This window comes from Blennius ocellaris (assembly GCF_963422515.1).
Source record: "Blennius ocellaris genome assembly, chromosome: 4".
NCBI lineage: Eukaryota > Metazoa > Chordata > Actinopteri > Blenniiformes > Blenniidae > Blennius > Blennius ocellaris.
The window spans coordinates 6,909,106-7,194,530 of NC_137653.1; the positions used below are offsets into that span (position 1 = coordinate 6,909,106).

Consider the following 285,425-nt stretch of genomic DNA (forward strand, 5'->3'; position numbering starts at 1 on the left):
CAAAAACAAACAAAAAAATGAAGAAAAGAAAAAAATTGGGAATCACTGCTCTCCTTTTGGGGGGAAAAAAAAAGAAAAAACTAAAATCGCGGTCCTGCCTTTATTGAGGGAAAATTAGCTTAAACTGTTGTCTTTTGAGTGCGAAGATCCCGATACTGGAGTTTTCTGAGCACATTCAGAACTAAATCTGGAACTGCAGCAGTGAATACTTCATATCAACCCAGATAAACTTTGCTTTATTACAAATGGAGCTGCCAGTCGGCACGGAGACCTTGCTTTAAAACGCATCCGGGAACCAAAATGCAACTGTTAATATAAACCTCTAAATGGAGTATCACAATTACGATCAAGGTAAAATGTGTGCAAAGTTGATTCTACAATAGAAATACTGAACACTGTACAAGTCTGTGGTTTACAGGCTTTTGATGAAACTGTTTATGCAGGTTTTTCCAAATGATTATCCTTTGAACTTTTATGTCTGCTCCACGTAATGTGTAGCTGTTAAGCTACAGCAAGTAGTGTAAAAGTCTGGTAAAATGTGGTTTCGTAAAATCCGTTCTCATAAACATAACCGTTGATTGTGTGATCAGGCACAAGTTTGCAAACTTAAAAAGTGACAATACGCCAGTTTTGTGCTTGTTTCTCTTTACAAATATACCAAACTGCTTTTCAATTAAAATATTTTGAGATATAACCTGTTTACCACAGTATCACCGATAAACCATTTGGGGGCGGGGGGGGGATCCTTTAAAGAGGACGTCAATGTGAGAAATTCAATTGGTGTGCAGCTGATAGCTGGAACAAATTTCAGGCAGGGTTACTTTAACAATAAAAATGAAGTCCAATGTCACGGCGTAATTCTTTATCTCTAAATAACTAAAAAGCAAAAAAAAAAAAAAAGGAGGGGGGAGGGGGCAACTTTACCGATAATCTATCATAAATAGGCTTTTCAATCTTACCCACATTCCTCGCTAACCTCAGATGTACAGTACGCTACTTCCAGAGAAAACTCCTCCCACAGTTTCAGAGCCAACGCAACAAGTTTCAGTTTTTTTTTTCTTTTCTTTTTTTTCCAGCCTTGGTTGAAATGGCATTGTAGCACTCACAAGGTGTGTAAGAGGTGTTTTGTCATTTGCACTCTCAACTTTTGATCTATACAGAAATAAACAATTTACAATAAAAACCTCTTGCATGCTATCTACAGCGCCTCCAGTTTCACAGTATTGGGCCGGCTGCCTCGCGCTGCAACCGGGCCGAGTGACGCAGCGCAGCTGAAGAGACTTTTGCCAGACGTTAGAGAGAAAGAAGAAGAAGAAAAACAAAAACTAGTATCCAAAAGCATTTTACATGTTAAAAACCAGGTCTCAAACTGTACAAGGCTTGTTTGTTCTGCATCTTGCCAAAGACAGCGTAATAGATCCATTGCTTTCAATGTCAAGCAGGTGTTCCGTGTGTTTTTGGGGATGCAGATTAAATACTAAAAGAAAGAAGGGTTTAAAAAAAAAAATATATATAATTGATAATGACCACAATGAAAAGTGCCCACTAAAGTCACCTGTGCTAATGTTACGAACACAATGTAAACAATTACTTTTAACCAAACTGAATGTGAGGAGTAAAATATGGAAAAGGGTTTTTTCTTTCTTTTTTTAATAACTTAAGTGATATGTGCTGCATTTTGAAATTACAAGTCTAGGATTCAGAAATCGACTACTTCTACCCTCTCAGTAGGTGGAGGAAGACTTTGTAGTTAGTCACAAATGAAAAAAAAAAAAAAAAAAGGAGGTAAAGACACTGAGGAGAAAGGTGGTTCATGTTACATTGTGTGTGTTTTGACATTCTTTCACCCTCCATAGAGCAAACAGAGTGAAACCTGTAGCGCTTGGCGAGCTTCCCAAATAAGAGAGAAACACGGTTGACACTTGAAATTGAAAGACTACTGAAATCGTGAGACTACTCGGGGGGGGGGGGGGTGCATCCTTCTGGCTTAAAGAAGACATCGACAACTACAATAAGGAGAAAAATGAAGAAGAGCCAAAGACCTTACCACAAGTCTGTTGCACAGTCGGCATCAAGTCACTCGAGTGAGTGTGCCACACAACATAACAGTGCTCATGCAAGACAAGTCACTTCCCACGATTCTGTTCGATCAGATACAGACAATATTTCCTATCCTTACAATAGGGGGGGGAAGGGATTACACTAATGGGCACATTCATTCACAGAAAAATAACCCGGAAAAAAAGAAAATAATAAAATGGAGGAGACATTAAAAAGACCACCGAAAGCCTTCAGCTTAAGCACTAAGTATACACTTTTACATTACAACAGTAAAAAGTAGTTCTTGCATTCAATAAACACCACGCTAAGGGCGCGTTAAGGACTGGGGGGGGGGGGGGGGGGGGGGGGGGGGGGTCCATGGGGACACTTCATGCAGTTGTCAGTAAAAAGAAAAAAGGAAGGGAGGTCAAAAATTACATTTACATTTACAAAGTGTTTCAGACTATTCACCTAACACTTGTCATCAAGTCTGTGCCACAATTCTGGCACAAAGGAGTTGGCAAGGCAAACCATGTTATTGAGGAGAGAAGAGAGAAGAGAGAAGAGAGAAGAGAGAAGAGAGAAGAGAGAAGAGAGAAGAGAGAAGAGAGAAGAGAAGAGAAGAGAAGAGACAGGTAAGAGCGCAAGTGGTGGCGAAAGCTCCTTGGGGTGTCAGAGTTGTGGTTTTAGTTATCTGATACCCGAGACGGAGCTCTGATTGATGCTGTAGGTAGGGGAGAGTTCTCCACCTATCGTGGCCACCAGCGGCGTTCCGTTACTGGTCAGACAACTCTCCCGGAGAGCCTCGAAGTAGGTGGCCTGCACGGGCTTGTGACACTGCAACACTTGTATGGCATCGTCTATTTTAAACCATTCCCTTTTTCTACCTGCGGACAGAACAAACACAGAAAACACAGTGCAAAGAGGTGAAACGCTGAGCGCACAGTGTTAAAAACAACAACAACAACAACAAAAAACAGCAGCACGATCAATTGAGGCTAATTATCAGTACAGTAAATGGAATTTGTGTGAACATGTGAAGGGCAGGAACAAAGCTGGTGGTATAATCTGCTGCAGCAAACATCACATTGAAATTCCTGAACTGTAATGTCACCAATGAAGGCCGGGAGGGGGAAAAAAAAATAAAAAAAATAACAAAAATAAAGCTACAGTCAACATGTGACTGCCTGAGAACTTTGTCCGTATGAGCCCCATTTTGACAAACAAGCAGGACTTTACCAATGTTAACCGAGTCCTCCCAGTCCTCCAGCACCTCGGTTACGATGAGAACGTACACGTAGGTCCTGTGTTTCCTCTCCTGGTTCTGGAGGAGGAACAAAGGAACATGTTTTTATCAGGAAAAAAAAAAAAAAGTTAAATTATTTGGAGGCTGAATTAAGAAAAAGCACTAAACAGCAGTTTGGATTTGGACAGCAAATGATTAAATTTAGTTAGTCTTGTCAGAAATATAACTTGGTTTTAGTCAATGCAGTAAAGAGTATAGTGCTTATATGTAGTGACTTTAGTCAACCAAAATATCGAATAAATAATGGAAGCGACACTTGGATATTTCACAGGAACAAAAAGACTGAAAAGCATGCTTTAGCAGGCTTTTTAACAAATATAAAGAAAGTGCAGTGTGTGTCGTAAAAGCTTTTTTTAAGCTCGATATCACATGTGTCTCAACATCAGCTCTTCTTTTTCTTCTATGTCAAACACATCGTCAAATAAATTCATATTGGCAAAGGGATGGCCTTTTACCTCAAATACTCCAACCAAGCGACCTAAAGTCCCCTTCACTCCAGCCTGTAAAGGAGAAGGAGAGATCCAGATGGTGAGCTCTACCACAAGGCACAGCCACAACAAACTCAAAAATAAAGCAACAGAGATGAGTCTATTGGAAAACATGTGTACACTGTGTTACACACAGTCTAAATGATGGCAATCTAAATCAGGGGTCCCTATCCACCAGGCTGCAGACCGGTATTGGTCCATGGTAGGGCTGAGCAAAAAATAAAAATCGATTTATTGAATTTGTAGCCGAAACATATTTATTTTGCTAATTCAAACCCCCCCCACCCCCACAATTTTTCGACATTTTTTGTATTAAATAGAGGCAGTGTTATTTTTCTAGGTTGCTTTGGCAGAGCAAAAAAAAAAAAAAAAGTGTCAGGTGTCTTGTTTTGCATGACCCAAAGAAATGTATAAAGCAGCAAAACACAAAGGTCCTGTTGTCATGCATCAAAAGTCTCCCTCATAAAAACCCCTCAGTGTCAAGGAAGATTACATAAAGTGGTCAGAGACAAACACAGGATCCTCATCACAGTCTGGTATTTAGAACTGCTCCCACAATCCTTTCAAGAAAGGCAAATCTCACAAGATCGTGTCACTATTTTACTCGTCATCATTGTAAATTAAAAAAAAAAAAACATATTGACAGGAACCTCTCAGAGGTGAATAGTAGGTCAGGTGTCCTGGCTGAGGGCAGAGATGTAAGACAGGCTGACATCTCTGCAGCTTCTTCTTCAGGTTCCAGTTTCAGTCTATAAATACATTTGGACTCCAAGCGCTTTACCGTGGACTGGGTGTTACGCTCCTCAAGTCTCCAGCGAGATGATATGGGAAAGAACAGACCCACGACTAGAAACCCCAAAGAGGTGCCAGAGATTAAGTAATAGGGCAAAAGTCAGCCTGTGTGTTTTTCTGACATGGAGAAGGTCTCCTGACTTAGGTATTCGTGTAACTAAAGCATACTGGGCAACATCGGGCAGAAAGATGTGCAGCACTGAGGCAGCATGACAGGTTACACAATGTCTTATGTCGTCTTTTGACTGTATCATAGCATACAAAGATAAGCTGGGTAAGACAAAAACAAAACCCCACCCACAAGAAAAAAAAACAAAAAAAACAGGAACTCTGTGCCACCTTTGGCCTGCTCATGACTCTGGTGACTTCATCATTGGCAAGTCTCCAAACCAATAAGCATAAGCAATCTCTCACAGCTCATATGGGCATCGGAATGAGCTTGTCAGGATTAGGATATGTCCTGTTACACCACCGTCCAATAAGCAGCTTAGAAAGCCAGAGTATGTGGTAAAGCATTGAAGCCCACTCAAAGTCCTCTCCAAAGTTTCTGAGTGCAGCCCTTTTAACACTTACGGCAAACCTCAGCAGTGCCGTGACATTGCTATTGACCCTGTGGAAATGTGCTGGCAGGCAACAGTGTCCTGCAGCCACCAAAGCTACCAAACAGCTGGAGCCGGGACAAGAGATGATATCAGCATCCATCAAAGTGATGGATCACACCCAGTGAAGGAGCTTCATATGGTCAGTTGCCAAGAGCTGACAGCTGGGTGAGACTGGGTCTCCAGTCCCCTGTGTCAGTTCTGCTCAACATGTCAAGAGGGATGAGTTACAAGTACACAGGAGGAGCACCTGATTTAAGCGATGGATGTTGCAGTGTATTGATTACCAATGAGCTTCAGAACTGTTTACTAATTGCCGTCTGTTCTACCCAAACACACACCAACAAAACACCTCGACTTGGCCGCTGCTGTAAAAACAGAACACCGTCAGAAAATTATTCCTAAATCAACAACGGTCTATTTTAATGATGGAATCATCATGTTGGTGGGAATGGATAGGGCTGCAGTGATACTGCGAGGTAGCTAATGTTCAATCTCAGCGTGACCTCTTTTGACACCCAAACACTGCTTTGTAACATGACGCCATGGTACAGCTTACATGTTGCTAGGCTCTCTCCCTCGCTGTCCATGCAAACAGTATGACTGCATTGACAAAATGGATTTTGCAAGCAAGGTGTTACACCCTCGTGTTAAATACAGTCATGATTTCATAGAAATGTAACACAATATATCTTATGAGACTATACTTGCACGCTGTGAATGGAAACACGCTCTTAGAACAATATTCTTGGCTGTGGAGTGTGGAATATATCGAGAAAGGCATGTTTCACACTTGCACTTCAGTTCAAGTAAAGCGACAGTCATACTTTACAAGACACAATAAATGGGGAAAAAGGGGAACTCATATTAATGTCAATTATTACAACAAACCCACCTCTTCACACACTTCTCTAGCTGCAGCCACATTAGGTTCTTCCTCAGGCTCCATTCCGCCTCCAGGAACTATCCACTTGTCTGGATGTCGACTACTGCTCACCAGCAACACCTGCAATGAATCCCAGAACACGTCGGTGAGGTATTTCTGTCCAACTCAATACCCAGTGTCAACGGTGTTGACAACACAACCGTTACTACTTAAGCAAGATATTCAGTAAAGCTGTCAACATTTATGACTGTAAACACTACTGCTGGTACTAAGTGAGTTGGCTGGACGTTACGTGAATGTGGTTAAAAGCATTTGCTGTGGGACGGAAAGTGAATCAAACCATTTCCCCCTTAAAAGATTACAGCATTGAATGACAGATTGTTTTCTTTCAAAACAGGTACAATTAGTTTTGTGTACTTGATCGGTCAGGGATCAACTTGTGCTTGGACGAGAACCGATAAGAAACATCGGTTCAAGTTTGTAGCAGTGTGCTGGTGATACCATTTGATTTGCCGTGATTTACCTCCCACATTGTTAATAATCTGGCCTCTTCTACCACAACAATGAGGAAGTGATTCAGCCTCATGCTGTATTGTTCTCAAGTAAAACACCAATACAGTTTTTCTTGTCGTTGAGTGGACACCAGCTTTTTGAACTCACGAAGTAAAGAAGATATGACGTGGTAACAATTTTAATCAGGAAAATGTTTAAAATACTGTGACTATGATATGTACCACATGTGACAACTATACTTTGGTTAATTTTGTCATGCTCTAATAGAAAACATCAACAAGAGGTATCAAACATACATATTTTTTGAAGGTGGCACAAAAGAAGCGGAAGGCAGATCTCTCGAAATCCCTTCAAATTTCACGAGAACTTTATCAAAGATGTGGGAGTATATTTATTTGAAATGTACTGAGAGCCATCAGTCTGAAGATCAACTGTCTGCAGAATAAGGAGAAAATGAATTGCAGTTTAAGAGGCATTACTTATCTACCAAGTAACTGGAAGCAAAGTATATGCAAGTATTTGCAGTAGCAATTTCAAATATGAAAGCAATCAGCTATTGTTTTTTACAGTCCACACATGACCAACGTTTTGAATTATTTTTGAATAGGTGTATAATGTATGTACTTTAAGCTTGCAATGGTTTCTCAATTTAAAGTACAATGCTTTTTTTCTTGCAAAAAAAGATATAGAATTGCGGAAGATTTATAAATAGCCGTTATTGCCAACGCATCGTAACACAAACGTTTTTACAGAGTATTACGTGTGCATATATGAGTGTTTCAACGTGTTGATCACGTCAACAGAGACTCTGGGGTCATACTGATAACTCTGGGTAGTTTTAATCCTGACTAGATTTTCATACCGTTACATCAGTGCAGGATGGTTTGTTAGCTGGAGGCAGTGACAGCTACGTTAACGGGCGACGTGGTGAAGTGTGAAGCACATTCTGATTCTGTCAGTCTGACTCTAAATCTCGGCAGTGTCCATTTTCGTCGACAAAATAAATAAAATAACCAGCTGTACGAGTTCATCATCATCATCATCGTCAGGGTTAGCATTCGGCTTTAGCCGTCGCGGCTAATAGCTACATGTCGCTAGAAATCATCGGCAAGTAGAACCAGTTGCATAAAGTCAATTCACGTAGGACCCAACATCATTCGAATCAAAAATCCTAACTGAGAAATAGCCTGATACTTCACAGGTTGGACAGTGATTCACATCCAGAGCGACACAGTCACTCAGCGTGGACTGAGGTGGGCTGTGGTCGGTGCCCTGGGTAGCAACACGGCCAGCGAGCACGCTAACGTTAGCGTGAAGCTAACAGGTTGCTGCTATGTGCAAAGCTAAAACAGGCTTACATAACGCCGGAGTGAGTCCGGGCTCAGAACAAGGGTTTCACAGACAGTCTGATAACACAACACGAGAAGCCGGGAAACGGCCGAGTCATTGTTTGTTACTGGCGTAAAAATCACGGCAAATGTATTGGTTCCCAGACCGACCAGACACTGGATGCAAGCCGGCTGCTCGCGTTAGCGCGGCCCGCCAGACGGCGTCATCCCCGGCCTCACCTCCTCCTCGCTCTCGCTCCTGAAGCACAGGCAGGCGGCCCGCTTCTTGTAGCCATCCCCGTCGTACGTCCGGGTTTGGTTTGACTTGAGCTTCATCATTTCGGAGGCGCAAAAGTTCAAAAGTACAGCTAAGTTGACCACTTCAAACGACGACGGTTGTCGACGCAAAGTCCTCCTTTGGGGAACCTCGGCGTTTTACTTAAAAGAAATAACTTCTTCTTCGCTTCATTTTCACAAACCTAGGCACATCTACGGCACGGTCGCCATTACAAGGAGCCGCTACGCCCACGACGTAATTTAACCTTTAATAGGGCGGCGAGCGTAAGAAAGTTCCTCAACGCGGGTTGGTGAATCGGAACAGCGGGGAGCTGGAGGAGGTAAACTGGAGTGAGCCGGTGAAGGAAACTGGCACTTTTGGCTCCAACTAGCTCACCGCGGACACTTGTTTGAAATCGGCGTGCTTCTCGGTTTCGTACCAGTTATCTCTGCCCAATGAAAACATCATATTGTCAAAGCGTGATGCCATGTAAGGGGATGGCACGCGGAGGTAATCGTTAAGCTTCAGCACCCACAGGTAATGGACAGCGACAGCAGGATCCTCCAAACTGCAGAGATTAAAGACCTGCAGGAGTGCGGCCGTATTCCAACAATTTTACAGAAATATTAATCACATTCATTCAATTCACTGCATTTACATTTAAACCTGCATGACGACGCTTTGCTCTGCCTATAATCTGGCTGTGATTGATGAGAGGGCTACTCCCTCTGATTTGTGAATTCCCTCGTCTGCTTAACTCGGGAGGGGAGTTATAACATGCATCATCCTTGCGTAGGAATTATAGCTGCTTCCCCAGCAGATTGAACAAAATAAGTCAAATACATGTATTTTATAGTCGAGGTAAAGAGAACTCATCTGAGTGGCCCCCAGGAAATACAGTGTGCTTCACATCAAAGAGTGGATTATCTTGAATTGAGCCGGATTTATAGTTTGTTAGTGTTTCTTTAAAAAAATTTTTTTTTTTTTTTTAAAGTAATGTATAGTTATAAATTACTGATCCCTTTGCAATAAATGGCATTCAATGAGGGGTGCAATATATTGAACATTTCAGTAAATAGGTGCTTGTCTACTTTTTACGTTGATCTTACAGTTGTATTATATTCTGTCACTAAAACATGAAGTTGTCACTGTGGTTTAAAGACTTCCCACCAGAGGTCGATGCTAGTTCCTTTTATCATATTTACTCACTCTTAGGTTTCTTCCTATGGCTTTTATAGATACATGAGATACATTTCAAATGTATCTCATCATCTTCTCACAAACTTTCAGATCACCCTTTGATGGTTCTCCGATTTTTATATTGAAATAAATCAGATGTAAGATTCTAATATATCTGTTTTGACGTATAGCTGTTTTGATGTTTCATATATTACAAGATGCACAAAAGAATAATGTAATTAAAAGGCTTGCCCCAGGTAAAAAAGTAAGCAGTAAGTATCCAGCATTACCATATAAATGTAATTAAAGTGGGATAACAAGATGCATTTTTTTCCTTTTTTTCTGGCGCTGGAGTCAGAAGTCAACACATTATCGGCTGGAGGAAGAGAATGTTGTATTCATACATATTCAACACCACCACTGTCTTACAGTTGATAGCCAGGAGGTGGTAATGAAAGGGCAGTGAAAATATACTTAGGTATCGGCTGCAAACAGCGCACATTATGTCGTAAAAATGTAAAAATACGTAGCATGCAATTCACAATGATCTTTATCAACCTTCTATACTACTACAACAACACACACGTTTACACCAAGAGGCAATTTTGGGTGACTAATTAACCTCACATGCATGTTTTTGGACTATGGGAAGAAAACAGAGTGCTCAGAGGAAACATGCAAAGTCCACATAGAAAGGCTGGTATTTGAACCAAAACATTCTTACTGTGAGGTGAGAGTACTAACCACTGCACCACTCAATAGATCTTCAATAGAAGCTAAGAAATATACCCTGAGCTACAACCAACTTATTCTTTTTATTAATTACCAATATTGTAGTGTCCCAGTTCAGTGGTTTGATTACCTGATCCTGGAAAAAGGCAGGATGTAATATAATTGATATAGCATCAGATCTACTGAATTGAATATTTCTTTCAGTGGAAGGTTTTGTAACTGGCAGCATAGGTTTGGGGTCTTGGTGTGTGAGGCCGAAATGAAAACTTGCTGTGTGTGTTTCACTAAGACAACATAGATAATTTAGTTTAAATAAATGTAAGTAATTAAAATATGGATGACCAAAATATAGGTTTAGTACAACCTCACTAACAATCTAACCAAAGAAGACCTTGTTAAATTTAGATTTTGGTTTTAATCTTCCAATACAAATAATTTACACATTTTCATAAAATGTCTTTTGCAAAAGAAAAGCCCTTTCATCTGTTTTTCCCTTCTTTTATTTCAGGAAGACCAGAGCAGGCCTTACACAATTAAACATATCAGTGGGTCACACTCACGAAGTTGCACTTTTACTATCTGCTGTTGCTAAGGCAACACCTTTTTCTTTGGAAGCCCAGTTGAACCATTCACACAGACTGTGCCGCAGAGTGACAGTCCCTGTCCTGTCCACAAGAGAGAGCTCATCTCTTTCTGTTGATGCACCACTGCTTAGTTTGGAAAAACAGGGACTTACTGGACAATGATTTTTTTTTTAACAAAAAACAAAACTTTGATACCTGAATGTTAGACACATTTGCTCACCCTCAATCTGGACATCACCTTTCTATATATTTGTATACATCCGTAACCAATCTGTCCATTTTCAGGACAGATTAGCACTTTCTGTATTTTTGATCTCGTTAATATTTGCTGATTGAACAATCAAACCTTTACTTGAAACTTTACTGATGGTCTCAAGTAAATATTCACAAGTTAGTGGCGATTTGTTTTTAAGTGCATTTCTGCCCTGAGCTACTGTCACATGGAGGATATTTTCAGGTAAAACATTCTTTTTCCCACAATTATGTTTTCTATATGTCTTTTATGAACCTTTGACAAAATAAAACCAAAGTGGGATAAAAACCAAAAAAACAACAAACAAAAAACCGGGGTAAAAAAACAGCAGAAAATAAACAAAAAAAGAGATACAGACAGTCACAATACCTGACACGTCTTTTTTGTAATATGAAATTAAATTCAAGTACGATTCTCATAGGTTCAACATCGTTTTGCCTTTTTTTGATGAAGCAATCTCTGATTTCAACATGACTGCCACATTTTTTCCCCTCTTCACAGCAGAAGTAAATGTTTTTGTCAAGAGAGGATTGCTTTTGGGAGCTAAAGAGTCAGAGGTGTCAGGGAGGAAACTGATGTCAGACTCTGGCTTAAACTGCTCCGGCTATCTCTGTTGAAATGGTAAAGGTCAATAAAAAGGTTTTAGCCAGAGCAGATCCAATGCAGATACGATCCACAGTCAGGGTTAAAGCTGGTGCCATGGCTTTCTCTTTTTGTATCTCACTGTATGAATGGATGAATAAATAAAATGGTCTCCACTTGAGGCGACTTCTAAATTATGAAAACCATAGTCACACAGAAAAGGTCTAATAAGAGTCCTGCTAGTGTCTGTTTTCATCATCTCTCTTCACTTCCAGTATTTATTTATACATCTGTGAGGGGGACTGGGTGCACAGCCAAGGTTCTCACAGTTAACATAGTTACAACATTGAATGCATCTATCAGATACAGACATGAGCCCAGTGACTAAAAGGAGCAACTGTTGCTAAGACACACAGCTAAACTGTCAGCGTTGTTGCTTGTCTGCTACTTCATTAACTACTTAGAGGAGAAAAATTTCTACAGATTTTTTAACGACATACTGGTAAAGTTGGTTTAAACTGATGGCATTTACATCACCTAAAATAAAAACAGCTAATTTGCTAATTGTCTCTGTTAGATACAATAATTAACATGTTCTGATATGTCACTTTCATTCAACAAAACAACAGCAAAAAAGCCTTTAACACACTTGAGGGGCATCTACTGCACCAGTTGAGAGACAAACATCGGTCATAATATATTGAGGTAATTTAGCATTATGTTATACTGTGATTGAATGTGTATCACATCACACACACATTATTTAATGTTAGGCCCCGTTTACACGACAACGTTTCACGTGACAAAACCTAATCCGTTAAAAAAAAAGAAGGAGTGCGTTTACACAGCAGCACCGGACGCAGAGACAAGAATGTAGTTAGTATGCCGGGCCACACTAGGACGCTGTTGCTTGATTTTCTAATGAAACTACACAGATATGTGTGCAGAGAACAATAGATATAAACAGCGTGAAGAAAATGGAGAGCACCCGGCATCCGCATGGACTGTCGACGCATCGCATGCTATCAGGGGTGAGTCTCAACTATATGATACTACTGATATGGACGATAAAACTCGAATACAGGCCGCGTGTCATACCACTACGGGGCCGCCATGTTTGTTTACAACTGAATGAGCAGGAGGGAGGGGGAGACATGCGCATGCGCAGTAACAGGCTCCGAAGCCGCCCAACAGTCTCTTTGCGGCCGTGAAAGAATCTTTCTACCTTGGGTGCCGGGATAAAAACTTCACCATACAGTGGATTCGCACACTGGTGCCATGTAAACGGATCCCCCAAAAGTGAAGAAAGTTTTGCAGATGCACTCGTACTTGTTGTCGTGTAAACAGGACCTAGACTCTGTTTTTATGGAATAGAATAGAATAGAATTACTATATTAAACTCAAGTTTACCACTTCAGATGAATAATATTTTTTTATTTATTAATTTCATGCTTTTTTTGTGATATTAAAATGGAAATATGTGTAATTTCAAACGACCATAAGGATGCAACAAACTGCCATTCCATCTTTTTCCCATGCTTTTAACATTATCAGGTTTGTGATTCAGATTTTTTAGATGTTTTCTTTTTTTTAAATATTTGGTTTCTCAAAACCAAAATATAGTGGTTAGCACAGAATTTCCCCTGGTTTGTGTAGTTTGCATGTCCTCCATGTGCATAAGTGGGATTTTCTCCATGTGCTTTGGTTTCCTCCTCCAGCCCATATGCTAAATTGTCTGTTTCTCTGGACTGCTGACCTCTCTTGGGTGAACCCTGCTTTCACTCATAGTCAGCTGTTATTGGTTTCAGCCCCCAGCGACTCTAAGTTGGATAAAGCGGTATCAAAGACAGATGGATGGCTCGCTCTAAATGGCACTACAGGTGTTTCTTAGCAACTCATTTACACATTATTGAGTTCTTCAGGAGCCAGGACATTATTAAGTTTCAGTGATGTAACGACATTTCGTAAAGCACCAGTTTGAAACCGGCACCTGCAAGAACTTTGGACTGAACACATAAACTTTGTAATTTATTTATGAGTGTTTGGATGCCGGCTGCAGCCTAATACACTCTGCATCCAGTCAGTGTTTGGAGTGTGCTTATTTATTTATTTATTTAAAATAATTTTTTAGAATAGATGAGAAAAAAAAATCCTAAGATGAAGTAAAGTATGTAATTGTAAAAACTGGAAGAGCACTGCATGTTTGTGTGTGTCTGCAAATAACTACAACTCAGCTTTAGAGCAATGTCTCCTAATAAAGCTGTCTCTGCAGACGTCACACAACCAAAGGCGGTGCTGCAGCTGAGGTTTGCTTAATTGAAGACTGCTGAGATATTGGCAACATTAACCTTTCGAGCACCTTTTTTTTTTTCTCTCCAGGTAAATATGCACGTTAATGACTAAATAAGCAGGAGATTGTGTTGTTTTTGCCCGGGGCCAGAATAGATTGTGCTTGGCTTTACACATAAGAAAAGCAATTTGCTGTGTTGTGTGAGTTTCTTAGCTTGAAGTAACAATGCCCTCTCTACACAGGATTGATTTTTTTTTTTGGGCTAAAAGATAGCAATAGCTTGATAGCATCTAAGATCATTATACTGTTGTAAAAATACCAGAGAGCTCATATTCAATACGCACAGATTGAAAATGATAAATTATTAAACTATACAGCAGAAATTCATCAGTCCAGACTATTTAAATGATATGTTATCGAAGTCTGTTTGAGATTTTTATTTTGATAAACCAGTGAAGGAATTTAATTACGTTAAACATTAAAACCACCAGGTGGTGCTATTGCGCCAATAACAGAAAGCTCTAAGCTCATGTTTCCAGTTTCTTTTATTATCCCATTAATCGTTTGTTTAATACCACATGGCAATGTGAAAATTTAAATAGTAGAATTGGACAATACAGTTCTCAAAGAAAGAAATCTGAATTCATATTTGTTTTTTCTTTTTTCTTTTGGGGGATGGCAATGTTGTTAAGAATATTTATGAAGCTTTTGAAGTTGATGGCACACACATACTTCTAAATATATGTATATTTTGTTTATATATCTATTATCTATTATCTATTATGTATGATATAAGGATTTTTGATCTTTTTAACACTGTGTCAATGTGACAGTGTTGGAAAAATGACGAGCACGGCTGAGATCATTGAACACATTTTTGGATGCGGCATGTCAATCTGGAAGGTTTGTGGTCATGTAGGGAAATACAGAATACCATATTTAATTTTACTATGTGGATGTTTAACCTTCCCTGTTTTCCAAGAATGTGTATTTCTTAATCTGGATTAAATAAAGATGAGGATGAGATAAAGAAGGTTACCAGTCCAGTCTTGGGAGCTTGTGTGAGTGGAGTTTGCATGTTCACACTGTCTGTGTTTTGTTGTTCTCTTGGTGCATTGATAAAGTGGTTATTGAAGATGGATAAATAGATAGAAAATATGCTCCACATTGTTTGACTGGACATTTTTTTTTCTGTGAGTATTTGCTCATCTTTATACCACTACTGCTCTAACATTACAGCAATGCTGCACAAGCACAAACTGCAATTGATGTAATATTTGCACAATGATCATCAATTTTATACCCAACATGAGCTTTAATGCAATGAGTAATAATTATTGTTAGCGATTTAAGTGTCAATTACCTTCCTTAGTGAGTGATTCGGACCCCAAGAAATAAACAAGCATCATTACACGAGGGAGACAATAACATCACAAACCTGCTGTACACTGCTCATCTATATTTTTATTGCCCTAATGAATATGTTTGCAAAGGTACGTTTCTTCCTCTGTATTCTCTTTCCAGACTGTTACTCGGTCTCGGGGCACAACAGCTCGACACTGGTAATGACATCACTCTTATTAGTTGCCTTTTCTATTGTTCACAAGGCGACTTCCTGCATGCCGTAATCTAATGTAGCTGCCTCTCGGGTTTGGGGGATTTTGTGCCGATCAAACAGTTTTTTTCCCCCCACCTCCTCTCTGCACACATGGTTCTACTACAGATGTGATTTGCTTTGTAGTCGGTCTCGTATAGAACAAAAATAGGTGTTTGAGTTCAAAGGTCGCACCCGTGACAACTGTCAACCGGTCAGCATCACATTAAGAACGTATCAGTCAAGCATTGAACATATGGCTCAGCCTTCTGCCTCAGCTGGCCGGCTTCGTTTTCTCTGAAATATTGGCTTCAAACAAGAGTGACAAAGTGACTCATTTCTGTGTCTTCCAGCTCATGGGAGTGATAGACAGTCTCAATTTTATATAATCAAATGTTTGCAGATAAACTGTATATCCTCACACTTTGATATTAGATGACACTGATTCTAATGAAGAGATAGGACACACACAAACAACATATTTAGTTCCTGCTGTTCGATTATTTATGTGCGTGACCGAAGAATCTCCACGTTGTCCCTCCTCCTCATCGGTATGGAGGCAAAAGGCCTCCTAATGGAGGAGCAAATCAAACCACGTCTGAGTTCCCATAAGCGTCGGACTCAGTCAAAGCAGAAGTTGGGGTATTTAATGAATGCCATCAGTAAAATTAAAATTTAGGGCCCGAACAATTTGCATTTTGATTAATTCCCCTAATATACCCATGAAATGAGAGACGTCTGGGGGCAAGCGATTATGCCGGAGTGGCCCAGTCTTTTTGACTTGGATTTTCACTAGTGGCTGGAATTAACATGGCTTAAACTCTCTCTACCCCATAGCTAATTGAAACAAGTAATCTCTAGAGTTGGCCTTGCACAGAGGGATGGGAAGGACCGTCAGCAGAACATGGACACGTTATCCTCCGAGTGGACGCATTCAACAAGATTGAGTCCCAGCGCACTGCAGCAGAAAGCCAAGCAGGAATGTGTCTACCGATGGACATAACTTTTGTGTCTGCTCTCCACAGCTAAATAATTCACTCATGCTAACTATGCTAAACAGAAAGCGAAGAGTGGTTCGAGGAGCTGACAGATGGAGGAGAGTGGATGCTCTGTGGGGTAATAAAGGGATGTAAAACACTCTGTTCAATAATGTGCACAAGTTAGCTTCGTGATTTTATTTTTCTGCATGACTTCTGCAGTCCCGGGATAATTCGCAAGACTGTCTGTCAGTCTAGTCATGTAGCTGAAATTTGCTCCAGCAGAGGTGGGGTTGAATATTCAGAGGGTCAGCTGCCTCTGAGACCTAGAGACATGACTCACCCCCCCCCCCCCCCCCCCAACCTCCCTGAGCCTTCTCTTTCCACACTCACGCCCCTCCTTTTTTTCCCTTGATGTGGTGGAGGCAGTCCAGCACTCCACAGGTGTGACCCAGTCAGACCTGTGAAAGCCTCCACACTCCACTCGACCCTGTGATCAGGAAGGCAGAAAGAGCAGCTGCGCATATACTGCGACCAAAGGGCGAATTAGTACCACAAGGCTTCTTTCGGGCATGGCGTGTGGTAAAATCAGTCAGGACTGCAAGGTGCACCGATGCCACAGTTAAACTGATATAGGTTGAGGACCTCCTTTTGTCTCTCTCAAACACACTTTGTTAGACTTTTGAAGATTAATAGCCGAGGGATGGGCCCCATCAATCGCATTGAAGACCCAAGAAAAGCGCCACACGCCTGGTTTAAAACTAATTTCTCGCATTTTTGCAGTATAAGGTTGGACACACATTGCCCTTGGACATAATTTCATGACGGTGGTGCAGCGTCGCTGCTGTCAGTCTCTCTCTCACAACACACACACACACACACACACACACACACACACACACACACACACACACACACACACACACACACACACACACACACACACACACACACACACACACACACACACACACACACACACACACACACACACACACACACACACACACACACACTATAGTATATCAAGATTGAGTTTTCCCACTCAGTGATTGGACTTGATATGTTCGTCATGGGATGTACAGTGAGGCTCAACACGCTGCAAGGTGCGTGCAGCAGCACCTGTAACACGTGAGTCCATAAGCAAATAATAACACATTTTTTCTGTTGCCAGCCTGAAGATTGAACTGATTGGCGGCTTCCATATCACGATGCAGATGATCTCTGAGTCAGATAAACGCTATTAATTGGGTGAAATTGAATCGCTGAATCTTGTTTTGTCAGTCCAAATGATCTGGCACGTCTTCTAAGTAAGATTAATTGACCGCAATATTGAGGAGATGTTTTGATTTAATTAGATTGGCCGAGTGTTTTATTTGTTTCCATCTTGATGTGACTTTGCAGTGGGAAAAATTAATTCAAAACACCGAAGTCGGTGTTTGTTGAGAGGTGAGGCACCACTCGACCAAATCGATGTTGCATTTCTTTCTTTCTTTTTTTTTTTTTTTTAAAGAAATTGAGCCATAAACTGCATGACACATTCCAGCTATATGCCCGGACAAAGCTCTGGTGGTATTACATGCCGTAATCTGGCATTCACACCTTCCCCCCCCGTTCACTGAATGTGCATTTCTTCCCTGATAAAGGCGGTGTGCTGCGATGCATTTAACATCAATCACACACAGCGCGCGGAGCGCATATAGTCTTGCGTCTATCAGTTGGAAAGTGCCCTCGCCTCGGGTGTGGGATGTGCGCGTCTCCGCTCCATTATCCCGTAAAAATCACATCCCCTTTTCACTGGAGGTGTATTAGCGAGCAGCTCTGATGGACGTGCATTTTATTTCCCGTTTGCGCGGTGACTAAAGTTGGGACTTGAGACTTTCAGCACCACTTTTCCGTGGACAGCGCTCGCAATGATTTCTGGAGACCAACGCAGCCGCGTGATGCGTGTAGATTTTTCTTGGATACTATTCAGAAACACTGTTTAGATGTTTGTTGGTTGTTGTTTTTTTTTTTTTTTAAACCAAGAACTGCTGAGGAAAACCTGCTTTTGCGTATTGGTGCACTGAAGAAGATACGATTGGGGTTTTTTTTTTTTGTGTCTTGGATATGGGTCACTTCTTATGAAAGGATTGCTCACAGATAGAAGAAAGGGGTAAGTATAGCCCTGCAATTCGCAAAGTGGAGGCAGCAGATGTTTAAGGAAAACGTCGTGAGTGAGATTGACTGAAGTATAAATGTAGAAGACCCGTGATTTGAATCTGAGGTTGCACGTAAAACATTTCTGGTGCTTCTTTCTGGGCAGTGAAGACCCAAACCAGTGAATGGTTGACAGTGCTGTGACAGTTTTAGGAAAGTGCATGCATGCAATGCCTTTTAAAAAAGGGAGTGCAACGCCCTGGACTGTGAGTGTCATTGCTTGTTTTTACGCGTTAAGGCGCAGCTTTTTGTGAGCAGCTCTGCGCGTCGCTGCGCTGCAGAGGCGCCCGAAGTCTCACACAATTTGATGAAAGAACGACTCAATATCGAAACTGCTGGAGCTGCAGGCTTTTTCTTTTTCTTTTTTTCTTTATCATAATAATAGTTACAGCTTTGAGAGCCCAGATTAAACCCAAACCTCGAATAAGTCATTCCATCCAATATATAAGCAAATCCTGGCAGCAAACAAGGACGCAAACCGCGGCTTCCTCATCGCCAGCTCTCCCAGATTGATCCCATCCCCGCCGCCTCTCTTCGTGTCTCCCTCTCAGCCCTGAAACAAGTCACGCAGGGGGGTCGGGGGGAACCACCCTGGCTGCGTGGTGTTTTGTGGGAGCGCGTTGGGTGGGGTGTTGAGGGGGGGGGTAAACGATGTGTGTGTGTGTGTGTGTGTGTGTGTGTGTGTGTGTGTGTGTGTGTGTGTGTGTGTGTGTGTGTGTGTGTGTGTGTGTGTGTGTGTGTGTGTGTGTGTGAGAACCACTGATTGTCAGTCACCGTGCTGTGCAGATGTGCAGCCTCCTGGCTGAGATTGGAGACAGTGGGAGAACTGCTGATGTGAGACTGCTACTGTGTACCCAGTAGCAAACTTTAATAGGTTACTTAGGCACATGGGTGTTACTGCCATTGTTGTGTTGGCAGGGATGGAGTTTGTGCTTATTTTGGTCTGTTGGCACACAATAAAAGACTGTAGATATTGGCCGAGGTTTATAAAATATACCTGACACCTAATAAAAGCTTGGTTTTAATACGGCTTCCATTTCGAGCTGCTCCCCAAGGCCTTATTGAAGGGCCAGAGATTAGCTTTGTGCTATCATACTCGCATAGCTTCAATTCATGGTGGGGGGGCTGCTATGATTACAGCCAAATATGCCATTGTCTGCATTCCCTCTGAACTTACAGCCAAGAGGGGAAATGTTCTTCATATCAGTGGGTAATTATCTGCAGAGTGTGACTCAGCAAAAGAGAGATTTTAATTCAGTCTCGTCCAGCATCTTGGTTCCCATGAGACAGATTTTGTGTCTCGCGTTGGATTTTTCTTGCTTGCATGTTCTTTACAACTCTGGTGACTGATTGCATACCTGGATCTCGCAACAAAGCGTGCTTAAGAAATCTCCCCCAGAGAGAGATTGGGAGGAAAACTCTGTGTGTAGATTGTAGCTGGCAGAGAGGTTCAGGGCTTATTCAAACAGCCTTAGATTTACTTTTCCAAGCTTTTCCTGGCTTATCTTGTCCTCTGAGTTAGTTCAGCAAGTGCAGACTCAGCGTAAGACCCCTGGTTTGTGTGCTACTTACTTCTTTTAGATATGTCATGGGCTAGAGTGTAAGCAGCTATCAGGAGATACTGTAGCATTGCTTCATTCTCTGCTTAATAATAAATGAGGACTCACGAGCATGCTGTAGATCAACACAGCCAAAGAAAAAGAAATGCTCTTTCATGTTTCATTTGATTGGCAAATGGGACAAATAATGTCTAAATCAAATTCACCTGACAGAAACTATGATAGTCAACGTGATAGAAATCATTCCAGGACCATGGGGGGAGCCTGGTCCTGTTCACTAGGCTGCACAGAGACACCACTATCCACAGCTTTTACTGTAGCTACTGCTCCGATCCAAGAGCAAGGCTGCAGTAAACAAACATGTGCACTGTTTCCCGAAATGGACCCATGGTTAAATTCCCAGTAGACCCCTGTTCTCCAACCCCCCCCCCCCCCCCCCCCCCCCTTTTTTTTTTTTTTTTTTACAAAGGCTGTAGCTGGAAATGGGGAAAATGTGTGTGCAGCGTAGAGAGCCCAGGTTCCAGGTTCTTTCTCCTCCCGACAGACGCCATCTGCTCACTGGGGAGGTTTTCCAAACAATTCTATAGTGAAGACAAGGGGAGTGAGAAACATGGCTACACTACAAACACAGTATGCTCTGTTTTTGTTTTTTAATAGTGAAAAATAGATAACAGGTAGCCTAGTCTTGGACAAAATTGATGCATGAATACACAAATAACTGCACAAAACACCCTGCAGTATTTTATGCACTTATGCTGTATTTACGTATTTACGTACGTGCGCACGCACGCACACACACAGAAACACAGAAACTGATGTGTATTCAACATTCCCACTCAGTGCTTTTCGAAACATTAGTGGCTGTCTCCTATTTGATCTTCTCAGCACAATTACCGAACTGCATTTTGGCGATAGGCTTTTGAAGAAAAAAAAAAATCTGTTCATACATTCACATTTCATCTGATGGATGTCTATACTGTTTAAGTTAATGCACACATCAAGACCATTCATTCTGTTATTTATTGGACTACTGCCACAAAGTGGGGAGATTTTCTATTCTTAGGTTGATGGATTGGAATTGAACGTTTGTCCTTGCAACGGGATATCACTGACAAACAGACAACATTTTCCCTAGAGGGTGATATTATATCAATTGTGTGTATTGGACTGTAAATTCATAATAAAGCAACAGGTAGAAATTACATCTTCAAATAGCATTTTAATGTTGGTAATACATCTTGTGAAGTCATTTGCAACCAAACACTGATTTCCTGAGACTGGTGTGAATCCTGCACACAACATGTATTTGGTTCCTATTATTTTCCTGACACTTTTTTAATTTAGAAATAGTTTGAAAATTATATTACATTTGAATTTATTAACAATGGGCAGGAACAACAGTAAGATACATAAGAGTGATGTTGTGTATTTCCTGACTCATCATACACAGAGACTCTTCCTAGGGCAGCATTGTGTGAAATGGAGTGTGAAATGAGTGCACTTAACATCCCTGCAGTGGATTATGCACATTATCTTACACTGGGGTTCGAGAGCATCTTGCCTCATGCCTGTGAATCTGTCATCAAGTTATATTCAAGTTTTCCTGGGGTTATCCATTTAATGTTCCTTGCATGCCTGAGTCTCCATGTTCAATCAAGCCGTGCTGCAAGTCTCAGACTTAAAGGGAAATGATATCTTGAAATAACTTCATTGTGTTCATATTAACTTATTCATATCTGCATTATTGTTGTTTGATAATTTGTTCATAGCGTGGAAGCACTTAAACTGTCTGCGCTTTCTCCTGCTTCTCTTTTTTGCCACTCATCTCAAAAAGGAGATTACTGTGCACGCACATATCAGTTTCTGTGTGTGTGTGTGTGTGTGTGTGTGCTGTGTGTGCTGTGTTTTGACATATAAGGAATACACACCTCTCCTGAAGAAAACTAACAATTAAGAAGAAGAAATAATAGTAATAATAAAAAAGAAGCAGTATATACCATATGTTGTCATTTTTTTAAGATTTGAAAAAAAGTGATCAAATACTGGAGGCCTGTGAGCACATCCAGATTCTCTGTAAAGCAGCTTCACTCAGGTTTCAGGATGCTCTTACCTTTTTAAACTCTTTCGGGCAATTTTCATAGGAGAACCATGTGAGATTTAGTGTCTGCCAAAAGAGGAGCAGCTCTTTGGTGTGCCAATGATCAGCAATCACACAGGGAGCACTGGACCTACATCACAGGACAGGAAGCAGTATCACCTTCACTTTTACTTTGCCAACCATAAGTGGCCCCAATAGACAAAAATGCAGTGGGAGGAAATATTGCATTTTGAGTAAAAGGGACGGCCAAGATCACAGCTGCAACCACATGTTCACAAACAAGTTGACTTGCTATTTGTAGTCAGGCACCCACAGGTCCATATTTACAGAAAATTACTGTAACATGGTCTATCTTCTGTCAAATAGCTTTCTGTGAAACACTAGCATGTGAAGGTGGTGGATGGAAATGAAAATGTCACCGTTGCTTGATTAAATCATTTCTGGAAAATATTGTTTTTTTCCTTTCTGACCTTCACTGTGAATATAATTTAACTGCTCAAGGATCTTCAATGTTACAGAGAAAAAGTACATATTGTACAGACTTATCCGAGGACTTTTAGGGGCTGGAATTTATTAGAAGGTAAATGTGTGATTTCTGAAAACTAAACCATTGTTGATTTGATTACAGAACCAGGATGGATTGTGTGGAGATTGCATGTTCTCCCTGCGTACTTTCTCAGGAAACACCATATTACCATCCCCCGAGGGCAAAAATATGCCAGTTGTATCATTTTTTTCATGAACATGTGTGAGGCATTGTGCGTTTCTCCGTGTAAGCCCTGTGACTGACTGGCAATTCTTCTTTTGCCCAAAGTGAGCTGGGATTACCTCCAGCCACCCCAGCCTTGTTATTAAGCTAGTATTGAGGATTTAGACATAGATAAACTAAATCAGGGCTGTCAAAGTTGTATAAGATGTATTTCATATTGAACGGTGCTGACAAGTGATGTGAGAAAATAATAACCTATAAATATCAGCAGCTCCACATCTTTCTACTTATGTGAGTGCAATGGTGTAAGAGTATAATATGAAAAAGTAATCGTGTCATCACATATCATTGTACAATGCAAAAATAAACTATGTTGTCCATTTGCTGCATTTTTCAGCTGTCATCACGTACTCACCCTCATGGTATGGCTTTGATGTTAATGCTAAATTGTTGACATTCACTGATGTATCACTCTTATTCTGGATCAGGCCTCAGTGTTGTGTTAGATTCCATTATCTTGTGAGCATTGCATTGCAGATAAAAGGCTTTTGTTGAAAGTTTCTCCTTGATAATACTTTGCAATTTTCACCTTTTGCAAAGTTGTACCCATGGTCCAGAATAGAGGATCTGGAGGTTTTGGCCTGCAGGCCATATGTCTGACACCCCCAAGCAAGACAAATCGGCGATAGAGTTATTTATTTACAAAGGTCTGAATGGTGACATTGGAGGAAACCACTCGGGCAAACCTGGTCTTCAAATCATCTGACCAGGACAATCCATTTGAAGCTATTCTCGCAAAACTCCGGCGTGTGTACTGCCTGTACACGGCTGGAGTGGAGTTCACGAGAGAAAGCCAACGGTTGTCATCTTTAACAAGTAGCACAACCACATCATGTCTCATTCACATGTCGGAAAACACCCCAAATTACCCATCAAAAAAAAAAAAAGCAACCCGTAGTCTTTCAATATAAATACAGAAACCACATCTTGATTTTTCCATCCTTCAGTTGTTGTCTGTCTTTGAAAAGCAAATGTTACGTTGTCTCGAGTTTGACGTTTTGCTTCATCCAAACTCATTATGGTTCTAGTTGCGCCTCTTTGTTCTCGTTCTCTGTGCGGCAGTAAAACATGTTCCAAGTAAGAATTGAGCTGGAAATCTTGGCTGCACTTTCAGTCCAGAGCAGCTATTGCAAAGGGTTTATCTAATTTGTAATTTGAACTTTCAGTGTGTGAGGGTGCAAATGTAGCAAGTGTTTTATTGCCATAGAATTAGATTTGCTGATACCAGTCAAGATGGGAAGAGGATATCACAAAAGTAGAACAAAAGAGAAAACCTGCTCTATAATACATTATCAGCTCCAGCTATGAGGAGACAAGTGTGTCAGGAGTAAACGTTTCTACTTCATACATTACCCAGTAAAATCCACAAAACCAAGAGATGAAAGCCCTGATCTTGCACCCTCTGCCTTTCATAGCACCTCCTCGCATCCTGCCTTTAGCTTTCAGCTAAACTCAACCTCCCTCCATGCTTTCCCCCTGCTTTTATGTCCCCCACTTTCCACACCTATGCATAAATAAGCCCCATTAACATATAAACAGGGACAGTTCCAATGCAATATATATTAATGTGCAACAGCTGAATACATTCCTTTCTTGACAGGAAATCATGGCTGCCATAAAAAAAGAAAGAGCTGAAGACTTTTGTGTTGAGCTTATTTCACTTTCTTCTTTTCCGCACCAACAATAGTGGTCACATTGATGCCAGAGACGAGAGCCTTGGCTCAGAATGAGAGTTGTGACAGCGTTGGTGTCGCCAGTAACTGCTGCCTCCTCTTCTCCCCCAGCTATCACCTGTGATTTCTTTTCCTCCTGTTCAGGGGGCGGTTGTGTAATGTTTGCTGATTTCAGTGCTTCTCCTGTATTGCACCTGCATAATGAAATAATAGAAAGGGAAGCTGTCATTGCCTACAAGCTACTCAGAAACCATATTTAGGCATACTTCACTCATCCTCCTCACTACCTTGACAACACAACAGCTCAGATAGATAGATAGATAGATAGATAGATACTGGTTCCGTTGTTTTTTTTTCACTTGAGATTGAGTAAAATTTAGCAGCATAGTGAAACTCCTGTGGATGTGGGTGGAGCAGGAGTCCACTGTGATCGCGCTGCAGTGCATTTTGTATATCCCATTTGTACTCACATTCCCCTGAAACACTTCTCCAACGACTGTGCATCTAGGTGAGTTAAGGTTCCATTTTTATTTATTTATTTATTTTTTGCTTAGTTGTATTTCAAATTTTCATCAATATTTCATTTCATTAATATTTAAATGTGGGTTTTGTTTTGTTTTCAAGCCTGGCTTTCAGTGTTTCCTCACAGTAACTGTGTGGTCTGTTGCCCCTGTAAACAGCACCCAACAGTAAGGGTATGTTTTTATATTGCTATAATAAGGTAGGGAGTTAAAGCACTCGAGGCCAAAGAACACGGGGGGCCTCAATTGATGTCAAATAGACCCCCTGCGTTAGTTTATTGTATAGCCACTTGGGGGCAGTGAACCAAATTGTAAACACATTATTACCTTATGCAAGAAAACAAGTGGAACTATCTTTCTCACACCTTTCAAAAGACATTTAAGAACATCAGCATTTGTATTGGAGTCCTGTCTCTGTGTAAATCTTGTCATTAAATCCAGTACTTAACCTCATTTAATCTCTTTTTAGTTCTCCTTCAGGTCTATTGTACAAATTGCAGATTTGAGGCCAAATAATGAGAAAGAAACATAATTGTTAACAATGAAAAAGAAAAATCCAGAATATGACGCGTCATGAGGAACACTACTTGATATTTCAGAGAGCATGTGAAACGTTGAGGTTGAGGTTGGTCAGAGCAGACAGCAGCTGCATCCACCACACTCTCAACCTTTTGTACAGACACTGATGGAGAAACACTAACCGGGCAACTGGCCCGACTCCAGGAGTCACATATTCACTGGTGAGACCGACCAAGCTTACCAAGCGGGTACGCCGCTCCTACCAACAGAAATATGGCGAAAATAACACAGCATATTACCACTAATCCCAATATCTGGTATTTGTAGATAACAAATTGGTTTGGACCAGAGCAAATGAGGGACAGATGCTGCTGCTTAACCAGCCTAAATGAAACAAACCATCCATGATACGAGTGTCTGAAGTGAATGGCTTCATGGAACTGCCGTAACTCACTGCCTATTTAGTCGTTTGATCCTGACGGCACATGTCTGAGAAACTACACATGATAATTGACATTGTGTACCGTAGTTGCAACTGATCACATAACTCATTTCTTTTGTCAATTCTGTTGTTCTGTCTTTTGCACAGATTCTTTGTCAGTTGTTTTTTTTTTTTAAAGTAAGAAAAGTCCTACGTTCTTTGAAAATCTACTTTTTTTGTTTGACATCACGTTGTCCGTCTTTGTGACACATTACATTGTTTGTCCACCTGAATGATACATAGACGCATTGTTATGATTTGTGCCTGATAGCATTTTGTCAGGACCTCACAAATCACAGCTGAAAAATGAATCAATAGTTTAAGATGAGGCGTCACTTTCTGTCAGGTTTGCTCAGGAGTAGCACATACTGAGGTTTGGGAAAAGATCATGGGATTGGCTTTAAAAAGAAAAAAAAAATGTTTCATTATATTTTTAAGGCAATTGTATTGACAAATAAAATATTTATTTGAGTTTTACTGTTTTCCTATTTATATATAACAGAGTTCAGGTATAGACCGTGGATGAGAACATTGGGAAAAGAAATGAATACAATGTTTTCAGAGTTTTGGCATTTGAAAAAACAAGCTAAAAAAACAAAACAAAACAATAATTACTGTTGTTCCAAAGCTACAACAAAACAGGACGCATCAATGCCAGAGGCACAATGGTGTTTTTTTTTCTTTTTCTTTTTTTTTAATTCAGTGCTTGTATCAACTTTGATTCAGTCAAATAATCAAAAATTCAACATCTTTCATCCTTTGTTTCCCCCCAGCCCTCCTAATGAGAAAAAAACCAAACATTTAAATTCTGAGTAAAGCATTAATCAAGCTGCATTTTGGCTTTGTCAACCCCCCCCCCCAAAAAAAAAAACCAAACCTGTTAACAAACCAGACAAAATTCAATGATCAAAAATATCCTCTTTATAGACAAAAAAAAAAAAAAAAAAATAGAATACATGTTAAAGTCACTCAGCATTCAACACTCCTCTGTGCCCTAGGATAGAGCTCTGCATAAACTGAAGTGCAGCCTTTCAAACATTCACACCCACCGGCGAATAAAACGCATCAGCAACCCAAGTTAGCAACTATAATCATAACCCCCCCCGCACACACACACACACACACACACACACACACACACACACACACACACACACACACACACACACACACACACACACACACACACACACACACACACACACACACACACACACACACACACACACACACACACACACACTGTAACTCACAATAATTGGTAGGTACCCTGCTGACAGTAGTGCCAGATGTTCCCAGGATGGAGGCTGGAGGGAGAGATGGTTGCTTCAGCCGTATTCAGCAGTGAAATTAATTAATCCATGTGTCTCTGTTCTGAATGAGTAGAACTAGTAAAGCTACCCAGCGTATGGTGATGAGTGCAGAGGAAGGTGCAGCCGATGTTCTTCAGATTAATGTGCCTTAGCATACATTTCACATTTCTCCTAGTGTTAGGAGGTTAAAATAACTCATTCAAGCTGTTCTGCAGATGCACACATTCATGAAAGACCCACCTCTGCAGCTAGCAGAGGTGGGTCTTAGGGAGTTTTAAGTGAAAAAACAAAACAGAAAAACTTGTTGATTTGTTATCGGTGAAGGGATCCATTCAGACTGATGCTGGGTAGGCTCAGGTCCTCAAAGCATGTCATCATGTCTTTGAGTGAAATCTACCCACAAAAATGGATTAAACCATTAAAAAAACTATTTTAATAGTATAACTTTTAAGATTCGAGCCCCCCCTTGTTATATGTTATATACCAGCATGTTTAAGGCATTCACACACAACAAATCTATATATTAGCTTCACAACAGGATAACTACGCCTCAGTTGGTGTTCAGCAGATATAGTAGCAAAGACAATGTAAACATGCTTCCGCTGAACAATTTGGCTGATCTTTTCAACGTGAAGATGTTGCAGCTCTTCAGAAATGTTAATTAACAACACTTGCTCAGTACGTGAGCAGAAAACGTCACACACAGATGAGCACAGGATTGCAGGAGTCCCAGGATGTATAGGAAATAGGTTTGTCATGGAGCATTTTGGGTGAGCTCATGAGATTGTATATTACACATTTTTAAGACATCAAATGAGAGGATATGTTTTGTAGAATGCAGCATACCAGCATGTATATATCTATATCTATCTATCTATCTATCTATCTATCTATCTATCCATCCATCCATCCATCCATCCATCCATCCATCCATCCATCCATCCATCCATCCATCCATCCATCCATCTATCCATCTATCCATCTATCCATCTATCCATCTATCTATCTATCTATCTATCTATCTATCTATCTATCTATCTATCTATCTATCTATCTATCTATCTATCTATCTATCTATCTATCTATCTATATATATATATATATATATATATATATATACACATACACACCAAGCATCATTAAAACCACGTTGGCAGCTCATGGTGTTCCAGTTCTTTTCAGAAACTTTATTTCCTTCCACTTTTTTCTTTAATGTGACACCCAAATGTACTTCACAGCAGAACCACAAGATTAGCAGTTGGTTTGCAAATCCATATGGTTTAAATGCCTCTCTTGTATCCTAAAACGCTGCCTTTGTTCTTGTTATTGCAGTCATGGGCACAATAGGATTCATTCTGTTGAGAATAACGCCCCCAAGGATTGGTGTGGAAGGCACCCAGTGCATACAGAGACGTCTGAATGCTCACAGTGCAAGAAAATGTGTCCCCAAATGTTGCTTTCTGCATCATGAAAGCAGGTATAAATCAAATATTTCACCTTCGAATTCCACTCGAAACTACTCATTTTCCACACACTTTAGGTAGCATGCTTGTCGAGTGTATTTCAACTCAGGTGATTTCAGCAGTTTCTAATGAAGACTTGCAGATGCACCACCGTGCCGCTTCACTCCCGATTGGGCGAGCGGGGGGTGGGGGCAAAATCAGTGATTTTGATAGCAGTTTCAGGTTCTTTTCAACAATGAACAGATGGAATCTCCACACAGTCATTTCCTATCAACACAGGTTGATAAAGTGGCAACAATTACTGGCTCAGACGTCAGAATTACAAATGAATGCCTGGAACATTACCTCGGGACGGCTGCAGCTCTCACAGTCACACTCTGCTGCCTGGAAGTAAGGTGTTTGATTCAAAAAAAGAGCCCCACTCCGAAATAGATTCACGGGCAGGCCATGATGAGATCAGTGAGACGTGGGTTTTGGAGAATTGACAGATTATAATGAGAGCACTATAGCTGCTATATGGCTGAGGTGCCCGGGAATTAGTGTCCATGGGCACCGAAGTGACGGCTGAATCCTCTGATGTCCTGCGGTGATTCATTTAACTTTGCAACGGCTGATTAAAGTGTCTCTCCTGTCTTTTTAACAAGGCGTGACAGGCTGACAGTTGGACAGTGAAACCTGTTGTAGTTTGAATCTTCACAGCTATCAGTGGCACAGGCATATTGACGTGAGACTTGCGATAGCTTGTGGAGACATACAGGCTGAGGCACAAAGGCAAACGGGCATAAATACATTCATGTGATAGTATTACCCTTATGTCATATGTAGACTTTGAATTGTAGTGAGGCTACTATTTGCCCCACGGCGAGAAATTCTCTGGCTTGCATGAAGGTCTTTCTCTTGGGAGTTTGCATTTTCTCTTTGTGGACGTTTGCATGCTCTCCGGGTACTTACTGACTGAATTGCATGCATGAGGAACTGCTGACCTGTCCAGACTGTGCCCTCCTTTTATTCACCACCCTAACTTGGCTGAAGCAGGTATAGAACTGATGGACAAGGAGTCAAAGCAAACAAACGAGAAAAGAAGGATTTGAGCTGAGAAAGATTATTTGTAGGACACGTAAATGTATTTATTTCACTGCCGAATTGACTTCAGTGCAAGTGTCACATGACGTGAAGCATACTTGGCAAGAGGAATAGAATAAAAAGAAGAAAACAAATATCAGCTTTATGGGGCATAAAGCTCTGAGTTGTTTTAAAAAGGGTTCATTTCCTGTCAATAGATCGACTCGTGCAAAGTTATGGCACAAGCAGGTTTTTATTTGGATTCTTTTATAAGACCAGGGCAACTAAGTAATGCAAATGTTTCAACACAACAGATGAAAGCAGTTATCCTATGCTATTTAACACTGCTGGTGAAATGGCACAAGTTGATTTGTCGCTCCGTGACATTTAATAGCGCTGTCCTGTTTCCAGTGTTGCGGCCCCTGAAAATATGAAAGTTGTTTGCAGTTCTCTTCTTCTGCGCCCATGCCAGATTTCTCTCTTCACACTTTGTGCTGTTTTCATCCTCCAGTGGACAAGGAATGGAATATCCATGGTTTTTTAATACTCTGTTGTAGAGATTGGTTTCTTCAGGTGAGTAATTAGTTTAGAGTTGTGGGTGTTGGCTCATCGCTGCACTTTTCAAAATGTGTTTATAGTATATTGTTTATCCTCATATTTTTTTTTTTAAGTTTCAGTATTAAAACGGAGCAAGATATTTTACCATACCAATTCAATGCCAGCTATTCGTGAGTTGTTCTGTAAAACCAAAAGGCACACCAACAATCTTTTGGCAGTATTCACAAATTGGACTACTTCTACTACTACTTCTTCCACTTCCTAGTCTCATAGTTTCACTACCTTTTTTTGTCTACCCCTTATTTTTGACTGTTACTATTGCTACTACGTCGAGTGTCGTTCTTCTTCGTTCTCTTTTTCTTCTGTTACTTCTTGTAGTTTTGCAACTTTTTGCTCTCACAATTGTTAGCAAATACATTTGGGTCCATGTCAACCCCTGAACTGTCTGTCATGATGAACAAAGGACCACCAGCTTGGAAGGAGATTACTTTTCACACACATAATGATCACTCATGTCATGATTTGTCAGCCATACCGGTGTGATATATTTTTCTACATGAGCAATGTTCAATGAAAAAAATGTGTCTATATGTGTGTGTGTAAGCCTCACGTATAGAGGAACCACTTAGAGACAACTGAGAGTGTATATGTCGAGATGAGTCGATTTAGTGTTTTTTCCATGAGGATGTGGAGACGTCATGGCTAAATGTGTACATGCATCAAATCATAGCAATTCAGTTGATTGATCGCACTCATCTGTGCTCTTACATGTGAGCATTCTCTTTAATCTTCAACATGTGGGTGTCATTAACGGGGGCTTCCTAAAATAAAATCTAAATCCTGTATCTCCTCTGACCAACTGCTGCTCGCGCACATGGAAAAGACAGAATATGATTTAAGTTCTGCGAATATCTGTCTCAACCACATCCACCTACACTTTGCGCGCCGAGCACAAACGCATACGTGCCTGGCGCTGAGAGGCGCAGGCACACACACACACACACACACACACACACACACACACACACACACACACACACACACACACACACACACACACACACACACACACACACACACACACACACACACACACACGAACTGATGCGTGTTCAGGCGTATAGATGCCTATTAGCACACGCTACACATATGACGTATTACACATAACTACAAACATGCAAATCGTGAAATTCACACACAGCTAAGGGGGCGGACATGAAGCCAGTGAGTCCATGAGCCATGTGAGAGCTCTTCTGAGATCCCTCTCGCCCACCGTGGGTGTTTTGTCTTTCCCGCGAGGGATGCTCGTTGTTTTGCGGAGGCAGGTTCAGCACTAGGATTAATGAAAAGCTCCATCTTAGTCATGAAAAGAGCATTTTCACAATCTATTTAACATCATGCATACCAAAGGCTCACATTAGGCACTGTTGACTTATGCTCGCCTACAGCAGTGTTTTCAGATGCATTCATTGCCACTGCTGTGATCTTCAGTGGGTAGGCTGCCCCCCGCCAGCCGTGCCCATTGAGTCTCTTGCATTTCTCATGTTCACTGTCAGAGAACTCGTTCTTGTGTGGCAATATGAAATATGGCACATTACTGGAAGTCAGAGGGATGCATTGAATATATGAGATTAATAAAGGTTCCCAGGACTATTGTGTGCTTTTTGATAATGTCTTTCCTCTCCCTACATTTGGAGATGGATGATTTTGCACAGAAACAGAAGATTCACTGGTGCACATCATGATATTAGACAATTTAGCCAAACCTTTATTGGTCAAACACGACACTTTGTAAGCTTGGCGAGAGTGGTGCCCAGTCAAAGGATTATAATGCAGGATGTTTCTATCTCAGTGGCTTCGATGGCCCAACAGAGACTAAAGTAGTGTAATAGGCTGCAGTGGAAAAGCTCACAGAAGTGCATTCTGTGAGAGCTGGATGTTATTTCAGTGGCTGCTTCTGGTGAATAATTTAGTGTAAATGGTTGTAATTACACAGTGACTACAGTAAAGGCGATTAGGTTGTGGTGTGTCTCGATCATCGCAGGGATCACAGGGCTACGTGATGAACTCGAAAGCATTCCAGGAATTGCCACACACTCCTGCTCCGCTCTTCCCCACAGCCCTCCCTCCGTTTAGATCTATCAGCAATTTCTCTCTCTTGAACGGCTGGCGTCAGGCCGGTCTTCCCCGAGCTTTTAAAAGGCTGTTAAAGGTCCTTGTGAGACATGGCCTCTATCCCTACCCCGCCACCCACACCCTTTGCCCAACCCGCCCACAAAAACCCTCAGAGGAATCACAACTTCTCAGGATGTCAGTTAGCATTATGGTAACCCCCCCCTTATGCCTACAGTCACGGTTCAACCAGGCAAGCGAACTGGGGCAAAGCGAAGGCACTCGCTCGTGGCAGCCAAGAGAGAAACCGGTCAACTCTGCGACACTGACCTTTGAGGGGTTTTTCGAGGATCGTGATGTGATGGCGTGGGCGATGAATGATGGTGAAAGTAATGCTCTGGTTCATCTGTTGGTGTAAACACAGAATGACTAGCACAGCAGAATAACGCACAGCAAAGGACAAAAAAAAAAAAAGACACAAATGTCATCCAATTCACTTTTTTTTTTCTTTCTTTTTTTTTTTTTTTAAAGAGAAGACAACTGGAGGGCCCATTATGTGGCCCCGCTCTACACTCCTGTCCAGGTTGGTTCGTCTGTCAGGGTAAAATGGCAGGACTGCAAATTCTGCTTGACAGCCAAAGGTTCCCTTAGGGAGACTCAGTGGCGTCAACCTGTCGTAGTCACACACTGTTGCTGACAAGGTGATGATGAACACCTTTCATTAAAAGGCAGAAGCTCGGCTTTTCCTCAGAGAGCGCATGTTCTAGGCTTAATGTCAAAGGCAAAGGACCGTGGCTGGAATACGATGCCCTGGGCCCAAACTGTTACATGATTTAATATGCCAAGAACTCCTTTATGTCACAATGAGGCACACTCAAGAATTCATCGCATTTACAATCAGAGGTAGTGGGAAAAGTTGGAGCAGGACACCACAAATTGAGTGAATCTTGTCATGAGCCATCCACACTGGAGATGCTGAACTAAATGGCTGATTTATATGTTAGAAAAGCCTAAAGACTCAAAGTGGCAATGGCTGGTGACTATTCTGATCATTTAAATTTCAATAATTAGACGTCATGGCTCGATAAGCCAGTAAACTGTACAAAGTGAAGCTCACTGGTCTCTTAATTACACTGAAAGACCCCATGAAATTAAAAATATATGTTTTTTTGTCTCGGTTCTGTGAGCAAATTGCTCTTCATAATTACTCACACCATAAGTAATAATTGTCCAATATATTATAGTATTTCTCTTACTATAAAATTACTTTAATCATCTGATAAGTCACTGTGGCTATTCAGCATATCCTCTGTCAGGGTTTAATAGAAACGTTCCGCTGAATTTTTATACATTTCTGTTTTTCATTTTGATCCATATGCAGTTTTTTTTTTGCAACAAAACTAGGTTTCATACCAAAAATGGAAGGGAAATGATAAACCAGTTCAAACACGAAACATGAACTAGAATCAACACAAGCAGTCTCCTCTTCAGCAACACCAGCTCTGGCTGCAAATAGGCTCCAACTGGATAAAGTACCTGCAGTGTGTGTGATCAGTGACTGGAATTGTCAGATGAACTATTCTGAAACATGCTTGCTTTATTTAAATAAAAACATTCTGAAGTAGGGTGGCATAAATATACAAACTTCAAGGGACAAAAAAGTTGCAAGATTTGGAAGGAAACATTGCTGGGTCCAGTTTTTATTGGATTATTTGGTTGCTGCTGACAATGACAGTTGTTTTTTTTTGTATTGGTCTTATTATTTGAATAAACATGGTCACAGACACATGACACACATTGGTGTAGTGAATTAATTCAGGTTAGGTTTCTGTATTTGGTCGGCATTTTATTCAATTGTGTGTCCATGTGGGTTTTTCCTGTCTACTCCGGTTTGCTACCACAGTCACACAGCATGAATTTGAGCCATATTAGCGTCTCTAAATCACCTGTAGGTGTGATTATGAGTGTGTGTGGTTGTCCGTCTTACTGTGTTTGTTCCGTGATGGACTGGCGACCTGTAAAGGATTGACCCTACCAGTCAGCTGGGATCAGCTGCAGACCACCTCCACCCTAAGTTGGATGAAGCGATGTAGAAGATGGATGATCAGTGTTATATTTACGAGTGCAGGGGCTGGCAGAGTGTTGTGCGGCTTTTGTTGTCAAATGAAAATCTTATCTGTTTCAGCAGCTCCAGCCACATTTGATTTTGAATAAATAATGCATATTGATGCTGAAATATTGACTGTTTTTGCCATCACACTGTTGCACCGCTGAGCATTTTTGACAGATGTTCAGTATCTGTTCAAGAACTAAGGAGTCATACTGTGTGACATAAAGGCAAATCCCTCCCCGAATTTTCCACAACAGCTCATCACAGGATCCAAATTATGCACCAGCTGCTTTAAGTGCTCCATCATGAGTTCAAAATAGCCAAAGCCAACAATAATAATTAGGATAATAGTAATAATACTGCTACTGAGACGTTCCGCTAATAGTAAAACCACCGTAAACACAATTATAGTGCTCGGTAAGACCAGAAAGATTGAAACCTACATGTCCATTGATTACTCAGTTGAACAAAGACGGAAGATGTGGAGCGCTAGATCCATTAGGGTCCACTTGCTGAATGTAAATTATGACATTAGCAGCAATAAAATAGCTCGGATCTCTCAGTAAACACTACTGTCTGAAGTACTTTGGCAGCCAGCGCACGGATTCACATGAGACGTAGCTCCTGCACCTTCAATCCATCCACAAATCATTACTGGCCTAATGAGCAACATCAAACCTTGACATCACGACAAGTCGCCACTGTCCCCATGACAACAAGAAAGAGAGTGATCAGAAGCACTTACCGTTTAAAAAACAAAAAACTCCATATAGGTTTTATACATTGGGACTTTATTTAACCAGTTGTGCTACTTCTGCCTTATAAGATATATTCCGCCTTGCTTCTGCTGTGCTGTGTGCTATCCTTTTTCACATGACAGAATTGTATCTATACTCACCATCTCAGTGACCACACACTGTTCAATTACATCGATTTCTCTCTCTCTCTCGCTCTCTCTCTCCCTCTCGCTCTGCCTTTCTTCTAGTCCAGTGGCTTTGAAGGTACACTGTTTTAAAGAAGCAAAATAGATGAAATTGATGATACTGATGGTACTTAATAATATTTTGTTATCAGTTAACTCAAATAATGACTTTTTTAAACACTAATGTAGTTTAATAGCAAGCTTGAAATATCCTAAAAATGTTTCCTCCTATAATCCTAGAAAATGGGACTCGTTCAAATCAAATTGAAAAATGTATGGTTGTCAAATGAAGGCAAGACTTCTTTTATTTCCTATTTCACGGCACCTTGGTGGTCACAGCTGAGGTCTAACTCTGTGGTTTGTAATACAAGCGCTCCCTTTCTTTCTTGCAATAAAAAGCTGTTCCTATATTCTAATTAAGAAGGTTTAACATGCGATGTGTCACTGCTAGAAATGAACCGTCAGCTCAATTAAAAGTAGCAGTTACTAGCAGACAAAAGAAAGAAAACTCCAGGATGTGACATAGATTATTTCCTCTTTACGTATCTATCACATTTATGATTCACTGAACAATCGCTCTACTAGACAGATATGAAGGCACAGCAGTTTCAGGGCCATAGATCATGTATAAACGTCACACATAGAACTGTAGTTCTAAAATGATTCGGACAGTGATGCGGGTAAGGTGGGAGTTATACTGTATCCTTGTTTAGCGCTTTGGCTGTCATTGACATTCATAGAAACTGCTCAAGTCAGAACATTCAGAACCCCCCCAAAAAAGATACTTCTTCCCAAGATTTGTAGGTCTGATTGTAAAATGGAGTGTAGGTTTATAGTTTTGTTTAGTTTTTTTTTTTTAAAGATACTTGACTGGGTTTATACTCCAACCATCCATTCATCTTTTTCAACTGCTTCAATCATGTTATCACAGCTTGCCCCAGCAAACGCGAGGAAAAAAGCTGGGTTCATCCCGGTGATAATCTAGACTCTCCAGTTAACCCAACATGCGAGAAACCTGGAGGGCCCTGAGTAAAAAAAAAAAAAAACATGCAACCAATTCTACACAGAAAGGCCCTCCCATATCAAATAGTTTGTATAGTTACTTTATATTCCCACCAGGATAGACAGCAATCTTCCATATAAAATGGAACCTCCCTCAATAACCCTGAATCAATCTTTCAAATGCTAATTTAGTCATTTCTGTCAGATATACAAAGATATACAAGGTTTTCAGTCTGTCTGTCCCTTCAAAGTTTACAATATGGACTCAATAGCAGTACCACAGGCAGTCATAGAGGGCAGTGTTGAGATTAGCAAATAACAGACAGAGCTGCTATCTGACATCTCGAGGTGGGTAACATCCTCAAAATCATTCTCCTACTTTGGAGGTCTGGAAGTATAGTTGACGTTTTCACCGTTTAAGGAGCCTGTATTTGTTTGCATGTGCACATCCAGGTTAATACGCTTGATGGTCCTGTGACCTCTTTGTGTTCTTGGTTCTCGTCGTAATGCCTACAGCCACTTGAGGTCATCCTGCCTGATCGACTGGTGCACCAACCATGTCGTCCTTCACTGCATCTATGAATCTTCTCCGAGGGTCTTTCTCTTCTCCTGTCGGTGTCGTTTCCCACATCCTTCATCCAATGAATCCAGTATCTCTCCTCAACATGTGCTGAAACCATCGCGCCACGTAAATAGTTTGTGCATCTTTTTTAATTTTAATCAAAAAGGGATTTTGATACGGTTGTAGTTGGATAGGCATCCTGATACCTATTTGACTTGAGTGATTTATCTTACAATGATATAAACATCAATATGCACTACTGCAAAACTTTGTGCATTAATCATCTTGAGAATGAGTGAATCCTGATCACTTTGACATTTCATCGACATCTTGATGTTGATACTATAACTTCAGTGTTTTTTTCATGTATCCAATACATTCCCCTGAAGTATGGTACAGCAATATACATTTGGCAATTGCTTTTCCAAAGGTGGAGGTACAACAACCAAAATTAAATTTCCCATCCTCCATTATATTCTGAATTAGTTAGACGCCCTGAGCTAAGATTTTGACCTCATCCGGATTTATAAAAGATAAACAGCTGAACTGTATTACAACTGTAACCATGAAGTTCGTCACGTTTTATCAGTATAGGGTATGATAAATTATACGTTCTATTATTGAATATCTCTCTTACAATGCTGCCAGGTGCAGTCCTGACACATCATTAAATGAACTGTGACTCCAAGAAAGCTGAACTTTCTTTCACCAGCGTTTCAGTGACAACAGGAGTGCTGGATGTATTGTGCTACCTTGCTCAAAGTTTCCCTGTAGGGAACCCTGGACAGCCTTGTTTCCCACACAGACACAGAAAGTTATAGCCTATATGACTTTATAAAGTCAGGGCCGTCATTCTATATGGAGTTGTGAAAACTTTTCATACTTTATCACAGAGACACTGCATTGGCCTTGGAAACTCTGTGTTATTACTGTCACTGTGCATACAAAGGTTGTTAGTGTGACTGTGTTTGGACACGTTTAAAAATTAACATCAGTAATTTGAAATCACTTTCACATAGAGCTGCAAGGCCATTTCAGGTTTTTTACAGAACACATTACACCTGTTCATGCATTTATTCATATCTCTCCGGCCACACTCCTTTGCAGAAGAAGTTTTTATATTCACCATTATTATTGTTTTAAATAGAAATGCAGGGCTGGAGTTTATGTGCTTGTATAGTCAGATACAAACAGTCATTAAAGCAAAATGAATAGTTAATAGGAAGCACTAACTTTAAAAAAATTATTATAATTTTTTTTTTGGGGGTGTGTGCGTTGTTTGGGGGGGGGGGGGGGTGCGTCAGTCATTTCCTTATTTACTTAACTCCTCGAACATGGATAAAATAGACTCATCACCAAAATTGATTATTTGTTGGACATAATGTATATGCTGTGTATGCTGTGAAAATGAAAAAAAAAAAAAAGTAAAGAAAGAAAAGTAATTACAAATTGGTTTCTCGTGTTGCGCCGGTTAATTAACACTTGATTGAGTGGTCAGTGGCGATGTGAGTGAATGCTGCCAAAAGCATGCCCATTAAAAAAACCAAAAGTGTTTTCAGTGATGTGAAAAAAAAAAAAGAAAGCGGATGAGAGAGTGCTTCATGGGGGCACTTTAAAAACTACACAATGTGAAAGAAAGCCACAGTCTTTAGGTTTGAGCAAAATCAAGCAATACATTAGTGAAAAAGAGGCAGCAATTTTGTCAAAAGGTGGAATTATTAACGGCTTCTATTGTGAATCACAACAAGAACACAAATTAAATCTTAACCAGCAACACTATCGCATTTCTGAAATGATCTTTGTGCAGGAAATCACTCCTTATACGCCAGTGTAAAAAAAAAAGAAGTCTCATTTGTAGTCGAGCTTCATGCACTATAAAATTGTCAGTGACATCCCTCCTTCCTGCCCCTGTAGACTTGTTACAGTGTTCAGGGCAACTTGTGAAGGCATGGAAGTGTAAACTGATGTTTGAATTGTGACATGAATGCAGACCGAGATGCAGTATTATTTTCTGGGAGAGACGTCTTTCTCCTCTAACAATGTCCCCCTTCTTTTTCATTCAGATAATCTTATTTGAGATTGCGTCGTGCCGTCTTCCAAAATGTCACATAGCAATTACATACTTGTAAAGACCTGCGTAAGGCTGCGCCGCTCAGACAGCCGTGCATTATTCTCACCCGTTCGCTGAAATGTTGGGGAAATTCTGGCATTTGGTTTTTCTTTGTCCTTTTCGACAAGTCTTCAAGATGATGCGGGGCAATTCCCTGAGTGTTGCCCTCACTCATTGATTTATTGTGAAATAGCAGGACTTCTGGGACAAATGTGATTAACCCCCCTCCTTTTTTTTTATTTTTATTTTTTTTTAAACTTTCTTTGATATCAAAACTGAGATAAACGGTTGTTCATATTTTACTGACTTCAATGATGCAGTTAGTATCTTACCATCTCGTGTGTTTCTTTTGTGGCCCAACCTTTTGTATAATTTCATGTTTTGTATGATGTTTTTGCCCACCTTTGGTTGTTTAGAATCCTTTTATTGCAATCTTTTTCGGGGTCCTATTCTGGCTTCATTGTGTGTGACAGGGGTAATTTTACATCACTAATGATCAATTTATACCTCATTTTAGTTGGTTTTCCCCTGAAACACAATATATTTGTGTTTTTACCAGACATTTCTGACTATGTGGGCTCTACCTGATTCCCTGGGCTTATTTCATTCTTTGTGACAAGTGTCAAAACTGATTCTCCGTGGCCTGACACAAATTGCAACAAAGACTTTAGCGTGTTTGATCTCAAACACAGAGACATTCAAATTACCGCTGAAGCCTCTACTAAATCGGAGTGTACGAGGGGACTTTGGTGAAGATTTGTTCATCCTCATTCATGCAAAACTATCCTCTTACCCAATCACCTGTATTTGAGGAGCAAATAATGTCATGGACTTACATCAGCGGGGCTGAAGGTCTGTGTGGGCTTGTTTCTTCACAATGCATCTGCCCTCACTTGTAGGATTTTCTACTGCATCCCACATCTCTCACGATCCACTCGAACTCAAACGAAAGTGAGTTACTTTCACATTTTGCACAAAAAGTTGACTTACATGCTCTGTCAAATGATTGGTATCGCTGTTTTAGCGTGACAAAGACACAAGAGCTCGGATCCTGGTTCCAGTTATAATTTTTCAACATGTGTGATGTGCTAAAGCTTCATTATAGCCAGTATGCTTGCAATAAATAGGAATCCTCACTCCTCACACCAATAACAGCAGCAGGTCTCAAAGGACCTGTGAGGTAGAAAGTACTAGTCTGTAACGGTGTACGCTTTGGATTCACTTGGAGCTCCTTGACCTTAATATGTTTCTGTGTTCATCAATGGTACGCTGGACTCATTATAAACTGGTTGCATAAAAGCTTGAGAGGACACAGAAGATGGCCGATGGGTCATGAGGCAATTACTGTGCTTGTTCTCCTGTTGTTCCTTTAAAGCAATTTTCCATTTGTTTGGGTGTTTGTTTTTCTGCGCCATTCTTTTTTCTTTCTTTTTTTTTATAGGTATCTTATTACATTTTCTTCCATTTGCAAACATTTTAAATGTTTTTTTCGGTTGTCGTTTTTCAATTTTTGTCCCGTGGTACAATATTACATCATTACCAGCCAAAGCTAATTTTAATCACTTTACCATTTGTGGGTCGCAACAACTCAATAATTTGATAACTTTGATGCATTTTAAAAAAAATATAAAAAATGTGTTGTCTGATAATACAAATCCTCATAGATTTTTATATTGAAGGCAACCAAAAGGTTAATTTTCAGGTTTACAAACAGATGTTTGAGCTCATGTGCTGGTAGTGTAATTTAATCAATCATGCACAAAAGAGATTCCATATATGCAGCTGCAGGTGGTGGGTTTGCCGATGATCTATAGTTGCTTAATGTGACTCATTAAGCACAAAGATCTGAACCTTATCTTGACAGTGAGCACACATGATGGTGTATTAGATTTAAAAATGACATGGTTGCACACAGATGCACTGATCAATAGCTGCTCTCAGGCAGACGTCGGGTGGCTTCGGTGTGATTGCGGTGATGAATTCTAATCTGACAAAGCATGCCTGAAATTGATCAGAATCCTTTGAACACTGTGATCATTAACATGTATTGCAGGGTGGGAGATAAACACGGCTCCTTTTCTACTCTCAAAAATGTATGACAGGGTCAGAACTTTCGGGGTGATTGTGGCTGCTGCTGTGATCTACGGCTCCAAAGGCAAACGTCTCAAAGAAAGTATGTTTCCTGTAAAAACACTTTTTGGGAATTTCTCTCGATACACAAAAATCCCATAAGGGCAAAGGTTCTGTTCATGTTTCGATTGTCTCTTTTTCGTGAATGGATGATGGTACACACTTATGACGTTTTATTCTTGCACAATCACGTCGACTCACTTACATGCCAGACCGCGATTCTGTTTCCATTTTCATCATGCAATATGTACATAGCAAACTTATTGTTTTGCCCCGAAGTTTATTGGATTCATGTTGCATAGTGTGGCCAGATGTGAATCTATCAGATTGTTGCTGTCAGAATTTTATCGCAGGCTGTATTTTGTTGCTCCAGCCCAGTAAGGTGAATGAAGCGACACAGCATGTAGATGGGAACTGAAGTTGAAGTTAATGCTGGCTGTACTTTCCTTTGTGACCAGTGCCTGCACTTTTGTCTTAACTGCAGCTGTCAGATTCTGGAGGTATTTCTATTAAATCTGACCTTCCCAAATGATTTCATTGACTGAAAGTTGCTTCGGATATGCAATGTGGGAACCTCTCCGAAACAGAACCTGAGAAGCCTACTTGTGATGGGAGGAAAGAGACATTTAACATCAGCTAAAATATTAATGGACTGTCCTCATTTTAGAAGCAACCAAAGTGCAGTCAGTTGGAAATTGTGTTTTATGATTGTAATTACGATTAATCACTATTGAACACTCTCTGCCCATGAAGGACACAGTCTTCATTATCAAGTAATTGCTGAGTGAAAAAGCAATTTTTTCTTGTTAGATGGATTTAGACATGGCAGCAGGACAGCCCGCTGTGCTGTCTGTACTCTGGACGACTGTTATTGCTGTGGAGACAGATGTGACTGGGCTGGATGTTTTAATGTCAGGTGAGCTGGAGCTGTCAGTAGCTGCTGTGCATGCGTGCTCGGGAAGCTTCAGGTCAGAGCTCATTATAGGAGGGTTAAATCAGAGTAAAATCTTCACTGGGAAATCTGCTGCTCTACTCTTCACTTGCACTGTAGAATAGCAATAACAGGTCTAATATTGTGTAGGTTTGGTTTGCCATATGCAGGAATCTGTGATGCTTTATGCATAAATTAATTTTTCCATCATTTCGAGCTCATGTGGTTGTGAAGCTCCCACTGACCAGTTTTGATAGATACTGACCACTGCAGAGCGCCAACTCCACATGAGCAACACAATTCTTTTTGAATCCTCATCCAAATCATCACTGTTCTTTCCTCTTAAACACATACATTCTTACAACAAAATGTTCACTTGCTGCCTAATATTTCCCGCCAATCTACAGGTGGCAGGTGCATTGAGATCTGAATGTGAATGTAAATATTGTGCACTGTTTTCCATTATCACTTTTCCATGATCAGTGGATTATACGATTGTTTTTGAATTGAATTGTGAATTGACATATGTCAATGGGCGTCTGTTGCACATACAATCAAGTAATTAATGTTTCATTTTTCTCCATACCTTTTTACAATATATTGCTCTAAGCAGAGTAAATTAATGGTTAATATGTATCATCATTTACACTCAAATATATTTTCTGATCTAAAACCAAATCATTAATAAACAGCTCTTTTGTGGTTCGATTTGATTAATCAATTTTATGTAATATACTGAGAGTTAGTAAGGAATCACAATTACACGCTCACTCTTCTTCTGGTGGAGTTACTTTTTCAATTAGAGCAAATAACGAGAAACAAGTTATTTGGGAAAGTAACTCTTGTATTACATTTCTTTCCCTTTGTCAGTGGAGCTTGTCTTGATAAGGCGGATGTAGCGCTACTATGGACGTGTCACTGTGACACATGAGCTGCTGTCGGCGCTGTGTGGGTCAGTGTAATGACTGATTCACTGGATTAGTTCAATGAAAGTTACACGAATAGATTTCGAGGAAATTGGATCATCTGGATGTGACTACTTCTCGAAGAATCAACGTTCGGATGAGAAGAACCAGCAACAGAATAGCTGAAATAAACCACAAACGTGCAAAAAGCTGCCGCAGTTATAAAGTCAAATGCTTTTCCCTCTATTGATAGTAGCATCGAAGGTTTTTATTTAGTCCATTCATGTTCACTCTGGCTTTAGCCCATTCAGGTTTGCAGGGGTTGATCCAGTCACAGCTGACCGGTCGCCAGTCCATCACAATCCATATGATTTTTCTATTGAAGATATCACAAACCTCCAGATAGACTCATGTGACTGTTGCCATCCTCTCCTTCAGCTTCTTGGTGACCAGAGTGATGAGATGGGGTTTATCTCATATGATTAGTTGTATAAATGATGGTGCTTTTGATGAATACGTGACTTTTCTGAAAAGCAGCAATGCAACAGTGGGAAAAAAACCCCCAACCAAACAAAAAAACATGCCTGGACCATCCCTACATCGATTACATGCAGCCATCAGTACCAAGAAGAGAAACTCCATTCATATGGAACATTGTGATACTGTGCAGGTGAGACAATGTGTAAGTTCTAGTCACAGTGTGTGAGTAGAGTCTATAGAGAGTCCACAGTCCTCGAGGATGTAAAAGTCGAACAAAATTTCAATTAGACCGCATTTTGATTTTGCACTTCTTGCAACATCCCGTCACATTTTGTGCTGTGTTGCAGAAGTGACAGTCAAATCCCCAATTGTCTCCTGTTGGTTTTTGCAGGTTTGCAGGCCTTCTAGTGTCCGTATTAGGTTGTAAGCCCTTGAATTTTCAGATAACCAGGCCACATTGTGTTTTTCGCTGAGACACACAGGCATTAAAAAGTTTCTTACTCAGGATCTGGTGCAGATTAAGTAGCTGTATTCCAGGGGGAGGCCTTCTTGTTCAGGATTTACTCCCCGGAGTTTCTGGGCCTTATGCATTTTGTATTAGCGGCAGTAGATTAAATGTGTTTGCACAGTTTTGTGGAGGCGATGCAGGTGATGACTTTTCTTTACAATGATTTATGTCGGTGAATTAATAGGTTTCAGATTTGTCAGACTTTGATCCAGGTGATCTCGGCTGCAGCCGTCACTCAAACTCTCAATACTTGACTGTGCATCACGATGCTCGATTATCGTGAGCCATCTAATAAACCCCCACCATACTTCTGAACCACTCCTTCTTGCTGATATGCCCCAGTTTTCCATGCAGCTTCAAGTGATTCTGTTGGAAATAGGTCTGTCGGGGGCACAGGTTTGATAAGACATAATTCTTTAATCCTGACAGGCAGGCAGGTCTAGCTGAACAGATACAGTAAATCAATCAGTGTGTCTGAGAAGTAGCAGGCTTCTGTATCGACTGAGACCCCCCCCCGCACACACACACACACACACACACACACACACAACCACCACCAGCCTTTATGCACGGACGCCTTCTAGGACATGCTGGACAGCGATGGCCTTCAATATGGCCTCTTCTCATATTCTAACTCAATAAATATTATGATTTTATAGTTTTCTTACTAAAATACAAGAGAGTTAAAAAAAAAAAAAGAAGAATATTTGACCCATAAGATGAAGTATGCTAGGCATCATTAAAAAGCACCGCTTACAGTCAACAGGAGGCTTGAGATGGCTCACCTCATGCCATCTTTTCACCGGGCCATTAAGCAGGCTCAGATCCTGCGGGCGAGGGAGGAAGAGTGAGAGTCGCTTTCGCCGCCAGAGGCTTTGAATGACATAGATGTTTGGGTATATTTTAACCTGTTGATTCAATATTCAAGTCAGTGCCCTGTGAATCATATTCATCCCTAAGGTGTGCACGTGGCGACGGATAGGAATTGACGCTTTATAGAGAGAAAACGTCGTAATGCTGATGAATACTAAGTAGAGTTGATGTGTTTTGTTTTTTATTCCCCCAAACAAGTCTCTGTAGGAGACTGTGAATGGAGAATACGACTCAGTGAAGATGAAGGGTGGGAACTGAGGATTGTGGGGGTGTGTGTGTGTTTCATTGTTTTAGCAAGATGATAGTCATTGAGTCAGTCAGTCACGAGCGGGGAGTCGACACTTTTTTAATATGCTTTCTTGACTCCCCCACGGTTCCCCCTCATAGTGTCTTCATCCCTTTTAAGCAGCACGAGATTTCTCTCCCACTGCTCTCCCAGGGCTGGTGGAATCAGGCCTTGTTCTCACATTTCAGTCCATTTATCTTCTACTAGATGCAGCTCAGTGATCTTAGCCCTCCATTAGCCTGCTCTGAAAAGCATTGCGGTGCAAGTAAACAAAACATTTTTAAGGACGGCCCATTTCTTTCTTTCTCAACCGTGTCTTTCGAATAACTGCAGCGTCTTTACAAAAGCATGTTACAGTCACTGTGTGGGATTAAAAAAAACCCCCAAAAAAACACAGTTATGGTCTCGTGTTAATAAGCCTTTTTTGAATCTTCAGATTCCTGTAGCCGGCACAGAAATGGAGCGGCTCTCTGGTGTGGTTGTCATGAAGTAGATATTTCGAGAGATAAATTACACACTTGTTTCCTCAGGGTTCGCAGTGAAAGGAAATCAAACGGCAACAGTCAGATATTGCATAATATCATGTCTTAGCAAGATTTACCACATATCTCAGGGTTATAAATAAATCACAACCGCCAACGACATTTTGCTGTTTCCTTAATTAATGCACCCCAGAGTTAAAATATTCACCCTCCCGGCTCTTTTTCTCTCTTCATGTCAAACAGCGTCAAAACACATCAGATGATGAGAGAAAGACATTTTGACCAGTTCGATCATTTTCCCCGTCTGTAAAATGGGCTCTCCATCTGGAGCCCTTCGGGAAGTGATGTGCACAATCAATACATCACCCGGGACAAAATCCCATCAATTTAAATGCAGCTCCAAATGTGCGTTTTACTGCACATCAGGAAAGTGTGTGGCATGTTCCTGCTCCGGGGAACATAGTGCACCAGGCTACAAACTTCACACAGAAATGCCCCTGGGTGGGGAGTGGGGCGGGGGCACATTCTCTGCATGATCTCCTTGTTCATGTGTGGATGTTCTCCGGGTAATCCGGCTTCCTCCCACGGTTGAAACAAATGTGCTTTTGAGGCTAATTGGTGGCTCTAAAATAGAATGAAGAGATGTAGACGATAATCTCCAACCCTTTTTTCAGAAACTAATTAATTGACGAAGTTAGTATTATTTTATTTAGTGCTAGGGAAAACCTTGATAACCCATTTTTTAACCCATTTTCTGTGTAAGCTTTATCTAAACTGGGTTTCTGTTAGGAGCAAAGTATTCCAGCACACAGGACAGAAGACAGCGTACACACACACACACACACACACACACACACACACACACACACACACACACACACACACGCACGCACGCACACGCACACGCACACGCACACGCACACACACACACCAGCAGACTTGAACCGTGATTATTTTTGCTGTGAGGTGATGGTGCTACCCACTGCCACACTGTGCCAGACGTCTCCGGTTTCCCTTTCTCCAATGTGTTGCATCTACAGTTTGTATGCCGGAGAAAAGCTGAATTGTTTTTTACAAAATGGAGATAATGGTTTGAAATTAAAACCATCACTCTTAATAACACTTTCATTATCCCCGCTTGAATTGGGCGCGAGTGGGGGGTAAAATATTCCCTGTGGATTTGGTAATTTGAATCATCTTTCCCACCAGGCATTGGGATTTCTATATTACATTATGTGTTATAGACATGGGTTTTTAACACAAATGTTCATAAATCCTCTCCATTATTTGACAATGAATTTATATTTTTAGGTCTTCTTCAGTCAAAAGATGTAAATCAGGGGTAGTTTGTCGTACCTTTCAAAGAAACTATTCATAACAGCACTAATTTGACAAAACACAAACAAACATGGGACAAAACCGGGCTGCAAAAAGAGCAGCAGTATTGTTATCGCAGTCTGTTAATGAGCTTGTACCTCTTCTGACAAGTTCTCATGGCCTTGCATCTTGAAGATGATAAAATACAAAATAAAATACTTTTTTTTTTTTTTTGTGGATGTGGGTTTCACATTGATTGATTCATAAAATGAAGGTCGACCAAAAAGCTCAGAGGTTGGCATTAAAATTTGAGGTTGTCATGCTGCAGTGAATTCAAATTACAGGAGGCCCATTGAGTTTGCTGACAAACAGCAGGTATTTTCAGCTGTAATTATTAAGTGTGAGATTCACACTGAGCAAATGCTGACTGGTCAGGTAATAATAAAATCACCTCCTCCACAGAAAGGAAATCCCAGCTGGTCCGTGGCTGTGTTGCATTATGCTTCCCTGCCTTCGTCAGTCACGGTGAGAAGATGGTCACGTGAAGAGACCTCTCGGACCAATTGTGAATCAAGATGTGCGCATCTTGCAATGCCGATACAGAGGATTCCTTTCTTAAAAACAAATACAAGTCAGTGCAACAAAGTACAACACTGAAACAGTAATTCAAAGTTTTTAAGATCAAACTCCAGGAAAAAAACCAAAACGTACAAAAAGCAGAAAAGAGCAAAAGTGCAGACATCAGAAGAATAACTGGCCCGGGGGTGCCGCAGGCAGTCATGCCAAACAAACCCAAAAACCCCCCCCTAAAAAAAACAGCTCATCCACACACACATGTTGATCTGCTTTGTCCTATAGTGAAAAGGGCTCAGCGTGTATGGAAGGCCGTGTGAAGATGCCGCTGCAAAGCCCAGCAGAAAGCTACAAACACAACAACAGTCCCTCATGACATGCAGAGCAGTCATCCATAGTCCCAAATCATCCACTTTGTTGTCCAGCTAATGTCTATCCGCTGAGACATCACAGCCGGCCTGTGAGGGCCGACATTTAGTTCTTGGTCCAGCATGGATACTTGTGCACCTCATGTGGCCTTTCATACACTATTTGTGGCCTCTCCTCACACTGGCCGCGCATGAGGGTGAAACCACAGTCTGACTCAGGTCTCTGCTGCTGCTGCTGCTGCCTCCACTGGGACCCCAGTTAATTCTTCCCTCAGAGGAACTTTCAAGAAGACAAAAGTTATAAGGTTAAACCCATGTTTGTTTTTAATAATACACAACATATGTATAACTGAATGTTTGCAAAGAGATTAATGGCATGCATGTAATGACGACAAATTAAATGGATTATAATACAAAAACTATGAGTGCAACAGATGTAAAGTTGCAGGCTCTAAATAAAGACGAAGGGAAAAAATGACCTTTTGAAACTTTTTTTGTAGTAAATATTGTTTATTGCCCTTGAATTCCATCAGATAGTAACATATTTTATTATGTGACACATTCCAAATTCTGGTATTTAGTCAATGTTTAGTAATTAACATGAACACGGACATGTGGATTTGAACCTGAATGCTTGAAATTGACTTCCAATACTTGAAAGAGTATTAAGAGCTATATTTTACATCCGTTTTTTTTATATGTGCATTCTATTTTATTGTTCCAGTTCGATAAATATTCAGTAATAGAAAGGGAAAAATCTTCCAACACTACAGGTCGCTGCAGTTCGGTTATGTATTATGCTATTTCAATGATGAGTTGGAAGTTTAATAATACAAGAATCTATCGTATGAAATCAAGGATTTCCGCATTTTCAGATGTTTTTCTCACATTATGGAACAGTTACAACAGCATCATCAACTATAGAAAGAAGTCGCTGGAAACGAGGATCTATAGAAAGGAGTAATTGAGGATTCTGATGGGCTGTCATGGCTTCTTGCTTCTCGTTACACTGCCCCCTACAGGTTTGGCATGCTCATAGTAGCTCTGAACTGGGTTTATATGCGATCTGTGTCAATTTGTTTGTAAATGTAGAGAGGGAAATATCTGTTTTTTGAAAAACCCGGGTACGTGTAAACGTGGCCTGAACATTGATGAGAAACTCTTATTGAAACTCTGAGGGATCTATACAGCATCAAAAAAAGTCATAAACAAGGGGATTGATTCTGATAAGTTGTAGACTAACTAATATGCAGGCCAGTGGATGCCAGCAAGTATCTTTGAATTAGACAAATAAATATTATGTTGGTGGATTAAGGTGCTGTGGCTCACATACACAAGAAATAAGATCTTTACACCCAGACTGCAAAGATCTGGGTATCTGTAAGTTTCTCTGCTGTATAAAACAAAAAAACCAACACAGACAAGTGCAGATATTGCTCATTGTCTCAAATGCAGGGTTTGACAGCTGGCAATAAAACACATTTTCATCAAGACCTCTCTGTAGTGCTGCATGGAGGCGTATGACGAGTTGAAGATTTACATTATCAGAATTATGCATAATTTAGTAGCAGCTGTGCAGTGATGGAAGTCTTCACACTTCTTGATTAGTTCTTCCTCTCAAACGTATGCCATGCATCATTGTGCTTTACTTTGTGCATGTTAACAATCCTACATGCTAACAAGTTATTGTTTTGCTGTGTGTTTCCCAAGGTGTAGTAATCTGATTGATTTTGTGAATGTGTTAGTGTGTGATATGACAAAAGACAGTAAAGTGCAGGTAAAGTACATACTGTTTGTTTTTCCACTGAGAAGAGACTTATAAGAAAGGAACCGACTCAATTAAAAGGCTGAAAAGCAGCTCATTGATAGATGGACAGCCCAGTTTAATGCTTTGACTCTATCTTAGTTTTCAGATTTTGAGGCTCTTTCAAAAAAGTAGTACCTCTAGATCACTTACAAGTTTGATCCACTGCATCAATATATCCTTTCACGGCTCATTTCAGTATTTTTTTTGTTGTTGTTGCTTCCATTAAAAATGTAGTGGCAGTCTTTCCCGAACCGTGTGTGTGCGCAGCTCAGCACTGCTCTCTCCATTCATTTTCCTCAGGGCAGCCTACTTCTACCTTCTTATTGATCTGCTGTGCAGCATCAACATGCTGGAGTGTCAATTAGAGAACCCCTCCTACCCATCTGTGAGAGGAGAGCTGCAGCATCTCTAAAAGTTTCCCCGGCTGGTCTGACCATCCAGCAGCTGCTCTGGTCTCACAAGATGAAGAGGGGAATAATCTGCTGGAAAATAAATAATGCATTTACTTCAGACGTACCCTTGTTTGTATTTATAATGTTCCTTTTGCAGTACTGATTGGACTGTAAAAATCTTGGACTACAGCTTGGACATTTCTACAGTGTGAGGTAATAAAAACATGAGAGGGTTTATAGGTGCAGGGGCAGGGCTGCATAACACATTTATCTGCGTGAAGGAGAAGATATTTTTCTTTTTTTTTTTTTTTTTAGGTGAACTGCATTCATGACGGTAGATGGATTGAGAAGCTGAGAAGGAATTGATGCTTTTTAGTGAAAGTAAATCAAGTTTGTGGCCTTGCTACTCTGAGCAACCATAGTCTCCAGAATGCTTGCAGCTTCCCCCCCCAGATTACATCTCCACCACCAGTCTCTTCAGTGTTTACTGTACTAACTCAAAAACAACACACCCTTTTTTTTTTTTTTGGCTCTCTATATTAGAATTCAAAGGTTGTACCGAGGTTGTCTTTTACGAGATTGAAACAGTCACAACATTTAGATTTATGGCGGAGAGCGTTATTATAATGTAGTTCTAATGTTGTCTGCTTTTTGTCAAATGAAAGTGTTTATTCAGCTCAGCTTAGCCAGCAGGAGTTTCTGAATCCTGTCATGTTTTGGGAGAAAACAAAACAAAACATGAATAACATTTCCTTATTTTCTTGTGCATTCCTGATGTTAGTTTGCTTTTATGCAAACCTCAATTCCAGAAAACCGAGGATGCTGTGTTTAAAGCAAATAAAAACAAAATGCATTGATTTGCATGTCATACACTTGTGTTCTATTCCCAGAACACAAACAGCATGTCAGATGTTGAAGCAGGTACGTTGAATTATTTCAGCGAAAACATTTCATGTTTAATTTGAAAGCAGCAACATTAATAAAAAGGTATGGGCAAAGCTATGTTGAGCATTGTGTCGTCTTTTTTAAACAACAGTTTTAAATGTTTGATAAGATTATTGATTGCAGTTTGGGAGGAGGACTGTTGTCTTATTAATGTGTGATGCAGGATTCTTGCTGCTCATGGCTGCAGTGTGCAAGTTTAGTAGTTTCATGGTCGAATTTGCAAGGTATTTCTTGATGGAAATGTTGTCTGGATGTCGCTCTGAAAGCTTAGTGTAAATTTCAGTGTTGTTGGTGCTTTTACAGATGTGTAAGCTGCCCAGGCCACCGGCACAAACACCATCTCACCTCATACCATTGGAGATGTCTTTTGAACGGCCACTGAGAACAAGGCATGTGGTCTTACTCCATCAGCATCTTTAAAGTCTTCAGAGTTTTACCAAGTGAAAAGTTTTTCTGAAATTGTTTCAAAATTCTTGGTTGCAGTCTGACAGGGTGAGTCTCCGCCAATCCATTAAACTGACAGGATGTGCTTCTCTGAAGCATTCCTGTTACAACAAGTCGTGTTACATTTGCCAATTAACCCAACTTGATGTTGACGGTGCCTGAAGTTTTTAATTTTTAAATTTTTGTCAATTAATTCTCCTACCTTATGTTTCCCTTGTTCAATCTTTTTTTTATGTTTTGCTGTTACAACATTCAAAATATGCTAATATTTTCTTTCTAATGAGACATAAAGTCAGGCTGGTGTCAAATTACAAAAATGACAAGCTCTTGATTCCTACTAAAGAAGAGAATTAACTTAGAAGGAAGTCATCTTGAATGACGAAACAAATACAAAATGGAAAGGGCCCATATAAACAAATGATTAAAAAAAACAACAAATAATAACCATGAAATGAAATGATGCTGCAGGAAAAGAAAAAAGGGCATATTGTGTTGAGTGCAGAAGTAAGTGAAGGAAATCTGTCAAACACCCAGGAAGATGATGAGGTCTTAAAAACTCTCTGAATGTTATTCACTGTGGGGAAGATGATTTTGATCACTTCAGGAGCCTGAGAGAGGTGAGTTGAATTGTGTGATTCTTTGTTTTTCTGACAGAAAACTTGGTGGTGATTTGTTTTTTTATTGGACAAGCGTAAAGGTTGTTCACTTAACATTCGTTCGCCAAGGTAGTTTTCTTATAATCACTGACAAACCATAGAGGACATATATATTTGTCCATATGGTGTGTTCTGCCCCTGTACTTCCCGTAAACATCCACATATTGTTCAAACACTTCCTGAATATTTAAAATGTTTGTGCACAACCTGCCCTGGTAACAGCTGTATGAGCAAAACAGGAGTGGGGCTGATGTAAAACAACACCCATACTATGTCTTCCCGTGCCCATTAAAAACTATTGACAACCACTTTGATATTTCAATCACGAATAGAGAACAAGACAAGCCCCTGATAATGGATTTAAACAGATATTTAGCCAACATCAAACCTTTAAAGACACAAGCAAGCACAAAATAATTCTTCAAGTCATTATAATAACAGGTTTTTCTTGAGACAAAATTAAGAAATCCCTGTAGATCCAGCTTTGTGCAGTCGCTTGCAAGGCCGTGTAACTTTTTTATATTTGCCTGAAGGTTATTGTATGGCCTTTTGAAATGAATGCATAGTCTGTTCTGAAATATGCTTTTGTACCTGAGGAAAGGTTGTCCTCCTGATATGAATTGCCAGTAATTCCTGCAGCTGTCTTTGACATTTTGCGGCTGGTGTTGTTTTTCTTAAGTCTGTGTCGAACATGTTCGTCGAGGTATCCCATTAAGCGTTCATTCAGAGCCTCTGTGACATTGTTTTCTTCGCAATCATTGTGTTGGTTGCAGTGCGTTGGAAGAAAAGCAAAACTGTGGTGAATCTGCAGGCTTAGGAAATTAGATATTCTGTGAAACCACTGACCGCGTGTAACCTGATTTCTAATTCTGCTTTTTAATATGAGTCACTACATTTATTGGATGTCATGCTATCTAAAAGTCTGAGGGTGGTTTCTGCTGACCCGGTTGCTTCATTAAAATACGATTCAGGTTTCAGATGATATGTTGTGAGAGGATTTATTCAGAGGATATTAGGCAGCCAGTATAGATCTTCCAAATTACGGAAATAATTATCTGCATTCTGGTCAAGGGCAAAGTGCCCTGAGATATATGCACCTGAAATGAGACAAAAACAAGACCATTAATGCAATAGTACTACCTGTGATCTTGTGAGGTGTGAGACCTTTTTCCCCTTCACTTGCACCTGAGACAACCCTGCAGATTGGCTGATATTTCTCAGTCTGAAGCAGACATATGAGCTGTCACCCCACTGGCTTTTCTTTAGTACAAACACAAAGTTTGATGAGATCTGGCTTGAAATCTGCTGTCTTGCACAACAGTTTCATATTTGAACTGCTCAGTGTTTACAGCTGCGTCTGTTTTATTTCATTTTTTTTCCCAACTACATGTATGTGGGGCTATGTTGGCAGCAGCAACAGCGGCTCTCACTGCTTTTATCTCAGCAGTTGCTTGAATGTCAGATATGCTGCTGCATGATTTGGTCTGTGTTTGGCTATGGGGGCTAAGGTGAGTTGGCTGGCTTTCTACTTGTCATCTGCTCTGCAGCCGTATAAGTGTACCTGCAGTGAATCAAGTCTGGAAAGATTACTTCTCACTCAGTAGGAGATAGTTGGGTGTATTCAAAGGACCTTGTCACTTCCAATATGCTCTCAATGAATCTCAGCCTTTGCCGATCCAAGGCCTCAACCCACTCCGCTGGAAAACCAATGTGTACAGCCCTATTCTGAGCCTCTGTGCTGGGAGATTGTTCCTTCAGAGCCTATTATAGCTTCAGAAATGAACAGGGCAGGGACATGTACATACAAGATGGCCTGCAGAGGCATATTATGTGCGTCTGGCTGGCATGGGTTTATTGTGTGTGCGTGTGTGTGTGTGTGTGTGTTCATGTGTGTGTGTGTGTGTGTGTGTGTGTGTGTGTGTGTGTGTGTGTGTGTGTGTGTGTGTGTGTGTGTGTGTGTGTGTGAGTATCAGGTAGAAAAAAGTATCTGGGGAAATAATGGTGTTGGAGGGTGCCTTCCAGGATGATGCTGAAAAGCATTATATTCACATTATGTACCTGACAATATTGTTTACGACACTTGGATTGGCAAAGAAGGTTCATCTAATAATCCTCAACTCAACCACCATCAAAGATCTGAAAATCTGAAAGATCTGAAAATCTGGTTTTAATGACTCAAAGCTCTGTCTGTGTATGTGACGAGCATGTGTAAAATATACTGTACATGTCCTGTTATGGAAGAGTTTACACCAAACAGTTTCTGCTATTGTAGTGGCTGCTTAGAGTCACGAGTCAGCTGCGATAATGAAATGACTTCTTATGATGGATGTGTTTCTTCTTCTTATCTATAAAAGCTACACTTGGTGTGAAACAGCCCGACATGTGATGAGATGAAGATTATTCTGAACAAAATTATTATGGTGATCCATCTCGGTGTTATTGAATCTGCTCAAAAAGTGCTGATGTACAAACTGATTTTGTTTCAGCAAATTTTTAGATTGAATACATTTCAGCAAGGTGGGGCAGTAATTATTTCTGTCTCCTATCCCGCCTGGTTCCAGCCTGCTGGCTAATGGGGCAATTCTGTGCATGGGGGGCTGCTTCAAATCCCTTTCTATATGAAATATGACTGCAATATCTTGCCTGCATGGCAGTGCATTGTTTAGAACTCACATTTCCCATTGAGAATACTTGCAATTCAAGGCCATTCTGGGGGTCTGTCTGTTTGGAGTTTGCATGTTCTCCCTGCAGTCTTCCATTGTGAGGTGGGATTGGCTTCCCTATCCTCTAACCCTAATTTACAGATGGATCAGTATTATTGTTTCTTCATACTTTGCACTAAATGACGGCCAAAAAAAGCTTTTGGAAGATGTTAAAACATGTCAGTGAAATGTAATTATTCATCATTTAACTCAGTTTTAACTCAATTTCATCAAAAATGGTAATGTTAGTAATATGACATGTTTATGTTAACAAATGGACGGCATAGTGTTTTCCACTAGCGCCTTCAAGTTTGCGTGCTTCTCCTACACCTGTGTGGATTTTTCACTCCAGTTTCCTGAAGGGAAAAGCTTGTTCAATTCAGCAAGTTAATTGGCGGCTCTGCAGTGCATATGCACCCGTGTGTGTGTGTGTGTGTGTGTGTGTGTTAGCACTGTGATAGACTGGCAACCTGCCAAAGATGTATCCTGCCTTTCACCTTATGTCGGGCTGGGAACTGACAGCCCACATTTAGATAGAAAGTGGTCATATGAGATCGCCATGTAGCTCATTAACTTTTAGCTGTATTTTGTTTGGGCTCATATCACAGACATGCGGTCTCTACTATGTTATGGGCTCAAAAAAAACCCAAGTTGCTTTCACTTGAAAAAAACTGCTACTATTGTTGGTTATCACCGGGCATTGTTGACTTATAGTAAGAGAACACAATCTACGTCGATTGTATTAACCAAATAAAATTCTACTGGAAATCATTTAATCTGTAACAAAACAACAACAAAAAACTGTACAGTCCTGAAAGGCTTGGACATGGAAGACCGTGAGAGTACATGAGAATTTCATTGTAATATATTCTATTGATTTCTGTCTCTTGGATGCAGAAATATGTGAGTAATGCAGTAGTGGTCCATTTGGTGTGAAGGAATACCAACATCATGACTGGCTTATTCTGTCCTTTTGTGGCTCCATTTGAACCTTAAACATCTTGATGCCACAGGCTTTTGAAGAAGCTTGTAAATGTAACAACCACTGTCCCAAAATTAATGTTTCCACAAAGTGCGACCGCAGACCAACAGTCTAATTGCCCCTTCCACTGGCGATAGCGCAGCCTTTTGTGAGAGGAATCATGAAGTGCTTTCTCAATTTGTCAGTTTTGTCAGAAATCGGAAATGTGATGTTTGAGAATGTCACAGCAATGTGTTAATGACTAAGTGCGTCCATTGACAGGGTTGATAGGTGAAAATTAAACACGTGGGATGTGATTCTCAGCTCTGTCAACCTTGGGAGTCTATGGCAAGCTTTTGTATGCTCAGTATTAAATATATACAGACTGTATAAGAGGAAGAAATTAGTTTGGGAGCAGAACTGTCTCTTCAATGCAACCAAAAGGTTAAGAGAAAAAGAAAACTGCATTGAAAATCTCATACCAATACAAATCCATGTGCTTTCTTTTCTGTTTTCTCTGTGCGCTGTCTCACTCTTCTTCTCTTTTTCATCTTTCAGGAATTCGCTGTGAAGCCCGTGGACCTAAGCAGGCCTGAGGGCTCTGACACATACCAAATCCCTGCCCAGGGGAATGGTGGAGATTAAAAACTTCTGATTGAGGTGGAGAGGAAAGAGACACAGAATGGAGGAGAGAGAGAGCGAGAGAGACAGAGGGAAATAAAAAAAAACCTTATCATTCACCTTTGTTCTTCCAAATGCCCCAAGTGAAGGATCTCCATAGGAAAGTCTGTGAATAACAAGAACGGCTGCCCACTACTGTGGTCATATGATGGAAGGAGGGAGTGAATGAGGAGAAAGGAGCAGGATTACATCCTGTGAGAAAGAGCCTGGCTCATATTCTACATTAATTGAATGCCTGGAAGAGATGAGAGACATGAGAGGAAGCCTTTTTTGTGCCAACTGCTTCAAGAGGTATTGCAATTAACCCTCTGGCCAACATAAGATAATACCTGGCTTTTGTTGTTTTCTGATTGCTGGGGTTTGGTCGTACGCTGTGGTGGATGTGTTCTCCGGCTGTGGTCATGTATAAGCCCCTGGCATGCAGACCGGATCGGACCGGCAGTCAAAGCAAAAGCTTGAATCTGTTTCTGCTGCTGCTGCTTCTCGTCAGCTCCCTGAAGGCCGCTCGGGCTGCCAAACCCAAAGGGCCAGGACACACGCATTTGAACTCCATCCGCATTGACGGCGATATCTCCTTAGGTGGGCTCTTCCCAGTACACGCCAGGGGCCACGATGGCAAGCCGTGTGGGGAGCTGAAGAAGGAGAAGGGTATACACAGACTGGAAGCCATGCTCTTCGCCCTTGACCGCATCAATAATGACAATAATCTGCTGCCTAACATCACACTGGGAGCGCGGATCCTAGACACCTGTTCCAGGGACACTCATGCCTTGGAGCAGTCGCTCACCTTCGTGCAGGCTCTGATCGAGAAGGACGGGACAGACGTCAAGTGTCTGGGTGGGGGGGCGCCCATCATCACCAAACCCGAGAGGGTGGTCGGGGTCATCGGAGCGTCCTCCAGCTCGGTTTCCATTATGGTAGCCAACATACTTCGCCTCTTTAAGGTAAGAAGTCGTCGAAGCATTTCACTGGCTTGTTTCAGCACTTGTTGAATGAAAATTGCAGGGGAAACAGAGGACAGGCATCTGAACATTGAAAAGCACCATTTGTGACGTTTTTGCTTTATTGATAACCTCATATGCAATTTTGTTTGAATAATTAATAACTCTGGCTGGGAAAACGACATGAGCTGCTGAACTGTTGTGAGGGAACTATATGGGTTGGTTGTCTGCTGCCACACAATGGACATTTTAATAGCTTAAGAATGAAGATTCCTTTTTAAATCTCATCACTCTGACTGTGGCCCCAGGGGAGTTGGTTTTGAAGCAATGTGACGTATGGCCTGTCACAATCTTGATGTGATTAATAGAAATTGATTTCATTTTTAACGCCCTAAGTCTTTGTTTTGAGTTTGATTCTTACATTATAGAACCAGTATGTTCAATTGGTAGACATCTGGGCATCATTTAGCACAGATGGACATTACAGTTCCTGCACTATTGAAACTGTTATTGCTATTTATCACTCATCTAGCTGATAAATATTACACCTTGTTTTGACTTCAGAGATAAAACACTTCTTTAAAAGTCCTGTCATGGGCTTGAAATGGTTTCATGGGTAATTACGTATTTTAGTTCAAATATCACTCAAATCGCGTTGATTAGTAACAGAGAGTCAGTGGCTCATTCAAAGTCTGTGCTACTAAAAAGGAGGAACTCTTTCCCTGAGAAAACACCTTTAAAATGCATTTCAGCTCCTGAGAGTTAGCACTGACTCCTGATTTTTACCTTCACCTTCATGTCTCATGAAAATTCATTTCCAATCGAAACGCTGCTCCTTCATGTCTTGCTTAAAAGCACTGCGAGGTCGGAGGGCGACTCCATCGCCCATTCGGCGTCTTGCTTGAGGACACTTCAGCAGGCCAGGTGTTTATTGTCATCACAGAGTATTCGCACAGACTGGCTGCATCACTCCAAATAGTATTGCATTTCTTTAGTGCCACTCCATCAGTGTCAGTGATCCGAAACAGCAGCTGAGGAGTTGCAGGTTCAACTTGTAATGTCATATTGTTGCACACAGAGCCACACAGGATCAACAGAGTCCTGGCAAATATCTACAGATATCTACAGATGTGTTAAATACAGAAAAGAATCAAACTTGTGTCATTTTTAACAGTTGCTTGTCCTTGTTTTTTGGAAAATAGTGTTGTTGCTTTGAGGATCAGGAGCCTACTATTCAGAAAACAACCAATTTGAAGAAAATAAGTCAAATCCTGGCAAACTGGAGGATGTTTTTGCATTGTTTGGGTCAAGTTATCAAATGATAAGAATGATAAGAATCAAATTCTTGGTAATAAAACTATTCAATGAAGGATGTAAATGCAAGACTTTCTTAAATTGCTCTGAGTTCTGTTGCTAAATGTTCAATCGGCTTCTCTGGATCAGAATCCTGCATGAATTCAATGAAGTGATGAGTGTGTTAGCAGCATGCAGGAGGAATGCTGTGCAGCGTGAAGACCTATTACCACTGAACTCTGATGAAGACATGGTTTAAAAAAAAAAAGAAAATCATTATATGTTGATTTAATATTGCATAAGGTGAGGAAAAACAAGTGTGAGAGCTGCAGGAACACATGCTGACTTTTGAATATAGGAAGTTAGTGTGGGGTAGCTTGTTTGTTGGTGAGCTGGTTCAGTGTTATTAGACAGAACTCATGAATACAAATAGCATTAGTCATATTTCTTGGCAGGGTCAATTGATGTAAAAAAAACAAACAAACCGACTCCTTAACAGAAAACAGAGATAGAGAAATATCGAGTCAGACCCCATTGGCGAGTCGAAATGAGGAAAAATAAAGTGCAACATTAAGGATTTTTATTGATTTAAAAAAAGGCTTTCATTTGATATGGAAATGCTTGATACACTATATAATCAACTAGAAACATGACAAGAGCTGCAAAACTAGGTTTTACAACAGCGCTGCTTTAATCTCTCATTAGAAATAAATCTGAATGTTCCACTTGTTGTATTGTTCTCATGTCTCCACTATTCACCTGGCCAGGAGACAATTCAGCAGAATTTGCCAAACATCAAGAATTCATCTTTGCTTTTAAAACACGTTTTTAGCTCAGGTAATTGCACTTGGATGAGAGACTGTGCACTAAGTGGATCAAAATGTATTTTGTTATTAATTTATGCCTGCTGAACTGTATTGATTAAACATTTTCTGGGTTCTGCTCTCAAAGTTATAATTTCTTCACCAGAGTAACTTTTCGGTGCCTCCACGGCAGCCTCCGCTTGGCTCACTCGGCTCCTTTTTTCTGAGGAAGCTCAAAAGCACAGAGTTGAGATGTTGCGGGATTGGAGAATATTCCCGATAAACAGAGAGTCAATACCTTAAGCCCAGGTTTATGTATGCATACCAAGGCACAACCCCAGTTTTCCACGAGGGACATAGTCAGTTTCTTGCTTTTTAAAATATATTAGTTAATCTAATGCTTTCCAGCAACAGCCTGCAGTCTGTGTTGCATTTTCTAAGCTCGCTGCTTCTTGAAGGCTACAGATCTCATGGGATGTATCCTCTGTGTTGAAGCCACTGGTGTTAATCAACATGAACTTCATGCGACAGAAGATACATACATGCAAACACACATTTACACACAGCAATGCTTTGAGCATCTTTTATATCTTTTAATATATGCACTTCAGATTTTTTTTCCCTCTTTTAATTGTATAAGTCTGTGTAGTTTTGTGTCATAGACACACATTGAGAAAGATTTCACTTTAAGCCCCGTGCGGGAGCTCGGTGTGTCTCTCCGTCTCGTTCTCATAAAATATGCCTGTAGGGGAGCTCACACAGGTATGAGCAGGATCTGGCCCACAGTAATGAGCATCTCATTCAGCGTAGTTCTTGATCCTGCTCTCGTATAGAAGCCCAAATTCCTTCGTCATTAGACGGTGTTCAGTTCTCCTCCATCAAAGTGCGTAAGCGTTGTCCTTGCATATTTAATCTGGATTTCTCTGATCTCCCCTTCTCTTCATCCTCAATGTATACATTAGCATTCGCCTCTTTTGCCTTTTAACGCTGAAACAGCTAGAGGTTAACAAAGCAGCTTCAGTCAGACAGCAGGGTTGAGCACACTGGTACACTGAGATGTCACTGGGACTTCTGACTGCTATTGAAAAATCAAACATTTTTAATGGCAGTTGGCAAATCAATCAGCATCCACTCTAATTGAATAACGGTCATTACAACAATCAAAAGAGAGAGTGAACTCCTCACGTGATGTAATGTAGTCTGCTTGGTTACATAGATTAAACAGTAAACCCTTAATGGAGAGTGGTGGGTGGTCATTGAGGCAGAGCCTTAAATTATGGCTTTCTAGGGATCCATAGGTCAGCCAGATGCCGGCCAGTTCTGCTGGACCTGATGGACCTGCTGAAAGCCCCAGAAGGTTTTAACTTTACTGCCTTCTCGTGCACATGCAAGACCTCATTTGCTGCATGATCCAGCGCGCGGGGAGGAGGAGGAGGACACAACTGCTTCTGGGAGCACTGCGGCTAGACATAAATGTTTGCTTTAAGTGGAAGCAACGCATGCACCAGAGTACCAACTCGGCATACTGATGAAGGCAAGCAGACTCTCAGACATGTATACAAGCACACACTTCAGAAACCACATGCACACACTGTCTGAAATGGCTGCGCGCACACACACACACACACACACACACACACACACACACACACACACACACACACACACACACACACACACACACACACACACACACACACACACACACACACACACACACACACACACACACACACACACACACACACACACAAGCAACACAGCTGTATACAAAAGCAATCAAGCACATTTGCACACAAGCCACTTTAAAGCCAGCAGCGGCAGCCACCCAGGTGTAGTTAGCAGGTTTACAGAAAAGTGTTTCCTCAGCGCTCAGCTGCATACAGATGTGGTCCAGCAGCCTGATGAATATTTTACTTCAACCTTATGTAACGGTAGCACGGGGACCAGGAGTTGCAGCTCAAGAACATTTCAGTGTAGTTCGGCGAGAAGAGGGAGCCTGCTGTGACAAGCATTTGGGGAAAAGATAATTCGCGATCACAGACGAGCTATGTCAGATGATTGCATTATTCATTTGCGGAGCAGATGTGCTCACTCAGTTGACACATATCATCTACGACGCGGATTACACCACCAGGTCTGTCCCCCTCCGATTGTTCAGCTCAGCAGGAGGACCTGAAAAGGGATTTCCTCTTCAATGCAACTGCAGCACAATCTCGTTGGTTTTCCTGAAAAAATCTGTAAATTGTTGTTTGTTCCACTGTGCGGTGAAAGCAAGCAGCCCAATAGTTAGTCACTGACCCAAGGATAAGAAGCTCAGAGCATTCTAGCTCTTAATGCTCACTGGAAAGCCATTTTTTGCTGGCTCCTTGCTCTGACATTACAGTTTACTGTTGGCTGGGCAAAGAATCTCACATTTACTGAATGGCTTGTTTTATTTTTGTAGTAAAAAGTCCAATGACAAGTTAAAAGAAAAAAAAATAGAAGCAGATCCATTTAGTGGAAGAAATGAAAAATAATTTCTCATGCAAGAGCACACAGGCCTTCAGCAGCCCACTCATTCTGACATTTTCTCTTACCCTCAGTTCATGTTGTTTCTAAGTTTAACACTGGAGACACAGAAGTTGACCTACGGGGGGATTGTTTATGCAGCTGCACTTTATAAGGGAGTCCTCACGACTGTCTCACAAAGGTAAATCATACCTGCTTTTTCTAAAGGTCTCGGAAGCAAAAACAAAACATTAATACCTGCATTTACTTCCTCCCCCCCAACCATACTTGCTCAGCCGGTGTTGTTACTGTGCTTCTCGCACATGGCATTTCTCTAATTTGTGTCAGGCAGTGTAATTGGTCTGACCTCTCATGGGTTAAATGCTCCAAACTGTCAACTAAGTGGAAAGTGATATTTAGCGCTTAGGATGGGATGAACACGATGGATAATGAATAGTGTATTAGTGATCGCCTTGAGCTGCCATTTTCAGCCTTGTTTTCTCATGAATTATTGTGGGATTTCGTACACAATAACACTGCCGTTAAAAGCATGTAAATAATGGACTGCAGTGCTGAATAATGCATCAATGTAAGGGAAATTAGCGAATAAACTCGCGGATACATAGTTCAAGGATTGTGATCTAATGCGACGACCCGAGTTGTGTAACATTAAAATATTCTGATTCTTATGTTTTATTCATTTTCTTATCTTTTTAAAAACACGGCTGCTTTGTTGCCCGGACACAAGACAGAGAACAGATTTTCCAATAGGAGAGTTCAGTCACCATTCAAAATCTAATTTTATGTCCGCAATAGCTTGTGTTTACTCTTACTAGGATTTCTTTTGCTGTCACGTGTCGTTTTGGAGTGTGCAAGGGTGGTAAAATATCACTTATAGTAAAGCTACACTCACATGACAGCTTGTGTGGTTAAAAAAAAAAAAAAAAAAGAAGCTCCTGGTGTCAATCTCTTTGGGAACGTATGTTTATGGCGTAACACCAGGCAAGAAGCAACAGCAAACTGTAGCTCTTGATGGCAGCTATCATGGGCAGTTGATGCTTCCCTTTGTGGTTTCCTGAATGAGCGAGCTGATCCTGTCTGCAGCTCCACCACGTATTTCGTTCCCAGAGGTGCTCACCATCTGCTTCGCGGCAACCTCTTTTAGTGAGTTAATGGTTATTTCCCTCCAGTTGAAGCTCTGCCCATGTATGCATTTCGGCTCAGTGAAATCAGTAGATGGCAGGTTGGTGTGATCGCTTACTCACCGCAAAACCTCCCAACACGGCTGCGTTTCTTCATACTGACGGAACAATGAAGGATCCAGATGATGAGCCTGAGTTTTACTGTGAGGCGCTTTGAGTTTTGTCCAAAAAGCTACAATATGGAGAGAATGATTGCCAAATATCAGCTGTATAATATTAACTGTATATAAAGATGTTTTCGGAGATAGAAAGTGACAAACTATTTCTGCTAGATTTTCAAGTGTTTGTAATCCTAGTTGTGTATATTTCTGACATGTGCCATGTGTTTCCTACATTTACACACAAATACTGCAAGTTCCACTCCTTACATTTTTTATTTTGCATTTTACAACTTGTCTGAATATGATTTAAAGTAATGCCCTCTTTACAAAACACTGTTTTCAAATAGAAATGCCAGACTTTCATTGTGTTGTGGGTGTCCGTTTACGCGACAACAATGCTAATGTTCAATTCAATTCAACTTTGTTTATATGGCACCACATCCAACACATATATTTCTAGGTGCTTTTAACAGTAAGTGTGAGCCAATCCAAAACTTTTGTGAAATGGGAAAAAAACAAAACAAACAACCTATTGTCATGGATTCAACTATTGGCAGGGGTTTTTCTTTATGGAGTTTGTATGTTCTCCCCATGTCGCCGTGGATTTAGTCCATAAAACATGCATGCGAGGTAAATTATAACCAATGTGGTGCATGAACGCTGCATGACTCTCAGCCAGACTATAAAAGTGCAGATGAACAGTGAAGTGGTGGAGATAAAGGTGGGGACTATTTGCACATTTATAGATCCAACTAAAAATGAATGAAGGTGTGACGTGACTTCTCGGTTCTTCAACAGTGCCTCTGTATGGCATTTAACAAAACAATATATGTGTTTAACCCTCTGGGGCCTGAAGCATTTTGTGCCGTTTTTCACTACAATTGATTTCAACACCAGGAGAGAAACTTTTGAAGTTTCCTTTTCTTGGATAGATGAAATATGTCTATCTTAATACAACTTTATTCTTTTACAAAAAAAAGTCTCTCTCTCTCTCTCTCTCTCTCTCTCTCTCTCTCTCTCTCTCTCTCTCTCTCTCTCTCTCTCTCTCTCTCTCTCTCTCTCTCTCTCTCTCTCTCTCTCTCTCTCTCTCTCTCTCTCTCTCTCTCTCTCTCTCTCTCTCTCTCTCTCTCTCTCTCTCTCTCTCTCTCTCTCTCTCAAAGGAAATCCTAATGAACTTTGTGCTGTGATAGATTTTCTGTCTCCAGCTTCTCTAAACATACGTGTTATTTGACCAGCACTTGCAGCCACCGGAGCAGTGACCTGAGAGGAGCTTCTGAAGAAAATTGAATAAAGTTTCCAAAGTGAAAAAACACAACTTTAGGTGTTAATTAAAAAAAGTCAAAATTAAAATATTCTGTCAATGTATAGACATAAAAGGGGTTTTATTCTGATTGCCAATTTTATTTCTGAGATAAATTAAAACTTGATAACCTTGTTCCAATATCCAATATACTTTTCCTAATTTTACTTCTTTTCTGTGTCTCATGTGGCGAGACACAAAAGATGGGCCATGCCATTTCATGCCTTGCCTCACCTTGTTCTGATGGTTTTTATTCTCCTATAAACCTTCCAGTGACACAGCAGAGTGACGGCCTCGTGCCAGAATTGATTTAGCAGCTCATTTGGGAGAATGACAGCTAAATCAAGATTAACTAGTATCAGCCCATCGAGGCATCTCACTTCAGCCAAGCCCCCTCATTCAGTGAGCCAGTGACAAGATGATTGTTCACACTGACTGCTTCACTATGAAGCAACTAAGACCAATTCCCCCCCTATTGTGCAGCAACTATAGTTTTATGCAGAAAAATGGCAGGTTTGAATGCGAGTAGAACCGTAACTGAAGTTAATTTGTTATATTTATTGCTGTCCATGTTGTTTAAACAAGAATATGTAATGTTGGGTTTTTTTTTAATTGAAGATCATGTTAGGATAACAGGTTGTAGCAAGAATATATTTTGAATAGGAAAGTGGGACCTTTTTTTGGTTGAAAAAAATGGATAGTATAAATTTCCTCTTCGAGTGATACTGCGGCACACATAATAATCTACACCACATAAAAGTGGTGTCGGGTATTATTACTCAGCCATTTTGGCTGGAGTAGTACTGTAAGTCATTGTGAGGTGTGGATAATAATCCTGCTCAGATCAGGGAGGTGACACCCCCCCCCCCCCTCCCCTCCTATTTTCAATATTTCCCTATGCCTTGTTTTCTTTTTTCACTCTTTCTTCTTTGCCCTCTCCGTCCTCCAACTATTCCATTAACAAAGTGCTGACTAGTTGATTGCCCAGCCATTAAGCCACCTCTTCCTTTCTCCTATCCTTTTTCCTCTTTTGATATTCAATATATAGTACATACAGTAATTGTATTCATTCACCTCTGGTCTTTCTTTTCATCAACCCGGGATTATTAGACACGGTAAACCACAGTACCTTGACCACCAATGAGGCTTCGGCATCATCTGACTCATTTCATTCTGCTCATGCACAGCTGCCTGCTCCTACAGTGCAAGGCTCTGTCTGGATCAACACATGAGAGCGGCATTTAGAGGAAAGAGTTTTCAGTCTTGATTTGGTCGAAATCCTAAATCAGACCCCCCCCAAAATTTCTGCTTTCCATAGTATGAGCTGGGTTTTATGGATCTGGTACTCAAAGTAATTTCTCTGCAGCTCAAGCAGGATGCAAGATGGAAGAGACTAGTCTGATCTCATGTTTTTGGTTTTTCTGGCTGTTTATTCACATAGCCTATCTCCTATTTCAGTGTCTCGCTCCTCAAAGCATTTTGACTATTGTTTATGTTTTTGATTATTTTGTAGCTATGTGCTTTTTTCCATTGAAATCTCTTCACATGTCTTTAGAGAATTTCTTCTAGTTCAACACAAGCATCCACAGGGGATCAGACCACTGATTCAATTTCAGTAGTCAAAGGTTCAGGTCACTTGCGTCTTAAAAAAAAACTAAGAAAAAAAGATAGACATCCAAACAAGCATCCATCCATCTTCTATACCTGCTTTATCCAAGGTAAGGTTGCAGGAGATGAAACCGATTCCAGCTGAGGCTATGGTGAAGGCAGGTTACAGCCGAGGTCTGTACTCCATCACCGAGCTTAACGCAGAGAGACAGATAATCACTCACACAGTCAAACTTACAAGCTATCTAGAGTCTCCAATTAACCGATTGTGGGAGGAAATTAGAGTACACAGTAAAAAAGGGAAAACTAACCTGCTTCACAAAGATTATCTGGAGGGAAACATAGGAACGATTTCTTGTAGGTGAGTGCAAACCACACCATCGCCAAGACTAAAATTGCTTAGTGACTTGGAGACAGACACATCTGCCTGCAGACGTTTTGAATAATGGACTTAATTTTAATTTATAGTCAATTGGCAAATTTGTATGCCTTTAAATGCCTTTTCATTTTTCTTATGTTTTATGTGCACCTGTTTTGTCTGAAAATTTAATGTACTGCTGCCGGTCTTGGCCATGACACTCTTGAAAAAGAGATTTTTAATTTCAATGAGGTTTTTCCTGGTAAAATAAAAGTTAAATTAAATAGTTTTTTTTTTTTTTAAATGTATCGACCAATTCAACTTTCCAGAGAAAATCATATTGAGATCATGTTTCATATCGAACGGTTTTGAAGCATCGTTCAATAAGTTTTGCCAGACACGGCTTAGTTTGGGGCACAATCACTCAGTTTTCCAATCTGCTCTGGTTTTTCATCGCCTGAGCAGATTACCATAAGACTTCGTGGTCTACTCCTTGATGTGGTCAACCCACTGTTTCCTCGGCGGACCCCTTCCACATCTGCATGCGATGATTTATTTTAGTTTTATTTATGTAACACAAATTATAACATAGCCATCTCATGGGCACTTTTACCGAGAAATACATTTCAAGTCTGAGGAGAGATGATAGTGGGAAGGCAAGGACCCAAGAAGACAAACATAAATTATACGTGAGTTTTGAATAAAAGAAATTATTAAATTAACCATAATCTGAGACTGTGGCTTTCTGCTGCACTGGGTGGGGTGAGCGGATTTGAGAAAAGGGAGAAGGGCAGGACAGAGACAGAGCTCAAGTTGATATCATCTAATCCACACGCAGTAGGAGACTCCGAGACTTATGAACTTCCAGTTCCTCCGTCAGAGATCCTGCGGGGATGAACGGGGAGAGAGACATGACAGCACAGACTATTGAAAAGAGATACGGAATGTTAGTAACATATGACGGTGACACATGTATGTACGGAGAACGAGAGGGGAGAGAAGTTCAGTGCCATGCAAAATTTCTCTAAAAGTCTAAACCTATAGAAGCTTAACTAGAAAAGGCTTGAGGGTAAATCTGAGCCAGGTGTAATTATATGCTTTAACAAAAAGGAAATTTTTAAGCCGGATTATGAAAGTAGAGGCTGTGTTAGCATCCCTCACTGAAACTGGGAGCCGGTTCCACATGAGAAGGAGCCCAAAAGCTGAAAGCTCGGAAATCTCCCTTTTGAAACTCTGTGCATCTCTAATAAGCAGCACTCTGAGAACAAGGTGCTTTTAATGACAACTCGAATGAGCAAATCTGGTTGAGAAGAATGACTAATTATACAACATGAAGTCGGAACTTTTATACAAAGACATTTACAAACTTATTCTAAAATAGTTGAAATTATGTTAAAAACAAAAAATAACGCCAATGATTTGCAGTCCTCAAAATTGAAAAATTACTTTCTCATACAAAAAACCTAAGTTGGTTTTTCTTTTGATGCCTTTTTCCAACAGCTTATATGTTTGTAGTTCATTCTGGCTGAATTGGTTTACAGGAGTGCAATTGATCATATCTTGCTGTACACAGAATTAGTGTACAAAGTGCTTTCACAACATTAACCGAGTTTGAGACACGAAGCAGCTGTTGAGTCTAATAACGCTGAGATATCAGTGTCCAGTGGACAGAGGCCATACTAAGGTTCCATTTGTTTCACAAAATTAACATGCATGAAAGTGGTGTTTGGTCTTTTTAAAGATTTATACTGACCAACGAAAAAGGGGGTAAAAAAAAGGTCTTTATCTTGTTTCAGGACCAGGATCGAGAGAAGAAAAATGTCTCGTCTGTGACTCGAGGCTTTGTAGTCGTGAAAGTGCCAGACATGTTTTATTTGCAGAGCATAGTGAGCGTGGGGTGTGTGCAGACCTGAATATAGGGACTCGGATAGGCAGAAGCTGCTTTGTAAGCAAGTGTCAAGGCTTTGAATTTGGTGTGGCTCTGAGCTGGTGGAGGGAGATGAGCGGTGGGGGTGACGCGCTTCTTTTAGGCTGGTGGAAGATCAGACCTGCTGCCACGCTCCGGATCAAAAGCAGAGGTCCGGATGTTTATACAGGGAGACCTGCTAGAAGGGATATGCACTACTCCATTTGCTGTTTAACAAAAAAGCCAGGTAACGGGCACTGTGCTGCTTGCTCAGACAGAAAGGTTTTGTTCGCTCTGAAGCAATACGGGGCAAGTCGACGTGATTGAGCGTCTTAACACCACGAGGAACCTTTAAGATTAGCTGCTCATGAAAAATGTTTCAGGCAGATCTTGTGGGAACGATTGGATTGACCCTGGGTGGATATTGATTAGCATGGTGGGACTAGGTGGGATGACTTGAAGCTCAGTCATCAGGGGATGATCTGAAGGTGCCCCTACATTCATGGATGCGGCGTTGTCAGGAAGATAAAATGGGATTTGTGCAAAGAGTGAAAAGGATTGCTCTGGCGATGAAAGAACTGGGCGACAGCAAAAGAGAAACACTGAGAGTCAATGATCACACCCTGAGAGGGGTGACACATGCAGAGGATTGAAGGGGACCAGAAACTGACCCTCCTAGAAAAGAAGAAAGTGAAGTAGTTGATGGTATATGGAGAATTAAGCACTTAATCATGCTGAAGACGGCTGATGGATGAGGTGGAGTGATTACTGACCAAACACAATGGTTCTATTACTGTAAGCAGAGCAGACACAGCACTATAACTTCTGCCTCAAGTATCATTGGGTCTGGTCACATTTCTTAGTTGTCTGGGGAAAAATAATCAGACTGGGTGCTGAACCATTTTTATTTTTTATTTTTATATATATATATATATATATATATATATATATATATATATATATATATATATATATATATATATATATATATATATATATATATATATATATGTAGTTTTTGAAAGTGTGTTACAGACAGAGTGGTTCAACATTTTGAGCCAAAAGGAACAATTTTGATGAGCAATTCATTATTATACCTCCAGCCCAAATGTTAATATTCACAATATGTACGTTTACAAGCGTCCAATAATTTCCAATGACGGTGGGTTTTCTATATGCAGTGTCCAAGCTGAAAGGTTTTAAAAAGTTGGACACACCATAGTTGAACAGTGGTAAACATGATCAATGATCATGATCAAGTATGGCCTTTTGTTGTTTAGTTTTCATGCTGGGTTAATTTTTTAAGAGTTTTAGAGTCTTCTTCAACAATTTTTTATCTGTAAAATTCTGTCATTTTACATTTTACATTTGTTTTTAAGTCTATGACTTAGGTTATGACAATAACATTGAATGGATTTGTATAAGATTTTATAGTAAAAATAAGTAAAAATTAAAGTAATTAAGTACAGAGATCAAAATATCTCAATCTCAAGTTAATATAAAAATGCTCACAACAACATGGACTGCCAGCGTTCATTTTATCAACTTCATTCGCTAAGAAATATCCTGAAGTGGTCTGCCTCAATCCATTAACTGCTGCCAAATGCACCGCTTCGGGTATTTCAAACTGAAATTAATTCAGTAATATTTAATTTGCAATTTACACAAATTGCAAGCAGCTTTTAAACAGTCAACAGCCAACAATAAATGTTAAAATGTGCCATTTATGCCATTTTTCAGACTGAAACTGACCCATTGAGCAGATTTTTGAACCAGTGAGCCTGTGACCTATTGGCGTTTGACATATTTCCCATTTATTGTTGAAAAGTTGCCAGATCAGTTGTGGAAATGGCTTTAAAAGAAGGTGGTGGTCTTATTTCTTCCCAATCCAGAGACATGTGTGTTGGGTAAAGCACTTTGGGGCTGCTCAGGCAGCTGTGAGGTGCTATATAAGTGAAATCCATTTACCATTTTACCATTTAATTTGCGACTCTCAATTGGCTGCAGGTTTGAGTGAGTCTGTGATAGGCGTGCAGTGAACTAATGACCTGTCCAGGTCTCCACGTCTGTGACCTTACCTTTGTTGAGGTGGTTTGAAAAAAAAAAAAAAAAATCTATCTTTTCATCTTCTATGATTGAATTCTGCTTTCATTCCAAGAGGCATGTGCCAGCCGCTCACCAAGGACATATCAAATAAAGTGATGAAATGCAATCCGAGTGATATCGTTGAAGGAAAAAATAAAAGCTAATCTTTATTATTGCAAATTTTTCTGTTTGTATCTATGTGCTATTGGCAGAGTAAGCAGTGATTCATGGTGACTCATCTGAAAAAAAAAAAAAAGTTCTGACAAAGCACAAGGCCACGAACCAGACACTGAGATTGAAGTGAACGTATGGCATGCAGTGGGTTAAATAATTTTTGAATCAGGAACAATTTTTGATTACATTCTGTATGATTTTGTTTTTCTATGTTCTCTTTTTCTTTTGTTTCCTTTTTCTGTTTGTTTTCTCGCAGTAAAAAAAGCCAATTACCAGCAGCAGGTGTTAGCCTGCTCTTTAGGCTTTCTTTGAGATACGTTTTGTGTATGTCCGTGTAATTACATGTTTGTTTTTTTCTCAAAAATGATATCGTCCGTTAGTTATGTTGTCATTTCACCAGATACAAGCGATGAATTTAGTGTTTTGAATCCACAACAACTGACAAACATCCATCCAGATTTGAGATCAGGACCTTTTGCCATCTGTCAGTTTTCTTTTCATGCCAGCCGCTGTACTGTTTGTGTGTGTGTCTGTTTGGGTGTGTATATCTGCTTGTGTGTGTGTGTGTGGGGGGGCGTTGGTGGCTATGTATTCACATGCAAGTGCATGTGTGCCTTAACGGCTGCTTGTTTGCATACTTCCGTTCGGTTACATGAAACATTCTCCCCTGGCTAATGGATGCATGTTTTTGGTGAAACATATAAACATAAACAAACAGCATGAGAAGTGTCCCCGGTCCCTCATGGTTCAATATACTGTCTGCAGAAAACAAGTCTGTGCATCGCTTCATCCACTAATGCGGGTTTCTTTGAAACCGCTGACAGCCCCAGTGCTGTATAGTAATGTTGCTGTTATTAAAGAGCGAAGAATATATCAGTAAGGCTTCATGGATCCCTACAAGGACTGTCAGTCGGAATCCAGATATTGTTGTATTTCTGGTTTGAATCTTTATTCTTTAGTCAACTCAGGCTTTATTGATGTTGGAGATTAGCCACATATCTGCCACTTAAAACAGGAATATGCTTGAAACTTGAGTCATGGAAGTTGGTGTGAGAATGACACTCCTGCACAGCAGCGTTTGAGGAGACCTCCACTTGGGTTTGAGAATCATTTTAAGGGAAGTTTTACCTGTTCCAGATTAATTGGGGACTTTGGATTTCCCATAGTGGAGAGCCCCTTTGCAAGTATCCAAGATTATTGACATCACACATTATCAGGGCAGTGACATTTTTGAACAGTCCGAGACGTTAAAGGACCTGTAAGGATTCTAACATGTCGCCAATAATCATGAATAAAGAACACAGAGACATTTTTACATGCTTTATCTTTTTATCATTGCACCTCTTAGTATTTGGGATTTTCACCTCTAAAAGCTCCTTTTTTTTCTGATAAAATAAGGTCATGCATATGGTTGGTTTTTCCCATATGCTGTTATTAACTGTGTGTGTTGTATTCAAGATATGCTTAAAATATGAACAACTGTGATGATAAGCCACCCTTCCTGTGTCTTATATCTTTTTTTTAAATTTATATTTTCTATTTCCAGAGCCAATGAATACATGGGAAAAAGAACAATATGAATGACCAATAAATACATTATCAGCATTAATCAATTAACGTGTTAACCTTCCAAATCATACTATACGTACAGTATAAACTTTTAAATGAGAAAAATGAACCTATCCTCTCGCTGCTTTATCTCAGGCATTATAAGCCAGGCCTGTTGAAGTCAAATTCTGCTGAATAAAATTTCTGCCAGTGGTTTACTTTCATTTCTTCTGGAGATACACCCCAATCTGAACTTTTTGTCAGCATATTTTTGTAAACTGTCACCTGTAAAACTTGTGCTACAGAGAAATTGTGAACAGTGAGACATTCTTGCAAAAGCATCACAGAGGAAACTGTAACTATAATCACTTTAAGAACTTCCTTCTGATACCGAGACTCTAGTTTGACAGTTTAATAGAAGTACTTGAATAGAGAACCAAACCAATTATAATCCAGCTGATTCTGTGCAGCGGTTTGAAAAAGTCACTCAGTTTAACCACAGGGAGACATATAAAGTGGAAAGGAGAAGTGTACACATGTTTCTATCTTCAAACTATTGGACGTACTGTGGTAAACAAGGAGTTTGTCTTTTGTTTGGAAAGAAAATCTAAACTTCAGTCAACATCATCACAATGGAAAGACATGAATGATTTATTCTCTTTTTTTTGACAGTATTCTAATACCTTCTAGTAAAATTTGAATTTTTTTTCCTATTTATATTGCGCTTAATCTGACTTGAACTCCTTTCTGTTACCTTATTTTCCACCTGTTCACTAAGGCGATGTTTACACATACCTGAATATTTGAAAAACAGGGATATTTCTTTGTTTGGGCCTTGCATTTACACATAAACGCAGCTACAACTAATCACAAACGATTATTCCTGAAAACTCCATCCACAGTGGAGATCTGGATAAAGTCCGTGTCTCTGTTTGCACCTAAAGGCGGGTAGGCAGATATTTACATCAGAATTTTTGACAACCTGTTTTTTTTCAAGGATTCCGATTAGCTATCATGGCTTCATGCTTCTTGTTACACTGGCCCCTACAAGTTTGACATACTCATAGCAGCCCTTAACCAGCTGTATATGTGGGTCATTGTAAATGAACATTGTTTTTAAATGTAGAGAGGGAAATATCTGTTCTTTTTAGAAACTGTGTACATGTAAACGTGGCCTCAGTTTCAGTGATGTTCAAGAGCATCAGTGTATCCAGACTACCATTAACTAAAAGGCAGGGGACTTCCTGGACATGTCACCCAATCATCTAACAAAGAAAGACGCACAGGCTCCCACACACACACATTCACACCTGTGGCCACTTTCCGGTCACCAATTATCCTAACAAGCATATTGCTAGATAGTGGGAGGAAGTCAAAGTAGCAGCAGAAAACCCACGCAGACACAGCAGACACATGCTGACCAGTTCACTTTATTTGTGGAATATGGTGCGATTTTAACTCTTGAAGCTGATGTGTCACAATACAGATGTTTTTTTTTATTATTTTTTAAAATATATTTCATTTCACTCTGACCAACCATAATTTTATCAAGAGCAAATGTAATTTTTGGGTATTTGACTATATAATTAATGGTGCTTAGATGAGATGTCATTTTGGTTAAGATTTTGGATTCAAAAATGTCCCCTTACTGCTTGAACCAATTAGAGGTTTGGTTTATGTGATATGGTTGGTTGAACTATATATATATATATATATATATATATATATATATATATATATATATATATATATATATATATATATATATATATATGAAAATTACTTGAATTACAGAGCTTGTGGTTTTGGACTCTGACTTTGTTTATGGTCGGGACCAGTGGCGGCTGGCCAATAGAGGGTGTGAGGGTGCCGCCCACCCCGAGGGCGAGAAGCAGAAAAGAAAATTAGAAAATAAATGAATAAAGTATAATAATGTTGAAACATGTTTATGCTAACAAACTAACAATGGGCTCTGGACTGTATACACTTCATTTTGTGTAGTTAATCGCCAATAAAAGAGAGAATATCTCTCTCCACTGTGTGTGTTTGAGCAGCTTAGATGCTCCAGATCTCGCCCAGCGGAGGCTGGGTTTAGTAGCAGTTTCACCAATTAGTGATCAACAATACAAGTGACTGACATAAAATTATCAATCAGACACATGGTTAGAGCGTAACAGGGCTCAAACCACCAATATTCAGATTTGGTCCTGGCTGACACTTAGTGAAAAGTATGGATAAAGTTTCTCTGGTCGCCGGTCCATCACGGAGGAAACACAACAGGCAGACAGGGAAATTTATGTATAACCCAGATCCGAGTTTGGAGTGTGGAACCACACCAGACTATCTGGAGAAAACCCTGCAGGAGAGCATGCATAATAAAGACAGAACGGTACCCGGAAACACACTGGGGATGTTTTCACTATGAGGTGATAATGCAACAATGTGATTACTGTGCACTTTGAGAGTTTCATGTATAAACTGCACTCCAAATATGAAATGCATTTTTTTTCATTTCATTTTGCTAATGGATCAGATTTTGTTGTATATTTCGCCATCATTTTATCTGGTTTTTTTTTTTATTATGTTGTGATTTTTTTCACTCCATTTTATTCTGGAGCTTCTGTCTTGTTGAATTGTGTCAGGTGAGTTAGGTTTGGGTCGTCTGTTGTTTCTACTCTTTTAGTGAGCACTTTGTCCAAGTTGCTATATAAGTAAAGTTGCATCTGAATCAGTCCTAACATTTCTTTTAATATTAATATTGATGTAAAATCTGGTTTAATGTGAACAAAATATGAAAAAAAACATGATACTCATCACTGAAATACATAATTAGGTGCAAAATCCATAGACAAAGGAATGAGTGATTAAAGAAAGGCGCTGTGATCTGCACGTATGAAGACACAGAGAGCAAGACAGGAGAGGTTGATGATCTAAATAAAAAAAACTATCATGGATGAAACTTTAAAAAAATGTTTCTGTCCTGCCACGATCGTCAGGTGATTGAACGGCTTCCACTCATTATATGTATTATTTAAACTATTAATAAATTAATACACCTATAAAAAGCGCTTGATTCAGCTTGTTCCTGTTTAATTAACCACATTCTGCTGCATCTAGTTTCAAACGTTTTATAACACACTTAAATCACTGTTTTGGACACACTTGCTTTCACACTTTTTTTTTTTTTGTGGGGTGGATATCAGTTGTCAAATCTGTCTTCGTGGCCTTTTTCTTTATGCTGAACTCAGGCTGACCGTGGTGCTGATGCTCCAGTTTCCTTTGTACAGTCACATGTAGGTCAGGCCAGTGAGGAGACTGAATTATCTACAGGTGTGAACATGCGTCAGTTTTTATATGCCAGACTGGTTTTACTTCGCTGTGTTTAATGTCTAGACGTTTTCAGACAACTCTCCATGTGAATACACTGAATCATGAAAAATATTGATTTATTGCCTCAAAATGATTAGTAGTAAATTTAAGATATTCATTCGACCCAAAGATCTTAGGATCTTTCTTCTTTTTGTTTTTTGAAAGTATTAATTTTCTAATCAATACACACTGGAAGGAAAAAGCAAACTATTAACTTCTTTGGTAAGACTTTTGCCATTGGTTAATTATGGACAAGTACACGTTATTTTATTCATATAGTATGTAATCAGCTGTTTTAGTTCAATGTATTACATTTTAATTGTAATGCACAACAACCTCACATCAGTGCTGGATTGTGCCATTTTTCTACAAGAATTGTTCGTGTTTTTTCTCAACACACCTCAGAATGACATCCATTCAAAACTTGCAATACTTTTTTTGGGGTGGGTGGAAAGGTCCATGATATCACAAAAAAAAAAAAAAACTCAAGTGGGATCCAAACAAGAGGTGCAGTGGGGCTTTCAGGCCTGATCTTGAAGAGGCAGATGACAAGTGTGCCTATCATGAATAAAACTGGTGGGAAGCCACAAGGACAAACTTACTTGTCAGCACGCACTCACATTTCAGGAATAGGAGACGCAGGTGTAAAGCCAAATGAAGAACTTAACTCATGATGACTAAAAATCAACAACAGCACAAAATATGAAACCCCATGGAACAAACAAGAAAAAGAGAGAGAGAGAGCGAAAACACCAGGGCAAACACATAAAGCTCAATATAACTTAGAATTTAAAATGATCATCATTTTCGCTAAGAGATATTAGCTGGGGGAAAAAAAGCTGCTTTTGGGGCTTTATGATGGGAATGTGGTTTACACTGTCACGGTGAGAAAATCTCTGGTTTTAATCTGGGCTTGCGGGCCCTGTGCAAGCGTTACATTTCCGAAACACATACATGTGAGGTACACTGTTGATTCAAAACTGCCCGTAGGCGTGACTGTGAGTTTGTGCGACCGTCTCTCGATGATAGTGATGGATTTCATAGTGACATGTTCAGGGTGTATCCTGCCTATAGTCAGCTGTGGCAGAAGGCTGGATAAATTCATGTAGAAGATGGATGTATGAATGTTTTGCATTGAGCATAATACATTTTATTATTGGACTTGATAAGATTGTTGGGTTTTCGATTATTTTTTTCCCTCCAACTAACAGAGGTAACACTGGTCCTCTGCTTCAGGAGTCTATCTGCTTCAGGGTTGTTTTGTGTGGCGAAACATCCACATTGTTGTGTTTCTTCCCCCCATCATACTGATTTCTTTTCTTTTTATCAGCACAAACAAGTCTATCTAGGCCTTCTTCTCTGAGCTCTGCTATCAACAAAGCATTTCTGCCCTGAGATGTGCTGCTCACTGGGTGTTTTCATCTTTTTCGACCATTGGCCGTTAACCCTGGAGATGGTTGTTTGTGGCTATCTCAGTAGATCACTTTCACAAATACAAACAGCCAGTCAGGCAAAAGTTTCCGATACCGCCTGATTCTCCAATTCTCATGCTTTGCACATCCTTTTCACTATGTGTGTGAGATTTGGATGCACTGGCAATCTCACATGACTGGTGATTGTGCTAAAATGTGCCGATGAACATCTTTAACCTAAGAGGTGACCAACAGATGCTTCAAATGAAAAATAACGCACACTCTTGTTGTAATAGCACTCGACACTTGATTCTGTTTTCATTAGAACTGGTCATTTTTATGATTCAAACCAAAAAATTTTAATATTTTCCTCATTGGACATCCTTTTTATTATTTGAAAAAAGGAAATGTCATTCATGAAAAATAATCAGGTGATTATGAGAAAAATAGATAATTGTAGGGCTGAGATTACAGTCCAGCTCTTGGTGCATTGTATGAGATTTTTTTCCCCCCTCTTAACAACCAGACAGGAAACAACAGCGCACCATTGTTCTCTACCATCTTATTTCAAAGCAGCAGTGAACGTAATGCACTTTCTAGTTTCCTCCCTCTGTCTGCTGTACAGGCATCAAACACAGAGGACCCACTCATACCTTTTAGCTACGTTATACAAGTTGTCCTGGAAAATGAGGTAAAAGTAGAAGACCCAGGATGCATGAAAGTGAGCTTGGCGAAAATGAAAGGCCACAATATTCAATCCTGAAATGCCCTTGCATTGCAATCCATCTACCCATGAAGCAGGGTAACAAAGAACAGTTCAGCACTTATTGGTTCAATGAAATGCATTATTGTACAAAATACAGATTTACTTCCTGATCACGTTGGTCCTTTAAATTATGACCTGTAAATGTTGTTGCATTTTGGACTTCAATCTAAATTAAAGGCATAGAACAGATTTTACCAGACCCAGATGTTAATTGCCAAAATAAGTGGTAACAGCAGGCACTACCTTTGCATCAGCAATGTCTCTGTGACCACCAAGTATACAAAGAGTAGGGTGGGGATGTTTTTCATCTTTCGTATTGACTTGCAAGAAGGTTATGTGATTTAAAGCAGATAGCACTGACCACAGACTGTCAGCTCTACGCCTGTAGCTGTGGTGGTCTTTGACATGTGCTAATCTGACTGTGAAGAAATTGGAGCGTATTGATTTTATCCTGACGTGCACTGGCTTGATTAGATATTTTCATGGCCACATTTACAGATCAGTGAACTATATGATTGTGTCAGATCGTCTGTATACTGTGCTTAAAATGAAATGAATCACAGAGACACTGTGGTTTATTCAAAATTACTGATTGGATGATGTGTATTACTTGTGTAAATATGCTGATTTGGCCAAAAGTGATGCGCTCTGTTGTCAGTTCATCATAAAGGGTACGTATCTCTCCCTTCCCTAACGTAACTGTCGACAGGTGAAAGGTTGATGTTGTTTGTTATTGGACAAGATGATGTATTGATCTTTGGTGGTCAAGGTTGGTCTTTGGTGGCTCAGCTAGGCTCTTTTCATCCTTATCATTCCCACAACACCTACACAGGTGATTACAGCTGCTTACTGATGACTGCTGTTATAGACTGGTGTCAGGCAGGGAAAAGGGCAGACTGTGCCCACAAAACATAATCAGCTGTCTATGGGAAGTCTGAGCACTTCTTATCAGGCGGCTCGGCTGTGCAGCACAGATCGATTGTCGAGATGCTGTAATGTTAAACTGACCACAGAGAAGAGAGAAGTCAAATCCTGTTATGGCACTATTTAAAAAAAAAAAAAAAAGGTTTTTAACTCCCCCCCCCCCCCCAAGAGACCTCTCAAATTCATTCAATTCGACATATTCTAAGCTCTTGAAACATTACGAGGCCCAGTCTTCCTCCTGGCGCAGCTGGTGTGTGTCTGAGTGAGTAATTATTTAGGCAAGCTTGTTTTCAAGACTCCTTGGACAACAGGCAATTTGGTTTGACCTATTGTGATTGTCAACTTGACACCGGAGTCAACAAATGCCAAACAGTGCAGAGAAAACCGCAAACAAACTCTTGTACTTTCCTTTGTTCATGCACTCTGGTGTGCGCGTGGACACACACTCCGCTGACGTGGACATGCGGGCTTGTGTGTTTGCGCTTCAAGTGCCTCCCACCTGTGTGCGACGCCTTGGATGTCTGTTTGTGAAAAGGCCACTGGACCAGTCGGGAATTGTAGAAAAGCATTTGTCAAAACTTTCCCGAGAAGCAAATCTGTACCTCGTATTCTGAGACTGAAGACGGTCTGCAGTGAGGCGTAGGAGGACCCATTTCACACACGTCTAGCATGCTCTGGTTGATGAAGAGATCTGGGAGCCCCCCCCCCCCCCCCCGCCTCTGGCTGTGAGGCTGGATGTAGTTTATACCGGACCCCAGTCAAGCATTTCGAGGCTCTCCTGGCTTCCAATACACATACTGAAAGCTGGACTTGTGCCACACTCAAGTGTTAACAATGCGCAGGAGAAGTAGAAAATTACAGAGCTTGTCTTTGTAAAAGGAAAATGCATCCCCCGAGGGCTGCATTCACTGTTAGGTCTTTCTCGTGCGTTCATTTAAATATTTGTTTCGAAATGAATAATAGTTTTCAACAGGTTAGCATAGACCGAGTTAATCTGAGTGAGCTGTAATTTGTTTCTGTCACATTCAGTTATTTCTGGAGACTGCATTATAACATGAGGGGGGGGGGGGGTAACCTATTATAACAGTCTCATGGGTTTCTCTCGTGTCTCTTTTGGCATTAAATTCCAGGCATGTTCTGTGTGAGAAAACAGCATCAATGAGGCAATTAGGGGAATTCTGGCTGCCTGGGAATGTTAAGTAGCCACATAGTGTGTCCTTCTGATCAATTCTGACCAATATCTTCTGAGCTGCATTAGCTGGGAGACTGGCTGGGAGAGCTGTGCATGGGAATCTGGAGGTTTCTCACGATTGGATTGGGATTCCGGATGCTTTGCTTCCTTCACTGATATTGATGCAGCTTCTTTTATTCATCCTTTTTAGCGGGAAGCTGGAATAACGATCATAACTACGATCATCAAATATTCAAATATTAGAAACCACAATACCAGAGTGACATATTTAGACAAACTTACTGAAAGTCTAATGGACCGAATTCTTCAGAAAATGTGGTTCATTTTAAAATGCACCAAATGACCTTTTTGAATTACATAACATATTTTCTGCTCTTGAAATCATGTATATTTGAACTTTTTCTACGAAGCTGTTAGCATTCATAAGCACAACAGATGGATGCCAGTAGGCACCAGTGTGTCATTGGATGTTTACTTCTTCCCCCTGTGATAGAAATTAGTCTTTTGTCTTGACAATATTGTAAACCTTGACTACACAAAGCCTGCGTCTGAGTCAGAGTCCCATACTTTTTTTCATACAAGCTGTTTTCTCATCTCCACTCCCTGCTTGTCTCACAGTGTCAGCCTCAGTGACTGTCACTGCTCGGCTATCTGTCTGTGAGATGTGTTGGGTGCGTGCATGCTCACAATTGACCAACACACAGTAGCAGCAGTCATGCCTTCTGTTTTCAGTTAGCTTACGGGTGAAAGACATAACTCCCCCCAAAAAACAAAAACAAACAAACAAAAAAAACCCAGCTTTTAGGCTTCTTTTTTTTAACTCAAAGAAATTGCCTTCGTAATAACAGTCAAATTTGAGTCTTCAATCTTGCAGTGCACTAAAGATGTAACATGCTTATGAGTGTAGATCCCAAACGTTAACGTTCCCATGAAAGCAGAAATTAGACGGACAGCGGTAAGGGAGCTGCCACACCAGACCTAATTCTTGTTGAGTTTCTGTGCCTGTATTGAGAATTAAAGAGAGGCGCTACAAGTCAAAACACATTTTCTCACAGCTGGAAGGCATGACTCTGCAATAACCTCCAGAACACAGGGATATCTCCAAAAAGTAAAGAAAACACTATTAAATCTCAAGCAACATTGAAGTATATCCCCGACTAGAAGAGTAATCCTGGCAGCTTTTACTTCTTTCAAACTTTATATTCTTGCAGGCGATTCAGTTACTATGCAGCTGATGATAAGAGCTCAATTGGTCTAAAGTAGTAGACTGAAAACCTTAAAACATTTTTCTTCGAATTTTCTTTGAATATATCTACCAAGCAAAATAATAAAAAGGGGAAAGAAAAATGTCCTGACATGTAATGTTTGCTTCATTTATGCTTTTATTCCTCTATTTATCCATTTTACGTTGACTTGATAGCTCGAGTCTGGCCCACTCAACAATGGCTGAGAAAATGGTTACAACCTGGCGAGGCTGTTACTGAATCAAAGCTGAGTTGTGTTGATGTGTGTTAGAACACACCTACACACACCTAAAGCAGCTCACACAATATTAGAAACATAAAATAATAACTTTTTGACACGTTTTCATCAGGAAGGCCTGTTGTACATATTGGCCTAATTTCAGGTCTCTAGCAGTTGATGCCTTTTAGAATTCAGTTTCACACATTGTCACGCATAACGCAAAATGGTGGACTTCCTGTTGGGTTTAGAGTATCAGTGTCAGTAACATTTTTGTGCGGCACGATATGCTGGATACTCCTACCGAATTTCTTGGACATAGGTGACATATTTTAAACGTGTTACCAATAGTAGATGTGAAAACAACGTAATGGGCGCTATGGAGCCAGTTTGCCAGAAACAGGCACAATGACCAATACATTTAAAATGGTTCCCTATGGTTCAGCACGTTTAGGACGTCAAAAAAGCAGCAGTTGGCACAGTAGTAGTAACAACAACAACAACAACAACAACATAAGCTGTGCATAAGTGATTTTCGACCACATAGAAGAAAAATTCCACATGTTGGCACATTTAACCTACAATATTGTGACCCGGCAGCCTAAAATAGCCTTGCCAAAGAACAACAGGTGACTTTTAAGAAGATAGACTGTACAGCAATTCAATGTGTGCCTGTATGTTGCTTGGTAACTATATCTGAGCCGCTGCATCAGAAAAAGAAGAAAGAAAGAAAAACGAAAACTCATGTCAAAATTAATGGGCTGCTGAATGTGTCAGTGGTAAGTATTGGATGAAAAAAAAACAAAAACTAGAAAGCTGGAATTGGCTGCAGCTTCTTGCAACCGGAACTTGGATGAAATGGGTTCAATAAGTTTTGATGGATATGATCTGATAAGATGTGACTTTTGAAGTTCTGGGTTCACACACCACTCAGGACATCTAATCATAATCCGAACCATGTAGAAAGCTACACGTTTCAGCTGACACCAGCTGAATGAAATTGCATAATGATCACCAAAAATGCTCAGGAAATTAGCATTTTGCTGAGCATTAACATGGGGGCGCATGCACACATGCACGCACGCATCTTGAGCATTTTGAGACCTTTGTGTGGAAAGTTTCCATATAGAGTGAAAACTATCAAAAGTATTTCAGAGATGTGGAGGTGGAGGAAAGCGTGTCAGCCCAGGACCTCACCAAGATCAGGCTGTCTATCCAAGATGGATGATGGTGCAGGAGGGAGGGCCATCATGGGAGCCTACTGTGACCTTAAAACAAGGACAGTGCTGAACGGTGACTTTAAAACTTCTCTTCAGTATCTTGTACTAATCCAGGTTAACTGGAAACGTATTCATTATTAATTTGCATACGAAGCCATGTGAGGTCATCTTTAATACAGCCTGAGGCAACACACATAAAATGCTGAATAATTATAGTATTTGTGTTTGGCAAGTGGCTGAACAGTACACTGTAACTCTTTGAATGTATCACAAAAGATGCATTTATTCACACCTGTCAAATTCACAGTGTGGAGTGTTTACTGAGAAGCAGCTGCAGGCTTCGCTTCACCGGGGACAAAGGCTCTGGTCAGGCTGCAGGGAGAAATGAATAGCTCCAAATACCAACATATGCTAAGCTGCAGAGAGAGGGAAGAAAAAAAAAAATCTGCTGACCTTGCACTAAAATCAACACGGAACAATGAGTTCATATTTTGGAATTGTAACAATCTTTGACACCAAATCACATGAAGGGATGGTGTACATAGTTTTAAGGGAGAAAAGTGGTAAAACTGATGTATTTCAAATAGAAATAATCAAAATTGAGGATGACGATTGATCAAAAACGATCATTCTTTCTAACCCTAACCCTCCATTCTTTCTCCGAAGACTAATGACAATAAAGGTGATATATAACTGGGGTCTTTTCAATTTGCAAAAACAGAAATGAGAACTCCACTAACATTCAATATTTTGGAAAGATAAAATATTTAAGCTTGATTGAAAACTGCTTAATTCTGACTAAAAAGACTATAAGTGCCTTTGTACACATGAAAGGAATATCTTACTTTATTTGTAAACACATTAAATATCGTTATAATAAGCACTTTAAACAAAGTAGCATTTTTATGGAGAAATGAAAGCTAGAATAATATCTGAGAAATTTGCACTGCTAATGATTCTACCACGCGTAATGAACAGGGATCTCATCAGAAAAACCATGACAGAGCAGTTTACGGTTTATGCTTCTTGTATCCTGGGAAGGGTCTCAAACTCTCCTCTGGGCATCTTTAAATATGTTGGACAGCTGCCAGAGTGCAGCTTCAGCTTCTGCACAGGGCAGTATAACTCACCTTTTCTTTCTCCATCTGCCTCTACCTCATGCTTGTAGTACAAATCCTCTTCCATATATAAGTGATCAGAAGGATTTCACTGTGCCCAAATAGAAGTTTCATACTATAATTGCTATTGGTGTGAATAGGAATATGAAGCTTTAGCCGATTAGTATTTAACCATTTTTTTTTTATTTTTTATGCAAGCACATGGAGACAGACAATTTAGTGTCACAAGTAACGTCACATGCGTGTTTTTGGACTCTCTGAGGAAACCAGAGTGAACCCACTTACCACTGTACAGGCTTGTAAAACCTGTGTCATAAATTGACTTCCACACGACCCTCATGTATAAGCTGGCAAACCTTTCACTCTGGTTAAGTTGCTTTATTAACAAATAATCACCATTATTCACATGAACAACTTTGCTTCTTTGAGCTCTTCAGAGTTCCCCAGCTTGATTTCCCCAGTTCATTGGCTTTCGGGATGGCATTTCTCTTTTTCAATTTACAATTTTCCAACTCCCTGGTCACTCAGCCATAGGCAGTAGGCAGGCGCGACATAGGCAGTCGGAGGTTGGTTATGAGATCTATCAGAGATGCCAGTTACTAGGCAGGAAATATTAGTGGGTAAAGAAAAAAGAAAAAAGAAAAAAGCCTGTCACTGCCCTCATCAGCACCACTGTGAGCCCTGGAGCATTTCCCCTAAACACATGAATGCGCCCACACAGTGGCTGAACACTGCTTCTTTCAGGTGGGATTAATGCAGTGGACTCATCTCACTCTACTACCAAGCACATGGGGAAAGAAAGGAACTTTTTTTTCCTTTTCCTTCTTAATGCAAGCAAAACTCCTATTACAGTGAGAGAGCATCATTTTAAAAAAAAATGGATTTCTATCTAAATGATGGTTAAGAGTCTGTTGAGGTGTTTGAAGCAGATTTAGTTCGCTTACAGCAATATGTCAAATTTGTAGGCAAAATGTTTTTGTTTACTTTTTCAGGTATTTACTTTGAATTCACACACAGAGTCAGTGTTAGTTGTTACCAAACAGCAGGAAGATCCTGTCAAACTGATGGGCACGAGTTCATTTTGCTGACATGAATGATGGTGAAAACTACAAGAAAAAGACAGACGTTATCATGAAAAGGTGATGATGAAACAGCTTTTTCTCAGCGCGCACGCGTTGCCTCCGAGTGTTAATTGAACATTTTTGTGCACATACGTGTTGAGGGTCTTTTGTTTCTCGGCTTCAGCACGCTGTCGAACTCACAACGTACGGCGAACAAAGTGCAGGAAAGCACTGCCAGCATAAAAAAAAAGAAAAAAAAGCTCCTGGCAGAGTGCCATGGGATGACGCAACGAGGTGTGCAACTGTTCGCTCTTAGGGAGCCAAATATAGGAGGTGGTGGTGGAGAAAATGTCAGTCTGTGTTCCTGCTGCAAGTTTTTGGCTGCAAACGGCTTAGATAACGCCGCAGCAGCCGCCGTTTAGAGAAATATGAAGAATGAAAGGATTACATGACAGATGCACGACTGGGAACAGGTGTTAGTCGCACTTTGAACAAGTGAGAGGTAAAGAAAAGTTGCCGTGGTTAAAGTGGTGTATGGTTGTTTACAAGATGCACACAGATGCTGTTATTTACCTCCTCCAATGGGAAGCAGTGTTTTTAGTGCTTTGCAGTCAGCGGGATTTTTGGAAAGATTTGACTCCAGGGGGGGATCCACCAAATAGTTTTCACTTCCATCCACGGATGAGGCCCTGGCAAGCATATCCTGGTGCTGACTCACAGCTTCATATCTGGTTAGTGTTACAAATATGAGCTCACTTCACTTCCTTTTTACAGTCTGCAGATGGATTGATTCGCTCCTTTCCTCCCGCTACCGACTGCTATTTGAAGTGCCGATAATTAATTTAGAAATGGGATGCAGAGGTTAACTACTTTAACACACGTGTCTAAAACGTTACATCAATGATATTTTTAAGTTGTTTTTTTTTAGCTGCCATCACAGTACCTTAAAAGTCAGCCCCTGACATATGGTGTCATCGGAGCTTTGTGACAAAAAATCTGAAATCGTTACCAAGTTTTATTTGATGTCTAAACACGCCGACCGTCTTGACAAAAGTAGTTTACTACTGCTACATTCAGTACATAATTATTTTGTACATTTTGAAACAAGAGGCATAGTTAGAAAGCCAGTAGTTCAATGATTTCTGACACTTTGGATATTTTATACTGCCTCAGGATTATCTCATAAAAAAACTTTTGTTTATAACTTTATTTTTATGTCGGATATGGTTTTAGATAAAGGAGGGGTTATTTTTTTGTGAGAATCTCAGTAGGAAATTAAAGATGCATCAGTTACAGGCAGTTTGTTTTAGACTAGTATTTTAGAAATACAGCAAATTCAGAGGTAACATTTAGAGATAACTGTATGAGTTTCACATTCAATGTGACAGAAATCAAAGCGCTGCTTCACTTTGGTTTTAAGTTTAAAAGCTGTCTGATGTGTTTGTTTTGCTGATGAAGTAGCTGTAATCACTATGAAGGAAAATTCTTTCCCATCTGTGGCAAAAAAAAATGAAAATCAATAGTAATTGCACCCTGTTTGCATGCACAGGTATGGTTTGAACTCGCATTTGAATTTTGCAAGTTTTTATCTCACTGTGTTGGTAAATTTGTTTTTTTTTGTTTTTTTTTTCATTTTGGATATTCATTTATTATTTAAGTGGTATTGCTGCTACAGTAATGTTATTCAAACTAATAGAAAATAATTCTAAAAATAACATATTGTTTACCTCCATGAAATTCATTCCAAAAATTTGAAATCTGATTTTTTTTCTTTAATAATCACATATTCATGCCATGCAAATCTTTAATAAATAAAACCAGCAGAATTTAAAAACATAATATAATGACTATAAACTTGACCCGAGTCACTAATTTGAACACATTTCTTCTCATCTCAGCCAAATATTCGAATTTACATCTGAAGCGATTAAACTCCCTGCTCCAACAAGCCATCAGCCGTATCCAGAGTAAACCTGCTGGGACTAACGAAAGCAAAATAATGGCTTCACTATTATGTCTAATGATGAGCAATCAACGCAGTTAGTCAATTCACAGGGCAAACAAAAGCCAGAGCGGTAATTGTTTTGTCTATTATGTCTTGATTAGAGTGAAGTAGCCAAGAAGACAGTGTGTCTTTAACTTTTCTTAATTTTTACAGCCAATTGTTTCTTCTCTGAAAGCTTCCGTGTGTTTCTGTGTGAAGTTTGCATGTTCTCCAGCGCTAAAGTTTGTTCTCACAAAAGATGTATCTGGGATAAGATCCAACCCCCCCCGTGTAATACGTTGGGTTAATAACTTGGCTGGATGTTTCTTCCATGGTTACAGATAATAATCCATAGATTTCTGTCTGAAAACAGCATTGTGAGTATCCTTACTTTTGCTTTATACATATTTCCAGGGGAAAGCGAAATGCCTGCCCACAGTTTTCACACTCGCAGCTTGACAAGCCGCAATCACCAGGAATGCAACTCCAAGGAGACACAATGTTTGGCAAACAAGAAAGCTGAGGAAGCCAACATTAGGGGCTTCCAGTACCTGTCAGTGTAAAACACATTATATCCTCCAAATTTATGGACACTACTTTTTTTTTTTTTTTTTTAAGCAATGAGCTCAAGAACGTCTCCAGATCCTTTCTCTCTCAAATTTGATTTGCTAAATTATTATGTGAAGCCAAAAGCTGGCTGGCAAAACCAAAAATCTCACTAACACAGAAAAGCAGAAGTTTTTTTGAAGAGTTCCTCGAGACTCCATTAAGTGTTTTATTTTTGTTTTGTGTGACAAATTTTTATGTAATTTAGACCAAATCACAAGTTAGGAGATACCAAAATTGTAATATATATATATATATATACGTGTGTGTGTGTGTGTGTGTGTGTGTGTGTGTGTGTGTGTGTGTGTGTGTGTGTGTGTGTGTGTGTGTGTGTGTGTGTGTGTGTGTGTGTTTATCTATTGATTCTCTGCGACCTTGTGAATTGAGCTTCTTTCATTGTGCCGCTGATGTATGTTTTCTAAGAATAGAAACAAACAACATATCACTGTCTGCACCTCCATCACTATGGACACAGGTTGTGGTTTATTCATGAAATACTCTCTACCGCAGCAAAAATGTTGCATGTGTTATCATATTTGGACCTATGCCAGTGTTACCCCGTAAATGTTTTATGCCGTGAATGGAATGAGTCGTGTCCAGTTTGTGTGTGCTTGTGACACTGTTTAATATTATTAGTCAATGATTTCATGATAAAAAAAAATATATATATATATATATATATATGTATATATATATATATATATATATATATATATATATATATATATATATGATATGATATTTGTTGAGTAGTTTGTCCATTTCTTTTTGTTAAAGACGATTTATTTTAGTGAATCTGTTGCACTTACACTTTTCGCATGTGGTGTGTTTTTAAAATTCTCAACTCAATGAGGGTTTCTTCTTGTTTGATATCCATTTCATGTCTGAAATCTTAAAAGTGATTTCTTAAGAAAAACGCAACATCAATAATCTGTTTTGAAGTTTCCGAGGAATCACTTAGCATTTCTAAGCTTTAAAGTTCTCAGAGATTAATGTCTTTTCCAAAGTTCTCTGCTGTTTCCTCATTTTGTTCATGCTAGTGTCTTACAATAAAACTTCCTGCAAGTGAAAGAGAAGAAAATGTTTGAATGTTTATCACTTTACCGTAGAAGCATGCAAAGATGTATATATAAGCTTTGTGTGGTATGTCGGAGATGAGGGAGACCTTCTGTAGACGCTTCCAATGCTGGCTACCTCTGACATATGAGAAACTGATCTGAGAGGAGAATGCTATCTGTCCCTTACAGCCAGTGAGCTTAAAGTCATTGAACTACAGGTCTGGGAGTCGGAAGAAAACTGCTTCTCAAGTGCTTTGCTGACAGGTGTGACACTATTAAGACCTTTCTTTGGGTCGGTTCTCAGAGAATGTGTAACATTTAACCACTGGAGCCACTGAAAATGTTCAGTATATGTGAAATTAAGAGTTTCTTTGTTTGATGATAATTGAATTGTCAAGAATAAGTGTAGCACATAATTGTATTTTTGACGTTGTGCAAGGGAGAGCTTTTTTTTATTTATTTTTTTTAAATTGAGCTCAGAGGTGAACAAGATGAAGTTAATTAAGCATCCCGTCTTTACAGCGTGTTTCTGAACCTGTGGGAGTGCAAAGATGGGGAGTTTAACTTTTTAAGTGTATAAGATTCCCCCTTCTCCTCCACTTCAGCATCATTACCTCAGTGCTATTTTTTTCTTTTTTAGCTTTTATGGCCTCAGTGTCAACCTCTTTTGTTGTCTTTATCTGAAAAAGTGTTTTGTCACTTTCCTCTTTCCATTTAAATTGAAGCCCTTTTCTGTTATATATATGATAGGGGCGCTTGGCACCCAAATGAATTCTCTCCCATTCTGTTATCCACACTTCCTTCTGCTGACGATGTCCCATTCAGCTCAGCGTCTCCGAGGGGCCCGGTGCTGGAGCGAGTGTCTTATGCAGACTTCAATATTACGGAGATTGATAGCATTTGTTGAACCGTAGCTTCTGCCGTGAAATAATAAAAGTCTGGCATGTCAGCAAGGGTATTATTCGAAATATACCACTAAAAGAAGGGGGTGATTATATTTAAAAAGACAATGAACCTTCAATGATGGTTTTCCCTCTTTATTTCTGTTAAGTTTGGAGACATGGTCATAGTCATTCTAATTAAACTGCCCTACTTTGAATGGCTCCACTTCTGTCAGGCATATTCATCTTATGTGGCCTTTATCAGGGGCCAATGCAATTTTCTCCCCTCTACCACATATCACAGGCACAGAAACTCAACACTGATGGCGACTATAGAACGCGGTCTTTCAAAGGAACTCCAGTGGGTATTCATGAAAAATGCATGAGTGCCAACTGCACATGGATGCTCCCTCAAGCTGAGGCTCTGAAAATATGACGGTGACAAACAATGGCCTGATATGTCAGCGTTACTACAAGGAATCTGAATGTGTGGGTGTATGGCATGCTTATATGTATATTACAGGCTCAGTGGAGCTGGTCACGGTCCCCCAGGCCCCGTCTTGATCCCGCCCGAAACCTCAGAGGTATTTTCTCCTCTCCAGCTACAAGTAGAGTTGACTATGTACAAGAAGAAACACTTGGGTTGCCTCTTGTTCCAGTTGCATGTTAAATCGAGTATTGTCAAGCTGCATTTTCCCCCCGTGTCTTTGAATTTGGCATTGTGTGCTCAAACAAAAGACCAATAAAACCACTCAAAGAGGAAATTGTTATTCTATCATTTGAGTGTGGCTACCCATGTGTTCATAAGATAACATTACGGATGCGGAAACGGCAAACCAGCAGGTGGTAATAGTGTTTGATCAATTGTCGTCGACAGTCAGTGAAGATACGTTCCACTTAATTCAGTCATCCCGAGCAGTCCACGTTGCTTTGTATTCCCTCAGTGAACCTCCACTGATTAGAACTGTAATTGCGATGCTTTAGCGCTTCATGAAATACGACCTTCCAATCTCGAACTTTTACCTTGATTCTCCAAAACAACAGTCCCCAAATCAAATTGAACAATTTAAGTATGAAACGTGGCAATAAATTAATCCTTGTAATGTCTTCCTGTAATGCTGTTTTGCGGTCACACTTACCACATGGCTGACACGTCGTGGGGTTAGGGGAGGGGGTGGTTGATAAGCCAGAGTCACGCGCACATGAAAGACACCAACAGCTAAGAGGGCGATGTTAAGCCCATTCCTCCTCTAATGCTGATAGTCATGGTCTATTTTAACCAGACGGCGCTCAGCTGATAACTTCACTCTTACCTCTTGCAATCGTAGATGCTGTGGAGGTGGGGGAGGTGCAGAGGAGGTTCTGCAACAGATATTACTCATTCATTCATCTGTTCATCATCGTTCCCACTAAGTCCAAATGGGGTTGTGGTGGCAGTATAGAGAGTAATGAAGGCCAGACATCTCTGCACCCTGCAACTTCCTGCAGCTCTTCTGGGATGCTCCTAAGATGGCGAGCGCCTGGTGACCAGGTAACCCAAGTTTCCCAGTCGGCCACAGGCAGGTGCAGCAACATTGGACGGCTCCGTGGGCCCCACCACCCATGAAGTTCAACATGGGGCTTCGGTGCATTGCTCACGCAATATGAGAGAGTGGTGAGTCACATGGCATGAATGGGCAACATACCAGCCATTCTTCTTCTACATCTAAAATTTTAATCTATCATGCATGTCTTTGGAATATGGAGATGGTTGGGAACAAGCTAGGAGGACATGCAAACTTCACCTTATAAACAGTGTAAAGCAACAATCAGACTGAAGGCAATTCAGTTTTAACAGGAAAAAAAAACAATACATTAATGAAGGTTGTCGATATGTTGTTGGAAAGCCTGGAAAGGTCTGATATAAATCAAGCGAGTGTGTGAGCAGGACGTTTGTGCCACAGGTGAGGAGCACAGGAACCAAAAGCTGCTGCACATTTTTTGCTTCTGATGCTGGGAACATTTAGTAAACCTCCTCCTGAAGACCTCAAGAGGGGTGTTTCATATTGGGACGTTATCGGAATATTTCATATTGTGAAAGTAAATCTGAGTTGTATCTAGACCCACCAACATTCAACATTTTGAAGTAGATCCTTAAGTATTACTACAGAACAGAAACAAGAAGTTAGAGAAGAGAGAACAACTACGTTGAGATTATAAAAAAGAGACAAGAGAAGAAGTTTTTGCTGCAAATGGAGTGAAAAACAGTACAAAGTTTCAGCCAAATGTCAAAAGGAGTGAAAACAGCTGCTGGCCATGTCTCCCTGCAAAATATATTACAAATGTAACATTTTGCTATGCAATAGAAGTAGCTCCTTAAATTAACCACCGACAAAATGATGGGGGAGTGCACGGGAATATGTTTTCCCATCCTGCCTGTTAGTGCCACTTCTTAAAGTGCGCATCGTTTTCTTTTGGGGGAGAGGAGATGATGTCATTACACATTCTTCAGGGACCATTGATTTCAAAACGTTTGCTCTGTAACGAATGGATGCCAGTGCTAAAAAGACCTGAGTATAACAAAAAAAAAAAGACAAATTTCTACCCTGGAAATAAATGTTTCTGCAACCTGAGTCTTTCGTTGTAACTGTCAAACTGTGTAAGGGTCCCCATCAGTCTGAGGAAAAACACAGGAAATCTTTGATGTTGCAACAGGGAACGCTGCCACCAAATGGAAAGTTCGTACATGCCGATATTTATGTTTGCTCTGCCCTGTCGAGCACACTGGTTGTGTCACAATTTGACACACTGACTACAATATTGCATAAAGATTTATGTCCCAGGTGGTCGTGTTCACAGTATCGGGCATATTTGTGATATTGAGCTGTGCATAAAAGATACTGATCTATCCAGGCTGATGTTATTGCATATGGGTGAGCCATTGATAAGAGCTGTCTAATTGAAACAGCAAGTTGAAAAAGGAATCGATGGTTACACTGGTGTGGAGAGCTCTCCTTGTGCGAGTCGTATTATTAGATTTCATACAATCTGATAACCCTTTTGCTTTTGATTGATCTTTTCCATTTCAAACAACCGGGCCCTGGATCAATGGTTCTGCCCTGCAGCTACTACTGTCGAAGCAGTGGCAGGTCTGGAAAAAAAAAAAAAGTGGGACAACGGTCAGTCTGCGACACCCACATTTGAGTAAAGACGTGAGTTGTTATTGTTTCGACTCAGAAAGTGTAGCACAGTGGTATCACACATTGTTGTCATCGCTTGGGAATCAAACGAAATCTTGTATAATCTGCTCTTTTTTGACAAGTTTCATTGAATAATTAAGAAATTTTGATGCTTTTACAGATTTAGTCGGATGAGAATCACACAGAGCCTTTTAGTTCTCACATTATGTCATCCGATCTCTCCTCTGTGTGCTTTCAAAAGAGCTGAGATTTGACAGTGAAGGGAGGAGAGAAAGCCGAGCTAAGTGCCCCTCTGCCTGACTCTCCCAGCTTTCGTCTCTTGAGATGGCCTCCTGAAGCTGGTGGGTGTAGTTTTATGAACCGGGGGCTGGATGAACCGTAATGAGATTAGTAAGTACAGCACACAGGAACAACTGCTTTATGGGGCTGAATGGCAGGTATTACATATCTTCCTCGAGTCTCTTTCACTCCTGGGTTCATCCTGCGTTTCGTATGTTATTTGAAAATTAGGAAAATGTAAACCTCAAAGACATGACTGCACAGCCTTTGCATATGCAGGTCTATATTGTGAAAGGCTTGACTGCCTGCAGATCTCATGTAAGGTCATTTATCAGTCACACAGTCAAGTCTCCTCACTTTTGTATTGAGCAGTTGACTGAGAAAAGGTGAGTCACCAGGAACAAAAGTACTCATCTATGCCATAAATAAGCTCGACCTAACCCTTTTACAACAAAAACCGTGAAGGGACGCGAGGTTCTTTGTATGTCCTCACACATGACTTGGGGATTAATGTATTTGCATTGGATTGTTGGCAGTTGATATTCACGTGCAGCATACTCGTTGAAATCAGTCCTATTTTATGAAGATGTGCCAAGTTACATAGTGTCAGGCATTAGCATGATGCACGTCTTCTTTGACTCTATTTCACTCTTTGTTTATCAAGTGGGGAGGTCTGAGCTCTCATGTTGCAGTGCATATATGTTATAATGGCTCTGAGGGATCTTTCATAAACACATTAGAGGTGCCTGGTTCGGTTGGAGAAGCCATTCTTTTTTTCTTTTTCTTTTTAATATATACTAAACCTTGATCATAGCTACAAAGGCACCAACATGTTTTAAGTGTAGGGTATAAGTGAAGAACTAACGGAAGCCCCTCCTTCCTCTGTAGTCTTTTATTCATTTATTTATTTATTTTTTGCAGGGCTCGCTGGCATAGATGGTTTCCAGTTGCCAGCTTTCATGTCTTTACAATCACTTAAGTTCAATCAAAACTTAGTTGTGACAGCTTTTCAAAGTGTGTGCATGGACATGCAGTCTGATTACAAAACATAAACACGAGGTAAGAAAGCACGTCTTGGCATTAAAAGGTCTTAGAAGGCTGAATGATGTAAGAGATGCCGTCTTGTCTCTATTGAAGATGTGATGAAGTGCTGAAGTCGCCAGTGGCCATAGTTCTCCTGCTGCCTGTCTGATATCTGAAACTGATATATACCTTTGAGGTTGTAGTTGTAGTTCTATGGCAGTGATGTAGCGAGGAGGTGAAAACTGTACTAATATGGGGAAGTACATCCCTGTATTTTCTGGTAGCAGAAATCTTATAGGTGACCAAAACAAATGGGTTTTTAACCTTTAACTTATTTGAACTGACGCATGGATCTGAAAAGATTATCATGTCTTACTGCACACAAACTTTAAATAATGATAGCTTGCCACTTACACAAGCAAGTAGAAGTTAAATTGGATTATTCTGACAACCACACCTCATAAACACCCTCTAACACTCGACGGTGCATTGACGCGAAAACCACTGATCACCATTTTGTCGATACCATTCTGGCACTTTGTTTAGCTCTCAAATTCATGCTGTCATTACACACCATCTCTCAATCATATCCAGTAAACAAATTGTGCTTTTTCATAACTCCTGATATTCTTAGAGACATTTAATCAGAGTGCATATTTTTTGTGATTATATCAGAACGTAGCTTTGGCATTGTTATTCAGCAAAACCACTCTGCTGATCTGTATGCACTACAGCATGCGAGGGAGCACAAAAGACTTCACACAATATAGGAGTTTTATCAGCTACATATATAATCAAACTGATCACACAGTGGTATTTATATTCAGTAGGAGATCTCAATAACACTGCACCAGAGAATAAAACTCAATTTATGATAAACATCAAAGTTGTTGCATGACTCCTGATTGGACTTCTCCATGTAGTGCTCATGTTAATTGCTGGCCTGGCAACTCGAGATGTTTATCATATTATTTATATATATATATATATATATATATATATATATATATATATATATATATATATATATATATATATATATATATATATATATATATATATATATATATATATATATATATATATATATATATATATATATATATATGTGTGTGTGTGTGTGTGTGTGTGTGTGTGTGTGTGTATATTTTTTCTTTCTTTTTACATTGAGATGCTTTATTGTTCAAGGAAATCAAAACAAAAGCGCAGCATTTTGTGGAATTTCTTTGCTATTCTGTCTCACTGATGAAATTCTGATCTGACATTTCAGTTTTATAATAATAAAAAAAAAACCTTCTGTAGTTCACACACTGCATGCTCTTTACCCTTGAATTCTTCCTCATGAAAAGTTAATGTGCTCTCATATACAAGCAGAGAAAAGATCAGCAGCTGATGAAGGGAACACAAGCAGCAAATTCTCCCCAGTGAGCCTCCATATTTTAAAACAAGTGAAAGCTGAAGCAAAAATAACACAGTTATGCTCAGGATTCTCATTTTACCTTATTAAGACCAAGCATGTGCATGCAGATACTGAATTAAATATGAAATATACAAAATAACTGCGACTTTTGGTTACAATTTAAGCATGCATGGTTCTCAAACTGACATGAATTCATTTTCTGCTTATTAGTGACACCATGAAGGAAGCCTGCTTATCACAAGTGATATTGTTTACCCTTTAATCAGGTTAAGCTTCCACAAGGACCTTTAGCTTTCCCTGGACCACCTACACTAATCATTCAGACAGGCCAACCAGGAAGAATCCTCTCCTGGTCCCCTTCGTTCAATCTGCAGCCGCCCATGTTATCTTAATTTATGGTCGAGGAGCAGAAATGCCCTCTTGGCTGCACTCTGGACCTCATGGCTGCGCGCTGCGATGCTGTTTTTGATAATCGTCTCTCTCTGCTAATGCTAAATGATGTGAAGTCACGGGCGCATTTACAGCAGTTAAATTTCATTTGGTGAAATCCAACAAAATTTGGTACATTATCATTTAAGCTTGAGCCAGTTTGCTTAAAGCCAATATTGATTAACATATTTCTCATAAAATCCGTTCTCTACTTGTACAGTAATAATTGCTCCCTCCCCACCCACCCCCGCACGACCCCGATGATCTGTGGCGCAATCACTAATGAGCTTATGAAAATCATAAGTTCCTGGCAGGAGCAGTGATCAATATTAATGAACAAACCATGAGCCGATTTCGGATATGAAATTGGATTTGAGGATGAACTACACTATCTCAAAGTGTGGATGTATTTCTTTTTGTTATAGCTGACAACCATTGCAGCGCCCCACATTAGTGGGAGTAGAGACAATAAGGACGAATGAGGACGGGGTCAGCGAGATTAGAGAGAAAATGAATGGATGCGTGCATGTGTGTGTGTGTGTGTGTGTGTGCGTGCGTGCGTGCGTGCGTGCGTGCGTGTGTGTGTGTGTGTGTGTGTGTGTGTGTGTGTGTGTGTGTGTGTGTGTGGGTCAAAGACGCCAAGATTGAGAAGCAGTCTGCATAATTAGGTGCAGTAATTAGGTTGTATTAATCAGTCACACAACATAATAACAGTCTTGGATGCATCTCTTGATTTATTGAGAGGGAAGAAAGACCAATCCAACACCCCCAATGAACATTTATTAAATAATCAGAAATTAAATGATAGATCTGGCCAATTAGTTGATTGGTTACTTGACTTTTAAAGTAAAACTAAAAAACATTTGCACCTCTTTCTATATCCAGAATACAAAATTGTTAAAGATGTATTTACTGTCGGTTGTTGTTGGATGGGGCTGGTGAGCCGACACTGCCGATTAAACATGATTGATTAAAAATCAAGTTTAATGTGTCTTTGGCGCCGACACATTGCTAATTGCCACAGTTTGGAGTCATCTTCTCTTTCAAACTTTCACTACATTGTATTTCTGTGGTTTTGCCTGTGTTTCCATTTGCTTCCTGTCTGTCCAACGTTGCATAATGTCAAGTCTGAATTATTTGTTTATTGTTCATGCATCTTGCGCTGTTTTGTACGCCGTCCTTCTCTCCTTGTGCATAGTTGTTACATGTTGTGGTCAGTCTACAAAAAAGAGATCGAAGGAATAAAAGAGGGCATACATATATGATTTGTCTTTTATTTTTATTTTTAAATTTCTCATAGTTGGTGTGATGAGCCTTCATGGGGTTTCACAGCTGATTTACCTGATATTCTTTACCAAACTGGAAATTTGACATCTGAACACCAATTAAATCACAGCTCAGTGACTTGGCTGTCTTTATTCAGGAGCACCTTCAGAACTACCTGTCAAATGTGTGCTTTGTTTCTGGTAAAAAGGGAAAACTGTAAGTAATCCTGGTTCTATAGAGCCACGGTTCTGCATGTTTGCAGTACGTCCCTGCTCTAGCACAGCCAAATCTAATGTCATCACAAATCTCAGCAGAAAACGTGAAAATGAGCCACTCATTATAATCACGTGTTTTGATTCAGGTAATCCTGTGGTAATTTGGGAATAGCAGCCTTCAAATGTCACACTTTTATTGGGTTTGAGCCCCCCCCCCCCCACACACACACACACACACACACACACACACACACACACACACACTGTGTTGCAATTAAAAAAAACTAATATCGGTGTAGGAGTATATTTATCCTTTTTTTAAATAATTGCTCTCGGCTGATATATTATCAAATTTGGTCAGCTTACAAATATCCGCTACCACTACACTTGAATTCTTGAAGCAAACATTTACTTTGCTTACTTGCAATTTCAGCATGATGAGGTGTCCAACATGAATTAATTAAGAGTTGTGTATTTGACCACCTCACCTCTTTACTCTTTTACTTTTTTTTTCTCTGCAACTCAATTCACCTGTGTCCATGAGCCGTGTTCAGATTTGCCAGTGTGTTCGACAGTTGGAAATATAGATGCTAATGATAAACAATGACTTAAAAGACTCTGCGAAGGTGAGAAGCCCCACATGTCATAGTTATTTTAACCTTTGTTGGTGTACATGCTGAGTATTGAAGGTTTAATAATTAAATCTCAGTGACCTTGTGTTGCTTCTGTGTTTTTAATCCCCAGCGACCTTCATTTATACTTGTTAGAAATGACTGACTCCACTGTCACTTGTCAAATTCAATATTTCTTCGAACATCATGATCATGAATAGATTACATTTTAACACATTTACTGCTGCCTGCCAGATCTAATTACACATGGGTACCCCACGATTGTATTCCTTTTTTTTTTCCCATACTCCACCGCCTTCTTGTCCTTCCTGTCAAGGACTGACTTGCCAGGCCTGTGACCCTGCCTGTGTTATGAAGCTGCCCATCATGCTGTTTTAATCATTTATCCAACCGCCCCTGAAAGCTAGCTGTGAACTGCCAATCCCTGCCGCCATGTGCCTGGCTGCCTGAGCTTCCTCTTCAAGGAACACATGCCAGGATTGTAATGTCCGGGGACGCCATCCCATAGCTGTGACACGTTTCTTCGACTATCCATCAATTAACTGTCTCTTGTTGCCTCCAACACTTGTCTGATAAGATGTTTCCCTGTGTAGGTCTGTGACTTTGAAATCCACAGAATAGTGTTTTATAGCCACGATTAGGAATGGCATGCTTAGTGTGATCGACTTCTCAAATATCAGAGACCAGACATTCTCAGCACTCATCTTGACAAGTTTGTGCAGTCAGAACCGGAGCCTCTGCATCTTATTGAATGTCTTAATTACTAGGTGTATACTGACTTGAAGCAGGTCGGGAAGATCTCATTAGAAAAAGGCCACACCTTTCTGAAGAGGAAAAGGGTGATTTCATGGGACAGGCTCACTGCTCTGAGACTCCCGTTTTCAATGACTTGCTGTGACCAATAGCATTTTCTCCAGCTGTTGCAATTCTCTAGCTTATTCCCGGGGCTGGTGAGACTATCTTACCGACTTGCCAATAAAATGTCTGTTGCCACTGGGAAAGAGCAGGAGCCGTCAATTGGTTTCACCTTATCTACCTTAAACATGCCTCTGCTGACTTCATGCTTCTTCCCATTCCTTTGCCATTTATGTTTTTCATTGTTTTGCTTTTTCACCCCCCTCTCTTTCCCATTCTCCCACCACATATGCACCAACAGAAATGAGCTAATTACTGAAAATACATCAGCTTAGGTTTTTAAATATTGGGCAGAGATTAAACAAGTGAATGTGCTTCATGAGGGAAAAGTTAAAGGTCTGCGAACCATTTTCATTGTTGCCTGTGAGGGGAGGTTTTCTAAATAAATGAATCATTTCATTTGATTCTGTCCCTCAGCTGCAAATACACTTGTATAGCAAGAGACTTGCAGATAATAAAGTGGGCATGCACTGTATGACAAGGAATGGATATCTTCTCATCTCTGGAGACAAGAGGAGGTCAGCTGAGTTAAATCTGATCAGGTTTTGAGAGCTCCTTCAAATCAGAGCTCCAAACATTGGTTGAAATACAGATGACAAAGCCTGTCCAGGGAATTGCTTTCAAAGGGTCTGATTGAAAGTCTCATGTCAGGGAGGCTGCAGCAATCAAAGGACTTGTGTATTTCCAGTCAAAAGAGGTCATGTTGAGAGCATCATAAGTCCAACTTCCTGATCGGCTATTCAAAGGCAGCTGTTTTCAGCTGTTGCCGCTTCTCTGCACTCTCGAGAATACTTTCTCCATTTGCCTTGATTGGAAAAAAAATTCCCATTGAAAAGAGACAGCATTGTTGCTGCAGTCACATCTAATTTTATCGCCTGACATAATAAATCATACAATATGAGCCCGATGCATGGGTAAAGTTTTCATGCAAACCTTTTTCAGGTTAAGGCAAAGAGGATGTTCTGAGGTGTCTTTTCTTGAGGTGTTTGAGAAATAACTGGATTATTGAGACGTCACCTGTTGCTTCATAAGGCTGCCAAAGTGCCACTTCGCAAAGATACCAAGTACTTGCTTGGTTTAAACTGTTGAAAAAAATATCAGCGCTTGAAAAAGCAGCCAGAAACACAGTGGTACGCTCATACAGCACATATAAAGCACATTCTACCCATGTGTATTTACTGTGAGAGAATGATGTTGCTGTTTGCACATTTTTATGAGCTGCCAGACTGTGTGTGCTGTGAAAGATTAATCGTTCAGTATCTATGCCAGCAACCTCCTTCCTGCTTTCGCTTTACAGAGCATTTTGGATTATTTTTCAGCACATTTCGTTGGTTGTCTGGCCACAAAATTTCAGGAAAACCCAGTGATTTTGGAAAACATTGGTTTGACTGTCTAATTTGATAATAAAATTGTTGAATGTAGAAAGTTGCTGAAATGCTGGCCGCTGCTCTTGGTCAGATGAAAGGTCCACATTCTATAAATTTTGCACATTGATACAATAAAGATTCCTCAGTTTCCAAAATTAACCATTTGCACACAGAATGTATCTGAGGCTTTACAGCAATGCATTGTGCAAACAGCTGCTTTGGATCTGTAAAACTGCAGTTTGTCTAAAAGCTTTAAAGCTTCAAGGATTTCCCTTTTATTAACTTTTTGATATTTTCTTTTAAGATAAGTTAAATTTTATTATTTGTTTCCCATCAAACAGCACATTATCCTGTGGCCACAGATGGAATATGAATCATAAATAAATGAATATGAACAACATTTCAAAATAAATACAAATTGTTTATAAAAAGAAATAAGTCTGGAAAAAACAGTTTCATTGGTGCAAAACTATGAGATGACGGTTTCGATTGTTGTTTGTTTGTTGATGATGTGTGTAAATATTGCTAATCGTCACATTTAAGTGGAAGTTGTTGTCGCTTTAACTAAACACCACAATATCACCTGCATTAACCCTCACATCTCCTTTTAGCCCTGGGCACATTTTTAATCATGAAGGCAGTCAGACTTCATTTATAATTGAGACATTTATTCATTAAATAACAAAAGGGAAGCAGCAGGAGCAAAGTCTGGCCAAGAAATCGGCTCAGTGAATTCCAGAATAAGCCTGATCTTTCGGCTGCAGATTGAACCAAACAAGTTCGGGAGTTACACTGTGGGAGCGGTGTCTCTTGCGGTCTGCAGACAGGTTCTCCGGCAGGATGACAGATATGTGGTATGGATAATTGGACCGGCGAACTGTCGTCTGGGCACTTAAAGAAGATAATCAGCTTTCACTTTGACAGCTCAGTTAAGGTTATCGTGTTTTTACTCCCTCGACATACACTTTTCTAAAAATGGAACAGTTCTTACTGTCAATTACAGTATAAGATGTTTGATATTTCAAGTTTTTCGATTATATTTTTCAAAAATTCATAGTGTCAGTCTTCTCGTTCACCTAATTCTTTTTGCAATGCAGATAAAATCTGGTCATGAGACTAGTGTCACAGTTTCATAGCTCAACCCCAGAAGAAAGAAGCCTGTGAGTGTTGTACCAGTCGTGTGTCTTTTTTTACTGCACTTTTCCTTGGCTTTGCAAATTGTGTGTAGATATTGTAAAGCAGAGCTGCTGCTATCAGCACCTTGAATACTAATGAAAACCATCGCAAAAATTTGTATTAATGCACTCCAAATTTATTCACTATTAACTGCGTAGCAGCTTCCCATCCCATTAAAAAAAAAGAAAGAAAGAAAGAAAGAAAGGAGCCTTTGATACTTCCTGTGGTCCTGCTTGCAAAGAGTGATGCTTAGATTTGAAGGGCAGTAATGGGAAGTGTTGTTTTGTTGAATTAATTAAATAGTGACTCATTCAGTGGTGTGTCCATGATGGATTCATCTTTCAAAGCTCACATTTAGACAAGCAGGTAGAGACTTGGGGAAAAAAATGACCAATCTGTCCTTGACAAGCTTCTTTGAATTTAGTGCAAAGAAGAAAAGACACTTGAGCAAGAATGAGGCCTTTTCTCCTGCATAGCAAATTAAATGCAAATGTAAGATTACGTTTTAGTCTGTAGCATCAAACCAGGACATTTTTGTTTCCAATAAGGTTACGGTAATGATGATTTATCACGGTAACCACAATGAGAGAGAGGGAGTAAATGTTTTGGGGTATTTTTCCCTGAATATACCGGTACACGAGTTCAGTCACACAACCCAAATCATGACAAACAGACTCAGTGACTGTGAGGCTCATTGATGAGATTTATTCTCAGCTATTTATTTTCATTCTCCAGGTGAGGAGCGCCTCTATTAGAGCTGAACAGTGCGTGGTTAGCACAGTGCGTACTGTTGGAGGTCTGTGACTAAACTCCTATTCACCACCTTTATCCATGCATACTGAATAAATGAGTCTTCATAAACATGGGTTTGATTAGGAATCAAGCCACTGCAAGTCTCCGTTTTTTTGTTCAAACAGGAACGTGAATGAGGTCCAAAGCCAAGCTCCAAGGAGCTTGAACAAATTTAAAATGATAGTGAATTATTTCAGGTAAATTCAAAGCCTGCGCTTCATTAGCATGAGCTTTTTCAGTGGTGGTCAGTAGGGCATCCAATAGGTCAACATAATGGTGGATTATTAGAGTGCCCTTTATCGGGGGGTGATCAGATCAATAAACTCGGAATAGAGAGAGGCAAATTCTGAGGAAAGAGAGGATTTGTGTGCAAAGGTGGACATGTAGTCACTTTAACAGAGATCTACAATGGGGAACTGACTCACACTACAGTTAGAATAATAAATTCCTGTTTTGAAGGAATTTATTACGATTTTCACCAGGTAACTGTTTTTTTTTTTTTCAAACCTTTATTTGAAGAAAATCTTTAATCGGACTGTGGAACTTTTGTTCAGTGGTATGTGGCGTCCACGTATAAATATGTGAAAATGTGGGAAGTTGAAGTTTACAAGGAAAGTAGAGCCGAGGTGCTTTGAGCTCAGCGTTATGACTTTTCACCCAGTTTTTTTATGGGTGGTGCGACGAAAGACTGTGGCGTTTTATGTTTGTTCAGGAACATGGAGCGTCAACATTAAAGAAGAGAAAAATCACACAGAATTTTAAATCAGCCCTCAAATGCTGCAGTTCCTTTTTTTATTCCCATCTGTTGGAGGGATAGCTGCAAGTTGGAAGTGAACACTAAAGCTGTTTGGATGTAAACCCACACAAAAGGCGAACATAACCTCAAAACATAACCTGTCACTACTGATAAGATGAGATTCACTCAGAACTTTGTGTGTAAAGTCACAGATTTAAGGATGGCAAACAAGGCACGGAGCGTTTTTAAGGGTCAGTGAATGTGACACTTGGTACAACTTTGAGGTCTATCAGGTTTGAAAGTAAATTGGCCAAGGAAAACAGTGCGCTTCTTCTCTTTGCTTCATCGACAGCAGTGCAATAACTCTGGCGTTTTGGTATTGATGATATCTTGGGGTCTTCATGGGGACGTGCTGTACCTGTGTTATTAAGTGGCATTTTATTGGATTGTGAGGTTTTATCCTGGGGCGTTTTTAAGCACGCACAGACTTGACAGACAATGGCTTTACACCGGCTCCATTTTTATTTTATGAGTTATTAATGATTTCTGTCCGTTGTTGTGATGGATCAGTCACCCTTTATTTAAGTCTGAAGTGTCATCACAGTATATGATACAACTTTTTGTTGGAAGCCGGCGGGTCTTTAAAAGCCAAAGAAAATTCTGTCATCTTTAAAGATGTGGTTCAACCATTCATCATTAAGCTTCATTTGAATGTTTTATTCACCCCGGACATCACCCCCCCCCACATGAGTTTCTACCTGCTGGATGTGCTGGCAGAGTATCTGCGTGTGTTTTACACCACCATATGGTGGATTCCCTTAAACGGCGTCATGTGCCGGTGCTTGTCTCAGCAGACTTGTGAGGCACTGCTACAAGACTGTGTGTGTGTGTGTGTGTGTGTGTGTGTGTGTGTGTGTGTGTGTGTGTGTGTGTGTGTGTGTGTGTGTGTGTGTGTGTGTGTTCTCTTTTGAGGTTGTGACTCGTTTTCATCACCCACACTGATGCTTTGCTGGTTGCATCAGTTTTTATTTACATGTACCCAGACATGTAGCAGCATAGTGTGCGCTGTACGTTGTAGTTGCTGGTATTTTGCATGTGTTCACTTTGTATGCTGGTTGCTCAGATTAGTTTTGATTTATATTAGAAATACTGGGAGCGCTTCAATCCGTCTTTAGATTTTTTTACACCGCCAAATAAAATCAAGTAGGGGGCTCTGCGAAGGTTAACTTGTGCTCCTTGAAGCCATAATTTATATCATGAGTAAATCACTGTACTGCTTTCCATTTATAGCCCTCCTTAAAGTAGAGGTCTTGACTCTCCTTAGTAGAAAAAGCCCATTTGTAATTACAGTTAAAAATGCCTTATCTTTCACATAATGTCAGAGTCCTGCCACGTTGCATTCTGACTTGCAGTGATGAGTTGTAAATGATGACACCTAAATGATCCTGTAAACCCTTTTGTCCAATCATGTGTTTATCTCTGGTCATAGTCTGGATTTGGGGTTCTTTCTTTGTGGAGTTTGCGTATTTTCTCTGTTCATGACATTTTTCTTTTCTCTCCTTGTAACACGATTTCCGCTCACAAACCAAAAACACGCATTTAATTGGTGACTCTAAACAGCTCCTAGGTGTGAATGTGAGTGCGTTTGATTGTCTGTCTCTCCATGTTTGTCCTGTGATGGACTGGCGACCGTTCAGGCTCAACTCTGCCTTCACTCACAGTCTGCTGCGATTAGCTTCAGTCCTGCAACCCTAAATGGATATACAGTAAAGTGGGAAAGAAGATGAATGCCTGCGCAGTCTGTCTGTATGGAATAGCTATATATCTCATCCTACATGCATGTTTCTCCCCGTATAATCCAAAGACATTGACGTTGAGTCAATTTGTGACCCTAGACCCTTTCTGTAGATGTTGGGAGTGTCTTTCTCAATTTATTGACTCCTCTCGTCTGGTCATGTTTTCCTCCGATCATTGTTTTCTTGGTTCAGCTCCTGAAAACACCACCCAAGTTTGCATGAACCAAAAGAAGATTGATAATATATTTATGGTAGATTGATATAATGCCAAACATGATTCAAATCAGCTTCTTCCGACATGTTAAATATTACAATAAAATGAGTCTTTTTTTGTAGTCTTAAATGAGCCAAACTGTATAACTGTATAACTTTTGAAGCCATTTCTCATTGACTTTGTAATTTTCATGTCAAAAGTTCAGGTCTAAAAAAAAACCTAGATTCAAAGTAGAAACACACAACATTAAACCTTTTGCTCTTTTGTTATAGGCAATTTGAATACACATTTTCCACTGTTGAGTGAATATTTCTGAATTTGCGAAATACAAAATCGCATCGTTGAATTTGCATTGTTTGAAAAAAAAATAGTGCCTGACGCTATCGGCCTTTTTGACTTTTGACTTGGACCTGATTGAAACATATCGGCTCCATTCCTGATATTTTTTTCTAATTTTATTTCTCCTTCAAGCTGAGATTCCCCTCTGTCCTCCTCCAAAATGTTTTGGTAGCTATTTGCATAAAATTTGCACTATTCATGACCACCTACTCTTAATTCCACTCAATGAATAATGCAGATTTCCTTACACGGGTTATGCTGTGAATAATGGCTGCAGCTAAAGATGTAAAACTGTGAGCTGGAGTGTCATCTAGAATCTGAAGGGAAAGAATCTGCTGTTGCATTGTTATGACCTCAACAGGATGTTCCAGATCCACATTTATTGGATTCAAATTACCTCATAGATTTAAAAAATAGATTTTTTTACCTCACTTATTTCAATCCATCTTGGGCAGCTGTGATTCTAACTTTTACACAAACAATGGTACACACTGAGTCTTGTTGCAAATAAACTAAATCCACATTATCAAATGTGTGCATCAATGTGTGTGCAAATTAACATGAATGATCTTGTAAAGAAACTTGGGACTGCTTATATAGATTTTTATTAAATGTTTGTTTTAGTTCAATTTAGTTGTCTTGATTTATTAATTTAAAATAAAAACAATCCCACACAAACAAAGGGTGTTGGAAAATGAGTATGAAGTATTCAGTGATGTAGGAATGGAAGAAAAAGGGAGGAAGGATGGGTTAAAAAAGTGAAATAGATGTAAGAAGGGAACAGAAGAAAAAAAAAAAAAACCTCCAAGATGATTCTATTATATAATCAGATGTGTTGTTGTTGTTCCTGTGCAATACCCTTAATATGTATTCAAGATACATTATCGATTTTGACCTCGGTCAAAACAAACTAAAAAAATATAAAACAGCCATTACTGCAATTCACACAGTTTAGTTATCGCAAGTTGTACTCTTCATGAGTGTTTCTAGTATTTAGTGGTTATTTTTGTGGACAGGTTGTGGTGATAATGAAGTAAACTGGGCTCTACTGAGATATGTTTATAACAGCAAGTCCACCATTAAAGGTATAAATGTGGCAATGTAAGAGACCGTTGATGCAAATAGGTAGAACAAATAGCATCAATCCAATTAAAACCCTTAAGAAACATGTCGATAAGATTTCTCCTGGCGCAGAAACCCTTCCCCCTGTTGTTGATCTCATTATGTGTGATCATCCTCAACTCATTAGTTATGTGTAACCATTCATTAGCTCATTTTGGTTCCTTATCAAATGATGCAGCAAGACGAAAAGTGAGTGAGCTCTGCGAGCTGACAGCTCCTTCCAGGCTAATATGGGGCCTGGATGAAAATCCACATCGTCACTGATGAATACAATGTGAACCACTAGCCTGGAGCTGCAATGTGAATATTTAAATTGTTAAATGTCAGTGATCTCTTGGATTTGACTCGTGCTTGAAAAGAAGGATGTCTGCCCACGTGCAGAGACAGAAGAAGGAGCAGGTGATTTAAACAAGCTTACTGGGTCAAACAGGTGTCTGTCCCAGTTGGCGGGGTCGGGGAAAATCTAAGCCCTTATCCCTGCTTGGTTATCGTGCAGGTATGTATGTGATGAAGTGCAGCCGGTTCTCGATAACCCCCTTGGTGGTTTGAATGACACGCTTCCCTGGGAGCAGTGGGAGGCCGAGCCATATCAGACTATGATGGATGGTGTGGGGATGCTTTCAGTGATGGATCCATAGGACTGGACCATGACTGACTGTGACACGCTGAGCTGCCAGAAATGGTGCTCGAGTAACTTCCTCTGAGATGAGATTGAAGATATTGTCATCCTGTTGTCTCATGAAATTTGACCAGCGTTCAGATAGCTGATTACAGATGGAGCTGATCCTCTAGGTGTGTGTGTGTGTGTGTGTGTGTGTGTGTGTGTGTGTGTGTGTGTGTGTGTGTGTGTGTGTGTGTGTGTGTGTGTGTGTGTGTGTGTGTGTGTGTGTGTGTGTGTGTGTGTGTGTGTGTGTGTGTGTGTGTGTGTGTGTGTGTGGAAAAAAAACAATTCTTCCCTGCACTGGATTGAGAGCTTTAAGTTGGTTTCTTTTTTTTTGCTCTATAAAACAGCAGCCTGGCTTCTCATGTCTCATCCAACGACTCAGCTGTGTTTTCTCCGAACTTCGGCAGCTTTAAAGGGTCACGAGGTGCCGTCTTTGGTGCACACAGAGAGGAGTGCAGGGAGATGGAGACCCAGATAGCAGGGAGTCGATTCCTCACACTGTGTCATAAGGTCTTTAACAGATGGGGGGGTGCTATGTTTAGCACAGATGAGAAGTGCTTCAAAGAGACTTGTACGCTTGGAGATGTCCAAAGGGACCTGAGAGGAGCTGCAGGATGGAGGTTACTCTTCTAACATGTACCACCTCACTTTGCATTACAGTTCTCTATATTTATTTTGACTGTAGGTTTTTGGGTTTTTTTAATACTCATGTGCCAGATTCATTAAAAGTAATATCGTTTGACTTCAACTGGTGAAAAACTTTTTTTCTATTTTAGTATGCAATGTCAAACTGAAATGCCATACTCAAGCTGATCATCATGAATTAATTAATATCCTGCCTGGTGCTCAGTTTAATCAAGAGACTGGCCCTGTGTCTGCTGTTTTGTTATTAGCTTTAGGATGCATTTTCAGCTGCAAGGAGTGTGTCTATCCAATACATCACAAAACAAGAAAATAAATAAGATTCAAAGGAGTCGTCATCTCGAATGTTGAACAAGCACCAATGTTGATAATAATATGTTTAACATGACTCAAACAGGAGGACCAACGAGAGGCAAAATGTTTTTCAGGGATCTTGAGTTGAACTTCATAATCATCACAAAGCAGAACAGCTTTCCAATGTCAAATTTTTTCATTGCTCTCTGGTATATGCGCTCTTTCCCTGAAAGTTACAGCCAGTCGAAGAGTGGACATTGCATCATTGACAGGTGGCCTAATTAAATGGGCCGTTACCTTGATTAAAATTATAGATTTCCCTGGCCATTGGTGGTTCTCTCAGTCGCCACACAGAAACAACACTGTAGGTGTGAACGTGTGAGTTCACCGGAGCCGTTGTGTCTGTGTGGGCTTTTATTGTTCCCTGTGTACTTTCCACCAGCCGTCCAGAGACTTGCCTATTAGGCTTATGGGTGACTCAAACTGGCTGAAGATGTGGTTTTCTATTTTCTCTATGCTGGACCTCTATGTTCGTTTGTTTATGTTAGAAAGCTAAACAGTCCCTTCCTTTTGTGTGACGTGCTTCTGGCACCGAAACAAACCTTTACAGCAAGGGGTTCCCAAACAGCACTGAAGGTCAAAGACAAGTGTGCTGGTGGGTCAAATAAATGTTGAAATACAGTTGAACAATGTAGAATTGGAGTATTCAGTCAAGTAGTGGGGAACACTAACACTCAGTGAGAAAATCTCCAAATTGAATATGGCTTTCGGGGACCTTTCTGTGTGGAATTTCTCCCTCAAGCATCTGTCATAAGTTAATTGGTGACTTCAGAGTTATTGCCTGCAGGTGTGGATGTGAGTATTTGTGACTGTCTGTCTCTGGCCACATTTACACTTACCTGGGTAAGTAAACAGATTTCCCCCTCTACCTTTAAAAAAAAAATATTTTTTTTTTTTAAATCTTAATTTACACTGACTGCATATACATCTGGTTCAGAGCTGCTATGAGCATGCCAAACCTCTAGGGGGCAGTGTAGCGAGAAGCATGAAGCCATGATAGCCAATCAGAATCCTGGAAAAAGTGCTATGTCATGAATTGTGATGTAAATATCAGTCTCCTTTAGATGCAAACAGAGACACAGATTTTATCCAGATCTCTACTCTGGCTGGAGTTTTCAGGAATCATCGTTTGTGGTGAGTCGTAGCTGCATTTGTGTGTAAATGTGCAGCCCAAACTCAGAGAAATATCACGGTTTATTCAAATACACAGCTTTGTGTAAATGTAGCCTCTGTTTGCTTGATCTGCAACTTTTCCTGTGTATCTACCTATTAATGGCTTGGGTTTCTCTTAGTACTGCATAATTGAACGGTGAACCAAATATTTCCCGCAGATGTGAGCGTGTGGGATTGTCAGACTTCTGTGTTGGCCTTGTGATGGATGATTGACCTGGTCAGGCTATAACTCCATTTTTACCCACTGCCAGATGGGATTTGCTCCAACGCTCTCTGATCCTACCAATACAATGGTTTAGAACAGGGGTGGGCAATCCTGGTCCTCGAGGGCCGCAGCCCTGCACGTTTTAGATGTCTCCTCACACCAATACAGCTGACAGCAATTAGTGACTCCTTGTCAAGCTTTCTGCAGAGCCTCATCATGATAACAGGTGTGTTTGAGCAGGGAAACATCTAAAACGTGCAGGACTGCGGCCCCCGGGGACCAGGATTGCCCACCCCTGGTTTAGAAGACGGAAGGAATATGTACTTTGACAAAATCATACATTTTAGTTTAATTCAGACAAAGCCTCTGGTGAACAGACATGACAAGCTTCGAGCTTGCAGGGTTTGAGCATTCAGGTCGAGCTTTGTAATACCCGCCCAAAAATCTTGAAAAATATGAGCCACTTCCTGATTGTATCAAAGAGGGTTTGATGGACTCTGCAGCTGTATTCATAAGTATTAACAAGAATGCTGAATATTTTCAGCTTCGATTCCTCAAACAAGTGCATTATTTCTTTTTGCTTCTGGACAACAGCTGTGATCTCTGTAACACAGCCTGGTTGTTCATATTTGTACATACAACAATGAAAGACTTGCAGACTCCAAAGGAAATGACAGCAATGAATGGGGTGATGACCAGCAGTTAAGTGTTCACAGAAGGGATTTCTGGATGACTATGGGGAAAAACAAAGGTTAATAACTGCTCTAAAGGATAACGCATGCATTGAAGAAAGATGTTTTCTATAGTGTCTTTCATGTGGGTTTAGTTTCGAGGTTGTTGTGCCCTTTGAACACTTTGCCATTTGCGTGGGCTGCATGGGGGTGGAAATGCAACATAATCAGTTCTTCCTCTAAAACAATTGTTATCAGCATTTGGAGGTAATAGATGAGATACAACAGAGACTAAACTGAATGGATAAGCCTGCACAGTTGGAGTATGTACACAATGACATATCACATACTGGTTGGCACCACTATGGGCCCGCGTGAACGACTGACATATAGCAGAGAGGGGCAGGCGTCATGATGCCGCTACAACCCTGGTAGATAAGATATGTTGAATCACAGGCAATGCATCAAACAGCACAGAGCAATTCATTCTTAAACTAGTGTCATCTTGTTCCTGAAATATCGTTGCACCATTTGCAAAAAGACAACTGTGACACATTTATTCAAGCAAATTTATACACAAGCTGCTCCATTGAAGATTGGGAAACCATATGGTTCTGATGGGGAAAAAATAAAAAAAAACTGAAACGTGGCATCCCGACTAACTGTTTCAAAGCTTGATACGTTCTTTATCAGTGGAAATTGGGTCCAGACTGACATGAAAGCACAAATGGCTGAAACAAATGTTTGATTGAATATTCTGCTGAATATCTTCGCAATCTAAGTGTATGGGGGGCATCTCGCAATACATGTGGGAGAGAAAGTACCAACTAGTATTTAGTTGATCCCAACACGTCTACTTCTAGAAATCATTGAACTTCAGGAACATAAATTGTGGATAAAGTAAATGTTATGAACACACTTTTACATCTTTTTTTTTTTTTGTTAAATCTGTATATTCATTTATGATTTTCACAAGTTGTCCGCTGGTTACATTTTTTTGAAATCCCGGGCTTTGCTCACCATTTCGTCACCTGTATGGGAGTTCTGATCAGTCAGGTGCTGATTGCCAACATTATACCAGTTAACTCTATGACAGGCAATCATTCTCTGTAACTCACGCAGGCATCGTGTTTCCACAAATACACAAAATGAGGCCACCACCATACACGAGGCCCTGTGCAGAACAAACTTCCAGGGTGAGTTTAGTGAATCTATGATTCACCCTGCAGCACTGAAATATCATCCGTTTCTGCCATGGAGAGAAATGGCAATCACTCACAGGGAGAAACAATAAACTCTATGATCCTGCACCACAACATCTTTGCGTATGTGCCATTATTGTCACTTGACTTCCTCCTTTCAATATTGAAAAACCTGAATGTCTCATTATGGGGGAATCCACAGGGTTCTGCCACATTAAAATAAATAAATATGTCAATCAAAAAATCTGGGAGGTTTTTCAAGAAACGATTGGAGCTCCTCCAAAACCTGGAAACATGGTGGATTATTAAAAAAAAAGGATATTTTGGAATCCAATGTGAATAACATGGCTCCTGAGTTGAGTGTTGGGGTTTTTAATAGAGCTGCAGGTCAAACTAAACGCTCTGCTCGGTATAAACGCCGGGATTATAGGTCGCATCAATTTGACCCAAAACAAAAGTGATGACAAGCAGCAGCATTAATTCGAGCATGCAAAGCAGGAAGGCAATGCCAGAATCAATATCTGGAAAGTCTTTACACAGAAAGTAGATATTCATGCACAGCAAGAGTTTCAGCAGTGCGACTACTCGTGTGTGATTGTCGGGAACACAGCCGACATTTGATCACGTTGAAAAAAGTTGGTGAATTCTGCCAAAAAAAAGTGTTAGCAAACTATGTATATTTCGCTCTCTTTTTTAGAGGCAATTAAAGCAATTTGTTCTCTAGTTTAAAACGTTTTCTTTTTTTAATCTCTCTATAATTTATGAAAGCAGAAGAGCGGGTAGTGTTTTAATCTAATGAGAAAACAAGGCTCCAGTTCATCACATTTTAATAAAATAAAAAATAAATGGTCATTTCTGACCATTCAGAAAATGGTATTTATTTATTAATAATGAGCTGGTGAGAATGATGATGTTTTGTTATTAAAACACTGGATTTCTGGCATTCAACTAAAATGTATACTGCTTGCAGGTGAAGTTTATAACCACGATGCAGGGAAGTTGCACTTTATCGTCCTGGATGTAAATAATAATTCAGCTGATGGAAGGATTATGTGGAGCAAAAGAGACACTCCCATTCGCTCTCAATAGGCTCTCATCTGGCACTTTCAATCACTAATAGATACGTATAAAATTTTGTCACAGTATGAACAATATATAAGTACGTACATGTAATTTACAGTCAATACACCAATTTGCCACAATGTATATTATCTCACCCTGAGAAAAAAGATGTTTCTTTTAATTTTGGTTCAAAATGCGTCATATAAAAAAAGTGAATCGACTAAAAAGAAATTTACAAAAAATTGGGACATTTAAATGTACTTGCTTGTTAACAGTGAAAACAGATCAAATAGTCAAACAATTCTACTTAACCTGACTTGTAAATCTGCTTGGATTAGTTCCATCTCGGTCTACAGTTCCACTGGAGAACATTTTCATGAATGAATCCATTTAACAGTTTATTTCAAGTCAGCGGAGGAGGGATGGGGTGGAATTTTTCCAGTGTTTGAGGGTAGACACCTTCGAAGAACCACCTCATCCTTAACGGGTCACATCAGCAGCAGGTTCAGCTCAGTTCACAAATCCTTTCTCAAGAGTTAGCATCACTTCAGCAGAGCTGAAGCAGCGGAGAGACTTTGGTTTCCCAGAGTGATCTGCATGATTGAAACAGGCTGACGTCGGTCTCTGTGGAAGACAAAGCAGGATGGGCTCAGTGTTATTGGCTCTCCCTTCTCCTCTCAATTCAGTCGAATGTCAAAATATTAAAGGTCAAATTTGAGAGATGGAAATATTATGAAAAGGTCTGAAGCATGCTCAGAGATTTTATCGCCAGTCTCTCGAGGCCGAACATTTGACAGTGGACAGTGTGGTGACACTGCTCCCCTCCTCTGTATCGAGCTGTGCTGAAATCAAGCAGCATTGTCCTGAACTCACACTCGACCATTTATGGATAATTAGATCCATTATGGCCGCATCCAAATATACCCACACAAACAGAAGAAAAGGAAGTGTCACTTTTTTGACGGACCAATAAGAAAATGGTCATGAAATAATTTCCATTAATGCATTGGCCCTTCAATGCATGCGTCTGAATCACAGCCAAACGTCTCCATTCTGTTTTATCGTCACGTTGTTGTTCATTCCCATAGCTGTGAGATTCTGTTTTGTTACATCATTATGCAGGAATTGGTTTTTCTATTCAGGAGGTTCAGCTATTTGCTGCTCCACTTACCCTGACAGTAACAAAGTGAAACTTTAATCTCCCCTCAGTGTCAACAGCAGCTGATAGCAATTAAGGAGAAAGGCTGGATACTCAAGTGGTGCGTTTGACTCAAACAGTTCAGTCACATCCTTCGCCGCAAAATTTAACTGACTTCTCTTTGTGTTTGCCGTCGCTGTCCGGGCCCACATTTTTCTTGTTTGGCTCCAAATCGAATGAAGGGACGTCAATAAAAATGCCTTGGCATGTGCAGATGCACAAAATCAAAATGTTATAGATATTGCGACTTTCATTGCCTATTCTAGTTCCCTCCTGAGCAGCCAATATTTAGTTAAACAATGTAAATGAAGTGTTGTCATTAAAGTAAATTCAATCTGCATGAAGCCAGGGCTGAAAACTGTATCTCTGCCTGAATGTAGCGAGCGTGATGCCATTTCACCCACTGACACTTAGGTATAATGCAGCCATGGCGGCACTGCAGCCGGCGCACAAAGCTCCTGCTGCGTGAGAGTGAGGTGATTTTTTTTTTTCTTTTTCGCACTGCAAGCTTTGCTTTCTCTGACACAGAGCAGAACAATGCAGGAGCCCACTGTTCACGGAGCGCCAGAAAACAAACCTTGAACTGCTCGCACTCTGCTCGGTGCTTTCTAGTCTGATTATTTTGACTCTTTGTTTCTACATTCGTGCTTGTTTAAAGATGTTAGGCTGAGCTGGCAAACACAGCGGATGTCTGTAGGTTGAGCAGGTGGGGTAATTTTTTATGCGTCAACATTTTGACGAGGAACAATTTTTGTTCTTTTACAACTGAATGTCACACGGTTTTGTGACTTAGTGTGTAGCACTTCCTTGGATCAGTTTAATGGTCAAATACAAATGGAATGTAACATTATTGAATGATTTTTCTCCAGGTATACCATGAATAAAATGCAATGAATCAATGTCTGCTTATCATGATGCACCATCAACATGGCAAGGAATTGCTTTTCCAAACCTAAAATTTCTTTTCCATAAAACGCCATTTTTTTTATACGCAAAGTGTTTTCTTACTAAGTTGCATCCTTAAAATTTCTAAAGTTTTAAAACTGTCTTACGCCCTTGTTTACGAACTAAAGCTGTGCGTCTTGCTCATTTTCACTTTCACATTTCTTGATTTAATACATCTTCATCACATGTAAACTTGGAAAGCAGTTAAGTAATTTTTCTGGACTGTCTATAAACTACTAATGTGTGTGTGTGTGTGTGTGTGTGTGTGTGTGTGTGTGTGTGTGTGTGTGTGTGTGTGTGTGTGTGTGTGTGTGTGTGTGTGTGTGTGTGTGTGTGTGTGTTCTTCTAAATTGAAAGAAGAAAGGAACTTGAATACAAACACTGCAGTGATACAAGAGTAAAGCTCCACAGAGGATCATAAATTGATATTCATAAGTGCTGTCAGCAAATATAATGGAACATTTCTTTTTTGTAATATCCAAATTATTTTTAAAGGACATCATTATCATCAAAGTTATTACAGCTAATGGTGTTATACATTTCTTCTCAGAGAAACACTTTGTTTCATCATTGAATGTAAATGTCTGTTTGAGCAATATTGATAAAAACAGAAGGGGGATTTTCTTTTGGTAATTATGGGGAGGATTAAAAAAAAGGGATTAAAAGAACAGTAATTAATGAAAAATGTATACACGTTTTGAAGAAACAAAACCGCTCCTTCAACTGTAATACACCTCAAATGTTTAGCACAACTAAATGAATAAATTTAACGTGGTAAGCCGACAGAATAATGTGCAAGAACATCCAACACTGGTCAACAAATGTGATGTATTACCTTTGGATCTGCTCTTGACAACAAAATATTTCACTTGTGTTTTACAAGAAGTCTGCACGTTAATCAAAATGTACGACTTGGTGTGAGGCAAACACTTTGCAGTATTTAAGGAATTCAAAGTCAATTGTTTTTGTGTTACTGTGGAGGAAAGTTCTTTTTCACTTACATTTTATCAGACATTTGTTTGTTGTCTTTTGTCTGCTCTGCTCATAAAGCAACTTTATTTGCTATGCAGAGTGGATACATGGGAACAGAAAGATGTATGTATGGAAGTTGCAGTTGTTTTATGTGATATTCTATTGGAAAACTATATTCTTTTAAGACAACATACTGGTGGTGCTTTGCTGTCACATGACACGAAATTTAAAGAAAAGGTGCTCACACTACATTGAAACTTCAGCATTCTTCAGTGTTGGAAATGAGATTGCCAAGTCATAAAGTCTGTTTACCCGTTGATTGAAGCAGATGCTCTGCGTTCGGGCTGCACTGCAGGTTGCGAGGATCTGTCAGGTGTCTAAATTACACATGCAAATATAGTCAGCTATTTTGCATTCCAGCGTCGTTTGCACAGAAAAATACTGCCACGTACACCTTGAATCGCAACAATGTTATCATTAAGTTGCTCCCCATCTCAACAGGACGTTGCAAAAAGCAAACAGCAGAGACAAATGTCTTAAACGCTGCTGTGAAACACAAAAGCAGGCAGCGTCAACATTTTCTCTGCAAAGTTTTGATTTCAGTATAACGATGAAGAACCTTAAGTCATCTTATGGCTATCTGCAAATTTTACTATCAGTGGTGTAAGATCTGATTTTGGAATCAGTGTTTCAGCTTGGTAAGACGGAGCTGAAGTATAAAGCTGCACAGTGGCATATCTTGCATGATGTACATGTAGGCGCTTTACAATAAAGTAAAACGTTGCAGAGCAGTGACACGCGCTGCGAGATAAAAACAAACAACTTTTTTTATAGTCACGATATAATGTGATGTCAGGATTTGGATATTTTCGATCACACTCATGGTTGCATTCACAAACAGGGGTGCTAAATGCAAAGAACGTGTGAACGCCTCAAGTTCACAGGTGTGATACCGAAATATTTTGGTCAAGATGAAACGAGTTGCACGTCTTTATAAGCAAGAAGCAGCTTGTCACTTCTGCAGCATTTGACAGATTGTCATGTTGTGACATGGTGCCGTAGAAATCTGTTATTTTAGTCCCCAGCCTGTACCTACTAATAGCTACAACAATTAAACAGCTTTGGACTCCGCTGAGTTGTCAGCAGTGAACATGTTGGGTGTCACAGCTGAGGAAGTCACATGGCAAGCATGGGGGACGTTTTTGTTGACGTGCGATTTGTTTTCTGTCAAGACATCCACTTTGGATAATGCACTTTTGTTCATTTCACATGCAAGGTAAATAACGGGAGGATTTAGAGCCTAATCCATGGGGCATGCCATGCATATTTAGGACTTATTGCAAATTCAGTAGGCCATCTTGGATGGGTTCAGTCAATAAAAAAAAAAAAAGAAAAAAGAAAAAAAAATCATGATCTTTTGATGCAATACTGGCTCATGTGACTACTTAAAGGGGAAGTTTTAAATATTGTTATATTGGTCTCCTGTGACATTAAATGTAGAAAAGGAACATGACACAAGAACCTTTAATACAGAGGAAAGAGGAGACAATAAAACTTAATTTGTAGACACATTTTAGAAGAATTACAGGAACGTGCAAACGAATCATCAATTACAAGGACACAGAGTATTGTTAAATATAAAGTACTTCCAGGGGTGCCTGTCAACCTTATTAGAAATGCCACCAGCATTTCTAATAAAGAAAAAAACCCAAAATAATTGTATTTTTCAAAGAGCCTTTCAGCTGCATTGCCCATATTTTCCATCAGTACTATGTTCTGGTTGGTTAGGCAAGCTCTTAAAAAAATCTAGTCTATGAATACATTTTGTTCCATTATTATATTATTCCATATTATTATTTCATGTTTTTTCCTCACAGCTCAGGGAATCATCTTAAGGTTCTGGCACTCCAGTGAAGTATCTCAGTGTGTCTGGCCTCTAACCGGTCTTCATGAATACATTTTAAAGCGAGCCATAGTTGTTTGGACAAGCATGATTTAGGATGCAGTGAATCGGACTGAAATATCACAAACAAAGCACATGATCTGTGGACTGTTTTTAGATTGTTTGAAGAAATAGAGTTGTTTTACCTTCAGCTTCAGCAAAAACAGAGATTCACAGTTCCATTTTGTTTTATCCTGAGATAAACCATCTGATGTGAGGGGAAAAAAACAGAAGCAGTGCTATAAATCCATACTTGAAGCTAATTTTGGAGAAAGTTCTGATTATATTGTAGGCTACAGTTTGAAAAATAGATTTTACTGGAGCAGAAAGTTTCACCTTTGATGCAAAAGTTTTTGTTTATGCCAGCAACTACAATTTGTTTTCTACAGGTTAGCAATACATTGAACTGCTGTTTGCTCACGGGAGAATAGTATTTATTCACTGAAGCTGAATAAAAATGTTTCCACCTTTATTTATTTAATTATTTACATGTTCTATCTATTTTTCTATGCATGTGTTTATATGTTGTAATGTAGTAGTGCAGTTGGATCATAGATTCAGTTAATCAAGGTTTAACCACAATGTATATGTGAAAAGTAGTGACCGAAGTCTAGGTAATATAAACAATGGTTTCATATTAGTCATTACACAGTATGTTGTAGATGTAATTATGGTAAAAAACTAAAAAAACAAAAACATGATTAGCTGTTGCATTAAATGGTTAGTACTGGTACTGGTAGTCCAAAATTTGTGATGTTATTTTTAAGGATCTATCCTCAATAAAGCTTCATTCATTCCTCCTCACTTAACCTGGTCGTATTCATCTACTATCTTCTATGCTGGAGATGACCACTTGTTTGGCCACTTAACTTAAAATAGGCATTTACTCTCAAGAGTTACACACTAACCTGCAAAATGCTGTTATTTTTGCTGTTTGTTTCTGTTAAACATATTTTAGAGGGACCATAATTAAACTCATTGTATAACATTCATGATTTCATTTGAGGTTACTTTCAGGACTCCAGCCTGTGAATCTGTGTATTTCAACTAATTGGTTCTTGAATGAATTGGTTCTAATGGGAATAGTGGATGAAGAGGAGTTGAGGTTTAACACTTGCATGATAAGTGGCAATAAATCCACCACATTGCCGATTCACTGTCCATTTGTTATGTCCTTGTTTTGAGTTGGTGCACTTCTTTGTAACTTGACTTTAAGAAAACTGCGACTATACATCAAAACTTTCTATTCTTTATTCCATTCAGAAACCTGCTGACCCATATGAGTAATGTTTATCCAAGTAAATGATTGTGGTGCCTCAACTGTCACTCTATCATAGTATTGTAACTCTCAGAACCTTCCGACACACAATATATTTTCAAATGTTCTTTGGCTGTGTTTGTCTGTGCAAGCTACTGAAAATTGGTTCATGATTACGGCTACTTATCTAACATTTAATGCAGCTATTTTACTAATGACTGTAAATAAAGTATTCTTTATTTTAACAATTTACACATCGTTGCTTTGTTGCTGCGATCCGTTAGCTCAGCAGTGTGTGTAAGTGCATCAGTAATTTGGGCAAGTCATGTGGTTGTGGACACATTGTTGTGGTCTCTTTCAGTTTATTAGTCATTATTAAAGCCCGGTATTATTCAATTAACGAGCCTTACCACCAGAGGCATTTGAATGTTTGGTGGCAAGGGAGAACCTGCCATAACACCTGTTGTTGAAATAAAGAGTTTATGATGTAATAAAACTGAGACAAAGCTTCAACAAAACAGCTGGAAAAAACACACACACAGGCAGGGCTCAGAATTGAACGCTCCTGTTTATTTAGGGCAGAGAATACTTCACTCGAGGCTTGCTGGCATTATTGCTACCGACAGTCTTTCATGATTTCGTCAGAATAAATTCATACATTCTGGATACGAGAGGCTGTGCTATAGTAAGCAAGAGTTTAGTGCAATAGTAAATGGAGAAAAGTTTTGAAGGTAACAGCCAGCTGCAGCTGTTTCCATAGACTGCATTATTAACAAGGAAGAAACTCACAACATCAGTAGTTATTCAGATCCAGAGCCAATACTTCCAGATGGGTCTCAACCTGCATGGGGAAAGTTGTTTTCCCCACGCTGTTAAATAAGATCCACTTGCTCCCTTGCCCCTTTCCTCTACATTATTATCATCATCCCCTGATAGCTGTTGAATCCATCTTTTTTAGAAAAACGTACAGTCATATTAGTTGAAAGCCTTTGTTGTACATTTGTGGCATATTTGTTGGAGTGTGCGTTTGAATATTTTTGATGTGAACTATTCACAGGCGAGTATTTCACATTTTAATGCTGTTTATTCATCATGCCCTGGGTGAGAGCCTTTATACTTACCGCGTGGGGTTTGTAGAGTTCTCTCTCTCTCTCTCTCTCTCTCTCTCTCTCTCTCTCTCTCTCTCTCTCTCTCTCTCTCTCTCTCTCTCTCTCTCTCTCTCTCTCTCTCTCTCTCTCTCTCTCTCTCTCTCTCTCTCTATATATATATATATATATATATATATATATATATATATATATATATATATATATATATATACATACACACACACACATACACAAATACATACATATACAAAATGTATATATATATATATTTATATACATATGCATATATAACAGCTTTATATATTCCATATGATAGCAAAAGAGATGTTCAAAGTGACCAGTTTCCTTCATGTCCTTCACTCATCATCCATTAGAGCCTGTCTCACACACGACTTGTCATCTTCTTCTCTTAGTCTTGTATTTTCTCTTTTTGTTTACTGTGTCATAGTGCATCTATTGCCGCTGGCCAGTGGAGATAAATCCTCCGGTTTAGTTTTCATCGATACACTTTTACCTAAATAGATTAGGTGGGCTACAGAAGCGTTTATCTTCCTGGGAGGATGTTGCCTTTAAGTTCAATGTTTAATATCAAGGGTTATCTGTGTGTGCGTGTGTCCCACCCTACAGGTCTGCCGTCTCTGATAATGAAACGCTGTATCTAGCAAAGGAGTGCCTCGGGTGGGAGAGGCAGGGCCGTTTTCATTAGGATCATGTTCTACGGCGTGCACCTTCTCCTCAATTTGTTCAGAGACACACAAAAAACATGGTGACAGATCCTCATCAAAAAGGCTTTCTGTGTATCATTACCGGGAAACACCCCTGCCTTCTGTCTGGTGTGCTCACCGTCTGCCACAGGGATGAAAAATTCCATTTTCACAAACAGTTTATCTATTACGAAAAAAGAAAAAAAACTGATGTGGTGCAATCTCTGAAAACAGCCACTGCCATGACAAAATCTCATATGAAATTATAGCCACTCAAGGAAGCCTCGATGCTTTAGCTGACCTATTTATTCTTCTATTTAAATGCGTTTATTTTTCAGCTGCAACAGAAAAACCCTGCCACGATACACTATCTCGCAAGTGTGAAGCTTGGGTAACAAAAAAGATACTGCCGCGTAACCTGCATACGAGGCAAGAGCAAGAGAGAACCTTTCTTTTGTTTTACTAAAGTGTGAAGCCACACAGGAGGCAAGCACATCCTGTAGTAAACAAACCGAGCCACGCTAAGACTTCATGAGTCATGAAGCCTGTTTATGTTTATTAAGTGACCCCTTGCTCGTGTGTGACATCCTCTTGTCTGTGTAGCCTGCTGTATCATAACAGCAATGATGATACTAAAAAAAACTTGCTCGATGTTTGCTGAGTCACCGGCTCTGTTTTGAGCCTCTCAAGAAGCACATGTTTACCAGGTGGGATTTGATTCAGTTGAAATGGTATTCATTAGAGGCAAATGAGGAACAATTAAAGGTCAGTTTAATTGCCTCATAACCAGAAACAAAGCCTGAAAACCTGTTTACAAACAATCCAATGTGCTTATGAACGCATTCAAACAAGGTCAAAGATGCCACAATTAAACACGGTGAGAATACCAGTGATTGAAGGGATTATTAATAAACGATACCTAACAAGGATGGATATGAAAATGTACTGATGTTCTAAAATAAACTGCGGTATAATGCAAGTCCATAAGTGTAACATGTGCATTGGTTACAGAATTGATATGGAAACCCACTATTTTAATTCAGTATTTTGAATCTGAAGGAACTTTTAAAGGAAATATCTTGTGGTGTTGAACCAAACCTCAGTTGATATGAATTATTTGTTATTTATGCAAAACCAAATGTTGACTTTAGTTCTTTTAATTGACGTACAGTGCGAGGCCGCACCAAAATAAAGCAAACAGTTGGGAATTTTGCACAGTGAATTGTGACAACCATTAACAATACAAAAACAAGGTGGATGTCACTCAAATAAATCTGCACAAAAATTTCCTGTGAAGTCAATAGTGGCAATAAACCTCACTTCAACATGTGGAAATACGTTTTACTTTTTTGTAGCTATCAATCTCAGCTGATAAAAGGCAATTTTTTCAGTTTAACTGATCAAAACTAAAAGCATAATAGCTCCATTCACTTTTTATGTACCAAATATCTGGAACAAGCTTGTAAAAAGGCACCATTGCCTTTTATGAAATTAAAAATGGCAGGATTTATGAGTGTCTTCAGTGTAATTTTCTTCTGTCTTACTCTTTTGTTTTTTTTTAATCCTATTTCCATTAGGGTTTTTATTTTTTATTTTGTCCATTTTGAATCTTATTTATTGGTCTATTTATGGCACACTGCACATCTTTCATATCTTGTCTTAATGCTTTTTATCTCTTGTGTAAAGCATTTTGAATTCCCCTGTTGTTAAATAGTGCTACACAAATAAACTTGCGGTGCCTATTCCCCGTGGACCTTTCAGCAACAATTTTCACAAGAAGCAACTTTACGCACCATAATTATTGTCAATATTTGTTTGCCCTGCAGATACCCCAGGTGAGCTACGCCTCCACTGCTCCGGAGCTCAGCGACAACACCCGCTATGACTTCTTCTCCCGCGTGGTGCCTCCAGACACGTACCAAGCCCAGGCCATGGTCGACATCGTCAAAGCTATGCGCTGGAACTACGTGTCCACAGTGGCCTCGGAGGGAAACTATGGAGAGAGCGGCGTGGATGCCTTCATTCAGAGGTCTCGGGAGGATGGTGAGCGCACTCAGCCTCATATATCATGACTGCTTCTGCACCGCCAGACATAGTGAGACGTTATTCACGTGAATTTACTGTATTTCAGAAAATATAGGCGTTGAGACATGCAGAAAAAAGAAAAAAGAAAAAAAAAATCAATTAGTGAGGTCAAATGTTAGATTTAAGTCCAGAATGTGTAAACAGGTTTGCCTGTTTGTCACCGCTTTACATTTAGTTGCTATGTGGAAGGCTTTGAAGCTTCATTGACTGAACTGGGAATCACAGTACACAAGAGTACTGTTGCAACCCCAACTCGTGACCTTTCAAGCCCCTGCTTGTACTATAGATCTGGAGGGCCTTTGCTTCAATGATTTACTCTCCGTTACGCTTTGATGACGTTTTATCTGTTTTGACACAGATTGATGTCAGGATATACAGAACATCTACCAGTCAGCCAGAACTGACGGATCGACGGGTTGACTTCTATTTTAACGTCTTCTGTGAGACAGTAGCAACTTCTGTTCCTAAGATTTTTCTGTGATGCTAATACTGGATACAGAAACGAAAGAAACTACTGAATTAGATTGCCTATAGTAGTGTGTAGTCCTCAGTCCTCTGCTACCATGTGCACAAAATAGATATACAGTACATGGCAAGAGTGGCTCAGGTGGTAAAGATGGCAGTTTTTCCTATTCTGAACGTTATGGTGCTCCTCGAAATCTTGCATGGCTTGATAAAAAGAAATAGCAAAAAATAAAAATAGCAACTCAGAAATACTGGATGGACAAAAACAGAAATTTAGTTAGAAATCATCAATACTGTGTTGTTACTATCCAGATAGGTGCTGTGCTAAAGTCAAAAAGCACACTTCAGATCAGAGTCACGCATGCAAACTGGTAGTGAAGCATGACGGTAACATTTGGGTTTTCTGTGTCCAGGGTAGCAGCGTGTCTGAGTGTTCATTGTTTTGGTACTCCAAGCCTGAATAGAAACTCGTGTCCCTCATCAGTCAACCCACCTGTGTAAAACTACAAGCCGCAGTGTCCCAACATCTCCTAACAAGTCTCGTGGAAACTACCGCAAACTGCACAAATGATGGAAACATAATCAGTTTTTCCGAAGTCTACATATCTTCTGAATGCTTAAATATGTACTATTTTTTCTTTTTTTTTTTCTTTTTTAAATGCATTTACTTTGAGAGTTTTCATTTTTTTATATTTAAAGAAGCTTTGAAGTGAAGTAAGATTTTCGTCGATTGTAAAAATGCAAATGAACGCATGTATTTATTACAAATCCATAGAGTTGGCTGAATGAACACTCGAGTGTCTGTTGACTCACTCTATGTGATCTTCACAATATTGTATCCCAGTAACCGTGAAACAAGTTACTAAAGATTTGACTAAGTATGTATTGAAATTCGGGGATTGTAATTTCACCATGTGTTATTGTACTGAGAGAAAAGCTGTCCTCGAGAAGCATCCTGTCTCTCTCACAGGGTGGCTCAGTGACTTTGCATTTGTTTCCTGCCTTTTCTGTGTGGAGTTCACTTGTTCCCCTTGTTTTTCTCTGGCTACTCCAGCTTTCTCCCTCGATCCAAACACATATTTGTTAGGTTAATTGGTGACTCAGGGTTGCCCGTAGGCGTTAAACTGAGTGCTTGGGGTTGTGTGCATGTGTGTGTTTGTTTGTCTCTTTGTGTTAGTCCCCTGGTTAACTGGCTGCATGTTCAGAATGGATCCTGACACTCGCCTTATGTTGACTGGGCCCGGCTTCAGCCACTGTTATCCTAACTTGGATAAAATGAGTACAAAAGATGGATGAACAAATCAAATTTCCTCAAAAACGGTTCTTAGTTTTCTGACAGTGTCTTTGAGCCCTTTGTGCTCAGTCTCTTCTGGCAGATTCTCATACTGAGGAGTTTTTTTTGGGCGGGGGGTGGGGGGGGTGGTGACACAGTGCAGGTGTAATTAAAAGGATGGGATTATAAGTTGCCCCGGTCATGCCTCTGGCTTGCACCATGCTTGGACAGAATTAGACCAGCTTGGCTGTGGTTGTGCATCAATTATGTCTGTTGCTCTCTGAACCTTTAATCACTTGGGCACAATTCATAGACAGCTAAGACGGGAAGAAAAATTATGGTGTGAGCAAACACTGAAGGATCTTATTAGAGCTGGACCATAAGGAAATATCTCCTCCAACAGTCTAGACAGGGACAGAAAGTCCATTCACACCTGGCATTACAATGCCTATCGTGCAGTTGAAAGGATGGGACTGGACCACATGGAAGTGCAACCGTAAACCACAGTTGCATTGCGATCACAATATCCCTTTTGTTTTTCAACTGTGCTTTTGAACACAAGTGTGTGCTTCTTCTGGATAGCACTGGTTGGGGTTATTCTACAAATGAAAGCGACATTGTGAAGGATTCCGTGTCGGCCTGCCAACTAGTATTCATCATCGCGCTCTCCTGCCGTCACTTGAGACTGCGTTTCCGTAAGATCGTATCTTGACTGGGCCAGTGTTGGCCTTGGCTTTTGTCTTCAGCATTCCAGTAGTTGAAGAAAGCTTTTTCTCCTCCTTCGAAAAAACAAGCAAACACAATAAATGCAGTTAGATTTTTTCTTGCTTTTGTAATTTTTCTAAGAAAACAAGTAAAGGTGTGGATGTCGGAAAAAAGTGGTCTTATTTTGGACACCGGAGATGCAATATCAGGTGTAATTCTCATCAGGCTGTAATCATGTCGAGAGACAAGATGGGTGTGAGACTCAGGTTTGTGCCAGTAGCGAATTAAATGTGTGATTAGATTTCAGGAGAATATATTAACCTTGTTGAGGTACAGTTCATTTGGCAGTGTCAAAATCTGGGTTGGATTTGAGGGCTCCTTAAAGACAGGCCATAACAAGGCTTAATGATTATCTGCCCAAGTGTTCCTGTCCAGGGTTTTTGGAAATATTGAGGCTGTAAGGCAGAATCGCCGCCTCTTGCTTTAAATAGATTTTGGTCTGGCTTCTACATTTTACAGTCCTTATGATTTTGGACACCAATGAAGGGAATATATGCACACCATTGATGGAAATCGGAAGCAATGGCTGAACACGGTCCAATCTGCTTCTATATTTGATAGCTCTTAGTAAAGAGTTGCATCTTTATTTTGCAGAAGATATTGCCAATTGTTTCCTGAAATTGAACTGGGTTGTGGGCATTTTCATCCTTTTTAAAGTGATGTTTTGGTTTGGAGTGTTGGATAAACATGCAGATTAATTGGATTGTAACAGACTGAAATGGTCCTATTTTCATATTTTAGATCTAAAAAGGATCTTGAAAGCAATCTGCACACAATTACAGTGTCAAATAAATTAGCATTGTGGGCTTCCTAAATGTGTAGTGCCTTTTAATTTGGTACATGAATCACTGTCCTCTGGAGTTACAATAGAAAAACAAGCTACATTATTTTTGCACTAATTAATAGTCAAAATCATATTTTATCTTGTGTTTTCATCCTCCAGTAACTGCCGTCATCATTATCGACCGACATTTCATTCATCTATATTTAGGCTCTAGGAAGATAAAGTCTTGAATTATATGAAACGAATTTACTCTGAAAATGTATAGAATCTGAATTTAAGTATTCTTTTCTTTTCCAATTAATAATCTGCATTAAGTTTGAGCTCTTAATTGAAATGATCTTCTCCATAGTGTCTTCCCACACCAATAAATGAGCCAATTCCTGTGACGGTAGAGGCATTTTATGCAGCTAAATATACCTAATATGCATATGTTGTGCTAACTCGCTGATGCATTTGCGCTCCTACTTTGCCACGTATTACTGTTTGGAGCTGAATGTACTGTGAAAATAACCTGAAAAGGCAGATTATCTGAGTCAGCTCCCACAGCAACAACCCTGGCAGCCCAGAAGCCACTTGCTTGGAGTTGCACCAGTACAGCTTTCTCCCCTCTTGCCCTTAAGAGAGCTCGTAAATATAACAGAATACGATGTGGGTAAAAAGCAGATGATGAAAGGTAAATATGAATTCCAGGTGGAGGTTGTTTTTTTTTAATCTCTGCTTTTGTATCTGGCAAAAAAAAAAAAGTGCCTGGAGCTGAGAGTCAGTGTCCTTCAGTGTTTTCCTTCGTGAACTATCTGAGATGACTCATCTCCACTGCACTGACCCAGGATCTCACCTTCCCCCTAAAGGGAGCGATATAAGAGGAGATATAGGAAAGACATTACTTTGCCTTGTCCAAAACACTTTAGGATATATGCTTTGTGTCTCTCAAATATTAATCCAAAACAAATCATAGTGACAGAGTCAAACGGCTGAGGTTGAAATGTGTTGTATTAAAACCAAATTTTTTTTTAGACCTTTTGTTCAGTGTTACAGCGTCCCAGGGGACTTTTTTCTCCTGCCACTGAGCAGAGGTAAACAGGTAGCTTCGAACTCTCCGAAGCCACAACCCTAAACAAAAGTTACGTTACTGCGATCACTTTAAGAAAAGCCTTTAGAGACAGGTGCCATCCTGCTACGGCCAGATCAGGCTTTATTTGTCTAATTTGACAAAATCTATTTAGTGAGGGGCACACATAGTTCACAGCAGTCATCTGGGGTCTACTCTTGTTGCCTCTCTCTGGATTCTACCTCAGTATTTATTAATCTGCTCTCTGAGTGGGACGTTTAGGAAACAAAGTGCGGACAGGGAGGTCAGTGGAGTGTTGGCAGAGGAAGCTCTGAGGGCCCCATCTCTGACTGCAGACAGCCCTTCTCTGCAGAGACGTTGATTACTATGGAGCATGCCCCAATAGATGTCATTAATCAAGTTAATGAAACACAATGTCAATAACAACCCTAACAAGATTCCCTCGCAAACCAATGGCCTGGCTGACATCAACATGAGAAACCCTGCTAATGGAGTAACTGCCACCCCTCTGTGACGGGGGGGATTACAAGCATTAGCCACAGAGTTGAGATGAATAAGCTCATGTGGGGAATGTAAAATGCGGAGGAAGACAAGGGGAGCACAAGCAGCTCTTAGGTGAATTATTTGTGGATTCGCAGAGCAAGATTATTTTAGACCAGGGTGACGGGTATTCCTGGTGACAGGGAATAAAATATGAACCCTGTTTGGTGCAGCTGATCACAAGTCCGTCACTAAGTCACAAATCAACCTCATGAAAACCCATGCACGGGGAGAACATGCGGACTGTGGCTCCCACATCATTTATTCAAACCAGGGTTACCAATCTAACCACGACCACATTCAAAAGCATCACACTGAACTACAAACACATTTATTTCAAATGAAAATCTGATTCACAATAATAAAAAAAAAAACTGCCCCAACACGTATAGTTTTTTTTTCCTGAAAGGGCTCAATATAATCATAAAACTGTACAAGTTTTTAACAAACATCTGTAATGCCTCAGCGCTGAAAGCAACAACGTGGTGTTTTGGGAGGCTTGACAAAAAAGCGACTCAATGCAGTAATGTAGCTTTATGACTGAGCAGATGATGTGATGTTGTGTTACGGGTTTTTTCTTCTTGGTCTTTTGAAATTGAAATGCGATGACATGAAGACACACAAACTATCAGATCTATTATTTATAATAACACACGCCTGCTTCAAGGTAAAATTATGCTGAAGCTGCAGACTGAGAAAAGCATAGCTGCACCCAGAGCAACATGGAGGCCTTTGAACATCTGTATTCTAAATGACCGCAGTCGCAGAGGGAGACGATCGCAGCACACTCAGCAATGTTTCTGTGCCTAACCATATGGCCCCTTAATCGCCAGTTCACGCCTGTGTGTGGTGTGTCAGCCAGCTATGTCTTTAGTCATCATTTGACATCACAAAAATGACCCCTGAGTGCCCGCGATATGTCCTGTTGCAATTTGTTTAAACAATTACTTGTCTTTGCTTAATTGAGCAAAGCGAATGACTGAATAATCATCACTCATCTACTCTAGCTTTGCTATTTCCAGCCTTCACTGTCTCCATCATTGACAGAATGGTTATGTATTGCTCTTAATGCAGAGATATTGTAAAAGCCAATTTCCTTAAGCAAGCACCGGTACTTGAACTTTGCTCTGAAGCAATACCCTGAAGAAACGTTAGTGAAGCACACTGGATTTCAAGTGATATCATCATCATCATCCAGTGCTAATGGACTTGAAGTGGTAAACACACATCATGGCACTTTCTCATATGAGAGCATGTTATTTGGTCCTGTAAATGCACATATCTATGTAAAGAAAACCACTGCAAGAACTTTGTGTTATAGAAATGAAGCCAAAGGCTGTGGGTTAAGGTGTGGGGGAGGTTACGGGAATATTGATTGTTTGATTTAGCCGGATGTATCTGGGAGAGCTGCAAATTGGCCACAGAAAGGGGCTATGTGAATACATATAGATAAGAATGGTGACAGAATATGAATAGAAACCAAATTATATTTAAAAAGAAAAAGAAAAAAGAAAGACAGTGCACTGATCAACACCAAATTTGTCTTAAGCCAAAAGCCTTGTAGGTTGTCAGCTTATGTGGTATTTGCTGGGTGTAAAGTTACATCAAGCAACTGCAGATAATCAATTTAACGCACAAGAATTATTATAACTTCAGATCTGAGTGTAACAAATCTTTTACCTGAGGTGTACAAATCTCTTTCTCTTTATGCTCTGAGAAAATTTCTGGAAATTTGATTAAAACTATGGAGAAGTGCAAAGAAAACTGATTAGAGTTTTTAAAAGGTACCACGTAAAATCTGCCTCTTTCATTCTCCACTCTTGAGGGGGGAAACGGATTTCAATTAAACCTGCATGAGACAAAAATGTTAATTAAATAGCTCATGCAGCTAATCTGGATTACCAGTCTATAATCCATATATAGTCGCTCCTCTTCATTAGAACATATCAATATCACTTTTGTCAGAGGGATAAGATTTTACTAGTGTCCAGAAAATACTTTCTAAAAGGCTTTGTATTATTATCATCAGAATAGGCTTACACACTGTGTTATACTATACTCTCCCTCAGTTTATGACAGTTTGAGTGGAAGCTGCACTGCAATACTGTAGTTCTTGATGTAAGTATTTAGCATTGAAAATGCTAGTTTCGACATTTATTGAATAGTTGACATATCATCCACATTCCTATATAATTATCTTAACTTAAAAAAAGAAGATATTCTGTTCTTTTAAGACTTTTTCTCCATCCATCCATCCATCCATCCGCCCATCATCCATCCATCCATCCGTCCATTATCCATCCATCCATCCATCCATCCATCCATCCATCCATCCAGTGACGTTTTCTTAACACCACTGAACCTAATGACACGCAGCACTGAATGCTCGTAATTTGACCCCAGCTTCATTGTGTAGCCTGCCACATAAGGTGACTATTAATTACCGTGATAAAGTATCTTCCCCCTTGTTTTTTGGGTGTTTTTTTTTTTTTTTTAAACTGATTTACACATTTGTCACGGCTAAATGTTTCAGCTCATCAAAAAACGATAACCCAAGTAAACAAAAATTAAATGATGATTTCATCTAATAGGAGAAAAAAGCTATCCAGACTTTTAAATATTACAAATATGCAACATAGTAAGACACCAGGAAGAGGGCAAATACGTTCCTACACCACTGTATGAATAAATCTCTGACAAGTGTCAATCGATGTATCTGGATACTTTATACTCAATAACTGTAGGTAATGTCAATATTTGAAACTCAGATGGTGATATTACCGCCCAACATTTTAATGTCTACGGGACAGAAATGCCAAGAGAATAACACATTCATGTTATATCTATATTGCAAGGTGCATAAAAAAATGAACGGATATGACTTTAATCGAAATGTTTAATGAGCTCAGCTTTAAAAAGATTGTTGGCTTAAAATGTTCCCCAGACATTTCCTCCACTGTAATGAGTGCTTCCACATCACCCATACTCAGTGTCCAATTTAACTGTAAATGAGTGCAACACAGTAACTCTGCAGTAAATTGCACCTATACAGAAATAATAATCTGTAGTTTTGATTGACACCTCTGCATATTTTAACTGGATGTGTTTATTTTGAGGGTGTATTTTGCAGTAGTATGAAATCCCATAATGATATTCTAAGATGTGTTGCATAATATCCACTGATTATGTAATTATTTATTACACTTCCAAACATACACGGGTGGTAAATAAAGTGGAGGACCATCACTCACTACTACCATAAAACTGAGCACATAATTGAATCTTCCATCACAAAGTAAGAAAGATATAATATATCTGTTTTAATAAATACTTTTCAGAGATCTCGATCCACACGTATAGAAATGGCCAAACCGATGTAAAATGTGTAAAATATGTGCACAACAAAGAGCTTTGGATTTTTTCCAGTGATGCATCTGCAGAGCTCCCACACAGTTTCTGCAGAGTCACACATTTCGACCAGATTCAACATCATTAAACTCTGCGTCATCTTAACAATCACAAAATAATAGAAGAGGACTTTTGATTCATAGGACATTTATGTAAAATACGTGCAGCGTTTGTTTGATAACGATTTTATTGTTCATTTGCTTTTCACAGAGACGGCAGCTTCTGCTGAGATTTTTTTACACCGCTCCTCCCAGAGGTCACTTTGCAATTAATCAGTGTGGACAGAACTGTGACATTCATTTCCTCAGCTTTTTGTTGCTTTTAAATCAAGAAAATCTTTTCCTCGTCGGCCGGGGTGCCTGCTGTTGGTGCTTAGGCTAAGAGGCTGAATTCTTAATTGGATTCATCCACACAAATCAATGTTACTGCGCCTGAAAATAATCTTGTAACATTTGGAAACGACTCACAGCAGTTTGTGCGTGCCAGCCAGGCGGCACAACACTGCAGCAGACTAAAAACAGATCCCGAGAACCCGTTTTCTTGGAACAGACCCGCGAACCTGATCCCAAACTGAAAACGATTTCAGAACACACAGGCAGCAATACATTTCAAGAATAGTCTGATTATTTTTGGACATTGTGACACTGCGTGCATATTGAGACGACCTAATTAAGTTGAGTTTATTTTCATGTCATATCTGTTGTTGTTGTTTTGCGCTCACACACTCACTGGTTGCCTCTTTGGCATCTGGCTTACTGGGCTCATGTGGCCTCTGGCAGAACGGCATCTTTAAATTGGCTTATTGAGATGAAAGTTGGTGGTCGGTTTGCAGGGATTTGGTCAAAGTGTTTGGCATGGAGAAAAGCAAAGAATATATCCTGAGAGATCCTAAATGATCAAAAGCAAGGCTGTAAGCACAGCTTTATGGGCAGGAAGTTAATTAATGAATGCTCTGTTGACCTATTGACATCTCACTCAGTGGCAATGTAATGGGAAGGGCTTTCGTTCCCCCCTGGTAGAGTTGAAATCATTATTTCTGTTAATGCGCAGGAGTTCCTGTCACTTACTGTATCTGTGTTTGATCCGGCTTTCCCTCACAACTCTTGTAAACTGTCTCAAGTGTGTGTGTATCTGTGTGTGTGTATAGTACTACACTGCATGGATCCTTGCACCACAAAGAAGTCCAGAAAGAAGACTAACACATGTGCCAGTATCTTTTCCCCTCAGAACTTTTCCTTCTTTCAAGAGAGTTTCCTCCTAATGAGCAGGTGCGAAAGAGTGTTGTTTAGTTAGCTTCTCATCTAACTTGAATCGTCTCCGGTACAAACAACCTCTCTCCAAAAACTGAAGCTTCAGGTAAAACTCACAGACTTCTCTGCTGGTATTATTACCTACACTCACCCCAGGTGTTGCTGTGTTTCGTGATTGAGAATCTCGGTGGAGTTTGTCTTTACTGTGAACCAAGAGGTTGTTCCTTATGGGGGGGAAAGGTGGTTGGGCTCTTTTATTGTTTGGTCTGAGTGAATTATGAGGTCATCAGCAGGATTGTATTGTTTAGCGTGAATAAGCACTTTCCTGAAAGTTTAAGCAGTGCTTTTCTAATTTAAGCATTTCTCATAATTTGTGAGCCAAACACATTCCATCGTGGGACGACTTTGATGAAGCTTGATAATTCATGATATATATATTTTTTTTTTAAAGTTTGTGTTGATCGCAACACACACATAATGACGATGCACATCCAATCCTGTATGAACATAACAAGATATACCTGAACAAGTTACTGACAATATAGATCCTTCATCAGTCAGCAATTTCTAATAATACCAGATGATTAAACATTTTAGTAGATTTTCCTTTCAATTTGTGAAAGAGCCCACAGTCAGCCTCTGGTTTCCAAGTGATTCTGTGTATTATTTTACACATTTACAAACCTATTCATATCATATCTATATTTAAATGTTGAGTCAAACCGCCATAGAATTTCATATCTCAGTGACAACATTTTCTATTGTATTTCTCAGCACCAAAACAGCACTGTTAATTTCTCCTGAAACAGATGACAGTATTGCATTAGCATCACAAGTTACAAGCTGACAGACAGGAACAAACACAGAGGGAGTTACAGATACGTAGAAATGACAGTGTGAAAGAAAAGTTTTGTCATCTCAATAAATACTGTAAAAGAAGGCACATTTGCTGTCATATAACTGCAAATACCTGTGACTGGTTGTCTAATCAAAGTTACAAGTAATACAGGTACAGTCATGCAAATGTTTTGATGAAGACATGGGAAGTTTAAGTGAAATGTAAATGAAAAAAGACTTTTGAATTGGAAAGAAAGTGGCTGTCATACTCCATCAGAAACATTCGTATTAATTTGGAAGTATTATCTTGCAATATCTAATAAGTACAAATTATATATATGTGAACTTTCCCATTAATTCCACAATTTTGCAAGAAAAAAAGACAAGCATGCCTTGATTGACCCACCTCTTAAAACTTGCACAACTTGAAGTGGTAGATTGAGTGTTAATATACACCTCATATGTCTCTGTATGATTTGTCTCCATGGTTTTAACCATGTGATGAGTAGTATTTTTTGGGCTGCATAATTTGAATGGATCTCCCTGATTTCTTATGCAAGTGTGAGTCATCTCCTGAATTACATCCATTTCCATTTAAATGCTGTGTAGTGTCATGCTGGACAAACTTTCCTCACTCTCCACAGACTCCTACCAACCTTCAACAAAAACTAATAATTAAAAAACATATTTTGTCACAGCAATTGTATTACTTTAATGTGCTGATATCCTTCATACTCTATGAAATGTCTTGAAACAATATGCTTCCTCTATTCGAGGATAAATATAATTTGATTTCTGCATAAGGACCTTGAAAGGTCAATTTGAAAATCCTTATGTTAGTGAGGTAAAGGGATCACTATCCAGCCGGGGATGAACAAGGACTTTGCTGCCCTCTGTGATGAAAAAATATTGTCTCGAAAAAACAAGTGACAAGCAATCTCTATACACAGAACGCTGAAATAACCTTGATGGTGGAAACTGAATTTGATTTAGCTAAAGGGGGTGGGAAATACTGTGATGCCGTATTTTCAAGTACATTTCCACAAGGTAATAGGCTGCACAGTGAGACACAAATAGGATTTCAATTGTCCCATTAGCCCTGATGAAATCAGGGAAATGTCTGGCCTGGACTAAACATCCAGAACTGATTGAAGGGAATATCAGAGGAATTACAGTTATTCCCAAGCGAGATGGAGACTTTTTCTGTGGCCTTATGTGAAGGGGTAATTTACCTTGCTCCAATTTGCATAAACACTTTCCTGCAACCCACATTAGGTTAAAAGTCACTTTCGTTAAGGATAAGCATGCATCTATTGCTTTATTCACCATCAGGCTGATTAATGTTTTTTTCTTGTGTGCGTTTAGCATTCCTGACCAAACAGTGAAATATTTTTCATCGCTTTTTCACCTTATTAGAACATCTTTTTACTTAAGAACCTTTCACAGCTTCATAAAAATGTAACGCCACCCATCAATCTCCAATGGAAACTTTTATGGCAATACCATTAAAGTCCAACTTTTTGTGGAAGTCATTCCAATTGAGAAGGAGGGAAGCAAATAAGCTTCCATTTGTTTGCTTCCCTTCAAAAGCTCTACATAATCCCCCCTCCCCCCTGCTTTCTTGCCTGATTTTAAACTCACTGAAGAGGTATGCAAGTTTTCAGCTTCCTCAGCAGAAAGAGTGGAAGACGTTGGCTCGTACTCAAGATTTTTAAGTGTTATTGAAAACATTAAACTGGAGCTCTTTTTGAAGTTATGAGGGCTCCGCGAGAGTATTTCTAATTTAATTCTGCTAGAGGAATAAAGCAAGTGTGATTCAGCCTGGCAAGAATTGGTGGATAAATTTCTGACATAATGTCACTTTGACTCAAGGCGTGTCATTTCTATTAGAAATGACAAGGCGCTTAACAGTGGGTTGAATAGGGTGTGGGGGAGGGAGAGGAGCGTGGGACAGTCAGACGGATTCGATTTGAAGGTTGTGGAAAAGAAAATGTTTGGAGAGAGTATGGAAACAGTTGTCTGATCTGCCAGCAGCAGCAGCAGCAGACGCGAAGGAGTCGCTGCAAAGATTTGATTTGCAGTACTTATTAGTTATGTTATCGTGCTGATGAGGATGTGATCAACATAAAACTCCACATTGTTTGCTGATTTTAGAACACACATTCTTCACTGTGATCACAAATAAGCATTTCCCTGCAGCATTTTTGTTTTGAGAATATAATATAGACTTCCCCATTCCTTGCAGTATTGGCGCCAATCATGAACACAGGGTCAAGATGGGGGTCTTCCCTCATTTTTCAGAAATGCATTCTTTTTTTTGTTTTTGTTTTATCTTATACTCTCATTTCTTCTGTCATATTGATTGTGTTTCGTGCTATCTACAAGCTTTGTGAATGGATTACGCTACCACGCAAACAAAGAGAATGTGCTGTCCCAACATCAACGGGGCAGATCAATGGCAGAGACAGCCCAGGTCAACAATTTCGATGCCTGTGTTTACTGAGGCAAAGTATTGGAGAAAGACTGGGCTGGTGGAATAGAGGGTGCAAACCAGAATCAATACAACAGCTATCATCATTTGCAGGCTTTATTAATGGCTTTGCCCCGAGCAGGCACAGAGAATAACACTCACTTGCATTTAGGCAACCAACACTCCAGCGTTTATGCAGCTTGCTTACTATCAATCATCACAGCGTAGGTTGCTCTCAGCAATGGTCTAGCTACCTCCATTCACCCCCCCCCCCCCCCCCCCCCCCCACACACACACACACACACACACACACACACACACACACACACACACACACACACACACACACCCTCAATCACGTAATGAATGGCATCAATTATATGGCCGAGCTGACAGAACAAACAAATTGAGGCTGGGTCAAAGTCTAAAGGCGGGCTAAAGTGACTGCACGAGGCTCAGTTTAATTCACTTTCTTTCGCTCAGTTCTTTCCCGCAGCTCAATAGAGTTTTCATGAATTTTAAAAGATATATCCTCCTGTTCACCACTGACAACAGCATCAGTCACAAAAGCTACAGCAAGGAGGCAAGCAGCGTTCCCACCAACAGGTGCTGCCTATCCTCTTGGTAGTCAGCATATTTCCCCCTGGGTAAAAAAAACAAAAAAAAAACCTTCCTGCTCAGAGACTACTGAACATATCATCTGCTACATCAGAAGGCAGAGAAGAACCACATGGTGCTTTTCATGGCAGCTGAGTTGTTTCTACTGAATATGGTGGCTCAGAAGAGTCGGGACAGAAAAACACATTCGTTCTTCATGCTTTCAAATAAAACAGTTGAATGCTGGTTATAGATAAACAAACACATGACAAAAAAAAACACCAGCGAGACAAAATGCTGAGGTGGGATTTATCATTAAACTGAAACAAAAGCTCTGCTTTACTAATGTAGGAATAAAAAATAAAAGATGAAATAAAAACATCAGAGCAATGTGACAAACATCCCTTTTGAAGAGCTGTAAGAGACAGCAAGAAGTTGTTTCACTGTACAGGATTAGAGTGGAAAAAATACCCCTTTAATTCAACAAACACAATTTTTTGTTGCTTTTCCCCTAAAAAAATGGAAAATAAAACATGAAAACCTGTAAAGATGCTGCCAATCTCAAACCTAATGGATTTTAAGGTGAAATGACGGAGGTATCGAAGATTATTGACAGTATAAGAATAACAGCAACCAACAGGCTGAATGCGCAAAACATACCAAACCCATACATACACAATATACATACATACAAAAAAATCAATGAATAATCATTGGTTGTAATGATATAATAATTGGATATTAATTAACAGGATCAAACATGTACATATGAACAATATTGCATCTTAAAATAGAAGAATAATGATTTTAGTGTTGATAACACATTTTATTTACACTGACCTTTAATAATAAATCAAAACAGAAATAATATCAAAAGTCCTAAAAACCAAAATGACGTGTTAAAATGCATCTAAAATAATGTGTCTTAGTAAGAAATCAAACACCGAAATGCTCTTTTTGAGTCTTGGCAGTGTAACCTGCTTCTTGTTCTCCATTGCCGTCTACCCTCCAGTCGTCACAGATTAAACTGCCACACTACCTAACAGTACAGTACTATGTCCACAGGATTAGCTCTCCTTAACAGCTTCTCCTGCTCTGACCCACAGACTTGAAATCATAGTCCTGCTTGACAAAGTCTGCTCCACAGGCCAACTCACCACCTCAAGGATTACCACACTCAGGGCCCAAAGCTCTGAACTGCACTGACATGAATAGTGTTGCATAGATCTTGCAGTGATGCTCCTTCCCTTTTCTTTTACTGTCATGTTCTTTGCCGCTTAAGAAGGTGGAAATAAATCTGCATTTCTTTATCTGAGTCTTCGAGCACATCTGCAGTACCTGCTGCAGCATAATGACATTCAAAAGTCCACAAGACGTATTCATACAGCAGTTAATGCACAGATGCTGTCACACCGCGCTTCACAAGACAAAAGATGTAATTAAGAATAAAGAAGATGACTGGATAAAAAATGGGGGTGTGGGTGCGTGATTCACTTGTACTGTGGATTTTCTCAGGATTCCTGACAAACTCTGAAAGATACATAAAGAAGGAAGGGGAATATTTCACCTTAACTAATAATAAAAAATAAAGATAATAAAAAAAAACAAAAAAAACAAATGCAATCAATTTAAAATGTGTTTCTAATCTGTGACATATCCAAGATGTCAAGCAGCACTAAATCCTCATTGACCATATATTTCATAGAGAATATTCCATTTTTGGGAGGGATAAATGATATGTTGGCACTTAAAGGGTTACAATCCTGAAACCGAATGTTTAATACATCTGAGAAAGATTGAAGCTCATTGTAGTGAATCATGACACAGCAGACAACCCAGAGGCCTTTGACACATTAATGTCTCATCATTATCTTACTTCACCCACATTGTTCATACCATAAGAAATGAGTGGGATTGTGTTGGCATGTCATTATTAAAACAAGAGGGATAAAACTAGGTGGGGTCCCGCTGAAGCCTCTGGGTTCAGGACTACCTGAAAGTTTCCCGGTTTGAAGATGTGCTGAAATTGGAAGAGGCTGACTGTAGGGGGCTGGATTGACTTTGTGACTACTGTCAGCATGTGCCTCGGCAAGGCACTGAAGCCAAATCCTTCAGCCCCTGAAGGCCTGGCAAGTGGCATTATCACTGTGTGAAAATATATGCAAGTAAAGAAATGCATGCTCTCACACTGCTGTAAAACCATTTCAGTGCTTGTATGGATGACCCAGTGGAGATGCACTATGTCAGTACTGGACAGCAGGAAAGTCTGCTCACCTGAACTTGGACGAGTTGAATGAGTTTTATTTACTCGGGCCAAACTCCCGAAAGAGAGACGGGATGCTGCAACACTCTTCTTCTTTAGACTATGGAATCTGAAAAAAAAAGAAAAAGAAAGATGTTGCAAATCATGCTTGAATCATGATGAACTATGATAACAAGTTTAACAATTTAATTATACAGATTTATGGACTGTCCACAATCATCTCAAATATGTGAGTGTTTAAAGGAAATGAGTTTGGACATTGCAGATAGTGTGTAGACATACATACATGCAGCAGCAGCAGCAGCAGCAACAGCGAGGCAACACATTATGAGCCAGCCTGGATAATATCCTGTTGATTCTTAGCGTTGCTGACAAACCTGCTCTGACCCACCGAGCCATGAATTCTGCACGTCCTCTGAAAGTGTCCCGTGGTATTTTGCAGCAATATTGTGAGCAGATCCATTAACGACTGCGAGACGCTCTCATGTCCATTCAGTTAGTGTCTAATGGATCCCAGACCTTGACATGCCTGACACTCCAGCCCGAACAAGATCAAGAAAATGGCTCAAGGTAATTAGAACTAAAATGAGCGTCTGTATAGGAACTGTTAAAAGGAATAAACCTGATGAAAACACATCAGGTGTAAAATACAGAGTTTATTCAAGCACAATTCTGTGATGTATATTTTGATATTTGTCAATAAAAATAGAGATATTTGAATTGTGTAGAATGAAGAATGCTGCATTTGCAGGGAAAATGTTGCCACATGAGATTTCAGGGGAAATTATATCACTGTCGCTTTGAATTCTTTTCATCTTGCTCCTTTGATGCAAAATTGGTTTGGTGGCGCTGAGCACTCAACAACATCACAGGGTGTGTGAGATATTTTCCTTTCTATGCCCACAAAACACTGAATCCTCGAATCCTGTTTGGGGATTGTTTCTTTTCTTTCAATGTAGGAAAAAAACCCACACAGAGTTCTTTGTTTAGTGTTATCTCCTAAGTGCAGTATTAAGATCCGTGTGTCCAATGGCCTTTCTGGGTTTTTTTGTTTGTTTCCAATGACAATCTGACATTAAAAGAACTGAGAGACGGTTCTTAAAATACCAATAATTAAGAAATCTTTCTGAAAGTGTTTGTCTGAGGACAAACTGACTCTCACTGAGGGCAATTAGGGAACGTGGACGAGCCAAGTTTCTGTGTCTGTAGAAAATTCATCCACACGCAGCACACAAACAAGCACAATCAGTTAAGCTATAAAGAAATTAAAATACTGCAAAGGGAAATCTAATCCGCCAACTTTTTTTCACAGCTCAGTCTGCCTGTCTCATGAAACAAGATTATATGGCAGACAAGTCCCAGTTGTAACCCACACACACAACCCTGGTAACCCAATATGCTGGAGATGGTAGCCAACATTGACCTCACTTTAAAGCCGGGAAGCATTAAGGCACATACCGCCCACTGAAAATGCCTCCAGTTCCATTCAAGCATGCGTTTCTGCAAATATTTATTCATCAATTAGCAGCGAGTCACCATGTTAATGTCAGTGTCTTAACGAAGAAATCACAACCTATCATGTCCGTTGTATTATCCTATTAAATTTCAATATTCAACACTCAGAACAAAGAGTAACCGAGCTGATGGGAATTGTTTATAGTTTAGTAGTTCAGCTGCAGAAATAAGTAAATCAAGTAATCATTAAAGGCACCTTAGTTCACTGTCAGGTGATTTTCATTAAAGCAGGAAATTTGCTGCAGATGGGAGCAGGAATGATGCGGAGGTTGGAGAATCCAGCTTGTGTTCGGAACATTTCTATTAACATTAAATATCTAGAGCTCATTCTGTATGTTTACATCAGTGTGCATTCACAACATTATGAAGAGTTGGCTGTAGAAAAATGAACTGGATCCATGCTGATTCTGCTTTTACCTCCTAAGTGGTCAGAAAAGAGCTTTAATTACCGTACTCTGTTGGAAATCAGTCCCAAACCAAATTATAGATATTTAAAAAAAAAACATCTATAAACTATGTGAACTGTGAAGTGCATTAACGAGGTGATTACAACACAATGTCACAGTAATTTTACATAATGTTGCTGTGTTGCTGGATATTTTACCAATTTCAAACCCGTGATGCATTTTGATTCTGGAGTCACTGTCTAATCCTATTAATTGACACAAGTACATTCTGAACTCTTGCTGTTGTTACAGTTGACAGTTTATTGTTATTTTTCTAAGCAGTAGTAAATATAGAAGAAGAGAAAACACAGACGATGAGGATGATGAGATCACCTTCTTTGCTGTGTAAACGGAGTAGCTTCATGCCATTTGTTGAGTCTTTTTCAAGGTTTGTACCCCGATCTCTCTTCCCCCCCACCCCCGCACACAGGCCAAACTGCTTCTGATGGCTGTTGAATGCCTTTTATGTGAGTGTAGTGTGTGCTAAAGTTGTGAAAATGTGTACAATTAATGACGTCCATTTACAACTTAGCATTAATGTAGACAATATGGTATTTGTTGTTGAGGATATTTTGAAATTTAAACAACTAGTACCAGTAAAAACTGGGAAGAAAAGCCACGATAGAGAAACATTTCCTTCTTAAAATAATTAATGTCTACTGAAAGTCCAGTGTTGGAGTCCATGTTTGTTTTTATAGCTGAGCATTTGGATAATTTGTAACTTCAGACACATTTGTGCCGTGGGAATAGGCAACACTCTGTCTGTCCTCCAGTCTGCTCTCACACAAACAAACAAGAATCCAGGACTAACACAGTATCTTCTATCACTACAGTTAAAATAAGTGAGCAGTGTTAAATAGTGTCTGGTTAAATAGCTGAAAATATACTCATAATCGTTTCTAATCAATTTTCTGAGGTGCTAAACAACTAAGAAAGGCATGTAATGGTTAGCAGAGATATTTTACATGAGTGAATGGCTGACCGGCGGCAGACCATCATCCACCGGCCCTGAAGCCACGCCGCAAGCAAATCAGCACAGTCGGAGTGTTATCATGTCTCACTAAGGCGCAATCGAAATCACTGGTGACCTGCACAAAGCATCGCATTGAGCTGTTAATCCAGGATAACCCAGGAAAATTCAAAGAGAGCCCGGCGATGTTGAACTTTCTTAATGTGCCAGGTCCCCGTCTGTTGCTGGCACCATCACTGCGAAGCTCGCTTCATAATGGAGCGAGGCAGCTGCCAAAATGCTTTGTGGGTATTTTGTGCTGAAATGTGTAGCTACTGTCTGTCCTGCTGGTTTTCTTGCTGGCATAAAAATAACCATACAGTCAAATCAACCCTCGCTTGCAGCTTTACTAAACACAAACACTGCAAGCCCTGTAATTAGCCTCTTAATGATACTCTGTGGTATACATTTATGCTCGTCTCTTCATCTTTTTTTTTTTTTTTCAAACAGATCGTTTCTACACACATTTAGCACATTTTCTTATGTTGCTTTTTCATTTTTTTCATTTTTTTTTAAAATTCCTGCTGAAATTCTTAAATTCTGTTTTCACAAGGTCGTTTTTTTTTTTACATTTGTAGTTCAATATTAAACAAAGAGATCCATTCACTAGAATCACAGTGGTTTAACCGTCTCATCTTATTTTGACAGCGATACCCATGTTTTAAAAATCTGAGCCTTTCTGTGTGGAGTTTGCTTGTTCTCTCTGTGCTCCACTTTCCTCCCATGATTAAAATAATGCACATTTGTATCTATGGAGCAACTCATCCAGTTATATTCATATATATATGGACACTGCACCCTCCTGTACATTATAAGGCACATTTCATAGGTCTGGTATTTGCTCATGAATACTGTCAGTACTCAATACCGTTTGACTCAAATAAAAAAATAAAAGATAAAAATGTTAGATATGCAATTTTATATTTATGCCATTCATAAATATAACAGTAAATATAACATATGTGGCCCTTAATACAAAACTGAAAGATGTAAATAGATGGATTACTGAGCTCTTTTATGATGCATATTATAGGTCCCATAACTTCCACAGTAATACTGTATGCACTTGTGGTACTATTGTCTTGGCATGTTTACCTGCAGAGAACTGATGATGATTTATAAAATGTATAAACCACCATGATGATCTGCAGCAAGGAGGACATCGGTTTCAGAGTCTTGTCACATTCTGTGTGTGGTCCCTACAGAAAACTTTAGTGCGTGCTTTGTTCTCACTTTAATCAAGTTCATCTAGAGGGAGCTCGAACCATTTGGCGCACTCCAGGGTTCGACTGGAAGCGTTCACACTTGTCCAAATGAGCCGCACTGATAGAGCGATCACAGAAGAGTTTGCTTTAATTAAACATTAACCTGCTGCGTGTGATCACATCCTGAAGCATGATCTGGAAACTCTGTCTTGTTTCTTTATGGACATTACTTTACTTTGTTCTTTCAGGAGTGTGCTTTGATTTGATGGGAATGCTTTACAATTTCCATTATCTAATGGATGGATTAACTGGAGCCTGAACTTCAAAGTAAAACGATTGAGGGAGATGTGAACTTTAGCAATGAAGATCAAATTTTACACTATATTACACATCACTGCAAAAGGTATGGATATTGTGTTCCTTTCATCCCAAACTACCAAAGCTGGAGATTACTATGAAATCTTACAATAAAATAGAATTTCTTTTGTTTTCTTGCCTGAAAAGAGCTAAAGCCATCCAATATGTCACATAATTTCAAACTTATGTCAAAACGGAGAAGATCCCCCCCCTACAAAATCCTCACCAAGAATGACAAACTGTTCTCTAATGAAAAAATGGTCTTAGCAACATTTACTTCACAGACAGCAATTATCCCGAAGGGTGAAGTAGATACAAGCTCTCCCGTCAATTCACAAGTCCTCAACAATAGCTCATCCTCAGGGCTGGACAGCTCTCAATGCATAAGCCAGGCTACAATAACAACAAAATATTTTAAACAACTCCCACACTGGGCAGTCAGTCAGTCTTTCGGGAAGCTCAGATTTCAGATATTTATAAATGCACCAAAAAATGTGCTAGATTTTGCGTTATTTCTGCCCACATTTATCTCTATTCTACTGGGACTCTGCAGCAACAACAAATTAGCAAAACAAAACACTTGAGTTTTCATGATTTTTTTTTTTTTTTTTGCGGGGGGGTTTGTTGTCGCTCTATTTCCTCAGTAAACGTACCGTATGAATTCACAAATGATGTTTATATCACCTCTCCACATCGGCCCGCCTGCTAAAGCTGCATTCTATAAATCAAATGAAACACTGTCGGCGTCACATCATAAAAACATCTTATAGGGTGATGGAGAAACCCACCGAATCAATCAGTCAATTAGGAGATGAAAGCAGCTGCATCCACAGCAGCATTCCCTGCCGTTTAATTGGTGGGGAGGTGATGATGACGAACGAGCCGAGGTCATTCATCTCCTGCGCTTATCGATGGAAAGCTGGAAAGAGTCGGCTGAACAGCTGTTTCGTCCTTCTCCACGTCAGTCTTGAGGTTGTGGTTATTTTTCACTCCGTTACCGAGTTTATAGGAACGCATGCCTCCATGTCTGTTCCATTGTGTTTAACATTATGTATGATTTCTTGCACCGGGTTTAATGAATGGGCGGAATACACTCGCTTGTTGTCATATTTGCACACGTCCCTGCAGTTGTGATCCTACACCTCTGTTATCTCCCTGGGCTGGCAGCTTAAGGGCTTGGTTCTTTTTTTCCTCCTTGGAAGCTCCTGTGCACCCAGGCAACAGGTCCCTCTAATGATGGGAAATTATGCTTGTTGCACGTCAATTATGGTGCAAAAATACTCCAGAGCAACCATGTATCATTTCTCGAGGCTTAACATTTCTCACATGAGAGGTTTTGTGTGCCATTGCAGGTTCCTTCCCACTCACAGGCACCTCTTACAATAGCACAAATAAATCATTAGGCATAAAAATATACGCTTGGAAAATATATCCGAATTTGCTCCACGAGAACTACTTCACGAGAAAACAACAAATTGGGCCTCTCTTCAGTGAAGTGACATTTAATTTTCACAATTTGACAAGTCAGGAGCGACAAATCGGAGTGGCCAAATTTGTGAGTGAGCCGTGTGCGATCCAACTGAGCGGATTTATGAAGCACCAGCGGCCTGTGAAGACCTATTACCTAATCATCGTCAGTCTGTCACTCCAGATGACCTCCCCGCCACAGAAACACAGAGAGGAGCAGTAAGGTGAAATTCCAAAACAGTAGGAGCCTGCTGTCAGGGAGCCTCCTCCATATGGTGCCGGGATTCTCCCCCCCCCCAGTTTAATTAACACTCTTTGAAGGTAAGCAGCAGTCCCTTTCTGCACAGGACAGGTCAGGTGTTAAAAACAGTAGCTGGAAAAAGTGCAGGCAGAATTGAGGGGGGATACCACATTAGTGGAATGATCCCAGTTGGACCGAGAAGAAAAACCTGGACCATGCATAGGTGCAATAGATGAGCAACATTTTACTCAGTCTGTCAATCAGTGACAATCTGGCTTAAAAAATGCCATAATGTCAGGATGAGTTGATGCAGAAATCATGGATTATCATCATTTTGTTGATGTATGCTGGTGATGTAATTGTTGGCACTCCTGCGTCACAGGATTAGGACCGAGTTTTGATTCTGGGTTTGAGACTCCTTTAAGAGTTTGCATGTTTTTTCCTGTGCCTAAATTTTTATTTTTTCTGAGTATGCTCCACATTCGGTGACTGTCGTGATCTTAATTTAGCCTGATATCCCCTGGGATCTACAAAGAGACAGAGACGGATAGAGGGATGCCTAATTGGGAGGACATTTATAAAATGAGAATCAAACATTTACCTTATGGTCTCATAGTTTTATTTTTTATTAATGTTCCAACACTATATATGGAGCCATATTTTAATAATTTCATCTATCTTCTTCACACGCCCAATACAAATTGCTCCACTGTGTCCTTCAGAGTTGTGTAACTTTCTCTATCTGGCATTACCTGCTGGACAGGCAGGCAAGCTGCTATGGCCAAAAACCGAACTAATGAGAGCGATGGGAATAAATCAAAACAGTAATGTTGGGAGCCTAAACACTGAAACGATGGGGTGAAAAACCACCTGAAGGCAAGGAAGGATGAAGCGGGCTGCTGAGTCATAGGATTATTAATGAATGATTGTCCTTTAGGGTTGCACCCACCCCCTACAAGAAGTTATTGGACCCCACTGCTGATATATAAATATTGATTAGTGCAGCTTTTAGAATACAGAATATTGCTTATCATATTTAAAGATCATCTGCAATAAAATGTGTCTTTTTCTCTTTTTTTTATGCTACTCGTAAGTGTTTCTTTTAGGCATCACCACCTGAAAACTGTTTTAGGAAGTAAATCTTTTAACAACACTGAGACTGCCAATAAAACAATCAGTACATGTAATTTGACACCAGCCTTACCAAACTTGCTGCTGCCAGATGTCCAATTGTGGTATTTTATTGTTAATCATTATAAAATAATTTTTATTTCTTTATACAGAAAAACCAAAAAAAGCTGGCAACCACATGTACAAAGATTAAATTGTAGGTAAATTGTAGATGTGTGAAATTAAATATGGGAATTTATTATTTATTTTATTTTTTAATTTCTTCTGCAAAAATGGTCAGATTAATTTTTGTTAAAACTTATAAAGGTAAATAGCAGGTTGATATAGAAAACAATGTTATACAAAAGTTAGGTAATCGGCTCTAAATGGGAATTATAACATAGTCGTAGTCTTGTTGCTGCTCTTTGCAATGCAGAAGATAAAGTTCCTGTTGCGCCAAGAGGCAGTTTTGTCATTTTCAGTGTATCATTGTTGCCAAAGTGTGCTTGAACATTCAGTCAATTTGGTGGCAGTGAACTATGACACTGTTACAAAGTCAATTAGGTAGCAGGCAGTTTGAAGTGCTGCGTTTCTTTAGGCGCAGTGTGCAGATTCAGCTCTGCCTCAGGCAAGTTTGCGCTGTAGTCGCTGGAACGAGGTCAGGCAGAAGTCAATTGTTTTGATTGAAACTTTTTGCCCTTTCCTTAGCGGAGAGATGAAAAACAAAACTGGAGCCGTTATGCATCCATGTAGTTTCTGCTTTTTTTTTTTTTTTTTTAAACTTGCACTTTGAGAAACCCTTGACTATGTGTCAATGGGACATTTGTGAAGATGTATTAAAAGAAAACAAATGACTGGTTGACTTAATGAAGAGTCTTTGCAATTGAATTCACTATATTATTGTGCTATTGTTGATGTGAATGCAATTTTACAGAGGCTATTTCAAACTGATGTGTCTCAAACTTTGAGTGATGAATAATCGTGGCGCAACATTATGGTGATTAGCTTGATGGAGACAATACTGACTAAAGGCCACCATTTCAAAACAATCAGGTTCTGACTCGTTCTGGCTCTGGACCACCCCAAATCCCTAAAAAAAACGAGAAAGTTCAGCCCATGCTACTTCGAGAGAAGCTTTAGAGTAACATTTACACACAGATGGTGTATTTGATGTACTATTCTCTTAGAGGCAGCAGGAATAAGTCGTGTCCTGAAGTGCTGTAACCGCCTGTATTTGTCAAAAAGTCCAATCCGTCCGGCCACCATGGACGGAGGCATTGCTTTGTTTTATTGTTTGCCAGTGTACCATTAAACCAAAAGAGAAAGAAAGCAAAGGCATTGAGCTTTTTGACATTTCAGAGCAGACCACAGTAGAAAAAAAGCCTCAAAGACAAAATAAAAATGTGACACTTTGTAACTATTAATATTAGTTTAGGTATTTGTTTGGACTGGGCTATGTGGCTGAAGTTCAATGACATTATATTGCAACATGCTGAATTTCAGAACAAATATAATTTGATCTTTCCAAAATTCCTGGACGTACTAGGATTCTTTTTGCCATATGGAGCATTACAAGCGATAATTCTTTCTCGTGAGCATGCTGGTTCCATCAAATAGAAATAAGTCTGAAGATTTATTGTTGCGATAAAAACTTTTTTTACACATCAATGTTTTAACGCTTTTACCTTTTCTTACATAATTGTTAATGCAGTTCAAGTATACGCGCACTGGATTGTGAAATCAATTGAGATGTGTATTCTTAAAAAAGCAAAATGAGACACCACTTAATGAGAGACGGAGCACAAAACAAGAAAAAGGAAAGAAAAACGTATTTCACACAGACATGTCAAAAGGCCAGATCAGATTTTTCTTTTATCCTCCAGGCAAGAACATTTGTTCCTTCATCATTTGTACATTACCAGTTTACACAAAAGATGTATGAGAGGACACTAGGAAAATAATATGAGAGAACAAAAAGGAACATCTAATCAAACATGAATGTTAATATAGTCTAGAAATATGTGATCTGACTGTAATTATTTAGCATTACTCTTTTCCATTTCTATGTAAAATGGCTGAAATATGCACATTGTTCTCCACTGTTCAAAGGTTCTCTGTTATTTAGTCGTTTTCAGCGTTGTCAGTTCCCCCCTGTTGTTTTGCTCTGCTTTAATGCACTTCAAGCTCAGCGCCACCGAGTGTTGATGTTACCATGTTTAGCTTACAAGATTTGACCAAACACATTTCATCAGCATTGTGAACAAAGTCAAGCACAACAGTGAGAATGAGAAATGGCAGCTTGATTTCCTGAAAGCAGGCACTTTGCAGCACACAGCACTACAATAAGTAGCAAAATGTCACTTAAAGACATGAAATACAAGTAAATAATGTCAAATAACAACCACGACCTGTCTATTCCCAAGTTAATTCCACAGTTATTTTCTTTGTTTTTTGTAGAATTTCCCTAATATTGTTTTTTCTGGGTTTGTTTCACGTCTGTAAATCCAATTTTGACCATCCCTGCATTCTCAATACTCTTCGTCTCTCTCTTAAGACGCAAATGTGACATGGCGACAGTGATCAAGCCTTTTGGAAGTGCTGAGGCTTTATATAAAAGCTAGGAATAGCTTTAATAGCATTCAATGATCATTTGCTATGTGTATCAGATGCTGTTCCTCTTCCTCTCATAGACATCCAAAGCACTTAGATATAATTACGACCATGCATGTTGACTGGCTGAGTAACAGTGTGGACGGGTGGAGAAGAAAATTGACATCTCTATCATGTTTGTCAGCTTAAAGAGCATTAAAACACCCTCCCAGATGACTGTGTTGAGTCTGGACATGGTGAAAAACAGTGGCGCAACACCTCTCATATCACACTTTGTCCTCCAGGTAACTTTCCATTAATGTGCTTCGATCCAGCACTCTGTGACAAACCACTGCGCTCAGCAGTAATCTTCTCAGTGTCTTCTGGACAACTGCCATGAAACATAAGCAATATACCACTTAAAATAAAAATGGTTATTGCTTAATAGCATAAATATTTATGGCTGAGTAAAGAAAATACAAAATAAAGGGAGGTTTCTACAGAAGGGTCATTTATATGGTTTCCAAAGTACCAGCTGGTAAATAGTCTATTTCAGGGGGGAAAAAAAGTATTTTTCTGGGTGAATGGATTCAGTGTTTTGTCCAGAAAATAATCACTTGGCCTTTGGCAAAAGTTCTCACCAGATTTCACTGAAATGTGCTAATACATTTGGAGAATCCCTGCCAACAAACAGAAAGAAGCATAACCTTCCTGGCAGAGGTGAAACTAACTCAATCTGATATTGATTTTTAGTTTGGTCCCCCCCCCCCCCCCATTATTTCGACCACTTTGGTTCTCACAACTTTCACCAAGGCCAAAATATTGTTTGATCCTTGTAATCCTGAAAACTTGAACTCTAAATAATGCATGACTCTTTTCATTCATTATCTACACAGGCCTTTTGTTTTACTATTTCTCATGCCACTGATTTAAACAAAAGTGCTTATTACCTTTTTCAAATATGAACTTTCAAATATGAATATGAACTTTGACTTGATTCAAGGTGAAATATCAGCTCTATTAAATCTCCACACAAGGAATGGGTACAACCCTTTTTTTAATTGAGATAATCATGTAAAAAACAGAGAGGAAAAAGAAACCACAAAGCTGTGTTCCACATGTTAATTATTTACTTGAGTGGCTCTACAGCCTAAACACAGAAAGAGACATGTGTGGTGAACAAATAACAGGGGAAGGATGTACAATTAGGAAAGTCAGTAGAGCAGAAAAAACAACAAATTGTGTTTTCGGGTCTAATACTATTGTGTTACGATGGTTTAATTGAACATGAACTGAGCTTGGTCACATCATAACAGAATACACAACAAGCCTTTCCGGTGTGGGGCCTTGCAGTTAAAAACAAATGCCATTTTGACAAATGAATACCAACAGTAGGACATTATTTTTCCTCTTTCCTGGCACGTCAGCCCCACACAGCAGTTAAACTTATGCAGTGTGCACTTGGCAAGAAAAGGGAGAATAATTTGGAAAGAGACAATTTCAAATCTCCTCGCATATCTATGGAAAACAACCTCCTGACTCAAAGCAAGCCGGCACCAAAACCTGGAAGATTCAACTTTGTGTTGTGAATGCAGCAGAAGGAAGGAAGACTCATCACAGGAAAAGTTATCTTTTGCATCAAACTGTTTCTTGGGATTGGGTTTTGCTCTTTGAATATGCTCTCAGTTCACTGCTTTAACTCCTCCATGAACTTTAGTGACTTTTCTGCATTTCACATTTCATTTGTGAAGCCGCAGCTCAGCTCCCGAGAGCAGTAAATAGTTCACGTTTGTCGTTAAATGTCAGCCTGCAACAGTGGCTCTCACGCACTGACACACACATGCACTGACACACGCACGCACGCAAGCATCCACGCACACACACACACACACACACACACACACATTAGGAGCCCATTCAGCGCAGACCTCCATCAGATTACTCCCTGGCAGACATCCTTATTATATCGCACTGACTCATCATTATTGGGGAATTGATGTTAGCTATTGTCTTCATGAGTATGTCTGTGTTTTTTCTTGTTTCTTTCCTTTTGATGAAATAGCATTACTCACAGGCAGAAAGGTCTTCATGTAATCTATTCAAATTTAAACAAGGGGCAAAAAGCTGTTGTTTGCAATGGAATAAAAAAAAAAAAAAAGCAGTTCTCTTTTTTTAATGGGCCTGCTGCAAGGTTAGAAAACACACTGCTGTTTTTACAAGCTCTGACTCATGCAGGAAATTACAGTATGGATTACCTGGAATTATAACATGAAAGCCGTGACATGGAAAATCTCCTGTCGTTTATCTGAAATTCCAGTTTAGCTCATAGTTGAGCATCCTTACAAATTTAATCCAGTGTTGCTCCGGTTAAGTAGTTCAACAATACAAAGAACTGCACAGTATATTACATCTCCTCACACATATATATATATATAGGCTGGCGTCTGCGTACTATGCATTTTACAATTGTGACGCTTTAGTTTAACTGAAGCCCGTAGCACAGTAAATAGTCACAAGTACCTTGTGTAATATATCTGCTTTCCCAATTTCTGTAACATTGCAATTTAAAAAACAGTATGTTGTGGTGGGTGATGGTGGATTTTAGCTTTGGCCTTTGTCTCAGCTCTTCATAACAGGACCTTATGGTGTCGTCCTGTTGAGGTGTGTTGTAGCCCCCAAATGCTCAAAGCACAGGCATCAATAAATGAGGTGGTGCAGGGGGGGTCCAGGTGGGGGTCGCTGGTAACCAGGCCAGGCAGGGAGAGCTCTTCTCCTCTCCCGTAGCCCACCTGCCCTATACCTCGCCATGCCCCATATAATTTCATGATGTGGGGTCTAAGGCGAGGGTCACCATGACTGCTGACAAAGCAAAACTGTTGACAAACTGTTAATAACATCACCACCTAATAACAGTATTTAAATATTTCTTTCAGCTCTTTTTATATAAACTGTCAGCAGGTTGGTAAAAAAAAAAAAATCTTGAGAGTCACATCAGTAAAGGTGTGAGCTGTAACACCAAAATAAACTGGAAGGGAAGGGAAGGTGAGGATGATAGAATAAAGGTATATACTAACTAAGTGCGTTTACACAGGTAAAAAAAAAAAAATCATTATGTCAACATGTTGCACCAATGTCTTATTCATAAAAGTGATTAAACGGGTGACACACAGGCAGGTTAGAAGTTGTTCTATTTCACCAAGTACTGCAGTCCTCATGTCTTTCGTGTTTAACAGAAACTCCCATTGTGTATTTGTGTATGAATATTACACATTTTTATGGGTGTTTTTGTAATTTTTAGGGCCTGTCCATCTCCTATACTTATGTCCAATTCAGAATAACAGACAGTCATACTTTTAATGCCATTAATTAACCTCCAATGTTTGTTTTTGGACTATAGGAAGAAACCAAAGAGTCCCTCGAGAAAGGGAAAGATATCCTGACCTTGAATCAGGCATTTCCTTTATTTTTAGTACCTCATATAAAATATTTCCAACATCCTATCGGCTTTCTCAGATGACACAATATCTTTCTGTAGTTTGATGAACATTTATGAGACACAGGTCATCAGTCTGAGCAAAAAAGTCTGAGATGATTTTATTTGCCTGATTTTTCACTGTCGCCTTTAGTGACATTACGGATGGACAAAAGCCTCCAAAACATGACCATCACAAAGGAGAAATAAGCTGCACTTGATCTATTTGCAAAATTCAAACTGATGGGCCAAGACAGCAAAGCTGTGTAAATCCATATAAAAATAGCCCTGCAGTGAGGATGGCGTCATATATGGAGAAATATGCTGCTTGACTGGCTAATTGATTTGAGTTTGACTGCTGATGACTTTGTCATTAAATGCATAAATCAGTTCGTACTTTGACAGTTTTGCGTGTCTTCCAGAAAATGCAATTGAATCTAATTCTTGATTTATCCGCTTGTGAAGCATCGTACCACTATTACATGATCGGATTTGTGGTGGTGGAAAGCAATGTTCATTTGATTGAAATGATTAGTAAAAAAAGACATATTTTCAGTTTGACTGCACTATATAGTCCAGTACATACTGTGTTCACGGCATCAAGCTAAAGACAGAAACAGAAAAACTAAAAGGGAGAGACCATGAATCGATCATTGTGACAGACGGACTGTGTGTGTGTGGCTGGCCTGACACTGCCCCTGCTATTTGTCACTATTAGTTTCCATTAATTTTATTGAAGACATTGTTAAGATAACACGGCGATAGTCTTCTGCTGTGGCATGTGAAAAACTGCATGCCTTGAATGCTTCTCACTTATCTCAACCCATCCATTTAGGAAAACACCCAAAATGACCGATAATGGAGTGTGTTTGAGTCAACTGGACAAGTGGGTCATCGCACACAAAGGGCTGAAGTGAGGAAATGCTTTCACAACTGCAGTCAAGACGCACACAGCCCGCGGCAGCATAGCATAAACTGAAGGATGGTCTGAAGCACAAAGACTGTTAAAGTGTGATTTAAAAAAAAAAAAAAAAAAAAAAATTGTGGGATGCCATGCATTTAATCTAAAAAAAACATTATTTTCATGATCATATCATTTTCTGTACTTCTGCCTGTGTTTGTTGTGGTTCAGTGATTCAAATGACTCAGGTATTGTGGTCATGTACAACTGTTTACCCCGACTGGAAGACGAAATGACCAAACAAGGCCTTGCTGGCAGGATTACAGTAGGATTGTTGTACTCCTACAGAGCAAGTTATCTACCAAACTCAGATGTTGCAGAAACACACACGATATTCACTTAAATAGAAGTACAAATACTTGTTTAATAAAATTTTTTAAAAAAGACAGTGTAAAAGAAAAAGAATTGTTTTGTTTTAAGTCAATTAAAACAAATCAGAAAGTAATGCACTGAATCGTACATGAATTACAATAGTAGAACAAATGTGTTTGAAGGACATTTCCAGTAGTTGTTTCTGTTCTCGTGCTGACAGTTTGAAAGCTTTCTCTTAAATATGGCCAAAGATGGGGGAGACTGTTCTGTTATCTAGTTTCACTGTCATGTGGATACCAGCTCTCCCTGTCACTTATGTCTTTTTTAAAGGGCACCTTTTCTCCATGATCAAGTTTCCTCTCTTAGGTCTGTATTATTTGGATCAGGGTTTTTTTAAATTCTTGCTTTTGTTGATGTTTGACTTTTAAAAGAAGCTACAGTCTGTGGGGTCCCATAGATATACATTCTCCACCTGTATTGTACAAGTACGGTAAGTGTTGTGATCAGCTAACATGGAAAAGGTACATGGAACTGAGGGTTCAGTACATCCTGGTCACATCAGTTAGAAATGACTTACACCGGGAGACTGACATTTGAAAGTTATGCAATTTGCATAAAATTACTTTATAGGTGAAACCCAGGCAGTAAAAGAGAGAGAATACAACCTGAACTGCTTCATTGAGTTCACCCCCTTTTCAAACGTTTCTCTTTTTGTACATATTTGTGAGTAAATAAATAAATAAGTTCATGTTGTTGAGGAGGGATGCTGTGATACAAAGAGAACTAAAAACCCTCTCATGCAAACATTTATATGAATGCTTATTGTCCAATATAAAAAGACACCCCCCCCCCCCAAATAAAAAAACAGTGATGTGAAATATAGAAAAATAGAAAAATAACACAGATATGTAAAATATTTAAAATGTAAGACCAAGTTTTAAGAAACCAATAAAATGGTGGTAATAAAGTTACACTTATCTCTATGTATTCATTTTTATTTTGTAAAACACTCTATAGGTGGGCTGCTTGGAGATAAATGTCCAGAGTTCAGGTGCATCTTTCAAACTTTTTATGTGTTTGCATGAATGTATTACTTCTGTTTCCTCCCTCAGTCGAAAACCATGTGTTTGAGGTTAATTGACCATACATTGCTTATTGATTTAAATTTGAGTGTGCCCTCCCATCTTTCCATCTTTGTTTCTTTGTTGGAATGGAGATTTGTTCAGGGTGTGTCCCGCCTTCAGCTGGAGACTCGATTTGGATGGATTGATGGGTAAATCCACTATGGACAAGTCTTAACAAATTTAAGGAGTAAAAGTTTCAAACTCAGAGAGTGCTAGTGCAGCATCTCTCTTGATGTGAGGACAGAACTAATCCAACTTGTCTGATAGGATTGGATGAAAGGAGAATGTTTTTATTGGACCTTTGTAACTCCTCCAGAGGAAAAAGCTGCAGATTTTTTTCCCACCTCAAAACTCTTAACATATCTGGACCTCTCAAATGAAAAGACTGTGTTTCTTCTCATGTTGACATAGCGACAACGCACAGACGGGGGTCGCACATGAAAAGAATTTGTACTTGGCTGTGTTTGTGAAGGATCTAGATATCCTGCTGGTTTGCTCATTTGCTGGCTTTTTATGTCTCAATTCTGTCAAAACTAATTAGGAGAAAGGACAAGGTAACCAAATATGCTGGATTTGCATTCATTTACTCTGGGTAGAAAAATGGGAAAATGTCAAGGTCTATATGACACATTTGGAGGGGAGCTTACTGATGGGGGGCCTGTAGGCCGACCACACATGTCACTCTCAAAGTGAGCAGGATAGCGTCAAATGACTTCGCCATCGCCATTATAAGTCGTTGCATGTGCAAGGACTGCGTCGGAAGTTTTGTGTGACCTTCTCAAACTCGATAAGGCTTTGGTGACATGAGCTCTGTCTCAAACCTCGAACTTTTTGGAGACGGCGAAATTGGGACTGTTTTCTCATTGAGCTGAGCAGCAGAGCAGAAGTCCAGTAAGTCTCGACCGAAAAGCAATCAATAATCATCTGCTCAGTTCCTCCTCTCTGTGACGGTTGATACATAACCACATGACTCGCTCATCATGAGCAATGTGTGACTGTACTTAATTTGAAGTTCACTGTTCACTGCTTTTTTGCCCTGATTGCTTGACTGTAAATAAATACTCACTTTACATAAGAGTCCTGGAAAGAGTTAAACTTCACTTCACTAAACTGCTCTCCATGTACATGTGTTATTTCCTTCTTTTGAAACGATTTGTCATTTTATGTCATTTTATGTGTGTGCTGTGTTATGTGAAAGGACCATCACTTTATTCTAAAGCACCATCCCGGCTTTTTATTTGTTGAGATATAGAAAATGATACACATAGCTATTTGTTACTGTGTACTGAGTTGTAACAAACAGTACAGTGGCCTGCATGGCTTAAACCAGCATGACCCAGCTTTACATCACAGTGGAATTTCATAATCTCTCAATACACAGACTGAAGACGTCATATAATCTTGTTGAAAATAAAGTTTGGAGTAAACCGATTTCCCTCTGCCTTCCAAGTCAAATGTAGTACTTCCTATATAACAAATAATGTGCAGCTGCTCTGAATCTGCTCTGTTGTCGGGGTTTTAATGGTTTGTTTTAAAGCCACTGACAACTAAACCAGCCAATACTTCCATGGACTGTCTTTAGTGTTGATTGTTGTTACTTTTTACATTTTTATGGAAAAAGTTAGTTGAGCTAAAACTCACTGGTTTATCTGATTCATCACATAAACATTGTGATATTGGATAAAAAAAATAAAAAAAAAGAAGTAATGAAAATGACTCCTCAAAAAGACCTTAGTGTGACTTTAAGGAAGCATAGTACAATTTACAAAATAACAACAAAAATCTTGTTGCACAGGAGCTAAAAGTGTGATACTCTTTTCACATCGTTCAGTAAACTACACATTCAGTGTTGACCGTGTAAACAACACGCTGACATGAGGTACCGAGATGCATTTTCTTGAGTTGTGAAATCATATTTTTATTTAATGGGGTTTTTGACAGGCAATGTGTGCATATTGTATCAAAGTTATCGCTCAGTGAAGTTGCATTTCCTGCCACAGAAATTTTAAGTAAATTCTGAGAACTGAATAGGTTCTTATTTATTGCTGGAAGATAGGAATCTCCTCAAAGTTCACAATAGTTTCTTTAGTCTTGAAATGAATATAGTTTTGTCAATGCTTGTCAAAAATGCCAAAAGTATGCTCTAAGTGATTGTGCTCACTTGGTTTACAAACATATATTTGACTTTACTAAGTCTCAAGAGTGCGTGTTGTTTTGAAATCTTCCACCTGTCACTCTCAAGCAGAATTGAGTCTAATTTTAGATAGATTTTTGATTTTCGTTGCCTGGATATGTTGAAGTCTATCTGCTGCAAAGTTATAAAAGCAAAGTTCACAACACAGCTAAAAGGAGTCCACATTGTGCCTTTACTGATTCCTGCGTTGCAGCTGTATGCTTGCTTTTCTGTGATATTGCTGGCAAAGGTGAAAGTTTATTTTGACAGATTATACAAAGTGTCTTACAACATCTTGAAATGTCTTTCAGGCGGTGTTTGCATCTCCCAGTCAGTCAAGATTCCCCGGGAGCCAAAGCTGGGGGAGTTTGACAAGGTCATCCGGCGGCTCCGAGAAAATCCAAATGCTCGAGTTGTCATACTTTTTGCCAACGAAGACGATATCAGGTGAGGCCTGGTAATAGTTACTAAAGACTTCTTTGAAGATTAGAAAACAGGAGGGCAGAGCAGACGGCTCGGAAACGTGTGGCAAACGGCAGTTTTCGGTCCGGCTCCAGAGTACGGTGGAAAGAATCGAAAATCAAAGTGTAGCTGCTTGGGTTGCTGACCTTATCTGCAGCAACATCTGTTTCCTCACCTTTCGCAGGCGGCTACTCCACGCAGCGAAAAAGGCCAACCAGACAGGTCATTTCATCTGGGTGGGTTCGGACAGCTGGGGCTCAAAGATCTCTCCGGTTGTGCAGCAGGAGGAGATGGCAGAGGGAGCAGTCACAATCTTGCCCAAGCGGCAGTCCATCAAAGGTACAAAGACGGGCATCGGGCAAGCATCTGATGTCGGCCTCTTCTGAAAACCATTTGCACATTTCAGGGAAATCATCTTTCATGTGCGAGAGGGCGTTTGGAAAGAACACAATGCTTAAGCTTAAAATTACTTAAAATGATATACCATACAAACAAATTAGGCAAGCTAAACACACACAGCATTGTATACAGCTTGTTTACAGCTTGTAGCTATACTATTGTTTACACTGAGAGTGGCCGCGTCAGTGACAATGAACGCATTGATCTGTCCAGGGTTTGATCGTTACTTCATCAGCCGCACGCTGGAGAACAACAGAAGGAATATCTGGTTTGCCGAGTTCTGGGAGAACAACTTCAACTGCAAACTCAGCCGTCACGCGGTGAAGAAAGGGTCCGGGCTCAAAAAGTGCACAAGTAAGAAATTCTCCCGTTGAGAAAGAGTTGCCCGTTGTACCTTTTTGTTTGAAGTTTCAGCCGACTTCTAAAACATCCTGTCTTTTGTTGTCTTGAGAGATGTGACACATTCGGCTCATGGTGTAGTGCTTTTGACGGCATCGCCCACCTATTTAAAGTGCGGCAGCCATACGTCCAATATTCAAAATCCCCGTTCATCTCCCAGCTCATTTCATGGCTGCTGTATATTTCCGCTGAGTCAACTGTGTTTACCCGCACGGCCATTACAAGTGACTGGCTTATCTGGGCTGCTTTGTTAAAGCTTCAGGCTCACTGCCGTACTTCCTGCTACTGTAGATAACACAGTCTCTCTTTTTGTCGGAAAAAAAAACCTCACTGCAATTCTATCATGATTGAGACAAGTGCAATATACGTCAATGGAGGAGATTTTCACACCGTTGTCTGCATGTGCAATAACTTTTATTTTTTTCCTGAAATGTTGTAAACTGGCAGTGACTGAGAGAAGCTTATTACATGTGTTGCACGTCGTGTGGAGAGTGTAATTATAGTATATGATCCTGATGTTCTGGAATTATCACAGGTTCACAGTATCACCTGCGAGAGGTTGGCATTATTTTTTACATTTTTATATTTAACAGCTTTTTGTGCTGTTTTTACATGTGTGTATAAACCACAATTACAGAAACAACAATAACCACTGAAAATGACTACTATATGACCATATTGGTACCTTCTGGTTGAAAATACAGTGAAATGGTCTAAAGTACAAAGTGAAAGCTTTTCTAAAACATTGTATTCACACTAATTGGTTACGCTTTAGGTTTGTCATATTACAAAAAAATATTGTTGTTAAAATCTTTGTTAATTCTTTCTTACTTGTGTGTTGGTCCTAAAATGTTTGGGTGGGCATAATGGTGAAGGGTTGGCATCTCGGAATGCTAATGCACTATTGACTCACTGAAATTGGGTTTTCAATCAATTGCCCAATGTTCTCCTTGTTAGTTTTATAGAACTTTGTGTTACCAGCCATAGATGGGTGACTCTGGCTTCGTTGCTCACATGAGTTCTGTCAAGACTTTGTGAGGCGTTAAAGTCGCGTTTGTTGCTTGCAGCAGCTTGTTTTCTCCGGGGTTTATTTAAAACCTGCAGTAAGGCCTGTGTGCACAGCTGCACAGCCGGGCAGGGCACACTTCAGCCTGAGACGACGCAAGTTTGTTGCTCACAGCAGTTTTCATTAAACATCTGTTGGAAGATTTTCACGAGTGTCTCTAAAGCTGGCCAATACATCTTTGAATTTTAGGCAATGCAGGTTTGTTTTCTTGATTTTTTTTTTTTTTTTTTTTATGTTTAAAAAAAACACCTTCATCAAGATCTGTATGTGTCTTCATGCACAATAGTGCACTTTTACACACGATCCAGCAATGATGTCATAGTGGACTTATCCCCAACAAAACCAGCAGCTTGCGAGTGTTAAGACGGTTAAAGTCTTTTTTCTTAACATGTAATTGTTAATTGCAGGGTATTCAATACAGCAATATTGGGTACATTTTCAACCAGTTTTTTTCTTTTTTCAGTATTTGATATGTATTTCATTTAAATAGTAGTAATATTTAGTAGCTAAAATATTACAGCACTGGAACATCACTGTCTTTGACAGTAACGCTTTGATTGCTGATTGTTATGATGGAATTAGAGATTCGGTTACGTGACTCAAATTTATTAAACACCCACAATCACAACCAGCTCAACAAAATAATATAAAACTAAACCAAGTGTCAACGTGAGTTTTCACACGCTTAAGAAATGACAGTGGAGCGGCTGGGCTGATGTGCAAAGTTACAAGTATTGAAGTTTTAGTGCAGAGCTGCTGTTAGCTTTGTGATTATCAACAGGAGTTGTAACCATTGAAGAGCAGCTCTATTATAGTTTCAGTGAACTCCTGTTACATGGATTAGCAGTGCTTTTGTAATCCTGGATTAACTCAGTTGTGTCAGTAGCAATAATTAAATTCAATTTGGTTTTATTTATAAAGCACTAAAACAAACAAACAGTAATTTCAAGGCACTTTTGCAGAGAAAAACCCAACAATTCCATGAGCAAGCATAGGCAATGGTGGAAAGGAAAAAAAAAAAAACCTCTTTTAACAGAAAGAGAGTTGCAGAACCAGGCTCAGAGGTGGCAGCTTTATGCTGTTGTGGTTGGGGTGAAGGGGTAGAAAGAGAGGAAAATATCAAACCGAGAGCAACAAGCAACAGACAGTTGCATTGTTAGGGGGAATGGAGGGATACAAACTGTTGTTCAGTTCCATATCAACAGGTGTTCAATGTCCGAACTTCGTCATGAAGCAGACAGGGGACATTGTGGGGATATTCTTTAATGAATGGTATGTATAGATGGAAAGTCCTAGTTTTGGTTTTCTCATCACTTTTGATTATTAGTGTGAAGAATAGACAGTCTGGGGGCTATGGTTGTGAGAAATAGGAATGTCAAATCTGTCAGCAGTGAAGAATATAAAGGTTACATGTATCCACAGCACCAACAACGCTTTCACATTAGATGGCCTAATTATCATTAGCTGGCCTGCCTGCTACTGTCCTCATGTTGGATATTTATCTCAGCTGTTTTGTTGCTGCTGCTTCTTCTTCTTCTTCTTTTTTTTTTTTGTTAACTCGTTAAACATGATCTACTTTCATCGTAGGCACACACACATTAACTTTACCATTTCCCTTTGAACAAATATTCCACTAACAAGTGAAACAAATTCAGGTGCTAAGACTTTGTCCAGTGGGTAAAGAAAGTCTGCTTTACCTGGAGAGTTTAATCCTTTTCAAAGGGGAATCTTGAAGCCTGATTTTATCTGTTTTGAGAGGAGTCATGCAGGCAACAGCCCACAGTGTTTACAAGCCTGCAGGCTTCACCAAAACAAAATCATGATAGTGGAAGCTGTGTCAGAAACTCTTTTGTTATGTATCCATGGGCATTTTCAGTGTCTATGGTGAAATTCCTTAGATATGTTATGTGTTAGAGTCAGTGTTTAAGAATCAGATTTTTATAGCCTGGCATCTCTTCAATGAATGCAACAATATGTCACAAATTATTAATACAATTAATGTCTATTAATTCTTATTGTGAAGAACACGCTCCGCGTTCTTTTTATATGGTGGAAGTACTCATGATTAATGTATTCTCAGCAGCAAACTAATAAGATACATTTACTAATAACTTCACCACTGATACTGGAACTGGAATTTTCTTTTAGCCTCAATATGTAATTAACAGTCCTGATGTTACGATGCTGTGAAAAAAATACCTACCAGAAGCACAAAAGAAAAGCGTTGCAGCAAAGTTAAGGTGCGTCATCATTATAGCCATACACGGCATAATTGCCTCAGATATAATTGAAAAGTAAGCTTTAAGTGGTATGGAGACATTCAAATGTAATAATTGGGTTCTTACACCACTGATTTCCATCTGAACTTGTGTTCCAACCATCTGCAATTGAGAATGATTACATAAACACTGTTGATACTTGCTCAATTCATATTACTATGTGGCCAGTTCCATGGAGAAGATCCCAGACACTTAATAGTCACATGTCTGTGTATATCTATTGCAAATTAGGTTGAACATCATCATGGGGTTCAACATCTAGTTTCTGCTTTGTCCCTATCACAACTTTCATTTGCATTAATCCAATGGTTGTCTCACAATATACACAACCTAAAAAAAAAAAAAACCTACTGTGAAATATTGAGATGTAACTTATAGTGATAGGCTTAATCACCACTATGAGAATATTTTGCAAACGCTTGCCACTTGATTGCAAAAAGCTTTAATTTATGTAAAAGTGTCACGCTATAGGTTAAAGGAATCAAATATTAATCTGCAGGTACTCTTGTTTGTTCTTTCATAGTAATGAGGCCACCTGAGGACAGTATGATCCCGTCTGAATCAACAGTTTGACAGTTTGACATAGTGTACTTTGTAAGACAGGACCAAAATGTATTATTTGGTGCTATACACAGTCGCATATATAAAGTTGATTTTGGTTTAATTATACTAGAGATTAAGTGGTGTGTGTGTGTGTGTGTGTGTGTGTGTGTGTGTGTGTGTGCGTGCGTGCGTGCGTGTGCGCGTGTGCGTCTGCGTGCGTGCTTGCGCTTGCCCAGAGTATACTGGGATTAGCTTAAGGCCCTGCCACAGTGAACAGGATTAAGTGGGATGGATGGATGGATGGATGGATGGATGGATGGATGGATGGATGGATGGATGGATGGATGGATGGATGGATGGATGGAGAGTAGCTTGAACTGATTCAGGCCAATAAGAAAAAACATAAACTGTTCTCATTGTTATTGAAAAAAAACCCCGCCATTATCTCTCGATTGATTACATTTGCATAATATTTGTATGAAGTTTGCCTTTGTGGGATGAGCAACAATGTGGGATTTTGTGGTTTGTGCTCCCTGCAAAAGAATCAGTCAACTCTTCATTGCTGAGGCCAAACACCTATAGTTCCGTATTTATGTTCAATTGTTGACTATGTAGCAAATAAGAATACTGTACATAGAAAAGCTCACTTCACAGTAAGGACACAGTATCAAGGAAGAAACATTGCGTTACATTATGCTGCGGAATAGGACAAGGAGCGGAGTCGTGGGGTAAAACAATAAATCAGTACATCATTAGACAGGAGACAGAGATGGAAAATCACTCACTCCTGCACTCAAGGCAGTGTTTTTTTTTTTATTCTCTTAAGACTGAATTTGTATATCTTAAGGCAGGAACCATGCAAACTCCAGAGAATCAAATAGAATCAAAGTAAGTACCTTCTTGCTGTGAGGAGTCAGCGCTAACTGGTAAATCAACCAGACTATCTCACAACAGTTCTTTTTAATGCATAGACTCCAGTACTTATGAACAACAGTGTGCCCTGACAGCATGCACACTGCGCGTCCATGTGTGCTTCACACAGCGGTAATCCACACAACAGCGAACTGAGCTGAGTTTCAAATACTGCTGCATTAAGACCGAGGAAAAGGAAAACATCAAAGGAAGAATCCAAGCAAAATCTCCAGGCTGTGCATTATACAGATGTATGTACAACAGTTTTTATAGCATTTTTCTCTTCACTATATGTTTTTGTTGAGTGTGCGAAAAAAACAAAACCCCAATAAACATAGAAATACTGTGTTTTCTTGGAGTGAAGTACAAAATCTAAGCAGGATATGTGCTCTTAACACAATTACTGCTCACTATTGAAAGATAATCAAATTAGATTTTCAAACAGATTCACAAAGCAGATAACACTTGTTTGTGTGGAACATCCAGTGGCCACATAACCTTATTTATTCAATAAACAATGGTTCCCCAGCATAAAAAGCGACTGGCGGTTTTTGGGGACGGCAGCCAAGCTGTTTCACAGGATGAGAACTGCTTTTGTCAAAAACAACACAGTCGATTCCTGTTTGAATGTTATCAAGAAGTTTCACAATCACATAACTGTTAATATGCTTCCCACACTAAGCGGTACATTCAATGGGAGAAGTCTTCATAGGTTGGTGAGGATTTTGAGAGAAAGCCCACATAAGACTTCTAAAGCGCTTCGGGCTCAGTTGGAACCAACTGGAGCTGTAGTTTCTGTCCGTATCAAATGTCTCACACAAAAGCAAGTTTGGACTTCATGGGTGGAGGCCAAGGACAAAAACTGTTGAAAGAAAGGCACAAAAAGGCACGACTAATGTTTGCAAAACTGTCAAAAATAAGTTTCTCTTCTTAGATAAAGCTCTGTGGGCAGATAGAAACCACATGAAATGTCGTTAGGAGTGTTCACCAGTATGTTTCTAGGTCTTCTGTTGTGCTACGGGGCAGCTTTGTAACCTTTTGTGCTGGAGGTATTGAACATATCAAAAGAATGATGAAATCTAAAGGCTTTTTTTTTTTTTTTTAGAGAGAAATGTGGAAAAAAAGAATCAAGGCTCAATGTGAAGGTTTATGGTCTTTAAGCAGGACAATGAGCCAAATCTGGCATTGAGTAGCACAAAAGAACAGTTGAAAAAGAAAACTGGCCAGCAATGACTTCTCACCAAAATCCGATGGAAAATCTCAGGTGAGACCTGAAACCACTGCAGGATGAACTCCTGCAAACTTAAAATGTTTGAATATAATCAAAGAGTTACAGAAACTGGCAGCAGACAGATGCAAAAAAAAAAAAAAAAAGAATTTAGGTGGACACGGAAAATGTTCAAATGTTGAAGTGTTAGGGATCATTTTGCCAAGAATTTTTTCTTCCCACATTCCACAGACAAAGTTGTTGAATTTAAATTGGCTGTAGGTTTGTCTTTGAGTCATCTGGCAATGAGCCTGCCGTGAACCCAGCGGTCACTGAGCATATACATGTTGCAGCGCTTTCTCATCACACAGTTATAGAAGCAAGATTAATGAACTACAGGAGGAGAGATTTATGACTCATTTGTGTTTCAAAGTCACCTTTACTAATGGGCACTGTCACTGGGAAGATTAAACATCTGATAGCCGTGTGTCACAACATAGGAAAAATTAAATACTATAATACTATACTTGAAGCCTAGTTTACTTTTACTGACAGAACACAATGTCACAATGTGTGTGTGTGTGTGTGTGTGTGTGTGTGTGTGTGTGTGTGTGTGTGTGTGTGTGTGTGTGTGTGTGTGTGTGTGTGTGTGTGTGTGTGTGTGTGTGTGTGTGTGTGTGTGTGTGTGTGTGTGCGCGCGCCATTCACCAAAACTACCATAATAGCTCATAATAGACCACTGAGTGAGCAAGACCATTTTTTGGTTTATGTTGTGATGAATGGTGATGTACCAGGTAGTTGTAACCAGATAACTTACAATCCCATATCATTCCCTCAATTTTCTGTAATATAAATAAAATCTTTTTAGATTTATGTATGAAAATTACATAAACGGCGAAGCAGATTATCACTCGCTCACGCTTATTGTGCATCACGATTATTATGCAGGAGATGCAAGAATATTTTCCTTTGTACTTGTTTTGTTTACAATGACATCTTGAAAGGAACTTTAAAAAAATGAATAGATAAAAAATTATATATATATATATATATATATATATATATATATATATATATATACTGTATACTGTGTGTATGTGTGTGTATATATATATATAAGTGTATATAAGTGTTATTCTTATGATTGTGTACCACTTTCAAAAGAGATGAGATGATTGGTGACTATAAACTGACCATTTAATGTTTAAATGTGTGTACAAGTGTGTGTTTGTCCTATGATGGACTTGCTCATTGTCAAGGTTGTGTCCTCTATCTTATCCAATATCAAGTAGGATAGACGATTTTTTGAGCCACAGTACTTTTCTTGCATTCAAAATATCCCGCGGCATACAACCGATTGGTAGTATGCCGCGGGATATTTTGATTAGATTTGATATTTGATTTCTGATTAGAAAGGTTACAAAATTACATACTTTAGCTTTAGAAACCACATTTAATAACAATATTTAGGTTTTTTTTTATGGATTCTGTTCCAAATAAAATAGTTCAATAAAGAAATGGATCAAAACTATTTTATTAATATCAAAAAGTGGAGAAATTGAATAAGAATGTTTCCTTTTCAAATATCTATCCACCACTTTCCTGCCACAGCATCCCCTGTGTCACTTCTTCTTCTTTTGGTAGCTAGCATCCTCATTGTTGCTCTACTGCTCTCATTTTATTGTCTTACATTAACAGGGTCAGTAGCGATGTGCTCCTTACTGCCACCTACTGGCAAGGGAGGGTGTGTACATTTATTGATGCCATCACATTTCAGGTGGAGACACTCATTTTTCTTTCTTTTTTTTTGTTTGTTTACCAAGTGAATGAAATTGTCCAAGACACACCTGACAATCTCTCCCAGCACAGTGCAAATCACTGGGATAGACTATTACTTTGGATCAATATAATGATTGATATTGATGGAGAAAGAGATGAAGATGGATGGATTATATTCCAATTTCTTTTGAATAGACTTCAGTTTGTTGGCTACAGGGTAGCTCTGAATTGATTGATTGAAGTGACAAAGCTACAGACATCAGTTTCTTCCGTTTTCACAGCCAAAATGAAACCAGACAAGAGAAAAACAATCTGATCTATGTCATCCTGTAAACATGCACAAGGAGATCATCATGTATGACTGTGGGAGCGAGCCCAGTCGTATAGCTCCGCTGTAATAGCGTATGAAATGATGAATACAAGAGGAGGACAAGAGCTCTGAAATCCAAAACTCATGGGATGCAGACTTATTTATAGACAAAGGACAGTGTTGGCAACACAATAAACAGCAAAGAATTACTCAATACACCAGAGACAAACCACAACTTTTACTCAGGAGGTGGGCTGGAGAACCAGCAGCTGGCGTTCTGTTGGAAGGCAGTAAATCCCAACAATGGGTGCTCTGAAGAGGTAACACCAAGGGTTATATGTATGTAGGGTAGCACTCAGGTGGATAATACTGATACACGATTTAGTCTTATGATTAGTTGGAGGGACCCTTGGTTACCTGCCAGTGGGAATGCTGGTGAGAGCACGGCTGGCTCCTCGGGGAGGTCCTGTAAAGGTTCCTCAGTGTGCCGTGTGACCAGTATCCTGCAACACTGAAACACGTGTTTATGTTTTCCTTCTAAGTGAAGTTTATCACATGAAACAATGGGTTTAGATTTAAAACGGGCACAGAAAAAGGCATACGGCTCTGTATCCTACCGAGCCTTGTAAATCTGAAACGGGTTTTATGTATCTGTCTCTGGAGTCACACTACAACAAGGCTGCTGGAATATTTACAAGTATCTATGTTAGTTTACTGGAAAGCACAAAACTGAATGTGAAATCAAGGCCAGTTTAATATGTTCTCTTTTATATTTACAAGCATAAGATGATGTGAGCAAATGTATCTCGAGAGACAAATACAATCTCACAATTTGTATTTGAAATCATGTTTTGCAATAACAAATCTAAAGTTCTAAATCAAGGATTTTGGAGCTGGCTAACAGGAGACTTCCGTCTGGAACTGAGATATCAGTGATGCAGCAGTCAAAACTAATGTCCGATTGGCCAAATAGTATTACCATAAAGTGACACACACACACACACACACACACACACACACACACACACACACACACACACACACACACACACACACACACACACACACACACACACACACACACACACACACACACACACACACACACACACACACACACACACACACACACACACACACACACACACACACACTAACAATGTGTTGTCCTGATTCTATATTGTATATATTGATAATGTCCTAAACATGCATTCAGGAAGCTAATAATCAATTAATCAGTGACATTTGTGATTATAGTTCAACGTGTCAGTATATCCTACTGCAAAGTCTAAAACCTTGTCGCAGGTTATAAAATACCAGCCCAACCTAACCACATTATCATCATTAAACATCAAGTGTGTTCATGTTTTTACTTAATCCCCAAATATTTATGTGATGGTAGCATTTTTTGTTTCATCAAATTTCTTTTCAGCAATGGTACACACATAAACTGATGATATATATATATATATTTTTTAAGTCTTGTTTAGTTCATGCTCAAAAACCAGGAAGTATAAATTATATATTAAGTTCTTGATTGAATTAAAACGACTTTCAAAATCTGTGCATGATCAATTCAGAACTTTTTGTCTTGTGGGGAGGTGCAGCGAGGGACACAGACTGTCGAAAGGTGGCACTTTGAAATTAAAATTTAATTTGTTTATATAATACCCGGCAGTCTTTGATTATATTCAACGGTAAACTTTGGTGTAGTTAACACATTTTTATTGATAGAGTTAAATTAAATCATTCACATTCAGAACTGCAGAACTAACTTGTTTACACAAAATCAGAGGCAGCCTGAACACAAACAGACATTTTGAATAAATCCAAATATCACTTTGCACCATGAATGATGTACTGCCTGGGGATGTGCGTTTAATGTGAGAATTACATTCAGCTATATAGCTGTTCTTCTTAGTACAGTTTTGTATCGGGTTCATGTTTTCTGACTTGAATTGAACACAATGATTGACAGCTCTGGTGAAGAGCGGCTGAGAAGATTCCAGGGGTCGATGATGTCGTGCCATCATCCATATGTGAACTTTATTAGTCGTTTCACCCGCTTTGATTCCTCCTGTCATAAACACAAGAGGGAGTAGAGCAGGGGTGCCACAAACCCAACAAGCAAATTGTGAAAACTACAAGGAAGGCATTGCATTTTTTTTAACACAGCTTTCTTATGAGGAGTGGACACGTATAACAGTTGAAGGCCGGCACACATGGATGCATGAAAGCCGGCAAACTCGCCTCAAAGCCTCAAAGCCATTCTGTTAGGGTGAGTTTGTTAAAACATGCATGCAAAAGGCTGCAAATTGCGACAGTTATAGATGTTTTTTGGACATTTCATTGTATTTTGTGTCATCAAAATTGGCTTTATGTTGAGGGTTAAGGTACTAATGTTCAGATTTTCATTTTTTTTCCATTGCTTTATTTTTTTTCAATTCTACTCCTTTCAAACATTTTCAATGCGTATACTATGTCATCTGAATGTATATTTAAAGGTTATTGTGCTACTCTTTTACCATTCCAACCCACTCAAGAGGAAATTGGGCTGTATGTAACCTCTGAACTGAACTGTTTTGACTTTTTGAAAATATAACGCTTTTTTGGGGGGTATTTCAAAATGTTTATTATCAATTGTCTGATAGAGGTCCTAACCTATTTGTTGATTCACTAACAAATTCCCAGTGAATGATTATAAATGTTTTTTGATCGACCTTGGAAATCTGCATATTTTCATCTTTTTGTTATGACTATTCAATCCATACCTGCAAAAAAAAATTTGGCATCAGCATAATAACATCCTCATCGTGGTAGTGGATGCTCTATAGGCACCTGCATAATGGAGTAAGTAGCTCTTCTATCACTTGCCTCGCTCATTACAGGCATTTCAGTGCAACATTTTACTGCCGGCCTGCTTCACAGGGAGCCAAAGACCACAAAATGAGTTTGAGGTTAAAGTGTGACGCTTGTGACGCCTCTCCACTGGTGGAGAGCTCTGCAGTGTCCCCGAGTGCAGCCGTGCGAGAGCCACGTGGAACATGCTGCAGAATTATCAGTGTCCTGAGAGGGTTAGACTGCTTAGTGTGATCAAAGGATAAGGAGGGCATGAGTGGCTGGAGGAAGAAGAAAAAAAAGGCGAGACCTGTCTTTCATCAGTGAATGAAGCAGATGTAAAACTGATATTGATCAACTCGGAGAGGAGCGGGAAGGTAGAGCAGTGACTCGTCACACAGACAACGTTTCTCCTGCACGTTAATGGTGCGGGGGAGCGGCGGGAAACAAAAGCTGTACAGATAAAGCGAGCATGTGCTTTCCCATCCAACCATCTATTTTTTTTTTAAACCGCTTATCCTGAACAGGGTTGCAGGGTGGCTGGAGTGTTTCCCAGCATGCACTGGGTGAGAGATGGAGAATATTTTGGACAGCTTGCCAGTTTCTGACAGAAGGATTTTTTTTTTTTTTGGTTGTTGTTGTTGGGGGATGAAGCTGAATAAAACCCAGAACAGAGTGAAATCATTTGGGCCTTCTTTTGGCTACTGTGAACACAATTCAAGGCACAATTCAATTGTTTCACATTGTGTTTCACATTGTGCTTCACGTTGTGTTTCAAATGTGCGATTAAAATGAAAATGAGCAAATGTGATGCGAAATTCAAAAAAAGTGAACTAAAACACAGCATATCATCGAAGCAGTTCCAAACTAGCTTTATGGATTAAATGTCATCAACTTCTAAAGAAGGTAAATTCCACTCTCTGGCTACCTGCTACATAACAATCACATTGAATTTTATTCTAATACATAAAATGCACAAAAAGTTGTTTTTGTTGCTTGCTAAGCCAACACAACCGATGTCAGCTGAATGATTTGCTGGCAAAAGACAATTTTGAATGGAATATATGTGGACGTTCGCCCGTAGTGGCTTAATTGGTCAATCAGATGAATTACAAAACAATGTGATAATATATTATACATTTTGGAGATATTACAAGGAGAAAAACATGCACGTGAGCTTCCAAAATCTAAAAAATAAGATTTTACTTAGTTTAAATCCTTACTATGTTTGGTCGTTTGATTAGAAATTGTGTTGTTATATTTGGACTTGAAGTTGATAGGTAACTAGTGTTCAAAATTGAAAAACTTAGTAGTTTCACCTCTACAATACAACAAATGTCACCTTAAGCTGTAAAGTCACACGCAAGAAGACGAAACTCAATATCGCACATCATAAAATAGAAGGTTACGACATGTAACAGCGGTGTCAGAGTGATTTAAGAGACAGTGTGACTGCGGTGGTTAGAAGAGACGGGATGGCCTGTGGCCAGTCACAAAGTGAAAAAAAAAACAAAAAACAGGTCAGAGGTCCTGTGCCCACGCTCTCTGTCATTGGATGTCTTGTGTGATACCTCCATGGAGGACACCCACACTTTGCTTCTGCTTTGTCTAATCTAAACGGATTTCTCTGAAAGCAAAACGCTCAGAAAATCTGTGTGAGAGAGCCAAAATGCCAATGAGGAGGGAGCTACAGAGAAGGGTGGGGGTGGGGGGGGCGCTGAGTCTTACGGAGAGGAAACAATACAAAGTTATTGTGGGTGGCCTGCCAAACCTGCCAGAGAAATGACTCTCACACCCACTTTGGCTGACAGGATTCCCCATGGCACAGGCATGGCGGCCAAACTGTGGCGATCTCTGTCCAATCAAGGCCCTGTGGCCCTTAATTACTGAGCCGTAACCTCCAACAATAATTCATGCATTTCAAAAGCTCGTGAGATTATCTGGGGCATTAAAGCCCCTCTGGTCTGCAGCGCAGAGCCGGAGATGTAGCAAATAAAATATGGCTGACAGAAGGAGACCTCTGCTGATTTGGGGGCTAGCACTCTTTCAGATTGAAGTGGCCACTGAAAATGGCCTGAACCTTCAGACGACAGACGTTGCATAACAAGTGACTACTGGTTACGCAATGTTCAGTGATGAAACATTAGTATTGATTTGCTCAAGAGACAATGGCAGCATAGACAGCCCTGTTATCCGGGGGAGTGGGCAGTCACAAAACATTAGCGCTCATTTATTTAAACAATTGAACTTAATCTCCAGATTATTTGTTAAAAGTTTTAGGCCAGGAGATCAAATTAATTTAAAATAATACAAAATCTATTTTGGATTCATTATGACTCTTAAAAATATAGAGGTTAAAAAGACCTACAATTGAAAACAGAACAAGGAAATTGTGCCCACTTAGAGCTATTTCAGTTTGATTTCACTTGATGTGTCACAGTACCCAGTCGCCATTCAGATGCTTCTTGCTTGTTATTTACAAGCAACAAGGTTATCATTATGTTACGTTATGATTGCAGTTGAGGCGAGGTATAGCAGTTATTTGCAGCCTTTATATCATCACCATTTGTGTTTGTTATTTTAACGATCCATTTTTTTTAACCACTGAATGAGGGAGAAACACAAAACAAAACACATATTTGACTACCACTGTGTAATTAGTTTTCACAGTACATTTGGTAATTTGTGACTGGTAAAATATTCATTGACAACCCCGATTCAACAATAGCTTGGACAATGTGTAAGATGCAAATGAGCAGGATGCATCGGTTTATAGTTTTCATAGACTCATATCTCATTCACAACACAACATAAACTACGTAGCAGAGCATAACAAAGGCTTTTGGAGATACAGGAGTAAAGATGAGCAGAGTTGAAGGCAGTTTAAACATTTTGAAGTTTCTATAAATGCTGAAAAGTACAGTATGTCAAAAAAGAAATTGGAAGAAATTACGTTTCCATCAAGAGTCTCTGCCATTGAAGACCGCTCTCCATTTACCAGCTCAATATAGCGGACTATATGGTGCATACGACACAACAGTATGGCTTAAATACCAAATAGAATAGAATAGAATAGAATAGAAATAATGAATTGATTCCAGGGAGAAACTCTTGGCAGAATTGCTCGACACACAATTTACAATAAATTGAATAAAATATTGATACAATTTTCAAACATTAATCACATAAAAAGCATAAATATGATGATAAATCAATTATTATTATTTGTACACAGAGAAGGCTTTGACAGTAAAAAAAAACAAATGCTTGATTAACAGAATGTTAATCAAGATCGAGGTCCAAAAGTACACTGTATGGTCAGTGGATGTGGGAAACACAAACACACTTTAATGTATGCCTTTTATTAATCATATTTTTTTAGTTCTTTGTAAAGTTTGTGGGTATTTCTTTAATTTCTTTTACTCTTGAATTACCCTGTGTTTGAATGGTGCTCTATAAATAAATTTGCCTTGCCTTGCCTTACCTACCGAATTGGTCTCATCTCTCTCTTTCCCAACAAACTGTCCAACATAAGCCGCCCCCTTTTAATGTGCTCATTCTTTATCTTGTCCAATTTTTAAAAGATTTGGCACATGAAACAAAAAATCTGGCAAAGAGAATACTGCGCTGTTGAGCAGTGAGAATCCTGCATCACACAGGAATGTGACAGGATTTCTCTCCCAAACCAGCAAAAATCTGTCATTTTGTAGACTTTTATATAATCGTCTTCGAAGAAGACGGCACAGCAAACATTGAAAAGTCACTGCTTTCTATTTGTATTTCTATGTTGCACATTGTCACAACTATTTTAATTGTTTTTTTCTGTTACAGAAAAAGGCTGGTTCGAGAATTCACTGTAATTTTTTTTATGACCAGGGTATTTGAAATTTCAAAAAAGACATTTTACCAGTGCATTAACCAAATCAATTGTCTATCACAATACCTAATGTTTTTGTCTATTTTCCTATTGTTTTGGTAATTGTGGCTTCGGGCAAGTTGGTAAAACTCGTTCATACACCATCCAAGTTTTTTTTTTTTTCATCCAACATTATTGTTCAATTATAGTAAAAAATCTCAGCAGCAGATTCCCTGCTGGGCGCTTATTACCTTGCAAAGCTTAATTGAATTCCATTTGGCAGTTATATAAATATATGCTGCTCTATCATTAGCTCATCCCGGGTAATTAGGCTATTGTTAATCCTAATTGAACACACCTGCTTTTTATAATCCCTCATGCACATGCGGCGGTTACAATAAGACAGCTTTAGGATTTAAGGCTTGCAAGGGGAGAAGACAACTTAGGATTGGCATGTTATAACTCGCTCTCAGAGCCCAGCCCCTCACAGCAATTAACAATCACAAAAACCTACACAACAACCTGGGCAAGGATTAATAAACTCCTATCACGAGTTATTACACTGAGCCTATAAGGGGATTATCCCTGTCCTGTGAATGGATGTCTCTATTTCCCACTTCTTTGAGTCTCTTTAAATACATCCAGACAATGAACACCGAATTCACAGCAGGTTGAGTCTAACAAGTCAGGAATGAGGGAGTCACTCAAATTAATACTGGAAAATGACACAAGGCACATATAGTTTATAGTTAATGACAGAGCCATGTCTGACGAACACATACTGTTAACAGAATCACTGAGGGCAATCAATGTATTCCTTCTGGAAAGACAAAAAAATAGTTTTTGGTTTTAAATTGATGAGGTTTCCCAGAGGAGGAAACCTCGCACTCCATATATTGGAATTGATTCGCTCCTCTGCAGCGATCCAGATATTTACCTTCCAGCTAATTGCAAGAGGCAAGACCCATCGAGTAGGAATAGAAGGGGACTTGCAGAGGAGCAATGCTTTTTCTTCTGAGCCTGTTGGACCAGTGGCCACTGCCTCTATTCAAGCGTTTGACTGGATCTTAAATCTCTGCACAGTCCTGTCCAACCTGAGCTGCTCCACACTGGGGATGATACAGGAGATTGGTATTCAAAAGATAAGTTACTCTATAAATGATTTGATGGATGAATCAACCTACTTCAAACCAAAAGGGTAAGGGGCAAACTCTCAAGGAGATACACAATTTCTTTAAGCTGGATCCACTCATAAAAACCACTCCAGGCTTCAAACGACTACTTTTTTTTGGTTGTTTTTGATTGCTTCAGGGTTGCTGTGAGAAATACAGATCTTCTCTCCGGTGGAGTATTTTAATTCCATTTATACAATCACTTCCAGTCTCCCTCACAATTGCTTAACAACACGAATACCAATGCCAAACTTTACTTTACACTCGACATGGCGAACGACGAGCCAGACGATCACCCACGGAAGATGCATGTTCCACCATATGAATGCCTGTGACCAATTACCATAGATGTACAGTGCAGTTCAAGCATGTGATGTGTTTAATTTACATGTGTCTGCGTGTCTTACAGATCAGGAGCGGATAGGAAAGGACTCCCATTACGAGCAGGAGGGGAAGGTGCAGTTCGTGATCGATGCAGTCTACTCGATGGCTCACGCCTTGCACAACATGCACCAGGAGCTCTGCCCTGGAAAGGTGGGCCTCTGCGCTAGAATGGACCCCATCAATGGTACTCATCTGCTCAAGCACATCCGCCGCCTGAACTTTGCAGGTCAGTTGTATTTATTGATCCTAGAGCTATGCACTCAACAGGTATTTCATTACGGATGAAACAAAACAATGCTCTTCTATTTTACGGTCGATAAGCATAATTCCACTTTTTCAAAAAAAAAAACAGGGGTGGCCCAGTTTTACTACAGAAGCAGCGTTGATACATTACAGTTATTAGATATCTTAAAGCTCATACATCATCTGCACAGCTGATGTAGGAAAAACAAATAAGAAAAAAAGGTTGATTATATTCATGCATGCGAGAACACACCAAGGGAACTCAGCAGACTTTATTGATCACTTTGTTGAATACGGTGATCAACTGCCTCGCAGATGTTGCATAATACATACAATTAAAGTGTTGTTAACATGAATTCTTTCACACACAATGCAAATACATCAATGTGAGTGAAGTGTTGAGGGAACACAGTTTTTCTTTTTTTTTCTTTTTTGTTTTTTTGTATTTTTGCTCAGTGATTAAATGCTCCAACCCATCAGGCACAGCTAAATAGAAGTGATGTCACCACAGGAATGGTGAAGCAAAGGTGCTTGCGCAGCCAAACTGTGCTGGAGTTTCATCTCGTGTACAAGACAGAGGACTTCTCGCTTACTTTCCTCTCTTCCATGTGAAACTTACAGTGCTGGCATCATTGCTGGTTGATAAATGTGGCAGGAGGAGATGAAAACAATCATCTTGGAATCACTGTTTCTCCATTCAGTGAACACAAATATAAATATAACCCAGCTACATATAAAGTCTCAATATGCATTGCTCTGTGATGGGTTGCCCTTGAGTCTGACAATGGACCAATAAAACACTATTCTCTTGGTCTAAGACCAGTGACTATAGATTTCACAGATGTTTTACTTGCTGAAAAGACCAAAGTGCAGCCATAAACAGCCAAAAAGGTATTAAACTAACACATTTTCCTCAATAATTAAATTGAATTAAGTATAATGCTACTATAATATATGTAATCGGCTTACTGAATATTTGTAAACAAAAAAAAATCATACTGTTTACATTTATATCACTCCCATTGGAGCAAAATGTGGGCAGATGTATATTTCACCCTATCATGCCAGTGGTTGAAGATTAAAAGAGCCCATAATGTCACTGTTTCTAAGCTTTGCAGGCTTTGTTGAACAACAGCTGTCAAACTCCCAACGACATGCCATTGTTCAGGTGATGGTATCTTTGCCATTTACTCATTTTTGGTGTGTTACTATAGTTGCATTTGCAAATTAGATGATAAGAATATATTTGAGCACATTGTCAACTTCATCCATCGTGTATGAAGAAAGAAATAAGGTGAATAAGGAACACTGCAACACTTCTTGTGTTGCTGGACAAACTTCACAATAACCGCCATAGTGAAGTGGATGACTGTTATTTGATGGCAGAATAGGTTCTATATGAAGTATATGAAGTTTCCCTCTTTGACAGATGGATAAATGTTCGAGCAATTTTTAGTTGACATTTGCTGCCAAAAAGGTCCAAAACAATAGAATGTGAATGTATAGTTATATGAGTGCACTCACAAGACAAGAGATGTGTTTGACTTGAGAAGGGGTTCATGATAATTACTTCACTCAGAGATTATTAAAAAGTTTTTTTTAACTTGGAAACCTTTTCTTCATACAGACATCATTTCAACGACCCGTATTTTCATCTCCATACTTACATTCCTCTCTGTATTATATGACCTATTTTCCTTCGCTTCATGTAGAATTACATTACACTGAGTTATCAGTCAAGTTCACATTCATGACTGGCATATCCATAATTGACTGCTTTCATTCAAAGAGCGGTGAGCCACAGTTTCATTATATAGACATGGCTTTTTTTTTTTTTAAATAGGGTAAAGGAAGACAATTAAAATTCTTTCAAAGGGACTTGAGTGTGCAGTGTTTGTACGGATAAATTATTCATTTGTACTCCTACTCTTCAAGCTAATTTATCATACTAATATCTTCTTATTACATTGGCAGAATGTCAATGTGATGTTTAATTCATATTTGAGGAGTAAAAAATGCAATATTTTCCTTCAGAAAATTAAAATGGGACTGAACAGGCCTTCTCATCACTAGAGATAAGGGACAGTTTGATGATGGAATAAGTTAATAGATGCTTTCTTGTAAAAAAGAAATGGTTTGTTTTGTGATGTATGATATATTATGTGGCAAAAATAGATGACTCCTATTAGCCTTTGTAGTGAGACGTCCAAGAGTACACATAAGTCTTCTAGATCTTGCAATCTATTTGGGTGTTTTCATAGGATAGTAATAGGATTACTATTGCAACAATACATCATCAGTAAGGTAAAACTAACCTGTCTCATGATGGTCCAAACCCAAGTCACGTTCCATATTAGTGGGTGAATAATCTAACGCTTGGTGAATTCTGCCTCATGATGATGGAATGAGCTGACATGAAAAGATCAAAAAGCAACGTTGCGATGAAGGTTTGGCGGGCACAAGCCAGTTATCCCTGTGGTAACCTTTCTGACACCTCTTCCCATTTAACATTAAAGCCTACATTTAACCAACAAACCAAGTGGCTGACAGGAGTTTTCTTTTTATCATGCCCCTGATGACTTTGATACTTTTGATGTCTTTTAATTAGTTTATGATGAAGCTTTATGAGCTGTTATGTACGAATGTTGCTATATAATATACTATATAATAAGATTGTTTCCACCAAATACAGAATATATCATGTGCATTAACCTTGAAATATGTCAGTTTCTCATTTGGACCATAATCACCACGAAAAGCATGTAATCATCCTGTAACAGTTTTTGTTGAATGTATCTGGCAGTGTTTAATTAAGCTTCTGACTTGACTTAAATCTGTGGGCAGGCCTGCAATTATCTGGGTTAAAATAAGATGGCGATAGCTTCTCTAACAGGAATCCACAGTGTAGAGCGTGTTGTCCTCTAATTGCCGGGGTTGGTGCTTTGATCCCCACCTCCTTCTGCTTCAGCCTTGAAGTGTCCTTGAGCAAAACACCAAAGGCCAAGGTGCCCGCAAAGGCTGACGACCAGCTATGTCAGAGAGAGGGTGTGTGTGCGTGTGTGCGTGTGCGTGCTTGTTTCGATGGGTGAATGTAATTGAAATTCTAAAAACACTGTGAGATGACTATGCTGAAAATGAATGCACCATCGAGCGGTCTATTGCTACCTTGTGGGAACATTATCACAATGTCAGTCCTGAATGAAGACAAAATCAAATGGCCATGCAGAACAATTACCACACAAGCGACGGACATAAACGTAGTTGCTTTCAATACCACGGTGAGGATCATTAGCTTTTAGAAGTTGTTACTGTTGAAGGAAGCAACAGGTAAAATGTGCATCGTTTTCAGTAACAATGTCAGATCTAACTATTCATCACAGACATTAGGGAAAAAATGTGTTATTTACAATATTTGCCATTATTTCCAGATGTCAGCGGTGTTGGATTATCAATATAAAGCCACTTATTAGAATGGCATGAAATTAGGTGGAAAAAGTAAACAGTCTCCTTCAGCAGTGGCTGTGCAGATACCCTTAACCCCCCCCCCCCCCCATCTGCACTGGCTCAGCTGCTCCCAGGTCAATACTGTTTGAGGTAAAAACAATAGATGGGCTGCGTGTCACAATATACAGCAGGCTGAGTTCAGTTGCTCTCAGGTTTAGCTCTAAAGCAGATTCTGTGTGGCCCTTTTCATTCACACCAATGTCATTGTCTACAAAGTGAACATGCTAGCTTTTAATTTTCCTATATTCCATATATACGACTGAGCCTGAAGTCTCAAAGGCAACCACTATGGCGTAACAAGGCTTACTTTTGGCCCTGATTTCCTGAAAGCTTTCAAGATTTTGCACCAAAAGGAAGTATTATGAATCAAACAAAAACTTAAGGGAGTCTACGATGCTTAATGCTTATAAAATGTTCTTCACACTGGGGGATTCACGTCAAAGGCCTCGTTTACACCACAAAGAATACAAGTGTATCTGCAAAATCTTCGTCACTTTTTGGGGGTTTTGCTTGCACAACACCAGTGTGCACATCCACTGTGTCCATGAACGAGTCACAACTTTATGTTTATTACATTTATATTTGATTCAATAATACAAATAATAAGAAAAGATGAAAAGATTGGGATTGAACTTCAGACACAGCAGCAGTTGGTAAGACAAAGAACCAGGTGTCAAATTACAAAAACGGAACAATTTTGCTTTGTCTCATTTTAAGTGTCCTATCAGTGGAAAGTGGGGTTTCAGGTAGCCTGAAATCTGGAGCTGAAAAGAGGCTGATCGATCCCCCTTAGAATAAATGAATGATAAATGCAACGTTCATGCAAGAACAGAAATGATCCCAACAAAGAGTGAGCGAGAGCCTTCACAATAGGAACCAACATTGTTTTAATTTGACAGTTTGTACAATGAGGATTGAGAAGGACTCCTTTGTAAAGTGGTTTCAATGAGATTTTTTACTTATTTATTTATTTTTTAGCCTGTTAGCACTAACATTGAGCTTTTGTTTGGTATGAACTTCTCAGCTGCATTTTGTTCTTATCAGGCAGACTGTATTCACATAATCTGACCTGAGGGGTTGCCTTGAGTTTACGCTACACTTCATCTGATTGCGTCACCACACAGCAGCACATTGAACTTGTCCACACACAGAAAATGGGCCGGCTGCTCAGACGGAACCGACTGTCCCCGCGAATCACACTTTGAAAGACAATATTAATCTATGTTGTGTGATATTAGCATGTGACCCACTAGTGAAAAAAAACAGGGTACTTATCCTGTTTTCCTTGCAAACGGCGATCAACGGTGGAAGTAGGTCATTTTTTGTTGTTGTTGTGATGAATCATGCTTGATTCCCAGCCAGCAACAATCTGTTGTTACACATTTTGCTTATTGTCAGCGGTTTTTGGCAGACATCTGCTAAAAATATATTGTTTTTCACTGCTGAGCTGCACAGCAGTAAGACCATATCCTTGACAAGTATATAATGTCGTATATAGTGTCCGAAGCCGCTATGTAAAACCCCATAATAAAGGTCAACAAGCTCTTTTTGAAACCGAAGATGCTCATAGTGGTCTCTACTCCAACCACGTGAAACTGTTTTGATGTCCGTGTGGATCTTCAGGATCCCAGAAGGGGGACACACTGAGCGTCTTGATGACAGATAACCTTTTGGAAAAGATGAAAAACAGACAAAAGGCTTATTTTCATTGGTCTAACAATATGTTTTTTGCCCCCAAGCTCATATTCCAAGTGCATGTTTGAAAAATTTGCGATTGACCGAGTCTGCAAGTGCTTCTCTTTGGTTCATGTAGGGTTAGCCAAAGTGGAGAATCAAACTCATTCAGTCTGTCTTCATTCAGTGCTTTACACTCTTCAAAGCTTTTCACCATCTTGTGCCTCTGTGTTCCCTCCCATGCGTTGGAAGTTGTATCGTTGTCCAGACCTGAGTGAATTGAATCAAGCTTCCTGTCAGTGTTTCCTGTCTCTCACAATAACATCAGGAGGAGGTGTTTTTTTGTTCTACTGCAGTGGCCGTTCCTCTGTCACTCTCACCAGGGACAGCGGTTTTATGAGCGGTGAATAAAGGCGAGCTCTCTGTTTATTTTTTTTCCATTCCTCCACACCTCATTCTCTCTTTCTCTTTTCAAGGATGAGCAAAGGCTTCACTGTTGCAGAGCTGAAAAGATGATTCCTGCTGACATATTTCTTGCACAGTGCAAACATTTCCTTAAAGCTGGCATGACACTAAACAATTGTGATTCATCAAATTCGAACTGTCTGAATCTAACATGGTGAGAATAGACGCTCTTCAATACAGAGCTTTTTTTTTTCTTTTAGCATATAGGATCTACCTCAGAAACCTGTCCCAAAGCCTGTGTACAGACAGTGGAGAGGTAGACAATCATGTATATTAAACTATCAAAAAGTCTCTGAAGCTTTTGTTACTCAGCTATGCTTTTCTTTGAAACTGTAACAAAAATTAGGTCTATAATTTTCAGTTTGAGTACAAAAGTGTAATTTAAACGTTGAAACATGTGTATATATATATATATATATATATATATATATATTACATACATGCATACATAGATAAACAAATAAATACAAAAAGAAATCTACCTGAAGGGAGGAAAGCATTGAGTGAGACTGTGCAGTGTGACACAAAGAGTCTAATAAAGTTCTTGCCTTTGTCCTTTGAAAACATGGGTGGTGTTACAGGCCCTCATCAGTCACTAGAATCCCATTTAAGTTATGTGGAGAGTTTCTGTGTGGGCGCCTGTTATAGAGAATTTCTCAACAAGAGAGGCATTATGAGTACATTTCCATAGCATAGCTGCTTATGTGTGTTTAGCTTCAGTTTATCTGCACTTCATATCTTTTTAAGCTCTGAATACATTCAGTCATCAGCATGTTTGTTTACTGCCAATAAAGAAAACTCTTCAGTCCAGGTAAATGGTCTGGCACTTTTTCAAATTGCTGTACTGTTTCAATTAGACACACAAATGCAAAGCTGCAAAAAAAAAAAAAAAAAAGCGCTTGACAGCTATTGAGGTTCAATGTCTTTGCCAAGGACAGACCGACATGCAGACGTAACGATTTAACCACTGACCCTGTAATCATGGAATGAGCCGCTTTTTTTTTGTAACACAAACGGGTACTTTTTACTCACTATTTACAAAGCAGGTTAATTATTATGGGAAAAAAGAATACAATGACAAGTTGTTGTTTTATACCAACCAAAATATTCAATGGTGGAAAGACATGAAAAGCTTAAAAATTTCTGATTGAACCTTCATTATAATCTCATAAACTAACTCAGTTAGATTCATGAACAGATGATGAGGAACAGCTGTGATAAATTACAAACATGCAGACGGCAGCAGAGGTCTCATGAAGATAAACACTTTCATTTAAGCCAGTGATGCTTCACAGGTTAGGGTGGGGCATCTTTTCATGTTGCTGATAGAAGGACTAAGTTAAGTTCAGGATTACTGATGCGCTTCTCCTTTGTTAAACATAAGTCAGTCAAAAAGACACTGAGCTGCTCCTTATCTGAGATGGAAACTAATGCTGATCGTCAGCTCAGTGAGCAGGACAGAGAGAGACACTGACAGAAGAAACAAACCACCTGAAAGATAGACTCTGTTTTATATATGATGGTTTCTCATTAGCACCAACAGACATTGTGCCAGTGCAGTTGCAGATGGAAGGGAGATATGATCATGAATATTTAGCTTGATATTAACCTACAGCAGAGTAGAATCAGTTCATCAATACTCTCTTCATCCATGACCTTGGCCATTCTTGTGGAAAACATATAACAGGAATATTCCTTCCAGCCAGCCTTTTTCACAAGCCATTCTCCCTTGTTTGAGTACCCTCGTTGTTTGCAGAACCACTTCTGCACAAACTCTTTTACATTACGAGCATTCAAGTGTTCATCTTTTCACTTGAATTTTCAACATTTTCTATGTCATTTAATTTACAATGCTGTTTTCATTATGGCACTGTCAGTGAAACCACTTCAGTTGTTTTACAGTAAGAGTATTCAAGTGTCCATCCTGTCACTTGAATGTGAAACAGTTTGTCAGCAGACATGCAATATACCTGCTGTGAGAAAGTTAATGTTTGTAGTGGTGATTATGATATACATACTGTTTTTTGACTGTGTCAGTATTGTTGAAAACTGTAGTTATGCTCAATATAGCCTGTTAGTGCTTAATCCACCCCTCCTCAGTGTTATTCCTTTTTTCTTTTTTTAAATAACCTTTTATTTGCCAGTTATAGTATGATTGCTTACTGGAGAACATCCAGTTCCTTCTTCTTTAATTTGCCTCAAAATCTACAACTACTGTTGTGATTTTAATAAACATTTAAACAAATTGTATTTGGATGGATAATGCCCTATTTCAGAGCTTAAATGGTGCCTGAGCAGTCATGTAAAGCTATGCTTGCACCAGAAGTGTGGCACAGTCCAGAAGTGAAGTGGTTCCAGAGTAAACTCTGCCTTCCTTTCCTGCATACAGGCCATTAAGAGTTAATGACCAGCTGTCATGTCGATGCCACTCACCAAGGTGTTCTGGTTGTGCAACGGTGCAGAACAAGCACAGGTTGGATTAATGACTGCGGCCCAGGAATTATTAAAGATTGTATGTACACATCTAATTGGTACCTCAGAAGTTGTGTGGGGGGGGGCTCAGGGTCATAAAATATAACATAGAATAACAAGCACTTCATTAACCCGAACATTTATTTGAGAGCACACTCACAAAAGGCAAATAAATAGCCCATACTGCTTACATAAGTGACCTCTGCATTGGTGCAAATTAGAGTGCAGCATTGGCAGAATCCCCTCTGGACCTCATCAGGCCCTTCTTGACGTTTCAGTGGACTGTTCAGACAGGCAGTGTGTGCACATGACATCTTTATTTCCCAATGTGCATCTTAAACATTGATGAAAATGTCTCTAAATGCTCCTCCCCATCCACTCTCCATAAAGATTGACGCCTCTTCATATTGAAAAATGATAAATACCCGGGGAATTTCCTATGGTGCATTCACTTTGGAACTCAAGGTGTTGCCAGTTGGGAAAAGTCATCTCCCAAGTCAGCAACCTCACTGTCATAGTCCCATTAAGAAATCATTATCGCTTATTTCATATCCTGCTTTTTGATACTCAGCCTTCAAACAAGGTTTGCTAGTATCGTTTTACTTCAGCACCATTACAAAATACTGATTCTCATGTAGATCATGTTGAATGTCAAATCTTTTCAAAGATTTTCAGAACTTCTGGTATATTCCCAGATCTCCAATGGAAAGTTCCCAAATTGACAGCATCCATGTGTATTTTCTCACTAGAACCCATGTTCTAGTTAGTATTGAATGTGCCATCATTTCCTTAATCCATCTTCCATGCCTTCTTCATCCAATTCGCATATGTTGTGTGCGTTAGCTAATCCCAACAAACATTTCAGCTCTTTCTCTAAGGTGAATATTTTATCCGCAACACCTCCCATTATTTTTGCATTTGTAATTAGCAAAATGATGGATGAAATGGGCAAGACATGCTGGTGGATGTTCACTGAACAAACATGGATTATTTAGGATGACTGAGGACTGACTGCTCAGTGTGCCATCAGAAATATAATATTTGTGGCTTTCTGCTAAAGTTCTTGTGTATGAACAAAACAAAACAGCAAATGAATTACTCTTATTCAACCAAACCTTTACATCTATTTCTACAGCCAGTGGTTGAGTTATGCTATGATGTTTAAGATCATTTAAAAGGGCTTTTCATGTGCAAATTACAGACTAACTCTTGTGTGGAAACAGTTGTAATTTGTACATATCGATGAATGAATAAATTAATGAATATATCTATGAAAGGTGGAAATTTAGACAACAAGCCTGAAAAAAAGATCCATACAAACATTAAAAATAATGATTTCAACCCTGTTTTGCTGGTAGTATTTATTCTCAATTTTTTAAATTATTTTTCACAATGTCAACTGTGTCCACAGAAGCTATCTTTGAGGGCTTTAGGCATCCGCTTGAGGTTATGTGCTCAACCATGACAGTGGAGGCAGACAGCCATGGCAGGGGGGAGGAGACCGTTTAAAAATTCCTTTCAAATGTCACTCTGGACAATTATAGGGGGAGGGGAAAAAAAACAAAAAACAAGATCGGTATGATTAGATCTTTGGCAGAAAATAAGACAGCTTACCAACAATTTTGATGTGCCTAATATGTTTATATAAACATAATGCCTCCCTGCGTTGAAAAGTCAGTGTAATCCTTCCATGATCACTAACTGCTTTGTGATGTGGGCGGCATTGTCACACAGGCAAGGCTGAGTGAAACGGTAATGCAGTAATCCAACAGGGCTGACTCATCGAGATGTGGATTAGGGCGCAGCATCCTCCAGAGTCGAAACAATGCGCGCGAGAAAAAAAATACTCATCAGCAGAAATCCGTCATCGGCAATTGGCCATGTCTACCCTTTTGTTCTTAACTAGGATGTTCAATGCATTTGGGAGACTTAATAATAAACCAGCCGTGGCAAAAAAAAAAAAAAAGATAAACAATACAGAAAGAAACAATGGGGTTTACAGTTTTGATTAGTGTTTAAAGGTATACATGTTCTTGTGAGTTGATTTGGAAAGTAGTTCTCGCTTTCCTTCTCAGGAGAAGCTTTCCAAGTTTAGTAACTCATAAAGTTTTGACTGAGGAGCTTGAAAAGGAACCTTTTGTGTGAATTGCTTCTGACACTGGGTTTTTCTTAATACAGCAGACAAGAATATAATTTTTTATAAAAATGCATGCACTCAACAAAGTTTGTTACATGGAGGCTCAACAAAAAAAATTGTTATCAGATTTTAATTATAAAACAAACACTGGACAATGATTCAAGTATTACATTTATAATACATACAAGTAAACAAATATTAAAATAGTTTTTATTTTTCATTTTGTTATTTTTTTATCATTTTGTGATGATTGTTCCAGGACATTGTTGTCCATTAATAACACAGTAACATACAGTAACAGAATCCAGATTGATCCATTCCTCCTGTTGTTATCCATCCATCTTCTACATGACTTTATCCAATTGGGAGCCAATCCCGTCTGACTGTGGGCAAAGACAATACGCCTTGGACAGTCTCACACACACACACGCAATGATAATGGTTATGAATTAAACTCAAATTTGAACACAGAGAAAACACAACCACACAAAAGACAACAATGCACACAAAGGCCCCAAGTCTGGAATCAAACAGGACAAACCACTACTTCACCATGCAGTGAACGGCAATGATCACTTTTAGGGAATACGTTAATTGCAGTGAGGGTCTTATAACAATAATTGTTTAAAACATACATTTTAAAGCTAGCCCAATTAATTTACTCTGGGGTTTTTTATGTTCTTTGTTTTGTTTTTCTGTCTGACTCAGAGCCGCACTGTAAATCCATGTCTGACCCCAGCAGTTTATTACACTATTTATACTCTATTTTGGGGGGAGTTAGTAAACACAAAGGTGTTACACATGGACCTTAAAATTCCAATTATTCTCAAGTTTATTTAGCATGTCTTATTGTAGGAATCCCACTGGCAAATCAGTTGAACTGACATTATGTCTCGGTTTTTCTCAGACAAGCATTCTCTTGTATGTGGAAGTGAAGGATTTAAAACAGCTCTGATAAAGTTCGACTTCCTATTCTGACTTTACTCACAGTTTCTTGGAAAACTAGATTCTGATAGATGTCTGCTCTCCATCCTCTCCTTTCTTTCCTCCTCTTTACATTTAGAAGTCATTTCTTTGTGAAAATGTATTCATGATGTCCAAACGAATGTTTCACGTCGAATGCAGCAACATCGGTCAAGATTATATTCAAATCAATCCAATTTCAAAACAAAACAATTTCAGATTAAGAGGAATTTCAAACAAGGAGCATCAACTGTTTCCACGAAAACACATCAGCTTGCACTCACAAATCAACGCTCACGAGGCAGAAAATCATCCCGTAATGTGCACTACATGATGATGATAATCGTTCTTCTCATTTAGGCATAGCTGGCAACCCGGTGCTTTTCAACGAGAATGGCGATGCTCCCGGACGCTACGAGATCTACCAATACCAGATCAGAAACCGAACAGCTGAATACAAAATCATCGGAAACTGGACGGATCAGCTCCATCTAAATGTGAGTTGTTTTTTTGTTTGCTTTTTTCTTTTCTGGGTCAACGTTGACGTTTGCATTTAAATACTCCCTAAAAGTTTCTTTAATTTTGACTCTGCAGCCACATGTTAGATCATGAATGCCTCCCAAACCATTTGATGGTGCTTTGTTTCATCTTCAAAGGTGTAAATATCCAGCGGGTGCTTTAAATCATTAACGCTGCAGACTGTGATGAAAACAAAGCCACCAGAGCTTAAGGACAGACATACTTAATATCGTCTCTCCAGACAGCATCAGTGACTTCCAAGAACAATACTGTGGGCAGACAGAGTGATGAAGTAACAGTATTATAACAGTAAATCACATAAATGAACCAAACAAATTGTGTTTTCACAAAATGAAGAGTGGGCCTTGGGCAGGCAAAACAGTACAATCGAATACATGAAGCAGATTGAGAGGATTTTATTGTTTTTCCATCATGCGTGCTAGTGGGGAAAGAGGAGGTTTGTGGCGGACACCTACTGTGAAACATGGCACTTATAATTTTAAAGCAATTACTATTTAATTAGGGTTCTTTGAGTCCTTAATTAAATGCACATTTAAAGACAAATTCTCCAGCGTAGAATGAAAAGACATAATTAAATTAAACTGCTAACTTTAAAGACAGTGGGCCCTGTTTGAAATGACATATCTGATTTATCTTCACAAGTGTCTGTGTGAAAGGGGAAAATCCACAAACCAAAGAGATATCTTGAAATGTATTTTATCATTTGTTCCTCTCTCTGATTGGCTGATCTGTAAACACAAATATGTACCAAAGGCAAAAAGAGGTGAAAACCAGTATGATTTTTTTTTTATTTTAATAATTTTTACTTTGCACACTAAACTGTGCATTTTCCTTATATGTTCACATTTGGCCCACCAACAATGTGGCCTCACACTGAGATAAGTTGCTGAATCTGAGAGGAATGCCAAATTCAACCTATAGTTTGGCCTTATTCACCTCCTGCACTCGCATAAATACAGAAAACAGAGCAAGTAGCTGTTGTCTGTCGTGGGTTGTCCTTGACCTCCAGGGTTACTGACGATTGCTGAGGATTAATAGAGCTGCAGAAGTCTTACATGCCTCCATCACAGAGCATACAATCAGATTTGTTCACTACAAATCTCCATTTAGAAGTTCTTATCACTCACTCTGTGTCTGTGTGCGTGTGTGTGTGTGTGTGTGTGTTCCTCTGCTTCCTGTGTAGGTTAGCACGATGCAGTGGCCCAGCGGTGCCCGTCAGATCCCTTCCTCAATCTGCAGCCACCCCTGTCAGGCTGGCGAGCGTAAAAAGATTGTGAAGGGCATTCCTTGCTGTTGGCACTGCGAGCGCTGTGATGGCTATCACTACCAAGCCGACACTTACACTTGTAAGATGTGTCGCTTTGATTCGCGGCCCAATGCGAATCACACGGGCTGTGTTCCCATCCCCATTGTCAAGCTGGAATGGAGCTCTCCGTGGGCAGTCATCCCCGTGCTCATCGCTGTCGCTGGCATCATGGCCACTTTGTTTGTGGTGGTCACCTTCGTCCGCCACAATGACACTCCAATTGTGAAGGCATCAGGGCGAGAGCTCAGCTATGTGCTGCTAACTGGCATCTTCCTCTGTTATGCCACCACGTTCCTGATGATTTCAGCGCCGGAAGTGGGAATTTGCTCCCTTCGCAGGATCTTTCTTGGCCTGGGTATGAGCATCAGTTATGCCGCTCTGCTCACCAAAACCAATCGTATTTATCGCATCTTCGAGCAGGGCGCTATGTCCGTGAGCGCTCCTCGGTTCATCTCTCCAGCCTCTCAGCTCGTTATCACGTTCACACTGGCCTCAGTGCAGCTTCTGGGTGTTTGCATCTGGTTCGGTGTCGATCCTTCCAAGGCCATCATTGACTATGAAGACCAGAGGACATCTAACCCGGTGCTCGCTCGTGGCGTGCTCAAGTGTGACATCTCTGACCTGTCACTCATCTGCCTGCTGGGCTACAGCATGCTGCTCATGGTCACCTGTACAGTCTACGCCATCAAAACCAGAGGGGTGCCGGAAACCTTCAACGAGGCCAAGCCCATCGGTTTCACCATGTACACCACCTGTATTATTTGGCTAGCATTCATCCCAATCTTCTTTGGCACGTCACAGTCCACGGAAAAGGTACGTGAGTACGTGAGGAGTATTTTTGTCTTGATCTCATTTGTTGTAACTGAAAAAATGATACTATAACCTGGCACCTTGTCATTTTCACAAAGTCTTTATAAAAACTGCTGCTTCAACTTACAACTTCTTACCAACCAATAAAAATACAAAGGTGACACAAAAGCTATAAACATACAAAGCTTTGTAGAGTCCTATGCAGACAAAACAAAAGAGCCAGTACTGATCTTTGATTTCTTATACTATTGTAGCAGGCACTTCAATTCTATGAGAACAATGGCCCTAATCTTTCTTCCTCTATTTATGTCGTAACAGCACTGGCAGCATATTGATGATGTACCAGACAATGTTGGTTAATAATATTAACGTAGCAGCTTCTTCATAAGTTCATTTGGAGACATTGTGCAGTGAAACTTAATTTCACAGTCTACTACTTGGCCATGTACTGTTGCATGTTATTAAACACATGATGTTATATAAATTGCATGTAGGGAAGAAAAAGCAAATCCAGTGCAGTATCTACAAAATGAGGTCGGACACATAAAACGAACAAATGAAAAGACATTTTCTAAATGCATGACAGAATATTGTGTCTTGAATCTGTTTTTCCAATACTTAACTGGGTCATTGAAATGAAAAGAAGTTAGACATTTTTGAGTAAATATTAGTGCTTTCCACCAGATCATTATGATTGTCACATTTTTTAAAGACCACAATTTACCAGCAGAAATGCAAAAAAAATGTTCTCTGGATAAGTAAGGGGGTTGACTCGAAGAGGTTTTGGTCTTGCAAGGCTTTGAATATTTATGCAAGAATTTTCAACGACATAATTTAAGACATTAGGATTAGTCACATGTGATTCTGCCGTGTGACGGTGCATTTGGAAATGTTTTTCTGCCATTCTCTCCAGTTATTCAAATATGGACTTCTTTATGTTGAGGTTTTTTTTATGAGGAAGTTGCTGGATTAAGAAAGCCAGCATACCACATGTATATAAATGCATAGAACAACTTCATAATATATGTTGTGTATAATTCTCAACTGGTGGAACTGGGCTTTACTGTATCTGAGGGTTTGCGCATATATTACTGGCACAAATTTGATATTGCGGTCACAAGCTGATCTAATGAGACATACTGAGGATCGCATCTGATATATATATATATATCAGTATAGTGGATTTAACTTCATGGATATGGAATATTGCAGTTAATGCAAATCCCCAAATATATTGGAAAACATGTATGTTAATAGACTTCTATGACACTGGCAATCTGATGTATAATTGCCGAAGTTTTTTATGGTTGCATATGTTTGTAATACATTTGAATAGGAAATATTTATTGTGGTGAGAAGCATTTCCCCAGCTAGCTCTCAATATACTTTATTTGTATATATAACATATAACAGTATGGCCAAAATAGAGTATAATAAAAAAAAATATATTTAAGTGTCATATCCCCTATGAGGTCTTACAATCTTTTCCAAATCTCTTCTGTTGCTTATCTTTTCCACAGCTTTGACGTTGTGGGAGATCATCTCCCATATTTTTCCCTTTTTCAGTTTTGTCTTGCCAGATTCAGTTATATTCATTGTAACACTGATGTGTTTGATAACTTCCTCTACAAAAACACGTCCAACTCAGATTGCATTTCACATTGTGCTTATGGGGAATCTGCACTCCATCCAATCACACACACTCGATTGTTCATTGGTAAACAGGGTCTAATGCAACATTTCTCATATGAATACTTTTGAACAAAGTGTCACATATGGTGTTGTTCTTACTTGTTCACCCACACAACACATGTACACTAAAGGTGCAATCTATTTGTGTGAGCTTTCTTTTTATCAGGGCTTGAGTGCTCTTGCCATGTTCCACATAAACGTTATTGTATGCTAACAACAGCTTTGATGCTGGTTCATCTCTGGAGGAAAATAATCCACTCAGAAAGGAGGTTTTATGAGAAAGTTTCATTCTGTCAACAAACAAGCTATCGACTGTAGACACAGTAATATGAATGCAGACTCAAATATCTCTGAAGGCCGCACGCATGCCTGTGACTCACATGTAAGTGGCGGCTGTGTGACACAATGCATTAGAGACCTATGAGCTGCTTACACAAACACGGTCCCACACTGGTACTCCCATGTTAAATGAATACGTCTGACCTCTTGAACCGTGGACCTGGATCACATCCAGTGGGAACACTGGGGGACTACAGGTCAAAAGGGATCCAAAAGGGGATGTGGCAATGGGAGCTGGGCTTGGACCGCACAGTCAGAGGAGGCTGTCCGGGTGCGAAGCCAAAGACGGTACAACAATGAGGGAGTGGAAATGTGTAGATGCATTTGAAAGAGGTGTTTTGGCGTGGTAACAAAAGGGAGTTCAGTGGCTACAAGAGAGGGCATTGGTGAGGGAAAAGCCTCATACTGGCATGAACACTATCAGCAGTGCCAGCATGGGTCTGACAGATGCAACAAATTAATCCTTACCTCCTCCCTGTTGGGATTAAACAAAACAAAGCATGAAAATACTGGCCTGAAAAACCGGCTGTGATAGTTAGCTTTGTGGAAAAAAAAAACGTTCTTAAGAGTGTGCACTGTGCGGAGCAAAGCATCCAGAAAATAATTTCTATAGTATACAGCAATGCGGAAAATCAATAAACGACTGCAACCAATTGTTTTATATTAATAATACAATATGTGACCAGCAAAACAATGAATTAATTCCAAACGCTCCATGTTGCCCTCACACATCCAAATTGCTACAAATGTGCAATTTGGGTCTTTCTTCACCCGGTGTGCTCCCTGGCACAAACAACAAAACTGCAAGCAACAGCATCTACCCTTTGGAAACAATCAAAACCTGGCTTGGCTTAATGTATGCAGCCTGTTTTCTCCTGCATTTACTGGAATGTATTCAGTAAAATTTTTATAAATTGTAGTCTGTTGTCAGTATATGTTCTCATTATCATACACGTTGCATACACAGTCAAGGAAAAGCAGCTCGAGTGCAAAGCCCACATTATTTTTTCATGCGAGTGTTGCATGTCTTGAGTCGCATGTCAACAGCCGCCATGGATATCACTGAGTTCTTTGTTTAATCATCCTATCTCCCCTCTCTGAAGATGAAAGAGAATTATACAATCACAGAGAGATTGAACAGCTTTTTTTGGAGGATGAGGTAATCCATTAGCCCGCATGGCTTTGAATAGTAAAATATAAGTAGGGAAAAAAAAATCTTTAAAGGCTACGGGAAGCTCTTCTTTTTGTTTCTTCCTCTATACCTCAAAAGACTTTAATTTACAAACCCTGAGAAACTTCTCCTGCCCAGGATTAATCTTTAACACCCTGTACCCAGCCTCACTTTGTATGAGTCACTCATTAATTATTATTTTCTGTAAAAAATTGTACACACAATGACTGGAGGATAGTTTTAACTTTCATCGTTCAAACTTCTGCCATTGCCTTGAGCTAAGTTAAGGTAAGACACAAAATGGAACACAGCATTTAAGTTTAGCTTCAGGGAAATGTCCTACTTTTTTTTCTTTCCTCATTTGAGAGAGAATAATCATATTTAATATATAACCAAAAAGGCCTGTGAGAGCCTGAAAAACTTAATTTAAATCGCACTCTAATTGATTTAGCTTTGTCACACCATGTAACACTATCTCAAAAGGAAGACTGTTCCCTCTGTAAGAAGGCTGCAATTATTTTCAACAAGTAAAGAGAAATAGTACATTTTTACAGAGAAGTAAGGTTGCTTTTAACATTTACAAATATATCTCACGCCCATTGAGCACATATAATATTGCTATAGAGGTTTGAGCAACCATATTTAGACCTACCGTTTGAATACATACTTAACAAGAGACAGTATTTTATGCTATCCATACTGAGAATACAAGGAGAGTAGTGGAGGGAAATATTTTGACAGTCCAATATTAGCACCGTGGGTTCAGGTTCATATACTGTATATTCCATTGACGTCCTGAAGCCATACAAACACAAACATTAGTTAAATTATATCATGTAGGATCATTATCCCGATTCACTGCTTCATCTTCTTAAATTGTGCCTGATCTCAGCATCCCGGGGTAAAATATTTAGCATGAGAGAGGCTAGTTAACACTGTTACCAGCAGCCGCTATTGTTCTATTTATCTTCAAAATGCTTTTTATTTTTCAATTTGGTGAAAGCAGGGTATACTCTGAACGGGTCAGCAGTCCATCAACGGGTAATCAGCCAGAGAGTCACGCACGCATTCACACCTACAAGCAATTTTAGAGCCAGCAATTTGCCCCAAATAAACGTTTTTGGACTGTGCGAGGAAACTGGACAAAACTCACAGTGGGAATAATCAAACTCCTCAAAGAATAGCTTCATAGTCCATCCCAGATGCAGACTGGGAATCTGGAATTTCCCCACTATGAGGCAAGAGTGCTAACTTCTACGTGGTTGTTGGGGGGCTGTCATTTCATGCTGGTTATTATTTAGAAGTTTGAGTTGAATTTGGTTGTGCATCTCTCTGGTTGAATGCTTATATATCTTCCCTCCCCGATGTTCTATTAGAGTACTGCTGTGTGGAGGGTGATTGCTACCGGATGTCTTTTTACCCCTGACTACTGGTGGACAGCTGCATGATAGTAAAGCAGTACATGGAAAAAAAAACCCAAACACATTCACTGATTAACAAAAGGGTAATAATTTAATCATGTAGTCTGGCAATTTTCATATTTTTGATTCATACAATATAATTACAGAGACTCATGACATTGAATAATGATGGTACACTGTATATTATTTGGTAAATACAGCATACTTTAAAAAAAAATAACTGTGTAGTTTTTTGAAATGTAACTCGCATCACAGAGGTCATTAAGTTTGTCTCAGTGGATGTTGTCATCACACAGTCCCACTTCATGTCATCTTCAATTTGCACAGTGTAGAATGGAGTAAATGTAAAGGATGGTTAAAATACCACAAGTTTGGTTTTTTGTTTTTTTAAAGGTTTGATCAAAATTTGGTTCATTTTGAAGCATTAACAACATTCAGACCAAACCTGAATAGGCTCCCTAATGTCATAAAGCAGACTATTATACATTTTGAAAATCACAGGCCAACATTTCCTCCGGCGGTTCTGTTACCAATTGAATATCACACAGACCTTGCAAGCTGAAAATTGAAGGTACTCCGCTATGGTGTGCCAGACATGATGTGGCGGGGGTTAAAAAAAAAAACGAAGACCCTCTTACTGATTCGCTGAGCTGTTACATAAACAACGTTCTTATTTAAAGAATTGACATGTCAAAGCAAACACACCTCATAATCATCGTACTGTAAATGACAGGCCCCACAAAGCCCCACAGCCCACGTCGACACGTCTTTCAGAGCAATTAAATGCTCCAGTTCCTCCGGGTCTTGATTTACCTTATCTCGCCTGCGTGTGCACTCATCACCAGTTTACAGCAGGCCTCGGCATTACAAGCACAGTCATTTATTTGTCATCTGGTGCCAGGATAAATGTAACGAATGCCACAGGAGGCTCTCTCTATCGTTCAAACCCAGACATCTGGTCCATCTACAGAGTGTCATCGCTGAACTTTACGCTAGCTACAGGAATAGATTCGACACCTGCGTACCTGGAGAGACTAAATCAACGGCTGTCCTGAAAGGCTGAGGCGGGAGGAGGAGCGTCAGACAAAAGCATGCATGGGAGTGAGGCTTCAGCACAATAGGCTCAGCTGAAATTCAATCAGCCCACACAGAAGAGGTCCTGCCATTACAGTGCAGTATTGCGCTGATGAATTGAGTGCTGTTGTTTATTCCTCTATGAAGTCCCCATCACACTATTGGCACTGTCAACAAGATGACTACGAAATCTGCTGCTTGTGCACTAGTCAGACAAAGAGTGGCAGTTACAGTGAGTTCAATAAGACCAGAGTCAGACAGGAGTGCGCTTGTGAGCGCCGGCGGTTGCACCCGTTACCTGTCCCCCCCCCCTTCACTACCGGCTCTTTTGCATGAGCTTCTTTTTGTCTCCTGTCAGTCGTAAGATAAACAGTATCATTCACAGTAACTCACCACAGGCTCTGGTAATAAATAATGAGAATTGATGCTATGGAGCAAAGGGATCTGTGAACATGTTGGACTTCACAGAGCAGTTGTTGCCTTCATTAGGCCCACAGCACTTTAGCCCTCCGCGTCTCGCCTGTTGACCTTTGGGTGCTCCGATAATGGTTGAATGGGCCAGTAAAGCTAATGAAGGCCAGAGAATTGTGATCTTTATAAATGACGTTCTCCCATGAAGCTATGTTATGGTGTCCCCCAAGGCTTCTATTTGTTTATTGGCTTAATTAGAGTGCAATTATATTGAATTCTCATGCAGCCAACCCCTCTGCTGAACATTTCCATAGCTTGCTGAGAAATAACACAGGGGCTTAATGGAGAGTGGGAATTAAATAGTTTATATCAATTTGATAGTTTGAGTCCTGAAGCAGTGCCTCTCTGGGATCTTTGGTTGAAAATAGATTCTGGTTACATTTATTAACCCTGAAATTAATCCGACATCAGCATTTATCATGGAAGTTCTCGTCATGTTGTGTAGAGTCCTTCTCTCAAGTACGGACTGATAGAGCCTCAATGTTTTCATAGCTTCCAGTTCAGTCATTACCGCTGCCATGAGCAGCTTTCTCCTCTGTTTTGCCTCAGGCCAGATCTGCTGACGGCAACGTGATGATATTAGTGCTGTATATACTATACAGCAGCTCGCTTTTATGAGCTCCAGTCGCTGAATACTCAGGTGCAGCGCAATCAGGAGGGAACAAATTAATGGAGTGAATCAACGATTCTGTCTGACGCTGAAAAACAAAAACTCTGGTTTCTCAGCTCACGTGGCTCTAAAAGGACTGAGAGAGGGTTTGAAGGTTTTATTTTCTGATGAATTGCCAGAGAGACAAAAGTGTATTGATTTTCCAGGCTACAGAATTATTTCATAGATTAATGTCACTCAAATATCAATAAATATACATTTGCGTTGAATTGTGGTTTGAAAAAATTAATACAATATGTTAACAACTCAATTCTTACGGTTGAAAGTATTTTATTGATAAAGGATTGTTGGAATTGAAAAATAATTACTGACAAAAAGAGTGCTGAAACATAAAAAAAAAAAATACACTCACACTGTGATGTAATAACAATTAAAAGAAAAGAGAATTTTTAAGTTAATGCCCTCAGCAGTATGGAAACGAGAATTCTTTTGGCTTGTCAGTCACCAGTGAGAAAGATGCTTTGATCTGATAAACCAGATAGATATCTATAAATATAGCATTTGAGGGCTAACTCGACACGTGACAGGTCACTCTCAGTAGTAAGCTATCATCAGCAGATTTCAACCAGTGAACCTCTGGTTACAGCCTACCAAACCTTTAACCGTTGTACAAAAATACAAATCAGATTTGTGTCTGAAATTATTATTTCATACAAAATATTTAGGGGAAAAAACAAAGAGAATCACTGAATCCTATATCAAAATTTTATCTCATGATGCCTATTTATAATTCATTACTCAGTCAAGTATGAAGTTGCTGTAATGTAGTATAGATTACAGCGTTAAGGGATAAAATGACCCCATACGTAATCATTACCAATAGCTATGTGACAGTAGATGTAGATGACACATTTTGATCATCATACAGAACCATGTTATTTTTGGCTTTCAGTATTAAAAATTAAACCTTTTGGACTTTCTTTCTTTTTTTTTAATAGAGATTTCAAAGATGAATGAATTAAGAATAAATCTGCATGTTGATCCAATAACCTAAATAAATACATTCACCAGCTAAAATATGACTAAATATTTTCTTTCTGTTTTTGTTGCTCTGGGTTATTGTTTGTAAGTTGTACAAATTTTCGGTTATTCATAGAATTTATAAATTCGGCGTAAATAAGCCAGTGGCTTCATCGTATATTTCTTTTCTTGGTCAATTAATGTGAACAGTATATGTTGGCACTTGTATTTTGCATGTGTTGAATAACCAGCCATATTTAAGTACAACCCAGAAATAAACCATGCATTCAAATATACAATTCATTCATTCATTCATAAACGTTTTCATTTGAAAAAAGCTTGTCCTGTGACACTGAATCTGAATGCATTACTTTACTGTTTGGGATTCTTACTTTATGATATATATTTTTTATTTTCATTGTTCACCCAACATGTCCAAGTATATATTTCGGTGTGAAATAGAGTGACTTTAAAGACATTATTCTCGGGTGAACGGCGGCGGCACGCTTTCTTTTCTGTTTATGAGAGGAACAGCTTGGGTTCAACAGTCCGTCCCCGAGGCGCCACTGAACCGAGCCTCGAGCAGTTCACTGGTTAACGCTCCCTGCAGCTGGGAAGGGACCACTGCAGCTGTCCCTCTATCATACCGCCTCCATTCTTCTCTCCAGCCAGCAGTCCCACGTGGTACCAGGCCTGGCTGAGATGAGATACGGGCAGTCTGCAGGGAAAGCACCAATGAAAGTCACAAATAATGAAAACAAACAAGATACTCCAACGGAGGTCTCATCTGGGGAACTAAATGCTGCTTTGCTTTGATGAAAAAACAGCAGTCAACCTACTTGGGGCGGGGTAAAAGAAAGAGATTTAACTCTAGAGGTTAGCATCACTTAAAATCCAAACTTTATGTGTGAGGGTTTTTTATTTAATGTCTTTAACGTCACGGCCACAAGGAAGAGCAGACTGTGATTTGCTGGCATGCCGATACTTAAATCATATATGTGAATGTTTCAGTCGGTTGAAGTTGTAAATCAGGCATCATATATCCTGAAGAACAATTATCCTCAGTTTTTTTGTTTGAATCCAAACCTCATTTCCACTTAGAGTCACATCATTATGCCCACAGCAATATTTCATATTGAAAATCTGCCGAGAAAACAAGACACATGTGTCCCTTTTTTTTGGGGGGGGGGGGGGGTGAAAACTATTTAATGAAGCCTATTTAATGTGTCAAATTGAATTAAAAGCACACAATAAACAAAAAGTTAAAATCCAACATAGAATATTGTTTTACCACTACATTTGTTGTTTCTTTAAATTGTGGATTTACTGTTGCGTAAACTGGAATATATTTACTTTTCCCCCAGTGGCAAATCTTTCTCATATTTTCACAGGCAATCGTCAAGGTGATAAAATACATTTTCATGGGTGAAGTAGCTTTTGATGGTCACCCAAAATTAAAAGATGATTTAGGATTTAGTTCTTACAAAGACATTACTCTCCACAGAGCCTTACACTACACTGAAATAAAACATTTCACTGTGGCTTAAGATCAAATTTGAGTCAAAATTTAACAAATTACTATAGTGAGATATGAGACAAAAGAGAAACACAAACCACAGTGAACTTTATATTACCATTGTTTCCATACATCAATGTCTGAAACATCAAAACTTGACGATCATCAGAATATTTACATTAACACGGATAAAACTCCGAACCCAGTATCAAATGAGATGAAGAGCTAAATTACATGATTGCGTTTCACTTTCATTTAATTTTGGCCTATATTCAGACAAAAGTACCGGCAGTTTGTTGACTTCTTTAAGGAGATCATTTAGTTTTCATCAGCGTTCTAAACACCAGCTTTGCCCAAGGTTAACAGACGGTATTACTGATCAGAAGTTAACCAGGACTCGGTGACATGGCTCAAATAGTTATCCTCAATATTTATTTTTATTGAGTAGTAAATGCTAAACTAAATATCCCACTAATCATGATGTGTGTTAATGTGTTCACCTAGAAGGGTTTTTCTAATATAACATTATCCAGAACGTGGGTTTATGGCTGGTGAGTTCAGAATAAGATTGCAATTAAAATACAATATTGAGACAGACATAAATAATCTGAATCATAAAATTTTATGCCAGGACATTTAATTAAGGCCAGATAGAGAAGGTGATAGTGCTTTTCAGGTCATCGGCCCGACTCTTTGAAACTGTCCATAAATCCAACCTTTGTGACTTTGTGGGTCTCTTTTAAATTACACTTATAACTCTTCCATTCAGACTTGCCTTTTCCCCTCTCTTATCATTCTATGGCCCCTTTTAGTGATTATGTATTGTGTTCAATGTCATTTAATTACACACAATCTCCTTCTGTCCCTTTCTTGTTTGTACAACACTTTATTGTTACGCCCATGAGAAGTAATGTAATCTTCCCATCCTACCCATCCATCTATTCATTTACTCATTAATTTATCCATGCATCCCTCTATCTATCCATCCATCTCTTTATTCTTTAATTTCCTCAGTCATTCATCCAACCATCCACCCACCCACACCTACACAAATACATACATGACAATATCCAAAACCAATACATCTGGAAGGCCAATGTGGGTATTATTGTTATCGTCAAGGTAACACCAGACAGTTTCAAAAGAAATCATCTTGTATTTAATAACTAGTTTTCTTTCGTCTTCATTAAGATTTTATACATCCAGGCATGGCTGCTTGTGATTTTAGATTGTCTTGTAACTTCTCTTGTGTTGTGTAATGACCTATCTGCCAAAAAACATTATAAGGTCACCCAGTCTTTAAATTTCTGCAGTTTTACAAACAGTTAAAGGAGACAGGGTGAGGATGATGCTCAGTGTTTTCCTCGCTCCTGATTGAGATAATCCAGCCATGTGCCACGTTTTCTTTTTTTAATGGGCCTACTTGTTATGACTCAGAATAAGATCCAATTGACTCTTCATATCTGTAGTCAGGCAGAGGAGATGGCCATACGAAAACTAGCATAGCAGAAAATTAAACAAACATGGTGGCCTTTGCTGATATGCCATAAAAACTGATAAGATGCTGATTTAAATCAAGCTTTAGGTGGATGGAGTTGATTAAAATTTGAAAACAATTTAATCCAGTCCAGTGAACAGGTCATTAGCTGCATTTACAATAATAATGTATTATAGTACATGTCACCTGTACCGGTCAAGGCCAGTGTAGGCAAATCCGATCTTATGCAATGTCTACTGGTGTGTGTGTTTGCAGATGTACATCCAAACGACCACGCTGACCATCTCCGTGAGTCTCAGTGCGTCGGTGTCCCTCGGGCTGCTCTACATGCCAAAGGTCTACGTGGTCCTCTTCCACCCCGAGCAGAACGTGCCCAAGCGCACACGCAGCCTCAAGGCCGTGGTGACCGCCGCCACCATGTCCAACAAGTTCAACCCCAAAGCTGGACTCAGACCCAACGGAGAGGCCAAGACCGAGCTGTGCGAGAGCCTGGAAACGCAATGTAAGATACACACGTCCTTATTTTTCTTTTTTTTTTCTTTCTTCTGACTATTTTGTCCTTCAGTATCTGAATTTAACAGACGTGACGATCCGAGGCTGAGTAAAAAATAACTACTTATCAACAGATGTGTAGCATGTTATTTCGTTTAGTTGGTGGGGGGTTGACTAGCGCGAGGAAACAATACCGGATTCTCAATTATATCTGTGGGGGGCTGAAGTCACAAGGAAATTGATTACAGAGCAAAGAAGCTCCTCTCCAAACTTCAAAATATTTCCCTCTGGTGCTATCTTTTTTTTTTTTTTCGTTATTTCAACTTTATTTTGATGCTGTCAAACATTTTAAAAGCGCCTTGTACCTTTTCACTGTACACTATTTACACTCCTGCTGCAATAATTGATTAATTTGGGTAATTCACAAGAATTTAATAGTTTTAACAACTGATCACTTGTCTGAGACAGGACTCTTTGGTGGCTGCTGTTGGACTATTTCTTGGCTGGGAGCAGTGACTTTGGTAAGTTTCCGCCGCTCGCTCCACGGCTGCTCCCACCCAGAAATAGTCAGCCATGAAATGGGGGAAATTTTCATTTTCACAGTTTGATTTTTCTACAAATTAAACTCACAAGTCAAAAAGTTTTAATTGGTGAACTTTAACGCATCTTTGCTCAGAATTGAAGAAGCAATTTCCTCACGTTTCCAGTTTTTTCACTCAATTTTACTTCTATTTGATGAGGATGTCTTTTCTAAAACAAAGACTTATCTGACTTAAGAGAGAACTGGGAAAAGTAACAGCCATTTAAAACACAAAAAACAAAAAGCAAGTATTCAAGGACAACAATACAGTGTAGGCATAAATATTCAGTGAAATTATTCATAGATCTTTACTTCTCTTTGACAGTTATTTCATGATTAACTTCCAGACAATAAGGTATATTTTTCCAATCCTTCATTATAGGATTAGGTTATAGGATTAGGTTATTTGTGTGTTTTGTGAAATCAAAATGAGCCCTCAGGAACCACAAACTTTGAGAAACATTTTTTTGTGAAAATTATTGTAACTAGAGCAGGGGTGGGCAATCCTGGTCCTCGAGGGCCGCAGTCCTGCACGTTTTAGATGTTTCCCTGCTCAAACACACCTGTTATCATGATGAGGCTTTGCAGAAAGCTTGACAAGGAACCACTAATTGCTGTCAGCTGTATTGATGTGAGGAGACATCTAAAACGCGCAGGGCTGCGGCCCTCAAGGACTAGGATTGCCCACCCCTGAACTAGAGCATGAGTGAGTTAAAGTGAGTTAAATGCTCTTGGGAGTCTAAAAATAGAAAAAGTTATATTTTTACAGTAAGAGTGAAATAAAACACAGATACCATGAGAATGTTTCTGAGTTTAGTTTTTCCTGTAAAATGTGAATGTGAAATAGTAATGGAACTGACTTAAATGCAATACAAGTCAAATCATGCCAATTTGCAAATTGCCAGAAAGATCGCAGTATTATTTTCCTCGACAATATAAAAGTTGTTTTTTTTTTTTTCTTGTTGAAAGGTTAACAGTATGGTGTTCATTTTGCACACCTCTGCTACCAATAGTGCCTCAAAACAAACATACCCAAACAGCCAGTCATGTTTCCACAGGTTTTGTGGCCATCCTATATTCTCCATTAGGGACAGTAAGGATGGGGGGATTGAAAGGAAAGAGGAAAGCATGCTTTTCACTCCTGCTTTTCATAGTTTAACTTAACTATGAGATTTGAACCTCTGAAGTCAAACTTTCTTCTCTAACCTCTTGACCACTACTGTCTTACATAGTTGGTTAGAGTCTGAAATTGAACAGATTTACTCAACAGATTTATTGATTAAAAAAATACTATTATATTCTAGTTAAGACACAATAAAGCTAAGCAAGTTATTAATTTTAGCTCAGTTTGAATCTATAGATATTTTTTTAAAGCGAAATCGTTAAAAAAAATTCTTATTTGTACCCTTCATTCTCATTCGTCACATGCTAAAGATTATACCTGAAACAGTCATCAGGTGAAAAGATTGCAAACAATCGAACAGCATTTGACTTTTCTCCTAAGCAGCTGAATCTTCAGCGTGCGCTTCCTCCCCATAATCTCAGTGCCAGTAAAAATGCTTGGCATCACTGTATCAGTGACACATTGGATTTATACAAGCAAAGTCAATAATGACTTCAGCAATTGACTCAGCAGAAATTACTCATGTGACGTCTAACATGCTCTTCCTCTGCGTGCCTCAGGCAGGAAAAGGTTTTAATCGGTCACGTCTGTCAACCGAGATACAGTCCCGCCATCTGGCCCCCAACTCTGACGGCACGGAGCCTTTTGTCACACATTTAAAAGCTGCATTTCCCTCCTTTACTTTTAATAGCGGCAGCAGTGAGAAATTATCTCTTTCAGAGAAGAATAAAAAAAAGCTGACAGTGTATTTACTGTTAACACAAAAACAGAAATCAATATAAATGGTATAGCAATGTACTGAAAGAACAATGGAGCTGTGTTGTGAGAGCCTTCAGCTCTAACAGCGCATCGGGTACAGCCGCTTTTCTGTACGTTAACACACAGAAAAGCATTAATTCAATTCTTACTCGAAGTCTCTAAGGTTAATAAGGACTTTTGTTCCAATAAGTGGCAAGAAGGCACGGATGCAGAATTGATAGCCAGCCACACTTCATCCGGATGCGGTTAGCGTTTACAGGGGGCCCTACAGCGCATGGATATTTGAATAAGCGCCATTTGTCATTGTCATCGCCGATGTGGACATACGGCTTGATGAAATTGAAAAATTCCTGTCTGGGCCAGCTCCCACAACTGCTGCGATCTGGTGGCGATATGTCAGGATTTATCTGCTCCACCTCGGCGGATCAGCTAACACGGTCTGTGGAGACAACTGCAAAGTCGAATCCTGATAGCTGCAGACAAAAAATTTAAATAAAAGGAGCTGGTGGTGATTTCTTTTGGGTGTCAACCAGCGGTGGGCAATTAATTCTCCCCTGGGGCCACAAAAAACTAAGATTGCTGTGGAGAGCCAGTTCTCTTCTTTTTACTATATATCTCTTTAAAAAAAAGCCACATGCTATGTTATTCTCTTAAGCTACCGCTCTGTTCTTCTTGAGATGTTTTGGCCATTTAAGCCATAATCATTGAACACAGTGATCTGATTCTCACAAAATTTTGAACTCATTGGGTTGATACATAAAAAAAAGCATCAGTATTCCTTTCATCTTGTTTTGTTGATTATCATTTGATCCATAATTTGTCAATTAAATTCACACAAGCCATTTGAAGACAACCAGGGGTCTGACAGATGAATATAAATGGAATTTGAAACCACTATTTGACATTTCATTTCAACCTTGATCAACCAGCCCAAGAAAACTGAGAAAAAGCTGCTCATCTTACAGATTACGATAGCACACCTCAACTCTTTTTGAGGCTCAATCTCCTTCTTACTTCTTCTCTTTCAGCTTTCTCTACAAAGCAAACCTACATCAGCTACAGCAACCATGCAATCTAAAGGGACAAAGGTTCTTATCACAATTTGGGATTTTCACCAAGGCAGCGAAAGATGAAGAAGAAGAGAAAAAAAAACATGCAGTGGAATTTCACACGACTGGCAAAAAGAAATAAATAAATAAAAGTGGATGTGTGATTGTGCGGGTGGATTTCAACGATGCATTGCCCAAAGACGTGACACGATGCGGAGAGACCACAAAGAGGTGCAGGGATGGACAATACAAGAGACCAGGACTGATAACAGTACATTTTCAAAGTCCCATCTTCTGTCTGCCTCACAAGGAAACACACACACACACACACACACACACACACCCACACACACGTACACAAAAAAGAAAGAAAAATGAGAAATACTTGTATGGCAGCGGCTGAGAGACTGAAGGATGGATCTTTCCTTTGGAGTGTTTACATTTCAGTAATGCCCCTTTTCAAGGACTTCACTGGCAACCTGAGCATAACTGACTGAAACCGAACTGAAATCAAGAAAATGTTCAGGTGTTCTTAATGTCGTTCGCAAGTTTTACAAACTACAATTAATCTTGATTTCTTGAGGCATCACAAGGAATAAAACAAACACCAAAAAGGCATGAAAACACAGTCCGTGGACTTAAAAAAAAAAAAAAGGAAAAAGAGGGAGGGCTTGTGTTTGTTTTTTTATTTCTAAATGTATTCTGGTCTCACGATGACAGGAAATGGGGATCATCTCCAGACCAAATGCAACAGATACCTACCAGACACAACTTATTTTTTATTTCCTTCTCCGGGATCCCACAGAGTTCACAATACTGAATTTGCGTGTGAGATGGTCTTTGCCGATTTTGAGCATGCCAGTTTCAACATCCTGTGTTGTGTTGTTAAAGAATATAAGAAAAAAACAAGGAAAAATAAAAAACGGGGAAAAAAAAAAATGAAACCACTATCTTTGGAATGCGTTTGAACTCTGTTGCAGCGTCGTTAACAATTGTTTGGGCCCAAGCCTATTGTACGTTAAAAAAAACTGTTCTCAAATGGTGAAGGTCTAGTGAGTGATTGTTTATCTGTGCTTACGTGAGGCCATGATTTGTATTACCAGCCCAAGGCTGCCACTGCCCACTGCGTACCTGTATGTGCTTTTGAAAACAGTGGCTCGTGGTTGAACTGAACAGTGTTTTAGCCAGGAGATGTTGCTGTGAGCTGCCATCCAGGATGTCCCTCCCATCACTGCCACCAGCTACTCTCTTGGTCTCACGTACGTCACGTCAGGGTGAAGCTTAGCTGTATAGATCCATTAGTGGGGGGGGTGGGAGAATTAAGATGAAGTATACCCTTGAGAGGATCACGCAATATGCCCTGAAGTTGATATCCATAATGGTCCAGATACTGAGAAAATTCATTACTGTACATGTCTTCCTCAGGCACTCCCATGGTAAGGAAGAAGTGTCGGGAAGTTGTAACACTTTTTCGACAAATGAAAATCTAATTGCAAAGCGATACAATATCTCAATCAATCACCCTGAGCTCAGTGATCAGATTAATAGTTGGTTGGCTTGGTGCGGTTTAAAAAGCCCTCTAATGTCTTGGGGGGGGAAAAAAACAAAAAAAACATTGTGGGGTCATTTGTGTTGTGAATTCAATGCTGCTTTCCATGCCTCCCTCTGTATTACTTTCAACACCATTTGTGTTGCAGAATAAAATGTGAGTGCTGGCCAAATTAAATGGCAAGTTAATGTATGTTATTAAATAGATTGATGATGTCTGCTTTATGTCCTGACATATCCTACAATTGGAGAAAATGTACAAAAAGATACAGTGCCTGGCTATCTGACTATGTACTTGTAAAATCTCATGAAAACTAATGAAGTGTGTGTGAAGCATGTTTAGGTTTTTTTTTTTTTCATTTGTTTTTTTTTATATACAAAAATTTAATTTCTATTAAAAATGTTTCCAATCTTCAATGTCTGTTTGTAGGTTTCATTCCCATAAAGCTGCCACAGTATTTCATAATTTGATCATTTTGTTCAAAGGAAAGAAAGAATTATCCTCCAGTAGGTTATTGCAGTCAACCCGCCTTGGACTGCGTGTTCTCTCACTAAAATACTGAAGGATACATTAGCAGACTTGTATTATCTCCGGCTCCATGATTGTAGAAACCTCTGTGTGCTTTCTCCCCGTTGTGAAGAAACAATGGTGATTAAAAACAAGTTTGTACACCCAAAGGGAAGAAGGACAATGGCTGCCATCCTCTGAATAACATGTTGCTACGATTGCTCTGTTAATAGCACTCCAAGGATGGAGAGCTGGTGGAAGGAAACATGAAATTATATCAAATGAATGGGTAGGCTCTGCTTAAAACCAAGGCCCCTGCACGCGGGGAGCTCTCTGTATATAGATACATCTCCACGCCTCCCCAATCCTGATGCTCGCCCCGCAAAAGCCTCACAAATAACAGTTGTTGCATAGCAAGGGTGCTAAATGCATGCCCAATTGCAAGACATGGCAATCGTGTGCGGCCGAATATACATCCTCTTCACAAGGCACAATGTGGTGTTCGCAGTGTGTCTCGCTGCAGTTCCTGCCTTCCTTTATATTACAGCAAATTCAGAAATATGGCAGCCTGTTCCGACTGAAATAATGAAAACCATGCACGGTGTTACGTGACACTTTCTGGGGGTAATCTGACGCATCATTATGCATTTGCTCAAAAGAAATATTTACTGACGCGTCAGCTAGAAGTCACAAACTCACAGACTTTTCAGTCCATCTGCACTTCACACAACTGATGCATATTATAGGGGAAGAAAGAGATTTTTGGCTGTCTGCCAAATAAAATCTATACTGGAGAGACACTGATGTGGGAGATGAACTAAATAACCTCTAATGTGATTTTTTTTATTTTTTTAAACAAGCCAACAAAACTGTAATAATCAGTCCCACGTGAGTCTCACTGTTTGTTTGTTCTTTTTTTAATAAACTCATTTAGATATTGCTTTTTTTGAGTGACTCCAGCAAAGTAAAGTCAGTGTTTGGCTACCTCGATGGAGAACTTCCCTCCAAAAAAAACCACTGGGAATGTTGTGTCCTCCCACAAAGTTTTTAAAACCACTGAAGCAATCACAGTTTTGTGCCATAATCTGAACAATACTGCAGATCATCTATGACAGCTCAACTGAAAGTCCCACAGCACTGGACCATTTCCAGAGTGCAGTCAGTCGGTGCTATAGAACTTCTGTGTTGCCCACTGAACTGACTGTTTACTTCGTGCTTTAACATTGTCTCATGTTACTTTTACACTAAACTCTTGTTCACTGCAGTGGAGGAGCGTCTCTTATCCTGACCTAACTTGATCCTTCCCACAGCAACATGAAAGTGTCAATGACATTACCCCATATTTGGATTACCTCTGACATTTTACCAACCTTATTTGAATATTAGTTGAATTAAATGTGTTAAAATTATTACTTAAAATGACTACAGTCTCAACATGAATCCTATTATTTTAATGAAAGCTTCTGGTTCAAAATACTGTGAAATGTCCAGAAAACTTCTCCAACAATAGGCTAACGCTGATTTGCTTGCAATGACGTCAGTTTCTCAGTGTTATGTTGTGTCCACTAAGTAATGTTTGTATCAAATCAATGTTTTCTTTGAAATTCTCTCAATTTGCTCGGGAGTTTAGCCTGACAGATTGACGCTTCTTGCTAAAGGGTTAGGGTTAGAGCGCGAACCACGGTGCGACCATGTTTGACACCCCTGGTTTAGAGCATTGTTCACCAATGAACTAAGAATCCCCTGTGTGTATGTAACAATTGTCATTCATTTAATAGAAATGATAAATTGAACTGATGAGGTGGAGTTTTTTTCTGTCAGTGATTTTTTTTTTTTGGCGGGGTTGATGATAAAAACTGATGTCATCCAGTCAATGATAAATAACTCAATTAAAGGTGTAGAGTACGATTTGATAAAAAACAATGACTTCATATAAAAAAGGAAAAGTCAATTTATTTAAGGAATTAGCAAATACTCTGAATGTTTAACAAAAAGAATTAAGACGAGCATTAAACTGAGGCAACTTTTCTTTTAAACGATCACCTCATCCGTGATTTAAACTTAAGGCTCCCTTCATACCTGTGAAGAAGACATGTGCTAAACCTCCAACAGCTGGCCTCTCTGCGCTTCGGTGCGCGTCAGCCTGACAGAAAGTGAATTCTGCAGGAAAAAGGAAGAATATTTAGGGAAACTTGAGATGTTGTTGTGAGGCTCAGCCATACGACGCATTCAGGCGCAAATCTGTGTTGGCAATCGTAACAACGAGACTATTGGGGAATTCAATGCAATCTGCTGGAGTGTGTTATTGCAGATAGAGAGATACAATTTCTCAGATAGAGGTGGAGAGGTCTGTCCACACAAGCTAATAACTTATATGTGAATGCAGGCAACAAAATATAGAGGGAGGAAAAAAAAACAAAAAAAAACCTCCCCCCCCCTGAGTGTCAACCTCTTCACATCACAACGTGATCACAGTGACAAAGACAGCTGCTTTAGATTAGTAGAGGAAATGAATTCAAATGCCTTTCACACATCAGCGGGATATATTAAACGTGGGGCATACACAAAAGTCATCACACAACGAATGGATCACAATGCAATAATTAATCCTTTCATGTTGAAATGGTCTTGGCACACTTTCCCCAAGACAATTGAATCACGCCAAAGTCCATAAAAGGTACAAATGCTAACCGGCTTCTGTGCAAGGCAGCTTTGCAAAAGTAATTTAATTTGGTATTAGTCATCAAAAAACAATTAATTCCATGAACCATTTAAACGGTGTCTGACTGCAGTGTGGATGGCGAATGCGGAGACAATCCTCACGCATGTAAGAATAGCTGAGTGGATGAAATGTTTATCCACGAGGTACAGCCCTCTTCCCGGTGCACCTCAAGATAACACAATGCAACTGCCCCCAGGTGACAGCAGGAGCGCCGGAGCACATTTATCTCGAATTGAGCGCCAATACAAGGCAGGATTGTGCGGAGCGCTGCAGTGATGTTTCCTCTCTGGGGTCCTGTGGCTGAGTTCTCTCAGCTGTGCAGCGGCACCATTGTGTACCGTCGCCGACGGGCCCGTCCCTGTCAGGCGCTGCCGTGCTGCAAAAAACCTGATCTGGAGGCAGCGCCAGTGGCATGGAGCTCTAGCATGTCACCACGTGCACATAAGAAGTGACACTGGATGTGTCTATGAAGAATAATTCATGCCAATTAACTGGAAGTGTTTGAAAATCTGCATACCCCCCCCCCCCCCCGCCCCCCTTTTTTTTTCACCCACCACCATTTCATTCAAGACATTTCATTGTCTTAGTGGTGAGTGATCAGAGCGGTGTTACTGTAGCACACAGTGCATACACTACGTTGCTAGGAAACAGCACCTCATGAATATCTCGCCGTTATTGTGCAATAAAAGGAGTAATGCCCTGAAAGTTCAGTGATGGAGAAAAGCAAAAATACATTCACATAGATCTACATTTTAGTGGAAATTATGAATAATTTTTATTCTGCAACAGCATTTATAAACGTGTTGTTTAATGCATTAGTCATTACATTCATTTTAGTTTCCTTGCATTCTGTGTGTTTTCTGTGTCATTTGTTGTTGTTTTTTTCTATTTTTAAAAGTATGGGCTGTCGTCACACTGTTGATTAATTATGTGTTTTTCTGTGTTTTCATGCTGGCGTATGTCTTCCTAGTGTCAGGCCACGTTTACACGTACCCCGGTAATTAAAAAAATAGTGATATGTTTCTGCGTTTGGGCTGCACCTTTACATATTTACGATTCCTGAAAACTGCGGCCACAGTGAAGATCTGAATAAACTGTCTCCCACATACAATTTTTAATTGCACTGTCAAAATCTTTACCTAGATTGATGAACTGAATGTTTAATTTATATTAGAAAAAGACAGGAGTCTTCACTCATTGCGTTTTATTTATACGTGGTTGGCTTTTTGGTACATATTGGTTGTGATCCAACTAACCACAACTAATATGTACCAAAAAGCCCACCATATCATTACAATAACTTTTTAAGTCATAATGTATTGACTTTTTACGGAGGTGAATGCAAGAGTAAAAATTACATACTTTCTTTAGCTTTCACTTGGATTTAGATTTAATTATTTTGCTTTCCTCCAAACACTCCTCCTAATGCCAGTATAGAGCTGTGATCTGCAGCAGATGAAGATGTCACAAGTAATTTCATCTCAGAGGTTGAGGTGTTTTAAGTGAACACAGTTGTCTTTTTTCAGCATACAAACCAGTGATCATTTTCACTGTGAAGTCCATTCAACGATGTTTCTAATTGAGCCCCGGGGAAGACAAGAAACCAGACGAGTGCCGTACGCAGTGATGCCCAGGTTAAAGAGAGACACTGGGGTAACATGTTTCCCTCAGGGAGAAAGGGGGGGGGGGGGGGGGGGGGGGTAAAAAAAACAAGTGTGAGGAGGTGGGCAAAGCCTTTACAGTGAAACTAGGCCATCCTAACAAGGACTGGGAAAGACTGTGACAGTCGAACACAGAGCCGAGTATACCGCAGCCAGGGCTTCTCATATTCACCGCCAATATTGCTTTCATTTGCCATGCGCTATTTCACTCTCTTCTTTAAGCTCCGCCAACCTCAAATGCATTATGATGCTGGGTATAGTAAATATAGGTTCTCCAGGTGTGGTGCCAGGGGCTGTATTCACTGTATGTATGAGGATGTAGATTATTCAAAAAATGATAGGAAATTGTGTTATGGCAGATATGACAAGGTAGTGCCACATGAATACAGACAAGGTATTCTGTTAATATTGTATCTATTTTGTTAATATTAATGGTTTTAAATCTTCATAGTTCACGTAAACAGAATTTCTGTTTTCTGCCCATTTTTCTTGAGCATTACCGCACATCATGTGTTCCAAAACTATGGGAATGATGGCTGTGAGCTTTGCTATAGAGATTAATAAAGACTTTGTGATGCTGCAAAACGTCCAATTCCTCCCATCAGGAACAAGTACGACTTCATCTAATTCGTCCACAACCCGTTTAGTCCATTCCTATATGACTGATGCCACGTTGAGTCACAGGGGGTTGGAAGTCAGCGTGGGTGAAGGCGCAGTTCACCCTGGACAGGTCACAAGTCCATCACGGGGCAAATGCGGAGACAAACAACCACATGCACTCACATTCACACCATTCACAGATGAATAGAGTCACCAATTAACCTCATGATCACACTTTGGACTGTGGAAGTACCATCAGAAAATATGTAAAGATAAAAGAACACTTTTTTTCCAAGGTAGATATTATTTTGATTTCACTTGCATTTGGCATTTTATTATGTTTGTCTTGTTTATGACTGTGTCTGTTTTTGTTTGAAAACACGGTGCAAATAGGTTCAGCCTTCTGTTAATCCTGCTTCTGTTATTGTAATAATAACAACCACAACAACAACAACAACAACAACAACAATAATAATAATAATAATAATGACCGGAATAAACACCGGAAGAGATGAGAATTGACTGTAAAGCACTAGCACAATAAAACGAGTGTAATCAGAAGGATACGACTGAACCAGTCGAGGGGTCTGTTGGGTACTGTAATGGACGGCAATTTGTGGAGGAGGACAGTATTGGAGATGGTCTCAAAAGCTGCACTCAGATTGAGGAAGAAGAGGATGGATAAAACTCTGGAGTCACCTGCAATAAGCAGGTCGTGGGTAACTTTGAAGAGTGCTGTTTCTTCGCTGTGTTGATGGTGAGTTGAGAGTGAAATGGTGAGAGGTATTTCCTCAACTTTCTTTAAGTCCTGCCATCTTTTCTGACTGTCTTTTGTTTGCTCATTTTTTCCACAGCTTTGACTTTGTGACCAATAATCTCTCATATTGTTTTTGCCCTGTAAGATTTCACTTCATCTGTTTAGGATTAAACCCTGCAATTTCAATTTGTGTTGCTGCAACAACCGCACTGCTTTTCAATAGCAGACATGTGTGTACAGTTCATATAAAGTTGTTGAGGCATTACCCCAAAAGAAGTCATTGATATTGATAGCAAAGTGTAACGTGTTACATCTCTCCAAGGTCTCCTTGTATATTGTGTGTACGTTAATGATTTCAATGATCCCTGGATTTTCCCTCCAGAACCTACAGCAAATTATTGGATATTTTTGATGCATTCAGACGAGGAGAGTAGGAGTAAAGTCATTACTCTAATGCCACACAGTTAGCACTGAATTTATAACATGTCCACATGTCTACATTCGGAATTATGATGGTAAACACGACAGATATTGATATTTATGTGCCTGATTGGAACCGTATGTGAGGGACTGAGTCAGAATATGGATGTTACTGCTTATTTATCCATTCTTGGTACAGCTGCAGACTTTCTACATTTTTTTCACACTGCTGACAAGTGACAGAAAAGGCAGCACAGTCTACAACTGTTGAGAGAGTGGCAATATGGAAATTGCCTTAAGTTTGTTGAGCAGAAGTACGTGAATGTGACAGTGAAGTACAAGTGTCACAGGCAGCCGAGCCTCGGTCTTGCTACAAATTTGTTCTGTGAAGTGTTCTCTGGACTCTCCAGCTTGTCCATCAGCTTTAAAGCAGACTTTTTCTTATTATTGTTGTTATTAAAGAGCACTAACGAGACAGACGTGTGCTGTGTGCTATGAATATAATTCAAAATGGTGTCACAAATTTAAAAGGTAAAAACAAAAAGATTGAGTTTAAAATCTGTGTACAATTGTTTGTCACAACATTCAAATCTTGCCATCACTTTCCCAGCCAGATTAAAGTGAGTGAAAAAGCTGTAGTTATTTATGAGTTTCTTAATGAATATAGATTGCTATATTCTTGGTTTTCATGTGGTGTTCAATGACGACTGAAACATAAAGTGAATATACAAGAATCCCAAAACATTGGTGATAAACTTGGAGTAGCAAGTCTAATGATAACAAGCAGTGTCTGCCACATGTTATAATTATCTTAATGATTATAACATTTTCCATCAATGTTCATACACAAGATCCAGCTCAAAGTTCTGTACAAAGAGAAATACAGATATTTAAACTATAAAGTTATATAGGAACAGCTCTGTTGTTGTCTTTTTTTGTGTTTGATTTACCATACTGCTCTTTTATTGTGGAAGAAGTAAATAGTTCAACTTGATATACCTCTTGACAGCAACATGTGACATTGCCACATCAATATTCATGTTGCTTCTGTTGCATTAGCAGGTTGACCCACAAAGTGCTGATAGCTTGTGTGTTGCTGTAATAATGCATTTTACATCTATGTGCACATAGCTGAGAGGTGAAATGGAGGATTGTGAAGTTTCTTTGTTTGTTATCACAGGAACTGATACTGACCAAGAGGGAAGATGATTGCATGAAACAAAGGACAGCATGGGTTGTCTGGCAAAAGAAACTTTTTATATATAAAGACATTGTACATATACATAGCTGCAGTATTGCAATACTGATGCTTTACAGTAATACATGCTCACTTGTATTAAAGCGATAAGCACTGTGATGTGTTGACTGTCATTGGTGGGGCTGCTACATTTATGTTGGTTTGCTGTTTCCTACTCTTGTTCTTCACATGTGTGCAGCTTGCAAGCAATTATTATTCAGAAAGTAATAAGAAATGGTGTTGAAGAAGGTGTTCAGCAGCATTTTTGTGATGCTCAAGTTTCTTTAGTTTGTTGTTTTAGCCTGGTTCTGGGATCTCTGGTAGTCATGTTTTCAGGCTTTGGTTTCTGGTAGGCCTTAGTTCTTTTGTCTTTTCTTAGGTTTAGTGGGAAAGAGTTGGGTCAGATGACGTTCCGGTCCACTGACTATGTTTATTCATATTCATTTAGGAAATCCCATTTGATAAGCAACCTTGACCATTTTACTTTATATGTTGATCATTCGAGTCATGTTTATGGCATTTTTGACATCTTGGCAAGGGGAAGCCTGGGGCTCAGTACTTATCAAACTACATATCAAACTTAGTGATCAGATTGAGTCCATGTTGTAAAAGCAACATAGACAAGTGTTTTTAGGTGTTTGTCACTGATACAGTCATCAGTACCTCTACCCTCTGACACCAGCATGCAGGTGACACAAAACAAATCCACGACCACAATGTACAGCCAGCTAGGATACAATATATGTGGAAAAGCAAAAAAAGCATGTAGCTTTTACTCTGAGGAAGTATCTTACCTTGTGATTGTAACTTTTGATGAAGTTGTTTTTCTGAAAGTTTAATTATCCAGCTAAAGTGTTCAGGTATAGACAAGAATTAAGATAGACATGTGCATTTTACCAGTCAGTGTTGTAGGGCATGACCTTTTCTTTTTCTCCTCATTTTTAATGTCCTCAGATTAGCCTCTCTTGCATGGATCCACCAATTGCAAGATCTCTATCGACTCATTAAGAGAATCACAGGATGCTGGCTTCTACAGAGTGAACATGTTGAATTGTGAGGTTGTATTATCCCCCAGTGATGGACTTCAGCCTTCATGGCATAAACGCTGATGGACTCAGGGTAAATAGTGTGTCACAACAATGGCCCAAGGCCATGAGCATACAATCATGAATAGTCAAACACTGATGCATGTATAAAGTGTTTACGGTGCAGGCCGAGACCTCGAGGAAAGAAATGCTCAGTGAAAATCCTTCAGTGTGAATACTCATAGAATTCATGTTTATCATGTTCACAATCCCCAGTGTGCCGTGTCAGATTCAACAAAACCTCTCAACTTCATAGACGTGCATAAAAGACCACAAGCATTCTTGTGTATAAGTGAACACTCATTTAAGAGAACTGCAGCCTTGCATAATCACTGCTCCATTACTCCATATACGGTGACGGGAGCTCCCACACTTGCCAGGAAGTGGTTGAATCAGAGAATAGCATCAAAGACAATGAAGTAGAAGTTTACAAGTTTTGAAGTAGAAGCTCTGCAAATGAAGATGACATATGGAAATGAGATATGCTTTAGCAGCATCAGCAGTGGAATTGAAGGGACCTGATAAATTCAAACAGTGAAATAATACTAAGTCCTGTTAGAAATGGTTAGCAAAAAGCATTAAAAGTAGATTTGGCTAAATAATGATATCAAGATTTACTAGGATTGATATATTGTTTGATTGATAAATATGGTACATAATAATGACATATCAATTCTATTGGATTTTAAAACTCAATTATTTTGAAAGGAATAAAAAAATATGATCCTTTCATGAAAAATGTGAACATGCAGCAGTCTGGTTGTGCAAGTGTCATATGTTAGGTCTGGTGTGCTGTGGTTCACCTTTGTTAAATGAATACAATGTTGAATCTATAATCAGTCTTCTTTTTCTTAAGATTTCAATCATCAACTCAAAGGAGAGACTACAGCAAAGAAAAAATATTTGGCATTGGAGGAGAATATTTTGGACATTTGGATGCACATTCCTCATAGAAAAAAAAAGCAAACAGGCCATACAATGCTATAAAATCATTTTAAAATAAGCATTTTTATAGCAGGAAATAATCTATCAATCCAAAATTCTGCTAAACAGAGGTAAATTGAAAACCTTCTCATTCAAGCGGTGATGAGACCATTTCTCTTCAAGAAACTGAAAGGTGTTGTCAATTACTAATCAGCACAAAAACATTAAAAAAAAAAACATTTCTGTTTTTTTTCCTGCACCTTTCAATTGCCTCAAGTTCGTATCACACATTTGAATTATATGTGTGTAAGGACAGCTGGGATTTGGACGAGAGAAGGGATTGCGTCTGTGGGTTACTGGTGAAATGACAAAGAGGACGACGACTGCTAAGGGAAGATCCACATTTATCTTTTCCCCCACAAGGGACTCAACTCCAACTTCATGTGGACTTTCCTAAGAAGTAGGTCAAGTCGCGATAGAGGTGAACTCAATCCCTCCCTGAAGCTGTTAAAAATCATGATTTATTGCGGGCTATTCAAACCCTTCGCACCACAGTGTCACGGTGTAAGACACCGCAGGTAAATAAGATGCATAGGCTGAAAATTATTCTCTTTTTTATATGAGTGGAGAATGGTGTCTGGTCACGACACAGACAGCAGCACATACTGTAATATATCTACAGAGAGAAACAAAATTGGTAAGAGGAAATTGCGGCCTATTTTTTTTAATGTGGTTCCACCTTCAACCCAGCCCTCCTGATATGACCACTCACCCTCGCCTTGATTATGTTCAAAATACTTGCTCTTCCCCCCCCCCCCCCCCCAACAAGAATTAATGACAACAATATTTTTGCTCTAGTTCCACTGAGGTAGGTTGGCAACGAAATACTACCATTATGAGCTTCAAGGGAATGTTTGTCTCTTAGAGACTCACATGTACTATAATTTCATGGGATTGATTTCGCTGTTAAATCCTCCAGTAAGATTGATATTAAATCCACATCTGTACCTGGGGGGGACCTCTTTTTAAAACAGATTTTCAGGAATACTCTTTGAACCGAGAAGCTGTGATGCAGAATCTTAAGCTCCTCTTGGAGTAGATCAGACATGGGCAACTGGCAGCCCCGTGGGCCACATGTGGTTCCTGTCTGACATTTTTTTTGTAACTGTCAAGATACCAAAAATGACAATGGAAGTAACAAGGTCAATTGACCACATTTGTGCTCAGTATCACTTGCAATTTTATTTGTTATATTTTATTATACCAAATGCATTGTAGATTCCATCTTTTACTCTTCTTATCTAACCTGAATATGTTCAATTCATATCAGGTTAATGTACAGTTATTAAGTTAGCTCTCTACATTAAATTATTGTCATTTGTTGAATAACCATTTACATACAAATGACTCATTTCAGCCTTCCCAGTGAGAATTTAGAGGTCATCATACACAGAAAGAGCTCATCTCTGTTTATGTCCTGTTCGATCTCAGTGATGCATTTGATAGTATTAATCATAACATCCGATGACATAGACTGGAATCTATATCTCCACTTAGTTCATGTTAATGATGACTCCTCAGCTCAGACTAAAGTTGACCATGGAATTCTATAGGGTTGTGTGTTAGGACCTATACAGTTCACATTATACATACTACCTGTAGAATATTATTGGGAAATGCTCTTCACTTCCTTTGTTGTGTCTGCATGTCTACAGAACTGCTTTATTTCACCTGCAAAGTCTCTTAGAAATTAATCCATGCACTTGCTACTTTGAGATTATTGTAATTTCCTATGACATATCAGTGTGTCAGAATAACTGTTTAAGAAGTCTTCATTGATTCAAATTGTGTGACAGGATTCAAAATAAATATTGGCAGAAACCTAACAGGGAGATCACATCACTCCAATATTGCTGTGAAATAAAAAAAAAACAAAAACAAAACAATTTGAAATCATTTTTAACCTATAAAGCCTCTTGACAATGAGGTGCCATCCTTATCTCAAAGAGCACACTTTGTTCTCAGTGTGGTGACTTACTGGAGGTTCCAAGCTTTTCTAGAAGTAGAATGTGAGCCAGAGGCTTCCAGCTCCTTGTTCCAGTTTGGGAAGCTGACACAGTTTCTACCTTTAAGATCACACTTTCGTCGCTTAATCATATTTTATTTAATAAAGCTTACGGTTCAGGTACCCTGGGGCATATTTTGGTTAAGCAACTATAGGTTTAGAACGGCTCTGAGCATTCATTTCTTTCTCACTCTCCATCCAGTTTCATCTCTCTGTTCTCTCCTTTCTCTCTACCTCCCTGCAGAATCACTGACAGTGGAGTTTGTGTCTGAGCCTCCTGTCCCCAGCATGTCTGCAGCGAGTGGACTAACTTGTCTTCTATTGACAATCGGATTGTTGCTTGTTGCTCTCTGGTCTGTCATATATTTGATCTCTTCTGTCACTAACCCAAACCGGGACAGCAGGAAGTCTCCACTTCTGAACCTGATTCTGCAGGTTTCTTCCTACAAAGAAAAGAGCTTTTCCTTTCCATAGTTGGGTTTTTCTCTCTAAAAGTGCATTGATGGTGATTGTTGTGATTTAATAAATAAACTGAATTGATTGAGTTGTTTGCAAACTCTGGTAGACATTTTTGTAACCTGAATGTGATGGAGAAGTTGGGGTTAACAGCCTTTCTTTACAGTGGGAATAGCTCCGGTTCAATTCTGGATTTATCGAGGTCTTTTTTTAGATAACACAAAAACAACATTCAGACAAAGTTTTCATTATGTTCTTTTCTAACCTATCCCACCCCACTCCATCACAACAAATTAATTCTGGGATTCAATACATTATTTAACATGTTGTCATAATATGTATATGTGTGTGTGTATGTCCTCTCCAGAACCTGCAGATTCATCATGCAGTCCAACGACATGCATATTAGGCACACCAGGAGCTGTTGATTGATCGCAGGTGTGAATGTGATTGTGTGTGAATGTGCACCTGTAGAGGGTGTTTCCTGTTTTCAACAGTTAGATGCAATTGGCCACAGCCCCTTGATTGGTTATCAGTGTAGAGGAGAGTTGGATGGATACTGATATAGCAAACCTAATGAAGGAAAATGGATCTTTGTGTCACACAAGTTTCATTTCAGCATTCAGCTCCTGAAATGAGCTCACCTTGTTCTTTTAGAATAATGCTCATCAGCTACTAATAACTAACTAATAACATTTTAATTGGGTTTTTAGAGCTTTTCAATTCATGTGAGATGCCTGCTGTTTAGAAACACAGCACCATGACAAAGATGAGAGCAAATGGCCTGCCAGTCTTTTCAGTCTTAGCTTTCAATGAGGGTTGAATTTTCCAAACCTCAAAAAAAATCCTTGTTTGTATACAGCAATGTCAGTGCTTGTCATAGTTGTAACAGTACAGTTGATGTAAAGGAATATGTTGGTGTAAATGTTTGTTCAGACATATCAAGTTAGTCTGATGGGAACAAACACTTAGAGCAATGTCAGTGAGGAGCATTTGGACATGAAGTGGGATTGCTGCAGATGCTTCATTGTGAATTAAGTTGTCGTCTTTTGCAAAGTTGGTCCTGTTTACAGCTCTTTTGTTCCTGTTGCGTGAATTGGGTTGCTTATTTGGTGCACACCGGGGATCAGAGTGAGTGTTTACACTTCCACAAATAAACCACTCGGATACATCACCAGAGCACCCGATTCTATTTTACCTGGATTAAAAGTGACAAGTGTGAACCATCCTTTAAGAAGTGTGAGATACTCACTGATTTAGTTGTGCTTGTTTGCACTCATCCCACCTCCACATGCACCTTGCCGCTAAAGTTTGGTATTATTAGCTGCACTCAAGTTTCTGTGTATTTCAATTTAGTTTGGAGTGGGTTTTTTTTGTTTTTTGTATGGATAACATATATCCCACAAGTCTATTTTTGCTTCATTAATTAGTTTGAGCAGCATCCCTCCAACCTTTGTTTATTTTGACATGGTCTTAATTAGAAATACACTTTCTATGCAAATAGATATGTTTGCATTTGCCATGTTTATGTAATTTTATCAGTTTGGTGTAGTTAGTTCCGTGCTGGCATAACAAAAAAATATTTTTACAAAAAAACAAAAAACTAAGGTGGATTTGCATAAGAAAACTAGAGAGTGGACCATTGCAGATCAGGTATGTGTAGTGGGTCCCTCTGAATGTATATGAATGCGTGAGAAAATTCAGTGAAATCATTAAAACAATCAGGGTTTGACAGTTTGGTTTGTTTTTTTGAAAGAAAGAAAAAAAACCTCTCCAACACTCCAACGCAACTCATTTTCTTTTTCCACATTCTAGTCCTCGATTTTTTTTTTTTGTTTGTGTTCCTTATTTCTCTCTCTCATTTCAGGTGACTTGAGGTTTTGTGTGGGGGGGGGCAACTTCCTGCATTGTTTAGTTCCTCCTCCTCTGGGCATATGTGGTGTGTAAACTCATTTCGTCATTTCATTTCAGCCTGTAAGTGTTGTTATTTCCACACTCTGGTTCTCATTTCTTCCTTCCTACCAATGCTTTTGCACCTATTAATAAGCACACTCAACTGTGCTGTTCTTAGATAGAAATTTGGATTAAAACCAAACTGTTTTGCTACTCTCCTGACTGGGTCATGCTCTTAAATCTTCCGATCAGGCATGTGAAAAGCATTACTAAACACTAATGTTCTTATCAAAATTTGAATGAGCACTCCAAGAGTTGATGGAATTACTTTGATATTTGAAAGGAGAAAAAGATACGCTTACAAATGAATAACAGAGTTTATACACATTTTATTTATTTTCTTCCACATATATGGCTTTAAATGGTTTTCCTTAAAAAAAAAAAAAAAAATTAAATGTAACCTTTAATTATATATTATTGTGTCTTTTTTTTTTTTTTGTCAAGACAGGAAAGACTAACTGTAACTTTTACCAGTCTGCAGGGGGGGGGGGGGGGGGGGGGGTATACCCTATTGGTCTATGTACTACTTAATTATTTCAACCACAGGGCGGTATAATATGTACCTCCTTTGCATAGTTATTAAAACTTCCTCACATGCACAATGGACAACACACATCAAATAAAAGTGTTCAAAATCACACAGATCTGTCTCTTCTCATGCATCAACAGCGAAACTCATGTGAAACTCACATTCATGCAATACCAAATTATATTTGTGCCATCATCCTGAGCCAGCAGTGTGGAATTTTAAGCACAGAAAAAAATTCTTCAGCAAAGGAAAAACTCAATCTGAGGAAAAAAAACCTATATTTTTATGTTTTATCCACACAACTACAATCATGGTGTTGTTCACTTGGTTTTGGTTATTTCAGACCTCCGATCTTCGTGCTCCCTGCATCTACATCTCCACTCAACTCAACTCTGTGAGTATTGATTTTTTTTTCTTTTTAAATTACATGAAATAAATGACTATTTTGTTTTGTATGTGAAAAAGTTTGATCGAAAGCACATCTAGAAAAAGAAATCTAAAAACATGAAAAAGTCCAAAATCTTGAATCACCTGACATGGTGGGGGAGTGTTTGGGTTGTTATTATTATTGTTCAGCTAGCACATCAGGGAAAGCAAAAATTCCTCGCTTTCTTCTTGTGGAAGCAGGACTGACTTTCTTCCAAACCGTGTCAAAGCAATACGACTGTATTTTAACACCATCAGTTTACAGGTTGTGCACATGTTGATTTGTGTTTGTAAACTGCATATTTGTGTGATTGTGTGTCCCTCTGGTCATTAGATAAACCTGTTATTTTACCAGGTATAAAAAAATGTGTTGAATCAATGGATCCTGGACAAGCTGAATGGTTAATCCAAAGTAGTAAGAGAGTAAGAGACAGTAAAACACACAAGTCAAATAAGACTTACCACTTAACTGAAGGCCAGAATATAAAATTTATTTTATTGACTTTGCGCCAAGTTCTCGGAGAAAGGGCTTACACAGACAGGGGGGACCATAACTGCAGCCTCCAAAGATACAAGACTCTTTAAAAAGGCCTCATCCACAAACTGTACAGAGAAATGACACACAACCCAAACCTCAAATTAACAACAGTGTTCAACCTCCTGGGTCTTTTAATTGTGTGCAGTGCAGCTGTAAATGATTTTGGATGAAAACTTTCTTTTAATTTCTCAAATCTGAGGTCTAAACTTTCACATCTGAAATCCTGTTTTATCATTTTTAGTTTTACTCCTTTGTACAGTCGGCTCCCCGGTGCGGCGCCAGCCGCCTGTTGTTTCTTGACCTTCCCTTCAGGGCACAGCTTCGTTTCTAAATGGACCTGCAGCAGCACACATTGAACAAAACTGACAGCTGTAGTCTGATATCCTACATTAATATAATTTTAATGTGGATGTCAAACCCAAGACTGGATTGCTGCTTGGAATAACAATTCGTACAGTATTAGATTTTTTTCACCAGTGCAGAAGAAAAAACATGACACTGCTGCTTTTTGCCTGAAGGCAAATTTTATATTCACCACTGGGTCTGAACAAAGGCTCCGCACACAAAAAACCAAATGTATGTTCACCAATATGTGACGAACGCTATTAGTCAAACGGCCCCTCTGATGTGGAACGTCTGACACGGAGACCTATCAAGTATTATCCAACATAATCACATGAAGTTTAAAGTCTTGATGAGCGCACAAGGCAAAAAGTGTCTCCTTCGCTCCCACTTCTCATCTGTCGCCTCGAGGCGTTGCTCGGCACGCTTAAAATCATGGCAACAAAAATATATTTTTGAAAAATGCAGAGATGTCAGTGTTTCTTATTCTTTTCATGTGGGAAGATGCACCGAGCAAACACAATGGTGGCAAAAGGATAATGGCTTCAAAAACCAGATATGCTGTGTCAATCAAACGCTAATCCAAACAGCTGATTAGGCTGTAAACCGAGCTGAGCCAGGAATAAGTAATGTACCGTGGAGGTAATGGGCACATTCATGGTAGCCACATTGCATCTTTTGTCAGCGTCTTACCCACACCAGTCCTCACTGGCGGTCAATTAGGTGTGAGGAATAACAGGGTGCAGTCTGGCTTCTGTGCTGAGTGCACCCAAACACAATGCCCATAAAAGTGACATATTTCAGCCTCCTAATTATCAACCACCATCTGCATGGTGTCTGAGGGAATAGTATGATTTGTTTAGGGAATCTTATATAATGAGACCTGATAAACAAACTGTGGCACAAAGAAAGTTAATAACATATAGATGAGTCACAGATTAAAAGAGTAAAAAACAAAATCGACATTTAGTGTCTTAGTGTGGTGTTAGTTCGACACCTGCCACCAGATCAGCTTCAGTGCAGCCACTCATTGATTTTCCAACTTGTTTGAAAGTCTTTTACAATGACAAACACAATTTTTGTAAAAAAAAAAAAAAATCCTCCTATACTCCTTTTTGTTTTTTTGACGATAGTGTGAAAGAGCGCCATCTAATGGTAAATTCCTCCATTGATATTGATATAAATTAGACGTCTTTCTACACAGCAATGACCGAAACACTGAAAAGGTTTTCATGTAGAGTCACCAGTAGGTGCTGTTGTTTGTTTTTGTAATTATAATAATGATAATAAGCAGAAAACAATAGGCTGCACTATACATGTTAACGATTACCCAAACATTCATATGGACAGGCAACAAAGTTGGATTGCTATCACAGCTGACTCTCAAGGTGAGAACGACCAAATCCCAAGAGAATATAGAGTGGGAGTCACGCCACAGTGGAGGCGGACATTGTTGTTTTTGTTCATCTATTACCATTTGCATTTATAAAAAGTTCCAACTTGGGAGCCATTTCCAAAAAGCTGTGTTTTCAGTGGCTCTGAGCACCAGTGTTGTGTAAACGGACACCTAAAGCGCAGCAAAGGTTTTGCATTTTAACTTGGAATGTGTAAATGGGCCCTTTGTCACAGCGCCCCCTAATGAGATGATCATTAACTTCAGGCATGCTGAAGTAATATGTTGAGTAGGCTGTAACTAGTTACAACGGATGTCAGTATAACGATGCTATAATCCAGACATTAGCAGCTCTTGGTGGGAACACAAGCAGAAAGAAGCACCCACAGAAAGTGAGATGAACTACAATTATACAAACAACAACAAATTCTTAAGTCAGGAGAATTTAATATGTGCAGGATTAATGAGCCACTTTTCCACTTTTTGAGCCACGCAGGAGTTTAGTGAGATAGTAACAAAGCTGCTCTTTGCACAATTGCCCAAATCTTTTTCAATCACCTCACATACAAACCTGCCATTTTCACTACGTTAACTACAGAGAAACTCTGGACCAAAGTGAGTAACCTTAACTACTTAGAATAGACTGATATTGTTCTTTTTTTGTTTGTTTTTTCAGCTGAATATGAATACTGATAAAAGACAGAAAGACTTTCAATTGATGAGTTATGCATTTCTCCTTCTTTTTTTTTAAATTTGTGTATACACAGATAAAAATTGTCTTTATATATATAAACAAAGAAATGTAAAAAAACTGCATTATTTGGTTTAACGGGATTAAATACATACCAAAGATGTCACATTAGTCACAGCCACATGACAATTGAAGAAATAAACTCACTGAACACTTTGGAAACAGAAACCCGAGTATGTATTTTCAGAAGTGTTGAACAATCCTTGTAATGTTGCTATTAACAAATGAGAATTCAGAAACGAGTCCCACTGTGTGCGTTAAGCCTCCCTTAGGCCTAAAAATAATGTTCATGGCAACGATCTTCAACCTTTGAAAAGATGCAGACTCAAATTCTTAAGCACTGCAAAGGAGTCCAAAGAGAACTGGAGAGCGATTCAAAACGTGCTCTCTGAAAGCCAAACAAATCTTACAGAATTGTCGAGAGCACTCAAGGAAATGAGTCCCGGGAACTGCTCTGCATATGTGTGAAAGTTTAGACGGCATAGGAAATCATTGCCGCTCCCTCCACTCACTCTTACAAGGTGTGACAACTTACACCGGTTTTCCTGGCACTCCATCCGTCTGGTTTCAGTCTGAAAATTGGGCTGCCAATAGATATTACCTCCTATAGATGTGCTTAAGATGTTGCGCAGGGGAATACGTGTCAAGAAGGCTCACAAGTGTCTGTTCTTTGTCCAAAGGAAGAAATGTTTTCCATTAGTGTTTTCTCTGCAACCTGCTTCCTGCCTTCCTTCCTTCCCGTTTCTTTTTTTGGCCTTACAAAGATACTCTCTTTCTGTTAGGATCTGACACATCTGGCCCACTGGCTGATACAGTAATTGACAGGTGATAGACTGTGTGTCGGGCCTCTGCTACAACATGTGTGCTTAGTGCTGATAGCGAAAAAGATTAAACAGGCTCGAGGATAACAGCCGGCACACCGAAAGTAGTGTTGCTGTCCAATTAGAGGTTATAGATTACAAATAAGTCGCCATCTACGTGGAAACCTGCTCTGTGTGTAAACAGATAGGCGAATCGATGCTAACCTGTCATCCTACTCGCTTCATTTATTTTCTCAGTAGTTGTGACAGAAGGTGAGCGAGTCAACATATTGTTTCTGAGTGCTGTCTCTAATAATGGTATGTAAAAAATAATAAGTGAGGTAAATAGCCAATCAACCAATTCGATCATTTAGTCAACCAACTATTTCAGAAAGCAAATCAACCAATAAATTAAACAACCAGAAGTCAAAACAAAGGAAGAAAACAACTGTTAAAAGTTAATTATTGCCAATTACCTGGCATTTATAGATTTATAGATTTCCCTTGTATAATAATATAGTTCCACTATATTATAGTGACTATGATTATGATAGTATTCAAATATATATGTATTTATTATTTATCAAATATCATGTTGAATAATTATTTGCTGAGTGGGAAAATAAATGAACAAAAACACTTACAAGGTTATATAAATGTAAAAATATTCTTTCTACATTCATCAGGATAATTAATAAAGCTTTGGGAGGCGAGGCCAACGCACAGCACCAGAGGTAGATCCTATCCTATTTTTTTGTTTTCTGTTGAAAATGTATCACATAAAGAGGCAGCAATAATCTTCTTTATACTTCCAAAAACTGTAAAAGTATCATAACTAAACAAAGGACACTTTATTAATTCCCTTGGAGAAATTCCTTTTGGGCCACCAATGTCCTCATGTGATCATTTATAAATGTGACCAGCCATTATATGATTTCGATGAAGCTCTTTTTTTTCTTTCTAAAAGCACAAAGACTATGTACTCATATAGCCCATAGTGCATTTGCATAGAATGCACACACAGATATTGCGACAATGCAGCACATAGTTACACTGAGAATTGATGAAAGCGCATGGAGACGGCGTAGGTATTAGATGAACTAACAGTTTTACAGCCTGCAGGTGCTCAGGTAATTCACCGCTGCATTGCCTGTCAGCTCTTTGGAGAGGCTCCCTGCTGCTTTTGTTTTAGTACAATCATGAGTCCTCTGAGCTGACACACTGCTTTCATCTGGCTTTAACGACTCAAGACACTGACGAGGAACAAACAGAACAAGAGGAAGCACCTTGAGCTTTGTATTTATTTATTTATTTATTTTGCATAGGTTATGCAGCCAATGGGCTTTATTAGATGCTCTCACGATACATGACCTCCAGTCAACGGTGGCTGAAGTGAGTAACACAATCACTTTCCATGGAAATATACTGGCAGGATTCTGAAGGAAACAGTTGTTGAAACAAACAAACAAAAAAAAAAAACCATGCCTCCGTGATTAGTCTCATTGTGGAAGCTATTAGTGTTACAGAGTAATGACTCTATCCCAGCAAGCAGGAATGCAAAATAAACATAGATGATGCTTTACTCAAATTACGTGTGTGGAAGTCATAAAAGGTAATGTTGTAGAGTGAATGAATTAGTAAATAAGTAAAGGAGTAAATAAATAAATCATTTTTAAATTGAAATTTAATTCAGGATTCAGGGGAGAGCTGTTATATGTGTGCTTGCATGTATCATCACCTGAAACACAGAGTCTGAATATGCCTGATAGTTCTGAAACCAGACATGTCTGTTTTAGGAGCAATTATCGTTACATTGAAAGCTTGCTTTATTATTAAAAAAAAAAATTTACTCAAAGGAGAAAGCTATGGCAATGCAGTCCATTCTGAAGGTTTGTGGAGATTCGTCTGCTAAAGTGACGTGACCCTACAACTAAAAATCAAGTAAACGGCTGAGATTCATAATAATTTCTGCTGATTGCAAATGTCTGGTGCTTTATCAGCTCTTGACACAGTAACAGAGCTAGTTTGTGAAATGTATGAAATAAAAAGGTTGGTTTAAGTCTTAGTGTTGCCATGCATATAATTTTAAACAGCCAACGTTTGAGATCTTTCTTCAAAGCACACAGGGATTTTGAACCATTGTTGAACTGAAAAGAAAATCAGTGCTGTCTCACCACACTGTACAAGTCTGCTTTGTAAATCCTTCAGGGTGTCATGGATCCCTTAAAGGAAATGAGAGGAAAAACACAAACTCTTGTGGCCAGTGAGTTTGTGTTCCTTTGAATTTCAGTGATTCAGTGGAGAAGATGGATGGGTGAAAAAAAACGTTTGTTCACTTTTCCACTATGAAGAGACATTTTAACGGAGACGTCTTTTCCACGACTTGAAAATTATGGCTTTTCACTTTTCTGCCAAATTTACACGTAGTTTAGACATAGGGCAAAAGTGTCTATTCAATGGGTTTTAAACCTTTTAAACCTTTTTTTTTTTTTTTTTTTGCTGGGTGGGTCACATTATTCAGTCACACTGAGTACTTATTTGAATATGTGTGAAGGAGAACCCACGTCTTTTTCTGCTGTGAGGTGTGAGTGCTAAAGACCACACTACAGTGTAGCACTGATTGAACAAGAATATACCAATTTTGTTTCTCATTTGTGAAATTAAAGATGAATATTCATCAGTACTCATGTTTTGGAGGGATGAAATCCCAGCAAAGTTGTGTTTCTCGAAAGGCCTTTAAAATATTTAAGATTACAAAGAATCAGCATGATGAAAGCTTGTCGGAATTGGCGATAATAACACATCACGAATCTCCGCACCACAAACCCAAAAAGATCTTACAAGACATTTCACTAAAACGTTACAATCCCCTAACTCCAAATCCTCGTGTGCGGCGTTGTAGACTGGAATCTTGCTTTGCTATGAATTTGTTTTAGCTCGATATGACAGCTGCAAGAACATAAAAAAGACATTACTAAACACTTATGGTAAGTGCGTGCCCTGCAGATCGGTAACATGATGCCAGAACGATGATAACAAGATAATGTAGAGGAAGCGTGAGTGATGGTGAAAGGCTGGACACTGCGAGTGGTTCAGCTTAATGCTTTTTATATATACGCTTGGATATGGGTTCTAGCAGGGCAGCAGATATTATACTCATCCAATGAATCAAAGCCACTTTCTTGAGGGGGAATCATCCATTGAAATCCTGGATTTAGGGGAGTTTCTTTATTAATGTTATACTTTTTCTTCTATTCTTTTCAGCTGCAGGAGTTTGAAATAAGTGAAGCACAGCTGCTCTCACAGTGTGACAAGTGGAGAGCCTGAAGACATGCCTTTTTTTTCAGTTTAGTCTGCAAAACCATAATATTGTGGCTTCTTACCCTTCGGCCTCAAGGCTACAAATGTCAATCTCACCTACACATGCTGCACAGATGTGCATGCCACCTATAGCGTCAAGAATATATGGAAAAGATCAGCTTATCAGACTGTGTACACATCTTTCGTCTATATTTCCATTCATTCTGCGGCTCATTTCTGCAGTTTTATTGCCGCATCTTTCTTTGTTTTCAGATACAGTGAGAGAGGTTTGGGGTTGGATCAGCCATACCCAAAGACAAATGGCTGTTATGATGGAAGGTGATAGACTGCACAATCACAGTTGTTGTTTTCCCCTCCTTATTGGCTGTTTCCAAAGCCCGAAAGAAACCCAGACAGCAGAAAGGATTAAATGAGCAATTCTGCTGCACATATAAAAATTCTACTTGTGTTTCTTGAGTTTTCCTCTCTGTCTAATTCTTTCCACAAGAAGTCTTTATCCTCTTAAAATTGGTCATCCATCACCTTTTAAAAAAAGAAAAAGAAAAAAAAAAAAGAACTTTCTTTGCAGAGGTCGGCTTTGTTTGAGATTGAGCTCTAAACAGGTTGCAGGTATGAAACTCTTCATTGCTTTCGGTCCGAGACAAATTGTACAATCTGAGCTGCAGCACTGTACGGTTATTTCAAGCTTGCAGCCTTTTGCTCTGGTGCTCGCTCTGTGATTACCAAAAGGTGACTCACATGCCTGACTAGCCTCGACAGGGATCACAGGTCAAGTAACAAAAGGGCATCTGATTTGTTATTCAGATTCCAAATTGGCCTTTTCCCCCGACCTGATCCACAGCAAGAAGCAGAGATGGTAAAAGTATCTCCCCAAACCATTAGGATGAGGTTCATCAGGAAGCTTATCAGCATCAGGCAGATGAATGGCATTCAGCATAGGCAAAGCCTGAGATGGGGACTTAAGATATTACACTAACTGATGGCCATTGTTTTGCTCGTAGGAGGATAAGCTTGTTTGCTGCTAAATAATGGCCACAACTGCAAAAAAAAAAAGGAGAAATGGTTGCAGAGGGCACATTACACACATGTTACAAATATCAGGCCCTTACTCAGCTGTGCGGGCTTCAACACATTATAAAAATGTATTAACATATAGAGTTACCAGCACAGTACATAATAGTTATGTTTAAAAGTTTTTCGACAAAATAGTTAAGTTACAGCAGATATACAATTAAATGTTTACTCTAGGAGTTGCATTGATTTATGCATGGATGTGTGAACAGGTCAGCAGATTTAATGTGAGTTAACTTCAAGTTTTAGTTTAGTTGATGAAATAAATTTAGATGGAGTACCAGCTTTACAGGGATTTCATTATAAAGTATCACTCCAATCTGAGCGCAATCACACTGATGTTGTTTATTGTGAGAAGGCGCTTTATTTTACAATAGCTGTTTGATATGAGGTGAAGGCTGGAATTTCTCCCTCAACACACACTAGTAAAAGTGAGGAAAATCATTGTTTGTTTTATTTCTATTTTTGATTTAGCAGATGACTTGCACAGCTGTATTTGAAAACAAATAATACGTTCTCAATACCGACATCCTCTGTGTATCCAAGGATCCTTAAATCAAAACAAATGAATTTCAGTGCAGACACCCTGCTGAGAGAGAGGGGGGGGGGGGGGGGCATCACAGACAATCACAATTCCCTCTCAGGTAACGGCTGGTATGTGCTGGTTCAGCTATTACTGCATACCAGCTTCACAGTGCTGGTTCACCAGCATGGCAGCACTACTGATTCTGATTCATCAGCATGTTCTCAAGGTTGCTCGCTAAACAATGTTGCTAATGGTATAACCAGCACGCTTCATGCAGAGTATTTCAATGACCCTGTGGTCTGGTCTATTCAGTTCAGAATTTGTATTGAGGAGCAAAGACGCTATTGAGGTTGAATCTCAGAGTTCATTTCAATCAACATGAAGGTCATCCTCTTGTGATAAGAAAAGAAAAAAAATAACTACAGAGGTCCAGAGTGCAAATAATAAATATCTTGTGTGTCTTTCAACCTCCAAAGGCAACAAATGTGAGGTGGTTGTTTACTCGATAAAACAAGGATGTTTGCATTTAATGCAGGTGCAGGGAATGGACAGGTGAACTTATAAAACTAATATACTAGTTGCAAAGGCACAATTTTTTTTCTCTCAACAAAGAGTCATATGAGAACTTTCACTTCCTATTCATATTCAGTTCAAGGGAGGAGAACCACATGGGAAAAGCTCAATAAAACAACGCTTCATCAAAGCATTCTCAAACGTACACAAAAAGAAGAAATACTGAGTTTCCAAACTAAGGATTAAAGAACATCTAAGAGTGTTTTCAAGGTTTAGAGGGGACAAAGATGCATATTTGGTGGTGGACCAAAATACAAATTGATGCAATGTAGTTTGATAAGTTTGCCTTCTCCACGAGCTCTTCGCTCTCTGGTTCAAATGCTGCATGTTTACTTAGCTACTGACTGATGTTCCCCTGATTACTTTGGGCTGCTCACTGAACCGGGATTTTTTTGGTTTGCACCCTTGTTTCTTGTTTTATTAATTTTAATATATACGGCAAGGATCCTCTTGAAGTTGAAGCCCCTTTCTAAGAGTATTGTCATAGCTGCAAGTTCATTAAGTCACCACGTCTGATTATATGTTATATGCTCCAGGAGAAAGCTGCAATGATTTTCTTTTCTTTTTTCCCCCCAAGCCAAATCTTGAATGTGTATTTGAGGCAGTTGGTGCACTTGCTGGAGCAGTATGTATCTGTTCACACGGCGCTGCACTGATCTCAGTCATGAAACCTAACTTGGCCTGAAGATAGTACATGTGAAACTTTCTTTTCTTGAACACCTATCTTGGGAAAAGACCAAACCAAACAACTAGTACTGCCATGAAGCTCAAGGCTGTACACAGACACAGTCTACAAACCCCCCATAAAACATGTCTTGTAGCCATCATTGAAATTGTACTACATGGCTGAAGTCTCCAATAGTGAAATATCTTGAATCTTTGGCCCTGAGGTGAAATAACACCGGGTTAAATATTGTGTTGCCGTTGGAGTGAGTGTGAATCAGTGAATTCAATATTTGTGAAAGCTGTGCATGTATACGCGGCAATGTCAGTGCTTCAATGTTGCATTATTCATCCCAAGTGTGTACTGAACTCAGAACCAAAATATTTATTGCTTGCTAAAACATTTCAGTCAAAATTGCACGTGGGGGAATGATGTTGATGGATAAAAAGAACTCAAAAGAAACTAATGATCTTTCTGAACTTTTATGAAACACTTTAAAACGCTTTACAAATAAGCAGTCCGGTTTAAAACATTCTACGTATAGCTCCAGATATACGTAGAACTGGTAGCAAAAATATGTGTGCAGAGTTCTCGTCAGAGCAATTGGAGGACGAATTATTCTGTGAAAACCTTGAGTATCTCAGAGGCACACAGGAAGTATGCAGAGACTTCAGTCTCCTGTGTTTTCTCCCTCTCGAGACTTCCCGCCGAAAGATCCTCCTCCAAAGGAGTGTGTTTTATTAAGAGTATATTCCTACAACGGCGGCTCGTCCGTCATCATGACTGTGCAGAGGTCCATTATTACAGCAGAGTTATCGCCCCTGTCCCTGGTAACACGGCACTACTCAAACGGCTACTAGAAAGAAGAGTTATGGCGACCAAGACAGAGAGATATATAACAGCCAAACAACACATGATGTATCATCATCGCTTTGCTTGGACAGATTTGTTGGTACTTCAGGTCGGCTCTGATGCACACCAAAAAAAGCTTTGGCACGATACAAAGGTGGTTTTGTTTGTCAGAAAACTTGAGCATCAGACAACCACAGAGAAATGGGTCGAGGAGGGAAAAACACAACAAATGAATTTGGCTTATAACACGCGCTCTTGCATTTACCGCTGAGGTAGAAATACAGGTAGGATTCCATTATGCTATTATTTCCATTAGAAATGCATTTTCCATAAATGTAGATCTGCATGTGACTACTTCTGAATCGATTTCTAAGTGTGATTTCAACAAAGAGGTTAAACCTTTTCAACTATCTGATTGCAATAGAGAAAACTACTGTATAATGTATGAATAAATAAATATGAATAGATATTTGTTGAAAACCTGCTGGGTCACAGTCGTCAAGTTGTGCAGTATGAATGTGGGGTCTCCAATACAATGATGACCATCATCCAAGGAACCACACACACACTCTCTGCCTTGCACTTCTGAGCAGTCGGACTACAACTAGCGAAATAGTATTTATTTATTAATCAGAGCCCTGTATGTGTGCATGCATGACATCATGTCCTCTCTTTTATTATTATCCCTTTTAATGTTCAATATATCATCATTTCTTCATGATGTTATGGCTGCTCAGTAGTGTAATGTGAGGATCCTTCATGTGGAGTTTGCATGTTCTGCCTGTGTATGCATGGTTTTCATGTATGTGAGGATAATTGGTGACTTTATACTACTGGTAGGTTTGTCTCTGTGTGTGTTTTCCCTGCGATGCCATGCTTTTGTTCATAGTCAGCTGGGATGGGCTCCGGCGCCTACAGTACAGGAGATGAAGAAATGGATGGATGGATGTTGATCTTTTCTACTCTTTAGAGACGTATGAGGTTTTTCTGTTGCAGGAATTGAAATTTGGTTTATTCATTAAATATCAGATATCCAAGGTTGATGTACAAATTCAAACAGAGAAATGTAACAAGTCAACAATTCCCACGTGAATAACAGTAGGAATATATGCTGTATATATATTATGCATTCATTTTGATGATCTGCATGAGACTGCACTGTAAGAGCACATACATTGGATATTCAAGCATCTATTTGTTTCTGATATTTGCATGCAGGTACCACCAGAATGCACATTGCCCTCTACTTTTAACACTGAAAGATACTGTTGCCAACGGCTGTAATCTATTGGATCTACAGTCAAGGCATAACATTTGTTAGTTTGTGAGTCTGCAAGCTTTGTGTCTGTTTCACTTACTGCTTTAAATTGTAGTAATGTTTTAAATTTGTAGTTTGCGCCTTTACATTTATTACGCAAACAGTTGCTTGCATATTGTTATGGCTTTGAGTCATGATATTATTTTCGATGTATTGCTTGCTAATATCATTCCTTTCTAAATATTCATTTTTAGTTTCTTTATGAATTGCATCCTGAATAGATTGTTCATGCATTCACTTTCATTTAAGATGCATTTATTACATATAAATACATTGTAGATAAAAGACAAAGAGGAATCATGCCAACAGCCATCTTCAGAGTTCAAGAATAAACTGGTTGCATCATTAAAAAGAGATTGCTTTTAAAGTAGAGGTTTTTTTTTTTAATCATTTGAACCAATGGCCGGTGTTGATCCTTTCTCGTGAAGACGGCTGACATTTTGCATGTTCCCTGGCTCCGTTCCACATGGACCTCCGCCAGGATTTAACCTTCAGCCAATCCTCTGCAAATGAAACATACAATCATCTGGGAATGCTAATATGTGATCAACTTAGCCTGTATTAAAGTAAAGGCGATGCATATCTCGATGACACTGTGCAGCGCCAAATGAAAGGCACACTCTTAATGTAGCACAGAAAATAATAAAATTTGTCCACCTTCTTAACTTCTGAACCCACATTATCCAACTTCACTCCACAGAGGAGCTGAGCGCAGCAAGAATCAACCTGGACAGGTCAGCAATCAGAGCAGGGAAAATACACACACACACACACACACACACACACACACACACACACACACACACACACACACACACACACACACACACACACACACACACACACACACACACACACACACACACACACACACACACACACACACACACACAAAACCTCACCTAACAAAGCCATGAATCCTGAACCAGAGGTCCCTCACTGTGACGTGAGAGCACCAAACTACCGAATTACCTGAGAACTACTCAGGTAATTCTTTACATATTTTACCATTCAAACTTTAATTGACATTTGTAAACACATTTATGGGATGAACAGCAGAGCTGAGTTAGAGGGTTGTAATCACATTTATAAAATCTTTTGCTTCACAAACATGATGACTGTCGCTTGTAATGCTCAGTGTCATCCAGTTGTAGAGACATTTAAACACACATTTAAAAGGATTCATGACAATTCAGAGGTTATAGGTCAACAGTCTGCCGCTATCATACAGAAGAGTAAAGGAGAAATATTCCCTGAGTTTTTTGTTTTTTTTGTAACGTTCTGTTGAAAGGAAGCAATTTCAGATTTTGATGCTTGAAAGAATTTTGGCAGAAAAAGAATAATGTGCTAATATTCTCTAAAATGTGCTGTAGGGTGATGCATCATCCTATTATTAGGTTTGCCATTAAGGTGAATGTATCCCTGAGCCCTTTAAAAAAACAAAAAATACTTATAGCTTTATCATCTCTTGACGTGACCTCCTGCTTTGAACCTTCATGCTTTGAATTGTTGCTACAAGATTTTGAATCTTTTCATCTTTTAGTGGTAGAGGCTGTCACAGTACTTGGTGAGAATGTTTGCGAGGGAAACATAAAAATCCACTTTTAAAACCTTCAATTATTGATTTAGGTTTTACAAATTAAATTTGTTTTATTTTTCTTCTTTCCATGTCTAGACAGCTACACTTTTTACTCCACGAAAGCTTTGATTCTGTGTTCAGTATCATTCTGATGGTCGTCTATGACAGCTAGTAATCTCCTTATTTTTATTTCATACAAACTAACGGCAGAAAATGTCATTCGGTAACACCTCCAGTATGTTAGCCACATGGTTGATGTGATATAAAGATTAAAAAAAAAAAAAAAAAAAGATTGTTTTCCCTTCACTGAAGCTATATATCTGTAGGGGAAACATTCAATCAGCACTACAATCCAGTATTGAGTCTGCCGTCAGCTGCTAAGGAATGGTTGGCCATTAAGAAATGGAAGTTTATGAATATACATATTCCAAGACACCACTCATCATCGGAGTGAATTTCATAATGCAGTTATTACCTCACGGTCACTCCGACTGCATCAACACAATAGCAGCTGGACCTCAAAGCCACATTGGGACTGCGGGTCTATAAATTCTGACCAGTGTGCTGCAGACTACTCCTCAACTATACATTTTGTTAATGTATTGAACTCCTCCACTCCTTTAAAGAGGAGGCGTTGTCAGAGGGCGGTGCAATACAATAAAGTATGACAATGCCATCTAGTGGCAGCAGCAGACACAGAGGGACAGAGTTCAAGGAATCCAATGGACCTCCTGAGCTTCTCTGTATAAGGAGGACTGATCAACTTAAACGACTCTGCTCAAGCAGTCAGTCTATAACGTTGCTCCATAACTGCTGACGAGCTCCTTTACGACTTGTCCTCGTTTGGACACTGAGAAGAAACCTGATCTGCCTGGTTTTCACTGCCGCTCCTCATCAGCCCTATTTTAAACCCGGCCGGCCACACACACGGCGGCGCATGTCTCTCGGCTTCTCATCGTCATCCGGTGCTGAAAGATTGCAGCTCTGCAGGTTCATGTGACCCGGCTCGTTGGTGATTGAAGCAATAATCCTTTTTCCCAACATTCGGTCTGATGTGTACATGGTAAGAAAGGCCACATCACTCTGACACTTCAACAGCTGCAGTCTTGGCTTACGTGAGAGCGTGATCGATGAGGCCACGCAGAGATCGAGGCTCTCCAAGTCGTCACCCAACGAGTCACGAGAAATCGCCTTCGGTTCCAAGTGAACCGCCGGAATGTGGTGACCTACTTCAACACACAACATCCGCTCCGCTGTTTGTGAGATGTTGACGAGAAAATAATACATAGAGTTGCTTTGTTAAACAATGAGGCTTTATCCAGTGACAGAAGACTTTTTATTATTCCTTTGGTTTCTGGGATGTTTTCTACCTGCCTGTCTGGCTCTTTGACAACCCATCTCTGCTTCTTGTCTGGATTCCTCCCTAATGAAGCGTGTGGAAAAGAAATGAAGAAGCCCAGTAGTCATGGAGACTAAAGAGAATTAAAGAGGAAGAGGTTGTGAAATAATAATAAAGCTTATATTTGAAGCATAAGCTGGTGGCTGTAGCTCTGCATTGTTGAGTTAAAACACAAAACTCATCAGATCTTCAAATCTATAAAAACATTGTCCAACAACCACAAAAATAATCATTCAGCAGTGTTTAACTGAGGAGTGTGACAGATAGATGTGGAGGAACCTATAATGTAATAATGACTAATAATATTATAGCGACCAGCATTTTAGCCCTTTTGAATTTCATGAAGCCAATAATGTAATAAATAACATTCTTTATAGCCATCATTGAAAGTGCTGCAGAGTATGTATCCTCAATAAATGAATATGATGACAATGCTATACCTTTTTTGATTAGCAAACTACACAAAACCTATATTTTCAAGAAATTAAGTTTGATTTAAATTGTATCAAAATATCAGCAACTCCATTATTACATCATCACAGAAAAGTCTTTCAGGAGTATTTTCCTTTCATTTTGATAGTCTTTTAAACATAGAGTCAAATGTACTGTTACAAAAAGCATGAATGGAACATTTGTATTCTTGATAAGTTCCATTTTTTTAAATTATTATATTGCTATTGTATATATCATTTCTTCATGAGATATTTGAAAGATAATTCACAGGTGTTCTGTTCCCTCATTCAATTGTAAAATGCCATGTAGTCAAGCACTGTTGGCCCCCAGTTTGACTCCTGATCAAGTTTGTTGGCCTTCTTGTGTGGAGTTTGCATGTTTGGGTTTTCTCCTATTAATCCAGTTCAAAAGCATCTGTTTTTTACTCCAACGCACCTTGGTTTTATATTACGTTTTACTGTAGCGAGTTTAATTACATTGAGAGATGACCATTGTTGTACATCTGGTATGTTTTTACATGTGTCTGTACCTCCCAATGTAAAAACCAATAAAAATATTTGACAAAAAAAAAAAAAAAGCATCTGTTTGAGACTAATCTGTCTCTGAAACAGCAACAGCAACAACAACAACAACAACAACAACAACATCAACAACAATAATGATAATAATGATGATGATGATAATAATAATAATAATAATAATAATAATAACAATAATACTAATACTACTACTACTAATAATAATACATATTTAAAAATATCTTACAAATCTCTCAAAAAACAATCCATGAAAGTTAGATATGATGACCTCATTGTAATAGTTGAATGAGTTTACAAAGTGGTAGTAAATTGGACAGAAAGACAATCACCATGAAAAAAAATCCCCCCAAAATCAAAAGAAGTGATTTTGTTAACTGTGAAACCCTCTAGAAACTGCAGTTTTGTAGAGAAATACTGGAGGTGAGGTGAAATGAAAAAGCTGTTCATGTGAGAATATGCCGGTGGCTCAAGTGTCGAGAGGCGCCTCTGTTTACTGTTGCAGTGGAGCCAGGTCGAAAAGGGTCAGACGCTTCGGACCAGAGACTCATCCATCATCCACAGTGCAGGGTGGGACAGAGGGAAGCCGACACTCAGGCTATTCCAGCTGATGATCAAAAGAAAATTGTCACTGTCCCAAGGAACGATTCACTTTAGAACTGATTAACATTCAGGAAAGTGGAGGTAAAATTAAAACATTTTATTCGGGTGCGGGTTTGGTATTCGGGAGCAAAAAAACAGAACTCAGTTGTTTTCAGTGAAACTGTTTTCAACTGTGCTGATTAGTCTGGTGAGTCAGGCTGTTCCTCAGTACAGTCCCTGAGCAATCACCATGAATTAAACCATAGCGGGTAATATATAAAATTAGAAATAGTTTGATATGATGAAAATTTGTGAAACTTTCCGGTGGTTGTCGGAGCTGCCTGATGAAACTGTGTGAAGTCCCTCACATTGACAATTTCCTCAAAGATTACTGGAGTGAAGATGATTGGACGTCATTTTGTGACTTTGGCTTTCTCCCGTTTGTTGGCCTTGGAGAAAGGATGAAACAAACACAGCCGCCTACAGGATGTTCTCTTTTTTCATCAGTCTTGTCACAAATGAAAGGAAAGCACTTATCATTTCTAATTGTACAGTTTCACCATCACTGTCTGACTAAATTCTTCTCTATTGGGCCTCCAGAAAATTACATCAGAGGCAAATGTTTGGGCGTTATTTATCAGTTCAAAACAGATTTCAAGGTTTGGCTAATATAAGCTGCACAGTGATGCAATGGTTAGTACTCTTATTGTCCTGATAGGAGTCTGGGTTGAGCTTCAGGGTCACTGCATGTTATCCCTGTGCATGTGTGTTTTTTTTCTCCAAAACACACATTTAAGGTTAATGAATGACGCGAAGTGAATTGTTCAGTCAGCTGGGATCAGCTCCAGCAGCCCGGGGCCATGTTGCTAAACGCTGTAAAGGAGACGGATGAACATGTGATATAACCAAGTATATAATTACAGCTGCATGCATCACAAGTTTGGCTGAAGCTGAGCAAGAACATTTAGAATCCAAGCTGTGTCAACCATCTGAAGTTTAAGATTGTACATTTAATAACATTTTCATATCCTGTCTTTGTGCACCTGGCAGATGGGACAGCTATGACAAAACTCATTTCTCTTTTTTCATTTGATAAGATTTTACAATTTCCTTTCTACAGCTGTGAAATGCAAAATCATGTCTGATCTCAATACGGTGTTTCATATCCTACTTATAAAAGTAAGTCAGGAAATTCTCAGCTTAAGTATTTACAATGAACGTATTCAACCTGCTGATGAACATAAACACAACAGAACATAAACTACAACAGCAATATCAGCATATGTGACAGTATCTTTAAGCATTAGTCACTGAAGACTACCACTAAGATGCGTAATCCAATATATTTGTGATCTTTTCTCATCTTAACTGATCTGCAATTACTTATTTTGCTTTAATTCAAAAAGAATCTTTTTCACCATTTTTTTTTCAAGGTAACTGAGCACAGGCTTGATTTGTTTTTATCTTTTTATGAACAGTATATGATCTTACAGTAAAACATGTTTGGCAGTTTGATCTAAAACTGTAATAATTGTTGAGAAATATCACAATTATAATAATAATAATTCACCATATTTATAGCTTCCCGAAGGCCCCAGACCACATGGACCCACATATAAATATAATCTAAACCTCTGTAGCTTTATTTATCCTGTACCAAAATTAACTTTTAACTATGTTTGGACAAAACAATAAAGACATTGTGTTCAGCAGTGTTGCAGATCATTTGTTGTATAGAAACACGTTACTGTAACATCACTACCGGTACTTATGACAGCAGTGTGTCAATCACTGATCATATTTATGAAATTAATACTGTGGTCATGAGGAACTACTAAAGTTTCAGTGTAGGTTTTTTTTTGTTTGACCTTTGACAAACAAACTGTTGAAGAGTTGCGTAACTGCTGCCTCTTGTGATTGTTCTGAGCAGATTGTTCACTTCAAGATGAGCAAACTGTCTTTTTTAACTTTGGCTTGATGCGCAGCTGCTTTGTTCAGCAAAGGCTAGTTTCCTTGCTATTTCGCTGAACTCCTCTCTCCTGGAAAAGGGGCATCTCATTAATCTTGAGTGCCCATGAAACCACCATCAAACACGTCTGACTGCAAGAAAAATCAGCATCAGGCTATATCTACTGTGTCTGGATGCCAACAAATCATCTAATGGACACTGTGTTACTTTTAGAAGACCCGTCATCACACTCAGCTAGCTTTTCTCAACTGTTTTGTTGCTGTTTGTTCGTTCTTTCAACATTATAGAGCATCTTCCTCTCAGTAACTCCAGTTAAATTTAATAAGTGACCTACTCTTTTGAGTAAAAGTGATTAGATTTGAGCTAATAGCAGCTTACCGGATGTTCTGTCATTTATATCAGTAAAGCTCTAATCGGTGCCCCACATTGTTATGACAGCTCTAAAGGAAACAGAACTTTCCTTCCAAATCATGACAGTACTTTTCACTTGCAGTGACTTGTGAAGAAGCTCCAACATGTTACTGATGTGAAACGCAAAGCAAGACCCTGCGGACCACCTTTGTTCCTGAATTTGAATTCTAACTCAAACAACCGCTAGAGGTCCTTGTGGGGCAGAAGTTGTCGCCGGTCATAATAGCACTTTCACAGCAAGTGTTGTAATTTATGTGAGCAGGAATGTGCATTTGACGGTCTACTTCAGTGGTGGAATGAATGTGAGACAGGCGAGAAATATGATACAGTCTCTAAGTTTCACCTATGTGACTCATTGAACACAATCCACAGTTCATCTTCTGGATTGCAAAAAAAAAAATGTTGGTAAGTATCTACTGTCTTGCAATGGATTGAGCAGCATTAATTGGCCTCACGTCACTGGTTAAAGGACACATGCTGAGTTCTGAGCAGAGCTGTGTTTGCTCCCGGCATGCACCAGCAACAGGTGGAGCCTTTATGAGTGTCCTGAGTATTGCATGACAGAAACAGCTCTGGGTTTACTGCCATGTCCAAACAGAGAGACAGATGAGAGGAGAGGGCATGGGCGTCAAGGTTTGGTGTTTGGAAAGGCAGCAGCAAGTTAAAAAAAATAAAAATAAAAAAATGAGGGGGAAAAAATTAAGAAAAAAATGTAAGATATGCTATGGTGTATCTTTTCATGTGATGTAAAGAAGTGAGGTCATTTTTCAGTTGGAAATAGATACATCTCAGCTATTCCAAGCTGTCCTTCAGCAGCGCATGATGAACAGAGAATTCCAGGGAGGGTGCGTCATTTCTTACAGTAAAAAAAAAAAAAGGACCTTTGATCATGACTCAAACTAAATAAAAGTCAAATAATATTACTCATTATCTTCCAATCACAGTTTTGGGATTCAGTCAGTGTGACACCAGCAACATGCCATGAAACAGTGGAACTAACAATGAGAATGTAAAGCATTAAGACAGTCGAGCAGATCAACAACTTCTGGTGTTTTATCAACGAAATTGTGCTGCCTCGCTGGTTCGGTAAATGTAGGACACAATCCTCGGACGTCAGGAGGGGTCAAAATCAGTTCCACCTGATACAGTTGGCAGAGCTGACCCACATGGTCACTCGGATCCACTTCCAGTGCCGTGATCAAAAGTGGAAACACTTGCAGGGTTAATCAGCGTTGTCACACATCATACACATAATCAACCACTTAATTTTCATTTCTTAGTTTACACATGTTTTATATACTTTTTAAATTCAGTATTATTTTTTGGGGAAACATCTGCTTTCTTTTCCTTTTTTTTAAATTTCAGGATTGTAAATAATTAATTTTTACATTGTTTTTACATTACATTTATTTTTAAATTGTCAATAAATAACTTTTTTTTCTGTTTGATTTGTTTGTTTTTGCATCCTCACTTTTTTGGCTTTAATTTGATTGAGTTGGTCATCTGTGAAGCAGTTTTTATTGTACTGTAAACTGCACGAGAAGTCTCGTTCAATTGAAGTACAATTGAGTTTACTGACGCCACTTGTCAATGGATAACGGACTCAAAAATGTAAAAGTTAGAGAATTCCCTTTTGAAAATTGGGAGTGTTGCCATGACAACAACAAGTCATTCTATTAAACCTTTAGATATATGATAAATGTCATCACCCATACAAATAAACCCATAGATAATCTCATGCTTCCAAAGTAACATTATTTAAAGAATTCACTTTCACAAACTTCCAAAAGCTCCAAAATATTGTTCTTGATTACAGAGTGCATCATTAAATATTATTACTTGATGTGCAAATGCCATCAGATTAGATGCATTTTCCCACTCAGAAGTTGGAAGTTCCCCACCTCGCAGTTACTCATGAGCACAGACTATTTATCCTGTGTGTCTGTGCGACACACCAACTGTGCCTTTAAGTAGTATCTAATTACCACAGACATGCTTCCACCCTCCCTAATTAATATCTAATCTTGAGCGTGTTAAACATGATTTGTGAGCTGGTCCTGAGCCGTGTGAGAAACAGTTTACCTCAGTGTGCTGTGTTGACAGCTTGACACCAGCCCCAGCTCTGGCGATGGCCACATGCCAACGTGTGACCACTTCACATTCCCTCTAAATTGGTCAATTAACATGTATGAAGACGATATCATCTCTCATATAGTGGCTGGGCGCACGTCTGTTCAGCCATCTGTCGGCTGGGGCCTGCTGGAGCTGCGTCAGGGCCATACAGCCGCAGAGCATCCAGTTTCTCCCGCTCACACACTTCTCTCCTCATCACACGGGGTTAAATCACAGCGTCCGGTGAATGGCACAAAGATCCTCAGCCTGGGAGCTGGAGATTTTATTTTAAACGCACAGGAAATATAACACATCAGAGCTGTATTTAACATCCCAGCTGTTGGTTTCTTTCTAGTTTTAAAAACGGTGAAGTAAGACATACATGTAGATTGATATACATTTATTCAAGTACAAGGAATACCAATAAAGTTCTTGAAGAACTTGATTGGTGTTTACTTCTGTGACCGAAGAAAGACATTATAGTACCTCAAGAGTTTTTTAATGAATAAGTTCCCTGAAAGCTGGCTCCTCAAAATTGGGATATTATTCCTCTGTAGTACCGGTCCTTTAGAATGCTAAAGTATATTATTTTAACTTCATCTGTTAAAAAAACTCTGCATCATCTGACAATTCAGTGAGTTCCTTTCAGCTCCTGTCAATTTTAATATATAATACAAAATAACAGAATGGCATTTCATTGATTTATTTATAGAAGTCTCAGATGATCAATGATCATGTTTGTCTAAATAGTAGATAGTTTTCCACAAGAGGTGTATAATATCACTTTTGCACCACGTTTTATATTTGCAAATCAAATATCAAATCAAACTTTATTTATATAGCACTTTTCATACAGATATAGCACAAAGTGTTTTACATGCTTTAAAAACAAGACCCAAGGATGCACAAGAAAGACTCTGGGTGCTGCGCCAAACTGTGGTGATTTCAAAGTGAAGGAAGAATGCTAATCATCCGCTACCATATTTTGTTGCATCTTCTAAAAATACTTTTAGATTTTCATTGACTGAGCTGATTATTATTCAAAAAGTGTTTGTAACTAGGTTTATGTAAATATGATCTCAAAATGGGAGAACTTTTTTTTATGAGGGATATTTTTCATCATGACGAATTCTTGCAGGGTAAAAGAGTGAAAAGGGAGAACGCTTCTTTCAACACTGTCAGTTTGATTTACCTGAGAAATAAAAAGGATGGGCTTTTACTTCCACACAGGGCTGAACATCATGTTCCTCACTGCACCGCTGATCACTGTGATTATTCAATGTAAGGCTGACGACTCTTATGACATGGATATGGCAACTAAAACCTGTCTCAACAGCCTCCACAATGTGTGTGTGTGTGTGTGTGTGTGTGTGTGTGTGTGTGTGTGTGTGTGTGTGTGTGTGTGTGTGTGTGTGTGTGTGTGTGTGTGTGTGTGTGTGTGTGTGTGTGTGTGTGTGTGCGCACCTCACCAACAACCGGATAGAGGTAATACTGCATGTATAGTGCAGACCTCAGGCTTTCCGGGTGCGATAAGCCCTTTGCTAAGAGGACGTCTATAGTCAATGTCTCATAGTACATGTTCAGAAAAAGTAATCCTTTGAAAGTATAAATCTGCCAAAATTGAGGTTTCCACACTGTTGAGTCCATGACGGGGACATGATGAGCGCCACTTCAGGGTCAGAGAAGTGTGAAAAGCAAGCTTTCAATTATTCTGGAGTTAAAGGGAGAAGTTTAACTGCTTCTGCCTCCTCACTGGTTGAATATACTGTATATAGGGTGCTTTGGAAAGGTGGAAAGTGTTTAGAATACATACATGTCCTTTACGCGACCTCTGGTTAAGAGGTCACATAAAGGACAAATCTAAGTAACAGTCTAAGTCACACCTTGTCGCCTTTAAGCTTTGAATAACATCAATTCGTGTCACATTTTCTGACAAGCCAAAAATAGAGTTATTTAGAAAAGGACTGACAGGCCTATAGGCTTGGTACCTGGTGTGACCTTGGTAACTTGGTGACAACAACAACAACAAAAAAGAGTGAAACAGCGTTTCATTTCCACAAGTAAAGGTATCAGAAACCTGGCCTGATTTATAGGCGCTGCAGTGACTGGTGTCCTGGGCATAGCCACGCCAGAATTGCAGTAAATCAGTCACATGGCGGGACCGTATCAGACATTCATCTCTCATGAGGATAGGGGGCATCACCTTTCCTGAGCACATGGCCCACTCCCTAAAGCCCCCCAAACACGATTCCAGTTGATATTAACACCCGTCAAATTCTGACACTATTAAAATCGTCTGGTTAAAAATAGCGCAGCCATGGATGTCTGGGAGGAGATCTGCTGAGTGTAATGCATTATTGGTAAAAGGACAAAAACACAAAGCATGTTTCATCAGTAAATTAATCTATCTGTTGATGTTTACAACAATATACAACTGTGTGTTGTATTCAAATCTATCCCACTATTACAGTCATGTGCCCCATATAATCATTAAAAAGTTTAAATGGTTTTAAAAGTTTCAGGCTGGGGTAAAAAGAACAAAATTCAGCAAATCAATTAACTAATAGTATATACAATCTATAAAAATAATATATGTAAATGAAAAAAACAATGTCAGTACAGTATTTAGAGAATAAACTGTATCATACTGTAACCCAACACAAACCCCACCCTGTTGAAATAGACTCTGTGGCCCCACAGAAGGATTATCACTTTCAAGACCCTCAGTTCTTCCTACTGAAGATAGTTCCTGGCTGTATTTTTTGGGACAGTGCCCTTAGATAAATGCCTTCCTGGTTGTACTGCTTTTATGTATTTCGCCCTGTGCCTGTGTGCAGCACCGTAATTCTATGGTAAATATCTAAGATTTTTTGTATTACAGGTCATATTGTATTATCATTGTTATTGGCATTGGTATCATATTATAATTTTTCCCCATTCTTCACTTTCTTTTTATCTGTGTTTTATTCTTTATTAGAAGCTAAACCAAGGCTGGAGAGTAAATCTCTGCAAATGGACAAGTATCTCCCCTCTGAAATAAATATTTTATAGGGAAAGCAAAAAGAACACAATAAACGATGCACATCTAAACAATCACGGTGCCGACGCACATCCGACTGGGTCGTAATACTACATTGAGTGTGGTGATCAAAATGAAGGAGCGAGTTTACACAATGCTCGAGGGAACGCACATGAAGAAAGCAGTGGAATATCAAAGCAGAGGTAGATATGGAGGGTAAATGAAGTGGAAGGATGGCAACAGCGTTCCAGAGGAGTGTGAATTATGAGAAGGACCATTAGAAACAGATGTCAACAGTTGTAAAGAACCTGTTGGATGTCGGTCAGTGAATTTGGAGACTACTGAGTCATCATGGCACATTGTAACTGAAAGTTTCAGTCAGAAAAACCGCACACTGGAGAGGCTGGTTGTTTGGGGTTTTTTTTAAACATGAAATGTGAAGAAGGCCTTGTCCAAAGGTGGTGAAATTAATCCATGCGATGTGCTGACTGAAAATGTTTAAAGAAGACTTTAAACAAGGTAGAAATCACAATACAATGTAACGTTAAAGACTTAAGGGTGTATATAAATATAACAGTTGTATTTTAATCTGTGATCACGACTTCATATGTTTATTTCCAAAGTGAAAGTCTAAGTTCACAGAAGTGTGCCAGAACAAGTGCTTACATTTATATGGTTCCTACATGGGAGTATAAACTTCCTATAAAGATCTACATATTTTTTGGCACATTTTTTTTCAGATCACACACTTCATCCATTCACCTTCACCATTTCATTCACACCATTTGATCAGCATTAAAGGCTGTGAAAGCCACAAAAATAGCATGTTTAACACCCATTGATCCTGCATTGTCCATAGTACTATGCCATTCATTTGTTGTTAGACTTTAACACGGATTATTGCTATCATGTATAATACAGAAAGATAAACCAGTGTTTCTAGGTTTAATCTAAACTCTGTGAACCTGTCTTTCTCATCTTGAAGGCAATAAACCTTTAATTTTAAGTAAAAGTCCTGAACCAAAGCTTTATACTGTAAGTTACTTTTGTTTTCTCAACAAACACAGTGATAAATGGAATATACACAAGATAATAGAAATTATAAAACATTCTTCCTTATTTCATTTGTCCCATTTCCCTTTACCTCGTGTTGTTATTATGCAAAAGTAAACCAAAATGTATACACTGCATGTTATCGGGGCAACAACCATCTGAATTAACAAACATCAAAAAGGGCTCTCTTGGAATGACTGTCGTTTAAGTATAAAATTCCCTCTTTGTGCTTCTGTCAATCCATCACTGAGACGAATATGGAAATGGAAAAGAGATGTAACTTCATTTGACTCACTTCAAAAGGTTTCTCGCCACATACCTCTTTAAATAAGCTTTTAGGGTCAGAATAAACACTGTGAATGTCTCTTCATCTCTTCCACCAGGAGAAGCTTGTTAATCTCCACTGTGAGCTCGAGAAAAATGTTCAGAGGAGCAGAAACACATTTGAAGCAACTTATTGGTGCCTGACTGTTTGAAGATGGGAAACGTAGTGGTGTGTGGTCTTTCACACATCAACCGCCCCAGAACTGGCGATCTGCTCGAAAACAATACGCTGCTATCTGAGAAATCAAACATGTACGCTTTTGAATATACGCCTCAAAGTGTGAATGTGCAAAACAGTACAATTTTGGACCAATCCAAAAAGCATGCAAAGGTATTTTTGCCAATAAACTGATCATAATGTGATGAAGCTCTCATGTAATGTTTGCAGTTTTAATTAGACAAAAATGTAATGCGTAAAAACATCTACAACAAGAGCACAGATTTCTGACATCCGCCAAAAGTTGACCTGGAATCCAGATCCGGATCACCTCTAACCTTGAAAGGTAAAGGTTAACATCAATCAGTGGTGAACATTTGCTGGAAATCTGTCATGTAGTTTTGATGTAATCATTAAAAGGATCCCTCCCAAAATTAAATGGATGCTTTCATGGCCAGATAATATCTATCTGTGGTAAAAATGTCGACAAAATCCGTGCAGGAGTTTTGGCATAATCTTGCTTAACAGACTTACAGATAGAGAAAACGTACACCAAGGATTTTACTATGTCCTTGGTGGAGTAATAACTGGGATCTTCAACATAAGCCAGACAAATTTGTCTACATAATGTACGTGTATGTGTTCGTGTGTGTGATTTTCCCAAACTTGTCAAAATTCTGCATGGCAAGTCGGTGGTTTAGCTTTAGACTTTCAGATAATCTCTTCAAAACTATCACAATCCTTCACCAGCATCATGTTGTGGCCACCTCCATCTTATCGCCTTAACACTATTGTGTATTATACAGTGTGTGGCTTGATGTCACAACCATCTTAATATAGCACTGGACATATTTTTTTGCGCTTTCTTTAACCCCTATGCAGACCCACCACATGACCAGATGACACGACCAAACCAATAAACCAGAACATGCCTCCAGCAGGGTCATCTTTCAATGTTAGTGAACCATTAAGCCTGCTAAGTAGCTGACGAATATACATGTATGTTTAAGAATTAAGCGGAACATAAAGGAACACGTCAACTGGTGCTGCCCAAATGTGTCGGACACCAAAATGCAATGTGGAATACTTTTAAAGGGGTGGAAGATAAATCTATCAAACTGCATTAACAAACCAGGGTTTTACTTAATGTCTTCATCCTGGAAAATCTTTGAATATTTTTAATTAATACTTGAAATCCACTTTCCATCTATACCACTCGCCATAAGGAGTCAGTGATCTGAGTGAGACCAGCTGCTAGAAGATGATACCTGGTGGCATATTTGTTATGTTTGGCAGGTTTATGGTTGTTGCTGTTGCTAAAGACCCAGTTTACTGTCTAGATGGAAGACTGGCATGTGTGGTTGAAAAAACAAAAAACCTTGCTCATATATCAGTGTCACTGCTCAAGTGTAGTGAGACCTTAACTCATGCAACAAACAATTAGAAAACAAACAAATATATTCTCAAACACAGAATTTTAATGTAAAAATGGATGAGTTGCATGTACTTCAACTTATATATAGCATAGCACATTCTCAATAAATACGATTGGCATGTGGTCATAACTAAGCTGAAAAATGACTGTTTTGCAACACAGTAGTGCACAAACGTGTTTGTACAAATCCTAATTGATTAGAATTTGTTAAAATGCAGCTATATATGTCATCAGAAATGTTTACATGAATAAATATGGACAACTTGGCTTGTGCAGTTATCTTTTTGTAGTATTGTTTATTGTTTATTATGTTTGTATGTGTGTCCTGGGGTGTATTTAGCTTAAGTAACATGTAAAATGCTCTTGATCAGGTTTCAGTTGTTGGTGGGTGCATGACAAACTCGTAGCAGCTGTTTTCCACGACCCCCAGAGAGAAAGGACAATGTGACACACCTACAGTACACACCATGTCTTTATTTAAGCCTCTGCAGACAGTGACTGGCAACATTTAATGTGTATCTTAAAAATAATACAACTCTCGACAAGACAGGCGCCTGGGATGCCAGAGTGTGCATCGGAAGTGTTTAATGCTGCAGCTTTCAACCTCGATTTAAATTAGGATTTTTTTCATGTGTATGGTCTATGACAAATACAGACTAACTTTATCCCAGGAGACCTATTTTCAATATCATGTGGTAAACTGGGTTATTTTAAATCTCTGGAGAATGCACCAAATATCATACTGATCACATTTTCTGTAGTTCATCAAATCAATATATTTATATTTAGAAACTCCCAATTTTATTAATAGAAGTTAGCAGGATGGTAATTACAATTTTTCACACGTCAAGAATTCTGGTGAATGCTAAAAATCAGTTTATGAGTCTATAAAAGCTCTGAACAGTGCTGAGACCATGCCTGCAGGCACAATAATGTGCAATTTAGTACTCCTAAGGTATATACATTTTTTTTCTAGGTTATACCGAAGTGGTGTGTCACATAAGTGTAAGATTGATCTGAATTATGTCCACTGTGGTCACATTTCTTATAAGCACAGGAAACATACCAATAAACACAGAATGAGTCAAAAGCCCTTTGAGTCTTGTTGTCTTTATTTTCATAAGAACCTGTTAAAGAAACTATAGACATCAAAACAAAGTCAAGTATTACATCATATTGACAGCACTCCAAACACATACAGGAGCCAGATCGGCTCTTGAACCTGCAAACTCAGACATATTCAGACACCAGACTTGTAAACAAACTTCATCCTCGTTTGTGTCCTCACGTCTCTCTTTGAGAGGTATTCAACCTGCTCTTTGACACACCCTTCACAGAGCCCTCCTGCTCCGCCGCCCACCCAACATCCAATGTCTTTGGAGTTGCTACAAATACAAAAAAGCCTAAGCAGCTTTTGGCAGTCGCTGGGTCCAAGCAGTGGAAGAGGCATCAGCTGCAGACTTGCACGCTGCTGGAAGGATCTATTACATTGAAAAAATTAAGAGAAGGCACAGTGTGACCAGACTGCTGAAAGGGACGAGAGCAGAGAGCACTGAGGACTGTGAGCAGGTATGTGGCCCTCAAAATGAAGGCTGGATGAGAAAAATAGACTGAGCTGAGTTGGGAAAATGATTACATGACTTTTTTTTTGTGTGTGTGTGCGAGTCAGCACCTGCTGCATTATCGGGGGAAATCCAGAGTCTGATACGAGCAGGTGGCGTTAAAAGCCTTCAGTGCTACATGATCTTGCAATGAGGACCTGCTTCTATTTTTTTTTTTTTTTTACTTAAAAAAGCAATAAACTTGCTTACAAAATATTGAATTTTATTTGCTATCAGGTTTCAGCTGCTCAAATGACTTGACTGGGTAGCCATACTTTTAATTTAGATATATATTCAACATAGCGGAGAATTTAGTTACGCGGATTTAACGCTGCCGCCTGAAATCACTTCTGTGAGGCATGCAGTCTTCGCAGTTTGAATTTCACAGTTTTAAATCTGGTATAGCTGGATCACAGCAGACTGGTCAGAGCTGTGAGGTTGTTGGGTGATGACTAACTTCAGGCCAAGGTATCAAATCAATACGTAACCTGAGATTCGGGGAGCTGCTTGCCGGGAGGCAGTGGGCTGAGTTTTGGCAGAAAGCAGGATTTCTTCTTACAGTGAAGAGATCCACAGGGATAGAGGCGATACAGCCTCTTTCACAGTCCCTGCATACAGCTGCATTTCCCTCCTGACTAATACTTGAAGTGTGAAAAGTCTTTAGTGTAATTCACACATTTAAAAGGAAGCTGTTCCCATTCTGTGCGAGATTTGAATGGCATATATGCCTTACCTTGTCAGGTCTCTTACAGAAAGTGAATAAAAGGGAAAAACTCATTGGAAAGTTCAAATGGCGCCGTTACTGCTCATTTGACACCAAAAGACATTGTCATCGGTGGCTTGCTTTTGTGTGACATAAGGAGCCGAAGCTGTTTCTTTCCGTGTCTTATGCTGGCCTGCAATCAATGATGTGTGGAAAAATGCAGTGGGGGACATTTGAGACGCTACCAGATGCCATTTCCAGAGTATGTGGTCAGCGGCGCAGTCATCTGCAGTGCGTGTCACACTCACTGAAACATATCACGCACCACTGAGACATTAGACGTAATCCTGTTGTGTTGTCATGCAGCGTCTCCAGCTTTCAAACTCTTGTATATTTAGCCACGAGAGTTTATGTAGTCAAAGGTGTGAGGCAAGACATGGCATCCTATAAGTCATGCATCCATCCATTATGTCTTATCAGTGCTTTGTTGTCTTTTCTTCACACACACACACACACACACACACACACACACACACACACACACACACACACACACACACACACACACACACACACACACACACACACACACACACACACACACACACACACACACACACACACACACACAGTACAGCAAATCAAGCAACGACAAGTGCAACACAAACAAATCTGGATGTGTTTTTGTTCTACAGTGGTCGAACATTTCAGATAGCCCGTCTCTAATTTTAACTCTGGTGACTCGTGCATGTGCCAGCCAGCCTACATATTGATTAAATGGAACAGCGCTGTTGGAATATTTTTAAGGTGGCAGAAATATTCACTAAAATGCAGCAGCCTCCAGCAGACAATTTCCACGACAGATGCTCAGGCTGTATTGACAGCAATCTTGTTGACAGAAACCCCTCCTCCACAAGTCAGAGTACATTAAAGCAACGAAGAGCTTCAGCCAAAACATTAAAGTACGAATGTAATGAGCTAAAACAGCAGAACTGCTCTGTGGAGAGGAGGATGAGTGGGTTTCCTTTAACGCATCGAGTCTCCTGCCAACATGTCTCCTCTTGCAGGCTGTTTAGTTTTTACCATATGCGAAGTGTAGCTCATTTTCAAGATGCACCCTGAGCCAAGATTGCTGCTGGAGCTGGAGAATCTATCCGAACATATGCTGCAGTACGTGTGCGACTAAAAATAAAACACTTATTTTACAAGGTGGCAGATTTTATTTCCAAGTCAAACACATCGGCGGCTGCAAGTATTCAAAAACTGAGGGGTACACTGTCTGGAATGATGAAATAAGACTGATGGTAATATCAATTTTCCTCAAATTAGATATATTGAGGAGCACAGATTAGCAGAGGTTACAGGGTGTCAACCTCTCAATAAATAGCAAGATTTAAAGCTTTTACAGATATCTCATTGCTCACAAGGTCAGAAGGAGTTAAACAACCTCGGAGCAGACGATGATAGTGGATCTATCCAAATAGATCTTGTCATTTTAGAATCAGGCAAATTGAGCACTCGCATGCACACTTTACTGTACAGATACAGTATGTTTACATCAAAGCAGTTTAGAGTTAGTAATGAATCCGGGTAGTATAAACAAAAAAAGTCACATCCACTTTGTGGTGCTGGGATGAAACTTCAATGATGATTAGTATTAAAATCATGCGAGAGAGTGTCGGACCCAGATAGTACTCACCTCCTCGCACTATCTTCTGGAATTCTACATTGAGCTAGAAAGTAATGATGATAATAATATGAATTAGTAGCCATGCCTTTTTCAAAGCCCCATCCAATGAGGTTAAAACTATTTAACATAAGACTTTAGGTCAAATTTTACAAGAACAGAAAATAGCACATGTGGCCTTTCAACGGTTGAACTTGTGTCACATGAGTCTGTAAATTACATAAGTGGCAAGTTGTACACAATGGGAAAAGAGAGAAACAGAATATTATGATATTTTGTGGGATAAATAAAGGATATCAAAGAAGGACATAAAGGATAAAGGATATCAAAGAACCTGGTGCACCAGGTAAACATTCAACAAATGGTACTATATTAAATTATATAAGTATAAATTAGCAGTGATCTCACTCGTGGTAGAATTTTGCATGGCCCGTAGTGGTTTTTTTTTTTTATTAACATGAGGCGTCATGTTAATAACAAACTGTCCAAAGGTTTTTAATCTTTTAAGTTTTCAGATACTTATCAGTTTTGAAACTCTTTGTTTATTCTGCAGTACAGACCCAATCTAAACAAAAGGAAGTATCCCCGACATTCAGAATTCCTGCAACAGGTTGTTTACCTCTAAAAGCTTTGAGGCTTGAGCTGATCTGATTCACCATCTTTGAGTATGACAGTGACAAAAGTGACTCAGTCAAACTAAACTCAGATAAAAAAAAAGTGGCAAATTCTCCAAGATTACTGAAATTACTTACTGTACAAGCACCTCAGGCCATGGATGGTACCAAGTTCCCATTTTAAATAATGCTTTAGGAATTGTTCATATTGGTTTTTTTGTTGTTGTTGTTGCATATCCCAATTTCACTTCACACATCTTGTTTGTGAACTTTCAATAAATAGACTTTGGTCATGGCATTGAAAGCGGTTGACTCTGTTTATAAAGGCCCCAGTGGGGCTCTTGCTGCTTTAACACCCACCTGAAAAGGATCCTGGAGCTGGGCGTTCATCCCATCCTGAAGCCAACACTTTCTGGAAATGACACTGGCTGCTGCCTCTTACTGACTGGTTTGAGTAACTGCAAAAGTAATGTGTCTTTAAAACTACTGTGTGAGCACTTGATTCAGTAGTTTGAAGTAACTTGAGTGACATGTTGAGCTCTAAATGAGAAAGCCGGCCAATTCAACTGATTTGTGTTGGGAATATAAGATGTGCTGAAGATTTATTTGTACATTGTCTATCCTATTTGGTGCAGAGTCTTCTGAAACAGCGGAGCTCAGAACGAAGACAAGATGTGGAAGAAGTCAAAGGTGACCGATCAAACTGCCACAGGGCAGCAGGGTAAGTGCAAATGTTGAAAGGTTTGTATTAAGATCTAAAACCTTGTTTTTTTCTCTTATCCCAGTTATAAGGATGAGCAAGGTTCATTTGACCAACAATATACAATTAAACCTATTATAAAATGGGATATTGCATTCAAGAAAAATTGACCTGCAAGACAATAAAACACCTGGAAAAATATGAAGTGTTACATATTTATAAAAAAAAAAAAAAAAAAACGAAAAACAAAAAAATCCCAAGAAATGCAAAACACCAACTCAATCCAAGAAATGGATCAAGTCAAGAGTTGGCCATTTTTGAGATGGAACAATCAAGCTTAGCAACACATCCATGGAGTGGAAGCATGAAATGCAAGAATCAGAAAGCCAAAGCACAGTACTTGTGAATAAAAAAAAAAACTACTCATACCTGTCAGAAAGTGGAACTGATGATTGTCTCCAGTCGATTTGTCCTTCTGATGAAAACAGCAGCGATGAGTGCACTTCACTTTGAACAGCTTGGTGCCCATCAATCTCCAGTGTCTTCCTCCAAAGGAAGCAAATATGAAGACGTTTCTCAACAAGAAGATCCCAAACACCAGAAGAGGAGATGAGAACGAGCTGTAAACACCAAACAAGAGAGTATTGTGAGGAACAAAGAAAACAAGATGCTTGGATGAAGAACAACCAGAGGTCGTCTGAGGAGCAACATCCATCTGGAGTTGATGATAAGGACGATCAATAGAGATCGTACGAGAGGATCAATGAGACACATACCTGCAGCTGCTGTAACAGAAGACGGCTTTGATATTTAAAGGTTGTCCTCATTTATGAGAAGACAAAATGAAGGCTTAAAAAAAAAAATCGTCAAATTGTTTCCACTCTCGAGTTCACAATATTTCCCCTCAAGCACTGCATAGGAATCATCCTGAGATGTCTGCATTGACAAAATGCGTAAGCACGCTTAAAGCCTAATCAGTTCTTGCATAGCGCAGCTATTCATGTGGTGTTGTAACACCACACAACTAACACACTGTAATTCTATTTGTGTCTCTCACTAACAATTTTATGTTGTGTAATGTGTGAAAATTCTGGTCCTCCGCCCAGGGGGTGTCTGTGTTTGTGTTTCCCATCCCTGGGTGATACACTGTATAATGTTTTGTTCTGTGTTGATTATGTGTCCGTAATCCTGTCGAAGTTCCAACCTTCCATGGGGCTTTTGTCAGGATTAAAAATTTACCTGTCCTGTTCCTTCTCCCGTTGTCATGTTGCGTGTTAAGTCGACGGTTCTGAAGGAATTCACCCAGACGACAAAGGTATGCGAGCAAAAGAAGAAAAAAAGAGAAGAGAGAGAGAGAAAAAAAAAAGAAATTGATCATACCAACAATTCACCTTCTTTGAATGCATGACTCCATGTTGGGTGAGTTGCATGCATGATGTGGTATTCATCATCTTTTGAAAGCTGTCATCTTGTCAGGATGACAGAACTTTCAGTGTCACAACAGATGCATTTCATTGTGACATTTTTCCATAAACCCTTCATACAAATACTCGCTCCAGCTGTTTGCTCAAAGGCACTGTGGTTGATTGTCATGTGGGTATTTTGGGTTGTGATCAAAAGACAAAAAATGCCACATTTTAATTTTATCCAAACGCCGGTGAGCCTTGCACTATATGACACACTTCAGTCTCAAACAGTGAATTTGCTCTCCAGGTTCTCTGAGAGAATTCCTCAGTGGTCTCCTTAAAGATACAGGCGTCTCTAAGCTCAATCATATTTAACCTTTAATCTTAGGTCAATACAGATGAATGGTAAAAAAAAACACAAATTTGGTTATCGTAAAGAAATCACCAGTAAATGATGTGAAAGGATGCATTTTTCCACCATGAGCATTGGTGCCAAACTGAGGCACCGCTTAAAGTTAACCTGTCAGGTTCCCTGGAGATTATTTTCCACCTTTTCATGTCTGCCCACATGCGACTGTCACAGATACAAAATTACAATTTCCGTGATCTCGGCAGTTCAAAGCAGGTCTAAAAGAACCATGTGCTGTCAAGTTGCCACCGAGGTGTGCAGGTAATCAGCACCAATGATGCTCTTGACATCCAGAGGAACGTACCCAACTTTTGATTCCTTTTGATATCTTGTATTCCAGTGACAATTACTAACTGACACTGGAACAATATATTCACACTCAATTCGCTGATATATCAATTTCACAGAGATATCAAACCAGGCTGTCTGGTGTTTCTATTTGAACAAGCCAACGAAGTAACAAGGAAACTATGTTTGCTGCAAATCTCAGCATTTGCATAGGATATTTGGACCGGAGTGAATTTTAAAGAAACCAGAGTTGGCAGGGCAAGTTTTGAACTGAGCTTGGAATGAAGACTGATGAAAATGATTGATATAAGGTATAGTACAAAACCATAAATAACAGGTGTGACGATTGCAGGCATCGTATAGAAACACTGAACTATTAAGTTAAAAACCTTTACCAGAAACATGTTTTCTTCTGAAAAAAAAATAAAAGTGGGACTAGTAATTAACAATAAATAGACTTTGCATGTAATAAACATTATTATTGGAAATGGAAAATGTGTGCGTTGTCAGACTGGATATGTTTGTCTCTGTCGATAAATATAAGATGAAAAGAAAGTTGAGAAAAGCAAGAATAACAAATTGTCTCTGAAGCTTCGAGCTTGAGAAAAGCTGATTACAGTCATTTCATTGAAAACTCACATTATGATTTCCTTTCGGGTACAATATTAACTAAATGGCCCTAAATCATCAGTATTGGATTATTTTATGTCAACATCATGAAGATAAACTGATTAATCAGCACATTCAAGAGAGTGCTAATGGCATATATCTTTTCACTCCTAAAACATGGTTGCAGAGCAGAAGGAAACAGACAAATTGAAAAACAAATACCATATAAATCTTTTATTATGAGAGGAATCTGCCAATGTGCAAGTATATATAATTTTTTTTTGATTTCATGTCGAATCATTTTTCTTCCGTTGCACTTGAAAACTCAGTACCAACAGAGCAATTATTGTAATCTTGCTTGGTACGACCAATCATTGCCAATATTTATAAGCTTAATAAGCAGCAAGCCTTCTGTCATAAATGCTCTCATCAGTTTAAAGGCTTGCAGTACATAAATTTAAAAAAAAAAAAACCTGACATGTATCATTTCTGTCTAAAGCTTAACAGATTATAGCAGTGATTATAGTATGCTAAATGCTTCAATGAAACGTGAGTAATTGACAGCCTGACAGATGCTTTTGTGACGATGGATGGTGCAGAGATTTCAGTCCAAGGACAAAACCACGATGTAAGATATCTGAATGTGAGTGCAAAGATTTCTCTCGCTTCCCTTAGAGAGAGATGACAAATAAATGGCAAAATAAATAATATCCATAAAACTAGACACTGGGTAATAAACTAATATCTAATTTAATTTAAAATGATGCACTCAGCTTTGCTCTACGACTTGGACAGTTTGATTGAGGAAATGAAAAAGCTAAAAGCAGGAGGGGTGGGGGAGAGGAGTTCAGAGTTGGCTGAATTAAACAAACTGGGAAACTTCGTTAAAACCTGCTTCCTGGGAATACTGCCAGACGACTGGCTCTAAATAAACAGGGTTCGCTAATAAACATAATAACTCCAAGATTAGGGTGGGATGTGTTTTCCAGTTATCATGTCGGGGAGTACCACCAGCCAAAACTGGCAGCTGGCTAAAGATGCAAAGATGGAAATAAAAACACTCTGCTACAAACAAAATGTGGGATCTTGTTGGAGAGTCAGCAGGTTTTTAACAGCACTCTTTATCATTCATTCACTCTTTTGTTCATTTATTTATTCACCAAGGGAAGCCAAGTGTCCTTATAAAAAAGCACCAGTCATAGAGAAAGGCATTTCAAAGTGCTTTATAAGGCATAAAAGAGATGGAATGAGAAGAAACATAAATTCACAAAGCTTTGGGAAAAAAAGAAAAGATGAAAGCATGGAGCCATAAACTGAGAAAAGGCAAAGCATTCAAGTGCACAGTGGTAGTACTTATATTGACTTTCCAAGGTGGTCAGTGTTAATAAGACGGAATTCTCCAATCTGTTTGTTTCAAGTCTCTTTTGGCAAATTGTGCAAAAGAAATTTTTCAATCAAACACCCATCAGTGACGCATTCCTGCAGCTATATTCAGTGCAGAATAAATTACACAGAGTTGGAATTTTAAAAAAAAAGTAAATGACTGAATAAAGGAGGATTGGGAGTATTTGGGGGGGGGGGTTAACCTTCCATTTTCAGCTTTTATTCCTGATAAATCGCATCTTCACTTTGTAGGAAATGCATATTCTGAGAGCAGTTCATCCTCAGGAAGCCCCGCTAGAATAAATGAGTTCATTAAATGTGATGCACAAGCAAAATATATTGAAAAAAATAATTACACGAAGGAAAAGTATGGTGATAAAACACGGTTTTGTACAGTTAAAAATATAACTGTAGTGAGAAAAAGTTGGAAAAGTTGGAATATAAAAGTAGCATATCTCCTGCCTTTGACAGCTTTGACCGAAGATCTAGAACTCTATCGATAACTCATATATAATACATGTTTCACGGCTTTACTCCAACAACTATGTTGCGTTAAATCTTTCTCAAGAATGAAACGGAGCCTCAATTACTCTTTTTGCTCCAAATGTATGTGGGGGATTTTCCATCAAATACTTTCTGCTGAACTGACCCGTCAAACAAACACTGGCTGGCTTCAACACGTCATTCTAATTGCTGTTGTACATTCAGACGCTGATTGATACTTCTACGCAGACATGTTGCATTCCATGATGTTAACGTCATCCTAATGATTCCACGCTGGGAACGTTTCAGCTTGTTAACAGCAACGAAAACATGGATAACATTATCACCGCTCCGCTCCATTCCAGTCATGCACAGACTGTCAATAACACCTACGGCAACATATTTACACCCCGAGTGCTTCGGACTGCAAAACGTTGGTGTTCATTTTAATCAACATATTCCATAGTTAATATTCTGCCTATTACAGGTCTGTCATGCAACGTGAAAATAATTAAAGACCAGGGATCGCTGGACCAGCTATACTCCTGCGATCAGCAGTCAGTGACGCCCCCTTGGGACTGCTGTGGGTTAGTTCATACCAGTACTCTTCTTTTGGGGTAGTAGGACCCCTGCAAAGCCTTTAGATATGCACAAATATTAAGATGGACACTGCAGGGTTTAGGTAAAGCCCCGCAGACCTGCTAACAGCGGTTCAGTTTAATGACATGCTCTTCTTCCCCTCCTTTAAATTATATATGTTTTCATTCTCACTACTTTTTTCCTCTACTAATAGCGACACAAAAATCTAGACAGAACTGCAATGACCAAAATGGTGGTCATTGAAAAATGAACATTATTGAACAAATTTGCCAAATGTTTATAAGTAAATAAATAGTTTACTGTGTACTATGTTTTACAAAAATATCGGTATAAAATATATTGGTGTCAGAAACTAATTAATATACAGCCTAAACCTTGGTGACATCGATAGCCAACAAAAATAATAATAAATCTTGAGTGTGTGAATGACAACAAGTCCGAGTTTAAACATTCCTGACTATCTCACTTCATGAGAGCGCCATGTTAAAAATGCTGTGAGGGTGTTGAAGCAAAGCCAATACACATCAGATGCAGAGCAGGCTGGAATGTGAATTAACGTTCTTGCAAAGCCAGTTCAACAAAACTGCGGCAGGGTCAAACAGTCCATATTGATGGGAAAAATGGTTTATTTCACCAAAGCCGAGCTGCTTGAGACAATGCTCAGTAGTTTGGCCTTGGAAATGGATATTTGTAGTTGCGACAAGTAAACTCTGATAAATTCCAAGTAAACACAAGTTTGATCCAAAAGTGTGGCATTTTAATATGATGTTTAGATAATGATTAATTAATCTGTATGTTTGAATGTGGTTACGTTACAGTGATGGGTGTTTACAAGTCGGTCATTAAGACCGCTAGTCATCTGCATTTAATCTTAAAGTCTTAGCTTTGTTTTTACGTTTTTCTTTCTGAGAATAAATGACAACACAACTCAGATTCACAGAGGCGAGTGCTCAGACTTCATGAATGTGTTAAATTACCATCTGCTGTAATTGATTCCGTACAGGCTTTGTGTTAGATGTGCCCTAACATTTTCTCACTCTTTGTCATCTTTGTTAATATCATATGGTGTCCCGGAGAGATGAAGCTCGTCTAACTGTTAATCTGTTCTGATTTGATCAGGCATCAAGAAGAAGTCCAAAGTGCCCGGTGTCATGATAACGCAGTTTCTGGAGGAACTTCCAGAGGGAATGTCAACTCCAGATTTCACCCGCAAACCCATTGCTCTGACTATTCAAGAGGGTAAAGGTCTTCATGTCTCTGAGTGATAAGTCGTGACAAGCTTCGACCTACATCTGAAATAGCAACATGTAGACTTAGAGGGAAAACTGTGACTGACTTGTGCAACACGCCATCAAATTGAAATATAAATGGATGCAGGTGAGAGTTGCTGATGAAACACTAGAAGAAAAACAACACTGTGACAGATTAAGTAACGAGCTGGCTTGGTTTGACTCTCCCATCTTGCCAAGAGGAACTGCCAATGAAGATGAGAAACTGCTTGCTTTTTGTTTGAGTACAAGGTGCAACCACTAGAAGATCGCATTACATGAAAAAGATAAAGGAGTTTATTACACAGTTGCAGTAAAATTGGGCACAAAACCTAAATTCAAGAACACAAGTAAAGAGAACTCCACAATATAAAAGCTTAAGATCTCGTAATCTAAGCAATGATTGGTATTAATGGATTAAGATTTGATTATTTTAAGTTAATAGAATTAAAAAAAATAAACTGCCGATAGAGAAGAAAACATTTTATTATTACAAACCACTAATAAGACCAATGAGAGTATGGAAAGTGCACTGTCGGTATAAATTATACAAGATAATGGACTCAGATCATTTAAGTATCTCACTTCGATGGGATATATTGAAATATTGGTACTTGAACAATATAGATTAATTTCTGTTATTGAAGGATAATATTTTGAATACCATTACTTAACCCGCATAAGCTTGCCTGTCAGATGTGGAAAGCTCAAACATGACAGTGCTCTCTAAATTACTTTATTTTATCCAGGTTACTAAGTAACACTGTCTACCTGTGAACAAACAAATACAAATATACATTTATAAATAAAACCCGCAAACCACTATGTTCGATACTTGTCACTAATAGTAACATTTCTTCTGTTGCAGGCAAAAATGCAATCTTTAAAGCGATAGTAATTGGCACTCCCACACCAACTGTAACCTGGGGCAGAGCGAACGGAGAAATAGTTTTTCATCCGAGTGTTTGCGAGCAAAAGTACGATGAGACGTCTCATGAACATACCCTTGAGGTAAGCTTTTTTACAAGGCAATTTACAGGGTACAGATGATGGCACTCATCGGTAAAACCAAAAAATTAATACGGATTGAAGGACAATGAAACTGACATTAACTCTGTTTGCATTTCATTAGTTCCCCAAGGTTTCTCCGGACGACGCCGACACCTACAAGTGTTTTGCCTCAAACGAATATGGAAGGGCTGTGTGCACTGTTGTGTTGAATGTTATCGCAGGTAAGAATTTCAACATACGAGTTATCTTTGTGATAAAAAATGGCATAACTGTGTAGATTTATCCAAATTGAATGCCATGCAAATCATTGTTTCAATGTGTGTCAACAGTTGGATTTTCAAAGAGTAAAGAACTTCAAAAGAAACAAGGAGAAGGTAAGATGTCAAATCGACATCCTCATATGTACAAAACATGTAGCTCTGGTCCCTTTTAAGATAACACTTAAGAACACAAAAGTTGTTTAAGACCAGATGCATGTCTTTAGGAAAATAGTACACAAAATGCATGTTCTAGTCAAACAGAAGGAGTAAAATTCTACATTCTATAGTGTGGGTTAGCAGAAACACAGTGCAGGGGTTGATGGTTTTCATCAAAGCTTTCAATACTTGGAATGATCAAGCAGCACAACTTTTCTGCTACATCACTTGCTCATACATTTTCATATCACTAACCCTCAACTTGACAATTTAGTCATTCACATTTGAATTATTTGGGGAAAAATAAAATCTGCCAGTCTTGGTGCATATCTGCCACATCGATGCAGTGTCATGATGTTTCCCAGACCAACAGATTTTTTCTTGAAAAACATGAACATCACCTCCCGGCATCCTGTAGTTGCATTGCAATGCAGTAGGAAAAGAGCCAGCGGTGACTTGGGGTTACAGAGGCAGACTTGGGATCAGATCACCACTGAGGGTTCCTGATATTGACCCTTGAACCCCCCAGCAGCTCTCTGAGCACCGGACTGTAGCAGCCCACACACATGGGTGAAAAATCCAACGTTTGGTGAATTTTGTTTCACAGTGACAGGACAAGACAGGGTTAAAGACTAGCTATTCATCTCATGACAAATGTATGTTTTTGTTATGATTTCCCAGATCTGACAGGCTTCAGAAAGAAACTCAAAAAACGGTAGGCAAAAAATGGCTCATTTGACAATTTATCTATAAGCATGAACCCGTGATATTCTGTAAGACTAATTTCTTCAGTGATTCTTTGTAAGCAACTGTTTGAGTGAGAGCCCGCTGGTATGTGAAGCTTGATCCAAGTTTCTCACTGTGCAGCAATGAAGATGGAACGCGTGAGGAAAAGCCGATGGAGCCAGAGGAAAAAGTCTGGGAAATTCTGCTTAGTGCAGAAAAGAAGGACTATGAGCGGATCTGTGTCGACTATAATATCACAGACTTTCGTGGCATGCTGAAGAAACTCAATGAGATGAAGAGGGAGCGAGAAGAGGAGATTGCAGAAGTATGTAGCGCTCTGGCGTCTGTAACAAACCCGATTCAAAATTTCTCTGCTGCTCTGGTTTGTGTATGTTCTTATGTTTTATTCATTACATTTTTCATTTTCATCTCTTAGTTTGTTTCACATATCAGTACACTAAAGCATATTGAGGTCAGTGATGATGACTGTGCAACAATTGAGTTGGACATGGACCTTAAGGATCCCACGAGCAAGCTTTTCTTGTATAAGGTAAGGCATTGCTTGCCTATTCTTGTACTGCTTTACTTTCATTGTATTTTCAACATGCTAATGACTTAGAATTCTGCAGAACGGTGTAATGATTCCATTCACTCAAGAAGAGTGTGATGACCAAAAGCACAGCTTGAAACAAGTCGGCAAAAAATACATCTTCACCATTAAGAAACTGGGGAATGATGATGCTGGGCTCTACTCAGTGGATGTTGGGGGGGTCAACGTATTCTCAACTGATTTTAAAGGTGCGTCCTTCCTCCAAGAGAAATATTTTCTTGGACCCTTTTCAGTGCCTGATTACAAAACTACTTTGAACTTTTAGAATGAAGCAGGACCACTTCAATTGACCTTGAAATATTGAACGTTTCCCTTTGTGTATATTTCAAACCCTCCAGTGCCTGAAGTGGATTTTGCTGTCAAAATACAAGAGGTGAAGGCTGAGGAGCGACAGGATGCCCTCTTTCAATGTGTCCTAACTGGGCCGATGAACGAGATCAAATGGTATGGCAAAAGTGCCCCACTGTCGAATTCAGAAAAACATGAAATTAGTGTTTCTGAAGATAAGCTGATTCACAAGTTGATTGTGCGAGACTGTAAGCCTTTGGATGGTGGTATTTACGCTGCGGTGGCAGGGATCAAGTCTTGCAATAACTGGCTAATCGTTGAAGGTAGGAAACATGTATAGACGTCTTTTTCACCAATATCTGACCTGCATGAACAAATGTTGTAAATCCTGATATATATATAAAAATAACTGAAACTTATAATATATTTTTTCAGCTGACAAAGATGCTTCCGGTAAAGGCAAGAAGGCAGCTCGCAAAACCACCATGGCTGGAGGTGGCAGTGATGAAGAGCTTATTAAAATAGCCAAGGAACAGCAAGAAAAATATCAGAAAGAAATGGAAGAAAAAGTGGCCCAAGCCAAGAAAGCCCAAGAGGAGAGGGAAGCTGCGGATGCAGTTACCCGAGCGGAGGCAGACGCAGCTAAAAAGGCAAATGAAGAAGCCAAAGCAGCAGCTAGAGCCCAGGCTAAGGCTGCTGCACAGGCAAAGAAAGCTGCAGCTGGTGCCGCTGGTGGGGCAGACGGGGCTGGAGGTGTCAGAGGGGCTGGTGCTGCTGGAGCTGCTGGTGCGAAAGGTGCTGGTGGAGCTGGTGGTGCTGGTGGAGCTGGTGGTGCAAGTGGTGCTGGTGGAGCCGGTGATGCTGGTGGAGCTGGAAGTGGACAGGGAGCTGGGGCAGGAGCAGGAGCTGGTGTTGGAGGTGGTGCTGGTGGTGCAGGCGGTGTGGGACGTGGTGCAGCCGGTGTTGGAGGTGGTGTTGGAGGTGGTGCAGCTGGTGTTGGAGGTGGTGCTGGCGGTCTGGGAGGTGGTGCTGGTGGTGCAGGTGGTGTGGGAGGTGGTGCTGGTGGTACAGCCGGTGTGGGAGGTGGTGCTGGTGGGGCAGCCGGTGTTGGAGGTGGAGCTGGAGGTGCAGCTGGTGTTGGAGGTGGAGCTGGTGGTGCAGCTGGTGCTGGAGGTGGTGAAGGTTTTGAAGATGGTTTTGGGGAAGAAGATGACTTTTATGATGAATTAGAAGGAGGAGCTGGTGGAGAAGAAGGAGGAGATGGAGGAGAAGGAGGAGCTGGAGGACAAAAAGGAAAACGCAAGAAGCGTGTAAGAGTTGGCCCACTGGTTCCAGATACACTAGTAGGTAAGAAATGCCTCCGACTAAACAAAATGGTTCGTATTCTTAATGTTTGTCTATCAAAACTCAATCCTGTCTTTTGTTCTATACATATCATACATATTTATTGGCTTGAACTTATACTTACAAAAGTCTTGTTTATTGTGCTGCTGTTTGTCTTTCTTCAGAATTTCACATCTTTATTCAAACTTTTCAGTAAAGGTCATCTATAGGTTCTGTGGATTTTTCTAATCCATTAATAGTGTCTGTAATGCTGATATTTATCATTACTAATAGGAGATATAGATGATGAGGAAGCCACAAATCAACAAGGTGCAAAGCCAGGGAAAAAGGGAAAACGTCTCAATAAGAACAATGAGGCAAATGAAGAACCTGTCGTTGGTAAGAGATGTCAGAGGCTGCATGCTGATAGTTATTGAATATTAAAGTCATTGAGAATGAAAATGACTTTGGCATCCCAGCTGGAAGGGACATCCTAACTTATATGCAGCTGCATTAACAATATACTATAATGCTGAATGCATTAAACCACCAAAGTTTTTTCCACTGCTTTGGTGTGCTAATTGCAGTTGGCTACAAGAGCTGTTGACGAACAAGTTCACGTTACGACAAGGGCAGAATCTGCTTTATGTAGAGAGATGCTGTAGTTGTGTTCAATATAGAGTATAATGTCACCTGTATTAACGATTTATAGGGTTTTCAATCAAAACATTTTGAAAACCTTTGGCTTCAGATAACTTATAACAACAAAATACATTGTTGCTTTTAACAATGAATATTCAACTTTTAGGACTTTGCAATTCTATAAATGTTTGTTCTTGTGCCATGTCTGAGGAACAAAGTATGGCATATATGCTCTATATGCAAGTATAACTTTTTTCTCTGACAATATTATAGATAATTATCTATATTTGTGTTACGTGCATAATATGTGTGCTTTTTGTGTCTGTTCTTGTTGTGAATATGTTGTTTATATATGAGTTATAAATAGGGTAAATGGAAAAGGTGAGTAACAGAAGTATTCATAGTTATAAAGATGAAAACTTTCAATTAATCATATTGATATGAATCTTTATTTGACAGCTAAAGTTACAAGCTTACAAGTTTTATTAGGGATGCACCAAGACCACTTTTTAAAAGGACAAGTAGTGAACCATAGCTACTTGCCAATACCAGGTACCCTTTTTAAGTACTTAGTTTTAGGGTTCACATAGTACTCACTAAGTTGTATTAGGGGTCTTTTTTTCAGTACGAGTACTCCGTGAAGTATCAGACCCGATACCTGATACTGGTATCAGTGCATCCCAAATTTTTACGACTCACGTAAAATCAGCCACAAAACATCCATGTTGTTGTAAAATGCAACACCTGCTCGATTCAATTGATCAAGATCTCACCTTTTCCTATACCCGGCTCCTCTTGATAGAAGTGAAATTCATTTACCGTTGAGGCTAAATGGAGTTTGCTATTTCTGTTGATCTTGTTTTTATGCCCTATGCTGACCTTTTTATTTGTATTGTTACTGTTTCCATTAATGTTATTTGTAAGGCATATCGAGCTACAAATGAGATACACTGGATTGATGGTAATTGCAATGATATCCTCTAAAACTGAAAAGCAAAAAACAGAGAGCCACATGATGCCAGTGGTGGTAATGGCAGCGGGCCAGCGGCAGGCAGTGAGGAATCTCCCGAAAGTGGCGAGGAGCCACGCGGTGGTAAACCAGTAGCTGCTGGCAAACGTTCAGGCCGTGCACGGCAAGGCCCATTGATCGAGGAGAGAGTTAGTGGTAAGATTGCGAGCACTACAATAACTGCTGCATGGCAAGCACTGTCACTGTACAAAGTCATTTGATGAGCAGATGAGTTTGTCAGTGGTTTGAGGATCTCAAGAAAGAGTGTTTGACACCTGAGCAGAAGGCCACATTTGATCCACGATTGGTTAAATGGCCATTCGGGGTGATTAGAGATATTAACAAGAGTGGATTAAAGCTTGAGTGTGGTTTTAGTAAAATGCTGATTCAATCTGATGCACTGATGATTTCATGCGATGAGCACACAGCATATTTAACTTCTGAAGCTATCATCATGGTAAATTCATAACAATCTTTTTTTTTTTTCCTGTTTGGTGATAACAGCCATGTCATCGTATCTCTTAGACCTACAGGTTGTACGTCAGCAGGTACTTTGCTGATTATTCGGGTCTACTTCTTATAAACCTTCTTAAATACAGTTTGCTTATGTGTTTGTGTGTGTGTGTATAGGAAATGCTTTCAAGTGTTTGTGTTCAGTGTGCATATGTATTAACGTTTCCTGCTACTTGCTACTTCAGGATGAGTCGGTGCATTGAGGTACTGATTTAAAAAAGCAACCAGAACCAATCTTGTATTTGAAATAATGCACACTCTTGCATACAGATGCACTCTTTCATCAGAGGAAGTTGGAAGACAATATGAGACGACTGCACAGGATGGCCACATTCTTATCCAGTTATGATTTCACTGAAGCCGGGAAACGCAGTCAAAATGACAAATTCTTCCACTAACCAATGAACTCTCAGGTCTAAGTGAGAAACTGTATGTCTTAGGACCACACCTTTCTTCCGAGGCAAAGAGGGTATAATGAATGACTGTGAAGACATTTTTTTTTTTAAAGCTGTGCCAAGAGATCGACTGAGAAGTTTAAGAAGACCACTCCTGAGCAAGACAGTCAAGCTTCGCATGAACAAAGGAGACGGTCCTCAGCAAGTTCCAAACAAGCACAAATATGCCTTCTTGATACATTATGTTCGGTCTTGGATTACACAGTTTCTGCAAAAGATGTCTGTAATGAAGCACACATCTTTGCTCCAACAATAACAACCCGAGACGAAATATTTTAATTGAGATGGTAACTGTTGATACACTTTGACAATTCAAGTGAGACAAGTGAGTAGACTGTGCATTTGTGCATAAAAAAATCTTTTTAAAACATGTTCTATGTGTAAACAATCAACTCAACATAAACATGTTGAATGTGGATAGTAACTTGCAGGACGTGTACATTTACTAACTTGTTGGCTGATATGTTCTCAGACCCAGGAGTTCATTTTCATGCTGGACTTTCTGACTGCAAAGCCATTGTTGGAGAAGCAGCAGAGCTTGAGTGTAAAGTGAGCAGTGAAGACTGTGTGGGCATCTGGTACAAAGATGGAAACGAGGTAAGGACAGGGGGGGCGTAAATATAGCTGTTGAATACATTTGTGTTATTTGAGGTCTGACTCTGAAATAAAACTTTCAAATTACTTTTAAGTCATTTTATTGTCTTTTTTTTTGTTGTCGTACAGATTCAGACATCTGAGGGTCTAACTATTTCTAAAGACGGAACTATCCACAAGCTTAAAATCCATAAAGTTACAGAGGAATTTTCTGGAAAATATAAGTTTGAAGCAGATGGGCGGAAGACAGAGGCATTGATTGTTGTTGAAGGTACATTTGCTTCACAAAATGTTCCTCCTTGCATGTAATATATGCATGATTAATTAGACAATACTTTGATTTTATGAGAAAATAATATTCCATTAGAATGACCACACCTTGATTACATAATTCCTTGTATGTTCCACATTTAGATCCACCCCGATTTGAAGCTGAGGAACTGGAAGCTTTCAAAGCTCCCGTAACTGTGAAGAAAGGACAAAAAGCTACTTTCAAATTGCCCTATATCGGACGGGAACCCATCAAAATTCAGTGGTACCTTGAGGGTGAAGAGCTTTCAGACGAATCCCACATCAAGATCGAGCACTCAGAAGGGAGCAGTCGCTTGCTTCTCACCAAGCTGCAACGTAAAGACAGTGGTGAAATCAAGTTTAAACTGAAAAATGAGTTTGGCACTGTTGAAGCCTTAAGTCAGCTGATTGTGCTGGGTACGTATCAGATGGATTTTGTGTTGGATGTTGAGTATTCTCAAATCTGCATGTGTGTATTTACTCAGTGAGTCTGTTTGCTATTTTGCTCTCTGAAAGACAAACCTACACCTCCACTGGGACCCCTGGAGATTGTTGAAGCCACCTCCTCTGTAATCGAGTTTAAGTGGAGACCGCCCAAGGACAGTGGTGGCTGCAAGATTGGAAACTATATTCTTGAAAGAAATCAGGTTGGGCGAAACACATGGAAAAAAGTGGGGCCGATTGGTTCAGAGAATAAATACAGAGACAGCGACGTAGACCACGGTAGGAGATACTGTTATCGCATCAGAGCAGAAACCGAGATGGGCACCAGCGAGCTTATGGAGACTGAGGACATCCAAGCGGGTACAAAAGGTAGGTTAACATATACATATATGAGGCAGCATTTAAGGGGATTAGCTTCAAAATTGTCCAAATTTGACTCACAAGAAAAAATAAGACATTTGGCATTTCTACATTACTATAGAAACATGTTGTCTTGCTATCATTCAAGCAGCGAAGCGCCTCACCTGAAGAGTTCAACATATGTTGAGGTTTTGAGTGGTTATTGATACGATAGTGATAAAAGCTAAGCTATTTCTGAAAAACACTCCTACAGTTACTTACAGACTCTTAAGCCAAATTTGAATCTCTCCTGCCAACAGCATACCCCGGACCTCCATCTGCTCCAAAGGTTGTCTCTGCGTTCAAAAACTGCATCACTCTCTCTTGGTCTCCTCCTGCTGATACTGGAGGAACCAGTATTCTGGGCTACAACCTTGAGAAACGCAAAAAAGGCAGCAATCTGTGGGGCCAAGTCAACCCACCAGAAGAAATGATTAGAGGTTCATCAATTATTAATCTCCTCTTTCTCTTTGTTCATTTTATGACTGCTGACAATATAAAGGTGACTAATTTTTGTTAAATGCTCTTTTCAAAGGAAGCAAAGGATTTGCTGTAAAAGATGTAGTTGAGGGCATGGAGTATGAATTCCGTGTGTCTGCGATTAACAACTCCGGAGCGGGTGAATTCAGCACGCCATCCGAATTTGTGTTTGCCAGAGATCCTAAAAGTAGGTGGATCGTTACACATGCTACGACAGTGTTGCTGCTTTTAGACGACACGAAACACTGCTGTGATTGAAATATTTGTCGACTTTGAATCATGTGTTGCAGAGCCTCCTGGCAAAGTCATCGACTTGAAAGTGACAGATTCCACCTACACAACCCTGTGCCTGTCCTGGACCAAACCCAAGGACATTGAGGGGGTTGAGGATGAAGCCAAAGGATATTTTGTCGAGATCAGGCCTGCAGAAAATACAGAATGGGATCGCTGCAATGCTAATGCAATAACCCTGAATTTCTACACGGTAAAAGGCATGAAGTCAATGGCAATGTACTGGGTGAGAGTCGTCGCCACAAATGATGGAGGAGAGGGGGAGCCGCAAGAACTGGATAACTACATCCTTGCTATGCCACCGCCTGGTAAAAAAAACCAAGAAACACTTATCTATAAGTTATTTATATGAAACCGCTTTCAGCAATCACATTTGTGCTCTTTTTAAGTCTTTGTGTTATATTTGCTTACTTCTGTTTTCCGATGTAATAATTTATACATGCTTAAGCCTACAAACTGATCTCCAAAGTCCACATTAAGAACATGAAGTCTCTCTAATATTTTGATTTACTATTTAGCAATCAATGAATGATATCTTAAAAAACAAAAATCCTAATTTTTTTAAACAATATATAAAAAAAAAAAAAAATCTCAAAGCTATCATTGAGCAAAATAGTTCTCCCAACCCAATATTTTAAATTGCAATACTTCTATAATGTGTTGTCTATTTGCAGCCAAATTTGACTTCTATGTGCAGTTTAAGGGGATTTTGACTGAATACATGTAGGCTGCGTCCCAATTTGATACTAAGAGGTCCAAAGTTGTTCACTTAAAATCTTATCAACTCTACGAGATGATAAGGCTATAAGAGTGGTTCCATTTTGATAATGCCACATTTAAAGTGGTGGTACACTTTTCCAAACACATTGTAGATTAGATTTTCACAAAACAAAAACAAAATCAGTTGGAGTTCAATGTCTCTCTGTGGGAGATTATCAAACTGCAATGATATACACATTCATAGGCACTTTTATTTTTGATTGTTGCCATTATGTGTTCAACTATTCTAGAATCAACTTGTCAAGATAATGACATAATTTTCAGGGCTGTACTGTCAACCAACACACATTCCAATTTACACCAGTTGTGATCAATGTATTTCTTTCATACTTGTCTTATTTTGTTCATCAATCATCATGAATGACAATGACCAACCTTCATTCTGCTGATCACACAGTGAGGCCCCGATTCACGGATTCCAAAATCAAGAGTTTCATGGTGGTAAGAGCAGGAAATTCTGCAAGATTCACCATTAACTTTGAGGTAATTATGATTATAGGTGAAGATGACTCATAACTTTGACGGTGCATACATTTGCCTCTAAGTCAAAATTAATTGTATTTCTATATGTTGTCTAGGCATCCCCTTGGCCTGAAGTAACTTGGCTGAAAGATGGAGTGCCAGTGTCGAAAAAAGTGACCATCAGTAATGCAGAGGGGACATCTCAGCTTCTTATTCCTTCTGCTGAGCGCACAGACACAGGAATCTACACCATTGTTGTCAAGAATGTTGTTGGACAAGAGACATTCAGTGTTGAAATTAGAGTTACGGGTGAGATCGCAATGACATTTTGAATTTATACCACACTAAATAGTTCACTTCTATTCCATGCATTGTATATACAAAGAGGAAAAAATGTAAACCTTCATTTGCTAAATTCTAGATGAGCCAAAGCCACCAGGTCCTGTTGAGCTCGATGAGAATGTCCCGGGCACAGTGACCATTTCATGGACCGCCTCTCCGGATGAGAAACGTGACGACAGGCTGCACTACATGGTGACTAAGCGGGATTCAAACAAAAGGACATGGCACACCATTGCAGATCAGATCTTCAACAACAGATTCACGGCCTGCAACATAATGCCCGGCCGAGAGTACCAGTTCAGAGTCTATGCTAAGAACGACATGGGCTCCTCCAAACCATCCGAATCAGCAAAGTGGCTGATTTCTACCAAAAGAGGTATGAAACGCTAATAACTTCAAAGCGTTTCCAACAGTAAACAAATAACTGTCCTGACAACAACACTGCTCGAATCAAATACACTTCGTGGATCTTTCAAGCACCAAGGTTACAAACAAAATAACAAATATTGAAAAATATTACTTTACTACTTGACTATTTCTTTTTTTTAACTAGACAATACAATCAATGATCCATAGACTCACACTGATTCCGAGAAATAAAACAAATGCAGGTTTGCATAGTGACATAGTAGTTACATGTTCACAGGTTTGTCTGGTTGGGCCATGGGGGGGGCCTTTTAGTGTGGAGATTGCATATTCTCTCCGAGGGTGCGCAAGGGTTTTCACCTAATACCCAGCTTTCCTGAGTATCAGGAGAGAAAAAAACAGACTTTGACTTTAATTTGTTCCACCCTGTGGAAGTGAATGCATGTGGTTGTCTCTCTGACTGCCTGTCAGTCGGTACAGAACAAAGACAATGTGTATTCTGCCATCACCATGGATGGATGGATTGCAAATGGATGATACTACATATTAGATCCAGTTTGTCAAGTCCTGTGAAGCATATTTGAAAATTGTTTTTGTTCTTTGATAAGTCAAATAGGAGTTAATTAATATCACAACCATTTTCAATTGTTTTTCTGTGATTTGAATGACGTCGATACAAAAAACTAAATCCCAGAACACTCCCAGTTTGTGGCGTCACGTAAGGACTACTGTATGTGTAGATTTGAATTCTGATGCTATAAGCATGTCCTCTGTCTTGCAGAAAAGTTCACCTTGCACATGCCAGAGTCAAAGGTCTGCGATCTGCAGTGTCCTCCCAAATTCCTCGTCCCACTGAAAATGCACACTGCTCCTCAAGGTTACGAGTGCTACATGAGCTGTGCTGTCAAAGGTGACCCCACTCCTCACGTGACATGGCTACGCGACAACATCAGTCTGAATACCAACACCAACTACTTCATCTCCAACACCTGTGGAGTCTGCTCCCTGCTGATATTGACAGTCGGACCTAAAGACACCGGAGAGTACAAGGTTGTTGCAGAAAACTCTCTGGGAAGAGCAGAGTGTTCAACTAAACTCACAGTGAGAGGTGAGCGTTCCACTTTTTTCCAATTTGATTTGCCTTGCACAAGCATTCCCATGACAGTGATGATGAAATACATAAAAGCTATAACTGCCCATTTATTTCTTTGCAGAATAAACAGAATGAAGATGGAAGAATTGCTGTGAAATTCTAAAATAAAAGTCAAGGTCAAATGAAACAGGCCGATATTTCCATGTACTATTATTATTATTATTCAAGACTTGTGATGACGTCCTTCCTTTAGTTCTAAAACTGTGTGTTACTGCAATTCCTGCAAACGTTTGAATCCAGTAATGGTCCCCCAACATGTTTTATTCACTTTCATTGTTCAACATTGACAAAATTGAATTTTAAAATGCTTTGATGCAAATTTCATTTCACTCTATTTTGCATGTTAAACTGCATAAATTTCCATTATGAATTTGTACCGCAGCAGTAATTTACTGACACTAAAAATGTTTGCAACTGTTTCTTGATGTCTGTCAATTATGCAGGGTTTGTTGAAAGTGTACGATCAATATTTAAGTAAAATTCAAATGTTCTCAATTGTAGACTTGAAATTTCCCTCTCAAGTAAGATTGTCATCACACATTGGCAATTTAAAATAACACAATAGTTGTTATACATGAAAATGTGTGTGGGTTTGGTGTAAATAAATATTTCCTACAGCAAAGTGATGTGGTGTTTTCAACACGACCTGTAAGTCGCTCTGAAACAGATCATGTAAATATACAAATTTGCTGCAAAGACTTTTTTTGTAAATACTTGAACAGAAATGTAAACACAAGTATGAGTTAAAAGTGAATTGCCACTTATTGACCTTGACAAACGTTTCTGTAAATAATTTATGACCAGTCTTCTTACATTACGTCGCTGGGCATTTTTTTTTAGGGTGAAACGTCATTCCAAGTTTAGTAACTGAAGAGGTTGAGGGTCAACAGTTGCACCATGAGCAAAATCACGAGCAACTGGTGCAGGATGACACCTCTCAGTTTCAAAGTCAAGTACTTAAATTAAATTATTTGTGCAAATGTTCAATACAGGAAAGACATTTAACATGGCTGTGGGTCATTTGTATGTTGATGATCTGTTGTCTGTTGGTATTTTGCCAGATACATCCACGGCAGAGTCCAAGTCAAAGAAAAGCACTTTGGAAAATGGCCCATGTGTCAATATTGACATTTTTAAACATGCAAAACAAACAGATAACACATTTTAAAAAAGAATGCACGGACACTTACCTCTCTCTAAATTGAAGTGAATTAAGGATTAGATAGACCACATGCACAATTAGGTTTAGCCAAGGCAGCTTTGCTCATGACACTTCTGTCACTTCCCATGACACTTCCCTTTTTAAGAAGAGTCGCCAAATGGCCCATGCTACAGCACCAAAGATGAAATTTCAGTTTTGAGGGTGGGATTAGGAATGCCCGCCTTTTCAAGAACCTATAGCACTTTAGGGCCCCGAGTACATTTCAGTAAACCTATCCCCGAGAGCCACAGTGAAAAAGCTACGGGTAAGGTTGCTCTGAATTTCTTTGAAAGGCTTTACTGCCGCTCTAAAGGGAGAGACCACACTCAAGAATCAGCTGGAACCTGGCTGGCATCACACAGCAGAGCACAGCAGTTTACTTGACAAAAAAAAAATTGTAAGTACATTTATGAAGACATAATTAACATTTGTTTGGACTTTCCATTAAAATGATTTCCTATTGTACCCGACGTTAATATTGTTAAATGTGTTTGACAGAAATGTGCATGTGGCTGAAGGGAGTTTCCTTAATCTTGAAGTGTAGTGGTTTTAATTACTCAATTTCAAAAGAAAGTTAAAATGAAATGGCATGTTATTAAAAAAAGTTTGGATCCATATGATATGATGCTGAAGTGTTAAAATGAACAACTCAATCTGCATTAAGGACATTCAGGCTTTTAAGGAATGAAAAGTCAAAATGTAGGAATAATCAATGGTTTTCTATCGATAGAAGTAGTGAGCAAACAGCAAGGAACTTACTTGCTTCATCAATACAGACGCATATGAGCACATACAGAATCTGGTGTGAGAATTTAAATAAAATTTTACTTGGCATTTAACTGCACAAAAATAAGCAAAATTATTCTCCTGATGTATAAATGGAGGCTCCAAATGTATGACACAAACCTGACACGTTATTCATAAATCATTTCACTCATAACACCCTGGGAGAAGCTATTTTCTGCCTCAGACAAATATAGCTCCACAGCACAGCACTGCATGTACAAAACTGTTAAATATGCAGGCACTTCATTAACTGGCAGAACTCTGCATACTGTATTTTAATTAAATCTAATAGTGATAGTTTAAGTAGCAATCAAGTATGATTCAAGAACAAAAAGCTCCCATCACTGAATTAATGCAACGACAAAAATGAATGGAGACAGTGAATGTAACGAGAGAAAAAAATATTACTTTTTACATGAACATTCAAGGTACATCTAACAATGTGAGTATGACTGATATCAAAGTAATCCAATTCAAATTCCATGGCATAATTGAATCTCATGTAAAAAAAATTTTTATAACTTTGTACTTGTTTTTTTTACTTTTTCTTTTCTTCACTTTAAAACCACAGAGCATGACTCATTTTAAGATTTGTATCTAATTATTATTATTATTATTAGTAAAAGTAGTAACAGTATTATTGCTGTTAGGTAGAGAAGTAATCATAGTATTAATATATTTTTAAAAAATCACTATTTCACAAAAACAAAAAATAGTTAAGCTTTTAAAATCTGCAATCTGTAGTGTGGGGTATGGGCAATATTGGAGCAAAGCCTTTTATTTAACTCATTTATTGTGAAAGGATTCAATTGTACATGCAAAAAGGGATGGCTTCCAATTATCACCACAGCATTACATGTATTTGGGCTTTGATTCATTATTCATTTAGTCGCTAATGTCATAAAAAAAAAATAGGGTCAAAAACAGAGGAAGCCCTAATTACTTAAATGCTTCTGACTAATGTTACATCTTGAGCAAGCCACTGATGCCACTTCCAGAGCCATGATAGATAGGTTTATGTGGTATGTGACCTACTGCAAGCAAAATTAGGACAGTCACTTTCAGGAATTTAGAAAGGGAATGCAAAGTATTTTGGGGACCTGCATTTTTTTTTGTTATTCACTTAAAACTCGTGATAGAAATACAAAGTAATATATATTTAAAGAAAATTACCTTCACTGTCAGACACTGTATTGACCTTCAGTTTGTGATTTTAATAATTAGCTCTCCTTGGGCGAAATAGACAATTTCCCAAAACATATTTTGAATTCAATTATCTCTCTAAGGATAGGCTTTATTTAAAAAATATCCTGTCTGTCTGAGGCATTAGTCACAACAAAGATAAGTGATACCCACTGTAAATTCAGACCATCTGGAGGAGGATTAATTGCTTTTTAGGGAGATGTGGGTCTACATGTGGTCATTTTCAGAGTGCAAATCCCATGATATGTTGAGCGCTGACATGATGAGAGAACAACCCTATCCAATCCAGAGAGAAAAGACAAATTGAAAGCATATCCAAGCAAATCAAACAGTGATGTTTTGAATATCTTGTAATACTTTTGCATACACAGAGGAGTTGTTGGCAAGATGGTGAAGATACGTAAAGCTAAAGAAGAGGAGCCAACCGCTCCGGGGCAAGGTAAGCTAAAAAGATAAACAAAGATAAACAAACTTTGTGCAGGATATTTCTCTTATAGAGATTTGTAAATAACCACACTTCGCATCATTTGATGACAGTGAAAATTAGAAAGAAGTCAAGGGTGCCTGGTGTTATGATCACTCAATATGTGGAAGAACTACCGGAAGGCATGACAACCCCAGATTTCACCCGGAAACCAATTGCTCTCACAATTCAAGAAGGTAAAATAAAATATTTCAAGTCAATTCAAGAAACAGCAGATGATATAATTTGACAACTCAAGCTACTCACTTGCTCTTCTGTAGGGAAACAGGCCATCTTCAGAGCAATAGTCATTGGAAATCCAGCACCAACAGTGACCTGGTTGAGAAATGATGGAGAAATAGATGAAAGCTACAAAGCGGTCTACGATACAGCTTCTGGAGAATACCAGCTACAAGTGAGATCACCATCTTTCATCAGGAATTGGTCAAACTTGCTCAAATACATGTGGAATATTCAAATCAACGAATCAGTCGAATACATATTAAATATGCCCGCATGCTTTATAATATAATGTAAAAAGTATTGACACATATACTGTAATTGATAGATACCCGACGTATGTGTGGACCAAGCCGACACCTACAAGTGTTATGCAAAAAATGAATATGGAAAGGCTATAGTGACAGCTGCACTAAATGTCATTGAAGGTAAGGTATTCTTTATTTTTTAAGTTAATTTACCAACCGATCACACTTTTCTCACATCAGTTAAATTTGCTGCATTTGGTTTTCAGTGGGCTATAAAAAGAACAGAGTCATGCAACAATCAAGAACTGGTAAGTAGCTAAATAGTAATTTCCAGTGATCCTTTGTTAAAAACTCTAACCACAGTTACTATGGTTTTGTTAAAGCTATCCGGGAGCTGCCAGAGGATTTTAAAAAGTCTCTGAAATCGTAAGGAGGAAGTTTCTTGACATCTATTTTGTGGTAGTACTACCAGCAGTAAAAATAATTATTACCATTACCAATCAACCTCATCATAATAATTTTATAACATATTTATTATTAATTAATTCTTTCACTTCCTTTCAAAGGTTTGACATTGAACCAAAAGAGGAGCCAAAGCTAGAAATCGATGAAAAGTTTTGGGAATTGCTGATGAGTGCAGACAAGAAAGATTACGAACGCATCTGTGCACAGTACAGCGTCACTGATTTCCGTGGGATGCTGAAGAAACTAAATGAGAAGAAGATGGAGAGGGAGGTAGAGCAAGAAAAGGTACATTCCAGTTTTTTATCTAGACATATAAATAAAAAGATAATACCCCAAATATCATGTGTGAATAATATATTTGATGTATTCCTTTTTTCCAAACTCTAATCATGGCAGGTTGTTGAGAGACTTTGCAACTTGAAGCCCATTCAAATGAAAACGGATGGTGCTGCAGAGTTTGAACTTGAAATGTCCCTTAGAGACCCAACCAGCAAAGTTTTCTTATACAAGGCGAGTTGTTTGTGTTTCAGCAAACATTCCAATTTTCCAAACAGGATACATTCCATGCATCCTTTACAACACAACAGCATTTGTAACTGCGTTTATCTGCACAGGATGGAGTGATGGTTCCTTTTGATGCTGACGTAGAGGAAAAACATGGATTGAAACAAGTGGGAAAGAAGTTTGTGTTTAGCATCAATGGTGTTAATCCGGAAGATGCAGGATTATACCAAGTGGAAGTTGATGGAGTTAAAATCTTCTCAACAGACTTAAAGAGTAAGTAATGCACCGAATACTTGATCTACTTGCACAACTTAATTAGACTCAACATGTAACAAGTGATCTTATTTGCCTTGTGAATGCAAAAAATGTCATCTTGAAATGCACCTTTGTCTTTTGTTCAGTTCCCACCGCAGACTTCTTGGTTAAGGTTCAAGATGTGAAGGCAGAGGAACGCGAGGATGCTGTATTTGAGTGTGTGATCTCACATCCTGTGAAAAAGATTGATTGGATGGGGAAAAGTATCACACTTGAGCAAGGAGATAAATACGACATTCTTGTGTCAGATGATATGCTGATTCACACATTGGTAGTGAAAGACTGCATGCCTCTGGACAAGGGAATCTATGCAGCTGTGGTTGGGCTTAAATCCTGCAGTGCCTGGCTTCTAGTAGAAGGTAGGATTTTATCAATTCACGCCGATTCAAATCAATTTTTTTAATGGTTGGGTAAGTTATTGACATGTCGTATCATGATGGACTTTTCTAACAGTTGACAAAGATCCAAATACAAAAGGGAAGAAGAAAGCGCGCAAGACAACTCGAGCAGGTGGTGGCGGGGAAGAACTTCTGAAGATTGCCCAGGAGCAGCAGGCTAAGATAGAGAAAGAGAGGGATGAGCTGATCTCAAAGGTGAAGGCGGAGGCAGAAGCAGCTGCTGCTGCAGCAGCAGAAGCGGCCGCAGCAGCTGCAGCAGAAAAGGAAGCGGCAGAGGCGAAGGCTGAAGCAGAAGCAGAGGCAGCACCCAAAGCAAAACCTAAAGCTAAGTCTAAAGACAAGGCAAAAGCCAAGGCCAAGCCCAAAGTAAAGAAAGAGAGTACAGCAGAAGGGGAAGGGAGTGGAGATGGAACAGAAGCTGCAGAAGTAGAGGAAATTGAAGAAGAGGAGGAAGAAGAGGAAGAGGGTGAAGGTGATGCAGCTACACAGGAGGTAAAAGCAGCTGAGGGGGAAGCATCTGCTGAAGTTGCTGATGATGAAGAAGGTCCAGTTCAAGTGAAAAAAAAGAGAGTGAGAGCAGGCCCGCTTGTACCAGAAACCGTCATTGGTAAGCTTCAAACAAATAGAAAATCTTCATTTGTGATAGATATATAATTCTTTAAAAATAAAATGCCAATGCTGTCTTTCGTGTAGATCCAGGTGTTTACTTCACTGGTGCGCTGTCAGACGTAGTAGCCATTATTGGTACTGATGCCGAACTGGTCTGCAAGCTGAGCAGTGAGGACTGTGAAGCAGTCTGGTACAAAGATGGGAAAGAAGTAAGAAACCTTACATTTCAGAAAATAACAGCTTTGACTATCTATGATCATTTTTGTTTGTTCACAATTGTTTGTTTGCATTTCAGTTAACAGCCACAGATGACCTCAGTTTTGTGAAAGATGGAAACTATCGCAAATTAATTATTAAAAGCTGCAAAGAAGAAGACAGTGGAAAGTACCGATGTGAAGCAGATGGACGTAAATCGGAGGCCGTCCTAAATGTTGAAGGTACAGTCATAAAATCCAGATGAATCAAAACTTGCAGTCACATTAACCAGTATTTAAACAGTATTTTTATTGAAACTATATTTTTCTTTCCTAAAGAGTTTCACTGTGATTTTCTTTACCAGATCCTCCGAGAATCAACACGGATGACCTCGCTGAGTTCAAAGCGCCTGTCATAATCAAAACTGGGAAAGATGCAGCCTTTAAGCTCTCATTTGTTGGCCGTGAACCGATGAAGATCCAATGGTACAATGAAGGTGAAGAGCTTTTAGAGGACACTCATATCAAGATCGAAAGGTCTTCGTCACACAGCCGCCTGCTGCTGACCAAGTGTCAACGCAAAATCAGTGGTGAAATCAAGATTAAGATTAAAAACGAATGTGGAACTACTGAAGCAACCACACAACTCATTGTACTAGGTAGGTGTTTTAAATAGTCACATCTTCCTGATTTTATTCTTCAGTTTAATGTCCAATGCATATACATTAACACAGCTGTTTTTCTGTCTTTTCTTTACAACAGACAAGCCCACAACACCTCTGGGCCCTGTGGACATCATCGAAAGCTCTTCAAGTTGTATTGAGTTCAAATGGAGACCACCCAAAGACAATGGCGGTTCGCCTATCACAGACTACATTATGGAGCGCCAGCAAATTGGCCGAAATAGCTGGAAGAAGTTGGGTAAGATCGGCCCAGAAGCCAAATACCGGGACGTAGATGTGGACCATGGCAGGAAATACTGCTACCACATCAGGGCTGAGACTGACCAAGGCATCAGTGAAATGATGGAAACTGACGACATCCAGGCAGGAACAAAGGGTAAATCTGTTTTCAGACCCCAAATATTAATGTTTTGTTGACCATATCTTACCAAAAGAATTACTAAAATATTTTAATAACATACTTTTATCTTTATTTTAGCATACCCTGGACCTCCATCTGTGCCAAAAATTGTAAGTGCTTTCAAAGACTGCATCAACCTTGCCTGGTCTGCACCCACCAATACTGGAGGAACCAACATTTTGGGGTACAATGTAGAGAAACGTAAAAAAGGCAGTAATCTGTGGAGCCAGGTCAACCCACCTGATGAACCCATCAAAGGTTAGTCCAATTAGGAATGAAACATTATTAGGAAAAGATCCTTTTAGGGTCACGAAAGATTTCGTTTTGTGTTTGAAATGCACACATGACACTTTTAATTGAATTGCATGTGCTTAAGTTTAAAATTTTACATGCCAACAGGGAAACAGTATGCAGTGACGGAAGTTGTTGAGGGCATTGAGTATGAGTTCAGAGTATCAGCGATCAACATTTCTGGTGCCGGAGAGGCAAGTACACCTTCTGAATTTGTGATTGCAAGAGATCCAAAGAGTAAGTAACAAATCAACACATCCTATACAGTTATTTAGTCTGTTTAAGTCCTGTTTTTATCTAAAAGTTTGCATGCATTGCTGTTTGTATACTTGCAGAGCCTCCAGGTAAAGTAATTGACCTGAAAGTGACAGATTCTACATATACCACTTTATCACTGGGCTGGACCAAACCCACTGAGGAGGAGGGAGTCCAAGATGAGGCCAAAGGATACTTTGTGGATCTCAGACCAGCAGAAAACCCAGAATGGAGTCGCTGTAATTCAAATGCTATCATTATGACTTCCTTCACTATCATGGGTCTGAAGTCAATGGCCATGTACTGGGTACGAGTTGTAGCAACTAATGAAGGTGGAGATGGTGAACCCCAAGAGTTAGACAACTACATCATTGCCATGCCTCCTCCAGGTAATTATTTGGTGGATGTGATCTTGTTACAGTCCGTATTCAACAAATGTGATCCTTTTTTGATTGTCTTTGTCTAAAACATTTCTCACTTTTCTCACTGTCCTAGTGAGACCTCAATTCACCGACAAAAAAATGAAGAACTTCATGGTAACAAAAGCAGGGAATTCTGCTCGAGTCAACTTTAACTTCCAGGTGTAGTATTTTATTCTTATCTGACCTTTGAAACAAATGCCAGTTGCTTCATTTGTGTTTTATAAAGAGGAAGACTTGTTGTTTTTTTTTGCTGTGCAACAAAAAATACTAACTCATATCTATGCTCTGTATATTTCTTGCTACAGGCCTCTCCAGTCCCAAATATCGCATGGCTTAAGGATGGCATGCCTGTACCCAAACACGTGACAGTCAGCAACTCAGACACATCGTCCCAGCTGATGATTCCCGCAGCGGAGCGCCATGACACTGGCATCTACACAATAATCGTCAAAAACCTTGTTGGCCAAGAAACCTCAAGTGTTGAGATAAGAGTCACAGGTACTCTTTTTAATCGTTAAATGATAATAATAAATAATCAAACTAAAGAAACATGAAACGCTTACCAATGCTGAGGAGTTTGTGGCAAATAAATTCTGAGCCGGCCCTTGTGTCCAACTACTTTGAGCATGATGATGAATCTCCCAATGGCTGAGCAAGCACCTACAGTCCCCAAGGGTGTGGTTATCTGCATAACTTTGAGTGAGGTGCTCAATGTCATGTAAAGTATGTTGAAATAGTGGTTTCCTACCTCCTCCAGATGACCCAAAGCCTCCAGGCCCCGTGGATCTGGAAGAGACCGTACCGGGAACTGTGACGGTCTCCTGGACTGCCTCTCCGGATGAAAAGAAAGACGACAGGCTGCACTACATGATCACCAAACGTGATTCTGTGAAGCGCACATGGCAAGCTGTGGCAGACCACCTCTTCAATAACAAGTACACCGTCATCAATATCATGCCAGGAAGACAGTATCAGTTCCGGATCTATGCCAGGAATGACATGGGCCTCTCCAAGCCTTCTGAGTCTCCAACCTGGGAAGTGAAGAGGAAGAAAGGCAGGTTTCAAAAAGAGAGTTGCACTACAAAGCAGCAGAGACTCTGGAATAAACTAATTTATAGAGTTGATCAAATGTTTAAAATCCAATCATAGCACCTTTACTAATCATGTAATCCTTTCAGTGTAGATGAATTTAAACAGAATATGTTTGTGTTGAAACCATTGAAGATAGGAACATGTAAAGGTCACCTTCTTGGCTTTTTTTAATTGAACACAATGAAAACATCAGTTTCAATTTAGAATCGACTTGGGAAAAGAAATTACACATGAATTAAGTATTTTTGTTTCATAACTAACTTTTCCAAAGAAGTCAAATAAGGCATATTTTTTAATGAGCCAATAAACACCTTTTACCACTATTGTGGTTAAACTTCAGATGGTGCTAATGTTTTAAAATACTATAAAAACTGAAAATAAAAATATAAACAGCAACACATTTACACAGAAAATTACAAAATGCTTACTTGATTTTTGATATCCGACTATGAATTAGAAATGTGAGAGTTGTCAATGGCACAAAGTTCTTGTGTGTCTAGGTTCTGATTCAAAACTATGTATTCCAAATAAGACACAATTGTAGGTCAAAGTACATTTAACTGCAAAGTTAGTTATTATTGTAAACAAGCATTCTCTTTAGCGGATGAAAATCAATCTGTCAATCCATAATCTACACCACATTGTTCAGTTGAGGAGATGTGAAATCAGATCCCAGCAAATAATGGGTAAAATGATGGGCACACCTTAGAATGCCTCTTACTTGGGAGAATGATACTATGGAAATATATCCCTCTAATGTATTCTTTCTTCCTTCCAGAAACATTTTCTGTGACTGTTTCCAGCCCAAAGGAGTGCAACTTTGAAGCACCTCCATCTTTCACTGTTCCCCTGAAAACACGCAACAGTCCAGAGAGCTACGAGTGCTACATGAGCTGTGCTGTGACGGGAAACCCTCGACCCTACATCAGCTGGTACAGAAACAATGTCAGCCTCAACACCAACACCAACTACTACATCACCAACACATGTGGGGTCTGCTCCATGGTGATACTCAAAGTTGGGCCCAAGGACAGTGGAGACTACACTGTGATTGCGGAAAACGCTCTGGGTAGAGTGGAGTGTTCAACTAAACTCGTTGTCAAAGGTACAACTTCCTCAGTTTGCTCACACGTTTCATTTCTTCAGTTAGAATATGTCTTTTAACATTCCTCTTCCATTTCTTCCTTCTCCAGATTAAGCCGATGTGATCAGCCCTCAACTAATCAAGACGCGTGGTGCCTTTAAATAATCCCAAAAGTCTTTTTAACTATTATAAATCTGCTTTTGTGTGTTCACTCTCTGTGAATAATCATTTACTGTATTAAGGTACATTGTGACTGAGCATATCAAGTATGGCTTTAAGAAATAAAACAATTGTTGGTGACTGTTCATACAAGTAGGTGTATAGGATCGGTTAATTTACTCAAAGCTAAAAGCACTTTGGCAAAGAACAAGCTCTATGCTCTGCACTGATAGGCCAGTAGGAATCGGGAGGTGGAGTCAAGACTATAAGAAGGAACAGGAAGTGATGTGGAGGGAGGAGAAGATGGCTGGCATTGAAGACTACAAAGCTCAGCACATCTCATGAGGATAGGGACAAATCTTTTGGGCATGATTTTACCTTTATGTGTTTTTTTTGTTTGTTTGTTTGTTTTTTGAGAAAAAACTGAATAAAAGTGGACTTTAACCCTGCAGCTATATTTCGTCCTCCTGAAGCCGCTGCAGTGTTGCTTCACCCTCACCACATAAGATGATGTTTATCATGAAATCTTTATGGCATATGGAATGATACGAGTATGATAAATATACTGATGTTCACTGTAATCCATGTGAAACCTATAGGAACATTACAGTCAACCTCATGATGGCACTAGAGGGACGCTGAGGGGACAGCGAAATTCAGGACGCTCTCCCGTGAGACCATTAATGTTTGTAACGAGTTTTACAAAATGACAACGAAGTTCATTGGGAGCCCTCGTTTGGAGACCTTGGATGCTGCGAATGTACAAACATTCATGGCATTTCATCCAGTAGTTAAGAGATGTTTGTCTCATGATACACTGCCACACTACAACAATATACAAAAAGTGGCACTGATTCTCTATGTATACATTTTCAAAGGCACAATTATCACTGAAGCATGTCAGTCAAGGAAAATTGTAAATATAAAACTATATGAATCCAAAACAACCTTTGTCTTAGAAAAAATATTATTGTCATATACATTTTATTTTAAAATTATTTTTCTTCCTGAATTAAAAAAAAAAAAAAGTTCTGCATAACCCTGATCCTTACTGTGAGATGACACAGTATGTGTATGTTCATGGTGTGGCTCCATATGCACTACTTTTTTATCTGCTTTGCAAATGTCATGTGGCTTCAAATTTCTCTTTTACTACGAACATGTGTTTGCAAGCTTTCGGGCTATATAGCACACTCTTATGGAAAGTCATAAATGACACAATTTAATGTGCATGACTTCACGCAACAACCACACACCTCTCTGTCAAATCCGAGGACACACCAATATCATCAGGTCAGCCACGTGACATCATCTTGTTATTGCCATGCAACACTTTAGTATGGGTTTACTGGAGGCTTTGACATTTAAAAGCTCATAACCACATCCCAGTAGTATTTAGTAGAATTGTTTTAAAAAAAAGGACAAAACATGTTTTCACCCTTGAAGAAAAGCTTTTATCACAAAATGCTTGTGAAAAAAATGCAAATTAAAAATAATGACACAAAAAATAACATATGCTGTAGATTATTGACCACAACTTGAGTAAAAAGTTAAACAAATTCCTGTGAAATGTTATCACAATAATCACATTGGGTTGTTGTGGTATATTTCCCCAGAATGTTTCAGAAAAACAGAACCAGGTTTACTGACTAAATGTTGGAATCAGCCGATCTTGCTGCGAGTTGTGCAAAGTTAGCTCGTTTCATCATTGTTCTGCATGGAAGAATTCAAAGCTTCTGACTTTTGTGACCTCCTGCAATAAATGCCTTCACAAGAACATCAAGCGGCTCGTATCGGCTTCCCACGCCTGAGAACAGTTCTAGTTCCTGTGCCACGCATCTACTTTTATTACAAGGCTTGAAATATCGTCACACACACACACACAATCGTGCTCAAACTGAACACAGCTCTGTTATTGCCAAGACCACAATAACTGTGTGTGGTTGAAACAGCCCTGACTCCAGAAAGGATCTGAATGACTCCCAACATGTGTGTAAATAGCCTCGTGATGGTCAGCGTGCTCAGTCGAACATTAATTTCTCCTTCATAAAATAAGAAAAAGTTTTTTAACCTTTTTTTTTTTTTTAATTTAGGGCTGACGCAACTCTAAAATAGATCAAAAGTACCTACTGAAAAATAATCTAGAGAAAGAATTGTATCACGCTGACTTCCAACAATCAGGATTCATGCACCGAGTGTGGTTAGGTGTTCAAACAAGATTGCTTTCATCCGCAGAAAAAGTAAAACTAGCCGTAGGCAGGAAAGTAACTTGGTGGGAAACAAGTGTACATTTTCAGAGAATTTCCTACTTGAAAAGTCTGACAGAAAAATTTATATGAAAACAAACTGAAAGAAAAAAAAAAACCTATCCTGTACAACATAACCTTTTCAGGTAACTTGAGGCATATTCATCTCCATTCCATTCATTTATATTACATCTATTAAGCAAAATGTCATAGCATCAGAGTATGTTTGCTCACGTCTGCTCTCATCCATCATGCTAATAAAACTGAGACCTCACAGTCATGTGGTCAATAAACCCAAAATTAAATACATAGCCTGTCACCTGTAGTTATGACACATGTAGTGAGATATGTGCGTGTGTATGTTCACGGGATTATATCAACAGGCGAGGTGTTATTTTATCTTTCACCTTTACCTTTATTAAAGCTTGATTCATAAAACTCAAAAGTCAAATTACATTCAAACTCGAGCTGGATGGGAAAGAAGTTGGTTTTGTGCCTATATGTTTTAAAGGCCATCATAAAATGCATCTGGTACTTAGCTCAGGAAGGCTTTTTTTAGCTGCTTGAAATGAGTGCGCTTTATTACCTATTGGACATGACTTGTGTAAGAAATAACTGTTTACCAGCTTTGTTCATGAGGGTTCCTAAATAAAAGACAATTTCTGTAAAGGTAA

The 285,425-nt window shown here is 39.3% G+C and overlaps 4 protein-coding genes across 10 annotated transcripts; 3 read left to right on the forward strand and 1 right to left on the reverse strand.

Annotated features, from left to right (window-relative positions):
* Window positions 1–2,467: 2,467 nt before the first annotated feature.
* nudt3b (nudix (nucleoside diphosphate linked moiety X)-type motif 3b) lies at window positions 2,468–8,442 on the reverse strand. Its single transcript, XM_080494775.1, has 5 exons — window positions 8,193–8,442; window positions 6,121–6,231; window positions 3,802–3,846; window positions 3,280–3,364; window positions 2,468–2,927 (listed from the first exon to the last, which is right to left on the reverse strand). Exons 1-5 carry the CDS (start codon window positions 8,289–8,291, stop codon window positions 2,731–2,733), a joined length of 537 nt encoding a protein of 178 aa, XP_080350901.1. The 5' UTR covers window positions 8,292–8,442; the 3' UTR covers window positions 2,468–2,730.
* Window positions 8,443–57,274: 48,832 nt separating this feature from the next.
* Window positions 57,275–203,107, forward strand: LOC308129225 (metabotropic glutamate receptor 4-like; the record flags this gene model as incomplete). The annotated part of the gene is made up of 10 exons (XM_080495069.1): window positions 57,275–57,838; window positions 122,583–122,799; window positions 156,855–156,990; window positions 157,190–157,344; window positions 157,618–157,758; window positions 174,175–174,375; window positions 185,968–186,104; window positions 187,331–188,266; window positions 199,331–199,577; window positions 203,058–203,107. 10 exons carry the CDS (start codon window positions 57,275–57,277, stop codon window positions 203,105–203,107), a joined length of 2,784 nt encoding a protein of 927 aa, XP_080351195.1.
* A 45,438-nt stretch (window positions 203,108–248,545) lies between these two features.
* igfn1.1 (immunoglobulin like and fibronectin type III domain containing 1, tandem duplicate 1) lies at window positions 248,546–272,135 on the forward strand. Of its 7 annotated transcripts, XM_080495520.1 has the most exons (28): window positions 248,546–248,716; window positions 252,388–252,473; window positions 253,732–253,871; window positions 257,518–257,617; window positions 258,750–258,869; window positions 259,767–259,909; window positions 260,031–260,130; window positions 260,239–260,283; window positions 261,007–261,040; window positions 261,193–261,376; window positions 261,488–261,601; window positions 261,681–261,849; window positions 262,000–262,272; window positions 262,385–263,296; window positions 263,567–263,671; window positions 264,909–265,079; window positions 266,364–266,488; window positions 266,615–266,756; window positions 266,900–267,193; window positions 267,293–267,589; window positions 267,880–268,059; window positions 268,155–268,286; window positions 268,390–268,698; window positions 269,568–269,653; window positions 269,749–269,941; window positions 270,054–270,350; window positions 271,122–271,448; window positions 271,555–272,135. In XM_080495520.1, the coding sequence occupies exons 5-28, from the start codon at window positions 258,782–258,784 to the stop codon at window positions 271,557–271,559; spliced, it is 4,725 nt and encodes a 1,574-aa protein (XP_080351646.1). In that variant the 5' UTR covers window positions 248,546–248,716; window positions 252,388–252,473; window positions 253,732–253,871; window positions 257,518–257,617; window positions 258,750–258,781; the 3' UTR covers window positions 271,560–272,135. The 7 variants fall into 7 exon arrangements, with proteins under 7 accessions (XP_080351646.1, XP_080351645.1, XP_080351643.1 ...); XM_080495519.1 differs by lacking the exon at window positions 257,518–257,617; XM_080495517.1 differs by lacking the exon at window positions 257,518–257,617 and having other exon boundaries at window positions 253,732–253,767.
* A 2,935-nt stretch (window positions 272,136–275,070) lies between these two features.
* On the forward strand, window positions 275,071–282,460 carry LOC308129441 (immunoglobulin-like and fibronectin type III domain-containing protein 1; the record flags this gene model as incomplete). The annotated part of the gene is made up of 23 exons (XM_080495383.1): window positions 275,071–275,122; window positions 275,221–275,343; window positions 275,428–275,561; window positions 275,715–275,814; window positions 275,901–275,942; window positions 276,018–276,060; window positions 276,201–276,384; window positions 276,496–276,609; window positions 276,714–276,876; window positions 277,005–277,277; window positions 277,372–277,923; window positions 278,010–278,134; window positions 278,221–278,362; window positions 278,485–278,778; window positions 278,882–279,178; window positions 279,281–279,460; window positions 279,602–279,730; window positions 279,829–280,137; window positions 280,244–280,329; window positions 280,476–280,668; window positions 280,928–281,224; window positions 282,041–282,367; window positions 282,456–282,460. 23 exons carry the CDS (start codon window positions 275,071–275,073, stop codon window positions 282,458–282,460), a joined length of 4,164 nt encoding a protein of 1,387 aa, XP_080351509.1.
* Window positions 282,461–285,425: the final 2,965 nt, after the last annotated feature.

What these genes read in the sequence shown, in the direction of transcription:
- nudt3b (XM_080494775.1), bottom strand. Translation starts at nt 8,291, where the DNA reads ATGATGAAGCTCAAGTCAAACCAAACCCGGACGTACGACGGGGATGGC. An exon ending in GCTTGGTTGGAGTATTTGAG is followed by an intron (nt 3,365 to 3,801) that starts GTAAAAGGCCAT and finishes TTCCTCCTCCAG; the next exon opens with AACCAGGAGAGGAAACACAG. An exon ending in GGAGGACTCGGTTAACATTG is followed by an intron (nt 2,928 to 3,279) that starts GTAAAGTCCTGC and finishes TTCTGTCCGCAG; the next exon opens with GTAGAAAAAGGGAATGGTTT.
- igfn1.1 (XM_080495517.1), top strand. Translation starts at nt 252,425, where the DNA reads ATGTGGAAGAAGTCAAAGGTGACCGATCAAACTGCCACAGGGCAGCAG. An exon ending in GGTTCCAGATACACTAGTAG is followed by an intron (nt 263,297 to 263,566) that starts GTAAGAAATGCC and finishes CATTACTAATAG; the next exon opens with GAGATATAGATGATGAGGAA. An exon ending in GGCATTGATTGTTGTTGAAG is followed by an intron (nt 266,757 to 266,899) that starts GTACATTTGCTT and finishes TTCCACATTTAG; the next exon opens with ATCCACCCCGATTTGAAGCT.